Below are 288,358 nucleotides of genomic sequence, written 5' to 3'. Positions count from 1 at the left end.
CTTACATCTACAGAGAAGTTAACATACATAACAAAAGTTAGAGTAGTTAGTAGAAATTAAGCCCATTTGTGTATTATTCTTGGATCTTGGAGAGCAACATTGGTGTTATGGATGTTCTAGTTCTGGGAAATGCCGCTATAACTGTGTGTCTAGTGTATTGTCCTCCTAATATGTTGCAACACGATTGTTCTTCATTTCAGTGGTAACTTAACTGGTGGACTTGTCTTCCTTAGTAGTCATGGAAGACTTCAATTTACCTATTGTTCCCAACATGCCTTATCCTCATGTTTTGTTTGATGCCTTTTCTGCTTTAGAACTTTGTTAGATTGTTAAACCAGGCCACACACTCGGCTGTGCGTGTTTAATTTTAATACCTTTTGCTTTGGCATTTTTCTACTTGCGTAGATGCTCTCCCAATGGTGTGGTTTTCCTATCTGGTACTTTGGTTAAGATGTCCCATCAGATCCATAATCTTGGAATAATACTGGACTTTTCATTGTCTTTTAGCTGCAGTTGCAAATGGTGATTACGAACTTTTACTGTTGCGATTATTGAACATATTGCAACCACTTTTGCCAATATCTGATTTTAGGGCAGTTTTGCAATCAATGGTGTTAAGTGGGATTGATTACTACAACATTGCTTATCTGGGGTTACTTTTTTTTTGTGTGTGTGTATTGTCTTTCCAAATCATAGAAAATTCTGCAGTATGGCTTGTATTAGGGCTTCTTAAATTTGAATATGTAACCCCCCCCCCCCCCCCCCCCCCATCTTATTAACTTGCACTGGCTTCCTGAGTCATTTCGTATTAATTTCCTATTGCTTTTGCTGGCTCACTTCATTTTACCTGCACAGCATTCTGGAGCCTTATATTCCCCTGTGGACTTTGCAGTCAATGAATGCATGTGAACTCGCTGTACCTGACTTGTGGTGGTCAAGACTTGAACAGATAAGGAAAAGTGCCGTTTCTGTAGCTGGCCCTTGTGAATGATTATCACAAGGGCCAGCTACAACAGCACACAAGTCTCTTTTAAAAACCTGTTGAGGTGCCATCTGCTTTGATCGGCATACTCTTTTTGCTTTCGGCACCTAACCTTTATACCTTTCAGGAAATCTAGACTGCCCCTATTTGACTGACTGTACATTTGTCCTTTAGATTGTAAGCTCCTTTGAGCAGGGACTGTCCCTCTATGTTAAATTGTACAGCGCTGCGTAACCCTAGTAGCGCTTTAGAAATGTCAAGTAGTAGTAGTAGTAGTACTCAACACCTCAGGACTATTGAGGGACTGGAGTAACTTGTCAATGTAATGGCAGGACTTGGGTTATTTGTTTGTATTATTTATTGTTTTACAATTATGCATATGATTTTGTAATCCACCATGGAGAAAGGCTGACTATAAATAATTCTCCTATTGTTCCATTTTTATCCTTTTACTGCCTGAAGGTTGAAGATCTCAGTGCGAACTGTTTCACAGCATTTATACAGAAGCCAAAACCATAAAAAGTAGAAGAAGCTACAAACTGCAGAGACCTGTATACCACAGCTTTAGAACAAAGTCAGTAAGAGAAAATACCAGCCACAGACCCTGCACTCCAAAGTTGATTCTCCTCTCCGGTGAGATAACCCTGGGCAGACTTGAAGAATAAGTTACAGACTACAGTTGGCTCAGACATTCTGGACATGTGAAGCCAGATCAAACGATGGAAGACAAAGACTGAAAGTCCTTTAAATTCAGGATTTTTATTGGTTTTTCTTGGGACAATGTCTTTTTATTCTCTAGCACATGGACTTCTATGAAGTACTCTCCGCTGGGGTTTGCCTAGTCTCCAAATTTCTGTCAATAAGGGACCTATAAAGTATACATTCCAACTGTCATCTTCCAGAGAAATGTCTTTACTAAAAAAAATATAAAAGCTTATAAATATAATTAAATACAAATACATCCTTAGGGCCCTGCTTACTAAGGTGCGCTAGCGTTTTTTGCACACACTAACTGTGTAGACGCCCACTGGAATATTATGGCCATCTACACGGTTAGTAAACAGGGCCCTAAGTCCCTTCCTTCTACTTTCATTGTAATATGTATTAAATAAACTTTATTATCTGGCCTCCATCAATGTGATCGCTAGATTATACGATGGTTGAATGAAAAGTAAGGCCTCCACCTCCATAATTCAACAGATGATGGCACTGACACACTACACATGTTCACTTGTTCTTTGGGATCTCTTCCTTCACCTCAGTTGGAGGGAAGTGTCTGTATGAAGAGGCTATTTTGCTATTGCTTGGAAAATTGCCCCGCTGTCTCTCTCAACCCCCATCGTTTTTCTCTCTTTCTTCCCCATTATAACACTGCCCTTCTGTCTCTCATCCCCCAGCATTGCCCCATCTCTCTCTTCGCCTGTCTCTCTCTCCCAATAGTCCTTCTCTTTCTTCCCATTCCCCACCATGCAGCATCATCCCATGTCTCATCCCCTTACCCCACAATGGCCCTTTCTCTTTCTCTCCTTCCACCCCCCTCCCCTTCACTCACTGATACCTCTATTGGGCCACTGCCTGCCTGAGTCGACAGGAGCAAGAATAAATAGGAACTATGAGCCTTCTTTCCTTTCTCTAGTGCTCTCTCTCCTACTTGGTGGCTGCAAACAAAATTAAACCATGCGCAGGGCCAGAGTCTTGTGTGTGCTGCTCCCGGCTCTACTGGTCTCCCTCCCTGAAACAGGAAGTTACATCACAAAGGGAGGGAAGAGGAGGAAGACTGGTAGAGCTGGCAGCAGTACTCATAGGGTTCTGGCCCCATGCATGGTTTAATTCTGCTTGCAGCTACTGAGTCAGGGAGACAGTGGCAGGGAAAGGAAGGGAAGCTCTCACGGTTCCTATCTGTTCTTGCCATCGAGGACTCGAGCAGGAAGGAGAAGTTCCGCTTGAGGTTGGGGAGGCTATCCTCCCCAAGCCTCTTATACCGGGCACCTATGCTTGAGAGTGTGCCAAGGGAGGGTGGGGGAAAGATATAATGATAGCTGGGGATAGAAGAATGAGAGGTGAGGGTGGGGGAGGGAGAATGAAAGGTTGGAATACTGCACCTGGAAGAAGATTTTGGAGGTAGACAAAATTAGGGGTCTTGTTGGGAGTTAGAGGGAGACAGAACTGCATCATGAGTGAGAGACGGAACTGCAAAGGCTGGAACCAGAGGAGTTAAAAGGCATGCGAGCATTTCAGGCTTTATGAAGGGGAAATTCTGGCAAAAACACTACAAATAAGCAATACAGAATTCACCCAGGAACATTATATACCTATGTGAAGAAAAGAGAGTGTGTTCATACTTGTTTGTACACATTATGTGTGTGCATGTATGAGAGTGTACATTCATGTGAGAGAGAAAGCGGTGTATGAATAGAGAAATCATTTCTTACCTGATCAGAAAACATGGTAGACATTTCCCTCCTGTTTTCTCTGAATTCTGCAGCTGCTGGGGGTGGATTTGGGCTGAGGATTTTTCTGTTCCTGGAAAGATGAATAAAACAGGAGGAGACTATGCTGATTCCTGAGAGTCCCAGATCAAGTCCCTCCTCTCCCCCTATATAGATCTAAGACTGGGACTTGCAGGGATTTGCAGTCCTGAGGAGGCACAAAATTTCTGCTTTTCTTCTGATTCTTTTCTTCACAGTCCTGTCTGTGCAGACTCTAGGAAGAGAAAGCAGCTGAGCATGCGCAAAGCTCCCCAGCTGAGGTCATGCTGTGGTATCCTGCCTCCTTAAGGTGGATTTGTACAAATAGCAACATAGAGGTCCTGTATCCCACATAGGATGGAAAAGTCAAGGACCTGATTTAGTCCTGTTGCATTTGTGGACTCGTAGCTCTTCTGTTTTTGAACAAGTCTGTTAAGATTATCAAATCTGTATTTGCAATGGGGCAAAACAATTCAGTAATTTTGTTGTTTGTCTCTGTCTCTCTTCAATTATCTAACTATAGGGTCCTTTTAGCAAGCTGTGGTAAAAAGGTCCTTGCGCTAGCAGCGTTTCACCGCAGCGGGTAAAAAAGGCTGAAAATAGCCATGGCCATGTGATAAGATTGCTCTTACTGTGTCGCCATGCGGGAGGGTGGCAGTGAGGGCTCCTGCACTAAGCCGGCGGTAACCTAGTGTGCGGCACTGCCTGATTACCACTGGGTTAGCGCCGAACTAAAAACTATGGGCCGATTTTCCCCAGTGAGGGAAATGGCACGCTGGGGCTGAAATTACCACCGGCGCCTATGTTGGGCTGGCGGTAGCTCAAGGTTAGTATGCGGTAAGGACCGGCATTAGGGGTGGGCAAACAGGGCAATTGCCCTGAGGCCCAGTGGCGTTCCTAGGGGGGCGGACACCCGGGGCGGTGCCCCGCCCCCCCGGGTGCAGCACCCCCCCCCCCCCCGATGCAGCGCAGACCCCCCCCCCGGGTGCACGTCGCTGGGGGGGTGCCGCAGCGCGCGCCTGCTCAGTGTTCCCTGACTTTACGCGTTCACTGCAGCTCCCTTGCTCCCTCGCTCGTTCCATGGTCCCTCTGCCCCAGAACAGGAAGTAACCTGTTCCAGGGCAGAGGGAGCACGGAACGAGCGGAGCCAATAGATGCGCGGCACCCCCCCCCCAGCGGCATGCACCCAGGGTGGACCGCCCCCACCTTGGTACGCCACTGCCCCCATGTTCACTATCTCTTCTCTCTGTCCCTATCTTACTCTATCCAGCATCACCCTCTCTGTTATTCCTCCCCTTGCATCCAGCATCACCCGTATCCCTGTCTCTATGCTTCCTCCATGCCCAGCATCTCTTCTCTGTCTCCTTGTCCCTACCCATATCCACTTTCTCTCCTCTTCCCTTCCTCCTCTACCCCTGACTCCTAACTCCCCTTCCTCCTCCATAGTCCAGCATCTCTTCTTTTTATCTCACCCTCCCTCCTCCCTTGAGTTGGGGTCTCTAGCTCTCCCCCTTCCTTTGGTCCAGGGTGTCTCCCTCTCTGTCTCCTTCCTCCCTTTTGGTCCAGGGTGTGTGTGTGTGTGTGTGTATATATATATATATTTTTTTTTTATTATTATTATTTATTGCATTTGTATCCCACGTTTTCTCACCTCTTTGCAGGCTCAATGTGGCTTACAATACATCATGGATACTGGAAATGAGAGGAGAATATACATTTGATTTTACAGAAGGATTTTGGGTTACATGGTCATGAAATATAAGATAGTGGTATTGCAGAACACATTAACAAACATTAGGAATACAGATAGTGGTATGTATACACACACACACACACACACACACACACACACATATATATATATATATATATATATATATATACGTGTGTGCGTGTATTCTCTCTCTCCCCCTCCCTTCTTGTTCCAGGGTGTGTGTGTGTCTCTCTCTCTCTACATCCCCAGTCCAGCATCTGTCCCTTCTCTTCTACCTCTCTGTTCTTTCAATCTCCCTTACTCTCTTCTCCCCACAGATGGGTCAGCATCTCTACAGCTCTTCACTCACTCACCCGCTGGCCCTCCAAAGGCTACAGCTGGTCGTGGCAGGCAGAGATAGGCTAAAAACTGCCTCTCACTGGTTATTAGAGAAGAGTTTCTTGAAGAAACTTTCTCCTGCCTGGGCCTCAACTAAACCCTGCGGTTCTGGTAGTGTGGTAGATAGAAACATAAGTGAAGGTAAGGATTTTACATTTCTTAGCTAAGAAATCACAGCCCCAAATTTGCCTCTGAAAAACAGGCAGGATTTTCTCCAGCTGACTGCCAAAAAATAAGTTCCTTACCTGTAATGGTAGTTCTCCATGGATAGGAGATCTTCTAGCCACACAGATGAATTGATGTCATGGTGACATAACTGTCATGGTCATTCTGCAAACTTAAAAAGCTTGCTGCACATGTCCCTAAATTCCCACCTAAACACAAAGTAGATATAGTGTAGAACTCACCCCCTTACTCAATTTCATAAATAGCAATCAGGAAGGGAGGGACTGTGTGGCTAGAAGATCTTCTATCCATGAAGAACTACTGTTACAGATAAGGAACTCTTATTTCTCCTTGGACTAGACGATCTTATAGCCATACAGATGAAGACTCTCAAGCTATACACAGGTAGTAGACATAAACATACATTATATACCATGAAAATGTATAAAGCAAAAATGTCTAGTACCTGTGAGTGGTGGAGGAGGCAAGTTGTCAGTTCATAAGCTGGAAGCCAATACTGCTTGACCGAAACTTGAATCAGCAGCCGAATCAGTATCCAGGCAGTAATGTCTAGTAAAAGTATGGGCAGATGACCATGTAGCTGCTCTGCATATGTCCATCATTGAGGCTTGATGTAGTTGAGCTGTAGAGGCCACCGTCACTCAAAGGTTATGAGCTGTAATGTATGGAATACTGCCAAAACTTTGCATGAGATTGTTCTGGTAGCAAAAACTTATACAATTCGCAATTCAGTGTGATATTGTACATTTAGTAACTGGATGAGAGTGGTCTGGGCTAACTGATAGAAACAATTGTGAAGGTCTATGTGAAGATGCAGCACATTGAAGGTAAATAGTGAGTGCCCTTACATAATCTAGTGTGTGCAATTGTTTTCTGGTTGTCTGATGAGGAGGCGAGAAGAAAACTGGTAAAATTATGGACTGGTTACAATAAAATGAAGAAACTTTGAATGTGGACATAAAATTACCTTATCTTGTAGAACCTATGTACAGTGGGGGAAATAAGTATTTGATCCCTTGCTGATTTTGTAAGTTTGCCCACTGACAAAGACATGAGCAGCCCATAATTGAAGGGTAGGTTATTGGTAACAGTGAGAGATAGCACATCACAAATTAAATCCGGAAAATCACATTGTGGAAAGTATATGAATTTATTTGCATTCTGCAGAGGGAAATAAGTATTTAATCCCTCTGGCAAACAAGACCTAATACTTGGTGGCAAAACCCTTGTTGGCAAGCAAAGCGGTCAGACGTCTTCTGTAGTTGATGATGAGGTTTGCACACATGTCAGGAGGAATTTTGGTCCACTCCTCTTTGCAGATCATCTCTAAATCATTAAGAGTTCTGGGCTGTCGCTTGGCAACTCGCAGCTTCAGCTCCCTCCATAAGTTTTCAATGGGATTAAGGTCTGGTGACTGGCTAGGCCACTCCATGACCCTAATGTGCTTCTTCCTGAGCCACTCCTTTGTTGCCTTGGCTGTATGTTTGGGTCATTGTCGTGCTGGAAGACCCAGCCACGACCCATTTTTAAGGCCCTGGCGGAGGGAAGGAGGTTGTCACTCAGAATTGTACGGTACATGGCCCCATCCATTCTCCCATTGATGCGGTGAAGTAGTCCTGTGCCCTTAGCAGAGAAACACCCCCAAAACATAACATTTCCACCTCCATGCTTGACAGTGGGGACGGTGTTCTTTGGGTCATAGGCAGCATTTCTCTTCCTCCAAACACGGCGAGTTGAGTTCATGCCAAAGAGCTCAATTTTTGTCTCATCTGACCACAGCACCTTCTCCCGATCACTCTCGGCATCATCCAGGTGTTCACTGGCAAACTTCAGACGGGCCGTCACATGTGCCTTCCGGAGCAGGGGGACCTTGCGGGCACTGCAGGATTGCAATCCGTTATGTCGTAATGTGTTACCAATGGTTTCGTGGTGACAGTGCTCCCAGCTGCCTTGAGATCATTGACAAGTTCCCCCCTTGTAGTTGTAGGCTGATTTCTAACCTTCCTCATGATCAAGGATACCCCACGAGGTGAGATTTTGCGTGGAGCCCCAGATCTTTGTCGATTGACAGTCATTTTGTACTTCTTCCATTTTCTTACTATGGCACCAACAGTTGTCTCCTTCTCGCCCAGCGTCTTACTGATGGTTTTGTAGCCCATTCCAGCCTTGTGCAGGTGTATGATCTTGTCCCTGACATCCTTAGACAGCTCCTTGCTCTTGGCCATTTTGTAGAGGTTAGAGTCTGACTGATTCACTGAGTCTGTGGACAGGTGTCTTTCATACAGGTGACCATTGCCGACAGCTGTCTGTCATGCAGGTAACGAGTTGATTTGGAGCATCTACCTGGTCTGTAGGGGCCAGATCTCTTACTGGTTGGTGGGGGATCAAATACTTATTTCCCTCTGCAGAATGCAAATAAATTCATATACTTTCCACAATGTGATTTTCCGGATTTAATTTGTGATGTGCTATCTCTCACTGTTACCAATAACCTACCCTTCAATTATGGGCTGCTCATGTCTTTGTCAGTGGGCAAACTTACAAAATCAGCAAGGGATCAAATACTTATTTCCCCCACTGTATATGGAGATTAATAGACAAGGGCTTGAATTTCTCCAACCCTGCATGCAGATGTTATGGTGAGAAGAAAGACAGTTTTCCAAATAAGAAATTTGAAATTGGTTCAAAACGAGGTCTGTAAGCTGATTTAGAACCATATATGAACAGGTGTTTTTAAATTCAATAAAACTTTCAAAAACGTTTAGTAATTGGATGGCAGAATATGATACTAAAGAATCATGAAATACTGATAGGGCTGCTAAATATACCTTGATTGTAGAGCATGTCAAACCAGAGTTTGAGAGATGCAGGAGGTAGTCCAGTATTTTGGAAACAGAACAGGAGATTGGATCTATGCTCTTCAGAGAACACCAATTAACAAATCTGTGCCATTTAGCAGCATATATCTGTCTTGTCGAATGTTTCTATAGGCAAGTAAAACATCCACCACTGACTCGGAAAATAGAGAATTTAACTGCTTAGGCTGAGAAACCAAGCTGTTAATCAGAGTTTGGAAATTTCTGGATGGAGAAGAGTCCTGCCTTCTTAGGTTAGTAACTCTGAGAAATATGGAAGAAATTGAGGGGGCTAAGCTGCTAGATTGTGCAGTATTGGGAACCAGGGTTGCCTGGGCCAATACAGAGCCACCAGAATCAAAGTGGCTTTGTCTTGTATTGCTTTTTGTAATGTTCTTCGAATCATAGGAATTGGAGGAAATGCATAGAGGAGACAAGATGACCTTGGGAAAAGCATTTTCTGTTATGCGCTTCCTACTGGGCTAACTTCAGCAAAATTTGTGACATTTGTTGTTCAGTGGGGATGCAAAGAGGTTAATCTTTGGAGTACCCCATTGAGCAAATACATCTTATGTAATTGTTGTCTAGAGAGATCACTCATGTGGCTGAAGTCTTCTGCTTAAAGAATCTGCTAGTACATTACTGTCCGGGAGGTAAGTCACCTGTAAGGTCGACTGCAGAGAAAGAATTAGGTTCCAAATCTGAAGCACTTCGGAATTGAAATGTTGAGAACCTATGCCTCCCAGTTTGTTCAGGTAATACATGGCTACCTGATTGTCCATATGGACCTGAATAACATGATGATGAAGGTTTTGTTGAAATGCTCAAATTGCCAATTTGATTGCTTGTAGCTCCAGATGATTGATTGAATACTGAGATGCCTGAGGTGACCGAAGACCTTGAGTGGAAAGATGATCCATATGTGCTCCCCAACCTAGTTTGGAAGCATCCATTGTTAATACTTTGGATTGTACAGGGTGCATGTGAAGTCCTGCTAATGGAATGACATTGTCCATTGAGGCCATATGACCTAACAATATTAATAAGGTTCTGGCTTTTGTTATCACAATAGATTCAAGATGACAAACCAGTTGAATGATTAACAATGATCTTTGTATCGGTAAGAGTGCCAATGGTATGGTTGTGTTCAGGTCTGCTCCTATAAATTCTAGTGTCTGTGATGGGTTGATATGGGATTTCTTGTAGTTGATCAGAAAACCTCTCTGTAAGTACTTGGCTCGTGAGATTTAATGCTGCTAGATTTTGTTCCAGAGAATCTGCTACAATGAGCCAATCATCTAGATATGGATACAAGATTATTCCCCTCTTACAAAGGTTTGCTATCGATGGTACTACACACTTGGTGAATATTTTGGGTGCTGATGTGAGGCCAAAGGGGAGGACTTTGTATTGATAGTGTTGATGTTTACTATGAATCAAAGGAAGTATCTGTAAGAAGGATGGATAAGAATGTATAGATATGCATTCTGAAGGTCTAATGATGTCATTCAAGAATTTTGTTAAATGAATGGAAGAATCAGTCCCAGAGTAGTCATGCAAAACCTTTCTTTTCAAATGTATTTGTTCAATAGTCAAAAGTCTAAGATTGCAATCTTTGAACTTCCTGAAACAACAGAGGATGTTGCTGTTTTATTAACCTGAAATGAGACGGCATCCTGATGGGTGGATGACAGTGAAAATTTAACCGGTAACCCATCTGAATAATCTGTAGAATCCATTTGTCTGTAGTGATTCTTCGCCAAGCAGGGTAGAATCTTTGAAGTCTTCCCCCTATAGGACTACTGGACAGAGATTGTCAAAAAGTAGGGATTTGTTTTGGTTGTCCTGAAGAGACATCCTTTTGATTTCTTTTATCTCTTGTGTTCCTGGGTTGGTAAGAAGTACGCTGATGTCCTAACCTAGGATTATATGATGTTTGGTAGAGATGTATCTTTTTCGCTGTTGATAATGGGATCTTGATGAGTAGTATGGAACTTTTTTATAATTCTTATCTATGAATTTGTTGTTTATATAATGTAGTACAATCATCCCTTAGACCATCAATCAATTTTTTTACTTTATCACCAGATAGTCATCTATATATGGGGCATCTGCAACTTTTTCAAAAACTTCTTCACGAAGGGCAGAGACTCACAACCATGCAATTCTGCGTGACGCTATGGCAGAAGCTGCCCTCTGATGGAAGTATTGGGCAGCTGTAATTATTTGTTTTGAACAGTCTTCCAAGTTAGACATAATGTTCTGGAAAGTAGAAAAGTTATCCTGAGGAATTACAGATTGGAATTTTGCGCGTTCATCCTTAATTATATATAAATATTCTACATGCTGGAATGTGTGGACTGATATTCGAGCTGATAACATGGCTGATTGGAACAATCTATGTGCTATGACATCCATAACCTTTAAATTTTTTGGAGGTGGATGGTTAGTAAAGTCATTTTGTGTCTTATGCTTTTTCATTGCAGACTTAACTATTAAAGATGCATAAGGCAGCTCCTGCTTACCAAATCCTAGAATATCCTCAACCTTGTAATTATTATCTATCCCTTTCTGTGTTGGCGAGTAGAAAACAGAGTGAGCCACATCTTTTTGTGATGTTAATGGAGTATTGAAGCAACTGATAAAGCTACAAATTCCTTGGTGATATAATATTTAGTAACTGAACGCTTGTCAGAAAATTGATCGGATTGGTGCATGGTACCTCCAGCTGGGGAAAGAAGTGTTAGTGAGTGGGATTACCCTCTTCTCCCCTAGGAACCCCCACAGGGTCAAGTCCAAACACCACTGTGGGAAATAAGACTGGTTATGTTCAGGCTGTCTAGGGACAACGGCACACTTTCTAGTCCAAAATGACCACTCCGTAGTCAACAGCTTAAAACTGTTCATTCTTCAACTTGAAACCACAGAAACATTCCAACTGCATAACTCTCCATCACTTGGTGCAATCTTTAAATGTTGTTCTTCCGATATTCCCCCGGGAAACTCCTGTATTCTCCTCCCTTAGGGTATATTTTACAAGGTACTCAGAAACAGATTTACAGTTGGTATAGTTTCAGTCCTTGCCTATCCCCAAAGATAGTGCTCCAAAGGCTATGATCCTCACTATGTTTCAGGTTCATACCCTCTTCGTCTGACCTACATCCAGGGTGACCTTTGCATTAGCCCACCCAGGCCTTGGGATGGGCACTTCCTAGCTCCTATCCCGCGCTCCTGGGCTAGGTCTCTCCACGGCCCACCCAGACCTCTCCTTCACAGTTACTGTTTTTCTTAGCGGCAACTCTCCTGGTCCTTAGCCAATGGATTCACTTCTTTTAAATGGGATCCTCCTTCTTCTTTGGATCACTTGGCAGGGACTTGTAGGCAACCAAAGACCCACAACAACAAACAAAAACCAACAGAAAACAAAACCAAAAAAACCCTCTCCAGGCCTAACTATCACCTTAGGAGATATTTCCTTTCCAAAAATACTAGGACTAGGGGGCACTCAATGAAGCTACAAAGTAGTAAATTTAAAACGAATCAGAGATAATTTTTTCACCTTTTATCTCCTCCTCCATTGTCACTCTTCTTTCTCCTAGTACTATCTCTGCATTTTATCCCATAACCCTCCCCTTGGGCTGGGCTTCCTCCCACCTGGGGACCTCCCAATCACTCCCCACAGTGACTCTCTACAGGGACTTAATCTGCTAGTAATTCCCAATTTAATAGGAGATTTCACTAGTCTGGCCCTGAATGGGAACAGCCCCCACTCCTTCTATCACCCTTCCTGCCCCTCCCCCGAACCTACTGTACCATTGGTGGTCCAGTGGCTAGTCGGAGCAGGAGCGATCCCCAGTCGCTCCTGCCCATGCCAGTTCCATTGACAAAATGGCTGCCAAGACTAAACCTGGGAGTCCTGGCAACTTTTGACACTGGAGCAGACATGTTTAGGAGCGACTGGGGATTGTTCTTGCCCCCTCTAGACACTAGACCACCAACAATATGATGGGCATGCAGGGATGTGAGCCTACGTGTGGGTCAGGGAGGGGGGCTGTGGGTTGCTCAGCAGTTTTAGTTTCAGCCAAAAATGCACTGGCATTTTCAGCTGAAACCAAATTTTGGGCCAATATCGGTGCTGAAACCAAAACTGAAATTTGGTATGCTTTTACTATGAACCCCTCTCCCCCAAGAGATAGGGAGCATTGATGCCTGGCTCTTTTCCACTCTTCCTCTCCACTGTCACACACTCTCTATTCCCTTGAGTCAGCAGGCAGCAGCAAGAGAAGCATTTATGGTCTCACATGTTCTCTCAGCTGTGGTTCCAGTCTCCTGACAAAAGCCATAAAATCTCACAGCTCTTATCACACAACTGGTACTGCTGCCTGGGGGTTGGGGGAGAATGTGCATAGTAGGGAGGAACAGATAAATGCTATAGGGACAGACTGCTTTTCTGACTGATGTTGCTGGATGACACCTGGGGCAGATACCCCATTTGCCACCCCACACACCATTCCTGGATTTTATCATTTTAAAAATGTATTCACTACCAATAATGTATTAATGGGATTCACAAATGCCATGCAACCAAACTGGAGTGTCACTCAGGAAGCATTAGAAACAGGGATATATATATAGCAGCCAACTAAAATACTCTACCTGCACTGGAAATCTTTGACATACCCAATCACAACCCCCCACCAACACACAACTAAACCAGTTAATCGAATGTAACTATTCTAATACGTTTGTAAGCCACATTGAAACAATGTTAAATGGAAAATGTGGGATATAAATGCCAAAATAAAATTTTAAAAAATAATTTAGAGCCATCATATAGAGAAACTTTTTTCTAGGGACATTAGATGATTTTTAATACACAATTTTAGAACTGTTTAGGTATCACTGCTCCATCTAATAAAAAGTGAGCCCAGTACAGGAGAATCCAGTCACTGTGACATCGTTGATGAAGTCACCTCTTAGTCACTGAAGAAATGAGGCATTGTGACATCACACTGTCAGCCCTGGTTACCAGAGATTGGAATTTTCACATTCACTGCTCAGTACCAGTGAAAGAGCTGAGACACCTCTACAGACTGCTCTCAGTTTTCAAACTGTGTACAGCAGGCCCCAGAGAAAAGGAAAATAGAACGTCTGCTAATAGGCAAATATTCAGCAATCATCTGACCAGATGGAACTAGGGCTCCTGCTTTGGCCACAAGAAAAGGTAGGAAGAAGATAAAGACTCAGCTGGTTGGTGGCTTGGATTTTTCACAGGTTCCTAACATTTTGAGATTGAAGATTTAAATTAATTTCAACTATGCTTCCATCAACCTTATCTTCTAGCAGTGATTAGTGAATGATGGTGTTTCCTTTCAGAGGTATGTGGGACTGAAGAAAGTAAGGGAGATATTCTAATAGTCATTCCACCAGAATGGCACAATCCTTTTACTTTTTACTACATAGGGCACTTTGGACCCCTATGAAAAAGTGGAAAGCGGGTCTCACTCCTAGCAACTCTTGTTAGCATTGTACCAAATACGAACGTACATTAACCCATATGATATATTTATGCCTAATAAATTAAGTTGTTCTGCATGCAAAGTTGGGAATACATCCAAGCTATATTTCACTATCAAACCAAGCTCTCAATTGATAAAATTATTTTACATTCGGCACAACCTCAATTAGATGTGCAGGAATCAGATCTCAAGCTTTTTGATATTTTAATCTCCATTGCCCTGCAGATGATTCTATTCTAGGCAACTGGAAAAATGCAAACATGTTAGATGCTACTTTCTGATGGAGCACAGTATGCATGATATCAAAATCTGAATTAAGATTTGCTAAAAAAAACAAACAAACCAAATAACTGACAGGCTATTCTTTGGACATGGAAACCTTTGGATACATATTTAAAACACGATTTGTAATCACATTGACATTCTATGTATGGCTATATAAAGGCTCAAGGCAGCCAGTGCTTTATATCTACTCATTCCGTTTGCTATTCACAGAAAACTAGCAGCTTATTATGTCTCTGTATAGTATCTCCCTTCTTTTTTTTTTGTTTAGTATTTTAGTATTGTTTTTTCCATAATTGTTTTAATAGTTCTGTTCATTGGAGCATATAATATACTTATTTGATGAAACATTAACCCATACCAACTGAACTGAAAACAATCAACGAAATAATGAACTTTCGTAAATCTCTGAAAACGTACCTCTTCAACAAAGCCTACAAAGAGAACCCATAGCTTAACTACACCACATCGCCGATCCACCCCATCTCTGAAAATCATCTTTCTATAACTATCTGCTCAGATCTCTTTTCTCATCCTTAATCTTCTTGCAATACCAATTGTATCTGATAACCTGGAATGGCTATGCTATAACAGGTCCCTGTAAGCCACATTGAGCCTGCAAATAGGTGGGAAAATGTGGGATACAAATGCAATAAATAAATAAATAAATAAATAAATAAATAAATAACATCATTTTGTATACTTGTTTTTGTATACATGTTTTGTATACATGTAAACCATCACATGGTTTAGAGGAGGCCCAGATTAGATGAACAAGTACAGTGAGGGAATGAACATATTGGAAGGGTCAGAAGACATACAAAATTAAAACTCGAGAGCCTAAGCACCCCCAACTGAAACTTGTATACACATTCAACATGAAAAGACAAACAGGATCTTTAATAGAGGCAAATTTCAGCCTTAGACCTCTTTTCCCTAGATAGTTTTTGTCCTGCAAGTAAATGTCCACTTTGCACAATGATAGTAATGAACCTCACTCCTAATCCAGGGAAAGTTGGAGCTCACCTCGACACTTCCATTTTTCCAAAGACAGCTTCCCTCTGCAGTTCAGAAGATATAATATGCACAGTGAGAGTACTGAAGGTGACTATTACAATAACACCAAAGGGGTCAACTGCAAAAACATACTACAAAATCTTGAAGAACAGTTTAGTCAAATTCTCCTTCATCTCCTGTTGCCTCAGATGCAAACCTTACCCTCCATTATTCAGAGCGATTTAAGTGGGTAGGAGAAGCTACAGCTGCTTACATCATTCTGAGATGCCTAACAGATGAAATTCAGCGGGCACTAAACCGAACGGTGCCACTGAATATTGTCTCTTACTGTCCATGTCAAACGTGGGCTGGGCAGGGCAGGGTCGGCACGGGAGGAGCTCAAAAGCTTTGGCTGGCTTAGTTATGCAGGTCCTGGCAATGAATATTCACCGGGACCCCCATAATTTTTTTAACTCCCCAATCCCCTGAAGAATCCCCCCCTTTCTTCCCCATCCCTCCAGCCCACCAGTCAAACTCCCTCTCACCCCCTCCCCTGGAATGATGCCCCAACCTCCATCTCAGTAAGCCCCCTTGGGCCTACCTGTTAGCCCTGGTGATCCAATGTGGTCAAGAGTGAAGATCACTTGCTCCTGCCCCTTGTAAAATCGTTGGTGGCAGCCTTGCAGTACTATACAAGTATCGTGAGCTGCAGCAAGAGGTCATGGCAACCTTATTCTCTTAGCAGCCACAAGGGGCAGGAGTGAGTTGCCTTCGCTCCTGCTCCCATCGACCCCACTGGACCACAAGGGATATCAGGCCTTGGGGGGGGGGGGGCTATCGGGACAGGCGGAGGGGGAAGAAAGGAGGTGGGGCTATTTCAGGAAACTGGGGAGCTGAAAAAAAATTATGTGGGTCCCAGCCAATATTCAGCTGGGGCCCGCAAAACTGTCTTACCAGGCCCTGACCGAATATCAGCCGGGACCTGCATAAGCCCCGGTGACCAGGGCTCTTTCAGTTAACCCTGGATATTCAGTGCTGGTGCCCAGACATGGTCTGGCACTGAATAATGGAGCTAATCTAGCTGGTGACGGTAAGTTTTTTAAAAAAAATACTGACTGCCAATGGCTGAATAACGGCTGGTTAGATTCTAAGGCTTCTGGGGATAGGAAAAAGCTATTGTACCTGACTACATGGTAATTCATCTTGAGTTACCAAACAAAAGGTGTGAGCAACATCTAATATAATAATTTGCACCTCCAACGTTCTGAAGTTGACTCTGTGGCAGGGTGGCAGTGAAGCCATGTAGTGTTCCTGGGATTTGTAATCACCCCACCCTCGTGACGTCAGAAGGAGAAGGGACCAGCCGCAGGCAATTGCACTCGCTCTCACTGCCCCACCCTCGGAGGGAAGGCTGCCTAGCAACCCGCAAACAAATGTTACTCCGTCCCGAACAGCCCTGATCCCCTGCCCATCCCCTCCAGCCACCCAGCGATTCATCTCGCTCTCATGATTACCTCCATCGAAGCGGCCGTGTCATTGAAAGCCCTGCCCATCTCCAGCCTTCCCTTCGAGTTCGTTCCCTCAGAGTCCCGCTTTCTGACGTCATTTCCTCTTTCCGCGAAGGCAGAACTCTGAGGGAACGAACTCGAAGGGAAGGCTACAGACGGGCAGGGCTTTCAATGACGCGGCTGCTTTGACAGAGGTAATCAGGGGAGCGAGGAGAATCGCTGGCTGGCTGGAGGGGGGGGGGGGCAGGGGAGAGAGGAGAATCACTGGCTTGCTGGAGGGGGGGGGCAGGGGAGAGAGAAAATCACACACACTCTCACAGACACATTCGCACCCACACTCACTCTCTCTCTGTCACACACACACACTCGCATATTCACTCTCTCTCTCACACAGTCACTCTCACACACACTCTCTCAAACATACACAGTCCGAGGAAAACCTTGCTAGCGCCAGTTTCATTTGTGTCAGAAACGGGCCTTTTTTACTAGTCTACATATAAAGAGAAAATTTCTTCTTAGCAAGCTTTGTTATCAAAAAGGGGGAAGAGTCTATTGCATATGACTTTAGGTTATTTGGCATTTCAACTGCCTTCCTAGGTTTTGCTTTCAACATGTTCTCATTCACTTCGGCCCATATTTTAGAAGTCCCATTCATGATTTACACATGTAAAGCACATATACACATATAATTCAGTTTTAGAAAGGGAGCATAAGATAAACTTACCCTTATTCAAACTGATGCTACACTCCATCATAAATTATACAGCACTGATCATTTTGGGTTCCACTCATGAACACATCATGAAAGTAATATGCCTCACTTCAAAGCCAAGGTATGATCTCAGTCTCTAAAATTTACTCTTAGGGCTCACCTGAATAATTATATCAGAGGAAGCAATACATGTGGTGTGGAATTTTAGAAAGGATGTCCAACTACAATATGGACATCCACTTCTCACGTGCTTTAGAACAGGATCTACTGACATACAGCCTGTTCTAAAATATATGAAAAATGGATGTCCAAGTCCTGGCTACATCCAGCATGAACATCCATTTTACTAACTGAAACAGCCAAACTACGAACAAGGCAAAACATGGGGAATGAGGAGAAAAGAGAGGGACCAAAGTACACCAATCAGACAATGCAGAACAAAAAAGCACTAATGGACCTTCTCATTGTCCAGTTCCTGAAGGTCCATTTGTGCTTTTTTTTTTTAAACAAGGGACATGGATATCTTTGTGGCAGCACAGAAACATCCATATTATAAAATGGCCACACAGACATCCATGTGGAAAAGCAACCTAATGGTTACAGCAGCCAGCTGAGAACCAGAGCCTGATTTCTCTTACTCCCTCCAGTGGAGAACTGATCAATCAGAGAACATTTCTCTACTTTGGATGTGCCAAGGACCAGGTATAAATATGGACATCCATCTTTATGTAGATTTTGTGACCCCTGAAGCAGGCAACCTTCGCCGAAACACTGTTCCCATGTCGGGTCTGTTCAGTTCTGTTTTATCAATAAACCTCTTGTTTTGGACCTCCCTTGGTTCTCTGTTCTGCCCTACTTTTTTTCTTTTTGGACCTCCATCTACATAGGGATTTTCTCTGGTTCTGAGTGTGGGCATCCATCGTTTTGGCCATGGACGTCCCTTCCCCTTCTGCAATCGAAGTTGGGCATCCATCCTTTGGCCCCTCCCTAGTCCTGCCCCAAACACGCCCAGACCACATCCCCTTGCTGCCATATGGACGTCCATACCCTGCCTTTGTAAAAATCAGGATTTGGACAGCCATGGATGTCTAAATGCTGTGTTTCAGGCAGCCAAATCAGGAATACAGCTTCTAAAATAACCACCATAAGCAACTTATCAAGGTGTGCTTGGAAATTACTTTTGAAGGATCTTCATTTTCTCCACACAATATATATAGAATATTCACTTGGCTGTAACACTTCAACGTATATGTTTATTGAAAAGTTTCTATACTACTGTACACAGAGCAGTTTACCATCAAATAGTAATAGAGAAAAGAGTATAAATTAGAAAAAGAGAAAGAAAATGCTTCTGGATTGAAGGGGTATAGGATGAAGGGGAATGGGGAGAAGAGACTCAGGAGTAACCTGAGGAAATATTTCTTTACAGAAAGGTTGGTGGATTTGTGGAATAGTCTCCCAGTGGAGGTGTTGGAAACAAGGACTGTGTCTGAATTCAATAAAGCATGGAACAAGCACAGAGGAAGAGACTGTACAGCATACCAGTAAGTATGCACTGGCAGACTGGGTAGGCAGGATGGTCTTTATCTGCCATCATTTTCTACCGGCGTGGGATACAAACAAACGTTTTCCTATAATTAATCCAGACTAAACTGAGATTTTTTTCCTGCCTCATAACTGAGCATAATGGATTTATTCAAAACTAGGCTATGCTCCCTTTTTATCACTCTTCTGTGCTTTACCTTGGTGTTATTAGGGTCAATATGACCATATATTCTATTAGCACCTACTGACATGAACAATTGGTAGATTGTAGGTAGACAAGAGATAGTTCTTGATGAATGTTACTTAGGTTTCTCTCAAGGAGAACTGTCCTGCCTGACCAGCTGATCCACATAGTGGCTGCCACCATACGGATAAATCCCCTAAACGTAGGTAGAAGAATAAGCTGGGCAACAGAGGTCACACACCTATAAATCTTTTTTTTCCCACACAGCATCAGCAACTAGGGAGACGTAGGGGCTAAGATAAGAGCTTAGCTTGTTTGTTTGTCCCTCTTATGAAAAAAGGTGTTCCACTGCTCCTGCTCCTCCATGTGAATTCTCAGCAGCAGAACACAGATTGTGTCATGGAACATAAATTCTAACTGCGCTGGTAGTAATACCATATTAATTCTAAACTTAGCTGTAGTGTGGTCACCACCAAAAAGTCTTTAATTATAGAATCTCCTTGTGTACTCCCACTATTTATGCTCCTCAATGTAAGCCTGCCATTCATTGTCTACACTTAGGATCCTAATTAAGGTGCCTAGTGCTGAAAACCAGTGCTAAGATCCTAACTTTTTTTCCCTGCCCTAAATCCACCCCAGTTGCCACTTACCTTTCGGGTTCTTAAATGTAAGAGTTTAGTGAAATTTTGAGCATACATTTAGGTATCCAGGGCCTAAAAACATTCAAATTTAAGAACTTAAAGCCTTTGAATAATCAGCCTCTTTTGTGGGTACTTCAGGCCATTCCATTATCATGTTTAATTTTTTCAGGTTCTTCAACATACAAGGTAACTATTCTGCTGTCTTTTGATGTACACAGTCCTCATCTAAATTTCTCCAAAAGCTTTTCTATTTCAGGTCTAGGAGGCAGTAATTTAATAGCTGTAGTGGTCTTCTCCAGTTCCTTATGAATTGCTTTGGGTTCTCTCTAAAAAAATTTTAATTTTTATTTCTTTCTTTTCTGTTTTCTTTGTATTGCTGCAGTTTCTGTGCTTTTGCTGCTCTGTTCAATTAAATCTACTAATTAATTTTATTCCTGTGAGTCATTTCATGAACTTGCATGCTTTGTTTCCATCTGAAACACTGACCACATGTAGAACATTTAAATGGTTTTTCTCCTGTGTGGGTGATTTTATGCAATTGTAAGTTACTTTTCTGTCTGAAACATTTATCACATTCACCACATTTAAACGGTTTCTCCCCGGTGTGGATCATCATGTGTGATTGCAGTCTGTCTTTCTTAGTGAAACATTTATCACATTCAGAACATTTAAACAGATTTTCTTCCGTATGGATCCTTTTATGCAGTTTCAGGCTTCCTTTCCATTTGAAACATTTATCACATTCAGGACATTTAAACGGTTTGTCTCCCATATGCGTCATTAAATGTAATTGCTGGCTTCGCTTCCATCTGAAACATTTATCACATTCTGAACATTTAAACGGCTTCTCTCCTGTATGGATCATTTTATGCATTTCCAGGTTGCCTTTGTAATAGAAGCATATATCACATTCAGAGCATTTAAATAGTTTTTTCCCCATGTGAGTCATTTTATGTCGTTGTAGGCTTGCTTTCTTATTGAAACATTTATCACATTCCAAACATTTAAACAGTTTTTCCTGGGGGTCAATGTCTCCAAATGGTTTAATTCTGCCCATATCATGACAGTGATGAACCTCACTTCTAAGCCAGGGGATGGTGTCCTCAACAAAATATGAGTTTGTAGTGAAGTTTTCCCAAGTGTCAGGATTTTTAAAAGGTCTCTCACCTTCATTGAGTTCCTGAGTTTGTAGAAGACCTGGGCAGTAATTAAAATTTCTGTCTTCTGAGTTTGATCTCTCTCCTTTATGGGCTATTTCTTGAACTCTGGTTGGTGTTAGACTACTGAAACTTCCCTCACAGTCAGCTGAAGGGCCTGGGCTGTCTCTGGAGGTGTCTTTGTGGTTCCATTCCTCCCTCTGCTTCCCACTGCACATTCTCATTCTTTTATCATTATTCCTAAGTCCATCATCTATTGGATAAAAATGAGAGTATGATCATTAATTTTATCGCTATGAAGAAGACCATATACAAAGAATTGGTTTTGTGTATGATTATTTTAAAATCATTTGCTTGATTAATGCTCCATATGACACATAACAAAAATGGTGTTGCTTGTGGAAAGGAACAAAGGCACACTCACAAAGAGAAACAGACTGTGTCCAACCTCATCCTGCTGGTTCTGTGCATCTCATTATCACGTTCAGTCTCTGCAATGATTCTTTCACTCTGATTACAGTAACTAACTAAAAACTTTGCAATGCCCTGCTGAAGATATGGAATTGATTTGGGATCTCAGAAGCTCAGACTTGTCAGCTTAAAAATATTTCGCCCAATATTCAACCAGCAGGAGGCACCACTTTGACTGCTAGAATTCAACACGGATATTAAATACCAGGCTGTTTCTGGCAACCGGCATTAAATATCCGGGTTTTTCAACCCCAGCTACCGCATAACCTGTTGTCGATATTCAGACATGGTTTAGCGGGCAAAGATAGGTCTGCTTTTTATGCGGCCTAATTTGCCACTAAGCCTAGCTGGTGTAATGGACTAGAATTTTAAAGATTGTTTTTCAACCCTGTCTGGACAGACCAGTGCACTCGGGGTCTGTATTGCTGATTAGAAGTAATTCTGTTTGAAAATGATTATTTAATACACTCTGAAATCTTGTCTTGAGCGAAAGTAACTTTTCTTGAAATGCAGGAGATAAGACACAGATCTAACTAATTTGGTATGCAAAAGGAGGATGGTTCCTGGTTCTTTCCCACGCCCAGCTTGGCCACCTGGACTTGGGAAAGCATGTGATCACGTTCCCATAGACTTAAGCATAGAAGCATTCTGTAATTTTCCCTTAGAAGCTTTTAGTAACTTTCCTTAGGCTCTGGACATGAGCTCAGAGCCTATAAAAAGGGAGGGCTTGTCACAGTAAGGTGGGGTTCATCTGTGAGTAACTTACGGACTGCGCAGAGATATGTTCCTGGTCTAAAGCTCCTAGCTCTCACGCTGCGTGACCCGGGCCCCCCCAGTTGTTAAGAGCCTGGATGATGAAGAACCAGTGATGATTGTATGTATAGTGTAATTATTGTTTATATAACTAATCATGGTGTTTGCTTCTTTTCTTGGTCTAAAGAACTCTTTGCATGGCTTAGATGTAGAGACCAGTGATGTAATGATTGTTTATACAGCTAACCATTGTGTTTCTAGAGCTAATTACTGTATATGTGCTAACCATTATATATATGCATATATATTAACCATTGTAGAATTTAGCTTCCTCTAGTAAAAGGTTTCATTTACTTATCACGAATCCAAAAGAATCCACAGTAATCACAGAGCAGTCTGTGTTAGTGAGACAGGCTGTAAATCCAGTGCAGAACAGCTGGTTAAGTTCCGAATATTGGGACTTAACCAGTTACACCCCTGGAACGCCCCCAACAATATCAGCTTTCTTTTCGGCACTATCTTGGCATTTTCCGCAGCGATAACTGGTTAAATGCTACTGAAAATGACTGGTTATCCGCAGAGCCGTGAGTTAACCAGCGGAGGAGTGGGGGAGTGGCCTAGTGGTTAGAGCACTGGTCTGGCAATCCAGAGGTGGCTGGTTCAAATCCCACTGCTGCTACTTGTGATCCAAAATCCAAATAAATAAAGGGGGTGTCAGAGGCATAGCAGGCATGGATGTCCTTCTCACAATCATCCACGTTTTGGAAGTCTTCAACTGCCGTCACAGGGACGGAGGCATAGAAATATCCAGTGTACCTGAATGTAACTCACCTTGAGCTACTACTGAAAAGGTGTGAGCAAAATCTAAATAAATATTTGAGATTCTACATGGAATGTTAATGTTGCTATTCCACTAGCAACATTCCATGTAGAAGCCTGCCCTTGCAGATCAGCAACCCGCGCAGGCTTCTGTTTCTGTGAGTCTGACGTCCTGCACGTACGTGCAGGACGTCAGACTCACAGAAACAGAAGCCTGCGCGTCCACAAGGGCAGGCTTCTACATGGAATGTTGGCAGTGGAGGAGTAGCCTAGTGGTTAGTGCAGTGGAACATGGAATGTTGCTACTATTGGAGATTCTACACAGAATGTTGCTAGTGGAGGAGTGGCCTAGTGGTTAGAGCACTGGTCTTGCAATCCAGAAGTGGCCGGTTCAAATCCCACTGCTGCTCCTTGTGATCTTGGGCAAGTCACTTAACCCTCCATTGCCTCAGGTACAAACTTAGATTGTGAGCCCTCCTGGGACAGAGAAATATCCAATGTACCTGAATGTAACTCACCTTGAGCTACTACTGAAAAAGGTGTGAGCAAAATCTAAATAAATAATAAATAAAACCAGTCAGCAGCCATTTCCGGCCAGTTACCTCACACTGAATATCGGCTGGATAGAATTCTAATGACTTAGAAACTGACTGTAAGCCAACAGTAAGATTCAACCTCTATGTATACAGTAGGAAATTATTCACAGCAAGGATTTTAATGTAAAGTTAAATTTTCCTCACCACTCTTGGAATCAGTTTCCTCTTTTCCTCCCTCCAGCAGGATACTGACATGATGTTCTTCCATTTTCAGAATCTCAATTCTGGTGTCAAGATTGTAATCTCGGCCACCTGGTAGAAAAATGGTTAAATCTCTTCACTTTCTAAATTTAGGTGTCAAATTTATTTAAAAAGTTGGCATACTGCCCATCATCACAAACATCTAAAAGGTTTACAACAATAAGTAAATCCGTATGCGCAGGGCTCGACAAAGCTCAGGTGTCAGGTAGTCACAGCGCCTAGAAATGCACCCTGGCACTTGGGATTTCATACCTCCAAATATTTTTTTGTCGGACTCTCTATAGTTAAGCCATGCGGTGCAAGATATTTGGGGAGTCTCGTGCGACTTGAAACCGCAAGACTTCCCAAACCTCCTGCACTGCATGGCTCAACTATAGAGAATCTGATTGCTCTGCAGAGCTGGGAGGAGCAGTTTCTAAGCACAGGCGTTGCTATGGGATGGCAACTTCCACCCCAACTAGATCAAGCACTACCTGTACCCTGGTCTGGCTGGAGCTGCAGCCTTGTTATCAGCCATGGGTCAAAGACTCACCGAGATCCCTCTTTCCTCCTTTCCATAGCTGCTGGGCCTGCATTACTGAAACCTGTGTTTGACCGTGGGGTTTTGTGAGTAGAAGCCCTACATGGTTCAAATAAATCTCAAAACCCCACTGTTCAAACTCAGGTTCCAGTCACGCAAGCCCGGAGGCTGTGGAAAGGAAGAAGGAGGGATCACTGTGAGTTTGTGACACATGACTGGTACCAGGGCTGCAGCTCCAGCTAAATCAGCTACTGTTCCAAGTATGTAGACACAGAGGAGAGCCTTAGGTACAGAGGATCGGGTCCCTGCAGCCTGCAAATACACATAATTACAGTGGCAGTGAAGCTCAGTAGGAAAGCCAGTGATGCACGGGGCCTTTGGCCTCTTTGTGCGCTGAAATCAGGCCTGCCTCTCCTTCCACTTCATGCAGACTTCCTGTTAGAGTGGGTGGGGACATGGCCTGCCTTAAGTGCATATAGAGTCTGAGGTTCCGCACTGTGCTCTTGTTCTAATTGTCGGCTTTCCTTCTGATTCGCAACTGAGATGTCGGACCACCAGGGGCTGGGGATGTGGGGGACTGAGTGAGAAATGTCAGACTACCAGGAAGGAGAGGAAAATAAGGAGAGAGGGGTGGATGTGGATTGTCTGAGAAAAAATGGGAAGGCGATGCTGTGTTTCGGCGTGTAACAACGCCTACATCAGGGGTCAGATTACTAACTCTGATCAAAAGCACTGGTATTCAATCTTCACTACTCTAGCTGCAAAGGACTCAAGTACAAATCAATTTACGGATCCAGCTTCTCCTATATAAGCACGCAACTGTGGAATGCACTACCAAAAGCCATAAAAGCAACGTAGAACCAGAAATCACTAAAGACCAATCTGTTCGAAAAGGCATACCCAACTGACCCAACTTAAGTGCCTGAACCCAGCAACACAACGAATCCAAAGCCTGTAAAGAACACTATATAACTCTTCTTCTCTACGATTTCCTAATGTGTCTGTAACACATGAACCTCTTTCGACAATAACATCACTTTGTATTTGTTTCATCACCCAAGGTGGCTAACACCTCACGGTACTATGTAAGCCACATTAAGCCTGCAAATAGGTGGGAAAATGTGGGGTACAAATGTAACAAATAAATAAATACTGTGTGAATATGGAATCGTAGAGTTGTGAATTGGGACAAGCTAGTCGGAGCTCAATCGCAAGTAAACCGCCACTGGGAAGCACTGTAGGGTCCACTTGTATATACGATTAGACCCTACAGTGCTTGTCTCAATTCACAACTCTACGATTCCATATACAAGCAGAGTTGAATACCAGTGCTTTTGATCAGAGTTAGTAATCTGACCCCTGATGTAGGCGTTGTTACATGCTGAAACACGGACCGTGTTGGGTCAATTCTTATCTGCATTAAACAAAAGATTGTTGGATAACATCTCCAGTGTTGGATTTGTTCTGCCTCTACATTGGTCTGCTACTTTTACAAGGTGCCAGTAAGCCCAACACGGGCTTACTGCTCCCTAAACAGAAAGTACCTCTGGGCTACCGTAGCAGCCCAGCAGTACTTCCCACCTCCAGCGTACTGTCATACCCGGCGCTACAAAAATATAATTATATTTGTAGCGCCGGGATGTACCCGGCGGTAATTGTACAGTGCCGTGCACTGCCCGGTTATTACCAGGTTAGCGCGGGAGCCCATACAAACACCTCATTGGGCGACAGTAAGGGCTCCCCCCCCCCCCCTTGAAATGGCCGCACGGCCATTTCCTGCAGAAAAGAAAGACTACCCTTTTACCAGCTTCGGTAAAAAAGGGGCCTTGGTGCGCCTCAAAAACACACGCCGACGCAAGCGCAGGCCCCCCTTTTGCCGCAGCTTGGTAAAAGGGGTCCTAGCATCTTGCGGTAGCACTGAGAGGCCTGAAATAGTGAGGAATAGAAAGAAGTTTACAAAATCTCACAGGGGTTTACAGACACTAGGGGGTCCTTTTTACAAAGCCGCGCTGAAAAATAGCTTGCGGTAGCGTAGGCGCGGGTTTTGGGCGCGCACCGATCCATTTTTTAGCATGCCTGTAAAAAAAAAAAGGCCTTTTTAAAATTTTTGCCGAAAATACCTTACTGCGGTAAAGACTCATGCAGTAATGACCTACGCACGTCAAATGCCACTTGCCGCACGTCCGTTACATGCGCCCAAAAATAAAAAAAATATTTTTCAGACGCGCATATCGGACTCACGCCGAAAATGTAATTGCCGCAAGAGCCATGTGGTAGTCGGGCGGTAACTCCATTTTTGTGCACTGGGCGCACATAGTCGCTTACGCGGCTTAGTAAAAAGGACCCCTAGATGATATAAGATGAAGAGAAAGAACAGAAAGACATGGAAAAAAAACAGGACAAAAAGGGAGAAAAGTAAAGACTGGAGAGGGAAGAGGATTTGCTTAGGGGAATTAAGACAGGTTGGAGAATAATTGTGGGGGTGGGGGGGAGGATGAAAGTGAGAAGATAATAATGAAAGCCAAAATCAAAAATAGAATAAGAGAAGAAAGACATGAAAGAAAAAGACCTAAAAATTAAAAAAAAAAACTAAACAAAGAACAGAGAATTAATTATCCAGAGAAAGGGTCAAGGTCAGGAGCTTTGATGCTTCATTCTTGCTCAGTCTGGTCCAGAGGCTGCATCTTCCTTGTAGGAACTATTTGGATCATCCATTAGTAGACTGAATCCAAGCTACACCACCTGTTTCATACAGTTCTTCACATGTGTCTGCGTTGGGCAGGTTTCCTCTTTCCTCAGATCCCTGCGGCTCAATCCTGAATCCCTCTTCTTTAAATCGGATTAAAAGGTCAGGTTTGACATTGGGAGAGCCTGTTATAGAAAAATATCATTACAGTTGTGACCGTTTTTAAAATCAGCACCCGGAGTATTTTCTTAAATGCTGGCTGTGGCATTTTTAAAAGACATACATTCAATACTGTATGCAAATAGTTAGCGGTGATTAATATCCATATTTGCTGCTGACTGCAATTATTTGCATAGTAGTGATATTCGGTCGCTTTACGGATAGACTGAGGGTTTTATTTTAGGTCCGATACAGATAATAAATGGTTTTCACCCTTGTTCTGCCCCAACTCTACTCCAGTATTCTGAGGGTAATTTTAGAACAGATTGCTCGGGCACAGATGTAAATGTTGCAGTATGTATAAATCACAACTTTATCCATGCCCCACCAAAACCTGCCCCCGAACACGCCTACACCCAGGTCACGTAATACATCTGTTATTGCATTCTTTTATGCAAGCTGTGTGCAGGTGTGCTTGGGAGCAGATCTGGGTGACGCACAGGCAGAGTCACAGTCTACGTAAGTACTTTTATGTGTGAACATTTATGTCTGCTCCCGAGCACGTGGACGTTTCACAGTTTCATTTTGGCTGAGATTTCTGCTGCTTGCTTGGGTAATTTTTATAAAGACACATTGAGGTGTATTTTCAAAGCACTTAGCCTTACGTGGAGGGGCATTTTCGATATGATGTCAAAGCCAACTTTGGACGTTTTGCTAAAAAAGTCCAAAATTCGTGGGGAATATATCCGTTTTCAGAACAGAAAAAAGTCTTTTTTTTTTCCCCAAAACTGGCTATTTGCTAGATGTTTTTGTGCTCTGTGCATTTATCTTTTTGGTCCTTTTTCGAAAAAAAAAATCCATGTGAAAAATGCACAAAATCAAGCCATTGGTCTATAGGAGGAGCCAGCATTCTTAGTAGAATGGCCACACAGACATCCCAGGAGACCAATGGGGAACTGCAGTGGACTTCAAATAAATGCTCCCAAGTACACATCTAACCATTGCTCCCTTGTCTGCTGAGCCCCCCCAAAACCCCTTACCCCCAACTGTACATCACTACAACAGCCCCTATGGGTGAAGGGAGCACCTATACATGGGTAAAATGGGTTTCTGGTGAGTTTTGGAAGGCTCACAGTTTCCACAACAAGTATAACAGGTAGGGAGAGATATGGGTCTCGGTCCACCTATCTGCAGTGCACTGCACCCACCACTGGACTACTCCAGGGACCTGCAAAATCGGGTTTCGATTATACTGATTTGGACGTTTCTGTGAGAAGGACGTCCATCTTCCGATTTGTGTCAAAAGATGAACATCCTTCTCTTTCGAAAATGAGCCCGTTAGTATCCTATCGAGACATGATCAGCGCTAGTTAACTGGGTAGAAGTCTCTTGCTAAATATTGCCCCCTTTGTTTTTATTTTTTTTAGTTTTATTCTATTATCTGTTACATGGCTTTTAGCAAGTTTTTATTTCGGTATCATTTATCTTCTTGGCCAGTCTGTTATGTATTCTCTCTTTATTATACTGATTGAATATTAATTATATTTCATTTCTATGTTCTATCATTCCTCTGGAATCAATAAGACAGTTTTATAAATAAAAAATAATACATTAAAAAGTCAATGTTATACTTGCCTGTTATAGGAGAGTGAATCTGTTCAGACATCTCTGATTCAGGATGATCCATGAGATCTTCCTCTTGTTTAACGCTCACTGAGAACACAGACGTTACAATTGGAAGGCCTGTGATGAGAAAACAAACATGTCTAGAAGGCAGAGGACAATCATTTTTGGCTGAAACAAACTCCCCCATCCAACCAAAGGGAGGCTGGATGCCCCCCATCCCCGACAGAAAACTGGCCCCCCAGACCTCCACCAAAAGCCACCACTGCTGCCCTCTCTCCATTTGTAGGGCCTCCTCAGGCCTACCTTAGAAACCTGGTCAAAATTACCTCATTGGGACAGGAGAGATCCCCAGTTACTCCTGTCCATACCAGCTGTGCGATGAAAATGGCTGCCAGGGCCTCTTACAGCAGTCTCACAAGGAAGTCACGCAATCATATTGACTGCAAAGTCAGCATAGGCAGGAGTGACTGGCAATCACTCCTGCCCCAACAAGGCCACTAGACCTCTAGGGCTAAGTTAGGCACAGGGAGGGTCTCCAGGTGGTGGAAGGGCAGTGGCTTTTGGTGGGCGAGGGGGGGGGGGGTCATCGGAGGCCGTGCAGCCTGGTTTCGGTTTCACCTCCTGTTTTGGAAGAAACTGTGTGGCAAATTTCAGAAGCAGATTTGGTTTTGGCCAAAACCAAAACCCCCAGTTTTGGTCATCCTCTATTAAAAGGATTAACTGATGGCCTGATTCTATTATACTAGGAAATTGATTTTAAATTTACTATTCTTTAATGCTAATGGCCCACCTCCTATCATCTGAAAATGCAAAGCCCTTTAAATCCTAAGCATTTACTTACTTATGGTGGGGTCATCCATGTTTTCTTTTCCTTCCAACACAGAATATTGTGTGAAATATTTCTCATCTTCCTTCTTAATCTTGAATATAACCTCAGGATTAAGAATTGAATAACCTATCAATAGCAAATAGAAAAAATACATTTTAAATTATATTTGCAGAATTCCCTAGGAGTTTAGTTTCTCTCCTGTTCTGATGGGGCAGTGTGCATGCAATATGTATTTTGGTGAGAAGAAATGGGATTTGATATACTGCCTTTCTGTGGTTACAATCAGTTTACATTTTTATATACAGATACTTATTTTGTACCTGGGGCAATGGAGGGTTAAGTGACTTGGCCAGAGTCACAAGCAGCTGCAATTGAACCCAGTTCCCCAGGCTGTTGCATTAACCACTAGGCCAGGGGTAGGCAACTCCGGTCCTCGAGAGCCGCAGGCAGGTCAGGTTTTCAGGATATCCACAATGAATATGCAGGAGATAGATTTGCATACCATGGAGGCAGTGCTTGCAAATCTATCTCCTGCATATTCATTGTGGATATCCTGAAAACCTGACCTGCCTGCGGCTCTCGAGGACCGGAGTTGCCTACCCCTGCACTAGGCTATTCCTCTACTACCTGATTAAGATTAGTTCTTGGAGATTTTGATATAGCCATTTCTAATCATGATTAGGGGCATTGCAGGTGCCAATGTTCTCTGTAAGCATCTACCCTGATGGGGAGATGAAAACAGCATCTCATTAACAGCATTCAAAAAAAGGAGAAAAAAAACAAGCTCTGGATTTAAAGATAGCTCTACCTTGAGATCATAAGTACATAAGTAGTGCCATACTGGGAAAGACCAAAGGTCCATCTAGCCCAGCATCCTGTCACCGACAGTGGCCAATCCAGGTCAAGGGCACCTGGCACGCTCCCCAAACGTAAAAACATTCCAGACAAGTTATACCTAAAAATGCGGAATTTTTCCAAGTCCATTTAATAGCGGTCTATGGACTTGTCCTTTAGGAATCTATCTAACCCCTTTTTAAACTCCGTCAAGCTAACCGCCCGTACCACGTTCTCCGGCAACGAATTCCAGAGTCTAATTACACGTTGGGTGAAGAAAAATTTTCTCCGATTCGTTTTAAATTTACCACACTGTAGCTTCAACTCATGCCCTCTAGTCCTAGTATTTTTGGATAGCGTGAACAGTCGCTTCACATCCACCCGATCCATTCCACTCATTATTTTATACACTTCTATCATATCTTCCCTCAGCCGTCTCTTCTCCAAGCTGAAAAGCCCTAGCCTTCTCAGCCTCTCTTCGTAGGAAAGTCGTCCCATCCCCACTATCATTTTCGTCGCCCTTCGCTGTACCTTTTCCAATTCTACTATATCTTTTTTGAGATACGGAGACCAGTACTGAACACAATACTCCAGCTGCGGTCGCACCATGGAGCGATACAACGGCATTATAACATCCGCACACCTGGACTCCATACCCTTCCTAATAACACCCAACATTCTATTCGCTTTCCTAGCCGCAGCAGCACACTGAGCAGAAGGTTTCAGCGTATCATCGACGACGACACCCAGATCCCTTTCTTGATCCGTAACTCCTAACGCGGAACCTTGCAAGACGTAGCTATAATTCGGGCTCCTCTTAGCCACATGCATCACTTTGCACTTGTCAACATTGAACTTCATCTGCCACTTGCACGCCCATTCTCCCAGTCTCGCAAGGTCCTCCTGTAATCGTTCACATTCCTCCTGCGACTTGACGACCCTGAATAATTTTGTGTCATCGGCGAATTTAATTACCTCACTAGTTATTCCCATCTCTAGGTCATTTATAAATACATTAAAAAGCAACGGACCCAGCACAGACCCCTGCGGGACCCCACTAACTACCCTCCTCCACTGAGAATACTGGCCACGCAATCCTACTCTCTGCTTCCTATCTTTCAACCAGTTCTTAATCCATAATAATACCCTACCTCCGATTCCATGACTCTGCAATTTCTTCAGGAGTCTTTCGTGCGGCACTTTGTCAAACGCCTTCTGAAAATCCAGATATACAATATCAACCGGCTCCCCATTGTCCACATGTTTGCTTACCCCCTCAAAAAAATGCATTAGATTGGTGAGGCAAGACTTCCCTTCACTAAATCCGTGCTGACTTTGTCTCATCAGTCCATGTTTTTGTATATGCTCTGCAATTTTATTCTTAATAATAGCCTCCACCATCTTGCCCGGCACCGACGTCAGACTCACCGGTCTATAATTTCCCGGATCTCCTCTGGAACCCTTCTTAAAAATCGGAATAACATTGGCTACCCTCCAGTCTTCCGGTACTACACTCGACAGATTGCATATTTCTAACAGTTTTAGGGACAGATTGCATATGTCTAACAGTAGCTCCGCAAGTTCATTTTTTAGTTCTATTAATACTCTGGGATGAATACCATCAGGTCCCGGTGATTTACTACTCTTCAGCTTGCTGAACTGACCCATTACATCCTCCAAGGTTACAGAGAATTTGTTTAGTTTCTCCGACTCCCCCGCTTCAAATATTCTTTCCGGCACCGGTGTCCCCCCCAAATCCTCCTCGGTGAAGACCGAAGCAAAGAATTCATTTAATTTCTCCGCTACGGCTTTGTCCTCCTTGATCGCCCCTTTAACACCATTTTCGTCCAGCGGCCCAACCGACTCTTTGGCCGGTTTCCTGCTTTTAATGTATCTAAAAAAATTTTTACTATGTATTTTTGCTTCCAACGCTAATTTCTTCTCAAAGTCCTTTTTTGCCCTCCTTATCTCCGCTTTGCATTTGGCTTGGCATTCCTTATGATCTATCCTGTTACTTTCAGTTGGTTCTCTTCTCCACTTTCTGAAGGATTGTTTTTTGGCTCTAATGATTTCCTTTATCTTACTGTTTAGCCACGCCGGCTGACGTTTAGTCTTTTTTCCCTTTTTTCTAATACGTGGAATATATTTGTCCTGAACCTCCAGGATGGTGTTTTTAAACAGCATCCACGCCTGATGCAAGTTTTTTACTCTGCGAGCTGCTCCTTTCAGTCTTTTTTTCACCATCATGAGAGGAAGAAAGAATATTTGATCTGTGACATCTGGTTACCTGGTGATGTAAAATGTTTTTCCTTAGCGTCAGCAGCAGATGAATCCAGAAACTGTCTACTAGCAAGAGTACAGCTTTGTACTGTGCCTAACAGGACATCATGCTCACTGGCCAGTCAGTATTCTCCATCTCCAGCAGGCAGACGGATGTGTTCCACAGGCTCCTGGCTTCTTCTGCTTGCTCCTGTTCTGGCCTGGCTAGTTCAGTGGAGCTGGGGGTGGCTGGCTGTATGGCGCTAGCTTTGGGGGGTACACCTGGTCACCTCAGGTCCCTACCCCACCCTGTACCCCTCTAACATCTGCCTTCCACTGCCTCCTTCCTCGCATATTGCCTGCATTGTTCCTTAAAAAAAAAAAAGAAGAACGGAGCACGTTGAGTACTCAGGCAGCAGTCTCTGCTTTTGGTGGGCTCTGGAATTTTTTTGCTAGTGGGCAGTAGGAAAATGCCTCTCCATGCAGCATCATCTTCGCTGAACTGCAGGCTCTCCTGTCTCTAGCCCGTGAGTCAGCTGATTCCCACCCAGAAGCTGGAATACTTGGGAGTGCTCTTCGACATGGTGTTTCTACCAGAGCACAAGTGGCTCAAACTGCAGGAGCAGATCCATCTTTTGTTGCTCGATTGCGCTCCAGGGTTTTGTCTTATGTCCAAGTCTTGGGTTCGATGGCGGCAACTCTGGAGGTGGTTCCATGGGCATGGGTTTACATGAAACCCCTGCAGCAGTCTCTGCTGAGCCACTGGTCTCCAGTCTCAGAGGACTATGAGTTATGTCAGCTGTGGCAGCCATGAGCGTGTCGCAGCCTGGATTAGTGGTTACAGTCCCATCATTTGATTCAGGGTGTCCCTCTAGCAGCTCCCTAGTGGACGGTTATAATTACCAATGCTAGCTTCTCGGGGTGGGAGGGCGCACTGCCTTTCCCAGTACAGGCAGGGTTGCTGGTCCACGATGGAAGCCACATGGTCCATTAACTGCTTGAAACTTTGGATGATATGCAATGTGCTGCTGGCATTTCACTTTCTTCTCCAAGGGAAACTGAGAGTTCTCTCAGATAACATGAAGGCGGTTGCTTACATCAACCATAAGGGGGGAACACGCAGGTCCTCTGTTAGCTCAGGAAGCAGAACTGCTGCTTCAGTGGCCGAGAGTCATCATTATCTACCCCACGGCTCAGATCGCCAGGGTAGACAACGTGCAGGCCGACTTTCTAAGTCGGAGTACTCTGGATCCAGGCAAGTGGGAGCTTTCACCAGTAGTATTTCATCAGATTGTTTGGCGCTGGGGGAATCCCAGGCTGGACTTGATGGACTCCAGCGCTTCTTTAGCAGAAGTCCAGGCCCCTCGCTTCTTCAGCAGAAGAAGGGAGTACAGCTTCAAAGGCATAGATGCCCTTTGTCAACCTTGGCCGGTCGATATTCTTCTTTACGTCTTTCTGCCCTGGCTGCTGATAGGCAGGATGCTCCGCAAGATTCAGTCTCACTGGGGTCATGTGGTGAGGTGGCTCCAGATTGGCCCTGACAACTGTGGTATGCGAATTTGATCCGGCTGTTGGTGGCTGATCCGTTCCATCTTCCTCCAGTTCCCGATCTTCTTTGTCAGGGCCTAGTCAAGGAGGATCCCTCCTGCTTTGGTCTTACAGACTGGTTCTTGAGTGGGCAAAGTTGAGAAAAAAGGGCTATTCTGACTCGGTCACCGCTACATTACTTCAGGCCTAAAAGTGGTCCACTTCACGGCTTATGCTCGGGTTTGGCGTGTCTTCGAATCTTGGTGTGCTGAGAGGACGTTTTCTCTCGTTCACACCTCCTTGCCTCAGATTTTGGCCTTTTTGCAAGAAGGGTTACAGAAGGGGCTGGTGGCCTCTTCCCTCAAGTTCAAGCGGCAGCCTTAGCTTGTTATCACGGCCGAGTTGCTCAAGCTCCCCTAGTGTCTCATCCGGATTGTCAGGTTCTCAAGGCAATACTGGATTTGCGAGCCCTTGGACCACAGCCGTAGGACGGCAGTGGCAGGCAAAACCCCCCAACCAGCACTGGGCAAACACACCAACAAGACACGGACTACAGATACAGAGAAGCAAAGCAGGAACACACTGGACTAGAACACTCGGACTGGAACAAGACTTCACCTGCACCTGGCCGCCGTTCCCTAGGGATTGAGCCCCTAGGTGCGGGCAGCCGGCAGGACTTACCGGATACAGGAACACCCACAGGGAATGGGACTCCAAAGCAAGCTTGACTAACCAGGACCAGGAATCAGGACTCAGAACTGAGGGTACCACCTCAGACAACAGGATACAATACAAGCTTGCACAAACAGGGACTCGAGGTAAAGGCAGAGGGGACTAGAGAACCAACACAAGACAGACAAGGGAGACAAACATGAGAGGGAACAAGACAAGGCCTACAGACATGAACCTAAACAAGGCAGAAGTGCTCCTAACAGCACCAACAAAACAGAAGTGCACCACACAGCACACCAACAAGACCGAAGTGCTCCTAAGCACCAAAAGGGAACAGAGAAATGCAGGGAAGCTCAAACAAAGCAGAAGTGCTCCTAACAGCACAAACACAGACCGCGACCTTTAGTGTTGCAAAGGCAAAGCAGAAAGTTTCCAGGTGGTTAATATGCCCATCAGCAGCAGAGGCTCAGCTACAGCAATCTCAAGACAGCTGAGGCTAGCTGCCAAATTTCAACCCAAGTCTGGAGGGCTGGAATATCTGGGCCGGACCAGAAAGAAAGTCTGGAATGAGTAGGGAGACAGCAAGACAGTCTATGGTAGCCACCGGTTCTGGCCACCAGAGGGTGAGGAGAGCACAGCCAGGGAAAACAGTCACAATCGTGACAAATATATCCCTGAGAAGTGATATGTTGTCAATGATACTGAAAGAGACTGCTGAAAAGTTCAGGTTTACACCCTAATCTCTTAGAACACAAGAAAAGCTATGCTAAGTCAGGCCAAGATGCTGGGTCTGATGGACCTCTGGTCGAACTCAGCATGCCACATCTTATGTTCTTAAGAAATAAATATTAGTTAATAAATAAATCCTGCAATGTATCTGTGTGTGTGTGGGGGGGGGGGGGGGGGGGGTAGGTGACAGAAAAGCATATTTACCTTGTGCTATCAGGAAACTCTGAATCTCCTTGATGACCTTCTTGTACAGCTCCTTCTGCCATGCTCCCAGAATGTCCCACTCTACTTCCAAGAAATAAGCCGCGACATCACTGAATGTGACTGGTGCCTGTGAAAACATAACAAAGTTAGGGCAGTTAGTGGAGATTAAGAGGGAATGTTATCAACATGGGCTATCATTAGGACATGTTTTACTGTTAACCCCAGGTATTAGTAAATAGGTCTCATTGATTAAAATAGGACCTGTGTTAAAATAGCGGGAAAAGACAGTAGAAGCTATAAATGGCAGAGGCCTGTATACCACAGCTTTAGAACAAAGGGGCTGCAGGAAGCTTGAATTAGAGCTGTGTACTGATGGATTAAAGCTGGCTTCTAACACAAGTTGAACGCATAATTTTGCTCACTGATGTAGTAAAGAAATTATATGCAAATAGGACCAGCACAAAACTTGTGTGCTAATCAGGAAACACACGTGCACAAGATTCTCCACTAAGGACAGATAGTGTTATGCACTTATCTGAACAGAAAAATGTATCAGCACCCAATTGCACATGTGCTGGAATGTGCAGAACTGTCACCTCCCCGCTGTCTTTTTTTTTTTTTTTAACCTATAATCTTCATGGAGGCCATGAAAAGGACTGACTGGTCCCGTATGCCCACGGGAAAAGTACAGCAGGCATTATATCCTACAGATGGAACTGCAGAAAAGCGAGCTAACCTCCATACGACTCTTCAGACACGGTGTTAAGGTTTCCGCGTTGTGATCAGCCTTAAAGTTTACTGCACGCTTCTCTGCATTGGCACAGAATGGCTAATAGCCTCGTTACTAACAATTTTAATATTCTGTGCACTGGTGTCTAATGCAGGTTTAGCTTCTGTTCAAAACCCTTTTATTTTATTTATTTAGATTTTGCTCAAGGTGAGTTACTTTCAGGTACTCTGGATATTTCTCTGTCCCAGGAGGGCTCACAATCTTGGTTTGTACCTGAGGCAATGGAGGGTTAAGTGACTTGCCTAAGATCACAAGGAGCAGCAGTGGGATTTGGCCACCTCTGGATTGCAAGACCGGTGCTCTAACCACTAGGCCACTCCTCCACTCCATCGTATTCCCACAAACCTGTACACAGATGTTGCACTAACCCTGCGCCAGCGTCTGGGTACTGTTGCTGCATTGGCCACCAAATCAGTAAAAGAAATTACCAACAACAGACTCTGCAATCCAAAACTTCCGATTCTGTTCTCTGATAAGTCTAGGCAGAATTGAAGGATCAATTACAGACGACCACTGGATCAGTGAGGCTGTACAGGTAAAGCCAGCCCACATGGCCAGTTGGAAAACACACCATATTTGGGAGACAAAAGGCTGAAAATACTAGAATCTCCAGACTTTTACTATTAATCTAGAGACAATGTCTTTAATTCCTTAGCAGATGAATTTCCATGAAGTACTCTCCACTGACGTTTGGCCACTCTCCAATTTCCCATCAATAAGAGGCCAATAGACCTTTTTGCTACAAAATACAAACTTGAGTATTGACATCTATTATACCATAAAATGCAAACGGGACACTCTCAGTTTCACCCCTCCACCTTCTTATAATCTGTGTGTAATAAGCTTTTTATCTAATTTCTGACAGTGAGATCAACTCTCCGGTATATTTTAGCTTGAAGAGAAAACAGCATTTTGTATAGATTGCCTAATTTCCAGAGAAATACCGGAAACCTCAAGTACTGGTTAATTTCAGTGGTGAGGAGGAGGAGGAGGAGGAAGAGGAGAGAACAGTATATGAGGTTGAGAAGTGTCAGTATAGGTCTATGCAGGTTAAATGAAGGGACAGATAGAGATTGGAATGTTGGTGTGAAGATAGAAAAGTGGAGCATCCTGGGTCAGGGTCAGCAGGGCCGCCGAGAGGGGGGGGGCGGGGTCTCTCTCTCTCCTGCTCCTGACGGAACATGTGATCGCATCCCGACAGGCGCAGGAGAGAGAAAAAAACGGTGCCGGGCCCCCCTTGGAGGCTGGGGAGGACCCGGAGCTTGCTCCAGCGCTGCTCTTCTGCCCATTGCTTGCTGAGCGGCTGCTTTTCCTCTCAGGCGTGTATGCTCAGTTTTGAAACCGGGGATGTACACCTGAGAGGAAAAGCAGCCGCAGAGGAAGGCAGTCAGCGCTGGAGGAAGACGTCTTCTGCTGGTGGGGCCTCAGGATCCCCGCCAGCCAAGGTATTCCAATCCTGTTGCGGCAGCAATCGGGGGGGGGGGGGGGCGTCAGCGGCTCACAAACCATTGTGGGGGGTGGGGGTTGGCGGCAGCCCTGCCCCGAGCCCTGTTCAGTCTCTTGGCGGCCCTGAGGGTCAGAAGGGAGGTCGAGGGTGTGTAAGCTTCAGACTAGCCTTAAACAGGTTGTTCCAACTAGATGGAACAGTATCTACAAAACGCTAATATCAATAAGTACAAACTTAACACATCTTAGACAACTGGCAGCTGAATTCAATGATAAAAACTGCAGAAGCAGGTTTTGGATTTAAACGAAGCATTGTTAAATTATGTCATTTGTGTCTTGTCTGCCTTTGATGTGGCAGCAAGAGTCTTGTCTGCTGATCGAACTCCCACCATCTGCAACGTCCTTCCATCATGTGCCCAGTTGCTCAAACATCTTCCTGTTACTGCAACAGATTCATCTATTGTTGCTGGCATCAAGGAACATTTCCAACACTTAATCGACACTTATTTTCCTGTTCCATCTACTACACAGTATTGGTTCTCTTCTATACCCACGTCTGAAAGACAATCCAATTATCTTCCCAGATGATGCAAAAACACAAGCAACCAAATCTTTGAGAAGGCTGTACCAAAACCAGATCAAAATGGAAGGCTCCAGCCCATCAACAACTCAGGATCCTCCACAATTCACATTCCCAGAAAACATCACATTTGTGGAAGAGCCCCCCCCCCCCCCCCCCCCAAAAAAAATAGAATGAAAATGATGTTAGTGGTTTTATGAGCGACGTTTAGGAACAATGTCTCCTTTGAAGGCTATTGTTAATGAATTGGACAGTTATTTGAGTGATGCAGATGACAATGTTTTGATTTTTTGGAAAACCAAGCAAAAGTGCTGGCCAAAACTGGTAAAACTGTGCACTCCTGCTACCAGCACGTCTTCTAAGAGGAAATTTTCTGTTGCAGGAAGGACTGTGGAAGACAAGAGAGCTAGACTGAATCCTGAGATTGGTGATGACTTATTCATCCACAGATTTAAAAATCTTAACAGTGCTTCATAGGGCATATTTCTCCCCTGCTAGGGCATACAGAGGGGTTTGTACTTTGTTCCTTTGGACTAGAGAATGACACAGGGACAAGTTTGTCCCCATCCCCATATTTAACTGTATGGCCCCATACCTGTGTTATTCTCTAGTGTGTATGAGAGTGTGCTTATGTAGGGTTACCGTATGTCCAGATTTCCCCAGACATTTCTTCCTTTTCAGGGTTTCTGGGCTGGTGGGCCTTCTCCCCCTCCCCCTGCACCTGAACCTACCGTAGCACACTCTGGTGGTCTAGTGGCCTATTCAGGGCAGGAAAGAACCCCACTCTTTCCTGCCCACTGCTGCCACTTCTTGAAAATGGCTGCCAAGACTTGGGATGGGGACAAGACTTCAAGTAGACGTCTTGCGAGGCCACTCCTTGAAGTCTCGGCAGCCATTTTCAAGAAGCAGAAGGGAGGTCAGTGGCAGCGGGCAGGAAAGAGTGGGGTTGTTTCCTGCCCTGAAAAGACCACTAGACCACCAGGGCTGTAAGGTAGGCCCAGGAGGTGAGGGAGAGAAGGGGACAAGCTGCTCATGAATGAGAGGGAGAGAAGGGGACAAGCTGCACATGGATGGGAAGGAGACAAGGGGGCAAGCTGCACGTGGATGGGAAGGAGACAAGGGGGCAAGCTGCACGTGGATGGAAGGGAAAGGAAAGGGAAACATGCGGTTCATGGATGTTTGCTTTTTTGGAAATGTTCATCTTTTCTAATTTTGTATTTAGACTGTGGAAGAAAATGCATAAAATCTGGCTTTCTTGGAGGGGTCAAGGTGACTGTGCGGCAGGGGTGGGCTGGGAGCTGACCAAGGGTAGGGTAGCATTTTATTTTTTGCGTTCTCTCTTTTGTCTCTGCAAATATGGTAACCCTATGTTTATGTGTTTGAGAGAATGTTTACATGCATGTTTATTGCTATATGTACATGTAGGTGAGAAAGAGATTGTGTGCGCTCTTCAGTATGAGAGTGTATGCGTGTGTGTAAAAGAACAAATGTGTATACATGTACCTTGAGGACAGAGAGTGTGTGCATGAGTGTGAATGTAATAACAGCATGTGTATGTGTGTGTGAAACAGCAATTGGTACAGATAAGAATTTCTTACCTGATCAGACACCAGGGCAGACATTTCCCTCCTGTTTTCCCTTGGAATTCTGTAACTGCTGGGATGGATTTAGGATAGGATTTCCTTGTTTTTGGAAAAATGAATAAAAGACAGGCGGAGGCCAGGCTGATTCCTGAGGGTCTCAGATAAAGTCCGTCCTCTCTCTCTGCAGATCTGCAGTTGGGGCTTGCAGGGATTTCCAGTCCAGGGAGGCAGAAATGTCAGTTTTTATGCTGAGATTTCCCTGCTATTTACAAACCTACTACAGAAAGAGAAAACCACTGAGCATGTGCAAAGCTTCCTGGTTGAGGTCATGTGGGGATCCTGCCTCCTTAAGGTGGATTTGTAGAGATAGCTGAGAGTTGCAGGGGTGTCCAAAGCAAGAGGAACAGGTCAGATCACTGCTTTAGTTCTGCGGCAACACAGACTTGTAATTTTGCTGGTTTTAGAGGTGCAGAAACGTTTCAGAGTTATAATTAAGAAGTGAATTTTCCTCCTATTTATTTGTATTTTTTTTTTTACCTTTTAGTGTTGGTTGTTTGTTTGGTTGTTTTTAATCGAGTATATATGAATGAACCATTTTGAATACCTGGTTTACCATAGTATGTAAAACCTGATAAGAAAGTAAGCCAAATAAATAAATCATTGCTGTATTACAACTAAAAGTTAAGGTGACAATCAGATAGGAAAACAGGAGATATAACATACTGTCCTGACTTGTGAAAGAAAGTTCCAGTCTTCAAAAGCTAGTCAAAATATATATTAAGTTAGTCCAATAAAATAGGTTTTATTGGATTTGGATAGAATTTATTATTTTTAACCTGCCCCTATCCAGGGTGGCTTACAAAAGCAACATACATAAAATCATATAAAAAATACAAATTCTTCTTAATACACAAGAAAACAAAAACAATGTCCAGGTCTCTCAAATAGAACATAACGTAACATTTGCAGGCACAAAATATGCCAGGCATAACAAGTGTGCTTTCAGTTGGTATTTAAATGTTTGTACTAGACGTTAATTTTTAAGATAATTAGGTAACTTATTCCACAAAGATGGTCCTGTTATCGAAAAAGTTCCTCTTCTAGTCAGGTATGACGGTGATTGTAACCGACGAGATGGAACTTATTTTTTCTATAGCATGTGCCAAATACATAGAAGATTCCTGATACAAAACTTTATGTAACAACAAAAATAGCTTATGTTTTATAGGCAATTGGCAACTACTTCAATCTTTTCAAAAATACTGTTATTTGTTCAAATTTCAGCAAATCAGATAACGGGCCACTGAGTTCTGTACCATCTGCATAGATGTGATACCAATAGCTGATATACCCAAACAGACTATCCTATATAATAATTTGCACCTCCAACGTTCCATGTCTGGCTGCCTGGGTTCGTAACATCTCCTGACGTCAGCCAGCCTCCAGTGTTCCATTCCCCCTCACTGTCCCGTCCTCGCATCAAGACCATCTTCCGAAGGTTACTGAAAACAGATCTTTTCAAGAAGGCATACCACAAACATCCATCTTAAATACTAAATAATAACATTCTACACGATCTATACAAATCCGAACTCTTTCACGTGACTGTGCTATGAATGATCAAGCACTATCACTAGATGACCAAATGTATGTTACAATCCAATTAATATTCAGTAACCTTCACGCAATACCATAATGAACTCTTCTTTATCATGTATGAATGCCCATGGTATATATATATATACCATGATCTGTTCCATATATGTTATGTTCCACGTATGTTACCAAATATGTATGCACCTGAATGCAATACTATTTGTAATTCTGTTAACCGGAAATGGCAACCACCATTACATCAAATGTAAGCTACATTGAGCCTGCAAATTGGTGGGAAAATGTGGGATACAAATGCTACAAATAAATAAATAAATAATGACTTCAGAGGGCAGAACAGTGAGAGGGAAGGGAACGCTGGAGGCGAGTTGACATCAGAAGGGATATTACGAATGGAACGGAAGCCAGCGCCAGCCAGCCAGAGAACATTCAGGTACAAATCGAGGGGAGGAGAGAATCGCAGGACATCGAGGGGAGGGGAGGGCAGGGCAGGGCAGAGGAGAATGGATGGGATGGGAGGACAGTAGAGGAGAGAATCGTGGGACACGGATGGGAGGGCAGGGAAGAGGAGAATCGCTGGGCATGGGGGGAGGGAAGAATTGCTGGAGGGGAGGGCAGGGGAGAGAGAAAAAAAAGCTTACACGACAGCCTTCCTAGGGCCCGTTTCATTGTTGAGGAAACAGGCATGGTTTCACTAGTATTACAATAATCAGTGCCACTCAAAACCACAGATTTATATCCCACATTTTCCCACCTCTTTGCAGGCTCAATGTGGCTTACAATACATCATGAGTAGTGGAAATACATGAGAAAGTATACATTTAGTGATAATAGAAGGATTTTGGGTAACATGATAATGATAGAACATGATAGTATTTTAACATGCAAACATAATAAGAAATATTTAAGAAATATATAAGAATTATATAAGAAAATATACATTTAGTAATAGCAAAAGGATCTTGGGTAACATGTTAATGAAAAAAAAACATGGTGATATTTTGGCAAGTAGATATTGTGGAGGCAGTTCTGGATATGTGTATAGGAGTTCATATTTGTTGATCATTGTTGTATACCTTGTTAAAGAGATTAGTCTTTAGTAGAATTCGGATTCAACCACTCGTACTCTCATTTTACTTTTTCTGTTTTTTTTATTTTTTTTAATTTATTACCTTTAAAGTGAAATAACAAGGCACCTGCCCAAAACAAACCTATCTAGTTGGTGTACCATGTGGGGAAGAAAGTTGGTTGATCCATGGCCCCAGTGATGCACCCTATTCTACTGTCTTTGGGTAGAGGGGGTGGTTAATTTAAGGCTGCCAACTGGATCCAGATTCGCAGGACATGGTTTAGAGTTGTAGTCTTGCTTTTCTTATTGAATGCAATGGGAAAATCATAACTACAAGTCCCTGCAAGCAACGGGGTAAATCCAAGACTGGATCAACCCTGTCCTGCGAATCTAGATCCAGTTGGCAGCCTTAGGTTAATTGGAAAAATATCACCAGGTGCACTCTGTTTGCAAAGTAATGGTTCTAATGATGGATTTAGCTTTACTCCTCTGCAGGTGTATTTAGGGGGGGGGGGGGTTGTAGGATTTGCTTGCATTAACACAATGCCATAATACACCTTCATCAATAAGCATATTAAGTAAGGCATATATACCTGTTGTAAGCACAGAAAAACATAAGATATTTCTCATATGAACATCAGCCTATTTAAATACTTCCCAAAAGTTGACTTTTATCCTATAGCAAGATGCAACATGCTAAATGTTAGTGGATTCTACAGGAGCAGAAGGCATGGAAAGCCAATGGAAGAGAGGCTGGCCAAGAGGTAGAAAAAGGTTACCATCCTCCACCCTGATGAAGGGTACAATTCTAGTATTCAAGGACCCAGTTACTGTGCACACACTGTGAAAGATGTGGTAGAGGGTGAGCTCAGATACCACTATGACCTTGTACATAACCAGGCAGGTTCCAAGTTATACCTGGCCTTGTTAAGTTTTAGAACTTGTATGGGTCATGCAAGCAGAGTTTGATAATTATTTCAAATTTCCAAATCTGAAGTGAAAATGACAGGACCTCAGATGATGTTTCTATGATATGTAATCCCGCATTATATGGGGATTACTGAGTGGTATCAGCTTTCCCTGGAGTCACTGGTGGGGGGGGAGGACATGGGACAAACTGTATTTCCATCATTCATAATGTATTGTAAGCCACACTGAGCCCGCAAAAAGGTGGGAAAATGTGGGATACAAATGCAATAAATAAATAAATATCCCTGGGTGAGAAGGAAGCCCAGCCCAAGGGGTGTGTTGTTGAAATAAACTGCAGAAAGAAAGTGGGGTTGCTATTTGATTGATAGGTAGGGAGGAGTTTGGAGTAATGAAAGGGACTTGATATACCGTTTTTTTGTTTTGCAACTACATTCAAAGCAGTTTGCATAGTATGTACAGGTACTTATTTGTGACTTGCCCAGGGTCACAAGGAGCTACAGTGGGAATTGAACCCAGTTCCCCAGGATCAAAGTCCACTGCACTAACTGCTAGGCTTGGTTGCCTGTACTCCCGCTGGGACTCTTGGTGGAGAGGAAGAATCCCAAAATGGCTAAATAAACTCAGGCTGATTAAGGAGTAATTGCTGCCCCATTAAGTGGCAACTGTGAAGGTGTCAGAGCCGATGATGGGGAAGAGGAAGCCACTCCAAAAACAGGAACCTGGACAGGGGAAGTCCGTTCAAGGCCAGGGGGCAGCTCCAGAAGTGCATCACTGGAAGAAGGACAGCCTAAAGGGTCTGTACCTGAGGGAAGTGGATTGTGATCAAGGAAATATAGGAGGAACCTTGGATTATTACCAGCCTCTGGGATGGATAAAGGACAGGAGTATCTATAAACGTGTAAATACTGAAATTTCTAAGAAGATCAAGTTGAGAAAAGGGTTAAGGTTGTAATACACAATCTTGAAAGGATGGGAGTTCTACTGTACAAATGGCATTATAAAATTTTGATTTGACTGCTGTTTGCAGAAAGTTCAGTAAAGTTGAGTTTGTTTCAAAAGACACCAATGGAGTGCTGTGTGATTCCTATGAAGCGGGAGTGAGGACATTTGCTCCTGGGACTGGTGAGGCACTGTAAAGAAGCCCCACTTAAATTCACAATCCACGGATCTCTATTCTAGACCATTTACTCACTCTCAAGCTCGAACTGGAAAGGACCGTGTTGAATGGAGAGTGCAGAGTAAGTGAGAGACTGGTGTGGTAAAAGCAGGGCTTTTTTTGAGGGGGTACTTTGGGGTACTGAGTACCGGCACCTTTTCCATTGTCTGCTAAAATTGGCCCATGGACCCCAAGTTTTAATGAAAGAGCTGAGGCTCTACACACCAATTCTGCCTTGTCATACATTCTGTGACCGGTTGCAGGGGGCTTGGCTATTGTGGGATGGGTCCCTCAATGATTACCCCACCCCTGAAGAGTGGCCTAGCATTTGAGTACCAGCACGTTTTTTACTAGGAAATACGCACTGGGTAAAAGTAATAATATCCCTGTGACTCGGGTCAGATATAGAATGAAGTGAGCTGAGCCAAACTGAAGGGCAGACCTGGGCTACAGATATATTTGGCATTACTAATGTCAGTGGTGATATTGATTGCACACATTTCCCATTGACACCATTTTCCAGAGGGAAAAGGCCTTGAGACATCATTTCCTCAATGTGCAGATGGTGTTCATGGAGAATGTGGTTACCAGGCTTCCAGGGTCCTGCCATGACTCTATCTTGTGCAAAGGTTCCCTCTTCCATCAATAGCAGATTGCTGCTAGGTTAGTATTCCTTTGTGTCTTACCCTTCTTTAGCCTTTCCCTACCATGTATCCAAATATCTGTTATTCTACAGGTATAGACTTACAGATTTACGGGACAGACTGATTCAGTTTGCTTTTATTTCACTGTGTGCAGCACTTATCATCATGCTTTTCTTAAGAAAATCAATAGTAACTCCCAAATTGCCAATCCCTGCAGGCACTGGGATCAAACTAGAGCTAGACCAGACTGTTCTGAGAAACTGGAGTCAGGTGGCAACTAGTGTTCCTTCCTTCCTGTCAATGGTTGCTCACTGTTTTGTTCCTCCCAACGCCCCTCAAACCAATCCCACTTCTCCAGAAATTTCACAAGTACAGGTTGAGCATTGCGAGGTGCGCAGAAGCATGCAAGCAGACTTTAAAAAACCCATTATCTTGCTTAGATTCTTATTACAATCTCAGCTCCCACTCTCCGCCTTCCCTCTCTCCAGCCCCCAACACCTGCCTTTTCCATCCTCTATAGCCTTTGTCGAAAAGTTGCTTCAACCTGTTGGAAACTCTGTTTCATTTCAATACCTTCACACCTCATTTTAACACTCTTGGCTCCCAAACCAAGCTTACGGAGAGTTGAGCTAATTCAGCCAAGTATCTAATGAAATATTCATAACCCCGTCTATTCACTCCTCTGCCTCTCTGAGTAGCAGTCATTCATCAAACCCCTGATAAGTCCCTTTCTAACTTTCTCACTGACTTTGACGCCTGGCTTTCCTTCTAAACCCATAGCCTAAAGAGTTAACAAAAGTACTTAAGGGGTATTTCTCAAAAGGACGCAAGGATAGTGCACGCTAAGGGCTAGATTCTATATATGGTGCCAAAAAATATATATAAATAAGCGCCAAAAAGGGGGAGGAGTCAAGATGGCGGTTTGGGCTTGAGGCTCTGTGGAAGCCAATGCTGAGCTCTGTTCAATATTACCTTTTTCCAATATGCCGCATACAAAGCGAAAAGGTGCAGTGAAGGGTGTTTTACCGTCGGCCCAATCACTCCCTCCGGGCCAGCGAACGCTCCTACAGTTTGCCACGAGCACCCCTGTGGATACTGGCATGAGGAAACCCGCTGTTGGATCCGCCGAAAGAGCGGCGTTTCCACTAGGGTCGGAGACATCGCTATCCCCGCCAGAGCTTAATCCGCCGCTTTGCCCTGCAGCCCTTCGGATGAGCGATGAGGACTCGATGGGACCGGAAGTCGGTAACCAAAGGGCCTTAGACGGCAGAACTCTTCCCCAGGACGCAGATGGTTCGATCATAGAGCCTCAGGCTCCCCAAGCGGTGACTCTACACTCTATTTGGGCAGCAATTCAACAACTAACAACTACGGTCACAAAAACTTCTCGAGATACAGCATTGCTGGTAAATAAGCTTGACTCTTTAACATTAACCTTAGAAACTGTTAAGACTGAACAATTTGCTAAAAAAACCGAAATAACATCGTTAAAATCTGTTACGGATGCTTTGATAAAAGACAAAATGAAAACTTCTTTAAAATTGGAACATTTAGAGAATTATAATAGAAGATTAAATTTGAGGTTACTGAACTTTCCTTTTCAAATTGGAGTTACCCCAGTGGATTTCCTAAAAAAATATTTAATGGAAGTTCTGGCTTACCCTCAATCAGCAATACCACCTATTAACAGAGCTTATTATCTGCCAGATAAAATCTCCAAAGCGAATCCATGTGATAATAATCAAGGTCCAGAGGTAAATTTGCAAGACTTATCAGCATTTCTGGAAGAATCTATTTCAGAGATAACTTGTCGAAGGACTTTACTGATATCGTTTGTTTTCTAGCAAGATTTAAATGCATTATTAAGACTTTACTTCAAGAATGCTACTAAACTTTTTCATGGTCAAAAAATCTGGATCTTCCCAGACGTGATAAAAACTATTCAGGATCATAGGAGAGCGTTTCTAGCCTACAGAGAAGAGGTTAAAACTATGGGTGCCACCTTTTTGTTAGCTTATCCCTGCAAATGCTGTATCAAGTATTTAGGGAATAAATATATATTTTTTGAACCAGACCAGCTAAAAAAGTTTATAGATGCTAAAAAGCTATCCAAGTAAATGTGTAGAAGATATTAAGGATATGGAAATTTGACGGGGGAATACGAGCCAGGCTATTTACTTTTTGAGTTTCTTGTTTTAACTCCTTAATTGCTTTATCTCCTCTCCCCTTTTCTGACTGTTGTGGTCTAAGAAAGTAGACCATGTTTCATAGTTAATATTTGTTAGGTATACTGAAATTCTTATTAGTTTGAGATCATCTTGAATTGTTTCATGTAACAGTAACCTATGACAATTTTACTGCTGTATTTCCATTTATAAGTCTATCTTGTAAAATTGAAAAATTCAATAAAGAAAAAAAATAAAATAAAATAAGCGCCAAAAAGTGCTATTCTATAAGCTGTGTTTAAAGTTAGGCACAGTTTATAGAATAACACTTACGCCTAGGAGACATGCTTAACTACAGGAGCAGGCATTTGCACCAACTGAAACATGGTGCAAATGTACTTGCCTACATCCTATATAATAATTCTCACCACCAACGTTCTAATGTGGGACTGCCTGTGTCCGTGTCTCCTGGAGTTGCTGAGCTAGGCTCCGTAGCCCACCCTGCCTGGGAATCAGCTATCAGTGCGCCACTGCCTGCCACTTCAGAGCAAGTGGCAGGGAGCGGCGCACCAAAAAACTACAAGCGCAGCACCACAGAACCCCCCCCCCCCTCGGCGCATCACCCAAATCATTTGCAAATGCCCGAGTCTTACAATGCAGTCTCTGCAGCCGCTTCTCCTCTCGCCTCCATGTCACTGCCCCTGGAGTAAGACCCCGGAGGAATGCAGTGACGTGACAGGCGAGAGGAGGAGCGGTTGCAGAGACTGCATTGTAAGAACATTTGCGAATGATTTGGGCTGGGTTTAGAAACATTTATCGCTTCTTTTCTTTTTGTAGCGGCCACTGCTGCTCAACAGGGGAAGCAGCAGCGGCCAGACAGCGTTACCACTGGCAGCTGCGGGTGGCGAGGGGGTTTGAGGGGGAGGGGACGGTTGCTGGACATGGGTAGCTGGAGGGGGAGGGGAGGGTCACTGGACATGGGTAGGTGCAGTGGGGGCAGGGGGAGAGGAGGGTCGCTGGACATGAATGGCTGGAGGCGGGGCAGGGGAGAGGGAGGTGGGGAGAGAGTCCTGAGACTCTGGTGGGGGCCCTGCGAGAGGGGGGGTGGGGGCTCACACTCACTCACTGTCTCTCACATACACTGTCTCTGACACACTCCCTGTCTATCACACTCTATCTCTCTGTCACACACACACAGTCTCACACACACAGACACTCTGTCTCTCACACAAACACACAATGTCGCTGTCTCTCTCTCATTCTCTGTATGACACACACACTCCATCTCTCATACACACTCTCTCTCTCTCTCTCTCTCTCTCTCTCTCTCTCTCTCTCTCTCTCTCTCTCTCTCTATCAAACATACACACTCCGAGGAAAACCTTGCTAGCACCCATTTCATTTGTGGCAGAAACGGGCCTTTTTTACTAGTTATAGAATAAAGGAGATATGCACCTAACCATGCACATATATTTTAGGAACACCCCTGTTATGCCCATTACCACACCCCCTTTTTTGGATCCTGCATCTAAATGCCAATTAAATCTATAATTAGTGCCCATAATTGCTTGTTAAAAAGCCAATTATTGATGGTATTTAGCATGTTATTCAATTAATTTGCATGCGCAATTTTTGGTGACTTTTATAGAATTATGAGATAAGTGCCCATTCAAAAATGGCGATTACACGTGTAGGTCATAATTTGTGCATGTAATGGGTATGACCATAACTACAATATTCTACAAGTTTTGCGCACTATTCCTGGGCACGCCCCTAACCCGCCTGTGCTACTTCCTGGTCAATGCCTCCTTGCAGTTGCACACGTTTGTCGACTAGTGATTAAGGGGTCCTTTTACTAAGGTGTGGTGAAAAATGGCCTGCGCTGGTGTAAACGCGTGCATTGGACGCTCAGACGTCCATTTTCAGCGCACCCGCAAAAAAGGCCTTTTTTGGCCGAAAATGGACATGCGGCAAAATAAAAATTGGCACATGTCCATTTTGGGCCTGAGGCCTTACTGCCACCCATTGACCTAGTGGTAAGGTCTCACGCATTAACTAGGCGGTAATGGTCTACGTGCGTACAGTGCCGATTACTGCCAGTTTAGCGCCGAGCGCTGGAAAATTTCCGGCGCATTTAGTGGACGTGCCCTACCACGGCTTGGTAAAAGGACCCCTATAAAAGCAATGAACTTCACTGCTAAGCCACAAATTTACTGCTAATGAATCATGCCAAAGAAAGCAACTTATTTAGGTATGCTTGAAAATGCCTTTTAATCAAACCTGTCTTACCCAAAAGGATAGGAAAAATTTCGGTATCTTTTTGCCACAGTTTCTTGGTGTCGGACTGCATTTCTTTGTACTTAAGCATCTTTTTTTCCACTCGCTCTCAACATGACTCACAGAATAATCATTTAGGCCTGATCAATGCCATTCTGGTGTTTTGTTTTTTTTTAATTTTATCACTATGTTTGTTCTCCTCGCATCGAGCATTTTATCAGTCAGAATGAGGATGTCCAAGGCTTAATTTGTAGTAAAAAAAAAAAAAAAAGTAAATCTAGAGGAAGGCGGAGAAAGGGGTAGTGAACTGTATGGGGGCAGTGGCAGCAGGCTGTATCTTTGGGGGGAGCTCTGGTGACAGCAGCAGTAGCAAAACCTTTGGCAGATTTGGAGGTGCATTGAGCTCTGAAGCACAGCACAAGGCAGCAGCCAGACAGCACCTGTTAAAGGGAAAATTAATTAGAAATAACCAAAGTATTTTTTTTCAAAATTCTTTTGATTACTTGAATGAAAAAACAAACATGTCACAGTGCTCTTTATTATAATTTTCATGGCAAGTTCAACAGTGTTTTAGAACTCCATGACCTTCATACGTCTGTCTAGCAGGTCTTCATGGACAGATGGCTATCAGGCTTATTTTCGAAAGAGAAGGGCGCCCATCTTCCGACACAAATCGGGAGATGGGCATCCTTCTCTCAGGGTCACCCAAATCGACATAATCGAAAGCCGATTTGGGGCGTCCTCAACTGCTTTCCGTTGTGGGGACGACCAAAGTTCACGTGGGGGGGGGGGTGTCGGCAGCGTAGCGAAGGCGGAACTTGGGCGTGCTTAAGAGATGGGCGTCCTCGGCCAATAATGGAAAAAGAAGGGCGTCCATGACGAGCAGTTGGACGGCTTTACTCAGTCCATTTTTTTTTATGACCAAGCCATGAAAAGGTGCCTGAACTGACCAGATGACCACCGGAGGGAATCGGAGATGACCTACCCTTACTCCCCCAGTGGTCACCAACCCCCTCCCATCCTAAAAAAATAAAAACTTAAAAGATTTTTTTTGCCAGCCTCAAATGTTATACCCAGCTCCATGACAGCAGTATGCAGGTCCCTGGACCAGTTTTAGTGGGTGCAGTGCACTTCAGCCAGGTGGACCCAGGCCCATCCCCTCCTACTGGTTACACTTGTGGTGGTAAATGTGAGCCCTTCAAAACCCACCACAAACCCACCGTACCCACATGTAGGTGCCCCCCTTCACCCCTTAGGGCTATGGTAGTGGTGTATAGTTGTGGGTAGTGGGTGTTTTTTTTTTTGGGGGGGGGGTTGGGGGGCTCAGCACACAAGGTAAGGGAGCTATGCACCTGGAAGCAATTTCTGAAGTCCACTGCAGTGCCCCCTAGGGTGCCCGGTTGGTGTCCTGGCATGTCAGGGGGACCAGTGCACTACGAATGCTGGTTCCTCCCACGACCAAATGACTTGGATTTGGTCGTTTCTGAGATGGGCGTCCTCGGTTTCTATTATCGCTGAAAACCAGGGACGACCATCTCTAAATGACGACCATCTCTAAGGTCGACCTAAATGTTGAGATTTGGGCGTCCCCAACTGTATTATCGAAACGAAAGATGGACGCCCATCTTGTTAGGATAATAAGAGTTTCCCCGCCCCTTCACAGAGGAAAACTTGGGCGCTCAGTTCGATTATGCCCCTCCATGTAAGTGAAGAAAGGGTTATGAGGTGGGTGAATGTTTAGCAAAGATTGGAGGAGATGAAAGTATGCAAGGAGGTTATGTCCATGGAAGTGTATGTCTGTGGAGGAAGATAGAACATAGACTTAGGCAGAGGCATTTGTAGAATATCCCCTGCCATCTTGAATCTTCTCAGAACCCCAAAACTTTCTCCTTCACCCCTTCCACACTCCCCTACTTGCTCTTACAGCCACCACTCTTATTCACAAAACTCCCAATTTGCTTGGCCTTCCCAGCTCCATTCCAATGCTTTTCCACCAATTCATCTTCCACCCCTCCCTTCTTTATCAGTCCCCCACCCTGACTTTGTCGCCTCCCTATTTCATTCCCCATTCTCTCGATCCCATGCTCTTTTCATCCCCTCAAAAAATGATTTACCCTCATGCTTCCCTCCCCCCCCCCCCCCCACCAAGAAATCATTTACCACATGCTGCTGCTCGACTGTCACTACTGCAGACAGCTGGAAAACAGGCAGCACAGTGTTTTGCTGTTATTTCCGGCTACCAGACGCTACTATTGCCGCATGTGAGCAGGGGGCCTCCTCCTTGTGTGGGCCCTGGTGCAATTGTTCCCCCCCCCAGCCCTTCCAAATCTGGGTGTTCCCATTCTTTCCCTCAAATTATCACCAAGTCGGTGCTCTCTGGAGTACAGTCCCAGTTCCCCACTCTTGACACTGTTAGTCTTCGTCTGCTACTGGCCTGGATTTCTCCCTTTTCTCTCCCCCCTCACCCCATCTTTTTGCCATAACCCTTTTATTTTCCCTTTTGGTCCTCCATTCCCATCTGCCTTCCCATCTTTGTCTTCACTGCTTTTTTTTTTTGGCCCCCTCCCACTCCCTTCTGTCTTCCCCTTTTACCTCCCCATTCCCTCCAGGTTCTGCAGTCTTTCTCAAGCGGGCTACAGCAGTAGCACACTGAAATGTTCAGGGGTGCAAGTGTAGACAGTTTCAACAGTGAGGCTCTCACAGCAGCACTTTTCTCCCCTCAGTAGTCCTCTGTCCAGTCAGCACTGGTAAATCCACATTACTTTCTGCTACATACTGACTCCTCACATATGCGTAGACTGGGGGGGGGGGCGAGGGGGGCAATGCCCCCCCAAACGACGATGAGGCGCCGCCGCGCCATTAGTTAAAAATAAAAAACCACATACACGCACGCGCTCCTCTCCTTCCGCTTGGCTTTTCTGCTCTCTGTCTGCGTCCCGCCTTCCTCTGACGTCAGAGGAAGGCGGGACGCAGACAGAGAGGGCAGGGAAGCCAAGCGGAGTAGCGGACGGAGAGGAGCGTGTCCGTCTACCCCTCTCTCTTCCTTCCTCCCTCCCTCCGCCGCAGGCAGCAGTCTTTTCCAGCGTTCCCGGCAGCGGTAGCATTGTACACGCTGCCTTTGGCTCTGCCCCGAAGCCTTCTCTTCAAGTTCCTGTTCCCGCATAGGTGGGAACAGGAACTTGAAGAGAAGGCTTCCGGGGCAGACCGAAGGCAGCGTGTACATCGCTACCGCTGCCAGGAACGCTGAAAAAGCTGAAGACTGTTGCCTGCGGCGGAGGGAGGGAGGAAGAGAGGGGGTAAACGGAGTCACCATCTTGGACCTCGCGGGGGGGGGGGGGCAGAGGGAAGATGGATGGGACTGGGAGGGGGTGGGAAGCAGAGGGAAGGAGCAAGAGATGGATGGGACTGGGAGGGGTGGGAAGCAGAGGGAAGGAGCAGGAGATGGATGGGACTGGGAGGGGTGGGAAGCAGAGGGAAGGAGCAGGAGATGAATGGGACTGGGAGGGGTGGGAAGCAGAGGGAAGGAGCAAGAGATGGATGGGACTGGGAGGGGTGGGAAGCAGAGGGAAGGAGCAAGAGATGGATGGGACTGGGAGGGGTAGGAAGCAGAGGGAAGGAGCAGGAGATGGATGGGACTGGGAGGGGTGGGAAGCAGAGGGAAGGAGCAGGAGATGAATGGGACTGGGAGGGGTGGGAAGCAGAGGGAAGGAGCAAGAGATGGATGGGACTGGGAGGGGTGGGAAGCAGAGGGAAGGAGCAGGAGATGAATGGGACTGGGAGGGGTGGGAAGCAGAGGGAAGGAGCAAGAGATGGATGGGACTGGGAGGGGTGGGGAGCAGAGGGAAGGAGCAGGAGATGAATGGGACTGGGAGGGGTGGGAAGCAGAGGGAAGGAGCAAGAGATGGATGGGACTGGGAGGGGTGGGAAGCAGAGGGAAGGAGCAGGAGATGAATGGGACTGGGAGGGGTGGGAAGCAGAGGGAAGGAGCAGGAGATGAATGGGACTGGGAGGGGTGGGAAGCAGAGGGAAGGAGCAAGAGATGGATGGGACTGGGAGGGGTGGGAAGCAGAGGGAAGGAGCAAGAGATGGATGGGACTGGGAGGGGTGGGAAGCAGAGGGAAGGAGCAGGAGATGAATGGGACTGGGAGGGGTGGGAAGCAGAGGGAAGGAGCAGGAGATGAATGGGACTGGGAGGGGTGGGAAGCAGAGGGAAGGAGCAAGAGATGGATGGGACTGGGAGGGGTGGGGAGCAGAGGGAAGGAGCAAGAGATGGATGGGACTGCGAGGGGTGGGGAGCAGAGGGAAGCCTACTGGAAAGAAGACACTGAATAAAACAGAAGACACTGGGACCAAAGCGAATAGAAAAACTAAATGATCAGACAACAAAGGTAGATAAAAGTATTTTATTTATAATTTATTAATTGAAATGTGTCAGCTTTTTGAAATGTGCATCTGTGATATTTTGCCTGTAAATTCAATTCCTTCCTCCACATTAGCATATTCATTTGCATATGTATATATGCAAATGATATGCTAATATGCTCCGCCCATTCTTTGCCCCCCCCAAATGAAACAGTCAAACTACGCCTATGACTCCTCATAACTTCCTTTTCAGCCACGTGATTCTCATTGTAGCACTGTTTGAACCATGAGGCACTTTCTACAGAGACCCAGGAGGTTCAAACATTGCTGCTGTAGGAGGAGCCATGTGGTTGCAATAAGAAGTTAGAAGGAATTAACATCTAGCAGAATATGGTACAGATTTACCAGTGCTGGCTGGGCTCAAGATGGTTGAGGGGAAAAAAGGCAGGCCAGGAGCAGCTGCAACATAGATTCTAGGAGGTGAGAGTTGGGATTCAGGGTATTTATTTCAACAGTTTTTTATTGATGGTTCAGCATGTTACACATGAACATACATTTCGATATATAATTGTTTAAATAACATAACATACTTATATGCATAGCTCATTAACTTCTGCTAGCTCGGTTTTTTGTTCCCCCCCCCCCCCCTCAATCCTTTGTACTATGAACATAATGTTTATATCTTTGTTGTTAAACAAACTTTGAAATAAAGTATTGGATTCAAATAATAACTCTTATTGTGTATTACTTACTATTTCCCTGTTCTGACCTATTTCCCTTCCCTCCCCCCTCCCTCACTTATGGTTCATAGGTTTCTTATTGATGACAAGTCAAAAAAGATATATCCAATATTACTAAAATACACAGATACAAAAGAAAATGCACTCGTTACATCAAATAGGATTCAGGGTATTTAACAATAAGAAAAGTTGGTCAGACTTAGGGCAGAGTGGCCAGTACTTATGACACAGCGAAGTCCTGGAACACAGTTCTGCCCCATTCCAATAGAAAGTAAGCCCTGAGGATGGCCCAGGTAATCATAACCTCTTCATTCTCCATAATGCTGTGATCCTGACAAAGCTTCCAATAGATGAGTCATGCCATCTTATTGTGCCTTTCTGTATAGAAATATTCTGCTGTCAGAACTTTGGAGCTCGCATATGGATGATTTTTTGCTGATGTGGGCTTTGCTTCATATGAAACATTTATTTTATTTATTTATTTTTTTGTTACATTTGTACCCTGCGCTTTCCCACTCATGGCAGGCTCAATGCGGCTTACATATTGTATACAGGTACTTATTTGTACCTGGGGCAATGGAGGGTTAAGTGACTTGCCCAGTCACAAGGAGCTGCCTGTGCCTGAAGTTAAATGGTTTATCTTGGGGGCAATTTCTTCAAGTGTGTTAGTTTTGTGCATACTGTTACAGTTATGAACCTCACTCCTAAACCAAGGAATGTGGAGTATGATCTCAGTCTCTCAAATTTACTGCTAACACTCACTGTAGTACATTGTGCCAAAGAGAGCTTCTTTCTGGAGTTCATAAGAGGTAACATGTATAGGCAACTTATCCAAGTCTGCTTGGAAGTTATTTTTAATCAAACCTATGACACCCAAAACGATGGAAAATATCTCCTGTGTGAGTCATTTTATGCAGTTGCCGATGGGCTTTCCAACTAAAACACTTATCACATTCAGAGAATTTAAACGGTTTCTCTTAGGGGCCAATTTTCTCAAATGGAATTTGGACATACTATGACAGGAATGAACTTCACTCCTATGCCAGGAGTGTAAGAGTGGCAGTATATCATCTCCTTTTTATCTTCAAGTCCACCTAACTTTTTCATTAGTTTCTGTGGTTTATCGCCTGCTGCAAGTTCAACATGGCCTATAGCTGCATCAGGGATGCTGTCTTCTCCTGAAGGTTCTGCACTATTGCTATGATCATCATTAAGCCTAGTGTGTAAACCAGAGCCTTTTGAGCCTGGCAATTTGTGGCATGTATCTTTTCCCCTTCCTACCATACTTATACAATAGTTTTGTCTTATTGAGATTTGGTTTAGATGTTATACAACAGGGTCACCACATGTAAGTACTCTGCAAGACTTGAGGAGTAAACGTATTCCCTTCCCCTCAGAAATACATCACAATTCACCAGTTTTTCTGCTGAATTGTTTTGTTGTGTTCCACTTTGACTTGTTTAAATGGTTTGTTTCGCATGTGAGTTATTCTGTGCCTCTGCAGATGGCCTTTCTGACTGAAACATTTACCACATTGAAAACATTTAAAAGGTTTGTCTCCTGTGTGAGTCATTTTATGCACTTGAAGATGAGCTTTCTGGCCAAAGCATTTAACACATTCAGAACATTTGAAGGGTTTATTTTTCGTATGAGTTGTTTTATGTCTTTGCAGGTCACTTTTCTGCCGGAAACATTTATCACATTCAGAACATTTAAATGGTTTGTATCTTGTATGAGTCATTTTATGCCTTTGCAGGTCACTTTTCTGACTGAAACATTTATTACATTCAGAACATTTAAATGGTTTGTCTCCCATGTGATGTATTTTATGCCGTTGCAGATGGGGTTTCTGACTGAAACATTTATTACATTGAGAACATTTAAATGGTTTGTCTCCCGTGTGAGTCATTTTATGAAGCTGTAGGTTGGCTTTCCTTTTAAAATATTTATTACATTGAGAACATTTAAATGGTTTGTGCCCCGTGTGATTCATTTCATGCAGTTGTAGATAGGTTTTTTGAACAAAACATTTATCACATTCAGAACATTTAAATGGCTTGTTTTCCATGTGAGTCATTTTATGCCTTTGGAGGTCACTCTTCTGCCTGAAATATTTATCACATTCAGAACATTTAAATGGTTTGTCACCTGTATGAGTCATTTTATGCAGTAGCAGGTGGGCTTTCTGAGTGAAACATTTATCACACTCAGAACATTTATATGGTTTGTGTCCCGTGTGAGTCATTTTATGCCTTTGAAGATGAGCTTTCTGACTGAAATGTTTATCACATTCAAAACATTTAAATGGTTTGTCTTGGTTGGTAGTATCTCCAAATGAGTTAGCTTTGTGTATATCTTGGCAGTCTTGAACCCGAGTCCTATGCCTGGGTAGGTGGCGCTCTACAAAATTTAAGTCTGTGGTGACATTTGCCCAAGTATCAGCACTTTTAAAATGTTTCTCATCTGCTTTGATTTCTCTACTTTCTACAAACACTGGGCTGTAGTTGGAATTTGTCGCTGGTCCATTTGATCTCTCTCCTTTTTGGGTTATTTCTTTCTCTCTGGTTGCTGTTATGCTACTGATACCTCCCTCACAGTCAGTTGAAGGATCTGGGATGTTTCTGAAGGGGTCTTTGTGTTTCCAGTCCTCCCTCTGCTCCCCATCACACATTCTCATTCCTTTACTATTATTTCTAAATCCATCATCTGTTGGATAAAAATAAAAGAGTATGATCATTCATTTTATAGTGGTACTGATCTCATCATGCTGATTTGGTGCATCTCATCCTCACCTCCAATCTCTGCAGTGATTCCCTTCACTCTGATTACAGTAACTAAGCAAAAACTCTGCAACACCCTGCTGGAGACCTGGAGTTCATTCAATCCAAGTTACGTCACCTGTTTTATGCAATTCTTCATATATGCCCATGCTAGGAAGATTTCCTTTTTTCTCTGATCCCTGGGGCTCAGTCCTGAATTCCTCTTCCTTAAATCGAATTATGATGTCAGGTTTGACATTGGGGGAGCCTGCTATAGAAAAACAGAGTTACAGCTGGGTCATGTTTTGAAACTGACAGCATAATTTTTTTTTAAACAATGACTGCAATGTTTAAAAAGCATATATATATTCAGTGCCACAAAGGAGATAGTCCAGTGAAATGGAATAATAACAATCATCATTGATTACCACCTGCTATCTGAGTAATGACAATATTCAGCTGGTAAAATTTATAGCCCAGGAGTTTTAGACTGCTATAAATAGTAAAGGGCCCCCCCCCCCGCCCAGGAGTTTTAGACTGCTATAAATAGTAAAAGGTCCCCCCCCCCCAGCTCAGCATTAACTCTACCCATGCACCATATAAGAAACCACCTAGTTTTAGGTGTCAAGAACGCACATAAATACTGGTGTTCTAGAGGGGAATAATCGAACGTCACCGGCGAAATAGGTCGCCGGCGATCTATTTTGGCGGCGGCGCAACAGCTGGCCGGAACCGTATTTTCAAAAAAGATGGCCGGCCATCTTTTTTTTCGATAATACGGTGTGGGCCGGCGAAATGCCTTGGATTTCGCCGGGTTTGAGATCGCCACTTTTGTTTTTCCGCAATAATGGAAAAAACTGCCGGCGATCTCAAACCCGGCGAAATCCAAGGCATTTGGCCATGGGAGGAGCCAGCATTTGTAGTGCAATGGTCCCCCTCACATGCCAGGACACCAACCGGGCACCCTAGGGGGCACTTCAAACATCTTTTATAAACAACCAAATTAGCTTCCAGGTGCATAGCACCCTTCCCTTGTGTGCTGAGTCCCCCAAATCCCCCCCAAAACCCACTGCCCACAAGTGTGCACCATTACCCTAGCCCTACTGGCTGAAGGGGGACACCTACATGTGGGTACAGTGGGTTTTGGGGGGTTTGGGAGGGCTCAACATTACCCACCACAAGTGGAACAGGTAGGGGGGGGGATGGGCCTGGCTCTGCCTTTCTGCAGTCCACTGCAACCAACAACAACTGTTCCAGGGACCTGCATACTGCTGTCTGGGTGCTGGGTATGACATTTGAGGCTGGCATACAGGCTGGCAAAAAAGGTTTGTATTTTAATAATTTTAGTGTGGGAGGGGGTTGGCGACCACTGGGGGAGTAAGGGGAGGTCATCCCCCATTCCCTCCGGTGGTCATCTGGTCAGTTGGGGCACCTTTTTGAGGCTTGGTCGTGAAAATAAAAGGACCAAGTAAACCCGGCGAAATACTGCTTATCGCCGGGTTTTATTTCTCCATTATCCGCGAAAGCCAGCCATCTGGTAGCCACGCCCAAGCCTGCCCATGTCCTGCCTTCACTTCACCGCCAACACGCCCCTTTGAACTTTAGCGGCGAAGCTATCACAAATGTAGCTTTCGAATATACGCTTTTCGTCGCTTTTGCGAAATCGCCAGCCATATCCCGATTTGTGTCGGGAAATAGCCGGCGATTACTTTCGATTATAAGCTGGCTAGTGAGATAGACATGGGTAGGCTAGAATCCACCCACTTTGGGCTCAGACCCACCCAAAATTAGCCATCTCCCTTGCTATAACTTGAGGGGATCCTAAGCCCCACTAGCTGAAGACCTCCTCCTCCTCCTCTCCAGCAGCCAGAACTCTCTAAGCATGAAAGAGCAGGGGGGGAGGTGGTGACATCAGTTGGCCTTAATCCGGCCCTGAGTGACAGTCATTTTCAAAATGTAGCTTTACTAGAAGCAAAGTGGTTTGAATTGTAGAGCAATAAAGTTGTCGGTATAAAAACATTAACAATAGTTACATTCATTGTAGTTGCAATACTTTTACATTTTACTCATAAAGTATTATATTAGGCAATAACTTTTTTACTTTTACTTAAGTACATTTTTTAAAGTGTTCTTCACTGTACTTTTTACTTTAGTCTTAAAATATACATTTATTTTTACTTGTACTTTGGTATTTTGAACAACACTGATAAGAACTACCTTGATTAGGCTCCCTTTGCAGCACCACAGAGCAGTGGACCAGGAAAGGACATTAACAGTTCTCCCTTAACTCCCTAAATTTTACTTAGTTTTATACTTAGTATGTAATACTCTGCATAGTCAATGGTAGCAGAGAATGTCATAAAATGTTAGAGGTCAAACAAGCCACAGCGCCGTATCATTCAGCCTTTGTGGCTGCCAATTTAGGCTGCTCCTCTGCTACAGTATATTAATTTCATGGAATTCAAACTCTGAGGATCTTGATTCCTTGTAGTAGAACCACAAGCATTATCACATCCAACCATAAGCAGAAAGTGTGGCCGCCAAGATGGATGGAAGTACAGGTGTGGATGTAGCTAACCAGATGGATGTTGATGTAATGGAGACAATATGTATGTTTGCTCAGTCATATGAAACTTTAGAGGGCCAAAGAAAGGACAATACAAGCCATGCCTTATTGTCTGCCAATTGGCTTGTATTCTGACAGTGGTAATACAGCTGAAGCTGGCTTTCCAGAAAACTAGTGTAACCTCAAGAAGTGCTCACTTGGACTCAGAAGCCACTGTCACTTCTAACCAGTGTGTTTTTTCTAGCGAAAAAGGTGCCGATACTCAAATGCTAGGCCACCCTTCAGGGGGTGGGGTGATCACGGACGGACCCACCCCACAATAGCCATGCCCCCTAGGGTTACCATATGGCTCCAGAAAAAGGAGGACGGATTGAGCCAGCCGGGTTTTACTTCCATTGCTTTCCATTGAAAGCAATGGACAATTACTTCCATTGAAAGCAATTACTTCCATTGAAAGCAATTGCTTTCCATTGAAAGCAATGGAAGTAAAACCCGGCTGGCTCAATCCGTCCTCCTTTTTCTGGAGCCATATGGTAACCCTACTTGCAACCAGTCACAGAATCTATGAGAAGGCAGAATTGGTATATAGAGCCTGAGCTCTTTCATTAGAACTTAGGGGTCCATGGGTCAGTTTTAGCAGACAATGGAACAGGTGCCAGTACTCAGTACCTCCAAGTACCCTCTGCTTCTAACACTTTTCATTTAAGACACACTGGATCTCGTTACTCTTAATGGCAGAGTTAGGTTACTTTGCATTCATGTGATAAAATTAAATAAAATTACAAATACTATCATTGCTAACTGCTCTGCTCTGCTGTGTTCTGTATGAAAGACGATACAGCAAATATACAGTAAACAAACATTCCTCAGCTTATTCCTCCATTAAACTCTTTCACTCCAACAATTTAGAAATTACCACCATTGGAACTGTGATGTGAAACCAAGTACCTGGCTTTTAAAATAAAAGTCAAAATTTGGTCATACAACCAAACATTTCATGTTTGACCAGTCATTATTGGCTGCTCTAAAATTAATATATTTCCACATCATGTCTTTCTGTTGCTTTATTACCATATAATTGTTGTTTGTTGTTATATTTATGTTATTGACTGCCTTTGATTTGATTTTATTGTAAGGAGGCCTTACTTTTTTTTTTCACTGGTTTCCTGATACTAGCAGAATATCCTATCATTACTTTCTAAAATTTTGAAAATAATAGTCCCATATTATTTAAGTTAACATACTTGGCTGCTGGCTGATCTGCAAGGCTTCGTTCTGTTTCTGTGAGTCTGATGTCAGTGCAGGACGTCAGACTCACAGAAACAGAACGAAGCCTTGCGCCGGAAGAAGAGGACCTCGGCTGGCAGGGGTTGGGGTCCCCCGCCAGCAAAGGTAGCCGATGGCGACGGGGGAGGGTTGGCGGCGGGAGGGGGGTTGAGAGGGTCATCGGCAGGGGGGTCCAGGGCCAAATCTATGGGGGCCCAGGCCCCTGTGGCCCCACGTAGCTACGCCACTGGTGACCACACAGCCGTTGTACTAACCATGTGCTAATATTTGCTATTAAGGCACGGTAAATTGAAAAACTTACTGAAAGTAAAAGGGCCCCTCTGTAAGACTTGACTATTCTCGTTTGCCTGCATCTGTTGGAATTTGTTTTTCTTCTTTCAGTTGAATCAGTTTTAAAATGGTTATTTTTATTCTAGTATCTGTTGCATGGTTTTTGCTGATCATTTGTCTTCATTATACTCTACTTTGTCAGACATTATTTATATTTCATGTTTTGTGTTCTACCATTTGTTTGACGTTCACAATGCAGTTTTATTAATATGAATAAAAAAAATAAAATAATTAAATGTTATACTTGCCTGTTATAGGAGGATGAGTCTGTTGAGATGTCTCCGATTCAGGATGACCCAGGAAGGGGAGATCTTCCTCTTGTTTAATGCTCAGTGAGAAAACAGACGTTACAATTGGAAGGTCTGTAAAGAGAAAGCAAACAAATCTAGAAGGAATCAGCAAACCCTAATATCATTATGGGGGTCTGCTAAACGTTAGCGATGTCCATATATTCTAATGGATGTCGCTAACGCTTAGCACACCCTAAATATTACAGTACGCTAAAAACATTAGCGCACCTTAGTAAAAGACCCCCCTCAATTACGAAACAGATTTTAGGTTTCCACATCTTTGACGTCTCCTGTGATCTGAAAATGCAAAGCCCTTTATCTTCAAAACATTTACTTACTCATGCTGGGGTCATTCATGGTTTTTTCCCCCTCCAATTCACAGTGTTGTGTGAAATATTTATCGTCTTCCTTTTTAATCTTGAAGATAACATCAGGATTAAGAATTGAATAACCTATCAATAATAAATAGAAAAATTACACTTTATATTACTAGAAGTTCCTGGGAGGTTTTATCTCTTTCCTGTGCTTGCATATAGGTGTGTATTTTCATGACAAGTCTAGTAAAAAGAGATGGCTGCAGCCTGACTGAGTAACATTAGACTTTAGACAGATTCTGATATAGTCATTTCTATTCATGATTAGGTGCCAATATTCTTTGTAAGCATCTACCATGATGGAGAGATGGCCATGCGCTAACCGGGCGGTAACTCCAATTCGGTATGCGTTCGGCACGTGTAGGAGTCTACGCAGCTTAGTAAAAGGGCCCCTATAAAATCCAAGAGTTGTTTTGGATCAAACAATAAGCAAGATTTACCTTCAAACATAAAAAGACAATTTCAAGGACATTTCAACATATAAGTGGCCATAACGCCAGGACCCTTGGTTTATAGACCAAAAAATCCTGATGCCTTATCTGAGTTATTCTGGTCAGATCAGGAAATACACAAACCTTTGACCCTAAACATAGCTCATGTATACACCTAAAATATAAACATAAGACAGCATTTCTACCCGGCTCAAGCGCAAAAGTAGCTAGCAGGGTGGTCCTTTGAGTAATCCACGACATCAAAAATTCAGTCAAGTTTAAAGATCCTGCGTCTTTTTCTTGCTGACCAATAGTCTCACTCATATTTCCTCCACCAACTGTTAAGTCTTGAACTCTCACCAGTGGTGGTAACATTTCCACCGGTATACTCAGTACTTCACACGCATATTTCCGAAGTATGTCGTTTGGGGAAATTATGGGGATTTAGGAAAATTCAGGAATTTTTTTTTTGTTTCTTCTCAACCAACTCTCTCTAAATAGTTCACTTCCCAGCTTATAATCGAACGAGAAAAACGCCCAAGTTCCGACCTAAATCGGGAGATGGGCGTTTATCTCACAAAAACGAATAACGCGGTATAATCAAAAGCCGAATTTGGGACGCTCTCAACTGCACTCCGTCGCGGATGCGGACAAAGTGGACGGGGGCGTGTCGAAGGCGGAACTGGGGCGTGGTTATCACCCGAATAGAGATGGGCGCCCTTCGCCGATAATGGATGCGTTTGTAGCTAGAATTTAAGGCACTTTTCCTGGACCCTGTTTTTTCACGAATAAGGCCCCAAAAAGTGCCCTAAATGACCAGATTACCCCCAGAGGGAATCGGGGATGACCTTCCCTGACTCCCCCAGTGGTCACTAACCCCCTCCCACCACAAAAAAATGATGTTTCACAACTTTTTATTTTCACCCTCAAATGTCATACCCTCCTCCCAGGCAGCAGTATGCAGGTCCCTGGAGCAGTTGTTAGGGGGTGCAGTGGACGTCAGGCAGGTGGACCCAGGCCCATCCCCCCTACCTGTTACAATTGTGCTGCTTAATGCTTATTAGTCGTCCAACCCCCCCAAACCCACTGTACCCACATGTAGGTGCCCCTCTTCACCCCTTAGGGCTATAGTAATGGTGTAGACTTGTGGGCAGTGGGTTTTGAGGGGGATTTGGGGGGCTCAACACACAAGGGAAGGGTGCTATGCACCTGGGAGCTCTTTTACCTTTTGTTTGGTTTTGTAAAAGTGCCCCCTAGGGTGCCCGGTTGATGTCCTGGCATGTGAGGGGACCAGTGCACTACGAATCCTGGCCCCTCCCACGAACAAATGCCTTGGATTTATTCGTTTTTGAGCTGGGCACTTTCCTTTTCCATTATCGCTGAAAAGCAAAAACGCCCAGCTCACACATTGGCGAATAAAACATGGGCGTCTATTTTTTATCGATAATACGGTTCGGTCCGCCCCTTCACGGACCCGTTCTCGGAGATTAACGCCCATGGAGATAGGCGTTTCTGTTCCATTATGCCCCTCTTCATGATGTAAAAAGAACTTCTTGGACCAAACTCCCTAACTTCATTCAAAGTGGATATTTTACTATCCACAAGCAAAAGTTTAGTTGTATGTTCTTCCACTACTCGAGCCTGAGCCCTCCACTGTCTCAGTAAGCCTTCAGGAGAACAGTGCAAAAGTTTTGTACGGCTAGTACTTAACACTGGTACATCTTCATCATATATATCCAGCCACCTCCCCACTCTATAGATGTAAATGTGGGAACCAGAGAACCATGGGTTATATACGTTGGACCTGCTGCAAAGTTTGAGCCTCTTGGAGGTCAGTGCAGGCTCAAATGTAGTCTTGGATGCGATTCCTTGGGATCCTGCAATCTTTCTTTTCAATAAACCAATTCAAGGGGTCCATAAGGCATGACGATTACTATCTAAACAAAGTTTTAATGCTGCCAGACTGATAATAGCAAAGTCTTGGAAGCAATCTTGTTGTCCTTTCTTAGTTAAATGGTACAACATGCTATGGTACATCTGTGAAATGGAGAGACTCTCTGCTGAACAGAGACATATTCTGCCTAAGGGGGAGAGGATGTGGAGGGGCATAACTGAAAGGGACCCCCAAATTTTCCTGAGGACGTCCTCACAGGATGTCCCAGCGAAGGGGCGGGGAAACCCGTATTATCGAAACAAGATGGGCGTCCATCTTTCATTTCGATAATACGGTCGGGGACGCCCAAATCTTAACATTTAGGTCATCCCTCGAGATGGCCGTCCTTAGACTTGGTCATTTCTGATTTTTGGCGATAATGGAAACTAAGGACGCCCATCTCAGAAACGACCAAATGCAAGCCCTTTGGTCGTGGGAGGAGCCAGCATTTGTAGTGCACTGGTCCCCCTGACATGCCAGGACACCAACCAGGCACCCTAGGGGGCACTGCAGTGGACTTCAGAAATTGCTCCCAGGTGCATAGCTCCCTTACCTTGTGTGCTCAGCCCCCCAAAACCCACTCCCCACAACTGTACACCACTACCATAGCCCTTATAGGTGAAAGGGGGCACCTAGATGTGGGTACAGTGGGTTTCTGGTGGGTTTTGAAGGGCTCACATTTACCACCACAAGTGCAACAGGTAGGGGGGGATGGGCCTGGGTCCGCCTGCCTGAAGTGCACTGCACCCACTAAAACTGCTGCAGGGACCCGCATACTGCTGTCATGGAGCTGGGTATGACATTTGAGGCTGGCAAAAAACTTTTTTAAAACTATTTTTTTTAGGGTGGGAGGGGGTTAGTGACCACTGGGGGAGTAAGGGAAGTCATCCTCGATTCCCTCCAGTGGTCATCTGGTCAGTTCGGGCACCTTTTCAAGGCTTGGTCGTAGCAAAAAAAGGACCAAGTAGTCGCCCAAGTGCTCGTCAGGGACGCCCTTTTTTTTCATTATGGGTCGAGGACGACCATGTGTTAGGCACGCCCAAGTCCTGCCTTCGCTACGCCTCCGACACGCTTCTGGGAACTTTGGTCGTCCCCGCGACGGAAAGCAGTTGGGGACGCCCAAAATCGGCTTTCGATTATGCCGATTTGGACGACCCTGTGAGAAGGATGCCCATCTTCCGATTTGTGTCGAAAGACGGGCGTCCTTCTCTTTTGAAAATAAGCCTGATGGTCTCCTTTTACCACATCTTGTATTTAAGTCCTGTGAAAGAGGTGTAAGCAGACTACAAGTTTATCTACAGTAGTACAGTGTTGGGACTTGATCCGAGTACATTAGTATGAGTGTGAAATAGTTCATTGCCCTTCATGGAGTGTGCAGGGGGATACAAGGGTTTCCTTGTAGTGTCAAGGACGATAATGTGTTACTACAGTTAAAATGCTATTACTACTACTACTACTTAACATTTGTAGAGCGCTACTAGGGTTAGGCAGCGCTGTACAAATTAACGAATAAGGACGGTCCCTGCTCAGAAGAGCTTACAATCTAAAGGACGAAATGTCAAGTTGGGGTAGTTGAGATTTCCTGAGAAGAGGTGTAGTGATTAGGTGCCGAAGGCGACACTGAAGAGGTGGGCTTTGAGCAATAAAAACAATGAATCAATGGGGGGGTAGGCGATAGATAAGCATATTTACCTTGTGATATCAGGAAGCTGTGAATCTCCTTGATAATCTTCTTGTACAGCTCCTTCTGCCACTCTCCCAGAATGTCCCATTCTACTTCCCAGAAATAAGCAGCGACATCACCGAATGCGACTGATGCCTGGGTAAAGATAATAAAGTTAGTAGAGAGAGAGAGATAGCGGAAGAATTATCAGCAATTTTAGAAACCCCCTTCCCATATGATTCTAAGTGGTGTTTGCTTGGATGGGGAAACCAGAGAGGGCAAAAATGGCAACAAAGAGTTAAACGCATGGGACTTGCAGCAGCGAAAACAGTTATAGCGCGCCACTGGAAAAGCAATAAGGGGCCCACAATAAATGATTGGAGAGTGAAGTTGAGTGACATTATAGAACTTGACAAATTAACAGATAAAAGGAAGGGAAGATATAACAAGAGGCAAAAGAATGGGTGCGGATGCAAGAGGTTCTGTTTGACAAAAGGAGAGAAGAGAACAGCTTGCCATCCTGAGGGATAAAGAAGAGGGGGGAGGAGAGGGGGAAGGGAGGAGGGAGGGAGGGAAAGGGAAGGGGGGAAGGGGGGGGGGAATGTTTCAAAATGTATTGAAGTCTTGTTAAGTTATAAGGTGATATGTAACGATATGATAAGCTATGAAGCAGTTGTGTTATCTTGACTTAAATAAAACTTACAAATTAAAAAAAAAATAAAGTTAGTAGAGATGGGGTCGTTACTTTTTTAAAGTACTTAAGTAAAAATTAAAATTACTGGCTTCAAAAGTGAAGTAAAAGTAGAGGGTCTTATCCCCCCCCCCCAAAAAAAAATACTCAATTAAAAGTAATAAAGTATAGTCTCTTAAAAGTACTTTTTTTATTACAAAGTAAGCAATATTCTTAACAAGTTGGACACATAATTTTAATCCTTCTTAATTGATTTTGTAATTAAATGCTGAGTAAAGGCCCCAACAGTAGCTGATGTTCAAAATGGTCATCAGTCATTTTACCTCTGTCTGGATTAAACGACTGTCCAAAAACACTAAAAAAAAAAAAAAAAATTCACAAGCACACAATCCTTCCTTTATCCACCCTCTCAGTCCCCTGATACAACATATACAGACACTCCTTCCCTCCTGGGAGGTGGGATGACCAACATTTGTCATGACCATGTTGCTTTAGCTCTCCTTCCCCCTCTTCCTTCCCCTCACCCCCACCCCACAGTTGATCATTTTATTTTCCGTTTGCATCCTCACACAGCATGGTCCCTCAGGGCTAGGGCTGGGGGCTGAACCAATGGTGGTTCCAGACTTTTGATGTGCCCTGGGAATGGGACTCAGGGCAAACAGCTGTTAAAATTGTGGCTGTAGATGGCGATCAGCAGCCACATCTGAAGCCCTTTTCCTACAGGCAGGAAATCCAGCTATTTTGTGCCAGAGCCACATGTCTCCTGCACTGTGGTTGGTTGGGAGGGGGGTCAGGCAATCAGGAGAACCCCTGGGAATTGCTGTGGAGGACTTGCTGTAAGAGCTGAAAATTTGGGGGGAAATCACCTGCTTTTTCCAAAAGCCCCGGTTTCTCTGCAAAGATGCTGTCTCAGCTGGAAGGGACATCGACCACCTCTAAAACGAAAGCATAGCTATTGGTGTATCAACGGTAAGATCAGGTTGGCTGCAGGCGGCTGGCGCAACACTGTGGGAGCAGTTCCAGACTTTTGCTGCACTGCGCTGTGGGAGTGGGACTCGGGCTTGCTCGGGCACATCTCAGTGGTCAGGTTGGGGGCAGGCAGCACCACCACCACCATCCTGCAGTACTTCTTTGCCGCTTGGCTGCAGCGACTGAGTTTTCCAAGTGATGTCAGAAGCTGGCTTGCATCTGATTGGGCCTGAACCTCTGGTCCCAGATCAGCTGTTTACTAAGTACAAAAGTACAGCTTCAATGTAACAAGTTACAAGTAAAGTATGGCAAGAAAATTGTAACTTGTTACATGTGAAAGTACTGACAATTGTACTTAAGTATTGTAACAAAGTGACTGTACTTTGTTATTACCTAACCCCGGTAGAGGTGAAGCCCATTTGTACATTGTTTTCCTATAGTTCAATTTCTCTGTCTTTACAGGCTGAATATTGAAGATCTGAGTATAAAATTGTTTCATACTATTTAGACAGAAGCCAATAGATAAAAGACAGCAGAAGAAGGTACAAACTGCATTGACCTGTATACCACAACTTTAAAACAAAGTAAGAGAAACTTCCAGCCACAGACCATGCCCTCCAAAGCTTCTGATTCTGATGAGATAAGCCTGGGCAGACTTGAAGAATCAGTTACTGACTGCCAATAGATCATAGTAACATAGTAAATGACGGCAGATAAAGACCTGTACGGCCCATCCAGTCTGCCCAACAGGATAAACTAATTTTACATGGTATGTGATACTCTATATGTATACCTGAGTTTGATTTGTCCTTGCCTTTCTCAGGGCACAGACTGTAGAAGTCTGCCCAGTACTGTTCTTGTACTAAGTTCTGAAGCCAACATCGAAGCCCCTTAAAATTTACACTCCAGCCCATCCCTATCTATTCAGTCATGCTCAGGGCGTAGACCGTAGAAGTCTGCCCAGCTCCCGTTTTGTTTCCAGTTACCGGCGTCGCCACCCAAACTCCGCTAAGATTCCATTGAACCATTCGTTCAGTGGACTCTGAATGGAGTTTAGGTGGCGACACCAGTAAATGGAAACAAAACGGGAGCTGGGCAGACTTCCACGGTCTACGCCCTGATCGTGACTGAATAGATAGGGATGGGCTGGATCAGTGAAGTCAGACATGTAAGACCAGATCAACTGAATATTTGGAAAGCACATCATATCTGGGAGGCAAAAGACTGAAAATACCATAAATTTGGAATTTTTATTATTATTCTTTGGGGCAGTGTATTTTATTCCCTAGCACATGGGCTTCCATGAAGTAACCTCCACTGAGATTTAGCCAATCTCCAGGTTCCATAGAAGCATAGTAAAGATAAAAGATCTGCATAGTCCATCCAGTCTGCTCAACAAGGTGGCCGGAGTTGAATCTGGTATTCTGCACAGGTTCCACGTCTTCATGATTAAACACTGGTTATATTTAATCTCTCTGTCCCTGCCAATTTTGGAGCACAGACCATAGAAGTCTGCCCGGCACCAGTCCTACTTCCCAACTACTACAGTTGCCATCAAAGCCCAGTCCAGCCTTGATTCTGATCTGTATTTGTCATTTATGGGACCTAGACCGTAGAAGTGTGCCCGGTATTGGTCTTACTTCCCAACCCCTGAAGCTGCTGTCAAAGCTCATTCCAGCTATGAGGTCATTTAAGTTTTCCTTTAATTGGATTCCATCCTTTTTCTATATAGTGATCCTCTTTGTTTATCCCATATATTCCTGAATTCTCACCTTTTGCCTTCACAACCTCCCGTGGGAGGGCATCTACCACCATTTCTGTGAAAAAGTATTTCCTGATGTTGTTCCTAATTCTCTCACCCTACAACCTCAACTCATGATCTCAGTTCTACTGCTTCCCTGTCGCGGAAAAAAATTAGCTCGCATATTAATACCTTTCAATTATTTAAACATCTATATACATATTGGAATCTTCAAATCTCTTCTCATAGGTGTTTTGCCACAAGCCCCATATCATTTTTGTCACATTCTTCTGAACCGCCTCAAGTCTTTTGATGTCCTTAACGAGATACAGCCTCCAAAACTAAACACAATACTCCAAATGGAGCCTCACCAATTACTTGTACAGGGGCACTAACACCTCTTTTCTTCTACTGAATACCCTTCTCTCTATGCAGCCTAGCATCCTTCTGGCCAAAGACACCGCCTTGACACGTGGAGGGGCATAATCGAACGGGGCACCCAAATTTTCCTGAGGATGTCCTCGCAGGACATCCCCGCGAAGGGGCAGGGAAACCCGTATTATCGAAACAAGATGGGCGGCCATCTTTCGTTTCGATAATACAGTCGGGGACGCCCAAATCTCAACATTTAGGTCGACCTTAGAGATGGTTGTCCCTAGAGATGGTCATCCCCGATTTTCGGTGATAATGGAAACCGAGGACCCCCCCATCTCAGAAATGACCAAATCCAAGCCATTTGGTTGTGGGAGGAGCCAGCATTCGTAGTGCACTGGTCCCCCTGACATGCCAGGACACCAACCGGGCAACCTAGGCACTGCAGAGGACTTCAGAAAAAGCTCCCAAGTGCATAGCTCCCTTACCTTGTGTGCTGAGACCCCCAAAACCCACTCCCTACAACTGTACACCACTACCATAGCCCTTAGGGATGAAGGGGGGGCACCTAGATGTGGATACAGTGGTTTGTGGTGGGCAACGTGGAGGGGCATTGAACGCTATTCTATAAACACCATTCCGAGTTGTGCGCTGCTTATAGAATACTGCATAGGCCAGGATCCATGCCCAACTTTGGTATAAAGACTCATCAAATTAGGCACAGATCCCCCGAATTCTATATTACTATGCACATCTTCAGTGAAAAGCCCCTGACCCACTCTTGGCCTTTTTCAGTTATGAGCTAAAAGATTTGTGTGTGCATCTTTATAGAATACTGCACATAGCAAGATGCATGTGCAAATTCAAATTGTTGCCACTTAATGCCAGTAACTAATTGTTAACACCCAATTATTGGTGCTAATTGGCTCTTTCCTCAATAAAATTGCACACACAACTATGTTAAACCATACGAAGGAAAGGCTAAAAAGATTAGGGCTCTTCAGCTTGGAAAAGAGATGGCTTAGGGGAGATATGATTGAGGTCTACAAAATCCTGAGTGGTGTAGAATGGGTAAAAGTGAATCAATTTTTTACTCTTTCAAGAAAAAGTACAAAGATCAGAGGGCACTCAATGAAATTACATGGTAATACTTTTAAAACAAATAGGAGGAAATATTTTTTCACTGAAAGAATAGTTATGCTCTGGAACTTCTTGCCAGAGGATGTGGTAACAGCGGTTAGCATGTCTGGTTTTAAAAAAAGGTTTGGACAAGTTCCTGGAAGAAAAGTCCACTGCTTGCCCTGGAATTGGTAGACTGGAATGTTGCTACTAATTGGGTTTCTGCCAGGTACTTGTGACTTGGATTGAGAACTGTTGGAAGCAAGATACTGGGCTAGATGGACCATTGGTCTGACCCAGTACAGCTATTCCTATGTTCTTATGTAATCTGGGGGAGAGTGTTTGTGCCTGCGAGAGGATTTGTGTGTATGTTTGTGAAAATGAGGGTGTTATGTTTATTCTTATTCGTATATGTGTGACAGAAGGAATGCGTTTGCATATGTGAGAGTCACAATGCATACATAAGTGGGAAAATTAATATCGCATCTGCATCTGAGACACAAAGAGGGGCATTTTCAAAAGAAACGTCTAAGTTGGAATTTGGGCGTCTTTGTAAAATGTCCAAATTCTGAGGCGGGGAAAAGATCATTTTCGAAAAAAGATGGACGTCCATCTTTTGTTTCGAAAATACCAAGGACATCCTTGGATTTGGACGTCCTTGACTTTTGGCGATTTTCGAAACCAAAGATGTCCAAGTCTAAAACATCCAAATGCAAGCCATTTGGACGTGGGAGGAGCCAGCATTTTTAGTACACTGGTCCCCCTGACATGCCAGGACAGCAATAGGGCACCCTAGGGAGCACTGAAGTGGACTTCATAAAATGCTCCCAGGTACACAGCTCCCTTACCTTGTGTGTTGAGGCCCCCCAACCCCCCACCCAAAACCCACTACCCCCAACTGTACATCACTACCATAGCCCTTACAGGTGAAGGGGGGCATCCAGATGTGGGTACAAAGGGTTTCTGGTGAGTTTTGGAGGGCTCGCTGTTTCCTCCACAAATGTAACAGGTAGGAGGGTATGGGCCTGGGTCCATCTGTCTGAAGTGCACTGCACCCACTAAAACTGCTCCAGGGACATGCATGCGCTGTCGTGGACCTGAGTATGACATCTGAGGCTGGCAAGTAATATTTTTAATGATGTGTTTTGAGGGTGGAAGGGGGCTAGTGACCACTGGGGGAGTAACGGGAGGTCATCCCCGATTCCCTCCAGTGGTCATCTGGTCATTTCAGGCACCTTTTTGTGCGTTATTCGTAATAAAAATAGGTCTGGGTGAAAACGTCCAAGTTTTAGTGCTGGACGGCTTTGTTTTTGTCCATTATCGCTCAAAGACGTCCAAGTCTTAGGAACGCCCAAGTCCTGCCTTGACCACAACTCCGGTACGCCCCCTTCAGATTTGGACGTCTTTGCGACAGACTTCCTATAAAGACGTCCAAAATCGGGTTTCGATTATACCGATTTGGACGTCCAAATGCTGATTTATGTCGCTTTTTGGACGTCCATCTCTTTCGAAAATGAGCCTCAAAGTGATACATGGCGAGAAAATAATTTCTTACCTGATCAGAAACCATGTTAGACATATCCCTCGTATTTTCCCTCTGAATTCTGCAGCTAAGTGGATTCAGGCCTGGGATTTCTCTGTTCTTGCCACAATCTAGGATTGAGGCTTCCAAGGATTTCCAGTTCTACCAGACAAAATTTATTTTTTTCCTGGCTCTCAACAGTCCTGTTGTACACACTACAGGAAGAGAAAGCAGCAAATCATGCCCAAATCTCCTCTGCTGGGGGTCATGTGGGGGATCCCGCCTTCTTAAGGTGTATCTGTAGAGATATCAGATAGCCACAGGGTGTTCCAGGCAGAACAAACAAATCATTTAAAACACAACAGAAAAAGAGGCAAAATTCCTGAAGATTCCAAATATAGTATCAAAGCAAGAATAATATAATAAATAAATAATGATACAAGAATCAAAATCTATACTGGATCGACAGCATTTCATACTGATGAACAGATGCCAAATTACCCAGTTCCAGGCTGTAGACTTTTTGGCCAGTCCTGGGTTTGAACTCATATCCTAAAGCAGTGTGACATTTATAGTGCCTGATCCTACCCATTGAAATCAGTGCTGCAAGTCCCGTAATGCACCAGGATGGATTGGTCAGAAACCCAGGACTTTCCTACCATCTCCAACCTGGAACTAGGCAACTTAGCTCTATGCTGCAACAGTTACAGGAAAACACAGGAAGGAAGGAAGGAAGTATTTCTGTATCCTAGTTACTGCTCCCGCCTGTCCCTGCAGCCTGTTGGCTGGCATCTGTCCAATAGACTGCAGGGAGAGGAGGGAGTTGCTGCAGCCTAGCAGCTGCCAATGGTAGAAGGGAAATGTAGCAGACTGGCACTGACAAAAGGAACAAATAGACTCAGATAACTTTATTGGCATGACAATTTGACCTATGTTGCCAAAGTAATACCTAGTGAAGGGTAAAAAAAAAGACAGAGAGGTACTGGGAGAGGAGAGGAATAAAGGGGGCAAGGAAGGGGTAAAGGAATGGAAAGGGGTCACTGGTTAAGAGAGATAATGCTGCTCTGAAATGCTGGAAGAGGCAGAAAGAAAAGGGGATGGGGACAGGGACTGATAGTTGAGCTGTGGGAGAGGAGTAGAAACAGTCTATGAGGGTCAGAGGAACTCAGAAAGGACATGAGCTGTGTGGAAGAAGGTTGCTAGCAGGAGGAGACATGATCTGGGAGAAAGAAGAGCACACAGGGGGACACAAGCTGCAGACAGAAGAGGAGCTGAAAGACATGAAGAGTAGCTGCTGTGGGACTGGGAAAGGAGTGAGTGAGGGAAGGAAGGGGGGGTCTTGGTGGAAAGAAGAGACATGAAGGTGGGAAAGGGTGAGATGTGGAGGAGGGAGCAAGACTAGAAAAAAGTGAGATGAGAGAAGCTGTAGAGAGAAACCATGGAGAGACAAATATACATGGAAGAAAGAGATGCTGAGGGCATGGGAGGAAGACTGGAAGAAGGAACGTGAGGACAAGAACAAGTAGAAATAGGACTGAATTTAAATTACAGACATAAATGTTGGAAAATTGTTTTAAGTTAGATTGTTCAGTCCTCTGACAGCCTTGCACTAGTTTATAATTTGACCCTAAAATGTGCTTAATGCTTTTACTGTTATTCTCACTTCTAAGGATTTTCACTGCTGCAGTTCTCACTGCAAAGATATGTGAGCAATGCATTGTGTGTAATGTAGTTTCTCCGAGGACAAGCAGGCTGCTTGTTCTCACATGTGGGTCGACGTCCGCGTCGGCCCAGGAACCGGCATTTTTGCAAGCAAAATATAAAAAAATCTTGCCAGAGCCTTCTGGCACGCGTGCAGCGTGCACCGCACATGCGCAGCCGATTTTCCACCCGTCGCGTGAGCGTTCCCACTCAGTTATTTTTTCTCTTCGTTGAGGTGCAGTCGTGTTTTCCCCCGCTCCTCTCAGGCCCGGGAAAGAGTCTTTTTCACTTTGCGGCTTTTGCCTTTTTTTTTTCTTGTCTTTTAGTACAATTTATCATGTTAAAAAAAAACTTTCCCCGTAGTTTTCTTAATTTTTTTGCCCTTTTAAAGTTTCCTTTCTTTTCCGCGCAGTCAGGTTGTTCCCTTCTTTTTGTGCCCTTTTTTCTTTTAACAGGAATGATCACGTCTTTTGATTTCGCCGAAGCCGTTTTTCCTTCCATGTCATCGAAGACACTCAGTGGCTTCAAGCGTTGTACTCAGTGCAACCGGACCATCTCGGGTACTGATACCCACGTCTGGTGTATCCACTGCCTTGGGCCTGACCATAGCCCAGCCGCTGTGTCTCGAGAGGCCCAACAAGAGAAGCTCCACCTGTCTTGAGGGCTCCTGTTATGCAGTCCCCCGGGACTGACCTTCGTCAGACCCGGCCCCAAGGAGACACGAGGATTCCATGTCTTCCTCATCGGTACCGAGGAGTCTCAATGACTGGCGTCGAGCGAAGGCGAAGAAGCATCGTCATCGTTCTCCTTCGACACACGGTGCCGGGAGCTTCGGGCCGTTGAGGGATTCAGCACCCAAGAAGCGTCGGCGCCGAGAGGATCGCTGTCCCTCTATTCAGGAGGTGCCAATGCGTCGGTCTAGCAGCCCGATACCTGCTCCTGAGCCTCGACAGATTCTGCCACTGGCTCCTTTACTGACCCCGCAGCCTTGTCCGACGGCGGTTCTCGACGAGCGCATCAGGGCCCAGCTTCCAGAGCTTCTGGAAAGGTTACTGTGCAAGTCTGCTTCGGTGTCAGGGGTGCTTGCGCCTTTCGTACCGTCTGCTGCAGCGGTATCTGGCCCTTCGCCTATGGTGAGGTCCCCGACCTCGGTGCCGCCGCCGGCATCGGTGTCGGCTGCCACCCAGGTCGACTCCCCTTCAACATCGGTGGAGGAAGCTTCATCAGAGTCCAGGCAGGCGTCGACTTTCTCTGCACCGCCATCGAGGATGTTGTTCCTCGGCGTCAAGGCAGGCTCCGTTTCAGACTGCTTTGAGAGATGTCTTGTCCGATACCGAAGATGAGCGTTCGTAGCAGGAAGAGGAGGATCCTAGGTACTTTTCATCTGATGAGTCCTATGGGATTCCTTCTGAACCTTTCCTTCCACCAGAAAGGAGACTGTCTCCGCCGGAGAGTCTATCCTATATCTCCTTTGTCCGGGAAATGGCTGCGGCTATTCTCTTCCCCATGGAGGTTGAGGATGAGCCCAGGGCTGAGATGCTTGAGGTCCTGGATTATCCTTCTCCATCTAGAGAGGCTGCAACAGCTCCTTTGCGTAATGTACTGAAGGAAGTCCTTATGCGAAACTGGTCGTTCCCTCTGTCTAATCCCGTGATCCCAAAAAGAACTGAATCCCAATATCGGATCCACGGGGAGCCTGGATTGATGAAGTCTCAGCTACCTCACAATTCCATGGTGGTGGACTCCGCTCTCAAAAGAGCCAAGAGTACTAGGGACTATGCCTCGGCGCCCCCAGGCAGAGAATCTAGAACCTTGGACTCTTTTGGGAGGAAGGCGTATCAGGCCGTTATGCTCGCTGCCAAAATCCAGACATACCAGCTCTTCATGAGCATCCACTTGTGAAACTCGGTGAGGCAACTGTCTAGCTTGGTTGATGCACTCCCTCCAGTGCAGGTCGAGCCTTTTTGTCAGGTTGTCAGGCAGCAGAAGGTGTGTCGAAATTCCTGGCCAGGGGTACGTTCGACACTTTTGATGTAACATCCAGGATCGCTGCCCAAGGTATAGTGATGCGCAGACTCTCATGGCTGCGTGTCTCTGACCTGGATCATTCGGTCCAGCAGCGGATGGCGGATGTTCCTTGCCATGGGGATAACCTTTTTGGTGAGAAAGTAGAAGATCTGGTTGACCAGGTCAAGAAGCACAATGATGCTATGGATTCTCTCCCGCCGGGCGTCTTCTGCTAGTACCTCCTCATCTAGGAGGTTTTTTGGAGGGAAGAGGAGTGCTCCCTATTCCTATGCTAGGCATAGGTACACTCCTGCTTCTCGGCAGCCTGTCCAGGCTCAGTCCCAGCGCGCTCGTTCCCATCAACAGTGTGCGCCCAAAGCCTCTGCGGCTCCCCAGCAAAAGCAAGGGACGGGCTTTTGACTGGCTCCAGTTCAGCATAGCCTCAGTAAAAGTGTCTGACCCGGACGACTTGCCGGTCGGGAGGAGGTTGATATTTTTTCACCAAAGGTGGCCTCTCATAACCTCTGACCGGTGGGTTCTTCAAATAGTCCGGTCAGAATACACCCTCAATCTGGAATCCAAACCTCCAAATTGTCCACCAGGAGCTCATTCTTACAGTTCCCAGCACAAACAGGTACTTGCAGAGGAACTCTCCGCCCTTCTGAAGGCTCAAGCGGTCAAACCCGTTCCACCAGGGGAAGAAGGGGTGGGATTCTATTCCAGGTACTTCCTTGTGCAAAAGAAAACAGGGGGGATGCATCCCATCCTAGACCTAAGGGCCCTGAACAAATTTCTTGTCCGAAAAAAGTTCAGGATGGTTTCCCTAGGCATCCTTCTTCCCATGATTCAGGAAAACAATTGGCTATGCTCTCTGGATTTAAAGGATGCTTACATTCGCATCTCGATACTTCCAGCTCACAGGAGGTATCTTTGATTTCAGCTGGGAACACAGCACTTTTAGTACCGTGTACTGCCTTTTGGCCTGGAGTCTGCACCCAGAGTGTTTACCAAATGCCTAGCTATAGTCGCAGTGTCGCTACGCAGACGGAGTGCATGTGTTTCCTTATCTCGACAATTGGCTGGTGAAGAGCACCTCGAAGAAGGGTGCTATGGAGTCCATGCGAATGACAATTCAGGTGCTAGAGCTACTAGGGTTCGTCATAAATTATCCCAAGTCCCATCTCACCCCAGTCCAAAAATTGGAATTCATTGGAGCCCTGTTGCTAACTCAGACAGCTCGAGCTTATCTTCCCGAGACAAGGGTGGACAATCTTCTGTCTCTGGTGTCCATGGTTTGATCGTCTCACCAGGTCATGGCTTGGCAGATGTTGAGACTTCTGGGGCACATGGCCTCCACAGTTCATGTCACACCCATGGCACGTCTACATATGAGATCAGCTCAATGGACTCTAGCTTCCCAGTGGTTTCAAGCTGCAGGGGATCTAAAGGATGTCATCCAATTGTCCACCGGGTTTTGGAATTGTCTCCACTGGTGGATGATTCGATCCAATTTGACCATGGGACAACCATTCCAAGTTCCTCAGCCATGAAAAGTGCTGACGACGGATGCGTCTCTCCTGGGGTGGGGGGGGGGAGCTCATGTAGATGGGCTCCACACTCAGGGAGCCTGGTCCTTTCAGGAAAGAGATCTGCAGATCAACCTCCTGGAATTAAGAGCGATCTGGAACGCTCTAAAGGCTTTCAGAGATCGGCTGTCCAACCAAATCATTTTAATTCAGACAGACAATCAGGTTGCCATGTATTACACCAACAAGTAGGGGGGCACCGGATCTCGCCCTCTGTGTCAGGAAGCCGTCCAGATGTGGCTTTGGGCTTGCCGTCACGGCATGTTCTTCCAAGCCACTTATCTGGCAGGCGTAAACAACAGTCTGGCTGACAGGTTGAGCAGGATAATGCAACCTCACAAGTGGTTACTGAACATGGGCGTAGTCCGTAAGATCTTCTGAGCGTGGGGCACCCCCTCAGTGGATCTTTTTGCCACTCAGATCAATCACAAAGTCCCTCAGTTCTGTTCCAGGCTTCAGGCTCACAACAGACTAGCATCAGATGCCTTTTTCCTGCATTGGGGAACAGGCCTTTTGTATGCTTATCCTCCCATACTTCTAGTTGGGAAGACTTTGCTGAAACTCAAGCAAGGCTGCGGAACCATGATCCTGATTGCACCCTTCTGGCCGCATCAGATTTGGTTCCCTCTTCTTCTGGAGTTGTCCTCCGAAGAACCGTGAGATTGGATTGTTTTCCAACCCTCATCTCTCAGAGTCGCTTCTACATCCTAAACTCCAGTCTCTGGCTCTCATGGCCTGGATGTTGAGAGCTTAGAATTCGCCTCCTTGGGTCTTTCAGAGGGTGTCTCCCAAGTTTTGCTTGCTTCCAGGAAAGATTCCATGAAGAGGTGTTACTCTTTCAAATGGAGATTTGCCATCTGGTGTGACAGCAAGGCCCTAGATCCTCTTTCTTGTCCTACACAGACCCTGCTTGAATACCTTCTACACTTGTCAGAGTCTGGTCTCAAGACAAACTCCGTAAGAGTTCACCTTAGTGCGATTAGTGCTTATCATCGCCATATAGAAGGTAAGCCTATCTCTGGACAGCCTTTAGTTGTTCGCTTCATGAGAGGTTTGCTTTTGTCAAAGCCCCCTGTCAAACCTCCACCAGAGTCACGGCATCTCAATGTCGTACTCACCCAGCTGATGAAAGCTCCTTTGAGCCACTGAGTTCCTGCCATCTGAAGTACTTGACCTGGAAGGTCGTTTTCTTGGTGGCTGTTACTTCAGCTCAAAGAGTCAGTAAGCTTCAGGCCTTGGTAGTGCATGCACCTTATATCAAGTTCCATCACAACAGAGTAGTCCTCCACATGCACCCTAAGTTCCTGCCAAAAGTGGTGTCGGAGTTCCATCTGAACCATTCAATTGTCTTGCCAACATTCTTTCCCCGTCCTCATACCTGCCCTGGCAAAAGCAGTTTGCACACCTTGGATTGCAAGAGAAAATTGGCCTTTTACGTGGCACGGACAAAGCCCTTTAGACAGTCCACCCAGTTGTTTGTTTCTTTTGATCCCAACAGGAGGGGAGTCGCCATCGGAAAACGCACAATCTCCAATTGGCTAGCAAATTGCATATCTTTCACTTACACCCAAGCTGGGCTGACTCTGGAGGGCCATGTCATGGCTCACAATGTTAGAGCCATGGCTGTGTCAGTGGCTCTCTTAAAGTCAGCCTCCATTGAGGAGATTTGCAAGGCTGCAACGTGGTCATCAGTCCACACATTCACATCTCACTACTGCCTCCAGCAGGATACCCATACCCAACGCGACAGTCGGTTTGGGCAGTCGGTGCTGCAGAATCTGTTCGGGGTTTAGAATCCAACTCCATCCCCCTAGACCCATTTTTGTTCTGTTCCAAGCTGCACTCTCAGTTTTTTATGGTTTCAGGTCAATCTATGTTATAGCCCAATTGACCAATGTTCATTGTTTTGAGTGCGCCTGGTTGCTAGGGATACCCCACATGTGAGAACAAGCAGCCTGCTTGTCCTCGGAGAAAGCGAAGATACATATCTGTAGCAGGTATTCTCCGAGGACAGCAGGCTGATTGTTATCACAAGCCCGCCCACCTCCCCTTTGGAGTTGTGGTTTTTTATTTGCTTTTTGATTAAACTGAGCGGGAATGCTCAAGCAACGGCGGGAAATCAGACGCGCATGTGCGCCAGAAGGCTCTGGCAAGATTTTTTTAGATTTTGCTTGCTAAAATGCCGGTTCCCACATGTGAGAACAATCAGCCTATTGTCCTCGGAGAATACCTGCTATAGGTATGTATCTTCGCTTCACAGGCAATGCAGCCACACTTGCCTGACTGTATTAGAACTGTTACTATTGGTTTGTGCTGCTGCCTAGACCTCTTCTCTTTCTCAGCCAAGCTTGGCTCCTTTGTCTACCTGCCAGTGCTTTGTTTGTAGAAAAAAAGGTGCCGGGGTCACCACATATGGCTCCACCCCTATGATAGCCACACCCACAGTAGCCACACCGCTTACACCAGCCATGGCACATATAAACAGACATCATTGAAAATATTATACTAGTATAGGAGAAAAAAATAACGTGATTTTTTTTCATTATAAATCATTTCTGTAAGCTGTTACAGCTCCAGTATACCCAGTGCAATATAAGACAGCAGATGTAAATTCTCAAATTGGACATATTACAAACACTAAAATAAAATTATTCTTTTCTACCTTTGTTGTCTGGTGACTTTGTTTTACTATCCATATTGGTCCCAGTCTCTGATTCTGCTGCTCTCTATCTGTTCTCTTAACTCTGTTTCCAGGGCATCCTTTCCATTTATTTCTTTACTTTCCTCCTTTCTTCTTCATTTCTTGCCCTACATCCATAAGTAAAAGCTGTGTCCTCATCCGTGGAATTGACTGGAGGAGGTATACAGTGGATCCAGCTTTTGCCTATTTTCTCCATCCATGTGCAGTTTTTCTCTGTTCCCTTTCCTTCATCTCCATCCATGTGCATCTTCTTCTTTTTTTTCTTTCCTCCCCTCCATCCATGTCCAGCAGTTCTCCTCTCTCCTCCCCTCCATCCATGTCCAGCAGTTCTCCTCTCTTCCCTCCCCTTATTCATATAAAGCAATAATTCTCTCTCCTCTCTACTCCATCCAAGTTCAGCATTTCTCCTCTCTCCCCCCAAACCCCTCCATCCATCCATGTCCAGCAATTCTCCTCTTTCTCCTGCTCTCCTCTCCATCCATTTCTAGCATTTCTCCTCTCTTCCCTGCTCTCCCCTCCCACCCATGTGCATCTCCTTCCTGTCTTCCCTCCCCTCCATCCATGTCCAGCGATTCTCCTCTGTCCCCTGTCCTTCCCTGCCATCCATGTCCAGCGATTCTCCTCTCTCCCCTGCCCTCCCCTTCCATCCATGTCCAGCGAATCTCTCTTCCCTGCCCTCCCATTCATGTCCGGTATGTCTCCTCTCTCCCCTGCCCTCCCCTGCCATCCATGTCCAGCGATTCTTCTCTGCCCCCTGTCCTCCCCTGCCATCCATGTCCAGCGATTCTTCTCTGCCCCCTGTCATCCATGTCCAGTGATTCTCCTCTCTCCCCTGCCCTCCCCTCCATGTCCAGCGATTCTCTCTTCCCTGCCCTCCCCTTCCATCAATGTCCAGCGATTCTTCTTCCCCCAGCCCATCCTCCTCCCAGCTCGTCTTCCTTCTCCACAGCCTTCCATACCTGCTACAAAGCAATAAAGGCTGCCAGCATTGGACTTGGCAGCATGAACGGTGCAGGCAGCAATTGAGAGAGGCTGGCAGCATCGGAGCTTCCCTCTGCGAGTCCGCCTATGCGGAAACAGGAAGTTGAAACAAAGTAGGCGGGACTCGCAGAGGGAAGCTCCGACACTGCCAGTCTCTCTCAATCGCTGCCTGCACCGTTCGCGCTGCCAAATCCTAGAAAAACAGTAAGTAGGGAGTGAGAGGAAGGGTGCAGGACTCGCCCGGGAAAAAAGGTGCCAGTACGCCGTACCGGTGCGTACTGGCATATAAAAAGCCCTGCTACCTGCTATCATTTCCTGGTCATTCTTACTATCTCTGTCCTGAGAGGTCAGCCAGGTATGACCTTTGCCTCCAATTGAGGGCTGTCCTCTAGGACCACCCTTACTACCTGATGACAGGCTCTGTCCCCATTGGTCTCTTTACCCCTCCTGCCTGGGCATGTGTGAGCCTTCTTGGCCTCTCTGTCTCTTCCTTCTTGAGGCATTCTCCATCTTGCTTCAGACAGCACTTGTCCTGCTAAACTCCTTGGAACGAACTTGGTTTTTTACCTTGAATATATCTTCCTAATGAGATAGTGCACTCTCCAGTCACCCAGCTCTGAGCTACTTCTACCTGTTCAACTATTTTCTCACCTCTGCAATACAGCTGCATCTCTTCAGATTTCTACCTCCAACCACTGATCCAGCTGTCAGAATTACAGGGTCTCTGTGCCCTGGGGCAACACTTCTGAACATCTGACTGTGAGTATTTATTCAATAAAGGAAACTTCAGAAAATAAGGAGACTTCAGGTGTGTTCTGGTGTGCCAAGGTTATACTTCAAGATATTGAGACTTTACAGTTAAGTCTTGAGAGGCTTGACAAAGATTTCTGTGCCAGCTAGGCTGGATCAAGGCAATAACTATATTTTGCCTTTCTTCTTCACCACTGTAGTTACCAGAATTAATGTGTTATTTTACTGGAAAGATATAAGGGAGCAGGAGGGGATTATGTCAATTTTAGATACCGTAGTCTGAAAAATATCTTTACAATTGCTTCTCTTTGGCAGCTCTGAACTGCACAGGCCTATGATTGAGTCTCAAATTGAAAAGAAAATAGAAAGTAACACCATCTCTCTTTTTTCATAAAAAGAAAAAGTCATTCCCTTGTTATGGTAAACCGTGGTGTTAGATTAAGTGGGCTTATTCTGCTGCATCCTCCCAAAGAAATAGTATGGTAGGAGCATGAAGAGGTTACAGGAGAGATGGGTGGAGTTTGGAAGGGGGTAAGGGGTTCTTGGTTTGATTTTCCTCTTGGCTCTGCTACTAAGCCCTGGCTTTCCATTTTCACTCCCAGCACAGCTCTACTGCTCAACTTCTGACTCAGCTCAGGCAAGCTTTTTGGGTGCATAATCTGTGTGACTGTGCAGGGCACCATGAATGAGGGGATACTAAGAACATAAACGTTGCTGTATTGGGACAGACCAAAGGTCCATCAAGCCAAGCATCCTGTTTCCAACAGTAGCCAATCCAGGTTACAAGTACCAGGCAAGGTCCCAAAACAGTACAATCAATATATTTTGTGGTGCTTATCCTAGAAATAAGCAGTGGATTTTCCCCAAGTCCATCTTAATAATGGCTTATGGACTTTTCTTTTAGGACGTTATCCAAACCTTTTTTAAACCCTTCTAAACTAACTGCTGTTACCACATTACCAGAATTTAATTACACATTGAGTGAAGAAATTTTTTCTCCAATTTGTTTTAAATTTACTACTTTGTAGCTTAATTGCGTGTCCCCTAATCTTAGTATTTTTGGAAAGAGTAAACAAGCAATTCACGTCTACCTGTTCCACTCTACACATTATTTTATAGACCTCTATCATATCTCCCCTCAGCCGCCTTCTTTCCAAGCTGAAGAGCCCTAGCTGCTTTAGCCTTTACTCATAGGGAAGTTGTCCCATCCCCTTTATTATTTTCGTCACCCTTCTTTGTACCTTTTCTAATTCCACTATATCTTTTTTGAGATGCGGTGACCAGAATTGCAGATAGTATTCTAGATGCTGTCACAATACAAAGGCATTATAACATTCTCATTTTTGTTTTCCATTCCTTTCCTAATAATATCTACCATTCTATTTGCTTTCTCTGATGCCACTGCACACTGAGCATAGGGTTTCAACGTTTCATCAACTATGACACCTAGATCCTTTTCCTGGGTGGTGACTCCTGATGTGGAACCTTGCATCAAGTAGCTATAGTTCGGATTCCTTTTTCCCACATGCATGACTTTGCACTTGCTCACATTAAATGTCATCTGTGATTTGGATGCCCAGTCTTGTAAGGGCCTCTTGTAATTTTTCACAATCCCCTTGTGATTTAACAACTTTGAATGTGTCATCAGCAAATTTAATTACCTCACTAGTTACTCCCATCTCTAGATCATTTATACATATGTTAAAAAGCAGCGGTCCTGGCACAGACCCCTGGGGAACCCCACTATCTACCCTTCTCCATTGAGAATACTGACCATTTAACCCTACTCTCTATTTTCTATCTTTTTACCAGTTTTTAATACACAGCAGAACACTACTTCCTATCCTATGACTTTCCAATTTCCTCTGGAATCTTTCATGAGGTACTTTGCATATGCCTTTTAAAAAGGTGAGCCGATAGGGACCTATACAATATCGGATCATGCTTGGGTATTCATGGAATGGTCCACGAGTTCTCAGAGGGGGGGCAGAGGCTGTTGGAGGTTCCCGATGGAGTTATATAGGGACACACGTTTTAAGGAGAAAATTGTGGGTTGCTGGCGGGATTATACAAATTTAAATGGGGGACATGTAAATGATCCAATTCTGTACTGGGATGCTGCGAAGGCGGTACTTAGAGGAGAAGTCATCAGTTACTCACATTTTGTAAGGGTGGCTCGTAATAGAGAAATTTTGAGACTGAGTGCGCAAATTTGCAAAGCCCGTAAACAGTTTGGTCAGACACATAGTACGGCTCATAGAACGCGCCTAATGGAATTGCAAGTGGCATTAAATGAGCTTTTACATCAAAGGGCAGCTAAATCCCAAGCCTATTATAAATACCAATTATATTTACATGGTAACAAGATGGGCCGCTTATTGGCTCGCTTGGCAAAGCCTAGAGGGGGAGGAGGAAGGGTGCTTCAATTGAAGGATAATCAGGGGAAGGTAGTACGGAAAGATGAGGATATATGTGGGGTCTTCCAAAAGTTCTATAGCAGATTATATGAGAAGCCGCAAGACCAGGGGCTGCCGGGACATCTTTATTTAGAAAATCTTAACCTGCCAACTTTGAGGCAGATTGACATAGAAAAGCTGAATGAATCAATACAGGAAGAGGAGGTGGCATTGGTGATAGCAAGAGGTTCACTTGGTAAAGCCCCGGGACCGGATGGGCTCAGACTGGAATTTTACAAGACACTGGGAGAGGAAATCATACCAACGTTGACTAGATATTTAAATAGAATGGTGGAAGAGGAGAAAATGCCGCATACGTTATCCTCGGCACAAATTGTAGTCCTGCCAAAACTGGGCAAGGATCCATCTAAGCCAGAGTCCTACCGCCCCATTTCTCTGTTAAATGTGGAAGCTAAAATATTGGCCAAGATAATGGCTAATCGAGTGGCAGGAATGTTACCTAGCTTGCTGCATGAGGCGCAGGTGGGATTTGTGGAGGGGAGGACAGTAGCAAAAAACCTAAGGAGAATACTGATGGCGCTAGAGACTCGAAAGAGGAGTGGGATCCCGTCAATGCTTGTCAGCTTTGATGCTGAAAAGGCATTTGACAAGGTACGATGGGATTTTATGTTTACTACTCTAAAAACATATGGGTTTGGGGGGCGTTTTATGTCGGCAGTCAAAGCCTTATACCATGCACCTCAGGCCACAGTTCTGGTAAATGGTTTAGAATCAGAATGTTTTCCTATACTCCAAGGAACAAGGCAGGGATGCCCACTATCGCCCTTGCTATTCGTCTTAACTCTAGACCCTTTTATTAGAGACGTGGCAGATAATGTTTCAGTGAGAGGTGTACGGGTGGGAGATAGAGATTTTAAAATTGCAGCATTCGCAGATGATTTGCTGGTGCTGTTGACTGACCCGAGGGAATCATTTATAGCCTTAATGGAAATCATACGGGAATATGGCGAATTTGCGGGCTTACGTATAAATTTAGCTAAGTCAGAAGCGTTGGCCTCCTCAGAGGAGGTGAGACAGATATGGGGGGGAACATTTCCATTAGTTTGGGCAGACGGCTCATTTAGATATCTGGGCATCAGATTGACATTGGAATTGGAGAAGTTATATGAGCTTAATATTAAAGACTTGTTGAGAGAAACCAAGAAACATCTGGTAAACTGGGGAAATCTCCCATTATCCTTGAGAGGACGGATAAATTTAGTGCAGATGATGATATTTCCCAAGTGGCTCTATGTGTTGCGGACATTACCGCTTCGTCTGACTCGGAAAGACTTGAAAAAGCTCTATGGAATTTTTATCAATTTCTGTTGGGCAGCAAAGAAGCCAAAGATAAGGTTTTCCTATTTGTTAGGGAATTGGAATCAGGGGGGCCTGGGAATCCCCGACTTGTATGTGTATAACCAAGCTTGCTTGCTACGCCATCTGGGGGACTGGGTTTGTAAGACCAACATATATACACCGACTGATATGGAAAGGGAGTATTTTGCCCCATATGATTTCCTCTCTTTGTTGCATATGACCCAGAAACAACTTCCGCGACAATTTAGAGGATGTGTGATACTCACATCAATGAGAGAGGTATGGAAAGGGTTGGCGAGGAAGTTGGGGGGGAGCTACACAGTGTCTGACCAATTGGCAATAAGGGGGAATCCGACTTTCCAGTCAGGCACAGATAATCCAGTATTTATCAAATGGGAAAGAGAGGGTATTAGGAAACTGGAACACCTCCTGGGGAGAGAGGGAGACCTAATAGGTTATGAAGAATTGCAGAGACGAGTAGGAGTTTCTTGGGGGAATAAGTTCGCGTATGTCCAAATTAAACACTATATATCTGCCTTAGATCAACATATGCTGAGACAGGGTTTGGGGCAAAAAGTAAGGGACTTTTTTCAAGAGATAGAAGCAACAGGCCTGTCAGTGTCGGCACTTCATAAAGCATTGACCCGTCGGGGACCTCCTGCAAAGAATTACGAAGTTATAAAAGGTAGATGGGAACAGGAGGCAGGGAGAACCCTGGTGGGCTGGGAAGGGGGAACCATGCTGAAAGGAATAGCAACCCTTACGTCAGATGAAAGGCTACGTGAGTGTGGCTATAGGACAATCATGCGGGCATATATGTCAGGGCAACAGTTGTCACATATAGGCGCCCCGCAAGGAGCGAGTTGCATTAAGTGTAGTCAAACCCCGCATACATTGTTCCATGCGTTTTGGGCATGTCCAGGGGTAAGGGCTTTCTGGACACAGGTTGAGAGATTCTTGTCCAGGATGCTGGGTTCATCAGTAACGGGAACTTGGGATCACTTTGTATTGGACACCACAGGGGCCTTCAGGACACATTCAGCGGGGGCACGTACCTTATGCCGTAAGCTTAGCTTGGTGGCGCGGAAAACTGTTCTGCAGTATTGGACGGCTCCGGAGTCGCCGGCTTACTGGCACTGGAGAAATCAGGTACACCTTTTAGCCACATGGGAAGCACGGGAGGCAAGGGGCTCCCCGAAGAGATATGCACATTTTAAACAGATATGGGGCCCTTATTTGGAGGTATTAAGCCCTAGAGGACGTAGTATACTACTTAATTGGCATAATGCGACACCCTGAAAGTTAAAGATAATTCTGATCACACATATTCTGTAGTCAAAAGACAGCAGGGGGGGCGGGAGGGAGGGGGAAGGGATCTTTCAGGGCTATCAGAATACAAGACAGGAGGGAGATTGGGGAGGGAGGGGTGAAGGAGTAAACAAATGGATGGTATCATTGGAAAGAAGGGGGAGGGAGGGAGGGATGGGGGGGGAGGGTGAAAAGGGGGGGGGAAATAATGTTTGATGCTGATAATGATCACAGACGACAATTGGCTTTGTAGATTCATATGTGCAAAATTTTATTTCTGTATTGGTTGGTCAATAAAAATGTTGAAACATAAAAAGGTGAGCCGGTTGATACACAGTATCGACCGGCTCACCTTTGTCCACGTTTGTTCATTCCTTCAAAGAAATGTAGTAGATTGAAGAGGCAAGATTTCCCTTTACTAAATCCATGTTGGCTTTGTCTCACTAATCCATGTTTTTGAATATGCTCTGTAATTGTATTCTTCATGCTGGTTTCTACCATTTTGCCTGGCACCAATGTCAGACTCATGGGTCTATAATTTCCTGGATCACCTCTGGACCCTTTTTTTTTTAAATCGGCGTTACTTTGGCCACCCTCCAATCTTCTGGTACCATGCTTGATTTTAAAGATAAATTACATATTTACTAACAATAGTTCTGCAAGTTCATTTTTCAATTCTATCAGTACTCTGGGATGGATACCATCCGGTCCTGGTGATTTGCTACTCTTCAATTTGTCAAATTGTGCCATTACATCTTTACAGAGATTTCATTCAGTTTCTCTGACTTGTCAACTTTGAATACCTTTTCTGGCACCGGTATCTCTCCCATATCTTGCTCGGTGAAGACCAAAGCAAAGAATTCATTTAATCTCTCCACTATGGCATTGTTTTCCCTGAGTGCCACTTTTACCCCTCAGTCATCTAGTGGTCCAACTGATTCTTTTGCCAGCTTTTTGGTTCTAATATACCTAAAAATGTTTTTACTATATGTTTTTGCCACCCCTATATCATTCCACATGAATCAAACCACTCCAGTTATAATTAGTTGTACTTCTACCCTGTATTCTACTCTGTATTTGCTCCACCCCCATCCTGCTCTCTGTTGGAGTTCCTCAGGGATCTGTGCTTGGACCCCTTCTTTTTTCAATCTACACCTCTTCCCTGGGCTCGCTGATCTTATCTCACGGTTTCCAATACCATCTCTATGCTGATGCCACCCAGCTTTATCTCTCCACACCAGACATCACTGCGGAAACCCAGGCCAAAGTGTCGGCCTGCTTATCCGACATTGCTGCCTGGATGTCCAACCGCCACCTGAAACTGAACATGGCCAAGACAGAGCTTATTGTCTTTCCACCCAAACCCACTTCTCCTCTCCCTCCACTCTCTATCTCAGTCGATGGCACCCTCATCCTCCCCATCTCATCTGCACGCAGCCTCGGAGTCATCTTCGACTCCTCCCTCTCCTTCTCTGCGCATATCCAGCAGATAGCCAAGACCTGTCGTTTCTTTCTCTATAACATCAGCAAAATTCGCCCTTTCCTCTCTGAACACACCACCCGAACTCTCGTCCACTCTCTCATTACCTCTCGCCTTGACTACTGCAACCTACTCCTCGCTGGCCTCCCACTTAGCCATCTATTCCCCCTTCAATCCGTTCAGAACTCTGCTGCACGTCTTATCTTCCGCATGGACCGATATGCTCATATCTCCTCAAGTCACTTCACTGGCTTCCAATCAGGTACCGCATACAGTTCAAGCTTCTCCTACTAACCTACAAATGCACTCAATCTGCAGCCCCTCATTACCTCTCTACCCTTATCTCCCCTTACGCTCCTACCCAAAACCTCCACTCACAGGACAAATCCCTCCTCTCTGTACCCTTCTCCACCACCGCCAACTCCAGGCTCCGCCCTTTCTTCCTCGCCTCTCCCTATGCTTGGAATAAACTTCCTGAGCCCATACTCCAAGCCCCCTCCCTGCCCATCTTCAAATCCTTGCTCAAAGCCCACCTCTTCAATGTTGCCTTCGGCACCTAACCATTATACCTCTATTCAGGAAATCTAGACTGCCCCAATTTGATTGACCGCACATTTTGTCCATTAGATTGTAAGCTCCTTTGAGCAGGGACTGTCCTTTTTTGTTAAACTGTACAGCGCTGCGTAACCCTAGTAGCGCTTTAGAAGTGTTAAGTAGTAGTACTAGTAGTTGTATTCTCTTCTACGGAAACTTATCAACCTTACTGGGACTACTTTTACTCTATATGCTACTCTGTATTTGTCCACCAGAGTTTGTATTCTCTGGAACCTTATCAGCCACTTTGAACCTACTTTTACTCTGTATTCCACTATGTATGTATCCCTGGAATTGGTACTCTCCTTTCCAGAACCTGTAAGCCACATTGAGCCTACTGATATGTGGGAAAATCTGGGATACAAATATAATAAATAAAATAAATAAGTAATGCTGCTGGGCAGAGAATGTAGGAGAAGGGGATGTTTGGTAAAAGGAGAAAGAGGGATGTTGTGCTGGAGTCACCACTAGTTCATGCATCCTGCTTTTCTTACATTGGCACGCAACTGTGGAATACACTACCACTTAACGTAAAAAATATTCATGACCTTATCAACTTCCGAAAATCACTAAAGACCTACCTTTTTAACAAGACTTACCATAATAATCAAGAACAGGAACTCCAACACATCATTACTTACTAGAGAATGTCTGTTGGTTTTTTTTGATTTATCGAATTGTTTAATCATTTTGTTTTCTGATTTATTGAATTGATTTTATCCATTATGTTACACTTGTTCTTTATGTAACCAATGGTTTTATCTACTCTTGATTGACGATTGTTAGGATGTATTATTGTAAGCCACATTGAGTCTGCAAATAGGTGGGAAAATGTGGGACACAAATGCAACAAATAAATAAATAAAGGAGGGGGCATTGTGCCAAAAAAGAAGAACCTCTGCAGAAACACACAGGCCCCCTCTTACTAAGGCGCACTCACGTTTTTAGTGCATGCTAAAATTGTGGGTGTGCTAAACATTAGAGACGCCAATGCATTCCTATGGGCGTTTCTAACGTTTAGCGCGCCCACAATTTTTGCACGCGCTAAAAACATGAGCATGCCGTAGTAAAAGGGGGCCTCAGGCAGCAAAGGTGATCCAGGGAATGTGGAACAAACGAGAGTTCACCTGCCTTCGTCAGAGGTCACCAGATTCCTTCAAAACAAACACTATATGTAACAGACACAAAGACACTCTGCTGAAGATGTTCCATTGAATGTTCCAGCATTTGCTTTGAAGGAATCTGGTAACCCCTGATGAAGGCAAAGCCAAAACTTGGCCAAGTTGGGTTTCTCCTCAAGAAAGTCTATTTAGGGTCACATGTTGCCCTAGGGGCTATGCAGCAAATGATTGCTGATCTTCCAAAGTTTGTGCATGTAGGTGGTGGAGCAGCTTATAAGGCCTTTCTGGATGTGGAACTGCTATTGGATTTTAGTCAGTGAGTTCTAGATATGAATGGTATCGGGGGCTCTGGGAAAGGGGAGTAGGACTAGTATTTCACCACTGGCATTTAATTCAACAAGGGCTAGTTTTTAACACCTGGCATTTAACTCAAGCGAGACTAGCATTTCTCCCCTGGCATTCACCCTAATGCAGTGGACTGTACATAAAAGGGACCCAGGCCCATATCCCACTCTAACTGGTACACTTGTGGAACGTGTGAATCCTCCAAAACCCACTAAATACCTACTGTACCTATATATAGGTGACACCGGCAAGCTTCAGGACTACTGTAGTGGTATACTAGGTTTTTTCACTGTTCCTTGAGGGCTCACCATACAAGGGAGGAGTGGCCTAGTGGTAAGGGTGGTGGACTTTGGTCCTGGGGAACTGAGTTCGATTCCCACTTCAGGCACAGGCAGCTCCTTGTGACTCTGGGCAAGTCACTTAACCCTCCATTGCCCCATGTAAGCCGCATTCAGCCTGCCATGAGTGGGAAAGCGCGGGGTACAAATGTAACAAAAAAATATATAAGAGAGTTATAGTGAGATGTGGACCTGGTACCTTTTATGCAAAATCCACTGCAGTGTCCTTTAGACTGCCCCACTGCTCTATTGTGTTTTCTGTGTGGCTAGTGTACTAAGAATGATGGCCCCCAGACATCTAAATGGCTGATTTGGGGGTGTTTTTCTCTTGGACTTTTTTTTTTCCCCAAAAGAAAAATGCACTGAAGATTTTCGAACCAAAAAGACAGACATTTTTTCAGGTTCGAAAATGACTATGTTCGCCAGGATGTTTTTAGCAAAATATCTAAAATCGGACTTAAGACATTTTATCGAAAATGCCCCTCCACATGTGATGAATTGGCAACAAAGATGGGAATTCTGAGAGGACACCGGCCACTCTTAGCAGAGCCTGAATCATTGTTTTCCCCATGTAAGTACCAATATACCTTAAGAGGAGCTGGGTATAGACTTTCTATGCTAAGGGTTGGGATAAGGAATGGATCTGTAAGCATTTGGGGTTAAGGACAATTGCTGTGGAACCAGCTGGCCTGGAGGAGGCACTAGATCACAACACAAACACCAATAGTCTTTAGGATACAACAGTGCAAATGTAACCCCACTCCACTGGCATCCATAATTCTGTAATAAAAACTCAATTGTCCCTCCCATATCATATCAAGTAAAACATGCCACTGTTTCATCATAGATCCAGAATTAATTAAAACACAATGACAAGGCTGAACATTCAAAAGGGCTGAATCATATAAAACAAGACAACTTCACAAAGCATAAAACACAAGTGTGGTTACAACATCTCTCATTTTTAATGTCTCCCATTCCCCAACATACCTACCCCAACTTGCATTGATACCACATATTTAATACCCCCGTTAAATTGCTCTGGCTACTGAAGCACCTCTCTATTTTCACTCCTCTTTGTTTCTTTCTGAATTATTTCTCATGAGGGTTTCTTGCATAATAATAGTTTAGTTTATCTTCTGCTTCAGTGGGTCCATGAACAAGTTCACTATCGCTTATTGCCGTATCAGGGATGTTTCATCTCCTGAAATTTATTGCACTATTACTGACAAAAAAGAAAAAGTACCAGGAGCCTTCACAAGCGGGACAAAATCTTTATTCACACTACAAATATTCAGTATAAAAAACTTGTATCATGGACCAGACATGGGCCGCGTTGCGGTTCAAAGCGCCTACGTCAGGCGTCGTTGACTTCTGGTCGTCCACTGACAACTGAATCCAAATGTGACCAAGCTTTAGTCCAAGCAAATCCAAACCTACAATTATCCCGCCAACCGTGCGCAAGAAGCCACGATCCTGTGCACGGTTGACAGGAAATTTGTAGGTTTGGTTTTGCTTGGACTAAAGCTTGGTCACATTTGGATTCAGCTGTCAGTGAACGACAAAAGATCAATGAACCCTGACTTAGGCGCATTGCGCCGAAACACGGCCCGTGTCGGGTCCATGATACAAGATTTTTATATGGAATATTTGTAGTGTGAATAAAGATTTTGTCCCGCTTGTGAAGGCTCCTGGTAATTTTTCTTTTTTTTTTGTCTGGATTCTGTTTTATTGCAATATTGCTACTACCATCTAAACACTAGAACATAAGCTAACAGTGACCTCCTTATCCTGGGTAACATTTGACCAGTACGTATTATTCTTTTACCTTCTTACCACACTTCTACTGTAATATAAGCTTCCTGAGATTTGTATAGCGTTTATAGAATGGAGTTGCTGTATGAATGTGCTCAGCATGACTCGGGGAGACAAGTTTGTTCTGTCCCCCTCAGAGATATACAAATCACCAGATTTCCTTTTCATTGATGTTAAAGCACTTTTCAGTATTAGTTTTAATCTCCTATAATGCTCTTTTCTGGTCTTTTTTTTTTCTCAGTACTTTCTGGTCTTTTTTTCTCAGTACTTTATACTGGACTGTTGTTCCTTTCTTGACACCTAAATATTTATATGCATCTTCCTGTTCTGGCACAATCAGACAGATGATTTCAGTTTCTCTCTAGCATGGAGTCTTTCATGAATTCTGAGGTTATATTTTTGAGTGAAGCTTTTATCACATTCAGAACACTTATATGGTTTCTCTCCAGTATGGATTCTTTCGTGAATTTTGAGTCTATATTTTTGAGTAAAGCTTTTATCACAATCAGAACATTTAAAGGGTTTCTCCCCACTGTGGATTATTTCATGCTTTTTTAGATCAGATTTTGAACAATAATATTTATCACATTCCATACATTTAAAATACTTCTCCCCAGTGTGGATTTTTTCATGATGGCCAAGTTTAGATTTTTGAGTGAAGCTTTTATCACATTCAGAACATTTGTATGGTTTCTCTCCAGTGTGTATTCTTTCATGAATTCTGACGCTATATTTTTGAGTGAAGCTTTTATCACATTTTGAGCATTTATATGGTTTTTCTCCACTGTGTATTATTTCATGCTTTCTTAGATCAGATTTTGAGCGGAAATATTTATCACATTCAGAACATTTAAAAGGTTTTTCTCCAGTGTGAATTCTTTCATGATATGCTAAGTCACCTTTTTTAATGAACCTTTTATCACATTCTGAACATTTAAATAGCTTTGCTCCCTGGAGGATTATTTCATTCACTTGTGTCTTTCTAGTGTTGATTAATTCATTTCTTCTCATTTCAAACATCTGACTAGAGCTTTTATCAAGTACTGTATATTTTGATGGTTTTCGTCCATTATGAATTTTTTGATGAACTGTAAGCTGTGATTTATATGTAAAGCATGTTTCACACTCAGTACACTGTAATTGCTTATCATGTCTACGAATTTTCTTCTGTTCTGTCATATTTGTCTGCCCAGTGAACTCTTTCTTACATGATGCAGTGCTCTGAAACAGTCTCTCTCTATCGAGTCTCTGATTTTGTCCAAGGTTTGAGAAGAGATTGGAATTTTTCTCTTGTTCAGCACATGCATTGAGTCTCTCTCCTTTCTGAGCTTTTTCTTTCACACTAGATGGTGTTACTCTACTAATTCCTCCCACACAATCAGCTGAAGGATCTTGGCTGTCTCTAGAGGAGTCTTTGTGTTTCCATTCCTCCCTCTGCTGCCCATTGCACATGCTCATTTTATTACTCCGGTGCCCAAATCCATCTGTTGGATAAAAATGAGAGTATGTACATAAATTATACAGCTATTGATAAGTTATGTAGAGGCAAATATGCCCAAAAGAAGCTTAGCTAAGTCTTCATATCACATGTAACAGAAAATGATGTAGGTGATACACAGGTACAGTTGGGCAATGGTACATGAACAAACAGAAATAGACCATCCTGATATCATCTTGCTGATTCTGTGCATCTTGTTCTCACCTCCAATATCTGCAGTGATTCCCTCCACTCTGATTACATTCATTACCCCAAAATTCTGAACAAACTCCTGGAGATCTGGGATTCATTCAGGACCAGGTCTCTAAACCTCACAACTGGTAGCTTAACGGCATTCTAATACTAAGAAATACAAATGTTACTGAAAATCACTAGTAACATTCTGTCTATGTGAAAATTTAGAAATGCTGTTCATAAGTACATAAGCACCGCCATACTGGGAAAGACCAAGGGTCCATCAAGCCCAGCATCCTGTCTCCAACAGCGTCCAATCCAGGCTTCAAGAACCCCCCCCCCCCCCCAAAAAAAAAAAAATTAATAATGTTGAATGGACTTTTCCCTCAGGAATCTGTCCAAACCCCCTTTAAATTCCGTAAGGCCAGCTGCTGTCAGTACATTCTCCGGCAACGAGTTCCAGAGTCTAACTACACACTGAGTAAAGAAAAACTTTCTCCTATTTGTTTAAAATCTACCATATTCTAGCTTCATCTTGTGTCCCCTGGTTTTGTTGTTGTTTGAAAGTGTAAACAATCGCTTCACATCTGTCCGCTCTACTCCACTCATTATCTTGTAGACTCAGCCGCCTTTTCTCCAAGCTGAAGAGCCCTAACCTTCTCAACCTTTCCTCATAGGGAAGTCGTTCCACTCCCTTTATCATTTTCGTCGCCCTTCTCTGTACCTTTTCTAATTCCTTCAGAGCACCAAGGATTTCAATTCAAGGAATTCTTGGCTCACTGCTATTGTTATCAGTATCCTCCTTACCTCCCTCTAGCTGGTCACTGTAATGAAATTCTTCCATTTTCAGGATCTCTACTGTGAGGTCAGCAGTGTAACTCTGGCTGCCTGTAAGAAGAATGGAAAAATAACTTCAGGATTTAAAGGAAAGCTTTAGACCTAGGAATAGCAAAACCTGGCTAAAATGGAGATGATGGGATTTTCATGAGCTCAGAAAGTATAAATATCCTGGTGAACGCAGTTAAGGACCTTTTGTAGTTCTGAAAATGAACCACGACATTGAACACAAACAGGTTCCTACAATATTCTGTTAATGAAAACTGCTGCAGAATACAGCCTTTCCTGTAGAATCCCAGCTGTCTTCAGTCTGCTGCCCCAAATGTGTGTCTTGCTGTGTCCCTTCCCCTGCTACTGTCATTGGATGGGGTACTCAATTTTCCTGCTTTTGGGCTCTTTGTCAATTTCATTCTGTAGGTTCACTCCTCGATAAATTGGCTGGAAATTGCTGGGTGGCAAGTAAAGCACCTCCTACTGTCAGAATGGTCCTTTCGGTCTCCTGGTGCTGCCACTTCGGCCATCTTTCCTCATTCTTCCTGCTGATCCTACTGGGGTTGACTTTCCTCCACAGCCTCTTCCAGTAAGATTATAAAAATTGACAGAGGCAGTATGTGTTGAAAGAAGAAAGGAAGGAACCAAGAGGTGTGGGAAAATAAAAGAAAGAGAAGAAATTAAACACAAAAAAAGCAGATCTGCTAATGAAAGGAAAAAAGTAGAAATAAGGGGGGGGGGGGGCAATATCAGCCAGCGGGAGGCAGCCCGAATAAGTGCCACATTCAGTATTAACCTCAGATATTCAATGCCAGGCCATTTCTGGTGACCAGCATTGAATATCCAGTTTTATTTTTGGCTGCCGGAACTTAACCGGTTAAGCCGATATGCAGCGCTAGCAGTTAAAGATAGGAGGACTGGTATTTACGCAGTCCTATTTATTTATTAGGATTTATTTACCGCCTTTTTGAAGGAATTCACTCAAGGCGGTGTACAGTAAGAATAAATCAAACATAATCAATAGGCAAGTACAGCAGTAAAAATACTCAACTAACAATACAAAGTATGGCATAGTATACTACTTACAATGTCAACACAATACGTAATAGAACATTTTAACTGATAGTGAAGGGTAAAGCAAAGATAGAACATATAGACAGGTAAGAGAGTAAGAAAGTAAGGTGACTAATTTAAAGAAAGTTGCACATGAGGTCAGAGAGATGGTTAAATATTATCTCAGCTAGGGTAGGAGTGGATAAGCATGTCCTCCTGCAGTATGTGCAGCCCGTGTGTGTGTGTGTGTGTGTGTGTGTGTGTGTGTGTGTGTGTAACAACTTAAGTTACTAAGTCCATTATAGGCCTGGTTGAACAGCCAAGCTTTCACCTACTTCCTGAAGTACAGATAGTCTTGTGTTAAGCGGAGCCTTCAGGCAGTGCATTCCTGAGTGTGGGGGCTACTCTGGAGAAGGCTCGCTTGCGGGTTTCACATTGTGTAATGTCTTTTGGAGAGGGTGTAGTTACTGATAGTCCTTGAAAGGACCTTAGTGTCCTTAGTGGTGTATAGAGGGTCATCCTGTTCTTCAAGTACTTCGGAGCCATTTCCTTTAAGGGCCTTGAACCACTTAACCTAGTGCTGAATATTGGTGCTAAAAAGATATATCACATGATATAGCCAGTTAGCTGCTATCTCCCAGATTCTATATAGTGCGCCCAGAGATCTGCACCGAAATCCGAGTGTATTCTATAACAACACGCATAACTTAATTGGCTTAACAAGCTAATCAGCGTTGATAACTGTTAACAAGCAATAATGAGCACTAATTGGCAATAATTAGAATTTAGAGCACAAATTGCGAAGCATATTCTGTAATGCAGTGCGCCTAAGTTCTAATGCGCACAGGCAAAAAGGGGCGTGGTTATGGGTGGGGAAATGGGTGTTTTGTGGGCATTCCAAAATTTACACGGGTAGTTACAGAATATGGCCCAGTAAGCCTAAATCTACATGCCGGGATTTACGTCACGTTTTCGTTGGTGTAAATGGTGGCCCATAGATTTAGGCGCTGATATATCAACTAAGTGTATTCTATATACAGTGCCTAAATATGGGTCTGCTTATAGAACACGCTTAGTCGGCATTGATTTCCGCACTGATTTTTTATGTGCCATATATAGAATCTTCCCCATGCGCTAACCGCGAATATTCAGTGGAGATAACCGGCTATCTCCCGCTGAATATTAGCGCTTAGTCAGCGAAATGCAATTTAACTGGCCAGGAGCCACTCCTGGCCGGTTAAATAGTGCTGAATATTGGGAGAAGGAAAATCAAACAACACATTATCCACACAACAAATGTTAGATGTCAGGGGTTGTGATTGATAGAGAATGCAGCTTTCCTCTAAGAAACATTTTGTATTGCCTTATTAGTAGATTTAATCCAAACTACATCACCTGCTTCGTGCTGCTCCTCACATGTGCCTGTGGTGGTCAGATTTCCTCTTTCCTCAGATTCCTGAGGTTCAATCCCAAATCCCTCTTGCTCAAATCGAATTAAAATGTCAGGCTTGATATTATGAGAGCCTGTTATAGGAAAAGATAGTACAACAACACACTTTCAACAATACAGGTTTCTCAACTCCATGGCACTCTATGATGAAAGCTTTTGCAGGCCTGATCCCACCTACCTTCTGAGATAACCCCCCACCCCCATCAAGTGCCTCTACAGGCAGCCTACTCCATCCAAAGTAGGGAAACAGACAGTGGGAGGTGAGAGAGGTCAATGGCCTCTTATCCCACCAGTGCTGAATTCTTAAATGGTCCTAGCTGACCTTAATAAAGATATGCAGGAGGAATTTTATACTTACTGGTTACAGAAGGATGAGTCTGTTCGGAGGTCTCTGATTCAGGATGATCCACGAAGGGGAGATCTTCCTCTTGTTTAACACTCAGTGAGAACACAGACGTTACAATTGGAAGGCCTGTTATGAGAAAACATGTCTAGAAGGATTTACCCAGGATCAGATAATATTAAATCAGGAAATGGATTTTAAGTAGGGCTGCATTTCGATTAGAATTTTTAATCACTATTAATTGCACGATTGAAGGGCAATATCAGAAGCCAGCAGAGAAAACTTCAACTACAGTAACAATATTTGGGGCCGATATTCAGATTGCAGGAGTTAGACCGGGTAACTTCCGTGGTCAGCGCTGAGCCTGGATACTCAATGCCGGGCCATTTCCAGTGTCCAGCATTGAATATCCGGTTTACTTTTGGCTGGTTTAAAGATAACCGGCTAAGTTGATATTGGAGAAATAAAAATAGTAATACATTTCCTTTTCTACTGAACACAATACAAAGGCATTTGCTATGCACATTTTCCAAACATATTCCATTTAAAATATTCAAAATAAAATGCTTTTTTCTACCTTTTTTTGTCTGGACATTTATTTTTCCACCATGTTGGTTCTAGTTTTCCTTTTCTGCTTTCCTATTTGCTAATTCTCTTTCAAGCAGCTGTTGTCCATTTGTTTTTTCTCCTTTCTGCTTCTATTCCTTCACTACACCTACCTCTGACTTATTAATCATTCTTTTTAGCTCTTTCCTCTTTTCTTTTTCTTTTCTGCCTCTCTGTAAACTCAGATTTCACCCTCTCTCTTATCCTTCTCCTCCTTTTTAGCTACATATCAGATTTCCATCTTCTCTCACCCACTAGCTCTCCCATTCCCCATTTCATTCCTTCCCCAGCCTTCCATTCCCTTTCATCCTTAATCTAATCCCCATTATCATATTTCTACCCTCTGTAATCACTATCCTCTCATCTATTTCCTTGCCACCCCCCTCAGCCACCTGTTGACCTCTCTCACATGGTTCCACTATTCTTAGCGTCTTCCTCCCTCCACTTTTCTAGCCCAACATCTCCCTCTTTCCTCCCTCCCCACCCTCGTAGCCTGACATCTCCTTGTCCCCCAGCATTTCTCCCTTTCTTTCCTCAGTCCCATTGTCCAACATCTCTCCATCCCTTCCATCTGCTCCTGAATCCATTTCCCTCTTTCTCCCCTCTCCACCTCTGTTCATCTCTCCCTCCCTCATGTCCAACATTTCTCCCTCTCTCCCATTGTCCATCATCTCTCTCTCCCTCATGCCCCAGGTCCTACATCTCTCTCTTCCCCCCCCCCCCCCATTGCAGCCCCTTTTCCTTTTCTCCTCTCCACTGTCCTGTCCAGCATTTCTCCCTCTATTCTCCCTCTCTTCCCCATGCACTCTCTCCCTCCCCTTCACCCTATGTCCAATATTTCTCCCTCTCCTCCTCCATGCAGCATCTCTCCCTCCCCGCCATCCCCATATGCAAGATTTCTCCCTTTCTCACCCTTTCCATCCCTTTACCACATCACTTCCTTCCCCCCTCCAATGTCCAACAATTTTCCCTCTTTCACCCCTCTCCCTCACCCAATGCACCATCTCTCCTCTTACATGCAGCATCTGCCCCTCCTCTCCAACCCCATATGCAAGATTTCTCCCTTTCTCACTCTCATCTTTCCCTTCCTCCCCTCCACTCCCACAATTCTCCTTCTTCCCCACCCCGTGCAGCATATCTCCTTCCCTCCCCCACCCCACCTCTCTTATGTCCAAAATTATCCTTCTCTTTTCCCTCTCCCAAATGCAGCATCTCTTTTCCTTCCCTCCCCTTCACCCCCATGTCAAACACTTCCCCCTCTATCTCCCCTTCCTCCCTCCTGCTGTCCATTACTTCTCTGGATCATTTCCTTTAGGAAGCGTTTCACTCTTCAGTGGATCCCCGGTGGTGGCAGCGATTCCCATATGCTGCCTGCTTCTAACCTGGAAGCCTCCCCTCTACCGTTTCCCGCCCTTTCTGTTGCAGCTTCCTGTTTCTGCATGGCGAGCGAGGCTTGATCAGGGAGAGAGATAGCCATGGAGCCCAGCCAGCTCTGCTCCCCCCCAAGTCAACACTGTCAAGGATGCACTGCTGCTGGCTGGACCCAGGCCCACCCGAGTCCACCTGGGGCTATGCCCCTGCTGTCTAGCAATGATTAGATGTGACAATTTTGTGTTTCTTCCACCACTGAAGTGAGCATTACTCTTGATCTATCAGCAGCCTAGCAATATTTCGGGGTGGGAGGAGGGAGACACATAAGGCTGAAACCCAGAAGTCTTTTACACCTACTTTCTCTTACCCATTCAGCATTAACCCTCATCTCCTTACTTACCTCCCTCTAATCAAATATGTGCAGGAGGTCAATATCAGCAGGGCCTTAATGGGCTGCAAGCACATGGGCCAGCTCTCCTACAACTGCACATATGGTGCTTTAATTAGTTGCTGGTGTAAGCCAGCCTTGTGGGGGGGGGGGGGGGTGGACACAGACAGAAAAAAAAACCAGTAGGAATGCTGGGGGGGGGGGGGGAGCCAGAGGGAACATGAAACAGCAGGACCTCGGGGGGGGGGGGGGGGTTAGGCGGGGCCAGAACCAGGGCTGCTGGGGGTGAAGCCAGAGGGAAGATGAAACAGTAGGACCTTGGTGGGGGGGCAGGGGGGCCAGAACCATCAATGCATGCAAAGATCCTGGATTCTAGTACTTACAGGTCTCTAGGAGGTAATGGTAAGCGGTGGCAGGGGCACTGGGAGGCAGTGGGGTATAAGCTCCTCTCTCACCTCTAAGCAGCCTCAATATCTGCACTGCTGATTGCCTGCAGACTGGGCAGGGAGCCAAACAGCCAATCACAGTCTTGATGATGTAGTGAGGCCAATCCCAGAGGAAGAGAGAGTAAATATCGCATTAATTGTGGTTTTAATCACTATTAATGTGCAGCCCTGATTTTAAGTCTCCAAATGTTTGATACTAATGACCATCATCTCCTGTAATCTGAAAATGCAAAGCCCTTTAAATTCAAAGCATTTACTTACTTTTGTTGGGGTCACTTAGGTTTTCTTTTCCCTCCCACTCACAGCCTTGAGTGAAATATTTCTCATCTTCCTTTTTAATCTTGAATATAACATTAGGATTCACAATTGAGTAACCTGTCAATAAGAAACAGGAAAATTACCTTTAATTTCTATTTGTAGAATCTATTTGTAGGTTCCACCTGTGACCTGTTATGATGGAGGTGTGTGTGTGTGTGTGTGTGTGTGTGTGAGTATGAAGGTGGGGGGGTGTTTGGAGATATGAGGCAGCTAAGGCCTGCCTCTTGATTTAAGATTAAACTTTAGAGGTTTGCTGATACAGTCATTTCTCTTCATGACCCTCCAAGCTGAAGAGGTTACACACTGTACACTTTTGTTAAGTAGTGTGTAGCTGACCAGTCATGCACTTACACAGAAGTTTTATTTCTCAGCAAGAACTCAGAGGTAAATCCTCTCTGGTCTTCTGTGCCAAATTATTTGTGTACAAAAAGGGAGACAGACTCCAGCTGGTCTCGTATGAAACCTCCAGTTTAAGGTATACATTTTATCTTAAAGCACAGAGAAGCATGTTTTGCAGAGCCTGGAGCAGTGAGGTGTTTCTTTGGCTGCTGTTGGATATGGGATAGCATTAGAAGCCACGAGATCTGGTACCTGCTCGTTTTTCACCATAGATTCCATAATGTGTCTGCAGCAGATGACAGAGAAGGCAATACCTTGTGACAACAGAATGCCATGAACCTCCTTGATGACCTTCTTGTAAATCTCCTTCTGCCATTCTTCCAAAATGTTCCACTCCACTTCCAAGAAATAAGCAGCAACATCCTTGAATGTGAGCGACACCTGGAAGAGCAAAGAGGATACCCTCAGCCACAGTTTCATTAACATGGCTGTTTGGAGGTCCATTTTATCTTATGTATCTAAGATCTGGAACTCGACTTGGAGATATGACGTTGCATTACTATTTGGACATCCTAGGAGGTTGTGTAAGCCCAGTCCCAGAGGATTTACAGAGTTTGTGTCTAAAGCGATTATAATCTTCAAGCAAGTTATATTGGTTGAATGGATTTCAGGCCAGCCGCCCGCTAGGCAGCAATGGAGAACAAGAATGTTGTTCTTAATGCGCTTAGAACGAATGGGGATTACTCAATTAGACTCGATGGCGGGGAAGAAGTTTCAGCAATGCTGGGCCCCCTTTTGGATGACACTTGCACCAGCAGCTCGGAGCTACCTGTTAAACCTCTGTCAAAGAACATAAGAACACTGTAGACGTTGTATGTGAGGAGTAAATATGTTTGGGTGTGGGTTAGAGAATAGAGAGGGGGGGGGGGAAGGGGGAGTGGTGTTTTTTTGGGGGGGGGGAGAAAAGTTGAAAACTGATGTTGTTTTGATCCTTGCCATGATGTAGACTAAACGTGATGGATATTGAATAAGAATTTTAGGTAATTGATTTCCGATCTGAGGAAGAAGGGCAACCTTCGAAAGCTAATCAAGAAATGTATTCAGTTATGTCCAATAAAAAAGGTATCATCTTATTTTCTTTTCCATGTTTTATTTTGTTTGATTTCTATTGATAACCTTTAAGAGTGGACTAACACAGCTACCACATCTCTCTAAGTAATTTAAGATATCCATAAAATAGGCATATGAGAAAGATGTTATTTACAGCGTTAATGTGTAGCTGTGTTTTGCATCAATAAAAAAGATTTAAATATAACATGGCTGTGTTCTTTGCTCTATGACCTCTGTCAGTGAGATCCCTTAAATACATATTTTGGATAGATTGCATGGTTCCCACTGACACAGGTGGAAATTTCACATATTGGCTAATTTAGCAGTTGAAAGGAGAAACAAGAGCACTCCAAAAATGTAAAGCATAGACATCGGCCTGTATGGGGTGGATGAAGGAGGAGCTGAAGAGGTGGGATGGAGCGAGGCTGGTGGATTTGTGTCTAAAGGCAGGAAAGTAAAGAGTGTTGTGGTCCGGCCTAGGGACAGTGTAAGTGTGCGAGAGACATTACAGCCCGGGTTTCAGCACTGGCTAAAAAGTGCTTTTACGCGATTCACCAATTCCGAGCATATCCGTTATTACCTTGATATGCCTTCTCAAATAAATCTCTTACATGCATTAGTAGCCTCCGTTTAGACTACTGCAATATTGCCTATGTGGGTTTACCCTCCTACTTAGGTGTCTAGAGCAAAACATGGCAATAAGACTCTAATAGAGCAAACACTGGGCCTTCAGGATTGGGAAAAATGTAGTCCTTTATTACAATGAAGACCCGACACGGGCCGTGTTTTGGAATACAAATGCCTGCATCAGGGGGTCAAAAAAACTCCTATAGGTCAGTTTATGGACTAATAAGCAAGGATGTGAAAACAACAATCAGGAAATATTCCCCCTTGTTAAAACAACTCGTATATGGTCAGAAAAACATTGAAGGCGTTTTTCTGTCCATATACGAGTTGTTTTAACAAGGGGGAATATTTCCTGATTGTTGTTTTCACATCCTTGCTTACTAGTCCATAAGCTGACCTATAGGAGTTTTTTTGACCCCCTGATGCAGGCATTTGTATTCCAAAACACGGCCCGTGTCGGGTCTTCATTGTAATAAAGGACTACATTTTTCCCAATCCTGAAGGCCTAGTGTTTGCTTTTTTTGTTTGTCTGGTTGTTTTTGTATGCTGTTTTCCCTCTTTTTGTGACTGAATAAGACTCTAATGCCATGCTAATAGATATGACCGGGTCACCCCTCTTTTGCTACTGGCTTAATATAGAATCCAATAAAAAATCCTCACACTAACCCACAAAGTTTTCCATACTGCCGTCCCCTTATACCTCTCTTTTCTGATTACTGCTCACACCCTCACAGAAAATATTGCACTTCCTGCATGATGGCTGTCTCTACTTATCCCTAGCGCAATATGCACGCCTAGATTCTTCACATTGCCCTCCCTCTGGAATTCACTTCCAAATAAAGGAGTCATTTTCTACATTTAGAATGGCCTTCAAGACCTACCTGTTTTGGCAGGCCTACCCAGACATTCCCTTAATGATCAGACCCTTAAATAGACAACCATTCTTTTCATTGTGGAAGTCCGAAGAAGGCAAACCGTTGTCTATATAAATATAATTATTTATCCACTTTTAGGGCCCTGTTTATTAAGATGGGCTAGCGTTTTTAGCGTGTGCTAAAAATTAGCGCGCGCTAAACGTGTAGGCACCCCCAGGAATACTATGGGCGCCTACATAGCTTAGCACGTGCTAAAAAATGCTACCGTGCCTCTAGCGCAGCTTAGTAAAGAGGGCCCTTAGTTTCTTCTACTTATTTCTCTGCCCTATCACTTTAATTGGTATTCCTTTCTGATTTTAATATGTTATTGTAAACCCCCCTGTCATGTTGTCAGCAAGGGCATTATGTTAAGAAATTAAACCACAAACTATAAAACGAAAGCATTAAATATACCAAATAATCTTAAGACCATTTATATTTTTAGGTATCTCTACTCCCTTTAAATAACTTAGGGCTCCTTTCATTAAGCGGCTGTAAGCCCAACACGGGCTTACCGCTCGATATACGGGAAGTACCGCTGGGCTACCACAGCAGCCCGGCGGTACTTCCCACTCCTAGCATGCTGTCATTTCTGGCACTACAAAAATGTATTTATTTTTGTAGCTCTGGAGCGTACCCGGCGGTAATTGGGCAGTGCAGCATGCTGCCTGGTTACCGCCAGGTTAACGTGGGAGCCCTGTACCGCCACCTCAGTGGGTGGTGGTAAGGGCTCCCCCTGAAATGGCCACGCGGCCATTTCCTGCAGGAAGGCGGGACTTCCTTTTTACCAGATGCGGTAAAAGGGGGCCTCGGCACGTGTGTAAAACACGCGCCAACGCCAATTCCAGCCCCCTTTTGCCTCAGCTTGGTAAAAGGAGCCCTAAACAACTTCCCATTACTAACATGCAGACAACAGGCTATAGTGAGACGTGGTACTCAATGCAAAAGACTGATAGCACCCATGCATGATTATGTTCTAGCTGGTCAAAGGTCATATATGTTCACTCAGTACAAATAACTCCTGGGTGTCAGAGAATGAGCCTGATCTCTTGAGGCTAAAGTAGCGGAAGAGTTGAGGCAGACAGACCGCAATACTGAGGAGACATACAGGGACGTAGTTATGTTATGTCTTGCCAGTTCTTGTATTCTGCCTATACCTATTCAGTTCAAGGACGGATTACAGTAATCAAGAGCTGGACCAGTCAATCCAGGAGCTACAAAAAATTAAAACAAACTAATAACATAATCTAAATATTAGATAAACCCGCCTTGCAGAATAAGAAAGCTTTTAAATGTTTTCTGAATTGAAAATGAGTACAAGACCTAAAAAAACAACGGAAGCTGGTTCCACAAGTTAACTGATATTGAATAGACAATGTAAGATGTTTGACTGATTTTAAATTCTTATACATTGGAAATCTTAGTTGAAAAAGATTACGAGTATTATATCTAGAAGAAGACCCTTGTAGCAATGATACTAAATTCAGCATATAATCAGGAATTTCCCCAGTGGTAATTCCTAGTTTAAACTGAATTCTCTGAGCAACTGCTACCCAGTTAGCTAATCGGATAAAGTTAGGACAGCAAAAAGGCTGTGGAGTGGAAGAGTGGCCTTAAGCAGCAGCCTGAGAACCAGAGTAGTCTGGTCCAAATCTCACTGCATCTCACTGTAATCTTGGGCAAGTCACAACCTTCCATTGCTTCAGGTACAAACTAGCTCCCCCTTTTACAAAGCTGTACTAGTGGCTGCTGGTGTGGTAATGCCAACATTGCACATTCAAAGTGAATGGGCTGTGTCGGCATTATCATGCAGCTATGTAAAAGGGGGAGGGGTGGTAAGATCGTAAGTCTTCCAGGACAATAAAAAATTACTTACTGTATCTGACTGTACACTGCTTCAATAGCTTACAGGCTGTATATACAGTGGGGGAAATAAGTATTTGATCCCTTGCTGATTTTGTAAGTTTGCCCACTGACAAAGACATGAGCAGCCCATAATTGAAGGGTAGGTTATTGGTAACAGTGAGAGATAGCACATCACAAATTAAATCCGGAAAATCACATTGTGGAAAGTATATGAATTTATTTGCATTCTGCAGAGGGAAATAAGTATTTAATCCCTCTGGCAAACAAAACCTAATACTTGGTGGCAAAACCCTTGTTGGCAAGCACAGCGGTCAGACGTCTTCTGTAGTTGATGATGAGGTTTGCACACATGTCAGGAGGAATTTTGGTCCACTCCTCTTTGCAGATCATCTCTAAATCATTAAGAGTTCTGGGCTGTCGCTTGGCAACTCGCAGCTTCAGCTCCCTCCATAAGTTTTCAATGGGATTAAGGTCTGGTGACTGGCTAGGCCACTCCATGACCCTAATGTGCTTCTTCCTGAGCCACTCCTTTGTTGCCTTGGCTGTATGTTTTGGGTCATTGTCGTGCTGGAAGACCCAGCCACGACCCATTTTTAAGGCCCTGGCGGAGGGAAGGAGGTTGTCACTCAGAATTGTACGGTACATGGCCCCATCCATTCTCCCATTGATGCGGTGAAGTAGTCCTGTGCCCTTAGCAGAGAAACACCCCCAAAACATAACATTTCCACCTCCATGCTTGACAGTGGGGACGGTGTTCTTTGGGTCATAGGCAGCATTTCTCTTCCTCCAAACACGGCGAGTTGAGTTCATGCCAAAGAGCTCAATTTTTTGTCTCATCTGACCACAGCACCTTCTCCCAATCACTCTCGGCATCATCCAGGTGTTCACTGGCAAACTTCAGACGGGCCGTCACATGTGCCTTCCGGAGCAGGGGGACCTTGCGGGCACTGCAGGATTGCAATCCGTTATGTCGTAATGTGTTACCATGGTTTTCGTGGTGACAGTGGTCCCAGCTGCCTTGAGATCATTGACATGTTCCCCCCTTGTAGTTGTAGGCTGATTTCTAACCTTCCTCATGATCAAGGATACCCCACGAGGTGAGATTTTGCGTGGAGCCCCAGATCTTTGTCGATTGACAGTCATTTTGTACTTCTTCCATTTTCTTACTATGGCACCAACAGTTGTCTCCTTCTCGCCCAGCGTCTTACTGATGGTTTTGTAGCCCATTCCAGCCTTGTGCAGGTGTATGATCTTGTCCCTGACATCCTTAGACAACTCCTTGCTCTTGGCCATTTTGTAGAGGTTAGAGTCTGACTGATTCACTGAGTCTGTGGACAGGTGTCTTTCATACAGGTGACCATTGCCGACAGCTGTCTGTCATGCAGGTAACGAGTTGATTTGGAGCATCTACCTGGTCTGTAGGGGCCAGATCTCTTACTGGTTGGTGGGGGATCAAATACTTATTTCCCTCTGCAGAATGCAAATAAATTCATATACTTTCCACAATGTGATTTTCCGGATTTAATTTGTGATGTGCTATCTCTCACTGTTACCAATAACCTACCCTTCAATTATGGGCTGCTCATGTCTTTGTCAGTGGGCAAACTTACAAAATCAGCAAGGGATCAAATACTTATTTCCCCCACTGTATATATAAAATAATAATATTATTAACCTAACTGATCTGTAGGCAGTATGGGGAAAGGAGTCATCAGTGTAGTTTGCCTGATTACTTCGGGGGTGGCAAAGGGTGAGAAAGTTGTATTGGAAGTGGGAAAAGAGAGACCAATTTGACATTACCACCCACAACATTTGGAAAGATGCTGCCCCCCTGTGCCCAACCCGAACTACACCTATGGAGGAGGTGCTATTTGCAGGTTAAGAAACCCTGTTGTCATTTTATCTGTGAACGTGACGTGTTCCTGGACACATTAATGTATGATAGTGGGCCCTGATCCCAAGTTTGCTATCTATTAAAGAGGTCACAAGCATGAAGTTAAAAAAAAAAGAAAATAAAAATGCAACTGCCCTTCCCTCTTCCTATTCTCATAAACCCCTGGTGGCCAGATTCCCCCAAAAGCCTACCTATTCTGCAGAAAGGATACTGTAATCCACAGCTGGCAGGTTAAAAGTCTTCTGAAGAAAAGTATCAGGAAACAAACCTCTGCAGTAGCACACAAGCAGCACAGACGGAAAAGGTGATCCAGGGAATGACAAACAGACAAGAGTTCACCAAACCAAATTTTATTGAAGAGGGACCCAACTTGGCCAAGTTTCGGCTTTGCCTTTCTCAAGGGTCACTAGAGGGGGGCCTTTTACAAAGGTGGACCAAAAACAGCACTGCGGTAGTTTGGGAGAATGTTTTTGGCATGTGCCAGACCCTTATTGTACTGCGTCAGGAAAAACAGGATGTTTTTAATGGGCTGGAAAATGGACGTGCGGCAAAATGAAAACCAGCACAGTTACATTTTCGGCCCGAGACCTTACCACCACCCACTGACTTAGCGGTAAGGTCTCACGCGCTACCCGGGCAGTAAGAACGCACCGTGCGCCAACTGCCAGGTAGGCACCCCACAGTAGAAAACAGAGTTTTTTCGGCGCACACCAAATTCAGAATTACCACCTGGGGCACACAGTAGCCAGGTGGTAATGCCAATTTGGTGTAGACTGGACATGCATAGGCCCTTACAAGCCTTTGCAAAAGGGCCTCTAGATTACTTCAAACAAATCCTGAAAGGTTCAGTAAACAGACACATCATCAGCGGAGTATGGTAGACACACTCCCCTGCTGATGTATCTTTTATTGAACCTTTCAGGATTTGTTTGAAGTAATCTGGTAACCCCTGACGAAGGCAAAGCCGAAACTTGACCAAGTTGGGTCCCTCTTCAATAAAATTTGGTTCTCTCTCGTCTGTTCGTCAATCCCTGGATCACCTTTGCTCTCTGTGCTGCATATGTTAAATCGTCTACCAACAACACTTCCCCCCCCCCCCTTCGTTCCCACCTTTTGTGTGTCTTCAGCCAGTTCACTGTCTAATCCCCTTCAGACACGAGTTTACACAAGTAAACTCCGTAATAAAGAAAATTTCTATTCAATGTGGAAACTTAAATGCATAAAACCTTAATTCCCAAGGGAAATTTTTCGAAACCTAATACAATCAATGGTCCTAAGTCAAGCAGATTATTGCAACGGAATCTATGCGGGATGTAAAGAACAACTCACAAAAAAACTCCAAACCGCCCAAAACACAACAGCCAGGCTGATATTCGGCAAAACACGATTCGAAAGTGCAAAACCACTCCGAGAAAAGCTGCATTGGCTCTCAATCATATAACGGATCATCTTCAAAATCTGCACCCTGATCCACAAAATTATCTACGGCGTAGTCCCAGGATACATGATAGACCTCATAGACCTACCAACCAGAAACAAAACCGGATCATCAAGAACATATTTAAATCTACATTACCCAAATTGCAAAGGACTCAAATACAAAACAACGTACACATCTACCTTCTTCTACATAAGTGCACAACTATGGAACACACTCCCAAAAACTGTGAAAACAATCCATGACCACCTAAACTTCAGGAATCACTAAAAACCAACCTCTTCAAAAAGGCTTACCCCACCAATCCAACGTAAACCTCTACACCAAGCAACACAGCAATACCAATGATCGTACTGGACAATATATAATCTTCACTCCCCTTGACCCTCATGATATCTGATAGACATCTTCCTCATTCGACCACAACATAACCTTGTATTTGTTTCTCAACGGGTCTTGGCGAACGCCTTTACGGTACTATGTAAGCCACATTAAGCCTGCAAATAGGTGGGAAAATGTGGGGTACAAATGTAACAAATAATAAATAATAATAATTTAAGTTGGAGGTATACAGATGGCCCACAGTACCTCCTTCTTTCCCCATACTCCTGCATTTCAGTCACTTTGATATAAGTTTTGACAGGCACTCATATACTTTGTTAGTAAATCCCACTGGAATTTTTCAGCAATAACAAAATGCAAAAACCTGCTATATTATCACAGCTTAGTAAACAAGCAACTCTTTAAGTATGAAGTGGCTTGTCCAAGATCACAAAGAATGGCATTTGAACCCTGATTTCCCTGATGCAATCAGTAGGTTCTTGCTCCACTCCAAACAGGGAAGGAGAAGGAGGGAAGGCTTGAAAAGCAACACAAGGGAAAGATTTCCTTTTAGTGTTGGTCCCATTTTGTTTACCTGATCAGAAACCAGGGCAGACATTTCTCTCCTGTTTTTCCTCTGAAGTCTGCAGTTGCTGGTGGGATGGATGCAGGACGGAGATTTCCCTGTTCCTGGAAAGATTAATAAAAGACGGGAGAAGGAGAGTCTCTGATAAAGTCCCTCCTCTCCTCCTCCTCTGCAGTTCTAGGGCTGGGGCTTGAAGGGATGTCCAGCCCCCCTGAGCAGTAAGAAAGTTCTTGCTTTCTAGTCTTTTTCTTCTTTGAAGCCCTGTAGACAGCACCGGAAGATGAGATCACACACTAGGATCCCGTTTCTTAAGGTGGATCTGTAGAGATAGCCGATAGATGTTGCATTTGTAGATTCATAGCTCTATTGTTTTTAAGAATAACAGATTAGTGGATGCAATTGGAGTAAAACAATTGAGCAATAATTTGTTTCTGTCTGTCTGCAGTTGCAGGGCCGGTCTTAGGCAGGGGCGACCGGTGCGACCGCACAGGGTCTCACGCTCAAAGGGGCCCCCGCGGGAGATCAGGGCCGAAATTGGTGCAGATTCTATAACAATGTGCATAATTTAACAAGCTTAACAAGCAAATGAGTGCTGATAACAGCACTTAACATGCAATAATGAGCATTAACTAGCACTGATTCAAATTTAGGCACACAACTCGTTAAGCTTATTCTGTAACAATGTGCGCCCAACATCTAATGTGCGCAGGCAAAAAGGGGTGTGATTATGAGTGGGGCAGTGGCGTAGCCACAGGTGGGCCTGGATGGGCCAGGGCCCACCCACTTAGGGCTCAGGCCCACCCAACAGTAGCACACGTTTGGTGGTAGCTGGTGGGGATCCCAAGCTCAACCAGCTGAAGGCTTCCCCTTGATGGTAACGAAAACAGTACTCTCCACGATACCGGCACCTGCTCATGTTCAGTTTTCTGCACATGCCTGCTGCAGACTGAAAAGGTAGAAATTAGCGTTTTCTCACCTGCTGAGATATTTTTTTGGTGGTGGGGGGAGGGGAAGAGAGCACTTGGTGCCCACCCACTTCTTGCCTAGGCCCACCCAAAATCTGTAGTCTGGATACGCCCCTGACACTCACTATCTCGAGACGGACGGACGGAGCGGATCGAGAACCAGGCTGTGCACGCCGCCGTGCACAGCCGCTGGATACCGCGTAGGATGGAACAACATCATCACTCTGTCATCTGAGTCATCAGCAGCACGCAGCGGCCTCAGTGCGGAATAGGACATCACGCACGGGGTTAGAGGTCTGTGCCATGCATGCCGTCTGCCTCAAGCCTAAAAGATAGGTGGGCTGGATCAGCTGAGCAGGCGCCGCTACGCTACGGCTACGGGAAGGCTGCTGCAGTTTGTGCGCTTTTTAGCCACGTTTGTTTGGGTGGGTGGATGGGCCAGAGCCGACATTGGATGGGCCTGGGCCCACCCAGGCCCACCCGTAGATACGCCCCTGGTGAGTGTGATATAAAATTACAATCGAACTGTTGTGGTGCAACTTTACTGCCAAGCAGCTGCCAGCCCACTGAGCCCAGCCCAGCACTACAGGTAATAAATTTTTAAATACGTTTTGTTTTAAACTTTTTACATCATAATTTTTAACATTTTTTTTAATTAAGCTAGCTGGGGCCTGGGCAGTATTAAAATTTATTGTTGGGGAATTTCTGGGTGGGGTAAGCACTTCACTGCCTAGGGCAAAAAATGTATATATTTAATGATTAAAGTATACCTTTTTTGCCCTGCAGTGAAGAGCCCACCCCCACCCAGAAGCCCACCACCATGACCAGCCAGCGTTTTGATTACTCTGGTCTGGTGGGGTAGATGTTTCACTGCCTAGGGCAATGAGGAGCTTATATGATATATATATATATATATATATATAATGCCCACCCATATTAGCTCTGGGCCCAGCCAAAATGTCAGGTCTGGCTACGCCACTGCCTTGAACACTGTATTTTCTGATTGTAAAAATAGCAGCAAGGTAAATTTTATGTTTTGGTGTAATTCAGGCAGAGACTTTGAAAAGAAGATTGTGTTAGAGGCAAAAACACTTAGTACAAATTTTTTTAGGTATATTAGAAGCAAGAAGCTGTTGGACTGATAGATGACTGAGGAGTAAAAGGGGCATTCAGGGGACAACAAGGCCATAGCGGAGACTAAATTAAATGAATTCTTTGCTTCGGTTTTCACCGAGGAAGATGTGGAAGAGATATCCATGCTAGAAATGGTATTCAATGCTGAGTGAGAGAAATTGAAACAAATGTCTGTAACCCTGTTTGTTCAGGCCACAGCGGTATATCAAGTTTTAAGAAATAATAATAATAATAAATAAACCTGGAAGATGTAATGGAGCAATTTGACAAAATTGCAGAATAGCAAATCGGCTGGACTGGATGGTATACATCCCACAGTACTGATAGAATTGATAAATGAACTTGCAAAGCTATTGTTAGTAATAAGTAATCTGTTTTTAAAATGAAGCATGGTACTGGAACATTGGAGGGTGGCCAATGTAATGCCAATTTGTAAAAAGGGTTCCAGAGGTGATCTAGGAAATTATAGATTGGTGAGCCTGATGTCGGTGCCAGGCAAAATGGTAGAGACTATTATAAGGGGCAAAATTACACAGCATATACATAAGCATTCAGGAGATGACATCTTATTAACACATCTCCTGCTGCCAGTGGAATAGGAGGCTGCTGAGCGGGAGTGCAGGAGTCTGCCACTGAATGCGGGAGACTTGGTAGGTCTGAACAACAGAATTCATCTAAGAATTACCTCCAATTCATACTGGATTTGGATGTTTTTAAATCATAAGAACATAAGCGTTACCACAGAGAGACAGACCAAAGGTCCATCATCCTGTTTCCAACAGTGGCCAATCGAGGTCATAAGTAACATAGTAACATAGTAACATAGTAGATGACAGCAGAAAAAGACCTGCACGGTCCATCCAGTCTGCCCAACAAGATAACTCATATTTGCTGCTTTTTGTGTATACCCTACTTTGATTTGTACCTGTGCTCTTCAGGGCACAGACCGTATAAGTCTGCCCCGCACTATCCCCGCCTCCCAACCACCAGCCCCACCTCCCAACCACCGGCTCTGGCACAGACCGTATAAGTCTGCCCAGCACTATCCCCGCCTCCCAACCACCAGCCCCACCTCCCAACCACCGGCTCTGGCACAGACCGTATAAGTCTGCCCAGCACTATCCTCACCTCCCAACCACCAGCCCTGCCTCCCACCACCGGCTCTGGCACAGACCGTACAAGTCTGTCCAGCACTATCCCCGCCTCCCAACCACCAGTCCCGCTTCCCACCACCGGCTCTGGCACAGACCGTATAAGTCTGCCCAGCCCTATCCCCGCCTCCCAACCACCAGCCCCGCCTCCCGATCTTGACTAAGCTCCTGAGGATCCATTCCTTCGGCACAGGATTCCTTTATGCTTATCCCACGCATGTTTGAATTCCGTTACCGTTTTCATTTCCACCACCTCCCGCGGGAGGGCATTCCAAGCATCCACTACTCTCTCCGTGAAAAAATACTTCCTGACATTTTTCTTGAGTCTGCCCCCCTTCAATCACATTTCATGTCCTCTCGTTCTACCACCTTCCCATCTCCAGAAAAGGTTCGTTTGCGGATTAATACCTTTCAAATATTTGAACGTCTGTATCATATCACCCCTGTTTCTCCTTTCCTCCAGAGTATACATGTTTAGTTCAGCAAGTCTCTCCTCATACGTCTTGTAACGCAAATCCCAAATCATTCTCGTAGCTTTTCTTTGCACCGCTTCAATTCTTTTTACATCCTTAACAAGATACAGCCTCCAAAACTGAACACAATACTCCAGGTGGGGCCTCACCAACGACTTATACAGGGGCATCAACACTCCCTTTCTTCTGCTTGTCACACCTCTCTTTATACAGCCTAACAACCTTCTAGCTACGGCCACTGCCTTGTCACACTGTTTCGTCACCTTCAAATCCTCAGATACTATCACCCCAAGATCCCTCTCTCCGCCCGTACCTATCAGTCTCTCCCCGCCTAACACATACGTCTCCCGTGGATTTCTAATTCCTAAGTGCATCACTTTGCATTTCTTCGCATTGAATTTTAATTGCCAAACCTTAGACCATTCTTCTAGCTTCCGTATGTCCTTTTCATGTTTTCCACTCCCTCCAAGGTGTCCACTCTGTTACAGATCTTAGTATCATCCGCAAATAGGCAAACTTTACCTTCTAACCCTTCGGCAATGTCACTCACAAATATATTGAACAGAATCGGCCCCAGCACCGATCCTTGAGGCACTCCACTACTTACCTTTCGCTCCTCCGAGCGAATTCCATTCACCACCACCCTCTGGTGTCTGTCCGTCAACCAGTTCCTAATCCAGTTCACCACTTCGGGTCCTATCTTCAGCCCATCCAGTACCTTGCAAAATCCCAAAATATTATTTATTTATTAATTATTCCTGCTTTGGTTCTATACTTGGAACTTGCAATAATTTTGCCTCTTTTTCTGTTTTCTAAGTCAGACTATTTCCTTTTGACTTTGACATACATATCTGCTATATTTCTATATATCCACCTTAAGAAGGCGGGATTCCCACAGCATTGACCTTCAGCTGTGGAGCTTTGCCCATGCTCAGCTGCTTTCTTTCTTCTTCCTGTTGGGTCTGCAGGACTGCTAAGAGGAAAAAAGATAAAACGAAAAGCAGCAGAACCTTTATGTTTTAAAGATCAGGAAATCCCTGCAGGGAATCCTAGATCTGTGTAGGGGGCGAGGAGGAACTTTATCTGAGACCCTTCGGAATCAGCCCAGCCTGAAATCTGCAGCTTGAATTCCTCTCGGCAGCTGCAGAAACAGGAGGGAAATGTCTACCCCGGTTTCTGATCAGGTAAGAAAATTATCATGTTCCATGTTCTGTCTTGCATATGTACCTTTTCTTTCACCAACAGAAGAAAATCTCCACTGAAGGAAAACGCCAAACATCAAACAGCAGAGGAGAAAAGAAAAAACCTCTGGCAGATGGTGTCCAGGAGAAAAAAACTTAATACATAAATAACTCTACGAAAAAAATATCAAAAGATACATAGCTAGGAATTTATCATGTCAAACATATTCCCAGACAAGTCATGAAATAAAGTCTCCTATTGGCAATCTAAACATTATATACAAAAAATAAATAAATAAAAAGGTTGTATATACAAGAAAAGTATATAAATTTGCTTATGATTATGTGTATTTATATTAATATTGTTGATATTTTTATTTATACAAGCTGTCTTTATGGTATTGAAGTCTCATTTTATACATTTATATTACTATTGTTTTTTTATACAAGCCCTTTTATGATTTTGAGGTCTATATTATTATTTATTGCATTTGTATCCCACATTATCCCACCTATTTGCAGGCTCAATGTGGCTTACATAGTTTTGTTATGACATTGTCATTCCAGAATATCAGATACAGTTAGTAGTGTGTAGAGATTAAGTAGAGAAGAAAGAGGGAGTGATTAGGTGGGTGATATTAGAAGTGGATTTTCATAACTAGTTGGGTTGGGAAGGTGAATTAGTGGAGCTGTTGGTTCTCGTTGTAGGCCTTGTTGAAGAAGTATGTCTTCAGAGATTTGCGAAAGTTATTTGTTTCAACAATTGATTTCAGGTCTGTGGGTAGAGCATTCCATATGTGCGTACTCGTGTAGGAGAAGGTAGTGGCATGCATCAGCTTGTATTTTAGTCCTTTACAGCTGGGGAAGTTCAAATTGAGAAATTTGCGGGATGTTCTTGTGGCTTTTCTGGGAGGTAGGTCCACTAGGTTCAGCATCTAGATCGGGGCGTCTGCGTGGATAATTTTGTGTACAATCGTACATATCTTGAACGCAATGCGTTCTTTAAGTGGGAGCCAGTGCAGTTTCTCTCTTAGGGGTTTTGCACGTTCATATTTAGTTTTTCCAAATATGAGTCTGGCGGCAGTATTCTGGGCTGTTTGGATTTTTTTGATAGTCTGTTCTTTGCAGCCCGCATATAGTGCGTTGCAGTAATCCAGATGGCTTATCACCATTGACTGTACCAGGGTGCGGAAGACGTATGTCGGGAAGAATGGTTTTACTCTTTTGAGTTTCCACATGGTGTGGAACATCTTTTTCGTCGTGTTCTTCACTGGTCTCAGATTTCAATTTTATATTTTTTTATGTGTCTCTTACATGCAAATGTATATACATTTGTTGTATATACAACCTTTGTATTTATTTATTTAATGTATCTTTTGATATTTTGTTCCTTACAGTTATTTATGTGTTAATATTTTTGTGTGTTTTATTATTTATTTGTTTACAATATTTTAGACCCCTGATGCAGGCCGGTAGGGCCAAAACATGAGTCTTGTCGGGTCCCCTTTATTATTGAAGACTGTTGTTAATAAAGATTTCTCCTGGACACCATCTGCGAGAGGTTTTTTCTTTTCTCTTTTTCTTTCACCAACATGCACATATTTATAATTTTCACACTTCTGTACACCTTCTCGCACTCTGCATTCCTTCTCTAACTCAAATGTATGCACACACACTCAAACAAGGATACATATATACATAAACACTTACATAGCATATACATGCATACACCATCACTTTCACAAGCATAGGTACAAATTCTCTTTCACATACATAAACACTCTATCTTATAGATGCTTTCTCTTATTCTCTATTTCACCCCCAAAATTGACCCAACACTCTCCTCTTTTCTCTTCAGATGCCAACCCACCTGTCTCTATTAATCCCACCTGTTAATCAGCTGCTACTTCTTCAATCATCCTACACAGACCAATACTGACCCATCTCCCTTTTTAATATGCTAATGTCTCCTCTTTTTTTCTAATCATTGAATCAGAAGTTTCCAGTGTTTCTTTGAAAACCAGACATTCCTTAGCGTCAGCAGCAGATGAATCCAGAGACTTGTAGATTGTGACCATAGGCATCCCCTCCCTGGGTATTGGTAGTAACCGCCTGTTGGGCTGGGGGGGTGCATTGCCTTCACTACAGTTCGCAGGGGCGAGGGGCCCAGGATGAGTCACAGTGGGCCATCAGTCACTTGAAGCTGAGGGCAATTCAGTTAGCCTTTTGGGCATTTCAACCACTGCTCCAATACAGAGCAGTTCAGGTTCTCTCAGACAACATGACAGCAGTAGCCTTTGTCAACAGACAGGGAGGTATCCGCAGTCTTGCCTTGGTGCTGGAGGCATGGCTTCTGTTCCTATGGGTGGAGCGTCACTTACAACAGCTTTTGGCAGCTTACGTTGTGGAATCTCTCAGTGTGCATGTAGACTTCCTCAGCCACACCTTGTTGGATCTTATGGAATGGAATTTGTCAGCACGGCCTTTTGCAGTGTCATGAAGAAGTGGGGCATGCCAGGCATAGACTTCATGGCAACGCGTCGCAATGCCAAAGTCCCCAGGTTCTTTAGCAGGGGAAAAGAATTTGGGTCGGAGGGCACAGACGCTTTTCTTCAGCCATGGCCAAAGTCCGTTCTCCTGTACATCTTTCCTCCATGGCCTATGATCAGCAGGATGCTTCATCGCACTCGACATTGTTGCGGCCGGGTAATTCTAATCGCATTGGATTGGCCCTAGCATCCCTGGTATGCAGACCTGGTGTGCCTTCTGGTGAACAAACTGTTTAGCCTCCCATTGGAGCAGAGGCTGCTACATCAAGGACCCATCCTGCTTTGGTCTTATGGCCTGGCTCTTGAGCGGTTGAGATTGAGGAAGAAATTTTATGCAGAGGACATCATAACCACTTTACTGCATGCCAAAAAGCACACTACCTCTGCAGCGTACGCAAGGATTTGGTGGGTGTTTGAGGTTTAGTGCTCTGAGAAGGCAGTGGATCCTTTTCAGGCTAGACTTGCACAGATTTTGGCATTCCTGCAAGAGGGGTTGAAGGAGTTGGCCTACAATGTGCTTCGGTGATTGTGGTGGCTCTCTCTTGTTATAGAGACCATGTCAATGGTGCTTTAGCTTCTCATCCTGATGTAGTCTGTTTCTTCATGGGACCTAATCATCTACAGCCTCCGCTTCGACGTCTATGCCTGGAGTGGGATCTTCATCTGGTCCTGTGGGTGCTGCAGTGGGCTCCTTTTGAGCCACATTGATGGATCTGACGCTGAAAACGTTTTTTCTGGTGGCAATTTCATCCACCTTCATGGTGTCAGAATTGTAGGCATTGTCTTGCAGAGATCAGTTTCTTTGTTCCACGGAGTCAAGGGTGACACCTCCTCTAGTCCCATCCTTCTTGTCTAAGATGGTGTCTACCTTTCATGTCAATCAGACACTTTTTCTGCCATCACTCTCTCCACGCTTTTGATGTTCATCGAGCAATTTTGCTGTAGTTGCAGGCTACTAATGAGTTCCAGCGTTCAGATCATCTTTTCATTCTGCTTTTGGGGCCCAATCGGGGGAATGCTCTGTTCAAAGCAGCCATCGCCTGGTGGATTAGATGGATGATTTCAGATGCTTATGTTCTCTCACACAAATGGTTTCCAGAGGCTGTGCGAGCTCATTCTATGTGCTCCATGGTGACTTCTTGGGTAGAATCTACCACCTTCTCATTGGAAGAGATTTGTAAGGCCGCAATGTGCTCATCCTTGCATACCTTTGCATGGCATTATCGTTTGTGTATCGCCGCTTGAGAGGATGCTGTCTTTGGCCACTTAGTTCTGGCGACTGGGGCTGCTTCTTCCTGCCCGACGTGAGGACTGCTTTACTACATCCTACAAATCTCTGGATTCATCTGCTGCTGATTCTAAGGAAGGAAAAGTTATATCTTACCTGATAACTTTCTTTCCTTTAGTCACAGTAGATGAATCCAGAACCCCACCCGTTATCAGTGATTTCCATGGTTCAAGGGATTTGCTTGTCTGTTACAGTGGTTGTTGTTACTGTTTTTCATCTAGTTATTTGTTTCTAGGTTAATGATGAATGCGGTTTCACTCTGTGAGGAAGGAGGCATAGGTGTCTCTTAGTTCCTTCTGCTTTGGCATGAGTTATAGACTGACCAGGAGGGGTTCTGTCCTATAAGGCAGGGTTCAGTTCAGTACTCTGTATCTTCACCTGCTGGTAGATGATCACATCCCACAAGTCTCTGAATTCATCTGCTATGGCTAAAGGAAAGAAAGTTATCAGGTAAGACATAACTTTTCCATCTATACAAAATACGGAGCTTTTTTCATCATAAAATCTAGTGAAGAGCTGATCTTGCTGACAGAGACCAGATAATAAAGCTTATTACACACATATTATAATGAAGGTGGAGTGAGGGGACTAAGCACATTCTATTTGCATTTATTTACATTTATGACAGATATCAATCACTCATGTTGAGCTTTTATTTTTTAGCAAAGATTTTTTTTATAAGAAGGTAGGAATTTGAATGTATATTTTATAGGCCTCTGATGGAAAATTGGAAGTTCCATATGTTAGGGAATAAAAGACATTGGGGGGCCGATATTCAGACTGTGGGAGTTAGACCGGACGTTCAATTCCAGGCTGTTTCCGGTGAGCGGCATTGAATATCTGGTTTATTTTTGGCTGGTTTAAAGATAGCCTACTAATTCGATATTCGGACTTAGTCGATATTCAGACTTTGCCGGTTATCTTTAAACCGGCCAAATATATCCTGCTTTTTCACACAGCCAAATATGGCTGCTAAATTGGATTTAAAAATAGGTGCATAGCCAGTTATATCGGGCGATATAACCAGCTAGCTGCTAACCGTGGATATTCAATGGGGGATAGCCAGTTATCCTCCGCTGAATATCGGCAGGTAGCCATTTAAGCGTTATTTAACTGGTCAGCCGTTGTTGTGGCCAGTTAAATAGCGCTGAATACCGGGTGGATTGTCCCAAGAATAATAATGAACTTAGATTGTAAGCTGTTTTGAGCAGGGACTGTCTCTTTGTATCAGGTGTTCAACGCTGCGTGCGTCTGGTAGCGCTATACAAATGCTAATAATCTAATATAATAAAACGCACCCTCAACGTTCTGAGGACAACGTTCTGTGAAGCCTTGAAGCCTGAAGCCTGAAGCCTTGAAGCCTTGAAGTCATCTGACGTCACTCCCAGGCTGAAGGGTTCGCGCCGGATTCGTGGTGTGAAGCCTTCAAGCCAGCCAGCTGTCTTTGCCCCGCCCTCGCCTCAAACCAAACAAATCCGGAAGCGAAGCGTCAGGGAAGGAGGCGGCGTTCCCGACGTCTAGCCTTCCCTTCGCTGTGTTCCGCCTTCAAAAGAAGGCGGGAGACAGCGAAGGGAAAGCAAGACGTCGGGAGCGCCGCCTCCTTCCCTGACGTTTCGCTGCACGAACCGCCACGGAGGTAAAGTTAAAACGAAGAAGAAAAAAAAAAAGGGATGCATGGATGCGAAGGGGGGGGGGCATGGATGCGAAGGGGGGGGCATGGATGCGAAGGGGGGGGATGCATGGATGCGAAGGGGGGGGGATGCATGGATGCGAAGGGGGGGACATGGATGCGAAGGGGGGGGGGGAGAAGAGGGCGGGCCAGGCTGGGACATGGGAGAGAGAGGAGCATGGATGCGAGGGGGGGGGGTCATGGAAGGGAGAGAGGGGACTTGCTGGAAAAGGATGAATGGAGGCGGCAGGGGACAGAGGAGCATGGATGGGCATGGAATGGGAGGGCAGGGCTCAGGGAGAGAGGGGAATTACTGGAAATGGATGAATGAAGGGGCCAGGGGACAGAGGAGCATGGATGGGCATGGATTGGGAGGGCAGGACTAAGGGAGAGAGGGAAATTGCTGGATAGGGATGAATAGAGGGGACAGATGGGCATGGATGGATATGGATTGCAGGGCAGGCCTCAGGTAGAGAGGGCAATTGCTGGATAGGGAAAAATGGAGGGGCCAGGTGACAGATGAGCATGGATTGGAAGGGCAGGACTCAGGGAGAGGGAAATTGCTGGATAGGGATGGATGGAGGGGACAGATGGCCATGGATGGATATGGATTGCAGGGCAGGCCTCAGGCAGAGAGGGAAAATGCTGGATAGAGAAAAATGGAGGGGCCAGGTGACAGAGGAGCATGGATGGGCATGGATTGGAAGGGCAGGACTCAGGGAGAGGGGAATTGCTGGATAGGGATGAATGGAGGGGACAGATGGGCATGGATGGATATGGATTGCAGGGCAGGCCTCAGGCAGAGAGGGGAAATGCTGGATAGGGAAAAATGGAGGGGCCAGGTGACAGAGGAGCATGGATGGGCATGGATTGGAAGAGCAGGACTCAGGGAGAGGGGAATTGCTGGATAGGGATGAATGGAGGGACAGATGGGCATGGATAGATATGGATTGCAGGGCAGGCCTCAGGCAGAGAGGGGAAATGCTGGATAGGGATGAATGGAGGGGCCAGGTGACAGAGGAGCATGGATGGGCATGGATTGGAAGGGCAGGACTCAGGGAGAGGGGAATTGCTGGATAGGGGTGAATGGAGGGGACAGATGGGCATGGATGGATATGGATTGCAGGGCAGGCCTCAGGCAGAGAGGGGAAATGCTGGATAGGGAAAAATGGAGGGGCCAGGTGACAGAGGAGCATGGATGGGCATGGATTGGAAGAGCAGGACTCAGGGAGAGGGGAATTGCTGGATAGGGATGAATGGAGGGGTCAGATGGGCATGGATGGATATGGATTGCAGGGCAGGCAGAGAGGGGAAATGCTGGATAGGGATGAATGGAGGGGGCAGGTGACAGAGAAACATGGATGGCCATGGATTGGGAGGGCAGGGCTCAGGGAGAGAGGGGAATTGCTGGAAAAGGATGAATGGAGGGGGCAGGGGACAGATGGCCATGGATTGGGAGGGCACGGCTCACACTCTCTCTCTCATAAACAATGTCTTTCTGACTCTCACTCTCACACACTCTGTCTCACACTGTATCACATTCACTCTCTATGTGCCACACAGTCACTCACACACTCGCTTGGTCTCATACACACACTCTCTCTCACACTGTGTCTCACATACACACTTGCACACACTCTCATTCTCACACACACACTCTCTCACAAACACACTCACACCCAGACTCACTCTCTCTCTCACACACTCACACTTTCACTCTGACTCTCAAACAGTCACTCTCACATACACTCTCCCAAACATACACACTCCAAGGAAAACCTTGCTAGCGCCCGTTTCATTTGTGTCAGAAACGGGCCTTTTTTACTAGTAATAATAATAAAACCCCAAATTTATAGTATTTTTCATTCTTTTTTCGCCCAAATATGGTGTGCTTTCCAGTTGTTCAGGTGTTCTGGCTTTATCTGTACAGCTTCACTGAGTCTGTAATTTATTCTTCAAGTCTGCCCAGGCTTGTCTAATCAGAGAGCAGTATCAGAAGATTTTGAGAGTGCAAGGGCTGAGGCTGGTTGTCTATCTTATACAGACCTCTGCAGTTTGTAGCTTCTACTTTCTTTTAAGTTCTTGGCTTCTGTATAAATGCTGGGAAACAATTTGCACTCAGATCTTCAAAGTTCAGCCAGTAAAGGGACAGAACATGAACCACAGGAGAATGCTATACAAGCAGGCATAATCTACGGTAACTACCCAGACTGTGTTACTTGTACACAGGCATCGGTCGCATTCAGTGACGTCGCTGCTTATTTCTTGGAAATGGAGTGGAACATTTTGGGAGAATGGCAGAAGGAGCTGTATAAGAACGTCATCAAGGAAATTCATAGCTTCCTGATATTACAAGGTAAATATGCATATCTGTCACCTACCCCCACAGATACATTGAAGGATTTGTTTATGATTTAAATATGTATGTTTTTTTATTCAGCCATCAACAACATTTTCAACATACAAAGTTGCAAATAATCAAATACTTTTTTCCACAACTCTTAACTATGATCTGTATGACCGATTTTCATTATAGAATATTCCCCCCCATCTCTTCCCCTTTTGTAGAGTGCGCCAATATACATCATGGATTGCATAAATCTTAGCCGCAATTACCCATCCTTCTAACCCCCTCCGAAATCCCATCACTCCCAAACAGTGAATTCTAAATCATGTCTAATGTCATCATTTATGACACATCCAAATCATTTAAAATAACTGGGCGGACTCTCAGGAGTGAGGTTCCCAAATAACGTTCCCATATTTTCAAAAATGTCTTCTTTGCAGGTCGTCCCCTAAGGACTGCTGTCAGGATGTTTATTAACTAATTTATTCCTTGAGCACATAAGCCCCCGGATTCTATATATGTCACACAAAATTATGCGCACAAATTTGAGTGCGCTCAAGTTAATTGAATAACAAACCAATTAGCACCGATAATTGGGCACTAACAATCAGTTAGCGGCACTGTTTGGCAATAAATCACAATTTACGCGCGAATCTTGTATTCTGTAAAGAAGTGTGCGTAAATTCTAGTGTATGGATCTGAAAAGGGGCTTGGCCACAGGAGGGGCATGGACAGGTCGTAGGTTCTCTTTTATAGAATAGATCTGAGCTGCACAGATTTACACCAGGTTTCAATTGTGGAGGAGTGGCCTAGTGGTTAGGGTGGTGGATTTTGGTCCTGAGGAACTGAGTTCAATTCCCACTTCAGGCACAGGCAGCTCCTTGTGACTCTGGGCAAGTCACTTAACCCTCCATTGCCCCATGTAAGCCGCATTGAGCCTGCCATGAGTGGGAAAGCGCGGGGTACAAATGTAACAAAAAAAAAATTGGTGTAAATCCTCACACCTAAAAGTTAGGTACGGATCCCAGTGCTAAGCGCTATTCTATAAAGTGCCCAACTCGCACCGTTTATAGAATTGCGCTTAGCATATATATGTTTAGCGCTGATTTTTCGGCATCATATATAGAATTTGATCTAAGATGTGCCATGCTGGCTAAGACCAGAGCATCCTGTTTCTGTGTCAGAAACTAGCATCCTGTTTCTGACAGTCCAGTTCAAGTACCTCATAAGATCCCTAAAAATAGAACTGTTCCTTATTTCTCATTCCCAGGGATCAACATTGGCTTTCCTAGGTTTACATGGCTAATTATGGTTCATGTCAAAATCACTCTACTATAGAGCTTAATTAAATCAATCCAGTGCAATATTACCTTTTATTCACACTATAAAACACCAGAATGTATCTTGTAACTACTAATTATATATTGTTTTCCTCATCGGTGCTACTCGTTGAACTTCACTGTAATCCATGAGATTTTCAGTACCCACCTCCTCATCAGCAAATCAGTATGAACAAGTGCTTAAGATTATTTTGCAAACTCATATTTTTCTAGATAACTTCCACAATCTGGATAGTTTCTTAAATGTCATTCACTTATCTTTTTATGAAACTTTCATCTAATGATGAAAGAAATTACTGGTCAGGGACTAAATCGTCCGACATGCATGTTTCGCACGCCCATTTTCGGCAAAAATTTAAAAAAGGTCTTTTTTACAGGCACGCTGCAAATGGATCAGTGTGTGCCCAAAACCTGTGCCTACATTACCACCAGGGGCGTATCTGAACTGCGGCGGTAGGGGGGGCCAGGGCCAGAGTGAGGGGGCACATTATAGCCCCCGCCGCCGCCATTGCTGATCCCCCTCCCCCAGCCGCTGCCATTGCCAATCTCCCCCCGCCGTTGCTGTCGCCTACCTTCGCTGGCGGGGGACCCCAACCCCCGCCAGCCGAGGTCCGCGTCCTCCTTCCGCTGCCGGCTGCCTTTAAAAGAATTCCGTCAGCTGGCGGGGGACCCCCAACCCCCGCCAGCCAAGCCAAGGTCCTTTCATTTCTTCCACTAAAGCTGGCGCCGAAAGTTTCTTCTGAGTCTGACGTCGCTGCACATTGTACGTGCAGGACATCAGACTCAGAAACAGAATGAGCAGCGGTAGGGGGGTCCAGGGCGAAATCTGCGGGGGCCCAGGCCCCTGAGGCCCCACGCAGATACGCCCCTGATTACCACAAGCCATTTTCAGCGCACCTTAGTAAAAGGACCCCTTAATCCCTTGTATACAGACCTGCCAAAACAAGCACCTTTTTAAAAATCTGTTGGGGAAATGTTTTCCTATAAATGTGGAGATTTTTGTGCAACCTAAGGTATGTGCAAGCCACATACCCTGTTATGCCCCCTTGAAATCTCTTCATGTTGTGGATCTACCCATGTACTGTAAATAGCAGCTTTCTGAAATTACTACTGCTTACACATAGACATGTTTAAAAGAACCCCTTAAATGTGTAAATTAATTAGTCAGATGTAAGAAGATTTGAAGTGGTCCAGAGGAAGGCTACAAAAATGATATGGGGATTGTGCCAAAAGACATGTGAGAAGAGACTGGTAGATCTGAATATGTATATACTACTATTGTACCTGGGGCAATGGAGGGTTAAGTACAGGAGTGTAGCCAGGCCTGTTATTTTGGGTGGGCCCTGAGCTAACCCAGGTAGGCCTTTCCCACCCCTACCCCTGTCCATTCATACAGTTTTTTTGTTAAACTTTCCCTCAGTCCATGCCCCTCCCCCCTGCCCAGTATCCACTCCTCTTTCTCTCCCCCCCCCCCCCCCCTCTCCCTCCTCGATCTACCTCCAAGCCATTTTCTGGCAGCGATTTCCAGTAAGCAGCCTGCACCAGTGCTTCCCTCTACCGCATCCCTGCCAGTGAAGAAACAGGAAATGATGTCATTGAGGGCGGGATGCGGTAGAGGGAAGCCTTCAAGGCTGGCCCTCGGAGATGAAACCCCTAAAGGGTTCTGCAAGTAAAATTTAAAATGTAATTTTCCTATTTTTTATTGACAGGTTATTCAATTGTTAATCCAGATGTTATATTCAAGATTAAAAAGGAAGATGAGAAATATTTCACTCAGCACTGTGAGTGGGAGGGAAAAGAAAACATGAGTGACCCCAGCATGAGTGAGTAAATGTTTTGGAGTTATAGGACTTTCCATTTTCAGATTACAGGAGATGAGCCATTAACTTCAAACACTGTAAACTTAAAATCCATTTCCTGGTATAATATTATCAGGCCTTGGTGAGGGTATTTGATATAGTGTTTCTGCTGATCACATTAAATGGGATGTTTTTAAGCCTGTAAGTGAAAAATTCATTTTGATTATATTAGTATGACTTACTATATGTTTTTTGGATATTATTTCAGTACCAGTTGTTAAATCAGTGAAAATTTTTAAATATTATTTCTAATGGATTTGCACCTATGTTTACTAAGGTGCTCAATGGCACGTTAGCATTTTTAACACACGTAAATGGTTTAGGCGCATTAGCGTATAACGTGCCTTAAATTTAAGGGCGCATTAGAAACTCTAACGCACCTTAATAAACATTCTGGGTTTGATCTTCTGTAATCTAGGGATGCATGTCTTATTCCCATTATAAGAAGGCTGTTAGTGTTATAAAGTCCATTAAAAAGAATTTATCTGCTTCTCAGGTGGATTGTGCCAACTACCATCCAATATTGACAATCATGTTTTTAGGAAAATTGATAGGACAGGTTTACAGTTCAATGCTTATGTTACTCTTGGGGGAATTTGCACAGTATTCCTCACCTCCGCAGAATGCACAGAATTCTGCAATTTCTGTGCAGAATTCCTCGGTAGGTGGTATCGGGTCTCTCCTCAATCTCTCTCCCCCCTCCCCTACAGAGATCATGCTGCAAGAGGAGGAGGAAGTAAACCGCTGCACATCAGGCCACGACCTCCTCCTCTGTTGGTCTAGACCTGATTTATTATGTGACTCACACAGGCCAGTGTTGCCAGGTGGGCGGACCAGGTGTTGCCAATTGGGCGGTTTTCCGCGACCCGCCGCGGGAAATTTTTGCCCGCGGCGGGTTGCGGTTTTTTGGGCTGCTTTTTGGGCTTCAGGGCGGTTTTTTGGGCGGCTTTTTCGGCCGCGGGGGGGCGGGGTTAGTGACGTTTTTGGGCGGGGTTAGTGACGTTTTGGGCGGGGCCGATGACGTGGGAGGCGGGGCCGATGACGGCGGGGGCGGGGTTGATGACGGCGGGGGCAGGGGTGATGACGCGGGGGTGGGGGTGTCAGGGGCGGGGTTTGAGTTTGGGCGGGTTTTGGGCGGTTTTATGCTGGATTGGGTGGGAAAAAAATTTTCCACCTGGCAACACTGACACAGGCCTCTGTGCAGCCCTGCAGTCACATAAACAGTTGGGTCTGGACAGGTAGAGGAGGAGGAAATGACACAATGACCAGTGATTCACTTCCTCTTACTCTTGCTGCATGATCTCTATGGGGGAGAGGCAGAGAGATTGAGGAGAGATATGATGCTGGCTGTTTGTGCCATGGGGTATAGAGGAAGGAAGAGCAAGGTGAGTGTGCCCAATGGGGGGGGGGGGGGGGGGGGGAAGGTAGAGCAAGGTGAGAGTATGCCATGGGGATGGGGGCAGGGGCAGGCAGAGCAAGATGAGTGTGCCATGGGGATTGGGAAAGGCAAGCAGAGCAAAGCAAGTGTGCCATGGGGATGAGGGGGGGTGGGGGCAGGCAGAGCAAGGTGAGAGTGTGCCATGGGGATTTGGGGGGGGGGCAGGCAGAGCAAGGTGAGAGTGTGCCATGGGGATTTGGGGGAGGGCAGGCAGAGCAAGGTGAGAGTTTGCCATGGGGATAGGGGGCAGGGGAAGGCATAGCAAAGTGAGAGTGTGCCATGGGGGTGATGGGACAGGGAAAGCTGTAAGTGTACCATGAGTATTGGGGAGGTGGGGATAATGAATAAGTGTGCCATGGGCATTGGGGGAGAGGAGAGGTAGAGAAAGCGGAATGTGCCATGGGGTTGGGAAGGGCGCAGAAGCTGAGTGTGCCATGGGGATGGAAAAAGCAGCAGAGGAAGCTGAGTGTGCCATGGATGGTGGTTGGGATTAGGATTCGGATGTGAGTGTGCAACTGCTGTAGAGGGAGATCAAGCTTGAGGGTGTGTCATGGGGAGGGTGGGAGAGAGATACAGTCATAACTGGGGAGGGAAGGAGAAAGAATAAAAGGTAGGGGGTGTGTGCTGGGGGGAAGAAGGCGAAGACTCTGAGGGCAGACTGAATTTGGGGTCTCGCTGAGAGTTAGAGGGAGAGAGAACTGCAGTTGAAGTGAGAGATGGAACTGGGGAGGCTGGAGCTGAAAATGGCAGGAGGGGATTTCAGGCCTTAGGATGGGGAAATTCTGTGCAAAAACACTATAAAGCAGAATTTTGCAGAATTTCAAAAATATTGAGCAAAGAATTTTCTGAAAGTTTCTGCTGAAAAGAATAGCAATTACAAATTATCAGGCAAAGATCAAATAACATAATAGTCCAAAAGAGTTCACATATCTTGGGGTATTTTCGGTATGAGGGCCACAGTTGTGTGAAAAGCCAGATCTCCTGAGGTTTTGAAAGAAATTAAAGGCTCAGCTGTTTTAGCATTTTGTTATTCATGGAATTTGGGATTTTGTAAAGTATTGTACTGTTTTTGTTCATTTAGTATATATTACTGTACATTTATATTTGTAAACCACTGAGAATTGTAGAAGTGAAATGACAGACAAATATACATTTAATAAGTGAAATGTGTATTTTCTGATCACAGGCCTTCCGATTGTAACATCTGTGTTCTCATTGAGTGTTAAACAAGAGGAAGAGCTCCTTTTCATAGATCATCCTGAATCAGAGACTTCTCAACAGATTCATCCTCCTGTAACAGGCAAGTGTAAAATCTACTTTTTGTTTTATTAATCCTTTTTATAAAACTGCCTTATGACTGTAGACAAATGAGAGAACATATAGCATGAAACATAAATAATATCCAACAAGTACAGCATAATAAAGACAATAAATAACATCCAGGACAAGAAGATCAATAAAACTAAAATTAAAACATGCTAAAAAAAACATGTAACAGATACTAGAATACAAAATAAAAAAAACAAAGGAATAGATTTTTAAATGGACTTAAGTGGGCAGGAGATGTTCCTGCCTACTTAAGCCCTGATAAAAGCAGGCCTCGAAGGTAAAATTATGTATAATCATACCTGATAATTTTCTTTCCATTAATCATAGCTGATCAATCCATAGACTGGTGGGTTGTGTCCATCTACCAGCAGGTGGAGATAGAGAGCAAACTTTTGCCTCCCTATATGTGGTCATGTGCTGCCGGAAACTCCTCAGTATGTCGATATCAAAGCTCCATCCGCAGGACTCAGCACTTAGAGAATTACACCCACGAAGGGACACTCTGCCCAGCTCACCACCGCCGAAACGGGGGAGGGGAATTAACCCAGCTCATCCCCACACAAGTGGGGGAGGGGAATCCGTCCAGCTCATCCCCGCGGAGCGGGGGAGGGACACCACACCCGCCGATGCGGGGGGATCTGGCTTATCCTGCAACCGCAACCGCGGGAGGAGCTGACTGACCCTAACACCGCCGAAGCGGAAGGGGTACAAAGCTGCCCTACAGCCGCACGAAGCGGGAGGGAGTGCCGGCAGAATTTATGTCTCAATCCAGCCCCGTAAAACGGAGGGGAGAGGAATGCAGCAGCTCACTGTAACACAAACTCGTCTCAACTCTTGAAGAATCCAAGTGAAAGAAGAAATTGAACACGAAGTCCTCCTGAAGTAACTGAAGGCTAAACTTGAACCTAAAATTCAACCAGAATATAAACAGTACAGATATCTGGGAGGGGCTATGGATTGATCAGCTATGATTAATGGAAAGAAAATTATCAGGTATGATTATACATAATTTTACCTTCCATATCATCAAGCTGATCAATCCATAGACTGGTGGGATGTACCGAAGCAGTACTCACCCAGGGCGGGACATAGAAATCCCTGACCTCAACACTGAAGCTCCAAACCGGGCCTCCGCCCGTGCAGCCACAGTCAAACGGTAATGCTTGGAGAATGTATGAGCCGAAGCCCACGTTGCCGCCTTGCATATCTCTTCCAAGGAGACGGATCCGGCCTCTGCCATCGAGGCCGCCTGAGCTCTCGTGGAGTGAGCCTTCAGCTGGATAGGCGGCACCTTCCCCGCGGCCACATAAGCCGCTGCAATGGCTTCCTGGACCCATCTTGCCACTGTAGGCTTAGCAGCCTGCAGACCCTTACGAGGACCTGCAAACAGGACAAACAGATGATCCGATTTCCGGAAATCATTGGTCACTTCCAAGTATCTGATGATGACTCGTCTCACATCCAGATATTCAAGAGCGGAGTACTCCTCTGGGTAGTCCTCCCTACGAAAGGAAGGGAGACAGAGCTGCTGATTCACATGGAAGCGAGAACCAATCTTGGGCAGGAAGGAAGGCACTGTGCGAATAGTCACTCCTGCCTCAGTGAACTGCAGAAAAGGCTCTCGACATGAGAGCGCCTGGAGCTCGGAAACTCTTCTGGCTGAAGTGATAGCCACCAAAAAGACTGCTTTCAACGTCAGGTCTTTCAGAGATGCCCTCGACAAGGGTTCCAAAGGCGGCTTCTGCAATGCTGTTAGCACCAGGTTGAGATTCCACGCAGGCACCACTGAGTGCAGAGGAGGGCGCAGGTGATTAACTCCCTTGAGAAAGCGCACCACATCTGGCTGCGAAGCCAGGGAAGCACCCTTCAGGCGGCCCCTGAAGCAAGCCAGAGCCGCTACCTGGACTTTAAGGGAACTGAGCGACAGGCCTTTCTCCAGACCTTCTTGCAGGAACGCCAACACTGAAGAAATTGGAGCAGTGAAGGGAGAAAGTGAGCCTGCTTCACACCATGCTGCAAAGATACGCCAAACCCTGGCGTAAGCAGTAGAAGTAGAGCGCTTCCTCGCTCTCAGCATAGTGGCGATGACCTTGTCTGAGAAGCCCTTCTTCCTCAGACACTGCCGCTCAATAGCCAGGCCGTAAGACCAAAGGGAGAGGGATCCTCCATCACCACGGGACCCTGATGTAACAGGCCCTGCTCCACTGACAGCCGCAGAGGATCGTCGACTGAGAGCCTGAACAAGTCCGCATACCAGGGACGTCTGGGCCAATCTGGACCCACCAGGATTACCCTGCCGGGATGCTTTGCCACCCGGTCTAGCACCCTGCCCAACATGGGCCAGGGCGGGAACACATAGAGGAGCTCTTGTGTCGGCCACTGTTGGAGAAGAGCATCTACTCCCAGGGATCGAGGGTCCCGTCCTCTGCTGAAAAAGCGCGGCACTTGGCCATTGGCCGATGACGCCATCAGATCTAGGCTCGGCTGGCCCCAGCGCTTCGTGATGTCCAAGAACGCCTGAGCAGATAGTTGCCACTCTCCGGGCTCCAAGGTATGGCGACTGAGAAAGTCCGCCTTGACATTCATGACTCCGGCAATGTGGGCCGCTGAAAGCTGCTCCAGGTTCGCTTCCGCCCACTGGCAAAGACTCATAGCCTCCTTGGCTAGAGGGGCGCTCTTGGTACCTCCCTGGCGGTTGATATAGGCCACAGCCGTGGCATTGTCCGACAGGACCCGTACAGGCTTCAACACCAGTACCGGGATGAACTCCAATAACACCAACCGAATGGCTCTGAGTTCCAGGAGGTTGATAGACCACTTGCCTCTGCAGGAGACTAGAGCCCCTGCGCTGTCCTTCCCAAGCAGTGGGCTCCCCAGCCCATCAAAGAGGCGTCTGTCGTGACGACAATCCACTCTGGGGTCACCAGAGGCAATCCTGCAGACAACTTGTCTGTCTGCGTCCACCAGCTCAGCGCCTTGCGCACTGCTGGGTCCACGGGAAGGCGCACAGCATAATCCTCCGACATCGGAGTCCAGCGCAGCAGCAGAGATAGCTGTAGTGGTCTCATATGAGCCCTGGCCCAGGGCACTACTTCCATCGTGGCCGTCATAGAGCCCAACAGCTGCACGTAGTCCCAAGCCCGAATAGGAGAGGCTACTAGGAACTAGTCCACCTGAGCCTGAAGCTTGACAATCCGATTGTCTGGCAGGAACACTCTGCCCACTTGGGTGTCGAATCGAACTCCCAGATACACCAGGGACTGAGTCGGGCGCAGCTGGCTCTTCTTCCAGTTGATGATCCATCCCAGGGAGCTCAAAAGAGCAACTACCCGGTCCATAGCTTTGCCGCACTCTGCATAAGAGGGGGCTCGGATCAACCAGTCGTCCAGATAAGGATGGACTTGTACTCCTTCCTTTAGCAGGAAGGCCGCTATGACCCCCATTACTTTGGAAAAGGTCCGCGGAGCAGTAGCCAACCCGAAAGGGAGGGCTCTGAACTGGAAGTGTCGTCTCAGGACTGTAAAACGCAGAAAGCGTTGGAGAGGAGGCCAGATGGGAATATGCAGGTACGCTTCCTTGATGTCCAAGGAAGCCAAGAACTCTCCTGCCTTCACTGCCGCTATAACAGAGCGGAGAGTCTCCATGCGAAAGTGCCTCACTTTCCAGGCCCGATTGACCCCTTTGAGGTCGAGGATAGGCCGGACAGAACCTCCTTTCTTTGGAACCACAAAGTAAATGGAGTAACGTCCCTTGCCAATCTGATTTTTTGGCACCGGAACGACCGCACCCAGGCGGATCAGGTTGTCCAAGGTCTGCTGCACTACCACAGCTTGACCGGAGACTTGCAGGGAGAGAGTACAAACCCGTCTCTTAAGGGTTGGCAGAACTCTAGCTTGTAGCCGTCTCTGATGACTTCCAGCACCCACGCGTCTGAAGTTATAGTGGTCCACTCGCCCAGAAACGAGGACAGCCGTCCTCCAATCTGCACTGGGGTGTGGACCAAGGCCCCGTCATTGGGTACGAGACCCTGGGGGAGGACCGGAGGGAGCACCTCCGGGACGGCGGTCTCTGCGAAAGGAATGCTGCTTGGGGGAGAAATTCCTCTTGAAGGAAGAGGGGGCAGAGGAACCCGACTTGCCCGGGCGGTACCGATGGGCTTCCTGCAACCGTCCTCTGGAGGTATCGGGACGAGTACTAACCCGAGCCCTGACCTCTGGTAATTTCTTGCCCTTAGACGTGCCGAGATCGGTCACGATTTTGTCCAGCTCGACCCCAAAGAGCAGCTTGCCTTTAAAAGGCAATCTAGCCAGGCGGGATTTAGAGGCGTGGTCAGCAGACCAATGTTTCAGCCAAAGCCACCGCCGCGCAGAGACTGTCTGAGCCATGCCTTTAGCTGAGGCTCTCCAGACATCATACAGCAAGTCTGCCAAATAGGCTAAGCCCGATTCCAGGGCCGGCCAATCAGCCCTCAAGGAATGATCCGAGGGGGAAGCCCGCTGCACCATAGTCCGGCACGCCCTGGCCACATAGGAGCCGCAAACTGAGGCCTGCAAACTTAAAGTAGCTGCCTCAAAGGACGACCTTAAGGCCGCCTCCAATCTTCTGTCTTGGGCGTCCTTTAGGGCCGTGCCACCTTCCACCGGCAACGCCGTTTTCTTAGTCACCGCAGTGATTAAAGAATGCACGGTAGGCCACAGATAGGCCTCACGTTCACTCACAGCCAAAGGATAGAGGCGGGACATAGCCCTAGCCACTTTAAGGCTCGTTTCCGGGACATCCCATTGAGCCGCAATTAAGGTGTGCATGGCATCATGCACGTGGAAGGTTCTAGGCGGGCGCTTCGTCCCCAGCATAATGGCAGAGCCAACAGGGGCTGAGGGAGAGACGTCCTCCGGAGAGGAAATCTTCAAAGTGTCCATGGCCTGTAACAACAGGTTGGGCAAATCCTCTGGGCTAAAAAGCCGCGCTGCAGAGGGGTCATCCGCTCCATCCGAGCGGGGATCTATCTCCTCCAAGGAATCCGCAAAGGATCGTTGGGAGACCTCAGACACGCTGCCCTCATCTACATCGGAGGAGACAAAAGTCCTCCAAGGCCTGGAAATCAACCCGAGGGCGTTTACCTCTGGGAACCTCAACCTCTTTATCAGAAGAGGGAGCAGGGGCAGCGTTTGCATGAGGAAAGCCTGATGCAGCAGCAAAACAAACTCGGGGGAGAAACCCCCCAGACTGTGCACTTCCGCAGCCTGGGCAACAGCCCTAGACGCACTCTCAACCGGCGCTCGCAATAGCGGGGGAGAGACATGCTGCGCATCCAAAATGGCATCCGGCGCGAAACTCCGTGAAGGAGCCGCGCGGGAAGAACGGCGCTTAACTTTAGCCGCTTTTGTGCCGTCGCCCAAATTAAGGGCGTTCATGGCATTAATGTCTCCAACCTCAAGGGCGGCCCCGAAGAAGCCGTCCGAGCCTCGTGGCCGGCCAAGATGGCGGAGGCGAGGAGCGGGGGATGGGCGTTTATGGCGGGAAAAAACCGCCACGCCGGAGGAACGACCGGGACATTCATCGGTCACTAAACTATCACCCATCAAGGGCGAATCAGGTTGTAAAACCCCCGCATCCCCTCTAGAAGCGCTCCAGCGATCCGGGGAGCGACCCTTTGCGCCCTCGCCCTCAGACGCCATTGCCACGAGGAGAAGAATCGGGGAACCCCCTGCCCGCTATAAAAAGGTAAAATTACCTGCTTGCCGCTCCGAGCTGTAACGAACTGGTGTCCCAGTGAGTAGCTGCAATGAACGTTTAAAGAAACGTCGAATTAAACGCCTTTAAAGACGTTTAAAAATATTTTTTTTTTTTTTTTTTTAAACGGAGCCAGCGGGAGGGGGGAGAAAAGGAGGGACCTGGCACCACCAGGTTTGCACTTGCTCAAAAGAGCCCTCAACCCCAGGCCTCAACAAAACCTAAGGATTAGGCTTGGAGGCCTAGCCAGAGCTGCTGCTGTGTGTGACCACCACCTGCTGAGATAGAGAACATACTGAGGAGTTTCCGGCAGCACATGACCACATATAGGGAGGCAAAAGTTTGCTCTCTATCTCCACCTGCTGGTAGATGGACACAACCCACCAGTCTATGGATTGATCAGCTTGATGATATGGAAGGGGTATTCATTGGCAGTGTCTGGTTAGTGCTGGGGTGGTCCATGGGCGGGTATTCAGTACCTGTGCCCACAATTCTGTATCTAACCAGGCAGATAACTTAGAGGGGAATAATCAAACGGCGGCGGCCATCTCCGGGGCCGGCTCCGTAAATAGGCGGAGCCAACCGTATTTTCGAAAAAGATAGCCGGCCATCTTTTTCTTTGCTAATACGGTTGGGCCCGGCCAAATGTCAGAGACGGCCGGGTTTGAGATGGCCGACATCGATTTTCGGCGATAATGGAAACTAATGCCGGCGATCTCAAACCCGGCCAAATCCAAGGCATTTGGTCGTGGGAGGAGCCAGCATTTGTAGTGCACTGGCCCCCCTCACATGCCAGGACACCAACCGGGCACCCTAGGGGGCACTTTTAAAAATAAAAAAATAGCTTCCAGATGCATACCTCCCTTACCTTGGGTGCTGAGCCCCCCAAATCCCCCCCAAACCCACTACTTACAACCATACATCACTACCATAGCCCTTAGGGGTGCAGGGGGCACCTACATGTGGGTACAGTGGGTTTTGGGAGGGTTTGGAGGGCTCAACATTTACCACCACAAGTGAAACAGGTAGGGGGGGGATGGGCCTGGGTCCACCTGCCTGAAGTGCACAGCACCCACTAAAAACTGCTCCAGGGACTTGCATACTGCTGTCAGGGAGCTGGGTATGACATTTCAGGCTGGCATAGAGGCTGGCAAAAAAGTTTTATTTTTGGGTGGGAGGGGGTTGGTGACCACTGGGGGAGTAAGGGGAGGTCATCCCCGATTCCGGTGGTCATTTGGTCAGTTGAGGCTCCTTTTTGAAGTTTGGTCATGAAAAAAAAAGGACCAAGTAAAGCCAGCGAAATGCTTGTGAAGCCTGGCTTTTTTTTTTCCATTAATCGGGCAAAGCCAGCCATCTCGTGAGCATGCCCCTGTCCTGCCTTCACTACCCTACCGATATGCCCCCTTGAAGTTTCGCCCCTGTTTAGCCGCCTCCCCCCCCCCCCCCGCCCGCCCCCTGTCCTGCCGCCGCATTAGGTACCTTGTTTCAATATCCCCCGGTATTGAATAACAAGGTGTAATTCTGCCCATATCTATCGGAGGCTAAAAACGCCAGCGCTCCTACATAAAAGACCCCCTATGAAATCCAGATATGTGTATTATAGAGTAGGACGTAGGGCACATCCGTGCGTAACTTCTAGTTACTGCCAATTAAGTGCTTGTTAATGCCAGGAATTGATAGTTGTTGTCTCATTAGCTAAATCCATGCCCAAACTTGTGCACCTAACTTTGGCGACAGAATCCGGTCATAGGTCTCACTGTATAAAATTTTTATTTATTTATTTATGACATTTATATCCTACAGTATTCCCACCCATAGGCAGGCTCAATGTGGCATACAATAATTAATAAGCAACAATAGTACAAAGTACAGTAGACAAGGTCACAGGAGAGAAGAGAAACAACGAAGGAGGAAGAGGAAGAGAGGGGAGGAGGTAAATCAGCAAGGAAGGAGTCGTGGGCTAAAAGGGTACGGCACCTGTAGGGCTCTTCACGTATGCACTGCCAAAGAGGAAGGACTTGAGTCGCTTCTTGAAGGTCGGGTGATCAGAAGTGAATTTGACCTCTCGAGGCAACCCGTTCCACAATTGAGTGCTGAGGACACTGGGCTAAATGGACCATTGGTCTGACCCAGTATGGCTTTTTTTATGTTCTTTGTAAGTTCATAGGATCACTAAGGGAATGATAGGAAGAGTAGATGGCATAGATTAGCAGACTGGATAGGCCATATGGTCTTTATCTGCCTACATTTTTCTTAGCGCATAAATATTTGACATGCCCCTGACCTACCCAGGCCCCTCATGGCCTCAAATATAAGACCACCTATGGCTCCTCTTTTCCTTACCTACCCATGCCCCGCCTACACGCATACCCCCTTGCGGTTGCACTAAGGGCCAGATTCTATAAATGGCACTCAATAAAATTGGCGCCAGAAAAGATCGACATTAAGCACAATTCTATAAAGGACGCATGTGCCAGACTTACGCCTGCTGAAACCTGGTGTAAATACTGGTTCCCGAGTTGGGTGCGTTGACCTATTATTCTGTAACACCACATGCAACTTTCGGAACACCCCTAACATGCTCATGTCTCTCCCACAGCCATGCCCCCTTTCAAATTGCACGCTATGGGATTTGGGCGCCAAGCGTTATAGTGCGCAGCCAGATTCATAGGCAGATCCTAGTTGGTGCCAATTAACATCAGGAATTGGTTGTTAGTGGTCACTGACAGTATACTATTAGTTGTGCATGTCACTTGGCAGCATGCCCATGCTTCATCCATGTGGACACCCCTGACTGTTCTGCGCTGAGTGATTTAGGTTCACTGTTAGAATATTGCCTAGCCCTTATGCGCAGAACTTCCAATTACTGTCGCCAAGCACGTGTGTAAGCACTATTATTCTATAAACTAGGCACCAGTTTATAGAATTGCCTTCATGATTTTTGTAGGTTTGGTAGGGTAACTTTGTGTGTCTTTATTTAATTAGGCTACAAATAGGTGCCCATTTGACCTCTAAATCCAGTTTAGTTTATTAGAGGCTTGATATACCGCCCTTCAACTAAAATCGGAGCGGTGTGCAACAAAACAAAATCGAATAAGAAAGGAACTCCATAAAAAGAGAAACAGGGATAGCACAGGAGAGAATTTGAGAAAGAGAAAAACCAAAGGTAACAATTATATCAATCACCAATTGGTTAGCACAGCCAGATCACTCAGCAGCCAAAAAAGGGAAGGCCTGAGAAAAATGGTGAGGAGAGACAGAAATTGGGGGTAGGATTGTTCACAACAGAGATCAGTAGGAAGGGCATTTCAATGAGAAGTGGCAGCGCAGAAAAATGCGGAGTGGAGAGTTGAGTCAAGACAATCTGTTAAAAAAATGACCCTGGTATCACCTGTAGCAGTCCTAAAGTAAAACACCTAGGCTGTCTTTGTACTGGCCAAATATCGCCACTATCCCCCAAATTATGTAAATGGTGCTCACAATTATGCACACAAATTTCGGTAATAAGGTAATTAGCACCCATCAATGATTGGTGCAGATTGGCAACAAATTGAATTTATGCGCACACCTTGCTATGCGCTATTCTATAAAGATCTGCACATGCATTTTTCAGTCCACAGCTGAACAGGGGCGTGGCCATGGGAGTCACATGGGCGGGTCCAGGGCATTGACTAAAGACACGCGCATTATAGAATTTGGGGGATCCACACTTAATTTAGGTGTGAGGATTTACAACAGGTTTCACTTGGTATAAGTCCACAATGCCCAAAACTGGGCGCGGATCCCAGCGCTAAGCACTAGTCTATAAATCCCACCCAACTCAGAGTGCCGATTATACAATAGCGCTTAGCGCTCATTTTTATTTGGTGCCATTTACTGAATCTAGTCTTTAGTGTGGGGAAATCTTGCCTGACCAATTTACTTCAATTCTTTGAAGGAGTAAACAAACACGTGGACAAAGAGGAGCCAGTTGATATTGTGTATCTGGATTTTCAAAAGGCATTTGATAAGGTACCTCATGAAAGGCTACAGAGGAAATTGGAGGCTCATGGGATAGGAGGAAATTGTCACGATTGTGGTCGTGACCCCTCTCAGACTCACCTTATTTCCGGAGGTCAGCTTCTGAACTGGCTTCTGTCTGTTCTTCCTGAGTTAGTTCCGTCTCTGTCTCTGTGTGCTGGCTGCTTCCAGCATGGCTCTGATTACTCCATTATACTGCACCTGTGTGTGTTAAGCCTCTCTGTCTTCAGTATGCTTTCTGCCTGTGTCTTGGTTTGTGTTCCTCTTGCCCTCTGGTGGCCAGAACCGGTGGCTGCCATAGACTTTCCAGACTTTCTTTCTGGTCCGGTCCAGATATTCCAGCCCTCCAGACTTGGTTTGAAGTTTGGCAGCTAGCCTCACCCGTAGCTGCCTCATGATTCCTGCAGCTGAGTTTCAGCTGATGTGGGTTTATTAACCACCTGGAAACCTTCCAAGTTGGCCTTTGCATCATCTAAGGTCACTGGTTTGTTGGTGCTTTGTTGCACTTCTGCCTAGTCTTGTTTCTTGTTTAGTTCCTTGTCTGTTTCTAGTTATCTGTGTGTAGTTTAGCTTAGGTTTATTTGCTTACTTCCCTAGTCTTGTTTCTGGTCTGTATTCCTTGTCTAGTTTCTGTTTGTCTGTGTCTCTTGCTTAGTGGCTGCTCTGCAGCTTTCAGTCCTGTCTCTTGTCTGTCAGTATTTGTACCCTGTTTCAGTGGCTGCGTGGCAGCTTTCAGTTCCTGTCCTTTAGCTTGTCCATTTCAGGCTTTGTGTAGTATTGTCTGTCTGTGAGTCCTAGCCCCGTTTCCTGCCTTGCTGCCCATGTATATTCCTTTCCCCTCTGACCCTCAGTCCCTGTTCAGCCTAGTTGGTATCCAGTGCCTGCCCTGTCCTGTAAGTCCTGCCGGCCGCCTGCACCCAGGGGCTCAACTCCTGGGGAACGGCGGTCAAGCGCAGGTGGTCTAGCTGTTTCTGTCAGAGTTCTGCCTTGTCTCTGGTGTGGGGTGGTTTTGCCTGCCACTGCTGCTCCACGGCAGTGGCCCAAGGTCTCACGAACCCAGGTTCTGCCTTGAAAGCCTGACAGAAATGTCCTATTCTGGATTAAAAACTAGTTGAAGGATAGGAAACAGAGAGTGGGGTTAAATGGGCAGTATTCACAATGGAGAAGGGTAGTTAGTGGGGTTCCTCAGGGGTCTGTGCTAGGACTGCTGCTTTTTAATATATTTATAAATGATTTAGAGATGGGAGTAACTAGTGAGGTAATTAAATTTGCTAGTGACACAAAGTTATTCAAAGTCGATAGCTCGCGACAGGATTGTGAAAAATTACAGAAGGACCTTACGAGACCGGGAGACTGGGCGGCTAAATAGCAGATGACGTTTAATGTGAGCAAGTGCAAGGTGATGCATGTGGGGAAAAAGAACCCGAATTATAGCTACATCATGCAAGGTTCCACGTTAGGAGTTATGGACCAAGAAAGGGATCTGGGTGTCGTCGTTGATAATACACTGAAACCTTCTGCTCAGTGTGCTGCTGCGGCTAGGAAAGCGAATAGAATGTTGGGTATTATTAGGAAAGGTATGGAGAACAGATGTGAGGATGTTATAATGCCGTTGTATCGCTTCATGGCGCGACCGCACCTTGAGTATTGTGTTCAATTCTGGTCGCTGCATCTCAAGAAAGATATAGTAGAACTGGAAAAGGTGCAGCGAAGGGCGACAAAAATGATAGCGGGGATGGGACGACTTCCCTATGAAGAAAGACTAAGGAGGCTAGGGCTTTTCAGCTTGGAGAAGAGACGGCTGAGGGGAGACATGATAGAGGTATATAAAACAATGAGTGGAGTGGAATAGGTGGATGTGAAGCGTCTGTTCACGCTTTCCAAAAATACTAGGACTAGGGGGCATGCGATGAAACTACAGTGTAGTAAATTTAAAACAAATAGGAGAAAACCTTTCTTCACCCAACACATAGTTAAACTTTGGAATTCGTTGCCGGAGAACGTAGTGAAGGCGGTTAGCTTGGCAGAGTTTAAAAAGGGGTTGGACAGTTCCCTAAAGGACAAGTCCATAGACCGCTACTAAATGGACTTGGGAAAAATTCACAGTTTTAGGAATAACTTGTACAAAGTGTTTGTACGTTTGGGTAGCTTGCCAGGTGCCTTTGACCTGGATTGGCCGCTGTCGGGGACAGGATATTTCTCAAGATATGGGAGCCTTACTTGAAAACCATAAGTATATATAAGTACATAAGCACTGCCATGCTGGGAAAAGATCAAAGGTCCATCAAGCCCAGCACTCTGTCTCTGACAGCGGCCAATCCAGGCCCCAAGAACCTGGCAAAAACCCAAAATTTAATAATGATCAATAGACTTTTCCTTCAGGAATCTGTCCAGACCCCCTTTAAACTCAGCAAGGCCAGCTGCCGTCACTACCTTCTCTGGCAATGAGTTCCAGAGTCTAACTACCTTTGGTCTTTTCCCAGTATGGCATTACTTATGTACTTATGTGTATAACAACCAGTGGTCACTGGTGAATAGAGACATTCAGCACCATTTATCTATCTGTGCTGAATGTATGTTTATCTTTCAACACTGTGGCCTACTTTTAAAAACTGCCAGTTTTAAAAATTGACCCAATTTATAACTATGTTTTTGTATAACAGGCTGTTCCAGTGTCAAACCTGATATTTTAATCCGATTTAAGGGATCCAGGATTGGGCCCCAGGGATCTGATGAAAGAGGAAACCTGCCTAACATGGGCACAATTGAAGAACTGCATGAAACAGGTGATATGGCTTGGGGTGATCAGGCAGTACTCTTAAAATTCTAATTTAAGGAAGAACAAAGAGATGAACAGACATCTAGCATCTCTCTGTGTCTCTCTTCCCCATCCAGCATAACTCTGTCTTTTTTTTCCCCATCCAGCGTCTTTCTTTCCCCCATCCAGCATCACCCCATTTCTGTCTCTGCAGCTTAAGAAATTGCCAGAGCTCAAAGGAGGGGACCCAGGTCCCCAAGGTCCCTCTCCCATGGCTACACCCTCCCTCCCCCCCGCACAGTCCAGAGTCTCTCCCTCCCCTCCCACCCTGCCTGCAGCTCTCTCTCACTTCCCCACCCAACCCATGGTGTACCCTTTCAGAAGTAATTTGTCTGTGCTGCAACATTAGTGGCAGCCTTACTCACAGGCTGCCTCCGGCCTGCACCGGTCCTTTTCCTTTGACCCATCCCGCCCCTTCTGATGCTACTTCCTGTTTTTGGAAGGGCGGGATGGGTCAGAGGGAAAGGCCAGGTTCAGGCCAGAGGCAGCCTGTGAATAAGGCTGCCGCTAGTGCTGTAGCACGAGAGATTTGCTTACACTTCTGAAAAAGTACACCAGGGGAGAGAGAGACACAGGCAGAGACGGGAGAGGAGGGAGAGATGCCAGACCGTGAAGGGAAGGGGGCGAGAGGGAGGGAGAGAGAAGGTGTGGAGCTCTTGTAGTCCAGATTCTTGGGTGGTCCAGATGTCAAAATTTGAAAGGGTCCGGATTCTCAGGCAGTTCAGATTTCTGGACTTCTACTGTAATGGTTGATCCAAACAATTCTTACAAGGAAGATGCAGCCTCTAGACCAGACTGGACAAGAATGAAGCATCAAATCTCTTCACCTCTAACCTTTGTGTGGATGATTTGTTTGTTCTCTTTTCTTTATTCCCATTTTTTCCCTTTCATTTTTAGGTCTTTGTCTTTCATTTCTTTCATCTCCCGTTCTATGTATGATGTTGCTTTCATTATTCTCAATTTCCCTCTCTTATTTTTTCCCACAATTCTACAACAACCTCTTTCTTCCCATTAGCAAATCCTCTCCAGTTTCTCAACTCTTTACTCTTTTCCCATGTGAAGTCTCAACTTTATCAGCTGTTGTCCCTTTTTTCTATGTTTCTCTGTCCCTTCACTTTAATTACCTAGGGTAAATTCTAAAAGGAGCTGCCTTGTTTTAGGCAGCAAGAAGGTGCATAAATAGTTACACTCATAAATGACCCCTTATAGAATACCAGCTAGCAGAAAAGCATTTACTATGATTTGATGCTGTATAATTTGCCAGTGAGCATGCACATTGCTGCAGCGTGGGCAGAACACATACATGCGTAAATTATAGAATTCTATCAATTATGCCCATACAAGTTCCTGGAGGAAAAGTTCATAGTCTGCTATTGAGATAGACATGGAGAAGCCACTGTTGCCCTGGGATTGGTAGCATGAAATGTTGTTACTATTTGGGTTTCTGTCAGGTACTTGTGACCTGGCTTGGCCACTGTTGAACACAAGATACTGGGCTGAATGGATCATTGGTCTGACCCAGTATGGCTATTCTTATGTTCTTATATATATGCTCAATATTAATCATACTCCAGAGAATTGAATTTATAAAAAACAAATATTCAACTGTATTTAACTACAATATAAATGCAATACATGCCTTAAAAGTAATCATTCATCCTAGCACAAACACACCACTATAACATACTACACACTCATCATTCCCTTTCGCAATCCTATCATAACATACATTCCATGGGATTATTATTACTCCATTCCTGTGACTAATACAAAGTGATTTTGCATTTTCTTCTTAATCACTATCCAGCTTATTTTCGAAAGAGAAAGAAGCCCATATTTTGACCCAAATCGGGAGATAGGCGTCTTTCTCCCGTGGGCGTCCAAATCGGTATAATCGAAAGCCGATTTTGGGCGTCTTCAACTGCAATCTGCTGCGGAAACGGCCAAAGTTAACGAGGGCGTGGTGAAGGCGGGACTGGGGCGTGTCGGAGGCGTGGTGAAGGAGGGACTGGGGCGTGTCAGAGGCGTGGTGAAGGCGGGACTGGGGCGTGTTTATCGGCCAAGGAGAGATGGGCGTCCTCGGCCAATAATCAAAAAAAGAAAGGCGTTTTTAGCGCAAATTTGGATTACCTTTTTTGGACCCTTTTTTTTCACGAACAAGTCCCAAAAAAGTGCCCTAATGACCAGATGACCACCCCTGACTCCCCCAGTGGTCACTAACCCCCTCCCACCCAAAAAAAAACCAACTTTAAAAACTTTTTTTTTCCAGCCTGTATGCCAGCCTCAAATGTCATACCCAGCTCCATCACAGCAGTATGCAGGTCCCTGGAGCAGTTGTTAGTGGGTGCAGTGGACTTCAGGCAGGTGGACCCAGGCCCATACCCCCCCTACCTGTTACACTTGTGGTGGTAAATGGGAGCGCTCCAAACCGCCCCCAAAACCCACTGTACCCACATCTAGGTGCCCCCCTTCAGCCATAAGTGCTATGGTAATGGTTTAGAGTTGTGGGGAGTGGATTTTGGGGGGGATTTGGAGGGCTCAGCACCCAAGGGAAGGGAGCTATGGACTTCAGAGATAGTTTGTTTTGTTTTTTTAATTGTTACAAGTGCCCCCTAGGGTGCCCAGTTGGTGTCCTGGCATGTCAGGGGGACCAGTGCACTACGAATCCTAGCCCCTCCCACAACCCAATGCCTTGGATTTGGTCGTTTTTGAGCTGGGCGCCTTTGGTTTCCATTATCGCTGAAAAACGATACCGCCCAGCTCAAATCCGCACAAATCCGATGCATTTGGCTGGCACAAACCGTATAAAAAAAGATGGACGCCCATTTTTTTCGAAAATACGGTTTGTCCCGCCCCTTCATGTACCCGTTCTCGGAGATAGACGCCCATGGAGATGGGCGTTCGCGTTCGATTATGCCCCTCCACATCTCTTATCAAAAGTTCATCGGTTCAAACCTTCCCTTAGGCTATGAGCGGCCTTCCCAATCCAACATGTATATGTGCATGGAGATACTGTTGCCATCTTCAATATTCTACTCCCATGCTTCAGTAGTCTCTTACTGTGATATGTTTGTTCCACCCGATGCTCCTCTTATCTTTATATGTTCAATATTAAAGGTATTACACTTTTCTTCCGATGTCAACTCTGCTGAATATTGGTGGATAGCCGGTTAAATGCTATTTAATGGGTCAGCATCTGTTCTGACTGTTTAAACAGCGCTAAATATCGTGTGGTATGAGTTTTTTAAATCTTCCTTCCACTTCTCACTATTTTGGATCTCTTAGTGCTGCTACAAGATGCTCACTATTGAGGTACATCACTTTGATTTCCCTCTCAGAAAGTGGAATATCATGAATAATAACTAAAGTGCACCTTGACTAATTTTCAGCAGTTTAGATCTTCCCTCCCTCTCTCTGCCCCCACCCTCCATTTGTGTGTACTGAAGTTGGGGGGGGGGGAGGGGGAAGATAAACCTCTTCTGAGGTCTACCACAGGTCCTTTAGGGTCTAATTTACTAAAGCTATTTTCCTATTTTGTGTCCAAGGAGGGGAAAAAAAAAAGCAGTGAGGTCTGTAATGCACCCCTGAACACAAAACAGAGCCAGAAGCCCCTCTTCCCCTGGGCTCCTGTTCCCCACACTCCACCTTATAATCTTCCATCTTCACTCTCTCCCCACTAGGAGTAGCCTAGTGGTTAGTGCAATGGACTTTGATCCTGGGGAACTGAGTTCAATTCCCACTGCAGCTCCTTGTGACTCTGGGCAAGTCACTTAACCCTCCGTTGCTCCTGGTACAAAATAAGTACCTGAATATATGTAAACCACTTTGAATGTAGTTGCAAAAACCTCAGAAAGGTGGTATATCAAGTCCCATTTCCCTATCATCACCCAGTTTGACTCTGTGCTTCGAGCTACAAGCCAGAGATGCTTCATTTTTCTTGCAGTACTTAACTCACTGTTCCTTCAAAAGGAGTTGATCCATCTGTCATAGTTTCAATATATTTGAAATCCATTATTGAATATTTCCTGTAGATGTGAATTTAAAGCCCCTGATGCAGACGTATGCCAAAACATGGCTGCATTGGGTGATTCTTACATCTGGTGACTGAATTTATCTCCAGTAAAGGGATTATCACCATACTGCTGCTATCTGTATTTTATACCCAATTTTGCAATTGTTTGTGGTTTGTTGTTGGATTTCTGCCCTGTGTCTTAGAGTGCTTCTTCACAGCTGTAAAATTAAGGATCATACTCTCATTTTTATCCAACAGATAATGGATTTATGAATAATGGTAAAAGAATGAGACCGTTCGATAGGCAGCAGAGGGAGAAATGGAAAGGCAAAGACTCCTGCAGTCAAATCCCAGATCCTTCAGCTGACTATGAGAGAGGTATCAGTAGCATAATACCAACCAGGATGAAAGAAAAAACCCAGAAAGGAGAGAGATCAAATGCACATGAGAGAAATTCCAACTATTGGCCAAGAGCTGTACAAACTCAGGGACTCAACAAAGATGTGAGACCTAAAAGTGCTGATGCTCTGCATAACTTCACCACAGATTCACATTTTGCAGAGCACAACATACCCTGGTGTAGGAGCAAAGTTTATTACTGCCATGGTATATATAAAACTAATCCAATGGGAGGTACTGTCATCAGACCCAAACCATTTAAATGTTCTGAATGTGGTAAGTGTTTCACAACGAAACAGACACTTCAAAGGCATATAATGATCCACACAGGGGAGAAACCGTTTAAATGTTCTGAATGTGATAAATGGTTTAGACTAAAAGGCAATCTGAATCTGCATAAAATTACACACATGAAAGAGAAACTATTTAAGTGTTCTCAATGTAATAAACGTTTCAGGTGGAAACAAAGCCTACAATTGCATGAAAAGATCCACATGGAAGAGGTCTTATATAAATGTTCGGAATGTGATAAATGCTTCAGACAGAAAGGCCAACTGAAACTGCATAAAATGACCCATATAAGACAGAAAGTATTTAAGTGTTTTCAATGTAATAAATGTTTTAGATGGAAACAGAGCCTACAATTGCATGAAAAGATTCACACCAAAGAGAACTTATTTAAGTGTTCTGAATGTGATAAATGTTTTTCCAAAAAAGAGAGGTTGCAACGCCATCTGATGATCCATACAGGTGAGAAACCATTTAAATGCTCTGAATGTGATAAATGTTTCAACCAGAATGGCTATCTGAAACTGCATAAAATGGCCCATATGAGACAGCAACTGTTTCAGTGTTCTGAATGTGATAAATGTTTCAGGTGGAAAAATAGCCTACGACTACATGAAAAGATCCACAGGGAAGAGAACGCATTTAAGTGTTCTGAATGTAATAAATGTTTTACAACGAAAGAGAAGTTCCAAGAGCACATAATGACCCATGCAGGTGAAAAACCATATAAATGTTCTGAATGTGATAAATGCTTTAGGAAGAATGGATACCTGAAGCTGCATAAAATTACCCACAGAAAGGAAAAACCATTTAAATGTCCTCAATGTGATAAATGTCTCACAACCAGAAAGGCACTGCAACTACATATAATGATCCATACAGGGGAAAAACCATTTAAATGTTCAGAATGTGACAAATGCTTCAGACAGAAAGGCAATCTTAACATGCATAAAATTACCCACATGAAAGGGAAGCTATTTAAATGTTCTCAATGTAATAAATGTTTCAGGTGGAAACAAAGTCTACGACTACATGAAAAGAGTCACATGGAATAGAGCCTGTTTAAATGTTCTGAACGTAAATATTTCACAAAGAAAAATATATTACAAAATGCCATGATTCTTACAGGAAAGCAGAAGGGCAATAAAAGGGGACCCTATGGAATGATAGACCAGCTCTTGCTAAAAAAAATCCATCATGACTAGTGATGAGAAAAGCAGAAATCTTGTGGATTGATTGTAAGAAAGCAATAGTGCCCCTTCTCCCAGTTAATAAGTTGTCTTGCAGTGTACAAAATAAATTTTAAATTGATTGAGTACATTAATTTTGCCATGAAAATGTAGCAAACCACACTCCATCTACAGTACGAAAACAGAGAGTATGCCATTCCTAATATCAAGATCCACTGAGGAATATTTAAGGGTGACTCCTTGGAATATTTAAGGGTGACTTCTTGTCGCCACTCTTGTTTTGTATAGCACTTAATCCTTTGAGGAAACTTCTTAATTCTTTGTATTATGGATTTAGCCGTAGTCTAGAGCTGGAAAAGACACCTGCTGCTTGTAGATGACCTGAACCTCTACAGTCCCAGCAATCAACATCTGGCAGAACAACTCTGTTTAGTAGAAGGCTTTTCAGATAACATCAGAATTATATTTGGCCTAGGAATAAAATTGAGCAAAACTGAAAACATCTTTCTGACTGATGATTATACTGTCAAGGAACCTGAACAGGAAGAGGTATATAAATATTTAGAAATCAAAGAAGGAGTGATAAGCATAAAACACTGAGCGAGAACACTAGCAAAGAGTATTACGGGAGATTAAAACTGATACTGAAATGTGCTCTAGCATCAAAGAATATAAGTCATCAACCAATTTGTGATTCCCGTATTCTCGTATAGCTTTGACATTGTGGGCTGGCTTCTTAAATACCTTGAAAAATTTGAGGTATGAACAAGAAAACTCCATACTCACGAGGTAGTTTATAACAATCAATGTGTGCCAAGACTGTACATTCCTAGAAGTGAAGGAAGAATGGGCATCATAGAAGTAGATTATACAGCTACCATCAGAGGCCTATTTAACAGCATCAATGGATCCAAACACACAAAAAATGTTGAATTATGAAAACAAGCGTCCAGAGTCCAGTTCCTTCATTAAAGGTTGGACAGGCATGTCGATGAGCAGAAGGAATGAGTGAAAATCCACCTTTATGCCCAGGAATGGAACCAAGAGAATATGCAAAGCAAGAGAAAAGACTAAGGAATTAGACCAGCAAACAAGTGGCAAATGCTCAAATACAATAGGAAATATAAAGTGTTACTCCAGGAAAAATATATGTGGATCAGACTTGAACACATGGATGGTTAAGGAGAGAGGAATTTAAACTTATGAATGAGGGATTGATACTTGCAGCCAAAGACAGTGGATTACAGACCAGATGGTTCACAGCAAGCATAAAAAAAAGACTTGTACAACAGACATCTATAGATTCTGTAACAATGAGCTGGAAATGATTACTCATGGCTGGCTATGAAGTGCTGATGGCAAAAAAATATCTACATGGAAAGGCACAACAAGGTGACGTCGTCTCATTTTTTAGAAACTTTGCAAACGTAACAAAATCACTATACCAGAAAAGCACTTGGATCGTGACCCTAAGAGAACTGTGGAGAATAAAGAGGATATGATAATCTGGGATGTCTCCGTCCCGAATGATAGAAAGCTGGATGCAAGGAAGCTAGACATAGTGGTAAAAGAAAAACACCATAACAGCATTAATTTTACAGGTGTCAGTCCCAAGTGATTACTCTGTAAGTCATGTGGAGAGAGAGAAAATCGTCAAGTACCAAGAAATGCAGTCCAAGACCAATAAAATGTGGCAGAAAAATACAGAAATATTTCTCATCGTATTGGGTATTGATTAAAAAGAATTTCCAAGCACACCTGGATAGGATGTCCTGTACATGTTACATCTATGAGCTCCAGAAGGACATTCTTTTTGGCAAAATGCAAATACTACAGCAAGCGTTAGCATTAAGTTTAAGAGACTGAGATCATACCCCGCACACCCTGGCTTAGGAGTGGTGTTCATTACTGTCATGAAATGCTCAAAACTAACCTATTTGGAGACATTACCCTGAGAGAAACCAGTTAAGTGTTTTGAATGTGGTAAAAGTTTCAGACAGGAAGGAAATCTGCAATTACATAAAATCATTGTAGTACACAAAATATGAAGAAAATGGCTATGGAAACAGTGGTCGACTGAGGACAAAAAGAAAATGTAATATAACAGTGACATTTTAAAGGGATAATTTGCTGGAATATGATGCAAAGGTACTTTGAGGAAATGTGCTTCTTGTTTTTGGAGAAATTATACTGAGCTAACTGGATAACGGAGGAAATAGAAGCATTTCTTTAGGTACTGTTGGGGAGAGAAGGGTAAGGGTACTTGTTGAATCAGTTATAAAGATGAAGCTTTCAAGAAAATGGTCTGGGATTTGATGTTTGTAGTTTAAGGGCCGTTTTACTAAAGGGCAGTAAAATCTGGTGATTCTAACGCGGGACTGTCCCGTGCAGTAAGCCCAGATTTACCACCTCAGCAAGTAGAGCGTTTTAAATATATATATTTTGCAGGATTTGCAAAAAGAATGAATGAAGGAGCACCTATTGCCTCCTGTTTAGGAATCGTTAAGTGCTCTTGCATTAAGTCTGGGTTATCCAGTTAGCGCACACTAATGTAAATGTGCTAGCTGGAAAATGTGTCCGTGCCTATTCCCCTCCCAAAGATAGATTTAAAAATGATTAACGTGCAATTAATGCTCACAAACTTAGTGGAGGAGTGGCCTAGTGGTTAGAGCACCGGTCTTGCAATCCAGAGGTGGCCGGTTCAAATCCCGCTGCTGCTCCTTGTGATCTTGGGCAAGTCACTTAACCCTTCATTGCCTCAGGTACAAACTTAGATTGTGAGCCCTCCTGGGACAGAGAAATATCCAATGTACTTGAATGTAACTCACCTTGAGCTACTACTGAAAAAGGTGTGAGCAAAATCTAAATAAATAAATATTACCACAAAACACTTCATTGCATTTTGCAGTGAGCTTTTCTCAAGCACAAACCCCACTATAGGGCTTAGCTTCTATAGACGCTAAGCCCTTTTCTATAAAGAGTCCCTTAATGCAAGAGATACCCGATCATTATCTTTTTAAGTGTGTGTGAATTCTGCTGAGCTTAATAAGTGAAAGTTTCCTGTATGCATTAAAATTAAAAAAAAAAAAAAAGTTAGGAAAATCATGCACTATTAATCCCTGACTCAATGCTAAAAAACTTTACAACAAAATAATGTAAGGGGCCCTGTTACTAAGCCACGTAGGTGCCAACACGCACCCAACGCACGCCAGTTCGGAACTACCCCCCTGCTACTGCATGGCCCGGGTGGTAATTTCATTTTATATGCATGTCCACTACGCGCAACGGAAAATATATTTTATTTTCTAGCATGTGGTGCTAACCGGGCAGTAATCTGCATTGTACGCACATAGACGATTAACGCCCAAAACCTTACCGCTAAGTGAGTGGGTAGTGGTAAGCTCTCAGACCCCTACACCACAAGAGGCCAAATAGACTCGGAAACATTCTGGCAAAAGATCTACGAAAATGAATGGTCATCGCAAACTGACTCAACACACTATCTCCTAGACTGGGATAAAAGATGCAGAAGCATATTAGACGAAATAGCACCATTAAAAACAAGAACCTCATGCAGGCATAACTCACTACCCTGCTACAACGAAAAACTGAAAAAACTAAAACGCAAACTAGGAAACACGAATGAGCATGGATAAAAACAAAAGATGTACACACACTTAACGCATGGAAACAAACTCAAAGAAAGTACAAATATGCAATAAGACAAACCAAAAGGTCATACTACAAAACCAAAATAGGACACGATTACAAAGATACGAAGAAACAATATCACCTCGTGAACAAACTACTAGACACTACACCAGTCACCACAACCAACACAGACATCCCATCTGCGGACGAACTTACTAAATACTTTAAGGACAAAATTATAAATCTACGCAACACACTACCACAGAACACCACCGACATAGAGAAATTCATTGAATAGATCCAACCCTCAATGAATACCCAGCGGACCGTAACTGGACAAACTTCACCCCCCTCACCCCCGAAACAGTCACCCAGGTGATCAACAGATTTGCCAAGACTCACAGTAAACTGGACACCTGCCCCAGCTACTTAATAAAATCCGCCCCTCAACGCTTCATATTAGAACTCACATCCCACCTAAACTACTTGCTCTAACACGGACTCTTCCCCAAGGAAAACGGTAACATCCTACTTACCCCTATACCGAAAGATACAAAGAAAACATTGAATGAACTCACCAACTACCGGCCGGTAGCATCTATCCCACTGGTAGTCAAACTGATGGAAAACATGGTAACCAAACAACTTACCGACTACTTAAACAAATTCTCAATACTACACGAATCACAATCTGGATTTCGCTCTAACCACAGCACCGAAACAGTACTAATTACTCTCCTAACCAAATTCAAACAAGAAATTGCAGCAGGCAATAGCCTACTTCTCCTACAATTCAACGAGTCAAGCGCGTTCGATATGGTTAACAATAAAATACTACTAAACATCTTAGACTACTTCAGGATTGGTGGAAGTGTACTCAGCTGGATCAAGGGCTTCCTAACCACCAGAACTTATCAAGTTAAATCAAACTCGAACATATCATCACCTTGGAATACAGACTGTGGTATGCCCCAAGGATCACCACTATCACTGATCCTATTCAACCTAATGATGACCCCACTAGCCACATCCCTATCCTAATAAGGACTTAACCCCTACATATACGCAGATGATGTTATGATATACATCCCCTTCAAACACGACCCAATAGAAATCACCAACGAAACCAAACTCAGCCTGCAAATCATGAACTCATGGGCGGATGCAATCCAACTAAAACTAAACGCAGAGAAAACACACTGTCTCATCCTCACATCCCAATACAACATGAACAAACCCAACAAAATCAACATCCCAGACCACACCCTCCCTGTTTCTGACAGCCTAAAAATTCTTGGAGTTACCATCGACCGAAACCTTACGCTAGAAACTCAATCGAAACCTACAACAAAGAAAATGTTCCAATCAATGTGGAAACTCAAACGAATAAAACCTTTCTTCCCGAGGGCAATATTCCACAACCTGGTACAATCACTGACTCTAAGCCACCTAGACTATTGTAATGCAATCTATGCGGGATGTAAAGAACAAATCATAAAGAAACTCCAAACCGCTCAAAGCACCGCAGCCAGACTAATTTTTGGAAAAACGAGATACGAAAGTGCCAAACCTCTATGCGAAAAACTACATTGGCTCCCGATCAAAGAACGAATTGCCTTCAAAATCTGTACACTAGTGAATAAAATCATCTACGGCGAGGCCCCGGGATACATGACCCACCTCATTCACCTACCAGCCAGAAACACTACAAGATCTACACGCACCTACCTCAACCTCCATCACCCAAGCTGCAAAGGAATATAAATCAACGTATGCATCCAGCTTCTCCTTTATAAGCACGCAACTATGGAATGCACTACCAAACACTATGAAAACAACCCACAAACTATCAAACTTTCGGAGATCACTAAAAACTTATCTATTCAAAAAGGCATACCCCAACGACCCAACCTAAATGCCTCGATCCTGCAACACAACGAAACAAACACTTGATCTGGTCACACCTAAACCCCTCCTCTTTATTCCCTGATGTGTCTAGCATCATAAATCTTCTACAATGTCTCAATGTATCTGTTACACTGGAATTGGTGTTCACCATCACGGTTCCTATGTAAGCCACATTGAGCCTGCAAATAGGTGGGAAAATGTGGGATACAAATGCAATAAATAAATAAATAAAAATGGATGTGTGCCAATTTTTATTTTGCTGCACGTCCATTTTCGCTCCCCCCCCCCCCCAAAGGCATTTTTTTATAGGTGCACTGAAAAATGGATCTGCGTGCGTCCAAAACATGTGCTTACATTAGTACAGGCCATTTTTCAGCACACCTTAGTAAAAGGACCCCTAAGTTAATGGGTGTGTACGTGCACTTTGAAAGACTGTAAGTATTCATGGGTCAAAACATAACCCAAATCCCGCTTGAGACTTTATTTTATTGAAACCATTGTACAAAGATGATCACTGAATCACGGCTCATATATGCATCATTGGTCATCCCACTTAGTATGTTATATAATAAGTATCCAATATTTAAAACAATATGTCTAATGTCCAATATTGTAGATGTTCAAACCGACTTCCAAAAATAAATCATATATGTGTCTAAGTGCCCCAACGCCACAACAGTAATAAACAATAGTCTTCAAACCTAACCTTGTTTGTTGAAAGTCGCCATCCAGGATTCGACGAGGCACGCCTTTTTTTGTAAGCCTTCTTCAGGAACTCATGTGAAAAACAATCACAATCATAGGCATCCAAGCACATCAATGGCAAATTCCTGGCAGTTGCTCCACCCTGCAAATAGAACGGCACATAAATGCAATGAATCAGATGTAAAGACATCATCACTACCTTTATCAGTGCTGAACAGGTTAAAACATATGTATTACTTATGTCTACGAAACCGGAGCTGGTGTGCAGGAGGCTGCACAGGCAGAGCTGCAGATACCTCTGAGGTGTATGACATTAAAGGAGAGGTCCTGCTAAGAGTTTCTTTAGTAGACACCCTGCCGCTGATCTTTGGGGTCATCTTGCTGCTACGGAGCCGGAGCTGGTGTGCAAGAGGACACCTCTGAGGCGTGTGATATCAACAGAGCAGTCCCGGGAAGAGCTTCTTTAGTGGACGCCCTGCCGCGGATCCTTTAGGGTCATCTTGCTGCTACAGAGCCGGAGCTGGTGTGCAAGAGCAGCACAGGCAGTGCCGTGGACACCTCTGAGGCATGTGATATCAACAGAGCAGTCCTGGGAAGAGCTTCTTTAGTGGACACCTTGTTGCAGCACGTGGCCACAGGCCCAAAAGATCAGGTCACACTCCTTTGGAGCACTGAGGAGCAGGTTACTATCGTTGTTTCCAGCCATGGGAAAGAAGAGGAAGCACAGGTAGGGTGACCTGTGAATCCAACAGGCAAAGACCCAATGGATCAACGTGTGTTTGCGTTACTGAGCACCTCTACTTCACCGGCTGTGAGTATTTCCTCTTTAGATGTCGCCTTATCTCCTCGAATATCGACTCCTGTCCCCCAACCAAGTAAAGACCTTTTGGAAGACATGGTGTCTGCTGCTAAAGTGTTTCAAGATCTTCCAGTATCTGATGAAAGTGTTAAGTTGTGTTTGCCAGGGAAAGGTATTTCTACCAGAGCTCCTATCCCTGCCCCAGTTCAATTAGACTTTGGGGGGGGGGGGGGGTCTGTTACAGACAGCTTCGGATTCAGCCGCTCAAGTGAAGCAAGCCACCTTACAGGATGTATGGATGGCAGTTTCCTGAGTAGAGAAAATATTACAGTCAACCACACTTACATAAATTTTCTCAGGACACTTGTCAAGCTTCAAGAGCATGAGGAAAATCTGACTAAAACTTGATGCACAAGTGACTAAAGTTGAATCTACTATGTAAAATATGCAAGCTGTAGTAGTGTCATTAGGAGTTAAGGATAGTTTGTTGATACATTCCCATCTTGAAGCAATTAAAAATCTGTCTTGCGCTAGGGGTCCTTTTACCAAGTCTGTGGGGATAAAGGGCCCTGCGCTAGCAGCGGGGACTGTTTTTCCCATGCACCAGGGCCCTTTTTACCGCAGCAGGTAAAAAGCCCCCAGACAAACATGGCCACGCGGTAAGAGAACTCTTACCGCGTGGCCATGTGGCAGGGAGCCCTTACTGCCACCCATTGAGGTGGCAGTAAGGGCTCCGGCGGTAACCGGGCAGCTTGCGGCGATGCCCAATTACTGCCACACAAGGCATTTCCAGGGGTTTTCTTTTTCCCCTGGAAATGGTGTGTGCTTGGGGCGGAACTACCGCCGGTAGCCACGTTGGGCTGGCGGTAGTCCTGATTTAGTGTTTGGTAAGCCCGCGTTGGGCTTACTGACACTTTGTAAAAGACCCCCTTAATTTCCCAAGTACTCATTACTGATGTCCATTTGAACTGTTCAGGATGTACTTGAAAGATGTATTGGGATATTCTTAATCTGATTCTATTGCTCTGGTTAATACTTTTTTTTATGTACTAAGAGGACGTCAGGCTGTTAATGAAGAGGGGCAATATGATCGGATTTCTAATCCAGATAGTTTACATATGTCACAATTTCTTGAATCTTCTCAGAATACTGTCTCAACCCGGGGTACTTTGTTGGTTACATTTCAAAGTGAGGTTGAAAAGAAAGCTGTCTTGAAACTTTATTTTTCTAAGAAGAATGTTCCCTTTTGTGGTCAGGCTTTAACTATGTTTCCTGGTGTGGCTAGACACAGTGGAGACAGAAGGCTTTTTTTTTTATTGTTAAAGCATAAAGTCTTGGCTGTGGGAGCCACTTTTTTTTCTGAAATTTCCTTGTAAATGCCTGATCACATATGGAAACAATAAGTTTGGGGTTTTTTTTAGATCCTCTGCATTTGGAAAATTTTGTTAAAGATAAATCGGTTCTTCATCAAAATGTTAGACTGTTAGGTTGGTGGATAATGGAATGTTAATTTAGATATCTGTGCTGTTTCCTTTCTTTTTGTGATAATCATTATTACTAGGTTCTGTTCCAGTATTTTGACCCCCATAATATGGTCTAGTCCATATACTGTTGTATTGAAGTTTTTCATTTATTATTGGATGCTTTTTGGATTCTTTATTGTAATGTGTAACAATGTAATTGCAAAATTATATATATATATATATATATGTATGTATTACAAAATAGAATTCTAATCTATAAAATCATTTCAGCCGAATGACTTCTCAGCACATATTTCAAAAATCCAATATAGTGTAGACAGTAAAGTGAGGAAGTTTCTTCCCCTTAAAGCTAGAGGGAATATGCTCATTGATCAGCCAGCATAGTTGGCGAAATGTATGGGTGTATTGTAAACAATGCGGAGCAATAGGAGCAGTCACAGTTTGGGCTGTGTTTTGACCCCTGAGTACTGATGGTCTTCCCACAGTGCATTTACACCCATTAACTTACATTGTTTTGTTGTAGAGGGAGGTTTTTTTTTTAGCATTGAGTTTGAGTAGGTTATTAGTTTACACACATTTTCCATGTTATTGAAATATGAATCCCTGAGGCAGCTGTTTGCGAAATGCTGAAAGCACTGAATGATTTCATGCTTTATTTGAGGAAGCAGCCTGATAAAGTTAATAAGCTTATTTACACTAGGAGATAATTTGTTGATTTTTTTTTTTCACTGAGACATTTAATACAGTTTACACAAGGAGGATTTTAAGACTTGTGACGCATATTAAACTACGTGTTAAGCTATATCTGAGGTCTTCATCTCCTCACTATATAGCAAAGGTGAATTTTATTTTTGTCCTCAACTGAGAACTACATGCACATGAAAGAGAAACTATGTTAGTGTTCTGAATGTGATAAATGTTTCATGAGGAAGCAAAGCCTACCAGTGCACAAAACACTTCACAAGAATAAAAATCATCAGAGCTGGTGAATGCCTTTTGTAATTTTATTATAGTGTCTGTTTTAGTTTATTATGATTCACTTGGAACTGTTTTGTTCAGGCAGATTAGAAATGTTGGAATTAAATATTCTAGGCGGAGAGAGTAAACACCTCACCTTCAGTTTTGTTGAATGCCAAGCTAAATCCAAAAATCCTTTCCTTTCCCCTTGCTATTGCATGAAATATATACCAAATCTCGTCAAGCTGATTTTTACAATTTAAGTACAGTAAGATGGAAAAGTGAAAATGCATACTGGCCGTACATTGTCAAATGTAAAACAACAAAAAAAGTGTCCACGCTTAGCTTAAATTTTAGGGCTAAAGATAGAGCAATAGTGCAGATACTTCAGTTAAAGATAATATCCCAGCTGCAGCTATAGACCATGGTGACTCTGTGGATCTAGTGCAACAGGAAATAAACTATAGAAAATAGTGTCATACTTTGATTAGAACATTGATCCAGAAGTGTGCTAAGGCAGGCCTTCTCATCCCAGTCCTCGGGGCACACCAAGTCCCATCAGGTTTTATGGGTATCCACAATGAATATGCATGAGATAGACTGGCATACCGAGGAGGAAGTGCATGCCAGTCTATCTCATGCATATTCATTGTGGATATCCTGAAAACCCAATGGTACGGTGTGCCTCAAGGACTGTGTTGAGAAACCCTGTGCTAAGAAATATTGCTTATCAAACCTTTGTCCAGGAAGGTTGCACAAGCTTCCTTCTGCTTCCGAAAGCAATCAAAACTGGTAGATTTTGAAGGAAGAATCACGGGAAATCCTCTCTTCCAACACCCTAACGCCTGCTTTGACCTGGCATTATTTTTTTTACAGCGGTAAGGCACTTTTGTTTCGGGCGCTGTTTTCTGAGCATTGGGGAGGAATACAAAATGACCTCATTTACATGAGCTTGACTACATTTGCATGCTATCTGCCCTGAGGCGTGGCACACGTTTGCCATGCTAAAGCTCTCTGAACATTCTGCGCTGGTGAATGTGGGTGCTAGTACAGTGCGATGGCCTCTAATGCCTACGTTTACTCTTGAGCATCGGGGTATGAGTGCCTAAATTTATGCTCAAATTTTCATTAAATATAGGAGCCTAAAGTGGTTGACAAAAAAGAAGTTTATTTAGGGCAATGGAAAACAATTAGTGGACTGATGTTCAGCAGGAGATAACCAATTAGGAGAGGCTCGTAATTGATTTTCTCCCACTGACCATAGTAGCATAATAAGTGATGGCAGATAAAGACCTGAATGGTCCATCTAGTTTGCTGAACAGTCACACTCATTATCAATTCATGATTAAATCAACAATGATTGTGATAATACTTTACCACCAGTCTTTCTTTGGCGTTTCTGGGACATAGACCGTAAGTTCGTCTGGCTCTATCCTTTATGTTCCACCTACTGGAGTTGCCATCAAAGCCCATTCCAGCCTATCCAAATCCATCTTGTCATTTGAGGGACCCAGACTACAAACGTCTGCCCAACTGAAAGTTACCATTGAAGCCCTTTCCAGCCTATCCAAAACTGGATTGCCATATACAGACACAGACCTACAAAGTCTGCCTGGCACTGGCTTTAGTTCTTCACAGCTGGAGTAGCCGTCCAAGCGTCACTCACACATCCACCCCCTGCAGCCATTTAAGTTTTGTTTTCTACCAGAGTTCCTCTGTATTCATCCCACGCCTTTTTGAATTCCGTCACTGTTTTTGTCTCTACCGGCTCCCTCTGGAGGGCAATCCAGGCATTGACCACCCTCTCCGTGAAAAATAATTTCCTGACATTACTCCTACCACCCCACAACCTCAACTCATGTCCTCTAGTTTTACCGTTTCCCCTTCTCTGGAAGAGATTTGTTTCTATAATAATACCTTTCAAGTATTTAAATATCTGTATCGTATCTCCCCTGTCCCTTCTTTCCTCTAGGGTATACATATTCAGGTCTTCCAGTCTCTTCTCATATGTCTTATGGTGCAGGTCCCATATCATTTTTGTCACCTTCCTCTGGACCGTTTCTAGCCTTTTTATATCCTTAGCAAGATACAGCCTCCAAAACTGAACACAATACTCCAGATGAGGCCTCACCAAAGACTTGTACAGGGGCATCAACACCTCCTTTTTTCTGCTGGTTAATCCTCTCTCAATGCAGCCTAGCATCCTTATGGCTATGGCCACCGCTTTGTCACACTTTTCTTGCTTTTAGGTCCTCGGACACCATCACCCAAAGGTCCATCTCTGTGCGTATCAGCCTCTTGCCTGCTAGGACATACAACTCCCTTGGGTTTCTACTCCCCAAATGTATCACTTTGCACTTTTTTGCATTACAATTTAAGTACAGTAAGATGGAAAAGTGAAAATGCATACTGGCCGCACATTGTCAAATGTAAAACAACAAAAAAAGTGTCCATACAGCTTAAAATTTAGGGCTAAAGATAGAGCAATAATGCAGATACTTCAGTTAAGGATAATATCCCAGCTGCAGCTATAGACCATGGTGACTCTATGGATCTAGTGCAACAGGAAATAAACTATAGAAAATAATGTCATACTTTGAATGATTAGAACGTTGATCCAGAAGTGTGCTAAGGCAGGCCTCATCCCAGTCCTCGGGGCACACCAAGTCCCATCAGGTTTTCTGGGAATCCACAATGAATATGCATGAGATAGATTGGCATACCGAGGCGGAAAGTGCATGCCAGTCTATCTCATGCATATTCATTATGGATATCCTGAAAACCCAATGGGACGGTGTGCCTCAAGGACATTAGACCATTCTAACTTTTGCAGATCCCTTTTCATGTTTTTCAGGTGCCACATATCCAGCTAGTGCCGCTGAAAATCTGTGAAGGCTACTGCAGCACTGTCTAGTTACTGTTAGGATGGCTTGTGGATGGATTCAGGACAGAGCATGAGTTTATTTGGTTAGAGGCCATGTTTAGGATTTCTTTTACAAAGTGGTGCTACTGATTAGCGGTGTGCTAAATGTGAAGCTCATTCAATTCTCATGGGCTTCGTTGCATTCAGTGCACACTAATCAGAGCCAGACTGTGTGCAGCGGAAGGAGCCTTCCGTCGCATTGCGGGACCTGGTTCACCCTTCCACCGGTGGACCCCATGGATCACGTCAGATGCTGAGGTTGGAGTGGGGCCCTGTCGGGCACTAGCTTAAATGCTGTAGTTTCATAGCCACCTGTAGCTTCTGCTTCCTGTAGGTCCTGAGACGCTCTCTGCAAGTTGGGTCCAGCAGTGCTTCCTGTCTCCGTTACGTGTGGGTTCCAGCTGTGTTCCTTGGTTCTGTCTGTGTGAGTGGGTTGCTGCAGTGCTTTCTGTCTGTGCCCGTGGGTTCCAGCAGTACTTCCAGTCTTTCTCTGTGTGACTAGGTTCCTTCAGTTGTCGTCTGTGTGTGAGTGGGTTCCTGAGCCCTGTGACTTTACTGGTATCGGCCTACTCTGGCTTTTGACCTGTTCCAGATCTTGACTCTATTTTTATTTATTTTATTTATTTATTGCATTTGTATCCCACATTTTCCCACCTATTTGCAGGCTCAATGTGGCTTACATAATTTTGCTGACATGATTTTGGGCCTGTCACATATTCTGCTTAGTAGGATTCAGTCTATCGTAAACCTCCACTATGAACCAAGGGCTCACTACCCTGAGACATAACATCAGTAGTGCCACTTTGTAAAAGGAACCCTTAGGCTGCTAAATTCATAACAAATTAGATAAAGTTAGGAAAGGAAAAAGGCCCAGATTAGATCTGACATTGACTATCCGAGTCAACTCTTACCTGTGGTGGTCAGCTCCATAAGAATCGCTGACACAACACTTCTCATTTTGAAAAGAAACCTAAGTAACATTCCTAAATATTCAGTAACCTTTTGTCTACCCACAATCTACAAATAGTTCATGCCAGTAGATGCTATCAGCACCATGGAAATAGAGCAGAAGGGTAATAAGAGGGGAATATAATGATCCAAAGACCAGCTGATGCTAAATAAAGCCATTATGATTAGCTGTAAGCAGGGGCGTAGCCAGACACCCAATTTTGGGTGGGCCTGGGCCCAAGATGGGTGGGCAGAAGAACCTCGCCCCGTCCCACACGTGATTTCGTCTCTCCTCTCACCTGCATGCCATATGGTCTCTCAAACATCCCCCCTCTCCCATATACCTTTTAAATAGCAGATTTTCATCAGCAGTGAGCAGCAACTAATACGCACTGCTCGTGTTGGCCCCACACCCTTCCCTCTGATGCAACTTCCTGTTTCCATCTAGGCAGAAATGCATCAGAGGGAGGGCTGTGGGGCCGGTGTGAGCAGTATGTATGTCACTGCTCACTGCAGGCGAAGATCTGCTACTTACAAGGTATGTAGGAGGGACACTTGTTGGGAGTTTTCGGCTGGTGGGGCTTGGGGATCCCTGCCAGCCACATTATAGCTATGCTGGTACTGGGTGGGCCTGAGCCCAAAGTGGGTGGGCCTGGGCCCACCCAAGCCCACCCTTGGCTACGCCACTGGCTGTAAGGCTGGCTAAAATCTCAGTTTAGCCTGGATTTATTATAAGACACTTTTTGATGGCACCCCACAGTCATAGATCATAAATTGCCTTTAAATTAACATAATAAGTGTCAAATTGTGGCAAAAACTCCTGAATTATGAGGATATGCAATTTGTCATTCCGTTTTTTCTTTCTTTTTTTTAATTTTTTAATTTATGCAATTCAACAAATGATCATACAAGTAACTTGAAAGGAAATTACAAAATGAACAAATGCTCAAAGTATGAATACAAACAAGAAAAGATATTCAGATCCCACATCACAAAGTACACAATAAAAGGGATGAAGGGAGAACATTGAGAAAAGCAAATAAAAAGAAACAAACTTCAGAAGAAAGGAGGCATTTCCATATGTTATGCAAGCCTATATAAATGTAGACAATTAGGATTAAATTCTATAAACGGGGCCCCAAAAAACGGAGTGTTAAGTGCTATTTTATAAACAGTGCTCAAAGTTGGGCACTGTTTATGAAATAACACTGGGATCTGTGCCCAACACCAGGCTTCCCAAGGCAGATTGCAACAACTGCTAAGATGAGCCCATCAGTAAACAGGATATCCTCACTAAATTTGGCCATCTGTATTGTATAGAACAGTGCAGAAAAATGAGCACAAAATACAGCATTTATAACTGCTGTTTCTACTAGCTACAATATTTTTAAAGCGGTTTTAGTGATATTCAATTTTTATGTTTATTTATGTAACTTATTGACAGCTTTGTAATTTATTTGAAGATATAAATGTCATGAAATAAAAATTGGCCTCCATCTTTTAAGACACTGCCTACCCAACTGGAACAGCTTTAGACTTTTTACAGATGAACCACACATAGGCAGTCCATTATTTCTAACAATCTTTTGCTATTGTTTTCAATAGCGTTTGCTATAGTTTGAGTGAGTGAAAATGGTAGCAATCTCCACCTGCTGGCTTCAGCCCACATAATGGGCTTGATGGACTCATATCGTCTCCTGTTCTCATTCTAACCTTGAGTACAGCAGACTCAGAGAAAAGGAACAGACAGATTCAGATAACTTCATTGGCATGACAATTTTACCTGTGTTGCCAAAGTAATATCTATAGCAGTTAAGGTAAAAATAAAAATTAAAAAATAGAAGCAGTATTGGGAAAGGAAAAAGGGGCAGGAAAGGGGTGAAGAGAATGGAAAGGGGTCACTTGTTAGGAGAGACAATGAGGGGCATTTTTGAAAGGTTGTCCAAGTATGAATGAGGACGCCCTCACGAAGTCGGTCAAAATCAGGTAGGTATAATGGAAAAATAGTATGGACGTCCTTAGACATTCCATTAGCGCAGTTGAAAACGCCCAAATCAGGGATGCCCAATGTATTGGAAAAATACTGCAAAAATTAAGACCTCTGTTGCAAAGGCAAGCCTGAAAGTTCCCAGGTGCTTAATAAAGGCAATTACAGATGAGGTCACAAGTCTGAAATGCTGGAACATCAGAATAGGACTGAAATGGGCTTGGCTGGAACCGGATGCTAGAACGGGCTTGGCTGGAACATGTTTGGGAAACAGGGAGAAGACAGTCCACATCAGCCATAGGGCCTGGTCACCAGGAGGCGAGGTGAGTGTAGGCATCGGGATACAGTCACAACCATGACACCAAATGGCCACCAGGATTTAGATTGGTTGACCTTTAGTTTATTGTTGAGTTATCAAACTTGTATGGAATATGTATTATCTTGCTCCTTCTCTTGCCCTCCGCTGGGGACATCAATCCCAATCCTGGTCCTCCACATCAGCTTTCATCCTATTTGTGCAGGTCACAACATGATGTCTCCAATCTAATTTCTGTTCCTGTCCTCCCCCCCCTTCTTCCCTGCCTTTTTTGTGTGCTCTGTGGAATGCCCACTCTGTCTGTAACAAACTTTCCTACATCCATGACCTCTTTATCTCTCAGGGCTGCCTGCGTTCGTGACTTCTTCGGAGTTGGTTTGGTAGGCTCTGAAGCACAGGCTGACGTCACCATAGTCATTATGAAGTCAACATCAGAACCCGCGAAAAAAAAACATGCGGTCAACAGCCGCCCTCCCGACTTACCGCTGTGGCTCATGCCTGCCTGCCTGCCTCGTGAATTAGCCACCCTCCCGGTTAATGAGTGACGAGACACGAGAGCGAAAAGCAACAGAGAATAGAAGTGATAAGTAGTAGTAGTAGAGAATAAATAATGACGAAATGATCGAGAACCATGCCGCAAAAACAACTTCCACAATGCCCTTCCACGCTGCCGCAACAACCCTCAAACATCGTAACCACCCTCTCCACACATACCAGCGAGAGAAAAACAAGGTCCTGCACGCACCTGTGCCGCCATAAAGACAGACTCCCCTATAAAGTAACAGAAGGTTACTGGGTGGCTGGGTGGGGGAGGGGCTCCTGAGACTACAGAGGTAGGGGGGAGGTATCTGTCACACACACACTCTCACACACACTCTCTCACAGTCAGTGTCTTTCTCTCACTCACACACTATGTCTCACACTGTATCACATTCACTCTCTATGTGTCACACAGTCACTCTCACACACTCTCTCGGTCTTACACACTCTCGGTCTCACAGAGAGTCTGTGTATCGCACACATACTCTCACACACAGTGTATCTGTGTGAAACACACTCTCTCACATTCACTGTGTCTCACATACGCACTCGCAAACACTCATTCTTTCACACTCTCTCACACACACACACAGTGTATCTGTGTGAAACACACTCACACTCACTGTGTCTCTCGCACACACTCAAACACAACACTCTCATTCTCACACACACACTCTCACATTCATTCAAACACACACACTCTCGCACATTTACTCTCTCTCTCTCTAACAGTCACTCTCACACACACTCTCTCAAACATACACACTCCGAGCAAAACCTTGTTAGTGCCCGTTTCATTTGTGTCAGAAACGGGCCTTTTTTACTAGTTCAGTGTATAAAGTACAGTAACAAGGAGGCGTTTCTCACAGAACTGCTGAAGGACATCCATCTTACTAGGCCCACCGAAGGATGGTGGCCCTGTAACAGGGACGGCCTTCGGCGGTTCTATGAGAAAGACATCCTTATTACTATACTTTGGACTTCTTTGATGTACCTGGTTGTTCCGTAAGTACGGTGCATGTAGTTGCGAACAGCCAGATACGGAAAATATAAAGAACATTTATAAGTATAAAATACAGGAACAAGGACATGTGTCTCAGAGAACTGCCGAAGGACGTCCATCTTGCAAGGGGCACCGGACAGCGGGCCTGTAAGAGGGACGTCCTTCAGCAGCTAAGGGAAATATATACATATTTTATTGTGTATATAAGAAGAGGTTCGCACACTTGATAATGATTCAGATAAGAAAGACTCCACACGTGTGAACACGTACTCATACAAATAAGGCCCCGCACGCATGACGATGGTCCATGCACGTCATGGACGTTAATACGACACGGTCATCCACGTGCTGACTCATCATCCATATATGGTATGGTCGTCCATATATTGAAGTGTGCATGCAAGGAAGTCCATCACGCATGGGCATCCATATAAGGCGATGCACGCTTTCCAACGCTTGTTCACTGAGAAATATGGCGCTGCGACGAGAGCCAAATTTCAGCGAGGCTGAAACTTTGTGCTCGGTGCAGCTGTGCATCAAGCATAGAAGAATTCTGTTTAGGCACCACCACCACCTGCCCCCCCAGGACTTTCCCAATCCAAGCCTGGGGTGAAATAAGGGACAGGTTGGAAAGGTAAGTGTTTGCTTCCCACCCCCCCCTCCTGGGCTATCAGGGCCCCCTCCTGTAGCTACACATATAAGAGCTCCCTCAGCAATGTAAGCACAAACTGTAGTCTGCATTCAAGGTTAATCAGTGATATGTGCATATGCACATTCATTAACAGAATCTATGTAGTAGAAAGGAAAAACATTCCCACATCCCTACAATACTGCACACAAATGGTACTCTCTATCCTCATGTCCACCTCAATGACATAATCTGTACCAATGTAATGTCCCCGTTCCCACACCCCCCTCCCCAATCAGTGTTGTGAGTCTCTCCTATTTGATTTCCAAATGAATTTGTGTGCTGAAGGTAAGAAGGACCATCCCCTGACTCCTGGTGTACAAACTTATATCTTGCAGAAGATTTGGCATTCGGAGGGACCTCGAGTCCCTCCGGCGGAGGTTCCGCAGAATCAAGCAGGAGAGCCCTGACATGATCAGGGCAGTGAGACGGCGCCTCAGGGCTCGACGTAAGAATTATAAACAGGGCACCTGTACCCATTTGTAAATGTATTTAATAATGCAATGTCGTGTACAATATCAGTTTCCATGTGGCTAATACACAACTAGTAAGTCATAACACCTCTGTCCCAGATCAAGGCCTGAGGTTTTGCAACTACCCTCCCATGAGTGTGGCTGTAACTTCCAACTAACCTCCTCTGAGATGAATGAGATGACATGCCTCACTTCTGTATCCCCCTTGCTGGGGTGGATATGGTTTCATGGTATTCTTGCCTGATGTCCTGCTCTTAGTGGGATGTCATAGCATGATTTGAAAGTAATGTAAAGAAATAGTGCTTCCACCCCCCTCTTTCTCCCCCCCCCCCAAAAAAAAAATGGTCATCCTACCATAGTTACAACTCAAAATGTTAACATGTTGCTGAGGAATGAGTGTTCCCTGCCCACACATCTTACAGTGTATTCCTTTTTCAGAACAGCTTCCAGGGGTCCCTGTCATGTCATCTCATGCATCTCACACCCCATGTGTCTAGCCCAGGGCTCACCACTGACCCCACCTTTCCCCATTCCTGCCTTATGGCAGCCAGCCAGCTCCTGCAGTATGCAAGCCATGTTGAATGTGCTGATCTCAAGAACAATCCTTTTAAATACACAGGGTGCCAGCAGCAGCAGCAGGAGGAGGAGGAAGAAGAAGCTGAGGCACCACCAGTGGAGGAGGAGGAGGAGGCAGCAAGAACAGAAGGGCCAGACCCCTGGCATGACATGCCTCCCCTTGAGGGGGATGAGGGTCCAACACCACTTGCCCTCTCCACCCCATCCCCAGCCCTGCGCCTCCTGCAGTAACTGGTGAATAGCCAAAACCAGTTGCTGCAGGAGGTGTCAGCAATCAGGCTGGAGATGACGGCAATGTGGCAGGCTAATAAGCAGCACTTCAGGGCGCAGAGACTGCTCCTGGTGCTGCTCGTTAGCCTACCGCACAACACCTTGCAGGGATGAGGACGTGGCCTCCCTTAAAAAACGTTGGGGGGGGGGGGGGGGGGAAACAATTTGTACATAGTTATATTTTTTTCGTTTACTTAAATACACAATTTCATATTTTTCATATAACAGGGTGTGTCTCTCTACTTTGTACACTACATATTATCAAATGCTGGGGTTGATGTGAGAGGAGGCAGCAATCTGAGTTGCATGACAGGTGAACTGTGACAGAGAAACTTTGGTACATAAGTGTGATAAGTGTGGCCATACAGAAGGCCACCTGTTCCTTCCAAACTGCATGGCTGTATGGTAAGTGGGGGAGGCTGGGTGGGCATTTTTTTGTTGTTGTTGTTACATTTGTACCCCGCGCTTTCCCACTCATGACAGGCTCAATGTGGCTTACATATTATATACAGGTACTTATTTGTACCTGGGGCAATGGAGGGTTAAGTGACTTGCCCAGAGTCACAAGGAACAGAAATGCTCATCCAGTCTCTCCCCGACTTACCATAGAGCCCCACAGCACAGAGTTGTCTAAATAATAGGTATGTTGTCTAGCACTAGTGATCTGCCAAGTAGAAACCTGGAGATAACCATAGGTAGCGCATAGACGATGTTTGCTCTCTGATCACCAGACACCCTTACCCACAACCAAACCACATTGGTGAGGGCCAGGAAGAAGCTAGAAACAGCTGGGTCATCTGTTCACATTGAATGTATCAGCAATGGTATATAGTGCTGAGGAGAAAAGGGAAAACAATGGTAAAAGCATGGATGTTTACTTCATCACAATTACAATATAATACATCAGGTACAGAAGGGCACAGGCTAGGGGAATTATAAGCACCAGGCTGTAGCCACCTGCAGGTAATTTAGAATAGGAACTGTAACCAGAACCCCTCTCCCTCACCATGACTTAAGGGCTCAAGGCCGTGGTAGGCACACACCTGTGGCCACCTTGAAAATAGTTTGCAGGATAGAATTTAGAAATGATGTTGTTCCATAACTATGGACTGTGTTGAATAATGTGGAAAAGATATTCAGTGCATATATGCTCCCCCCCACCCCCCAGCAACCTTGAGAATGGGTGGGCACTTCATAAAAGGGGACTGGGATTCACCACATAAAGAAGGATGGAACCTAGCGTGGAGACACAAGGTGGAAAGCAGGAGAAAAATTACCAGCTGTGGATACCCGTGAACCTGTTGAAAATAGAGGTAAGATTTGAATGCAGAGAACATAGAGAGAATGGGGAGCCCTTGACCAATAGGGATGCACATAGCCATTCTCAGGGCTTCTCCCCCCTCCCCCACCCCACAGGCAGCCACAACTGAGTGTGTCCAATAGAGAACAAGACATCTGTACAACAGGGGCGTATCTGGAATCCGGCGGTAGGGGGGGCCAGAGCCAGAGAGGGGGGGCACATTTTTGCCTCCCTCCCCCCCCCCCCCGCCGCCGCCGCCTCTCTCCACCCCCTCCCCGCCGTCAACCCTCCCCCGCTGCTTACTTTTGCTGGCGGGGGGCCCCAACCCCCACCAGCCGAGGTCCGACCCACAATCTCCATATTTCGTCTTCCTCCGTGGCCATGTGCTTCAAGGAAGTAACGCTGCAGTGCTGATTCGTTGAATCCAGTTCAGCGTCTGACGTGCTGCGACGTCAGACGCCGAACTGGATTCAACGAATCAGCACTGCAGCGTTACTTCCTTGAAGCACATGGCCACGGAGGAAGACGAAATATGGAGATTGCGGGTCGGACCTCGGCTGGCGGGGGTTGGGGCCCCCCGCCAGCAAAAGTAAGCAGTGGGGGAGGGTTTACGGCGGGGAGGGGGGCCAGGGCGAAATCTGCGGGGGCCCAGGCCCCTGTGGCCCCACGCAGATACGCCCCTGCTGTACAATGAATTGGGTAGAAACAATCATGGCTCTCAGAGTGCAGTGTATTACTTGACCAGCTGTCCTGCAAGATGCAAGAAGTGTTTGTTTAGCACCTACATAGCAGAAAGGGAAGAGGTGGCTGAGAGGTATGAGCTTACCTTGAACTTGTGGTACAAGATTCTTTGCATCGCATTGGTACAATGGCACCAAAACAACCACCCACTGGCAGGGTAATTTCAGGGACCCTGAAATTGAACTGCTGGTTCAGGAAATGCAGAGGAGGCACATGCATCTCTTTGCTTCCACGGGCCAGAGGCTGGCTGCTACAACGAAGCAGAGAGAAAGGGAGGCAGTAAGGGACCGGCTCAACCAGTCTTCCACTGTGGCAGGGACTAGAAGACTGCAAACAAAAGTGGCAGTGATGTTAGGAGGAAGGCTGGCGCCAACCCCGCAGCAAATGAGACAACCCCCCCCCAAAAAACAAACAAACAAACAAACAGGTGTACAAAAGCATACAGTGGCAAAAACAAGGTTTACTATAACCAGTGCTTTTTTTTGTAGGAAAAAAGGTGCTGGTACTCATACCGTGCGGGCGAGGTCACTATCTATGGCTCCGCCCCTTAGTAGCCACACCCCCACATTAGCCACATCCATTTTACTAGCCATGGAGCATATAAAAATGTAGCATTGAAAATAGTACACAAGTCCCTAGGCCCAAAACAAGAACCCTGAAGACTGATTATAAACTAATAAAAATGTAGACAAAAAAAATCAGCTACAACCGTATGCGTGGAAAGGCAGCACTATAATTACACCGGGCTCTAAAACACCAGCACACAACCCAGTAAAACAAAACAAAAAAAAAAGGGCTGCAAAATACTGCATCTTGATCACGCATGAAAAACACATGACACAATAGATAGGAAGACAAAATACTGAACTGGAAAGTTACCTCAAGAAGTCAGACTCAGCATGCAGCAATACTAGAAAAATTGGATTGAAACTTGCATGCAAAATATCACAGATGCACATTTCCAAAAGCTGACATATTCCAATTAATAAATTCTGAATAAAAAAATGTTTTCTACCTTTGCTGTCTGAGCATTTAGTTTTTCTATTAGCTTTGGTCCCAGTGTCTTCTGTTTTATGCAGTGTCTTCTTTCCATTTGATATTTTTTCTCTCACCATGTCCACCATCCTTCTGTGTCCTTATGCGTCTCCTTCCTTTGTATTTCCTTCTCTCCATCCTTGTCCAACATTTTTCCTCTCTTCCCTCCATCCATGTGCATCTCCTTCCTGACTTCCCTCCCCTCCATCCATGACCAGCAATTCTCCTCTCTCCCCTGCCCTCCCCTCCATCCATCCATGTCCAGCAATCTCTTCTCCCTGTCCTCCCCTTCTCTCCCCATGCCCTCCCCTCCTCTCCATGTCCAGTGATCTGTTCTCTCCCCCTGCCCTCCCCTCCAGCAATTTCTTCTCTCCCCCTGCCCTCTCACCTCCATGTCCAGCGATCTGTTCTCTTCCCCCTGCCCTGCCCTCCCCTCCATGTCCAGCGATTCTCCCTGCCCTCCCTCAGCTCCCCACCAGCTCTCCTCTCCATTCTTTCCTGCCCCCCCCCCCCCCAAGCATTTAACCTTTTTACAGTCCGTGGCAGCAACGTCAGTAAAGAAGGCACTGCAGGCTCGCCTCCAGCTTCTCCCTTCCCTCTTCACACAGTGTCCCGCCTTCTCTGATGATGCATTTCCTGTTTCCTTGAGGGCGGGACACTGAAGCTGGAGGCAAGCCTGCAGTGCCTTCTTCTTTACTGACGTCGCTGCCACGGACAGTAAAAGGGTTAAATGCTTGGGGAGGGAGGGAACGGAGCTGAGTCGGGCTGCTGGGGAGGGAGGGAGGGAGGGATGGAGGGGAGGAGGAACGGAGCTGATTCAGGCTGCCAGGGAGGGGGGGGAGGAGGAGGAACGGAGCTGAAGAGACCTGCACCTGTGGGGTAGAGAATAAAAAGGTGCTGGTATGCCGTACTGTTGCGTACTGGCACAAAAAAAAGCACTGACTATAATTGAAGCTAAAACGCTTTGAAATACCACCCCATTAAAAAAAATACAACCTCTAAAGTGCAAGCACAGAGAAAGCCGTTTTAAAGAGGTGCCAATAAAGGGAATGCAAACTTCCAAATGGGAAGAGCAGCTGTGGACATTTATCATTATCACCCTTAATCGAAATGAGGACACCCAAAACACAGAGCAGCTGGGGACACCCATATTTCCCTACCCATAATCGAAATTAGGACACCCAAATCGCCAAAGCATCTGGGGACGTTTAGGGATTTTGTCGATAATCAAAATTAGGATGCCCATCTCATTGTCACATGGGCGTCCCTGAGAGCGTATTTAAGCACCCTTCTCTGTATTTTCGATTCTTTGCATTGCATTGGTACAATGGCACCAAAGCAACCACCCGCCTGCAAGGGTAATTTCACCGACACAGAAATTGAACTGCTGATTCAAGAAATCCAGAGGAGGCACATGCATCTCTTTGCTCCCATGGGCCAGAGGCTAGCTGCTACAATGAAGCAAAGAGAATGGGAGGCAGTAAGGGACCACCTCAACGCGGTCTTCCACTGTGGCAGGGATGTGGAAGACTGCAAACGAAATTGGCACCAGCTGAGGCGTGATATCAGGGGGAAGGCTGGTGCCAAGCCCCCAGCAGATGACACCTCTAACTTCACCCCCATTGAGCGAATCATTCATGGGCTCTTGCCCCAGGAGAGGATCCATAGCATTGAGTCCCTTGACACATCAACACAGCCTGAGGGCTCAGGTAGGTTGACCATTAGGAAGCTGGGGTATCTGCTGTGCTGTACTACACTCTGTTTTACACAAGTGGTGGACAGTGTGGTGCTCCTCAGTAGGGGAAGGGGTGAGAACACCACATGCAATGCAAATCACTATTCATTACAGACCATGACACAGGGAGTAGCAGGGGGAGTGGGGAAGGTTTCCAGCAATGTGTGTATAGGTTACCACTGTTTCATAGCTTTGGGGGCCTTCCCCACTCCCTCTTTTCCCCATCACCAAACTCTGCATATCTCCTTTCCACACCTCTGTGCTGTAACCACTGTGTCCTCTGCACTCCTTCCGCAGTTCTATGTCTACCCACCTGCCTGTGTGGCTCTCTTGCCCATCAGTCTCTGCAGTACACTGTGCTCCTTGTCTCCAGCTCTGTACCATGCATAGGCACCGACTCCGTGGGTGCTCGAGCACCCCCAATATTTTCCCGGCCGTCAGTCATCCAAAGTTCCGGTTCCAACGGCCCCAGCCTACCCGCCCTCTTCTCCCTCAACAGCCCTCCTTGCTTTCCTGCCGCCCAGCCAGCGCTTAAAACTCATTTTACCTGACTGAAGTCGTGACTGCAAAAGAAGCAGAGTAGAGCAGGCTCGCTTTCAGCCTTCCCCTTCTCTCTCAGCATCCCGCCCTCATTTCCTGTTTCCTGCTCTATTCTGCTTCTTTTGCAGTCACGACTTCAGTCAGGTAAAATGAGTTTTAAGTGCTGGCTGGGCTGTAGGAAGGCAAGGAGGGCTGTTGAGGAAGAAGAGGATGGGCAGGTCAGGCGGGGGGGGGGGGGTCAGGGCATCACTGGACATGGAGGGGAGGGCAGAGGAGCATCGCTGGACATGGAGGAGAGGACAGGGGAGAGGAGAATTGCTGGATATGGACAGGGGAGAGAGGAGAGTTGCTGGACATGAATGGATGGAGGGGAGGGCAGGGGAGAGAGGAGAGTTGCTGGACATGGATGCAGGGGAGAGAGGACAGTTGCTGGACATGGATGGAGGGAAGCAGGGGAGAGAGGACAGCTGCTGGACATGGATGCAGGGGAGGGCAGGGGACGGAGGAGAGTTGCTGGACATGGATGCAGGGAGAGAGGAGAGTTGCTGGACATGGATGCAGGGGAGGGCAGGGGAAAGAGGAGAGTTGCTAGACATGGATGTAGTGGAGGGCAGGGGAGAGAGGAGAGTTGCTGGATATGGATGGAGGGAAAGGCAGGGGAATGAGGAGAGTTGCTAGACATGGATGTAGTGGAGGGCAGGGGAGAGAGGAGAGTTGCTGGATATGGATGGAGGGAAAGGCAGGGGAATGAGGAGAGTTGCTGGACATGGATGCAGGGGAGAGAGGAGAGTTGCTGGACATGGATGCAGGGGAGAGAGGAGAGTTGCTGGACATGGATGCAGGGAAGCAGGGGAGAGAGGACAGCTGCTGGACATGGATGCAGGGGAGGGCAGGGGATGGAGGAGAGTTGCTGGACATGGACGCAGGGAGAGAGGAGAGTTGCTGGACATGGATGCAGGGGAGGGCAGGGGAAAGAGGAGAGTTGCTAGACATGGATGCAGTGGAGGGCAGGGGAGAGAGGAGAGTTGCTGGATATGGATGTAGGGAAAGAGGAGAGTTGCTGGACATGGATGCAGGGGAGAGAGGAGAGTTGCTGGACATAGATGCAGAGGAGGGCAGGAGAAATGCTGGACATGGATGGAGGGGAGGGAAGACAGGAGATGCACATGGATGGAGGGGAGAAAGGAGAAATGCTGGACATGGATGGAGGGAAAACAGAGGAAGGAGATGCACATGGATGGAGTGGAGGGAAAACAGAGGAAGGAGATGCACATGGATGGAGGGGAGTGAGGAGAAATGCTGAACATGGATGGAGGGGAGGGAAGAGAGGAAGTGAGATGAACATGGATGGCAGGGCGGAGAGAGAGGAAAAATGGTGGACATGGATGGAGGAGAGGGAAGAGAGAGAGGAAAGAGATGCATATGGATGGAGGGGAGTGAAGAGAAAGGAGATGCATACTGACAGATGAGGGAAATGGAAAAGAGGAGAAAAACCACATGGATGGAGAAAATAGATGCTGGATGGAAAGAGAGGGGGCAGACGCTGGATGGAGAGAGAGGGGATAGACGCTGGATGGAAAGGGGGAAAGAGTTAAGATAGAGGAAAGATGAAACAAGAGACTGACACCAACACAATTAGAAACAGTATACAGCCAGACCACAAAGGTAGGAAAAAATGAATTTTATTTTTAGTTTAGGATAAATTAGTGTGGTAGCTGTGTTAATAAATACAGAAAATGGAAGTAAGGTGATCTTTATTGGACTAATTTTAACACATTTTTGACTAATATTTGGAGACCAAACCCTCATTTATACTGGCCTGACCTGAGGAAAGAGGTTTTGGCCTTTGAAAGCTAATTGAAAAATTTATTTAGTCCAATAAAAATGATATATTTTCCATTTTTTGTTTTATTTGTATTTGTTAACCTATAGTATAGTGATTGAAATATGTCAGTTTCTGAAATTTGCATCTTTTTATATTTGCACAGTACAGGGAGACTGAGGAGTGGGACTGTTCAGGGAAGAAGTCCTGGTCCAGGTTGCAGGCAGCCTATGAGTGACGCTGCCACTGCCCAGGTGAAGACTGCAGCAGACAGGATTTTAAGGTGGGGGGTGGGGGGTGAGAGAACGCACTGCCTGTAAAAAAAAAAATTTTTCAGCACCCCCCCCCCCCCCCCCAATCATTTTGAAAAGTTGGCTCCTATGGTACCATGTACAATGACATCTGTGGCTTGCCTGACAATCCCATTCCTCTCCATCTCTTTGATGGGTCTTTGCCTGTGGGGCTATGTATATGAATGCTGAAAAACAAAAGTGGGTTATTTTGACCAACACACTTCCTCCTCTTTTGATATGCAGGTGATGACAGCCAGTTGGAGGAAGAAGCTGGCCCTAGTGGCCACCAGCCCCAGCACACAGAGCAGCAAACCAGTGGGCCTGCACAAGAAACCACACAGGACCATGGGGTGGAACCACAGTACCCAGCAGCAGCAGCACTGGCTCTCCCTCCACCACCCGCAGCAGAGGCTCTCTCTCCACCACCCACAGCCTTTGCTGATGGTGGCACTGAAGAAGCAGAAGATGCAGAAGGGGGGGCACCTCCTCAGCAGAGGCCATCCAGCTAGAGGAGTCAGCTACTGCGCCTCACCACACAATTGCTGGGCCAGAATGTGCAGATGGAAGCCTATCGGAGCCAGAAATTGGAGCTGCAACGGGAAGCGGTACAGGCCCAATGTGAAGTGGTACAGCAGCTCTAATGACTGGAGCACAGCATCGAGGGCCTGCACCATGACCTGAAAATACCTAATACAGCCCTTATGCAGCAACAACTGGTGTCAACTTCCACCACTGCACAGCAACCACCTGCTAAGAGGAGGAGCTTGAGATCCTCAGCCTCCCCAGCCACTGGTCCAGCAGCCACCACACCAGCTCCCCTTCTGGGTCCTGTGCCCAGGTTGCAGGAAAAGCCACAGAGCGCAAGGTGGCCAGACTTCCACAGGGCAGCTGAGGCAGCAGGCTGCCTTGTGGACACAGAGGAGGAGAGTGGGAGCTCATCAGAGGACTCTCAAGAGTTCCCCTGCAGCACCAGCTGCAAAGGAACATGGTGGGAGGGTACAGAGGCCAGGGGAGGGGGCGTGGAAAGTGATGAGACATGCACAGAACAGGTGATGGTGGTGGGAGGGGGGGTAGTATTGGCATGTAAATACACAGTAATAGAAATGCCACGATACTCTCACACAAAACTTGTCTCGATCAGTCTGCACCTGGCTCTGACCCCCAGCTGGTGTGCACTCTGCGCTGTGGGCGGGAGGTGGAGGGGGCTCCTCATCCTGTTCATCTGGGGACTGCTGCTGTGGTGGCTGTGGCTCTTTTGGGAGGACCTGTCCTCTGCACATTGCCAAATTATGTAGCATGCAGCCTATGACCGAGGGGAAGTGAGCTACAGCGTAGAAGTCAGCCATATTGTTCTGCAGGGCCTGGGGGGGGGGGGGGGGGAGGTGATGTACTCAGAGGTGTGGGTAAGGAAGGCATCAAGGAACTGGGTGAGGCAGTTAGAAATGAAAGCCTGGGTGAGACCCGTGTTCACAGATAGGACAGACTGGAAACTCCTAGTGGCCAGAAAAGATAGAGAAGCAGTGATCTTTAGGTGCACAGGGATGGGGTTGTTCCTATGGGTCCTGGGCTGCAGGAGGAGTTTGAGCTGGTCACAAAGGTGCTGAATGGCAGCCCTATCAAAGCTGTATCTAGTGAGACACTGCAGGTCAGTGAGGTCTAGGAAACTGCTACAGAGCCTGAAAACTCTGGGGCGCGAGTACCTCCTGCAGTGCCTCCCCTCTTCCTCCAACATGTAAGCCACCTGTGCATTTAGTGCCTCCATTTCCCCACACTACAGGTGTAATGCAGTGCCATCAGTGCTCACCTCTCCCTACTAACTTGGTGAAACACAGCAGCAACAAATAACTGACACTCACTCTCCCACCACCGACAAACACCCACTACACACTTCTGCCACACCCTCTAGCCACTCACTCTCCAAGCAGCAAATGACAATCTTCCCAAACAAGCTGCAGCAGTACACTGGACAAAGACAAACAGAGACTACAAACAGGTAAGGGAATGAATTATGAACTTGGGGACAGTGAATGGAGAGGGATAGGTAGAGGGGATGGGGGAGATAGAGGAAGGAGTAGTGGTGTCTGGGTTTGGGGGCTAGGAGGGGTAGGGAAAGCTGAAAAGGTAAAACACAAATGAGGCAGGTGAGGGTGAAAACATTCCGACTGCAGCACACAGACAAAGGTAACAGGTACTCAACAAACTCTCAGCTTTCTTTCCCAACAATGCTGTTGCCACTCTCCAACTGCACAAAATCGCTAATGGGTCTAAAGACGACTTCCCCCTTACTCTGGTCACTTTTATTTCAGGTCTAACTAAGGACGCCCATGTTCCGACCCATGCAAAACCATTTTGCAAGCCATTATACGCTAGGGGGCGCCCATCTCGTAATGCCACCCATAACACGCCCCCTGTGGGGATGACCATAGATGGGTGTCCTCGCACTGAGGACGCCCTTACAGCCTGGTTTTGATTATTGGATTTGGGCTACCTTCTTTCATGGGGACGCCCATGTGCCTTTTGTGTCGCTTTTTGGGCGCCCTTTTCTTTCGAAAGTGCCCGATTGCTGCTCTGCAATGCTGGAAGAGGTAGAAAAGAGCTGTAGAGGGAAGAGACAATGGATGATGGAGACAGGGACTGATAGTGGAGTTGAGGGAGAGGAGTAGACACAGACTGAGGGTGAGAGGGTTGCGGGGGGGGGGGGGGCGGTTGATGGCAGAAGGAAACATGATCTGGGAGAGTGGAAGAAAAGCAGGCAGAGAGGACACGAGAGGAGCTGACAGAAATGGAGAGTAGCTGTGTGTGACTGGGGAAAAAAGTGAGTGAGGGAAAGGGGGGTCATGGTATTTATTTATTTATTGCATTTGTATCCCACATTTTCCCACCTTTTTGCGGCCTCAGTGTGGCTTACAATACGATATGAGTGATGGAAATACAATTTGTTACAACTTGGTTATGGATTACATTGTGAAGAGTTATACAAGACAATCAAAGTGTTGTTAAGGAATATAAACACTGGAACCAAATCTTGAAACACTGGAAGGAGACAGCGGGAGGTTAAAAGGGCATTATGTATGGTATACATATTTCTGTGAGTAAAGGTATGAGTGAGGTGAGACTACGGGGGATGAGAGTTCAGAAGTGGATGTATTGATGCATTAGTGAACAGTGAGTGTGGACTTTATGTGTTTTGCTTCTTTCCGTACATTTTTTCAAAAAGATGGGTCTTCAATAGTTTGCGGAAGGAGGTTTGCTCGTGGATCGTTCTCAGGTTGCGCGGCAGTGTGTTCCAGAACTGCGTGCCCACGTGAGAAAAGGTTGACGCGTGTAGCGTCTTGTATTTTACGCCCTTGCAATTAGGGACGTGGAGGTTGAGGAAGGTTCGGGATGATCTTTTGGCGTTTCTGGGTGGTAGGTCTATTAACTCAGACATGTAGGCTGGAGCTTCGCCGTGAATGATTTTGTGGATTAATGTGCATACTTTAAAAGTAATGCGTTCCTTGAGTGGAAGCCAGTGTAGCTTCTCTCGTAAGTGTTTTGCACTTTCATATTTTGATTTTCCGAAGATGAGTCTGGCTGCTGTATTCTGGGCTGTTTGACGTTTCCTCTGTATTTGCTCTTTGCAGCCTGTTTATAGTGAGTTGCAGTAATCCAGATGGCTTAATACGAGGGATTGCACTAGGCAGCGAAAGACGGATCTTGGGAAGAATGGTCTTATTCTTTTCAGTTTCCACATGCAGTAGAACATCTTTTTGGTTGTATTGCTTGCATGAGTTTCGAGTGTTAAGTGGCGGTCGATAGTGACTCCAAGAATTTTTAGCGTTTCTGAGATTGGAAGGTTTAATTTTGGTGTGTTTATAGCGGTAAATTCGTTCGTGTTGTATTGGGAGGTGAGTATCAGGCATTGAGTTTTTTCTGCATTTAATTTCAGACGAAATGCATTTGCCCATGTGTTCATGATGTGTAGACTTTGATTGATTTCGTTATAGATTTCTTTGATGTCCTGTTTGAAAGGGATGTATATTGTTACATCATCGGCGTATATATATAGGTTGAGGTTATGGTTTGATAGGAGTTTTGCCAAAGGGATCATCATTAGGTTGAAAATGGTTGGTGAGAGGGGTGATCCTTGTGGTACTCCACATTCAGGTGTCCATGCTTTAGATGTGGTTGAATTTGATGTAACTTGATACGAACGCTGTGTTAGGAACCCCTTGAACCAGTTCAGGACATTTCCTCCAATGCCAAAATATTCAAGTATGTGTAATAGGATTCCGTGGTCAACCATATCGAAGGCACTTGACATGTCAAATTGAAGGAGGAGTATATTGTTTCCGGTTGCTATTATTTGTTTAAATTTAGTCATAAGGGTGACTAAGACCATTTCTGTGCTATGATTTGATCAGAATCCTGATTGGGCATCATGTAGTATTGAGTGTTTGTTTAGGTAGTTTGTGAGTTGTTTTGTTACCATTCCTTCAGTTATTTTGGTTATTAGTGGTATGGATGCTACTGGTCTGTAATTGGTTATTTCGCTCGTGCTTTTCTTTGTGTCTTTAGGAATTGGGGTGAGTAAGATTTTTCCTTTTTCTTTTGGGAAAAGTCCGTTTTGTAGCATGAAGTTTACGTGGCTCGTTAGGTCTATTATGAATTGTTGAGGAGCAGATTTCATGAGGTTATTTGGGCAAATGTCTAGTTTGCAGTGGGATTTGGCAAATCTTTTAAGTGTTTCAGAGATGAGGTCTTCTGATAGTAGTTCGAATTCGGTCCAGGTTCTGTCTGCTGGGTATGTTCCTTCTTCTGGATCTAGACAATCTAGAATTGTGGCGTATTCAATAGGGCTAGCGGGTATTTTGAGTCGTAATTGTATAATTTTCTCCTCGAAGTATTTTGCAAGGTTGTCTACATCTGGTATGTCTTTGCCGTTGTTTGTGACTGGTGTGGTGTCTAACAGTTTGTTCACAAGGTTGAAGAGTTTGTGTGTATCTTTGTAGTTTGGTCCTATTATTGTTTTGTAATGTAGTCTTTTAGTCTGTTTTATGGTATATTTGTATTTTCTCCGAAGTAATTTCCAGGCGTTTAGTGTTTGTTCGTCTCTCTTTTTATTCCATACGCGTTCTAGTTTTCTGACTTGTGTTTTAAGTTTTTTCAGCTCTTCGGTGAACCATGGATTTGATTTTTTCCTGTGCGATGTTCTGGTTTGGATTGGGGCGATTTTGTCTAGTGTTGTTGTGCACACATCGTCCCATTCTTGGAGGAATTGGATGGTGTCAGCATTTGTTGACCATTCGTTCTGGTAGATCTGTTGCCAGAATGTTGTGGGGTCTATTTTTCCTCTCGTTGTGTATGTTGTTCATTCATGTTTATTGATTGTGTTTATGTGTGTTTTTCGCCAGCAGAGACATTTGCTTTCTGGTGGTCTGACCATAATGTAGGTGTCCATCTTGTGTCGGTGAGTATGATTGTTGAGTCCGGTTCGAATTTGCTTGTTATGATATCTAGCGTGTGTCCTTTTTTGTGTGTTGGTTGCATGTTGGGTGCTTGCAGATCCCAGAGTTTTAAGAATTCTTTGCAATCTCGTGTGCTTGGTGAGGTATCATCTTCTAGGTGTAGGTTGATGTCTCCTATTATAAGGATGTTTGAGGCAGATACACAGGAGTTCGAGATGAAGTCCATAAGTTGCGTTTGGGAGTCTTGCCATTTTCCTGGTGGTCTGTAGAATAGGATTGTGTTCAGGTGTCCTATTAGGTTTGGGTGATTAATCCTTGTCGATGCAATTTCAAGTTGTGGTGAGGTGGATTCACCCGTAATTGTGATGGTGAATTCGGGTTTGTAAATTATGGCTATTCCGCCTCCTCTTTTTCCATTTTTTGTCCAGTGGATGATTTTGTATTCTGGTGGGCATGTTTCTAGGATGGCGGGGTCTGTGGGGCTATGGAACCAGGTTTCTGTGATAAATAGAATGTCTAGGTTATCTGTAGTGATCCAGTCTTGTATGTCTACTGAGTTGCTTACTGCTGATCTTGCATTGATGTGTCCTAGTTGGATTGAGTGGTATGGTTCTGTGGGGGGGTTCGATGTGTTTATTTTTATTAGTTGTCTGTTTCTTCGGTGGTTGAGTTTGTTGTTGTTGTTGTTTTCTTCTTTTTGTTGGTGGTGTTCATATCCGGAGATTTTTCCTTTTGGTTGGTTATTGTGTCTTTGGATTGATGAGTTGTTGAAAGGTTGTACATAGGGTTGGTGTATTGTGGGTGTTCTTTAGGGTGGGCATTGTGTGTGTGTGTGTGAGTGTTGTGTGATTTGTGAGTTATGGGTTTGTTGTTATTTGGGTTGTGGGTTGTGTTTGCGTGTAAGAGTAGGGTGAGGCAATGGATGATTAGGAGTGTTTTACTGGTATTCATATCTATGTTTAAGGCGCTGTGACATTCAGCTGGTTTTGCATTCAAAGCGAAGTAGAGCTTAAATTGCATATAGCTTGACAATTCAAAGCGAGGCAAAGTCTACATTTGCATTTAAGCTTGGCTACAGTTCAAAGCGAGGCAAAGCTTACATTTACATTTAAGCTTGGCAACAATTAAAGCTTAGCAACAATTAAAGCTTGGCAACAATTCAACGCTAGGCAGCCTACATTTGCATTAGAACTTGGCAACAATTCTTACTGATTATGCTTGGTTTATAGTCAGGGCATAGCAAGCCTGTATTTATAGTTAGAGCATAATAGTGAGTATTATATATTAATCTAATTATCTTACTGCCCAAGGTAGCTTATTTGTCTGGAGGTCAGAGCGAGCTAGGTATCTGCATTTAAATTAAGCTGTTATCAATGCAAGTACAAAGTTATTTCCTTACCTTTTTAAAGCGAGGCAAGGCAATTGCAATTAAATCATTGCAGAGAATAATATTATTTTGGCTGAACAGTTCGTTTGTTTAAGATATTTGAAAGTATCTGCATTAAATCATTACAGGGAATGGTGCTATTTTGGTGTAGGACTCAATTTCCTTCTATTTAGAGCAGTAATGCAGAGTATAAACTTTTGAATCCAAATTGAAAGCGGTGCATGCATTAGCCTTCTATTTAAAGCAAGCAAAGCAAAGCAAAGTATATACTTTTAAATCAATCTGAAAGCAGTGCATGCAGTTAAGCGAAGCAGGCAGTTATTTTATTACATGTGTTGTCCTTGTTCCATGGTCGGGATGTTCTTCTGTCCTCCGTTCCAGTAGTGGTCGGCTCCGTTGTGGTCGGGTAGCGGGGGGGGGGGGTGGGGGTGCGGGGGGGCCTCGGTCGTGTGGTTCGCGGCTGGCCGGTCGCTAGTGAGGACAAACAGTCCGTTGTCTCCGGCTCTCCGCGCTCCGGCCTTCTCCCCGGGTCCGCGTGCGTTTGGGCGAAGTGAGCTCTTCTGTTCCCAGTTCGGCCTCGAGGCCGGCGCCATGAGGCACATTCCAGTACCAGGCAGATGAAGCGGTCGGTCGATCGTTTGAAGCCGCGCAGCGCGGTCTCCACTTTCCCTCGCCGTCCGCTGCAGTCAGCGCCAAGGGTCCTCACTCATTCGACCCGCACCGTGGATGGCTCAATGACCCTCGGCTTCTCACAGAGGGCTTGCTTCTGGTAGTTCCCGTCAGGATGTGGACCCGAGCTCTCGCGGGGTTCGCTGCTCTCGTGCCGGCTGGATGTTCTGCACAACGGCGGCTCGGCACCAAGTTGACTCCTGACCGGTCAGTGCCATTCCGGTTCGGTCGGGATGTCCGTTGACTTTTGGGCGGCCCGGCAGCTCCGCTCTCTCCAGGCCACTCTAGGCCTCGATCGCCTTTAGTTAGATGGGACGCGTGGTGGGCATTGTCGCCGGATTGTTCCTCTTCCCCTGATCCTTGGACTCGGCTGGGTTAACGAGCACAGGATCGGGCTCCGGCTCTGTAGCCTCCCGGTCTGTTCCGGTCCAGGTAGGACCGGCCAGGTGGGTTTCCCTTACTTGGGACCTCCGGGGCTCATTCACCGAGCTCTTCCCACGTCGGCCATCTTAATGTAGAGAGAAGTGACATGAAGTTGACAAATGGGTGAGAAGTGGAGGAAGACTGGACAAGAATCCTTAAGGAACGTGAAGACAGAGAGAAAACCAAGAACAAGCAGAGGACTGAAGTAAAACAATTTTCCAACCCTTGTGTCTGTAGTTTTAAGTTTTCTAGTAAAGATTTCTGCACCCAGAGTACGCAATAGCTATATTTTACCCTTCTCCTCCAGCCCTGTAGTCACAGAGCAGCTCTTATATTGAAAAAGCAATAGAGAGTACACCATCTCCCTTTTTCACAAAAACAAAAGTCAGTCATTCTCCTTATGGGAGACAGTAGTGTTTGTTTTATTTATTGGGATTTATTAACCACCTTTATGAAGAGATTCACCCAAGGTGGTATACAGCAGGTACAGTTTAACATAAAACTTAACAATTTTGTTAACTGCATAACAATAGTAAAATAACCAAGAATATACATAAACACAATAAATGATAAACTTGAAAACAGTAAATTGAAACCTAATAATGGAACTACTGTGAAACAGTATTAAAAATATACACATTTAACACTGAAATTCAAATACCAGAGATACAATATTAGCATAATAGTAATGATACACCTAATAAGCATGCATTAGAACATTCAACTAACATACATATGATGCTAATGATTTTCTACCATACGGCTTTGTGAGCTCATAATGCTGTATCATCCCAATAGCATGGCAGTTTCGAAGAGGGTAAGGGGTTCTTGCATTGGTTTTCCTCTTGGCTGAGCTACTAAGCCCTGGCTTTCCATTCTCACTCATACCACAAGCTCTGCTACAGGCTAGATTTTGGAGTGCATGACCGATGTGGCTGTGCAGACCACCATGAATAACGGGGTACTACTAGAGTGGTGTGCCACCCCCATATACTACTACACGATGTGGGCCAGGGAAAGAGGGGATAATAGTGCTGGGCAGAGAATAGAGAAGACAGAAGGGGATGTTTGGTAAAAGAAGTAACAGGGACATTGTTCTGGAGTCACCACAAATAAAGGCAGGGGCATTGTGCCAAAGCTGCTACCGCTAAATGAGGTGCCATTCCATTTTTTAAGAAGGCACTAGAGTGCTAACTCAAGGGCCAATGATCAAAACTGCAGCACTATTCTGAATAACGCCATAAACATACTGCCGGAACAGTGCAGAACAACAATGCCCTAATGCTCAAAGCTAATGAGATTCAAATATAGGCGCACTCATAGCTTTGAGCAACGGGAGGATTGTGCTTGGCACATGCGCAGAAGAGTTCAGCGATAAAACCCAATTGTGAAGCACACATTGGCGTCTGTTTTCTGCAGCCTAAATGTGTTTTTACTTTTTTTTTTCTTTTAATGCTTATATTTAGATGCCAATGTGTGCTTCACTTTCAGGTCTGCTGTTTATCACAACCAGCACTCAAGGTCTTGCACGAGCGTCTTGTAAGCGTCCTTCTGCTTACAAAAGCAATCAAAACCAGTAGATTTTGCAGAAAGAATCATGGGAAATCCTCTCTTCCCATGCCCTAATGCCTGCTCAGACCTGGCGTTATTTTTCCACAGCAGTAAGGCACTTTTGTTTCGGACACTCTTTTCTTGATCATTGGGGAGGAATGCAAAATGACCTCCTTTAAATGAGCTTAACTACATTTGCACACGTTTACATTTTTCAGTGCACCTTAGTAAAAGGACCCATTAGTAAGTATGCGTGTAAATTCTATTTACTGCCAATTAGTGCCGAAAATTGCTTGCGCTGATTGGCTTGTTAACCAATTGAATTGTGCGCACAAATATTTATGTTTATTTCAGATCTAATATATTGATTTGATTACTTTATTTTTTGTCTATTAGATTGTAAGCTCTTTGAGCAGGGACTGTTTCTTCTATGTTTGTGCAGCGCTGCGTACGCCTTGTAGCGCTATAGAAATGCTAAATAGTAGTAGTAGTAGTACCTGCGCTAAGGCCTGGCGCGCTCGCAGTTTGCTGTGCTAGACCCCTCTGATCATTCTGTGCTGCTAAATATGGGTGCTAGTATAGTGCTAATGGCCTCTAGTGTCCGCATTTATTTTTGATCATCGGCACCTCAGTTCCCCAAACTAGCCACTTACTACTCTGTGACCACTAGAGCTTTAGCAGGTGGGCTGGTACTAGAGAATGACATGGGGACAAAGTTTGTGTTCCTGTCCCTATGCTCCCCTCCATGCCCATCAGAAGACAGGACCCGACAGAAAAAAGGCCCCATTGCAGGGCTGAAGAGATCGCTTGAGGTACTGCAGGAGGAAGGAAAGAAGGAAGGGGCAGGCAGAAAAGCAGACAGTAACGGGGATGTGGAAACTCTGTGTGTGTGGGGGGGGGGGGGGGGGGGGGGGGGTTACTGCAGGAGCAAAGCTTTTTAGTGTTCCTGCAGGGTGGTAAAAAGTTTTGCTCCTGTACCCATGGTAAATGTGCTATTTTTTTTTTTTCTGTTACTGCAGATTTCCATCCTCATGTCAATCTCTAGCTGGCACACAGTGGGTTGATATAATTGCATGCCTTTGGTTCACTGATTTCCTGCTCAGCATGTGATCTTTGGGATTTTCAGTCTGAGAGCAGGAAGCGACACGGTAGGTAATCCACCAAAGTGGATGAACACAAAATCCCATGGAGTCAGAAGTGCAGGCAATGAAGTGGGAAGTGGACCAATGGACTCAAGGAAACTGTGGTAAGATGGTATATGAAGGAAAAACTTTAATGTACACTTGACACAGTACTGTGTTTCGGCCACAGGCCTGCCTCAGGAGTCTTTGTTGGTCTACGTGAGAACAAATGACCTCAATATGTGCTGGTCTTGAAAAAGACCTTCGTAAATCTAAAAGTTAAAAAACCAATGAGTATCTGCTTGTTCATTCAGAAGTAAAAAAAAGTGTCTGCCCGATGAACCGGCAAACAAATACTCTACTTTTGGCGCAAAAAAAAAAAAAAAAAATGCAAATGTGGCGTTAGGAGCTGGTGGTGGAGCAGCTCATAAAGCCCTTCTGGATGTGGAACTGCTATTGTATTTCTATGAGTTCTAGACATGAATCTTGTCTGGGGCTCGGGGAAGGGGTAAGAATATGATCCTTGCCAGGAAGGATGGGGATAAAAAATTTGAGATGTGTGATGAATCTTTTTAGGACGTACAGGGCCGCCGAGAGGAGGGACAGGGGGGCAAAATTCCCCAGGCCCGCGCCTCCAAGGAGGGCCCAGCCCCAGGGTCTCTCTCTCTCCTGCTGGGACCCGGTGATCGCGACTTGACAGGTGCAAAAGAAACTCCGGCATCAGGCCTCCCTTGGAGGCCGAGGACTCGGAGGAGCTGACACAATTGCTGGCGGGGGTGCCCTGCCAGCAGAAGAGATCTTCCTCTAGAACTGCTCTTCTTCACAATCTGCCGCATTGCCTTCCAAGCAGCTGATTTTCCCCTCAGGCCGCGCATGCTCGTTTTTGAAACTGAGCATGCATAACCTGAGAAAAAAAACAGCCACAGGGGCAGGCCACGTGGCAGAGTGAAGAAGAGCAGCGCTGGAGGAAGACTGTTCTGCTGGTGGGGCCTTGGTATTCCCGCCAACCAAGGTATTTACAGTTGTGGTGTGTGGTGAGGGGCGGCAGCAGCAGCAACAATCCTTGTGGGTGGGGGGCAGTGGCAGTGACAAACCTTGGGGTGGGGCGGGCCTGGCAGCAGCCTTGCCTCAAACCCAGCTCAGTCTCTTCCGGCAGCCCTGAGGATGTATGAGGGATGGGTGAGCCTAGCCTACAGGAGAGGGGCACTGACCAAGGTAGAGTGAGAAGGGACCTAGTTGGGGCCAAGGCAGGTCAGGTAAGGAGGAAGCGGAGAAGCATAGAATGGGGAAGTGGAGTAGGTATGGGGAGGAGGTATTAAGAACCTTACCCCACACAAAAGTCAAACTATGCATCAGGAGAAATGTGAGGAAAAAAGAGAATAAGGAGGAAGATGACATTAAGGTGGGAGGGACTGAGAAGAAGTGGGGATGGTCTGAGAGAAAAGAAAGTGTATGGTTAGGTAGGAAAGAGGGACTATTGAGGACTGGCTGGGAGGGGGAGAATATAGGTTATATAGATGGTGGACTGGAAGGCATAGCGTGGCTGGGAGTAGGATAGGAAATTGTGGTGATGAGTTGGAGAGGAAGAAAAACTGGCGGGACTTGAAGTGCTACTTCTAGCATTTCTTTTACCCACAAGTGCTCCCTGTGTGCGCACCACCTGCTGTGCTCTTCATTTAAAGACAGCCTGACCAATTGTGTTCACAACCCACCATGCTTTAACTTCCTTTTATATGGACTTGGTCATTTGTGCCGTGTTGAGCATCCCTAATCATTTTGAAAAGTTAGCTCCTATGGACTTGCTCATACCTGAGACAGCATGAGGAGGAATGTGGTGACTCAGGCAGCGGATTTCTTTGGCTGGCAGGGCTTCGGCATCCCTGCCAGCGAAGATACGATAATAAACGTAGCGAGGGGGGGGCAGTCTACCCTAGGCCCCCCCCCAAATAGGGGTGGCAACAGGGGCAGATTTAGGGCAGGAAAATACAAGTAGGAGCTTAAAGTACCAATTGACAGCAATAGGCTCGTAAATTAGGCTTAGTAATATAGGTAAATGCAAGCTACATGCTTCTGATAAAAATTATGCATGGTCTGAAATTAAAATAGAGGGGGGGGGGCGTTTAAAAAGAGTAATTTTATGTAAAAGTTGTTTATATCACTCTCTATATCAGTCAGAAAAATGTTTGATCACATTTGTAGCAATACTTTATGTCAGTTTAGATGGAAAATAGTGTTACCATGGGGTCCTTTTAATAATGTGCGCCAACAGATTTAGGGGCAGATTCTATATATGGCCATTAAAAAGTCCACGTGGAAAACATTTCCGCCTAAGCGTATTCTATAAGATTTAAGTGCAGTATATAAAATACTCTTAGTTCATATCCCAGCTCCTAAAACTACGCACCTCCATTTACACCAATGAAAACATGGCATAAATCCCTGCACGTAGATTTACCGGACTGGGTCATATTTTATAACAATGTGTGTAAATTTGAGAACGCCCACAAAATGCCCATTTCCCCGCCCATGCCCCATTTGAACTGCACACTTTAGAATTTAAGCGCAGTTCATTACAGAATACGCTTAGTGAGTTATGTGCATAACTTCTAATTATTGCTTGTTAAGTGCTGTTAATGCTGATTGGCTTGTTAAGCCAATTAAGTTACGCTCATTGTTATGGAATATGCTTAGATTTCAGCACGGAATGCTAGGCGTGATAGGCAAATGAACAGCAGGCCTAAATTTATAAGCATAACTTTTAAGCTCCTAAATAGATATGAATTTTCAACTGAATAATAACTTAGGGGCCCATTTACTAAACCACATTAAGTGCCAACATATGCTTAACATGGGAAAAAAATGCCTAACGCAGGGCACATTACAGCATTACAGCAATAGGGCACAACAGTCACATGCTATTTTACTTTTTTATTTCGTGGTGGGTGCATGTCATGGGCAGAGAACAGGCACAGAAGTGTAAACCAGTTAGTGTTGATATTACCGTGTGCTAACTGGTTTAGGTGGGCTTAATGTAGGAGCCTTTAGCACCTCATAAAGAGGAGGCTGTAAGGACTCCTACATTAGCACAAGGCCTGAAAAATATTAAACTTAAAAATACAATTTTAAGGCCATGGTAGAAATGGCCTTAGCGGGTGGATCACATGCTAAGGCCATTTTCTACCGTGCTTTGGTAATACGGCCTCTTAGGTGCCTAAGAGGGTCTTTTACAAAAGCACGCTAATGTTTTTAGCATGCGTTAAACACTAGATGCCAATAAGAACATATGGGCGTCTCTTTTAGTGCTCACTTATTTTTAGCATAAACTAAAAACGCTAGAACGCCTTTGTAAAAGGGGCCCTAAGTTTGGCTTAAAATAAGACACAAACTTAAAAACTGAGGGCCTGAAATTTAAAAAAAAATACAAAAAAAACCCCCACTGGGCTCCTAAATTTATGTTCCTTCAATTTTCTCCTCAAATAGAAACTCAAGTTTGGGTATCTGTGGCGCTTTGGTTCTCTGATTCTTCAAACTGTTTTGATGTTACATCTTATTACAAGTACATTTTCAAGGTCATTTTATAACAGGGCATTATGGGGATGCACCTACAGAGAGGTGTTGTTTTATAAAGAGTTGATTTCTAATTTTCCTTATAAAATACCAGCATAGTTTGCCTAACCTAAGTCTATATTGCAGGTGCAAACATTTACACCAAGCCTAGAGCTTGTGTAAATGTCAGTCCTCATATTTTGCAGGTACATATTTAATTTATAGTATAACCTATGGAAGTCAATATTCAACTGGCGGCTGATGGAGTTATTCCCAGATATTCAAAGTCGGGCTCTGTCTGGGCTTCAGCTTTGAATATCTAGTTATTTTTAAGCCGGCTAACACACAGCTGCTTAAGTTGATATTCAACACTTAAGCGGTGATGGGTTAATGCCATTGAAAATTAGCAGCTAGCCCCAACCAAGAGATTTAACCAGTCTGTAGCCAGCTAAATCACTTTGAATATTGGCTGATATATGTATACCGGTGCTCACCCATTAACGTATGTGCCATCGTGTGAACACAGGTACCTTTACTCTGGTCAGCATAGGAGCAGACTGTGGGTGCTTGAGCACCCCCAATATTGAGAAAATTCCTTGTATGTGTCCACTACTACTACTTAACATTTCTAAAGCGCTACTAGGGTTACGCAGCGCTGTACAATTTAACATAAAAGGACAGTCCCTGCTCAAAGAGCTTACAATCTAAAGGACAAGTGAATAGTCAGTTCGATAGGGGCAGTCTGGATATCCTGAAGGTGAGAGTTAGGTGCCGAAGGCAGCATTGAAGAGGTGGGCTTTAAGCAAACACTTGAAGATGGGGAGGGAGGGGGCTTGACGTAAGGGCTCAGGAAGGTTGTTCCAGGCATAGGGTTAGGTGAGGCAGAATGGGCGGAGCCTGGAGTTGGCAGTGGTGGAGAAGGGTACTGAGAGGAGGGATTAGTCCTGTGAACGGAGGTTTCGGGTGGGAACATAAGGGGAGATGAGGGTAGAGAGGTAGTGAGGGGCAGCAGACTGAGTACATTTGTAGGTAAGAAGGAGAAGCTTGAACTGAATGCGGTATCGGATTGGAAGCCAGTGAAGTGACCTGAGAAGAGGGGTGATATGAGTATATCGGTTCTGGCGGAATACAAGACGTGCAGCAGAGTTCTGAACAGATTGAAGGGGGGATAGATGGCTAAGTGGGAGTCCGGTGAGGAGTAAGTTGCAAGTCAAGGCGAGAGGTAATGAGAGCGTGGATGAGAGTTCGGGTGGTGTGTTCAGAGAGGAAAGGGCGAATTTTGCTGATGTTGAAGAGGAAGAAGCGACCGGTCTTGGCTATCTGCTGGATGTGTGCCGAGGAGAGGGAGGAGTCGAAGATGACTCCAAGGTTGCGGGCAGATGAGACGGGGAGGATGAGGGTGTTATCAACTGAGATAGAAAGTGGAGGAAGAGGAGAAGTGGGTTTTGGTGGAAAGACGATGAGCTCAGTCTTGGACATGTTCAGTTTCAGGTGGCGGTTGGACATCCATGTAGCAATGTCGGTTAAGCAGGCCGATACCTTTGCCTGGGTCTCGGCGGTGATGTCTGGTGTGGAGAGATACAGCTGGGTGTCGTCCGCATAGAGATGATACTGGAAGCCATGAGATGAGGGAGCCCAGGGAAGAGGTGTAGATTGAGAAGAGAAGGGGTCCAAGGACAGATCCCTGGGGAACACACAACAGATAGCGGGATGGGGGTGGAGGACGATCCATGAGAGTGAACTCTGAAGGTGCGGTGGGAGAGATAGGAGGAGAACCAGGAGAGGACAGAGCCCTGGAACCCGAATGAGGACAGTGTGGCAAGGAGTAAATCATGACTGACAGTGTCAAAAGCGGCGGATAGATCGAGGAGGATGAGGATGGACTAGTGGCCTCTGGATTTGGCAAGGAACAGGTCATTACAGACTTTAGAGAGTGCTGTTTGTCGAGTGTAGAGGGCGAAAACCGGATTGAAGTGGATCGAGGATGGCATGAGAGGAGAGAAAATCAAGGAAGCGGCTGTGAACGGCATGCTCAAGTATTTTGGAGAGGAAGGGTAGGAGGGAGATGGGGCGGTAGTTGGAGGGACAGGTAGGGTCAAGTGATGGTTTTTTGAGGACAGGTGTGACTACGGCATGCTTGAAGGTGTCAGGGACAGTTGCAGTGGAGAGAGAGAGGTTGAGGATATGACAGATGGAGGGGGTGACAGTATGAGAGATGGTGTTAAGTAAGTTGGTAGGGATGGGATCAGAGGAACAGGTGGTACTTTTCGAGGAGGAAAGAAGGCGAGCGGTTTCCTCCTCGGTGATGTCAGGAAAGGAGGAGAAAGAGGTCTGGGTTGGTTGGTCAAGGGAGAGGGTTGAAGGGTGAAGAGGAGGAGATGGTTTGGTAGTGAACTCAAGGTTGATCTTTTGCACCTTGTCGCGGAAGTAATCGGCCAGTGATTGAGGAGAGAGCGAGGGGGGGGGGGTAGGAGCGGATGGCACTTTGAGGAGGGAGTTAAGGGTGGCGAAGAGACGACGGGGGTTGGAGCTGAGAGAATTGGTCAGTTGGGTGTAATAGTCCTGTTTGGCAAGGAATAGGGTGGAGTGGAAGGAGGATAGCATGAATTTGTAGTGAAGGAAATCTGAATGGGTGCGAGATTTCCTCCAGAGGCGTTCAGCAGATCAGGCGCAGGAACGAAGGTAGCGGATGCAAGGGGTCAGCCAAGGCTGGGGATTAGTACGCTTTGTGGGACGGGAGGTGGATGGAGCGAGGGTGTCCAGAGCAGATGAGAGAGTGGCATTGTATGCGGAGACAGCCTTGTCGACAGACTCGGAGGACAAGATGGAGGGGAGGAGATTAGAGATACAAGAGGATAAGGTGGGAAGGTCAATAGCCTGGAGATTCCTGGAGGTAGTGGTTAGAGTTGGACGGGGCTGAGGTGGGGGGGGGGGGGGGGGGGGGGTGAAGTGTGAAGGTGATCAGGTGATGATCTGAGAGAGGAAGAGGTGAAGCGTGGAAATTGGAGGGGGAGCCGGAGGAGGAGAGGACGAGGTCAAGGATGTCCAGGGATGGGTTATTTCCACTGGGCTTAGCATCCCCAATAATTTTGAAAAGATGGCTCCTATGCTGGTCAGTATTTCATAAGAGGCCACATGTGTGCATTAATGTCTACATGGGCTTAAAGTATTTGCCCCCCTCCTCTATAAAATTACCTCCTCTATGGCATATATGAGAAAGCTAGACATGCACATAGTCATATGTTTCAAATTGTAAATCCATCCATCCACTTACTTTATTGTTTGATCCACTTACTTACTTTATTGATAGACTGAATGGATTTATACAGCTTGCCTATACCTAAGTGGGTTACAGTAAAACATACATAAATATGAAAACATATCGACATTACAAAACAAAGGTTATATTTCATCATCACCACTACTGACTAAATTAATACTACTATAATTCTGCTTAATTGCTTATTCCATAAATGCATACAATAACTTTCAACTGTTTCTTGAAAACGGATGTGTCATTTAACCACTGCTGACTAAATTAATACTACTTAATTGCTTATTCCATAAACGCATACAAAAACTTTCAACTGCTTCTTGATGTGTCATCTAACAAACAGGGGTACCCAGGAAGATAATTCCATTTGGTAAGCCCTGCAATTGAAAAATAATATTTTCTGGTTCCTCTCAAATGAGTTCCCTTAATTGACCATTTTTTAAAATTTGAATGGTAACATGCATACATAGATAATTAATTATTGGGATATATTAACCTCCTTTATGAAGAGATTCCCCCAAGGCGGTGTACAGCAGAGCAGGTACATGAGCAGAAAGACAGTGTCCACATTAATAACGTCCAATACGTTTAGAACCATCCAGCATTTTTCACTGGACTTTTCCTTAGGTGGCAATTCAGATGGGCAACGAACTTCTTTCAGACTGAGGGCTGCTTATACACGTGATCCCAAAGTCTTACTAATGAAACAAGGATGAAGGTTTAAAATATTCCAATATTTCCAAAATTACAGTACAATTTTAGGCAATAATTGAACCTGTGAATGATCTGTAATGGTAATAAATGAAATAAAATCTGTCATCTTGTATCAAAACAAATCACAGTAAATATACATAGTAATAATTTAGGGGCCCTTTTATCAAAGTACGGTGGACCTACCGCTGGCTTGCCATGCAGCGACTTGGCTCTACCGACAGGCTCCAGGGCAGCCCAGTGGTAGTTCCGGCCTCCCTCCTGCACTAATTCTGGTGCTAGAAAAGTATTTTTTAGCGCCAGGGGCATGCCTGACAGTAATCGGGCAATACCGCACACTGCCCAGATCCCTTACTGCGTCCTTAAGAGTTCCCCCAGGAAATGGCCATTTCCTACCCTTTACTAGAAAATGCCTTTTACCAGTGGCAGTAAAAGGTGACCTCGGTGCATGGCAAACCCGTGCACCGACGCCACCACAGGTCCCCATTTACCGCCACTTGGTAAAAGGAGCCCTTAGTAAATAAAATTTTGGATTGACATTTATAATCTTCTATTAAAGAAAAAAATCCTTCAAAACTTAGAAACTGAGGAATGCCAGTGTGAACTTCCATAAGCCAAAAACATATTTTCATCAATTGCTTTAGCCAAAAAGCCTTGAGATTCCAAAAAATGAAGAACTGGAGCTCCTCTAGTTTTGTAAACGTGAGAGACTCTAGCGTTAGCACATGCTAAAAACACTGGCACACCTTAGTAAACAGGGCCCTTAGTTGTTTCATTGCAGATTTAAAAGCATGTCATATTTGAGAAGATTGGAAAGAATATCATCCCATAGAGCACCAATGATATACTGCGTATAGAATGAAAATTGTAAATATCATCCAAAACTAATTATTGTGACCTTATTGCTACCGAAAAATTTGGGATTGAATGATAAGCATTTTGGCATATTTTTAAAGCTGGGTGTTTTCCACCATTTTTTAAGAACATACAAGATTGATAGTAGCTGTACCTGCATTTATTGATGCAAATACACTGACTGAAGAACTTTTTGAATTTTCATGAGTTTTTCTTTTTGCAGTTATAAATAAGAGAACCCCTGATGCAACCAGTAGGAGAAACAAAGGCTTTTGCTGGAATTTTTCCTGAATCTTCAGCAAATGAAAGGTTAAAGATTCCCTAATATATATTACAAATGTTTATAATGTTATGCAGTGAACTATTTATGACATCACTACATCACTAGCTGTTGCTTTTTGTTCATTTACTCTTCTAGCCTGCCCCTCTGAAATAGGAAGTTACATCAGAAGGGGCAGGACCACCAGAGCCATTAGTGGCACATATAGGGCGATGGTCCCACATCTGGCTTCTATTTGTTGTCTTGCTTAGTTACAGACCCGAGGTGCCAGAGGCATGGCAGGTAAGCAAGTGAGTGGGTGGGCAGTGTGGAGGGGGAGTGATAAACATAGGGCAATTCTAGATGGTGGGGTTGGGTAGTGGGTGGAGAAAGAGGCGAGATAATACTGGATGAGGAAAAAGTCAGACAAGAGATGATAGATAGTGGAGAGAGACAATGGGGTGATGCTGGATGGTGGGGAAGAGAGAGACAGAGAAAGGCTGGATGAGGATACTGGTGGGGAGAGGCAGGGCAATGCTGTACGGGAGACAATGACAAAGGGCCAATGCTGGATGATGAGGGGGGAAGAAATGGGGTGATACTGGGTGGTGAGGGAAGAGAGACAGAAGGGCAATGTTGGATGGTGGGGGGGGGGGGGGGCAGAGAGAGACAGAAGGTCGATGCTGGGTCATGGAAGGGGCTGAGAATCAGAGGAGAGACCATAGGAGAAGAGGCAAAGATGGGGTGATGCTGGAAGGTGGGAAAGGTGATGATGGATGGTGGGGGGAGAAAGATGGAAGGAGAAGCGAGGGAGAGACAAAGAGGAGATCCTTGATGGCTGAGGGTAAATAGAGACATAAGAGATACTGAATGGCAGGAGGAAAAGGGAGAGCTAGAGGACCGATATTGGATAGTGTCAATTTGGGCACCAGGACTTATGCCTGCTGAAACCAGTATAATTCCCAGTGTCCGTACTCTTTAACACTGTGAGCAAACTTGAGGAATGCCCTTGACTCACCAATGCACCTCCCATGACCACACCCTCTTTTCGGTTGCATATTATGGAACTTGGGTACACATTCTAGATTAGCGCATAGCACCATGTGTGCCCAATTCCAAATTGGTGTTTAGTGCCAATTAAAACACTTTTTGGCACTAATTGGCTCCTTAATCAATTTAACTGGGTGCACATCTTGGGCGCCATATCTAGAATCTGGGTGCACATCTTGGGCTTGATCCACATATAGTTCCTGGAATAACATTTGTTTATATTTCCCACTGTATTTGTGCATTTGCTACTTGTTTGTCCATGTTTGCTGATCTAATTCTTTAAAAAGCAGAGGGTTTTTTTCATGGTTTGTATATTCTGTTGCTTCCAATCCTGTACATATAGGTGGATTCTCACTCATTCCTTCATTTAATGATGGAACTAGATTCTGAGTATTTGCTCTCATACCTCAACACTTTGTGTGTGTGTGTGTGTATATATATATATATATATAACCTCATTCTATGAGTCCATCCCTCCTTCAGCCCTACGAATGTTTAGTTTCAGCGTACACTGATGCTTATATATAAGCGACTACCATATCAGTGGAGTTTTCTTATTTGTACATCCAAACTTCAAGGTACTTAAGAGGCCAGTTCACAATTCCAAAGCTATATAAAAAGAGTACAGGAATTGCAAGCTGATTGATGGCTTGTATCTTATTCTTTGATGTCAGAGTACTTTCCAGAATCAGTTTTAAACTCCTGTAATACTATTTGCTAGTTTTTTTCTCTTCATATTTATCATGAGTTGTTGCTCCTTCTTTTAGTACTAGAAATCTAAATACCCCTATTTTTTCAAGTTCGTTGATAGCACAGTCATCAGTCAGAGAAATGTTTTCAGTTTTACTCAATTTTTTTACTCCTAAAAAGGTTCCCTTAAGTACATTTATCCAGGCCAAAAATCATCCTGATATCATCTGAAATGCTTTTTACTAAATGAAGTTGTTCTGCTATAAATGTTGGTTGCTGGGACTGTAGAGCTTCAAGTCATCTTCAAACAGCAGGTATGATGTTACCTTCTGCTGGTTCCATTTCTGTACTTACAGTGGATTCTCACTAAGTCCCTTCTGTACGTCAAAATACCTATCTCTAGATCATTTATTTTTATAACTCTCTTTTCTGTTTTTTCTATCTCTACAATTTTTATACATCATCTGTTACTTTTAGTATATTGTTGGAGCTTATGAGTTTAAGGTCTTCCTTCATTCCACTTTGATCCCCTCTCCAGCGTGGAGCCTTTCATGTTTTCTGAGTTTATATTTTTGACTGAAGCTTTTATCACATTTAGAGCATTTAAATGGTTTCTCTCCAGTGTGGATTCTTTCATGGTACGTTAGACCACATTTTGAAGTGAAAGTTTTATCACATTTCAAACACTTAAATGGTTTCTCCCCACTGTGGGATCTTGCATGATAGATTAGGCCATATTTTCTAGTGAAGCTTTTATCACATTCAGTACATGTATATGGTTTCTCTTCAGCATGGACTATTTCATGCTTTCTTAGATCAGATTTTGAGTAGAAGTATTTATCACATTCTGGACACTTGACTGGTTTCTCTCCTTTGTGGCTTCTTTCATGATATGTTAGACCATATTTTCGAGTGAAGCTTTTATCACATCTAAGACATTTATATGGTTTTGCTTCAGCGTGAATTACTTCATGCTTTTTTTGATCATAATTTGAATGGAAACATTTATCACATTGGGAACATTTATATGGTTTCTCTCCAGTGTGACTTCTTTCATGGATTGTGAGTTTATATTTTTGACTGAAGCATTTATCACATTCAAAACATTTATATGGTTTCTCTCCAGCATGGATTATTTCATGTTTTCTCTGATCATATTTTGAACGAAAACATTTATCACATACAGAACATTTAAAGGGTTTCTCTCCAGTGTGGATTCTTTCATGAATTCTGAGATTATTTTTTTGATTGAAACGTTTGCCACATTCACAACATTTAAAAGGTTTCTCTCCAGTATGAATTATATCATGCTTCCTTACATCAGATTTTGAGCGGAAATATTTATCACATGCAGGACATTTAAATGGTTTCTCTCCAGAGTGGATTCTTTCATGAATTCTGAGGTTATTTTTTTGACTGAAGCTTTTATCACAAACAGAACATTTATATAGCCTTGGTGCTTTGAGGTTCATTTCATGCACTCGTTTCTTTCTAGTCTTGATTAATTCAAGTTTTTTCAGTTTAAATATCTGACTCAAACTTTTATAATGTAGAGGTTTTCGTTCTTTATAATCTTTCTGATGAATTGCAAGCTGGGATCTATATATAGAACTTTTTTCACTTTCAGTACACTGGAATGGTTTGTCTTGTCTGTGAATGTTTTCTTGTCCTATGACCCCTTCCTGGCATGCAGTGCCCTGAAACAGTCTCTTTACATTAAGCCTCTGATTTGGCCCAAGATTTGAGAAGTGGATGAAATTATTCTGTTGTTCAATGAAAGCACTGGGTCTCTCTCCTTTTTGGGCTTCTTTCATACCAGCAGGTGTTCTCTTACTAGTATCTCCCACACAATCAACTAAAGGATCCGGGCTGCCTCTGGAGTAGTCTTTGTGTTTCCATTCTTCCTTCTGCTGCCCATCCCACATTCTCATTCTTTCACTCTTGTTCCCATAGCCATCATCTGTTGGATTAAAATGAGAATATGTACATAAATTACACAGCTATTGAGCAAGATATATATATATATATATATATATATATATATATATATATATATATAGGCAAATATCCTAATTCTTTATAGACCTTTGCTTGGCAGCTCCAAAAGAAGATGAAATGATGTTCCTTTTAGACAGGTGCAGATAGGAAATGGCACATGACAGAAATAGACCTTCCTGATCTCATCCGCAGGTTCTGGATATCTTATTCTCACCTCTAGTCTCTGAAGTGATTTCCTTCGCTCCAAGTACATTCAATAACGAAAAGCTCTGAATGCCCTGCTGGAGGACTGAGATTCATTTAGGACCTGACCCTGAACCTCATACCTGGTACTTTAAGGAAACTGAATTCTAATTACCAAGAAATAAAAACGTAACTGAAAATTACTAATAATATTCACCGTCTATGTGGAAATTTAGAAATACTCCACAGTATATAGCAAGGTTCTTCTAGCAAAGGAATTCTTGACTCACCGCTCTCATCAGTATCCTCCTCTTCTCCCTCCAGCTGGTCACCGACATAAACCTCTTCTATTTTCAGGATCTCTAGTGTGGGGTCAACATTGTAACTTTCGCTGCCTGCAAGAAAAATGGAAAAATAACACCTAAGAAAAACCTGGCTAAAATGGAGATGATGGGAATTTTTATAAGCTCTGAAAACGTAGGTGCCCTGGTTTAAGGAGTTAAGGACCCTCTGTAGCTCTGAAAATGACATTCAACACAAACAATATTCCTACAACACTAGGATAATGATACCTGCTGCAAAATATAAGGGATGTTCTATACAATGGGCACCTATACTTACACATCACTTACATGTGTTATTGCTGAGAAAATTGACAGTTATGTGCACAAGTGTCTTAGGTGTTTAGGTGGCATCGCATGCAAGTGTAAGGTGGGGTACAACAGAGCATGGGTGGGTCACGGAAAGGGTGCCATGTTATACGTGTATCTAATAGAATACTGTAAGTTACATGAAAGGTGTGCTGAACTTACACGCCATCAATTATGTCATGTCAATGACTGGCTTAACAGATGGCATGTAAATGTTAGGTGCCCAAAGGGTGGCTTATACCATTTTTCTACAATAGCATCTTGGTACTAAAATTTCAGTATAAAATTGGCACAGCGCATGCCATTGCGGCACCTAACAGCTGGTTCCCAGTTAAGGACTTGCCACTTATGCCCTTTGTTATAGTATCCACAATTCCAGGAATAACATGTATAGAATGTTTGTACGTTTGGGAAGCTTGCCAGGTGCCCTTGGCCTGGATTGGCCGCTGTTGTGGATAGGATGCTGGGCTCGATGGACCCTTGGTCTTTTCCCAGTGTGGCATTACTTATGTACTTATCTCTCTTCAATCTGGTGGTACCACTATGGACTTCCTGTCTCCCTTCTTCCTGCTATTGCCAGTGGAAGTTACTCAACCTTTCTCTTGCCCAATATGGATGCTGGTGGTCTCTCTCCCTTTCCCCCTCCAGCTGCACCCATCAGGGGCTTATGTCTCCACCCTTTTCTTGCTTCCACTGGGGCAGTGTAACTCTGCTTCCCCTTCTTCTATTCCTTCTTGCCTCCATCCATCCTGCTGATGCCATGTTGAGCCATTCTGCCTCAGTCCCATCTCCTACTGATCTTACTGGAAGAGGCTGGGATCAGCAGGAAGAGTGAGAAACGATGGCCAGGAGGGAAGGAGGCAGGAAGGACCACTTGCTTTTGCCATTTTTGTTTTGTTTTCACTTTTGTTATTTATCTCTCTCGCACTCTTTGTGCTGCCATCCCAGGCAACATCACTGTGATTTTCAAGCTTTATTGGACACTGGAGTTCCTTATTCTTCTCTAAGTTACTTACATAGCTGGCCACTTGAAAGATTGGATTGGCTTGAGCGAGCCTTGTAAGAATTGATTCAGCTACCTAGTGTCCTGAATATCAGCTGGGATCTGCAGAAGGGTATCCGGCCAGGTCCGGACTCCCCACCCTCCAATTCTGATCCCCATACCCCCCCCCCCCCCAGCAACAGACAGCTCCCTTCTGATCCCCCCTCCTTCCCACCCCCAGTAGCAGCAAGACAGCTCCCTTCCAATCCCCCCTCCCATCTACCCACCCAAAAGCAGCAACAGAGAGCCCCCTTTTAGTCCCCCCCACCCCTTTAATAACAACAGACAGCCCCTATGTATCCTCCCACCCCTTCTCGATCCCTAGTGGTCTAATGGTAGAAGACAGGAGTAAGTCCACTTCAAAATACTACCATGACCTCTAGCGACATACTTCAGTGGCTGTTTTGGAGGGTAGGAGGGGATATAAGAAGGGGGCCGACTGTTGCTGTTACAGGGGTAGGAGGGGAGGATCAGAAGGGGCTGTCTGTTGCTGTTACAGGGGTGGGAGGGAGGGCATCAGAAGAAAGCTGTCTGTTGCTGCTAAGGGGGGGATTGGAGGGAGGGGGATCAGAAGGGGTTGTCTTGTTCCAATGGGGGTGGAGTGGAAGGGGATCAGAAGGAAGCTGTCGGTTGCTGCTATGGGGTGGAGTGGGAGGGGAGACTAGGAGAATGTCTGTTGCTTTTATTGAGGGGGGGGGGGGGGGGGGGAGAGGATCTAAACACTTCAGGCCGGTACCTGGAAATTATGTAGGTGGAGGCCGATATTCAGTGCCAGCACCCCCATAACTAACCGAGCATTGTTAGGACTGCCTTTTATACGGTACTATATTCCTGCTTACTGTGACAAGGCAAGCCCCAGAGATTCCCCAGTGAAGCAGTTGAGCCCAGAACTATGGGTCCCAGAAGTCCTTGCAAGAATGAGTGAGGAGAGTAGTCCTAAAAAGATGGAATGGATTCTCAGCCCCAGCAGGGGGAGCAACGGCTCGAGGCAGGGTGAGCCTGTTATTCCCTTCCCCACTAGAGGGAGAGGGAAGGATGAAGCTCCGTTTCCCTGGCTTCGCCATCAGTATATAATTCCCCCCAGCTGTGAGAAGGGCAGATTTCCTGGAGGCTCTCAGTCCCCAGGAGCGAGGAGAGACGCAGGGAGAGAGAGATTCCATGGAGTATGTGGAGGAAGGAAGTAGCCTGCCACTAGAGCTGCCTAAGGGAGAGGAGCCAGCTACCATGGAGTGGGAGAATTCAAAGGTTGCCCTGCCCAGCACTTGAAGGCAGTGGAGGAGGCCACACTGGGCGTGGTGCTGAGAGGTGGGAGAAACTGCCAACCCTGCTCCTTACAGGGTTCCCTCTGTGCTGTGAAAAGGCAGGCGATTTGTGGTATTGGTATGATGTGCAAAGACTATGAAGATTTGCTCTGAACTGTTGTGCTATATTGGAAGTGTGCTGAACTCTTACTAAACCCTTCTGAAGGAGGGGGAAGGGAAAGCTAATTCCCTGAGGTCTTGAAGACCTGAGGTCTTGAGGAGCTGAGCGTTTGGCTGAGGGATTTTGGGACTGGGACTGTTTTTTTCTTTTGAAGATTATCTTATGAGGACTGTACCTTTTTCTTTTGAAGACTATATTAAAAAGGCTGTACCTTTTGTTATGAAGAATTATGATTTTTGGTATGAAATTGCCTGGACAATAAAATACTTCGGCCCTGAGTCCCAGTATCAGCAGTATTCTGTCCAGGAACCCTGGGAGCCCCTCAGGCTTGCCGGCTCCACCCAAGAGGAGGAAGCGGACCCCCCCCTTTATATTACCTATGCAGGCATAGTCATTGAATATTGCCAGCACCTATATAACTGCTCAACTCTGCCCCTGTACTAACCCTGTACAGCTCGGTTCCCAAATAGCCAGTTAGTGTTCTGTTAATTACCACTGAATAGCAGTGGATAGCCCCACCAAGGCAATTTAACCAGGCAGAAAAAATAAATCATTTTGAACAGTGACCTCAAAGTCTTGACGGTCATAGTAGTTAAAATCTGAAAAGGTTATATGAATGTGGCTAATGGGGTGAAACAGGAGGTTTAATAAAATAGTGACTAAGATCAACCCTTGTGGTATGCAACATGTAAGAAAGTAAGAGTTTTTTTTTTTTTATAACATATTTTATTGAAAATTTTGTTATTTTTACATTCCACTGGAAACATCATTGCACATAGTCTCCTCAGGGTTAACAAACAACCTCATTGTAACACTTATTTTAACATTCAAATACTATAGATAACCCTTATCACATCTATTCCCTAATTCCCATCTCCCTTCCCTCCCTCCCCTGAAATTCCCCTCAGCTTGGTAACCAGATTCTCTCTCTTTTCTCTTCGTATGGGCTCCATACTTTTTGGAACATCCCCAGTGAGCCCTTTTTCATTGCAGTCAGTTTTGTCATTTGATATATATATTCTACTTTATACCCCACTCTCCGCAGGAGGGGGGCCTCCAGTGATCTCCAAGCTCTCGCCAGTTGCATCTTGGCCGCAGCAAATATTATAATTGCTAGTTTATGTTCCTGTACCTTCGTTTTTTTTTGGGCGGGCATGTAGCAGGCAATATTCTATTTGTCGTGTATATCCCCCTGTGCCCAAGTCATTAACTACTTTAATTATCTGCTCCCAGAATGTACAGATCTTGGGGCACTCCCACCAGATGTGTAGGAAAGTTCCCTGGCCTCCACAATTACGCCAGCAGTTCTTAGACATCTTCGGGTATATCTTATGTAGGCGTACTGGTGTATAGTACCACCAGAATAATATCTTATATCCACTTTCAATCACCTGTTGAGTAATTGACGTGTGCAATAAGAATCTAAAACTGTCCGCCCACCATTTTATGGAGAAGTTTTTTTTCATAGCTTTCTCCCATCTGTCTGTGTAGAATGTTAACGGGGAGGACAAGAGTAAAAGAGCTTTGTAAAGTCTAGTTATACATCCCTTCCCTCCCCCCTCTCTTAACGCCCGTTCTAAACCCGTCTCAGTTAGTTCTAATTCATCTCTAGCTTTCCTCTGAATGTAGTTCCTTACACAGTGATAATATACAAGATCCCTGTCAGACAGATCATATTCTTCTTTTACTATCTCAAAATCTTTTACCGTATTCTCCTCCCATAATTGCCCCAGCTTGTATAGGCCTTTTCTGGCCCACAGCTGGTAAGCTTTTTCTTCCTTCCCCAGAGGGAAGCCAGGAGCTTCACTTATAGCCGTTTGCAGAAAGTATTGTCGTTCAGGAAACACTTTATTTCTGATTTGAAGCCATGTAGTAAGTAGGTGGGCCATTCCCACTGGCAGACTGCGACTTGCTGCCAGTATCTGTAGCTTTGGTCCCCACAATATATTACCTAAAAACTTCGTGCCCATCCATGCTCTTTCCCAGTGGAGCCATTTTTTATTGTTACCGGGCTGCCATTCGGCCACGATTTTCAACTGGGCTGCCTGATAATATAGGTAGAAATCAGGGACTCCCATCCCCCCTAACATTGATGGATGGTGCATTGCCCTCCTACGTACCCGCGGAGGTTTCCTTTTCCAAATATATGCAAATATTTTCCTATTTAATCGCTGAAAGAAGGTGTGTGGTATAGGTATCGGGAGGGCCGTAAACATATACAGTAGCTTGGGCAGTATGATCATTTTTATTGCATTGATTCTACCCGACCATGATATTGTCATAGCTTCCCATCTATCTAGTTCCAAAAATAGTTCTTTAACCTTAGAGGGATAGTTTGTTTGATAAAGCTGGTCAATTTTCCCTGTTATCTGGATACCCAAATACTTGATAGAATTTTGTGCCCATATAAATGGGTATCTTTGCTGTATCTCTTGAATTTCTCTCTGGCCTACTGATAGATTTAATATCTCAGATTTTGCCATATTGATCTTAAATCCTGACATTCTCCCATATTGCGCAATTACTGGCATCAATTTCTGCAATGAGCGGACCGGGTCAGTGATAGTCAATAGAATATCATCCGCGACAAGCATTATCTTATGTTCACGTGTACCCCTAACCACTCCTCTAATGCCTGTGTGCTCTCTGATAATTCTGGCCAAAGGCTCTATTGTTAAAGCGAACAATAAAGGGGAGAGGGCGCATCCCTGTCTCGTGCCTCTGTAGAGTTGCACCGGATTGGATAGCCCATCATTAATTTTTAGTAGAGCTAAGGGTTTATCATATATAAGGCTTATCCAGTTATCAAATCTCTCTCCCATATTCATCTTCAATAACAGGGACTGCAGGAAGGCCCAATCCACACGGTCAAAGGCCTTCTCTGCATCTATCGACAGCAAAAGCGCCGGTCTCCCTTCTTTCTCAATTTGTTGGATCACATGTATTAGGGTTCGTATATTGTCACTGCCTTGGCGTCCCTCAATGAACCCTACTTGGTCGCAGTGAATTAGGCGAGGCATCAGCCCCCTCATTCTATTGGCCAAAATTTTGGTGAAAATTTTATAGTCATTGTTTAGTAAGGATATAGGCCTATATGATTCACATTGTTGCGGATCCTTCCCTGGCTTCAAGATCAACACTACCTCCGCCACTCTCCAAGAGTATGGCAATGAGCATTCCTCGTCAAAGGATCTAATCGCTTTTAATAGCAGGGGGGCCAGCCACTTCCTAAACATCTTGTAAAATCTTATTGGGAAGCCATCTGGGCCTGGTGCCTTATGTGCAGGCATCCCATCTATCGCTTCCTCCACTTCTTTTATTGATATTGACGCTGAAATGCCCTCTCGATCCTGCACTGAGATTTCCTGCATATCTAGATCCTTTATATATTCTTCCTGCTCTTCCCTACTTGCTGTTTGTTCTTTTCCATATAGTTGGCCATAGTATTCCCAAAAGGCTTTTTGTATATCCTCTGAGGAGGATTGTATCTCCCCTCTTGCAGATTTTATAGCAGCTATGGAATTACGCTGCGCTCGTTTTTGTAGTTTACGAGCTAATAGTCTGCTTGCCTTATTCCCAAATTCAAAGTGCTCTTGTTGAGCTGCCTGTAACTGGATTGCTATATCAGCTAGCTGTTGTTCATTTAGTTTCCTACGTATTTGTTGTATCTCCCCTTCCCGCTTGCTGTCCGTAGGATCTGCTTTATGCTTTTTTTCCAACTTATCTAACTGCTGACGTAGGGTGGCCTCTGTTTTCTTCTTCTCCTTATCTATATGGGACTGCAAGGCAATGATATGGCCCCGTACTACTGCTTTCATACCTTCCCATACATTCACAGAACGAGCTTCTCCATTGTCATTTAACATAATATATTCCTCAATATATTTTCCTATTGCTTGTGCATGTTGGGGATCTAGTAAGATGGCTTCATTCATACGCCAATTCTTATGGCCTCTCTGTTGTTTCAACAAACTGAGCTCCACTCTAACCGAGCAATGGTCTGTCCACAAGCAGGGCTCAATCTCCACTTTACTTATTTTACCTCTGAAGGCTTTCTCGCCTAACCAGTAATCTATTCGTGAGTATGTTTTATATTTGGGCGAGAAGTATGTATAGTCCTTTTCGTTCCCATGGATCTCTCTCCAGATGTCTATAAGATCCTCTCGGGCCATCCATTCATCCACCGCTACCCTATCTCTTTGGGCATAACCTGCAGTCTTCCCTGAATTATCTACCTTTGGATTTAGAGTAATATTGAAGTCGCCTCCAATCAATAGAAGGCCCTTGGCTTTTTTCTGAATCATCTCCTCTAATTCCATTATAAATTCTCTTTGATTTTCATTGGGAGCATAGACATTTATCAAAGTATATTGCACATTAAACAGTGTAGCCACAATAATCAAATATCTCCCTCCCGGATCCCTTGTTATTTCTTGCACATTCCATGGGAACGCACTGGAAAACGCTATTAGGACACCTTTATTTTTGGTCTCTGCAATATTAGATGCATAATATATTGCAGGGTATTTCCTATGTTTGACCAATTTTTCATGTCCCCGCTTCAAGTGCGTCTCCTGGAGAAGTATAACATCCGCTTTCAGACGCACCATTTCTCTGAACATCTGATTGCGTTTTGTGGAGAATTAAGTCCTCTCACATTCAGCGTTACACAATTAAGAGCCATATTGATTATGTTTATATTGTTCACATAGCCTCCATTCTCTCTGCCTTCTCAATAGCCCTCTTATTTCGATTGTATTATATCTGGTTACCATTCCCATCTTTTTCCCCTGCATATTTTCCTCCCCCCCTCCCCCCCAATCCCTTTCAAACATTTTAAGCACCTCTCTCCTTTTAATTAGGTAGGTGCTACCCGGGAAGGAAGTGACTTCTCCACACCCTATTGTCCTTGTTTTCAATCTTCAACCCTGACTTATATCTATATACATACTAGGTTGAGACTTAGCACTATAAATCACTTCTCACATTACTCTATATTACTCAGCCTCTTATACCCATCGGTCATTTTATCTGTCACTTCAGCAAACTTAGTTGGCTTTAATTTCCATCATCTGGCCCAGTTTGATTCAGACCTGAGGCTTTCAGGTCAAACGGTTTGCTGATTGTTGTCTCTGTAGCCTGTTACGACCAGCTCGCTGCCATTTTGGCTGGGTGGCTTTTCCTCCCTGAAATCCTCTGCCCTCTCTTGTGTTCGTGGTCATCTCAGCTAGCCCCTCTGGAAAAATGAGCTGTGCCTCCGCCAACGATCGAATCTGTTGTAATTTTCCTTCCTTATAAAATATTAGCGCAAAGGGATGTCTCCATCTATAGCGCAGGCCCAACTCTCGTAGTTTAGCTGTAACCGGTTTCAAATCAGCTCTCCGTTTCAGAGTTGCAGCCGCCAGATCTTGATATATCTCTATACGATGAGCATCTCATTTGAAATCTGCAGTTTTGCGGGCTGCTTGTAATATTTTCTCTTTCATCTTATTCACTGAAGCACCCGATTATATCTTTGGATATATTTTGTCTTGACGGGCCCATTGCCCTATGTGCCCTTTCCAGTTTAATGTCCTCCGGATTTATCTCAGTTCCATCTGTCGATAATAGGGCGCTGACCATTTTTTGTATCATTAACTCTGCATCTTGGTAGGCGGGAGTCTCCGGCAGGCCCCGAAAACGTAAATTGCATCGCCTACCTCGATTTTCCAAATCCTCCATCTTATCGTTAATTTGCTGTTGGCCCAGTCTGAGATCGGAGATCTGTAGATGTACTGCTGTCAAAGCCTCCGTTTGATCTTCCATACGCGTTTCGACTTCTTCCACTCTTTGTCCCAATTCCTTAATTTCTCCTCTCAAACTGGCTCCCAGGGTCGTAAGTTCCTCACGAACCACTTTTAGGTCGGATCTTATTTCTTGCAGCCAGTCTCGTAGCTCAGGCAGGATTTCTCCCAGTCTGTCCGTTTGCTCTTGGGAGGAGAATAATTCCATCGCCGTGTCTTGTGTGCACGAGGTCTGTGCAATTCGATCCGCCATCTTTTTTTTCTGCCCCGCATTGGCTTCAAATGCGAACTGGGTAAGATTCACCGCTCCTCCGTTCGCCTGCATCTCTAATATATCGTCCCCCGATTGGGCCACCGCTTTTTCCTTTAATAAGCTATATATCAGCCTCGCTGGGAAAGAGACAAAGTGCTTTTCTTTCGCGGGTGTACTGGAGCCCTTCGTTTAGGCAGCCATTCGGTCCGCTGACGTCACTTCCTCCTCCAGAAAGTAAGAGTTTGATGATGTATTTTGACAATTTACTGTATAAGTTCTATCAGATAAGTAGAACTGAAACCAATACAAGACTCTTTCTGCTGAGAAAATTGGCAGTTTGATCTTTATACCATTAGGAAGAATGTATTCATTGTTACAGAAAGTTAGTTCAAAAGTTAAGAATGCAATTACTGATTAGAAAAAGTTTTGCTTAATTCACTGTTTGTCAATTACTGAATAAGGGGGCGATTCTACAACTGGCCCCTCCATTTAGCTGCCCCTAAGGATGTGCAGTGAAATCCTATTCCATAACAGTATCTGGGCACCCAGATTTTGTTAGAAAATACTAGTATTACCTTGCATCTGGCACATGTCCGCAATTACACCAGCCAGAGAGCTGCTGTAACCGCAGTTGTGTAAATGCAGTAGGGATGCAGTATTCTGTAAGTAACATAGTAAATGATGGCAGATAAAGAGCAGCATAGCATGGCCCATCCAGTCTGTCAAGAAAGGAAGCCAGGCTTGTATCTGCAACTCCATGGAGGCTACCCTCCCTCACCCTTTTGTCTTCAGGTTGTAACTAACACCTGGTACAGCTACCCCGAGTACATGTACTCTATACTTTTATTCCATCTTCATGAAGGAGGTTCAAAACTCATATTTATACTGGCATACACTTGATGGGCAGGTCATTTGAAGACAGATGGTTTTCTGCTTGACATTTTGTTTGAAATTTATTGTATTATGTTGATTATGTATGTTTTTTGTTACCTGCTCAGTTGTAAGTGGGCTATAATATAAATAAACAGGGAAAACTGTGTTTATCCCACACCTTTTTGAATTCCTTCACTGTTTTTGACTCGACCACTTCCCATGGATGAGCATTCCAGGCACCCAACATCCTCTCCCTACAACTAAGCAACTAAGGGCGCTGAAAAATGGCCTGCAGTAGTGTAGACGCATGTTTTGGGCGCACGCAGAATCATTTTTGAGTGCACCTGTAAAAAATGCCCTTTTAACATTTTTGCCGAAAATAGACGTGCGGCAAAATCAAAATTGCCGCACATCCATTTTGGGTCTGTGACCTTACCACCAGCCATTGACCTAGTGGTAAAGTCTCACGCGGTAACCAGGTGGTAATGACCTACGCATCGCCAACTGCCACTTGGCACGCGCCCGAAAATAAAAATTATTTTTCGGTCATGTGTATTGGCCATGCACCAAAAATGAAATTACTGCAAGAGCCACACGGTAGCCAGGCGGTAACTCCATTTTGGCGCACGTTATGGCTTAGTAAAAGGGCCCCTAAGAAACTACACTCCTAATGGTGGAAATGATAAAACATTACATTACCAAAACTAAACCATTAGTAGACAGTGTCCGTTCAAATATGAAGCAAAAGACAGAAAACATCATCAAGCTGCAATAATTGTGACAGCGAAACATTTTATCACTTGTCATACCACTTTTCGCAATAAATCACTCAGTGGAAACAGTGATGCTTCACACTGCACTCCCCTTGTGTCTCCCTGCAAATCTGCATGCCTGCAATGGGCCTGGAATATGACAGGGGTGGACTTTGGGGACAGTGACCTTTTCAAGCAGCTGGATGACACCATCATCCCCTAACATGTACATATCTGCTTAAAGGAGGAAGAAGCAGAGGGACCCATGGGGAATAACATGCGTAAGTAGGTGCCCTGCACATGCTCCATCTACATATTTATGTTTCAACATTTTTATTGAAGAATCAGCTTGTTATACACAACCAGTCAACTCAATATACAATAAAGTAGGGTGTACAGCATTCGTGAAACCAAATGAGTTAATACTTGCCATCAATAATTTTTTAATTTTTCTCCCCCCCCCTTCCCACTCTTTTACCCCTCCCCCCAATTTTCAAGTTTTGTGAAATTGGCAAATTAACAATTAACGAGTGTAATCATGGAATTGTTCAATCTTTCAGGCAGTGCTCCAACCCCATGTCCTAATCTCGTCCCATCCATTCTGACTGCAGCATTTGGCTCGTTGATCAACTTCATTTCTGAGAAGGAGCCCTTGCTCTTGTGGCTCCCCCTCTAAGGTTTTACATGAACTTCCATCGTGTGTTAATGGCAACCAGAACATATATAATCATTGATAGAGCGCATTAACCGTTATTAACAAGAATTGTCTTCATCAATTATACAATAAGGCGCACTATCTGCATTCTTTTATCTTTCCTTCCCCCCCTTCCCTATCTCCCCTCCCTTCCCATGCTCCATCTACATATATGCCCCCCTTGAGAAACACACTATGCTTCTGTTTATGTCCTATTCAGAATACCACTTAGGCGTCCTGCCAATACTTACATGACTACGTGTTTTCTTACCTTCAAAAGTGTTAGTATTATTCCTTAAATTTACACATGCAAAGGGTATGTAAACATGGGTGTCTAATTACAAAATTGACCTTTATGTCTTTACTTGCATGGAAGTTCCCCATCCTTATTGCTAGCAAACAGGGTGAACCCAAGACCAAGAACCAGGTGTAAATAATTCCCTAGACACTGTATACCTTCTTACAGTATTGGGGAATGAATTCAAGACAGTGCACCAGCTCCTACGTTTCCTGCTCGTCTTTCACCACCAGGCAACACTGTGTGGGTCACAGAGAACAAAACACACATGCTGCTGGGTGGAGCAGTGAGAAAGGTCAGAAATAGTAGAATACTAGTAGGCGTATTTTCAAAGCACTTAGCCTTCCAAAGTTCCATAGAAACCTATGGAACTTTGGAAGGCTAAGTGCTTTGAAAATATGCCTCTGGGACGATTATAAAAACCGACACAGGATGAGAGACAGTAGGTGTTGAAAGAAGATGAAGGGAAAGGATAGAGAGATACAGGAAAATGGTGGGGGAAAATAAGAGAAAAAAAAAAGGAATGAAAAAAAAAAAGGTAAACATGAAAGGAAAAAGGTGAAAAAAACAGAACACATTATCCACACAACAACGGTTAGAAGTGGGGCCATAATTATGACACCTCATAGTAACATAGTAGATGACAGCAGAAAAAGACCTGCACGGTCCATCCAGTCTGCCCAACAAGATAAACTCATATGTGCTACTTTTTGTGTATACCTTACCTTGATTTGTACCTGTCCTTTTCAGGGCACAGACCGTGTAAGTCTGCTCAGCACTGTCCCCGCCTCCCACCACCGGCTCTACTGTGCCTGGTCTAGAGGATGTGTCTTTCATTTATGAAAAGTTTGTATCTGCTCATTACTAGTTTTGATCCAAGCTATATCACATGCTTCATGCAGGTCCTCACATGTGCCTGTGGTGTTCAGATTACCTGTTTCCTCATATCCCTGAGGCTCATTCCCGAATCCCTGTTGCTCAAATCGGATTAAAATGTCAGGCCTGATATTGTGGGAGCCTGTTATAAGAAAAATAAAATAGTACAATATGTTTAAAAAGTTACCCCCAAATCTCTATTATAGTGTTCAGGATTATACTGTTTTCATAGGCACTGCCACCAGTACAGAGCCAGAACAGAGGTGCTGCTGTACTGACCATCATCAGAAATCTATTCTAGCAATAACCTGATTGTTTGAATACTGAGGTGGACACCTCCTTTCCTCAAGTGCTACAAACAGGTCTGTTGTGGATACTGCTACTGCACAAACATAATGGCAATTTAGGTTATCAGGAGTTTCTTTTTTCAGAATTCTTTATTTAGTTTTAAAAGCACAAAACAGTTAACACTGAGTGAAACATTGCTGTTTCTTCAAAGCCCCCTCCTCCCACACTATAAGCAAGACAAAACTCCACCCCAACTCCACTATACCCATCCCACCTCCCCCCTAGCATAAACAAAAAGAAAATGACACAGAACGCAAAGTACTCAACCCCAACACATCCCCTTGTACCCCCAACCCTACAGTGCCATATATATCCATGAAATCATAATAAACAGACAAACAACTAGTAATTCACTCAGTACCACTCGTCATTCGGTACAGCTTGTCATTAGTACCCCACACCCCCTCTATCCAGTCATATCATAAACCATTTCCAAATCCAAATAGCGACCTCACATCTGACAGTACTGTGCCTAAGTCCTAGTTTAAAGGGCCATAAGTCAATATTTCTCAAAGATCCAACCCAACTGCACTCGAACTTCAGCAAAACTTGGCGGAGTAGACTGTCACCACTGATGAGCCAGGACCAACAGGCACCTGTAAACAACATAACCAATTTATCACAAGGTCCCTCTAGATCCCGGATCTCAGCAGTCAAAAGAGCCACCTCCATGGACCTGGGAACCTGGCATCCCATCAACTACTGTACACTGGGTCCAAAAGAAGAGGGCAGCCCCAACACATATGAATAAGAACCTAAGAGTAGCCATACTAGGTCAGACAAATGGTCCATCTAGCCCAATATCCTGTTTTCCAAACAGTGACAAAGCCAGGTCACAGGTACCTGGCAGAAACCCAAATAGTGGCAACACTCCATACTACAAATCCCAGGGCAAGCAGTTGCTTCCCATGTCTGTCTCAATAGCAGACTATGAACCTTTCCTCCAGGAATTTGTCCAAACCTTTTTTAAACCCAGATACGCTAACCGCTGTAACCACCTCCTCTGGCAAATAGTTCCAGAGCTTTACTATTTGTTGAGAAAAAATATTTCCTCCTATTTGTTTTAAAAGTATTTCCATGTAACTTCCTCGAGTGTCCCCTAGTCTTTGTACTTTTGGAACACGTAAAGAAATCAATTTACTTCTACTTGTTCTACACCTCTCAGGATTTTGTAGACCTCAATCATATCCCTCAGCAGTCTCTTTTCGAAGCTGAAGAGCCCTAACCTCTTTAGCCTTTCCTCATATGAGAGGAGTTCCATTCCCTTTATCAATTTAGTCGCTCTTCTTTGAACCTTTTCTATTTCCGCTATATCTTTTTTGAGATACAGCGACTAGAACGGAACGCAATACTCATAGGTGCAGACGCACCATGGATACAAAGGCATTATAGTATTTTCGGTCTTATTCACTACCACTTTCCTAATAATTCCTAGCATCCTGTTTGCTTTTTTGGCCGCCACTGCACACTGAGCAGAAGATTTCAGCGTATTATCTACAACACCCAGATCTTTTTCTTGAGCGCTGACCCCCAAGTTGGACCCTAGCATCAGGTAACTATGAATCGGATTATTCTTTCCAATGTGCATCACCTTGTATTCGTCCACATTAAATTTCATCTACCATTTGGACGCCCAGTCTTCCAATTTCCTAAGGTCTTCCACGCAATATTTCACAGTTCACACGTGCTTCAACAACCTTAAATAGTTTTGTATCATCTGCAAATTTAATCACATCACTCGTTCTGATTTCCATATCATTTATAAATATGTTAAATAGCACCGGTCCCAGTACAGATTCCTGCGGCACTCCACTGTTCACCCTCCTCCATTGAGAGAAATGACCATTTAACCCTACCCTCTGTTTTCTGTCCAAGAACCAATTCCTAATCCACAGAAGGACATCCCATGACTCTATTTTTCTCAGGACTCTCTCATGAGGAACTTTATCAAAAGCTTTCTGAAAATCTAGATACATTACATCAACCGGCTCACCTTTAGCCACATGTTTATTCATGCCTTCAAAGAAATGAAGCAAATTGGTGAGGCAAGACTTCCCTTGGCTGAACCCATGCTGACTTTGTCCTATTAAACCATGTTTGTCTACGTGTTCTATAATTTTATTCTTTATAATGGTTTCCACTATTTTGCCCGGCACCAAAGTCAGGCTTACCGGTCTATAATTTCCTGCACGCCACCAAGGACCAAATCCAAAATGGCTCCCCCTCACGTCAGTTCCTGGACCAGTTGCTCCAAGCAGCAGTCGTTTATTACATCTAGAAATTTTATCTCCATGGCACTCCCTGATGTACCATTTATCCAGTCAATATTGGGGTAACTGAAAACCACCCATTATTATAGCATTGCCCAATTTGCCAGCTTTCCTAATCTTTGTAAACATTTCTGCATCCGTCTGTTCATTCTGCCCCGGTGGACAGTAGTACAGCCCTACAAGAAAATGAAGATACATACCTGTAACAGGTATTCTCTGAGGACAGCAGGCTGATTGTTCTCACTGATGGGGTGACGTCCACGGCAGCCCCGAGACCGGAATCTTCCTAGCAACAAATGTTTGCTAGAGCCTTCGATCGCGCACGGCCATCAGCTTCCCGCCCGTCGCGTGAGAGCCCCGTCAGTTTGATAACAAAGCAAAAAAGGAAGGACAACTCCAAAGGGGAGGCGGGCGGGTATGTGAGAACAATCAGCCTGCTGTCCTCGGAGAATACCTGCTACAGGTATGTATCTTCATTTTATCCGAGGACAAGCAGGCTGCTTGTTCTCACTGATGGGGTATCCCTAGCCCCCAGGCTCACTCAAAACAACAAAGACAGGTCAATAGGACCTCGCAACGGCGAGGACATAACAAAGATTGACCTACAAAGAAAACATCTGAGAGTGCAGTCTGGAACAGAACAAAAATGGGTCTAGGGGGGGTGGAGTTGGATTCTAAACTCTGAACAGATTCTGCAGCACTGACTACCCAAACCGAATGTCGCGTCGGGTATCCTGCTGAAGGCAGTAGTGAGATGTGAATGTGTGGACTGACGACCATGTCGCAGCCTTGCAACCCTCTTCTATAGTGGCTCACTTCAAGTGGACCACTGACGCTGCCATGGCTCTAACACTATGAGCCGTGACATGACCCTCAAGAGTCAGCCCACCTTGGGCGTAAGTGAAGGAAATGCAATCTGCTATCCAATTTGAAATGGTGCGTTTCCCGACAACAACTCCCCTTCTGTTGGGGTCGAAAGAAACAAACATTTGGGCAGACTGTCTGAGGGGCTTGTCTGCTCCACATAAAAGGCCAATGCTCTCTTGCAGTCCAATGTATGCAACTGACGTTCAGCAGGGAGGGTATGAGGACAAGGAAAAAGGTTGGCAAGACAAATGACTTGTTCAGATGGAACTCCGACACCACCTTTGGCAAGAACTTAGGGTGAGTGCGGAGGGCTACTCTGCTATGATGAAATTTAGTGTAAGGAGCATGGGCTACCAAGGCTTGAAGCTCACTTACCCTACGAGCTGAAGTAACAGCCACTAAGAAAATGACCTTCCAGATCAAACACTTCAGATGGCAGGAATCCAGTGGCTCAAAAGGAGGCTTCATCAGCTGGGTGAGACTGACGTTGAGATCCCATGACACTGGTGGAGGCTTGACAGGGAGCTTTGACAAAAGCAAACCTCTCATGAAGCGAACTACTAAAGGCTGTCCAGAGATAGGCTTACCCTCTACACATTGATGATAAGCACTAATTGCACTAAGGTGAACCCTTACAGAGTTGGTCTTGAGACCAGACTCGGATAAGTGTAGAAGATATTCAAGCAGGGTCTGTGTAGGACAAGAGCGAGGCCTTGCTGTCACACCAGACGGCAAACCTCCTCCATTTGAAAGAGTAACTCTTTTTAGTGGAATCTTTCCTGGAAGCAAGACCCAAAGAGGCAAACTCTATGCCCTCAACATCCAGGCCGTGAGAGCCAGAGACTGAAGGTAGGGATGCAGAAGCGCCCCCTCATTCTGAGTAATGAGGGTTGGAAAACACTCCAATCTCCGCAGTTCTTCGGAGGACAACTCCAGAAGAAGAGGGAACCAGATCTGACACGGCCAGAAAGGAGCCATCAGAATCATGGTCCCGTGGTCTTGCTTGAGTTTCAGCAAAGTCTTCCCCACCAGAGGTATGGGAGGATATGCATACAGGAGGCCTCTCCCCCAATGAGACACTAGACTGCCGTGGGCCTGGAGTCTGGAATAGAACTGAGGGACCTTGTGATTGGTCTGAGTGGCAAAAAGATCCACCCAGAGGGTGCCCCATGCTCGGAAGATCTTGTGTACCACGCCCGAGCTGAGCGGCCACTCGTGAGGTTGCATGATCCTGCTCAACCTGTCGGCTAGACTGTTGTTTACGCCTGCCAGATACGTGGCTTGGAGAAGCATACTGTGAGCACGAGCCCATAGCTACATCTGGACAGCTTCCCGACACAGGGGGCGAGATCCAGCGCTCCCCTGCTTGTTGACGTAATACATAGCAACCTGATTGTCTGTCTGAATTTGAACAATTTGATTGGACAGCCGATCTCTGAAAGCCTTTAGAGCGTTCCAGATCGCTCGCAACTCCAGGAGGTTGATCTGAAGACCTGATTCCTGGAGGGACCAAGCTCCTTGAATGTGAAGCCCGTCTACATGGGCTCCCCACCCCAGGACAGATGAATCCGTGGTCAGCACTCTTTGCGGCAGAGGAATTTGGAAGGGACGTCCCAAGGTCAAATTGGATCGAATTGCCCACCATTGAAGGGAATTGCGAAATTCGATAGGTAGCTGGATTGCATCCTGTAGAGCCCCTGTGGCTTGAAACTACTGGGAAGCTAGGGTCAATTGAGCTGATCGCATGTGAAGATGGGCCATGGGAGTCACATGGACTGTGGAGGCCATATGGCCTAGTAGCCTCAACATCTGCCGAGCTGTGACCTGCTGAGACGCTCTGGCCAAGGAAACAAGAGACAGAAGGTTGTCCGCCCTCACCTCTGGAAGATAGGCATGGGCCATCTGTGAATCCAGCAGCGCTCCTATGAATTCTAGTTTCTGAACTGGAAGAAGAAGGGACTTTGAATAATTTATGACAAACCCCAGTAGCTCCAGGAGTTGAATAGTCACCTGCATGGACTGCAGAGCTCTTGCCTCTGAGCTGTTCTTCACCAGCCAATCGTCGCGATAGGGGAACACATGCACTCCCAGTCTGCGTAGCGACGCTGCAACTACCGCCAGGCATTTGGTAAACACCCTGGGCGAAGACGCAAGCCCAAAGGGCAGCACACAGTACTGAAAATGCTGTGTTCCCAGACGGAATCGAAGATACTGCCTGTGAGCTGGTAGTATCGGGATGTGTGTATAAGCATCCTTTAAGTCCAGAGAGCATAGCCAGTCGTTTTTCTGAATCATGGGAAGAAGGGTGCCTAGGGAAAGCATCCTGAACTTTTCTCGGACCAGAAAGTTTTTTCAGGGCCCTTAGGTCTAGGATGGGACGCATCCACCCTGTTTTCTTTTGCACAAAGAAGTACCTGGAATAGAATCCCAGCCCTTCTTGCCCTGGTGGAACGGGCTTGACCGCATTGGCGCTGAGAAGGGCGGAGAGTTCCGCTGCAAGTACCTGCCTGTGCTGGAAGCTGAAGCACTGAGCTCCCGGTGGGCAATTTGGAGGTATGGAGATCAAATTGAGGGAGTATCCTAGCCGGACTATTTGGAGAACCCACCAATCGGAGGTTATGAGAGGCCACCTTTGGTAAAAAAATTTTAACCTCCCCCCGACCGGCAGATCGTCCGGCATGGACACTTTTACAGCGGCTATGCTCAACTGGAGCCAGTCAAAAGCCCGTCCCTTGCTTTTGCTGGGGAGCTGCGGGGGCCTGTCTAGGCGCACGCTGTTGACGAGAACGAGCGCGCTGGGGTTGAGCCTCAGAAAGCTGTCGAGAAAGTGGATTGTACCTACGCTTATTGTAAGCATAGGGAGCATTCCTCCTTCCCCGGAAAAAACATCTACCTGATGAGGTAGATGCTGAAGGCACCCGGTGGGAGAGATTGTCCATAGCGGTTTCCCGCTGGTTGAGCTGTTCAACCACTTGCTCGACTTTCTCGCCAAAAATATTATCCCCCCGGCAAGGGGCATCCGCCAGCCGCTGCTGGACTCTATTGTCCAGGTCAGAGGTACGCAGCCATGAAAGTCTGCGCATCCTTGTACAGCGGCTCTGGATGCAACATCAAAAGAGTCGTAAGCACCCATGGACAGGAATTTACGACACGCCTTCAGCTGCCTGACCACCTCCTGAAAAGGCCTGGCGTGCTCCGGAGGGAGCTTGTCCACCAAGTCCACCAATTGCTTTACATTGTTCCGCATGTGGATGCTCGTGTAGAACTGGTATGACTGAATCTTGGACACGAGTATGGAGGACTGATAGGCCTTCCTCCCAAAAGAGTCCAGAGTTCTAGATTCCCGCCCCCCACCCCCTGGGGCACCGAGGCAAAATCTCTAGAACTTTTGGCTCTCTTGAGAGCAGAATCCACAACCATAGAGTCGTGACGTAACTACGACTTCATCAACTCAGGCTCCCCATGGATTCGATACTGGGACTCAGCTTTTTTGGGGGATGGTGGGATTAGATAGTGGTTTCGTCTAGTTCTTCAGCAATGTCTGCTTAAGGACATTATGCAGAGGAACAATGGACGACTCTCCTTAGGTGGTGAAGGATAGTCCAGGACCTTCAACATCTCAGCCCTGGGCTCATCCTCAGATACCACCGGGAAGGGAATAGCCACAGACATTTCCCACACCAAAGAGGAGAAAGAAAGACTCTCCGGGGGAGAAAGCTTCCTTTCAGGCTAAGGAGTGGGATCAGAAGGAAGATCACAAGACTCCTCAGAAGAGAAATATCTTGGATCCTCCTCTTCTCCCCATGAGGCATCTTCCTCGGTGTTGGACAAGAGTTCACAAACTGCAGTCCGAAACCAGGCCCGTCTCGACTCCGAGGAACCATGTCCTCGATGACGATGTCAAGAAGTCGACTCCCGTGCTGGCGGCGATGAAGCTCCCTCCAGCGATGTCAACGGGGAGTCGACCTGGGTGGCAGCCGAGGCCGCAAGAGGCATCGGCGTTGGTGACCGCACCACAGGCACAGAGCTCGCTGCCGCTTCCATTAACGGTACCGAAGGCGCAAGCACCCCCAGTACCGGAACAGACTGGCGCAGCAGCCCTTCCAGGAGACCTGGAAGAATGGCTCTGAGGCGCTTGTCAAGAGTGTCTGCCGGGAAAGGCTGTGGGGCCAGTGCAGGAGCCAGAGGCAGAACCTGTGCAGAGGAAGGAGGCGGTACCGGACTGTCTGAAGACCGTCGCACCGACACCTCTTGGATGGAGGGTGAGTGGACCTCCCGGCGTCGACGCTTCTAGGGTGCCGAGTCCCTCAACGCCCCGGAGCTCCCAGTACCGTATGTAGATCGATGCCGATGCTTCTTAGCTTTCGCTCGATGCACGGCATCGGTACTCCTCGGTACCGACGAGGAGGACGTGGAATCCACACGCCTCCTCGGGGTTGGGTCCGAAAGTGGTTGGTCCCGATGGGCCTTTGCAGCAGGAGCTTTCGAGACAGGTGGAGACCCACTCGACGGCTCACTGTTCCCAGCGTGCAGTGGTCTCCGGACAGGTATTACCTGCTCTCCCGATGTCGATGCCATCTCCGAACCGATGCCGACGACCTCGGTACCGCTGTCGACGTCGAAGTGCCGGGCAAGGCTCCAAACAGACGTTCCCGCTGAGCCTGTCTCGACGCCTGTGTCCGCTTTTTAAGGCTAAGACACAACTTACACGTGTCTGGGCGATGGTCGGGCCCAAGGCACTGGATACACCATGAATGGGGATCGGTACCTGCGATTGCCCGGCTGCACCGCCCGCACTTCTTGAAGCCGCTGGGAATCCTCGATGTCATGGACGAAAAAATAGCAGCGGCGAAGTCAAAATTCGCAATGGTGCCAAGAAAAAAGGGCACAAAAAGAGAACGCGAACGCACAGCCCAAAAGGGGCTGCGACGGCGGCGAAAGAAAACTTAAGAGGGCCCAACTAAAAAAATAAGGAACCAGGAAGTATTTTATTTTAAATTAACTTTCTACAACAGGAGAACGAAGAAAGAAAATAGGTGCAAACTCGCAAGTAAACAACGAAGTCTTTTCTCGGGCACAGAGAGAGACAGCTATTCTACACAACCGCTCTCTACCGCGGAAAAAAGAAAAACTGACGGGGCTCTTGCGCGACGGGAAGGAAGCTGATGGCCGCGCATGTGCAGTGTGGGCGCCCGCGCGCGATTGAAGGCTCTAGCAAACTTTTGTTGCTAGGAAGATTCCGGTCTCGGGGCTGCCATGGACATCACCCCATCAGTGAGAACAAGCAGCCTGCTTGTCCTCGGAGAATACTCCTTCCCTTCACACATGGAATTTCTATCCACAATGATTCCATGCTGCTATGTGTGTCATGTGAAATGTTTATTTTATTTGACTCAATTCCCTCTTTAACATATAGTGCAAACCCCCCCCCCCCCCCCCCTCCAATTTGATCCTATCATTGCGATACAATTGGTACCTTGTTAACACAGTGTCCCATTGATTGTCCTCTTTCCACCAAGTTTCTGAGATGCCTATTATATCTACCTCATCATTTAGTGCTATATATTCTAACTCTCTCATCTTATTTTTTAGGTTTCTAGCATTTGTATACAAGCACTTCAAATTGTGCTTAGAATAGTTGAAGAGGATAATGTGAATCCTTCATCCTGATCTCTCATTAAGCACCCCTGGCTTACTTTAAGCATTGTTGAAACCTCTACTGGGATTCCCTAAATGTCCTGTTTCAATAGTATCCTTCAACGATACTCCACACCAAACCATGACCTCCTGGGCGACTGTCTGCTTTCCTCCCCATTCTAGTTTAAAAGCTGCTCTATCTCCTTTTTAAAAGTTAATGAAAGCAGCCTGGTTCCATCCTGGTTAAGGTGGAGCCCATCCTTTCAGAACAGTGTCCCCCTTTCCCAGAATGTTGCCCAGTTCTTAATAAATCTAAATCCCTCATCCCTGCACCGTCGTCTCAACCATGCATTCAGACTTCGGAGCTCTGCCTGCCTTTTGGGTCCTGCGCGTGGAACGGGGAGCATTTCTGAAAATGCAACACTGGAGGATCTGGACTTCAGCTTTCTACCTAAGAGCCTAAATTTGGCTTTCACAACCTCCCTCCCACATTTTCCTATGTCACTGGTACCCACAAGTACCAAGACAGCCGGCTCCTCCCCAGCGCTATCTAATATCCTGTCTAGGTGACGTGTGAGGTCCGCCACCTTCGCACCAGGCAGGCAAGTCACCCTGCTATCTATATGCCTAATGATCGAATTACCAGCTACAACAACTGTCCTAACCCTTCCCTCCTAGGAAGAGCTTGGAGACATATCCTCGGTGCGAGAGGATAGTACATCCCCTGGTGGGCAGGTCCTGTCGTTATTCTGACATGACCCATGTTTCGTTGCACGCTGTTTCAAGGAAATACCCCCAATGTCGACAAGATGGGTCGGCCTACTCCATCCAAAGTAGGGAAACAGACAGTGGAAGGAAAAGAGGATAATGGCCTCTTAGCCCACCAACACTAAATTTCCAAATGATCCTGGCTGTTCCTAATAAAGATTTGAGGGAGGAATTTTATACTTACTTGTTTCAAAAGGATAAATCTGTTCAGACATCTCTGATTCAGGATTATCCATGTAGGAGAGATCTTCCTCTTGTTTAATGTTCAATGAGAACGCAGATGTTACAACTGGAACATCTATAAGAAAATATGTTTACAAAGATTTAGTAAGGATCTGATAATATTAAAATAGGAAATGAATTTTTAGTTTTCAAACCTTTGATATCAATGACCCATCTGATATGATCTGAAAATGCAGAGCCCTTAAAATCCAAAACATCTACTTACTTTTGGGGGAGTCATCTGGGTTTTCTTTTCCCTCCCACTCAAAGTGTTGAATTAAATATTTCTCATCTTCCTTTTTAATCTTGAATATAACATCAGGATTAACAATTGCATAACCTGTCAATAAGAAGTAGGAAAATGACATTTACATTGTATATGTAGAATCCCTGGGGAGGTTCCACTGGTTTCCTGTTCTAATGAAGAAGTGCATGAATGTGTACATGGAGGTGAGTGTATATGTGTGTGTCTATGCCTGACAAAGCTTGGAGAGTATAGGCAGCAGTGGCCTGTCACTCGATTAGCCTTGGAAGTTAGCTGATACAGTCATTTCTCTTTAAGGCTCTCCTAGGTGGAGGCACTGCAGGGGCCAATCTTCTGGTTACCATCTTAAGAAATTATACAGTATAGTTGAGTAGACTTCAGCTGACATGTCATGCCCTTACAGAGAGAACATGTAGTTCTCAGCAAGAAGTTCGAGAAGTGAATCTTCTCTCTGGTCTTCTGTGCTAATTGTTTTGCATAGAAAAGGAAGACAAATTTCCACTGGTCTTGTGTGAAGCCTCTAGTTTAAGGTATACATTTTATCTTAAACACAGAGCAGCATCTTTTGCAGAGCCTGCAGCAGTGGTGTCTTTCACTGGCTCCTGTTAGATATGGAACGGCATCAGAAGCCAGGTTCTACATTTCATATGTCCGTGTGACCTGGTACATGCGATTTTTCCACTGCCGATTCCATAATATGCCTGTGTGGTAGATGATAGAAAAGGCATATTTACCTCGTGACCACAGAAAGCCATGAATCTCTTTGATAATCTTCTTGTAAAGCTCCTTCTGCCATTCTCCTAAAATGTTCCATTCCACTTCTAAGAAATAAGCAGCGACATCCTTGAATATGACCGACGCCTGGAACAGCAAACAAGACACCTTAAGTCACAGTTTCATAATGGTGTTTTGTGTAATAGACTTTGTTATATAACTGTTGCCAGTGAGGTCAAATCTACAGTAAATTATAGCATGAAGAGAGCTCTGTTCCATTAACTATCTAGTATTTTGGATAAATTGTCCAGTTCCCAGTGATATATTGGAAATCTCACATTTTGACTAATAGTTGGAACATAAGAATGTAAGAATGGCCATAATGGATCAGACCAATGGTCCATCTAGCCCAGTTTCCTGCTTCCAACAGTGGCCAATCCAGGTCACAAGTTCATGGCAGAAACCCAAATAGCAGCAACATTCCATGCTACCAATCCCAGGGCAAGCGGTGGCTTCTTCCATGGCTCTCTCAATAGCAGACTATGGTGCTCATTTTCAAAGCAGATATATAAGAACTGGACATTTTGTTTAGCATCATCCTATGTGTCACCTGCACTCTGTTTGCCTAGGGAGCTAAGCATGCCAGAAATGGTATTTAAAGGTGACAATATGAAGAAAATGAAAGAAATCCTGGAAAACCTAGAAAATGTGATAGGCCAAATGGACAAGCTAAAAAGCAGCACCTAGCCAAGATGCTATGTACCCCAGAGTAATGAAAGAAATTAAAACTGAAATTGTAGATCTTCTATTAGTATTCTATAACCTATAATTAAAATCATCTACATTACCCAAATGATTGGAAAGTAACCAATATAATTCCAGTTTTTTTAAAAACTGGTTCCTTAGGTGATCTGGGAAACTACAGACCAATGAGTCTGACATCAATGCCAGGAAAAATGGTAGAGACTATTATAAAGAACAAAATTACTAAAAACGTACACAAACATGATGTGGATTTAGCCAAGGGAAATTTTACCTCACCAATCTGCTACATTTTTTAAGGCATGAATAAATATGTGGATAAAGGTATGTCAGTTGATACTGCATATTGTATGAGTTAATTTTCAGAAAGCTTCTGACAAAGTCCCTCATGACAGACTCCTGAAGAAATTAAAAGCTAGGGGATAGGAAGCACTGTCTTGTTATGAATAAGGAACAGATTAAATGAGAGAGAAAAAGAATGTGGGGTTAAATGGGCAATTCTTTCAATGAAAGAAAGTGAAAGGGATCTGTACTAGGACAGGTGCTTTTTAACGTATTTATAAATGATCTGGAAATGAGAACAATGAGTAAATGATCAGATTTGCAGATGATACAAAATAAATTATTACAAGTTGTTAGATCACATGTAGACTGTGAGAAATTGCAGAAGGACCATGGGAGATTGGAAGACAGGGCATCTAAACAGCAGATGAAATTTAATGTGGCCAAGTGCAAAGAAATGCACATTCAGAAGAATAATCCAAATTATAGCTACACGTCGCTAGGTTCTTAATTAGGAATCACTATCCAGGTAAAGGATCTAGGTGTTATCATGGACAATGTACTAATGTTCTGCTCACTGTGCAGCTGTGGTCAAAAAACCAAACAGAATGTTAGGATTAGGAAAGGAATAAAGAATAAAACAAAGAATATCATAATGCCTCTAGGTCTCTCCATGGTGTGACACCACATTGAGTTTTGTGTGTGCAATTCTGGTTGCCACATCTCAAAAAAGGTACAGAGTAGTGACCAAAACGATTAAGGGAATGGAACGACTTTCGTATGAGGAAAAGCTAAAGAGATACGGGCTCTTCAGCTTAGATGATTGAGGGGAGATATGACAGAGGTCTATAAAATCTTGAATGGAGTAGAACAAGTCTTTACAAATCAATTTTTTTCTCTTTCAAAACAGTAGTCTAGGGGACATACCATGAAGTTTACACAGTAGCATATTCAAATCAGATACCGGAAAAACAAAGTTACTCACCTGCAGCAGGTGTTCTCCGAGGACAGTGGAACATGTATTCTCACATTTGGGTGTCATTCAACGGAACCCAGTGAGGATGCTACCTAGAGTTTTATAGCTTTAAAAAGTCTTTGGCAGCATCCCACCGTGCATGCATCAATGCCTTCCTACCCAACACGAGCATGCAGGACTAGCAGTACAATATCAAGCTAAAGGAATACAACTCCTAGGGGAGGAGGGACGGATGTGAGTATACATGTCCTGCTGTCCTTGGAGAACACCTGCTACAGGTGAGTAACTTCACTTTCACCGACGACAGGCAGGACACTGCTTCTCACATTTGGGAATCCTTAGCTACAAAGCTTATTGAAAACAACAAATCAAGGACAATAGGAACTTGCCACAGGCAAGGCCAAAAGGCAGCTAGACACCAATCAACCTTAATTTATATACAGTCTTGTTGTAAAGGTACATCCTGGAATAGAATAAAAATGGGCCTAGAGGGTGGAGTTGGATTCTAGACACCAAACAAATTATGCAGAACTGTCTGACTAAACCGACTGTTGCATCGGGTACTTTGCTCAAGGCAGTAATGAGATGTGAATTTGTGGACTGAAGACCACGTTGCAGTTGGGATCTCTTCAACGGAGGCTGATCTCGGGCTACCGATGCAACCATGGCTCTGACCATGTCAGCCATGATATGGCCCTCCAGAGTAAGTACAGCCTGGGCATAAGTGAAAGAGATGCAGTCTGCCAACCAACTGGATAAAGTATGTTTATCGATGGCTGCCCCCATCCTGTTTGGCTCAAAAGAAACAAACAGTTGGATGGACTGTCTATGGGCCTTAGGCTGCTCCAGACAGAAGTCTAAGGCTTGCTTGCAGGCCAAGGTGTGCAATGGGATTTCTCCAGGATGAGCAAGAGGTTTGGGGGAAAATGGTGGAAGGACAATTGTCTGGTTAAGATGGAGCTCCGACACCACCTCAGGAAGGAACGGAGGATGCACGCAGAGAACTACTCTGTTATGATGAAACTTTGTGTAAGGCGATCAGCTACTAGGGCCTGAAGCTCACTGACTCTGTGAGCTGAAGTGACTGCCACCAAAAGCAAGACCTTCCAGATCAGGTACTTCAGATGACAGGAATAAAGTGGCTCAAAAGAAGCTTTCATCAACTAGGTGAAGACAACGTTGAGGACCCATGACACAGTCAGAGGTCTGATAGGGGACTTTGTCCACAGCAAACCTCTCATGAAATGTACAGAGATGGACTTACCAGCTACACGGTGATGGTAAGTACTAATTACACTGAGGTGAACCTTTACAGAGTTGTTTTATAGAACAGACTCAGAGAGGTGTAGAAGGTATTCAAGCACTTTTGTGCAGGATAACAGAGAGGATCTAGGGCCTTACCCTCATACCAAATGGCAAACCTCATCCATTTGAAAGCATAACACCTCTTGGTGAAGTCTTTCCTGGAAGCCAGCAGGATCTTGGAGACACCCTCAGGCAGATGAAGAGATGCAAATTCTACACTCTCAACATCTAGACCATGCAGGCCAGGGACTGGAGGTTTAGATGCAGAACATAAGAATATTGTCCATCTAGTCCAGTATCCTGTTTCCAACAGTGGCAGAAACCCAAATAGTCAAAAAAAATGGGAAATGAAGATACTCCATAAAAGATATCATCAAAACAATAAAAGGGGAAGTACTTCAACTGGGCAACCAGTTTTTTTGCTTTGAAAAAACCCAAATAGTAGCAAGATTCCATGCTACCAATCCCAGGGCAAGCAGTGGCTTCCCCCATGTCTGTCTCACTAGCAGACTACAGACTTTTCCTCTAGGAACTTGTCCGAACCACTTTTACCATATCCTCTGGCAACGAGTTCCAGAGCTTAACTATTCGTTGAGTGAAAAAATATTTCCTCCTATTTGTTTTAAAAGTATTTCCATGTAACTTCTAGTTTCCCTAGTTTATGTACTTTTTGAAACAGTAAAAAAATTGATTCACTTCTACTCATTCTACACCACTCAGGATTTGTAGACCTCAATCATATATCCCCTCAGCTGTCTCTTTTCCAAGCTGACGAGCCCTATCCTCTTTAGCTTTTCCTCATATGAGAGGAGTTCCATCCCCTTTACCATTTTAGTTGCTCTTCTTTAAACTTTTTCTTATTCCGCTATATCTTTTTTGAGATATGGTGACCAGAACTGAACGCAGTACTCAAGATGAGGTTGCACCATAGAGTGATACAGAGGCATTATAGTATTTTTAGTCTTATTTACCATCCCTTTTCTAATAATTCCTAGCATCCTGTTTGCTTTTTTGGCCGCCGCCACACATTGGGCATAAGATTTCAGCGTATGGTCTACTATGACACCTAGATCTTTTTCTTGGTTAAATAGCATGGGTCCCAATACAGATCCCTACGGTACTCCAATATCCACCCTCCTCCATTGAGAGAAATGGCCATTTAACCCTACCCTCTGTTTTCTGTCCAAAAACCAATTCCTAATCTACAACAGAACATTGCCTCCTATCCCATGATACTAATTTTCACAGGAGACTCTCAAGAGGAACTTCGTCAAAAGAGACCCCTTGTTTAAATTCCAGAAGAAGAAAACTAAATCTGTCTTGGCCACTGAGATGCAATGAGAATCACGGATCCCCAGTCCTGTTTGAGTTTCAGCAATCAAGGAGGAAAGCATCCAACGATAGCCTGCCATGTGACCTGAGTCTGGAGAAGTACTGAGGGACCCTATTGTTGAGATGAGTGGCAAAAAGATCCACCAAGGGGGTGCTTCACTCTTAAAGATCTTGTAGGCAATGCCCAGGTTGCATCACCTGGTTCAGTCTGTTGTCTCTCCCCACCAGGAATGTGATTCAGAGCATCATGCTGTGGCTGGTGACCCACTGCCATATCCCAACTGCTTCCAGACACAAGGGGTTAGGAGCCTGTACCCCACTGCTTGATGACATAGCACACAGACTATTTGGTTCAATCAATCTCTGAAAGCCTTTAGCACATTCCAAATCACCCATAGCTCCAGACTGATGTAGAGCTTGGTTTCCTGAGTGGACTGGTGTCCCTGGGTGTGAAGCCCTTGTACAAAAGATCTGCAGTCCAGGTTGGATGCATCTGTGGTCAGAATCTGCTGGGGCTGTAGAATTTGTAATGGGAATCCCAGCATCAAATTGGACCGAATAGTCCACCAGAGAAGCGACTAAGCCAATTCCGGTGTGACCAACATGATATCTGCAAGGTTCACAGAAGCTTGACGCCACGAAGAAGCAAGCATCCATTTAGCAACTCTCAAATGGAGGTGTGCAATGGGCATGACATGCACTGTGGAGGTCATGTAGCCTAACAACCTCAACATCTGCTGAGCTGTGGTTGACTTCAGTGATGATGTGAATTAAAGCATCTGCCCACCCCTGAGGTCCGTGACTGAACCATATCTAGCAGGGCTCCAATGTACTCCCAATTGCTGTACTAAAAGGAAATAGGATTTTGGGTAGTTGATAATGAATCATAGTAGCTCCAGCTCCCAAATAGTTCACTGCATTGATTTTTGAACACCCTCCTCAGAAATGCTTTTGACCAGCCAATCAGCCAGGTAAACGCATGAATAACCAAGCCTGATAGTGAAGCTGCGACCATGGCTGGACATTTTATGAACACTCTGGAAGCAGATGCGAGGTCAAACATAGGACATGATACTGGTAGTGGTGTTTCCCCACCCAGAATCCGAGATACTTTCTGTGACTGGGAAGTATCTATATATGGGTGTAAGCATCCTTTAAGTTCACAGAACAAAACCAATCACTTGCCTGAATCATGGGACAAAGGATGCCCAGGGAAATCATCCTGAACATTTCTTTGACTGGTTCAGGGCCCTTAGGTTTAGGATGGGCCAAAATCCCTCCATTTTTTCAGGGTACTATGAAATACTTGGAATAGAATCCCCTTCCTCTGGTGGAATAAGTTCAACCACGTAGGCATGTAGAAGGGAGGAGAGTTCCTCTGCAAGTATCTCCTGGTGCTGACAACTGTAAAAGGATACTCTTGGTGGACAATTTGGAGGGGTCTGAAACAGATTAGGGGCGTAACCCCCCCCCCCCCCCCCCCAAAAAAAAAAAAAAGACTATTTTGAGATCCCACCGGTCTAAGGTTATAAGGGGCCATCTGAAATGGAAATATTTAGCCACCCTTCTACTGGTAGGTAGTATGGGATGGTCACTTTTTACTGTGGCTGTGTTCTCCTGGGGCCAAAGTGCGACCCTTTCTTTGACTAGGGTGCTGGCTGGGGACTTCTGCTGCCAAGGTCTGGGTTGGGCCCCCCGGGAAGGTCAGGCCAGAGGAATGTACCTACCTCTTTAATAGCAGTAAGGCCTCCTCTGATTTCCGCCTGTATATCTCCGAAAAGAGGAAATCACAGACAGAGTGGGCTGAGAGAGGGTTTTCATGGTGTCAGTTCTCTTCTTGTGAGGTTCGTGACCTCAGCCACCTTGTCCCCAAAAAGACTGTCACCTTGGCAGGGGACATCGGTCAGCTTTTCCTTACATGCAGCCAGGTGACTCTGTGCATACCAATACCTAATGTGGAAATCCTAGATGCCATATGAAAGCATCATAGGTTGCGGGGCCCAAGGCTTTTGGCACTCCTTCTGTTTGGCTACTAGCTTGCAGAGTTCTGCAGCCTTATTCTTCAGGCAGAGAGTCTGAAACTCTGACAACCTGTGCACCAAGTTCCACAAGCAAATACTCATGTAGAGATGGTAGGCCTTTATGCAGGACACAAGCATAGAGGCTTGGTAAACCTTCCTCTCAAGCAACTCTAAGGTCCAAGCATCTCACCTCAGGGGTGCTGAAGCATGGTTTCTAGAATTCCTAGCTCTCTTAAGAGAGGATTTAACCACTATAGAGTGGTGAGGAAGCTGAGTTTTCTTGAATCCAGGAGCATTCTGTACTCGGTACGTGGTGTCCATCTTCTTAAGATATGGCTGCACAGAGGGAGGGGTCTTCTAATACTTCATCTGTGCCTGCCTTATGATGTTGTGCATGGGCACTGTCACAGCCTCCTTAGGGGAATCCTCATAATCTAGGACGACCAAAACAGCAGCCCTGGACTCGTCTTTGACTTCCAATTGCCAAAGCCATTTCCCTCAAAAATCCAACAAAGGAGAGTTCCTCTGGCGGGGTGTTTCTTCTTTCCTGCAGAAGGGAGGGGTCTGAAGGCAGAGCAAAAGGAGGCCTCCTCCAAGATCCCTCTGAATCTACGTCAAACACCCAGGAACGGACAGAGTCGGACTCAGCACAAAACTCTTCTGGAGAAAGCCAACTCTGTGTCTGTCTTAGGCGACTAGACAGATGTCTAGATTCAGGGCATGAGCGCCAAGGGGCAGGTCCTGACCTGGACATCGAGGCAGCAACTTCCCCTGATGAGCTGGAGAGAACTGCCTCTTCTGAGGCCAACCCCAGCCATCTTGATGCATGGGCAACAAACAATGCATGGGCTTTCAAGATCAACTAGGGTGGAGCCATGGTCATCATCAACACCCTCGGAGCCTTGGCATTGTGCCAGGGCATGATCTGCTCAACTCCTCCTGTAGCGTGGCCCAGAACCATTCCTCGGAGGTAGGCATTGATCAAGGCAGTGTCAATGTCAGTTCAAGGACAGCCTGAGAAGATGCTGGTGCCGAACTGGAAGGCTGGTCCCAGTGACCAGGAAACTGGCACATCGGCACCAACACCATGGAGGGGGAGCATCCCTCACAGCACAGACGTTTCTTGGGTATCAAGGATGTTGATGACCTGGGGCTCCTGGTACTGTGCTTTGAAGGGGCCTGATGTCGTGCTTACCCTCTTCCATTTACTGTGCCCTGTCTATTTGTTATTCAAATGTTGTGAGCCACATTTCCTCCCCTCACCCTCCCCACTGACAGTTTGAACTTCGTGGGTGTGGCTTGGATCTCTTTCAGGGAGAGAAAACTAACAACTTATAGCAGCAGCTTCAGAGAGCATTTTCCATCTCACAGATAGGCTGCAGAGAATACCTTCTCCTGCTTTAGACTTAGCCTGGCCTCAGAATGACATCCTATAGTATATCTCCTATCAAACTGAGCTCTCTTTTTCATCAAGCACTGCCATTTCCTCCCCTCACCCTCCCCACTGACAGTTTGAACTTCGTGGGTGTGGCTTGGATCTCTTTCAGGGAGAGGAAAACTAACAACTTATAGCAGCAGCTTCAGAGAGCATTTTCCATCTCACAGATAGGCTGCAGAGAATACCTTCTCCTGCTTTAGACTTAGCCTGGCCTCAGAATGACATCCTATAGTATATCTCCTATCAAACTGAGCTCTCTTTTTCATCAAGCACTGCCATTTCCTCCCCTCACCCTCCCCACTGACAGTTTGAACTTCGTGGGTGTGGCTTGGATCTCTTTCAGGGAGAGAAAACTAACAACTTATAGCAGCAGCTTCAGAGAGCATTTTCCATCTCACAGATAGGCTGCAGAGAATACCTTCTCCTGCTTTAGACTTAGCCTGGCCTCAGAATGACATCCTATAGTATATCTCCTATCAAACTGAGCTCTCTTTTTCATCAAGCACTGCCATTTCCTCCCCTCACCCTCCCCACTGACAGTTTGAACTTCGTGGGTGTGGCTTGGATCTCTTTCAGGGAGAGAAAACTAACAACTTATAGCAGCAGCTTCAGAGAGCATTTTCCATCTCACAGATAGGCTGCAGAGAATACCTTCTCCTGCTTTAGACTTAGCCTGGCCTCAGAATGACATCCTATAGTATATCTCCTATCACCTTCTCCCACTACTCCAACCAGAGTTACACCTAATCACACTGACCACCCTTCAACATCTTCTGTCCTTCTGTGACTGTTCTCTTGTGCTTGACTGCTTAAATATTTTAAATTTAAATGCTTTACTTTTTGTCTATTAGATTGTAAGCTCTTTGAGCAGGGACTGTCTTTCTTCTGTGTTTGTACAGCGCTGCGTACACTTTGTAGCGCTCTAGAAATGTTAAATAGTAGTAGTAGTAGTAGTATTTAGCCTACCAGAGGTGGGAAAATTGTGGGATGTAAGCACTGTAAAATAAATAAATCCCTCGTGCCGACAAGGACGATGTCAAATCCAGGTGCATCCTTAGTGACGGGTCCAATGCTGACCAGTCCAATGGAGCCCTATCGGTGCTCGATATTGAGGCAGGGGGAGACTTTGATGCTAGTGAACCCCAGTGTCCAATGCAGCTCCTCCAGCCATAGGTACTAATACCGATGTCGATGGATTGGTCTTACAAGTGCCAGAAAGCCTCTTGTGTTGGGCCTCTCTACTCTTCTGAGTCCTTCTCTGCATTTTTAAACAGAGAACACAATTAGAGGCCTTGTGGTTAGGGCCTAGGCAAGACAGACACCAACTATAAAGGTCGGTTTCAGAGATGACGCCACTGCATCTACAGCACCACTCAAAACCACTTGGAATTTTCAGAGACATCAAGGGGAAAACAGCCAATGTGAAATCAAATGGCTCAATTGTGAAAGATTTTTTTTTTTTAATCTCTTCACAAAAAATTTAAAATTCTCTGACCGGTGCTCAGAGCAGGCCCCTCAGGAGCCGCAAAAAATGAAGAAAACTTAAATTTACCACAAAAACAAAAAAATAATTAAGGGGCAAGGGAGAACAGTGAAAAACAGGAATAAAATGAAAAATATGTGCACTGGGTAATGTCTGCACCGGGATCTGTTGGATGATGTCCCCCAAATATGAGAAACAATGTCCTACTTGTCCTTAGAGAAATATTTTTCCACTCAATGCATAGTTAAGTTCTGGATCTCGTTGCTAGAAGCTGTGGTAGCAATTAGCGTAGTTCTGTTTAAAAAAAGGTTTGGACAAACTCCTGGAAGAGAAGTCCCTAAATCATTATTAAGATAGATCAGTGGAAAGCCTCTTCTTATCCCTGGGATAAATAGCATAGAATCTTACTATGATCCGAGATCCTGCCATGTATTTGTGACCTGGATTGGCCACTGTTAGAAACAGGCTACTGAGCTAGATGGACTTTTGGTTCTACCCAGTAAGTCTCATGTTCTTATGTCAAAAATAATATCATTGTGAAAAAAATGCAGGCAGCATGGAGAAAGCTTGTTTGTTTAGAGCCTCTTCTACAAAGCCACGCTAGCAATTCCTGAGCTGTAAATGAAAGGAAGCCCATTCAATTCCTATTGGCTTCCTCTCATTTGCCGCACGGGAATCGCTAGTGTGGCTTTGTAAGAGTGGCCCTTAGTTTGAGGAAAGCAAAAGGTAAAGAAGGTGTATTGACATTGGGGCTACGGAGACCAATTTAGCATTAGCACCCACAAAATTTGGGAGGGTGTTGTTTTCCAATGCCCTACTCATACTGGGGCCCTTTTACTAAGGTGCAGGAGGGCTAACGCATGGGTAGCATACACCAAACCGATACTAACACCGGGCTAGCACATGCGCCCGGTAGTAATTCTGAGTTTGGTGCGCGCCGAATCCCACGGTAGAAAATAATTTTCTATTTTTTACCGCAGGGGTAATCCTGGCAGTAATCAGCAGTTGGCATGCGCTACATGGTTAATGCGTAGGTAGCACATGAGCCCTTACCGCTAGGTCAATGGGTGGTGGTAAGGGCTGAGGCCATAAATAGGCGTGCACTAGTTTTAATTTCAGTGCACGCCCATTTCAAAAAAATCTCTTTTTCTCAGCCACGATAAAAAAATGGCCCAGTGCTCACCCAAAAGATGCACCCATACTATCACAGGCTACTTTTTACCGCAGCTTAGTAAAAGGACCCCACTATGCTTTACTCATACTATGCCTATAGAGGACATGCTATTTTTTAGGTTAGGAAATTCTGCCTCACATGTTCTGAGAGAAATTAATGCATGATGGTGGGTCCCAATTCCGATCAAAATAAGAGTACAGGGAGGACAATGGACACTCCAACACAGGAACTGGTGCTTAAAAGTAGCTTTATTGGGTGCTAGTACAGCAGGACCCGACACGGTCCATGTTTTGGCGTAATAAACCGCCTGCCTCAGGGTCCCAATTCCGAGGGGCCAGGCACAAGGCACCACCCCTTCTATGCTCTTGTGTTTTCATAAATCCCTGGTGGCAAGATCCCCCAAGAGACTATAGATTCTGCAGACAGAATACTGCAATCCACATCCAGCACATTAAGAGGGGCATTTAAAATAAATAAATAATATGTTTTGGAGTTGCCCAATTTTGAAAAGGTTCTGGACACAAATCCGAGGTTTTTGGGAGGAGCGGTTGGGGCTGCGAATCCTGGGGACAGCTGAACAATTGATTTTAGACATTCCGGGGTCCTTTAGAGGGCGGAATCGCTTTGAAACATTAATGCTCCGTAAGATGAGCTTACTGGCCAGGAAATGTATCTTACAGTACTGGACAGTCAAGGATCCTCCGGCATACTGGCACTGGAGAAACCAGTTACATCAGCTGGTGTCTTGGGAGGCGGGAGAATCTAGGTTCTCGCAGAAAAAGAGGGTCACATTTTTGGCTGTCTGGGGCCCTTATTTGCAAAGTCTAAGCCATAGAGGCCGTAGTTTACTTTTAAATACAGGATGAACTCCACGGGCTGTTACTGAATGGTTTTTCAGGTCTGGGGTAAAGGGGGGTTAAGGAAGGGAATGGGAGAGGGCGGGGGGAGGATAGGTACATTTGATGGGGTAATAAATGTTGGCATTAAATTCACAAATGCTGTATGTTGGTTAGCAATTGTTGTATATTTAGATTGAGGTTGGATGGGCGTTATATGCAGAACCTGTATGACAATGTTTGTGTTACTGCAATGTCAATAAAAAAACGTTTAAACATAAAATAAAATAAATAAATAAAATAAGTCTAAGTCCAAAAAAACTGTCCATCTCACAGTCATGATCACACAGGAAAACCATCTAGATTTTCTGTTTGATTATAGCTGCGAGATGGACATTTTTGCACTGAAAACATCCAAAATTAATATCCATTTTCCAAAAGGAAATGTCCAACTTCTGAGTGTAGTGGAACAGGTGGATGTAAATCGCTTGTTTACTCTTTCCAAAAATGCTAGGACTAGGGGTTATGCAATGAAGCTATTAAGTAGTAAATTTAAAACAAACAGGAGAAAAAGCGAAGATACTTACTTGTAACAGGTAATCTCTGGGGGCAGCAGGCCTTATAGTCTCACATATGGAGCTTATGACAAGCTATTAAGAGCTCTGTGGAGTGTGAGACAAAGAATGGGCAGACTGTACTGTCTATGGAGCTCAGTCCGCTCCATGTAATAGGCCAATGCTCACTTGCAGTTCAAGCAAACTGTGCAAAGCGCTCTTGCCAGGATGGGCATGAGGTCGGAGAAAGAATGTTGGAAAGACAATCAACTGGTTCAGATGGAACTCCAACATTACCATAGGCAGGAACTTAGGGTGTATGCGGAGGACTACTCTGTTGTGATGAAATTTTGAATAAGGCCTAAGCTCACTGACTCTATGAGCTGAAGTAACAACCACCAAGAAAATTACCTTCCAGGTCAAGTACTTCAGATGGCAGGAATCCAGTGGCTCAAAAGGAGCTTTCATTAGCTGAGTGAGAACTACGTTGAGGTCCCATGACACAGCTGGAGTCTTGACAGGGGGCTTTGACAAAAGCAAACCTCTACGAAGCGAATATCTAGAGACTGTCCAGAGATGGGCTTACCCTCTATGAAGCGAATATCAAGAGACTGTCCAGAAATGGGCTTACCCTCTACATGTTGGTGATAAGTACTAATCGCACTGAGCTGAACCCTTATGGAATTGGTCTTAAGATGACTCGGAAAGGTATAGAAGGTATTCAAGCAGGGTGTGTGTAGGACATGAAATGAGATCTAGGGCCATACCCTCACACCAGACTGCAAACCTCCTCCATTTAAAAGAATAACACCTATTAGTGGAATCTTTCCTGGAAACCAGCAAGACCCGGGAGACATCCACTGGCAGACCAAAGGAAGCAAATTCTAGACTCTCAACATCCAGGCCGTGAGGGCCAGAGACCAGAGGCTGGGATGAAGAAGAGACCCCTTATTCAGAACAATTGGATCGATGACAACCTAGACCTACTGATTATAAATGAAACATGGATCCACAATCTCAATGACCCAATACTACTAGATCTCTGCCCTCCAGACTATAAAATTTCTCACTGGCCAAGAATTGGAAAAAAGAGGAGGCGGCATTGCAATAATTTACAAGTCACAACTCACTATAACAATTATATCTGATTCCATGACACCACAGCTAGAAATTGCCTCAATTATTATTAAACATCCTTCCTTGTTTGATTATCTAACCATCATATTTTATAGACCACCAGGAAACTGGCAAGAATGCCAGACTTATCTCATGGATTTTATCTCGAATGCCTGTGTGTCTAATTCTAATCTCCTCATTGGGAGACATAAATTTGCATCTTGAAGACCTCAATGCAAAGAACACACAAGATTGCAGGGACTTCTTCAAACTATGGGAATTCAATTGGACTAATACTCAAGCAACACATGTTAAAGGCCACACATTAGACCTATTCAAATACAAATTCTCTTCTGACCATACCTTTACAATAACAGATACAAATTGGTCTGAAGTACCATGGTCAGATCACTTTAAATTAAATACATCTATGCATTGATGGATAAAAAATCTGATCCAGAAGCAGGAGCGACAAACTTTCACCACAAGGGGTCAAATCGATCCGATACTTTTTTGGCAGAAGTTCTATGTGAATGACTGGACTACTCAAACTGATTCCAACCAATACCTTCTAAATTGGGATAACAGATGCAAATACATACTTGAAGCAATAGCACCATTACAAATAAAAACATCATGAAGACATAACTCACTTCCTTGGTTCAACGATGAGCTGAAAAAATTAAAAACTCCAACAAGAAGACTCGAACGTGCATGGAATGAAATGAAAAATGAACAAGCGTTCACTGCGTGGAAACTAATGTTAAGGAAATACAAAATACACCATCAGACAGACTAAAAGGTCATTCTATAAATCCAAAATTGGACCACATTACAAAGATTTACACAAGTTATTCCAATCTGTTCATAACCTACTAGATGTTACACCGGTCACCTCAACTAATTCTGATACTCCATCAGCAAATGATCTAGCCACTTATTTCAATAAAAAAATCATCAAATTAAGATCCACCTTGTCAACTAACTCTTCTAATTACGAAACATTTATTGATTACTTAGACCCAATTATTGACGACTATCCAGCTGACCGAATATGGACAAATTTCAACTCCCTGAGGATACAGTCACCCAAAAGATCAATAGATTTACCAAATCCCATTGTAAACTAGATGCTTGCCCTAGTCATTTAATAAAATCTGCTCCTCAACGTTTTTTAATCGATCTCACCATTTAAACCATATGTTCCAACATGGATCATTTCCTGCTGACAAAGGTAATATATTACTTACTCCCAGGGCTGTGGAGTCGGTACAAAAATCCTTCGACTCCTCAGTTTTTAAGATGTATTTTTTTTGCATGTTGACTGAAAGAGTGCGGCATGCAAGGCTGCATGTTAATGTTTGGGTTTAAAATCTATGTCATTGTGACTTTTTATTTTATTTATTAAAGAAACTATAAATATTCATTAATCCTAAAGTTTAAACAAAAAAAAACAAAAAAAAAACAAGGTTATGTTTATTGTTTTTTTTTATCAAGTATAAAGTCATCATAGCATTAGCAAGTATAAAAATCTGGAACAACCACATCCTTTGGAAATTCTAGAACATCCTTTGGAAATTAGAACAAAATCAAAGTTAACCTACATAAACCAAAAACATTTGGAAAACCTAAAACAACTTATATATTATTTAAACTTGGCATATATAGCTGTAGAATAGCTGTTAAACATAATCTAAAATTAACTAATATATTGTTCTTAGAAACAGAATTGCTTCTGCCAGATCCTCCTTCATAGAAGCCCTTAAATCTGATTTGATTATTTTCAGTGCTGAAAACAGTCTTTCAGCACTGACTTGGGTGGGTGGCATTGCTGTTACGGTTCTAGCTGCATCACTGACAATCTCTGGATAAACAATGATGGCTTCTTCTATAGTCAGTTTTGATGAGCGGTCAAACTTTTCCACTTCTTTTAATCCTTTAAAAAACTCTTGCATGAATTTCTTTATATGGACATTTACAGGTTGCTTTTCCATGCTTAACCGACATTGCTTTGCTTTTGAAGCTTCCATTTTGTCCAAATACGCTTGAAAATTCTCTTCTTCCTTTGAAGAGGATGAACCTGAGTTACCATTACCACCAGTAGCTTTAGCTTCATCCAGTGGTTTATGAGTTTCAGGTAGCAATCCTTTCATGCGAACTGCTATGTCATAGAGTGCCTGTTTTCCTGTAGCAATTTGGTCACTGCTCAACAAAATTCAGCTCACTGGATTAACATAAATAGCAGCTAAGAGAATTTGATTACCCAGCAAGAGCTCCTCTCTTTTCCTCATTGAAGATACAATGCCATCAGCAATTAACCCCCCACTTTTGTTAAGGTTATATATCAAGCCCTTCCATTCCAAGAAGAATTTACCTGGTGTTAAATCTTCATATTGCAGCTTCTTGGTAACAGCAAAAGGATAAGAAAGTAGCCTAATTCTGTAACTTGAGCCCACTGGTTTTCTTTTAATGAAACATTTACATTATCCAGTTCTTCAAGAAAGTCTTTTAGTTCAAGCAAACGCTTTATCATTAAGTAAGTGCTTCCCCAGCGCGTTGCTTGATCCAAAATGGCTCCTTTTCCAGCACGTCTCTTCAGAATAGCAACTGTTTTAGGGATCCTGGCTGCAACAGCTACTTGCCTCAACTTGCTAATTAGTGTAGCCGCATGACGATCCTTCAATCCATCTCTTATTGCTAGTTGCAGAGTATGAACAGCACAACGCATATGTTGAATGGTAATAAGCTTAGATGCTTCTTCAGCAATATCATCCAAACTTTCACAGCTTTCTTGAATTGCAGAACTGTCATCTTCTGATATTTGTATGCTGCTTTCTTCATCAACTTCCTTCATTTTTTCAATTGTGCTTAACATATTTGAAGCATTATCAGTTACAATACATAGAATGGGTTCCTTTTTAATTTCAAAATCTTCTAAAACACCTTCCACTAACTTCTGCAGATACTCACTGGTATGATGTGCCTGAGTGTCCTTTACTCCTAATGTCCGGGTTACTGTTTTTTTGTTTTCATCAGCAAATCTAACATCAATTGCAAAATAATTGACTCTGTGACGTGTGCATGCATCCATTTTAATAAAGACAAAACGTCCCTTCAGACTTTTTCTTAGTTCTTCCTTCTTACATTTGGCCTCTTCAAGTATAAGTTTCCTTAAGCTTGGAGTTTCTCTGGAACGAGAAAGTATTTTAGCCATTTCTCCATTTAAGTCTAAAAAGGCTGGTTGTGAAAAAAAAGATAGTGGTATACTATTCTTTACTGCCATTTCAATGATGTGGTTTTTGAATTTTTCTGGTGTCACTGTTATAGTAACTTTGTCAGCTGTAAAAAATCTTGATAGTTGTGTCTGGCCTCCAGTAGATTTCTGATCTTTTATTGACCCTGAAGTAGATGGAATGTTTTCATTGCTATCTTTCTCATTCACAGCTTCTAACACTTTAGGATGGAAATGCTGCAAGTGTCTTTTTAAATTTGATGCTCTTGTAGGTGCATTTTTTTTCATAACCACTGAAACTGCTAATTTTTGCATCACATGCTTTTTCACCATCATCATCTTCTATAATACATTGACATACATAATGTTTCCCATCTGTTGATATTGTAAAGTGTTCATAAACAGCAGACTTTGTCATGTTTCCTGACATTCTTTTTGCCATTGTGAATGGTGTGCCACTTCCACTAAAATATAAAGTTCTTCTTGCAGAGAGAGAGGAAGTTGGGTGGAGTCTCTCTGCTGCCTTATCTGTGTGTGCTGAATGATCTTCTCTTGGAGCTTAAGTTCACTGTGGGGTCAGAGAGGAGGTGCTCTACAGCAGGTCAGTAAATGCAAAGGGAGACTGAGCAGAGGGAAGCTCTCCAGCAAAATACTTCAGCTGGACTTCACACTAGTGAAACAACTAGGTACTAAGCTTTATTCACAGCAGAGAAGTACTTTATTCAAATGTATGAGGAGTCGGTACATTTTTGCCGACTCCAACTCCGACTCAATGTACCCAAAATTGCTGCCGACTCCGACTCCACAGCCCTGCTTACTCCAATCCCCAAAGACCAGAAGAAAAAATTAAATGACATAACTATCGCCCAGTTGCATCCATCCCTCTTGTAGTCAAATTAATGGAAAGCTTAGTAACTAAACAACTTAATGATTCGATTCCCCGCACAGGCAGCTGCTTGTGACTCTGGGCAAGTCACTTAACCCTCCATTGCCTGCCGCATTGAGCCTGCCATGAGTGGGAAAGCATGGGGTACAAATGTAACAAACAAATTACTTGAGTAAATTCTCAGCATTACATGCGTCCCAATCCGGATTTCATGCTAATCACAGCACTGAAACAGTTCTTATAATACTCCTAATAAATTCAAACAAATTATCGCAGCTGGCAATAATGTTCTACTCCTCCAATTCGACATGTCTAGTGCGTTTGACATGGTTAACCATTGTGTTCTATTAAACATCCTTGAATACTTTGGACTGCGTGGAAACGTATTGAACTGGTTCTACAAATTCCTAACTGTAAGATCTTATCAAGTGATATCTAAGTCGACCATTTCCTCACCATGGAGACCTGGATGTGGAGTGCCTCAGGGCTTGCTGCTTTCACCAATTCTCTTTAAATTAAATAAATCATAATCATTAAATAATGATTTTGCCACTAGCCAAATCACTATCCAATCAAGGCCTAAACCCATATATTTACACCGACATCATCACAATATACATTCCATTTAACAGCAACTTATCAGAAATTACAGATAAAATTAATACCAGCTTCCAAATCATTAACTCATGGGCTGATGCTTTCCTACTTAAACTCAATGCAGAAAAGACTCAGAGGCAGATGCACTAAAGCTAAATGAGCCTTTAATGACCCTCCAACGAGGAAAATTTGATCCGTTGCATGCATCAAAGAGCTTTTACCGAGGAAGCCAGCAGCTAACGAAAACGGAATGGAGATGAGCAATTAGTGTGAAAACCCCATTGAAACGACATGCACTAACCTTTTCCGATTGCCTTTACGCAGGAAAAAGGCAGGAAATCTAACGAGAGGTCTGGACCTCTCGTTAGGACAGCTCTGTGCCAGGAAAAATAGTAAAGTGAGCCAATCCCAGCGCACTAGCAGAGCTAAAAGCGCTGTGATTGGTCCAAAGGACGTCAGAAAACACATAAAAAAATAAAAATAAAAAAAAGGATCGGGAGGGGGCAAGGGTGCTCATCAGGAGCGTCCTGTACGGACGGCCTTGCCCCCCCCCCCCCGCTGCTCCCCACTTTCCGCCGCGCCCCCCCCCCCCCGAAAAAGCAAAATGCTAGCTGCCCCGGTCCCCCTCCCTTCCTGTTCCTGTGTTCTGCAGAGCTAACTCCGCCTCCCGTCATTCTTCTGCCCCGTGCCCCGCCCCCGCTGCCCCCCCTGAGGTCGACTACGCCGCTCCCCCCCTCCACCGAGACCCCCCTCCCTATTAACGACCCGAGCAGCGCCTCTCACCTCTTTCAGAAGCGCTGCACGGGCAGGAAGATCTATTGTGTTGGTTGTAGAGTCTCCATGACGTCTCTTCTTCCCTGGCCCAGGCCCCGCCTCCTTCTGAAAGAGGTGAGAGGCGCTGCTCGGGTCGTTAATAGGGAGGGGGGTCTCGATGGAGGGGGGGAGCGGCGTAGTCGACCTCAGGGGGGGCAGCGGGGGCGGGGCACGGGGCAGAAGAATGACGGGAGGCGGAGTTAGCTCTGCAGAACACAGGAACAGGAAGGGAGGGGGACCGGGGCAGCTAGCATTTTGCTTTTTCGGGGGGGGGGGGGGGAGTGGCGGAAAGTGGGGAGCAGCGGGGGGGGGGGGGGGCAAGGCCGTCCATACAGGACGCTCCTGATGAGCGCCCTTGCCCCCTCCCGATCCTTTTGTTTTTGGATTTTGCTGACCGGGTAGCCACGTGTATGTGTTGTGGCTTTTTTTTTTGTTTGTTTTTACGTTTGCAGCATGCGCAGAGCAGCCAGCAAAACGCTTGGCTGCTCTGCGCATGATTTAGGGGCCGATTACCGATGTGTATTGTGATTCTTTGATACATTGTACGTTTGAATACCGATCTGAGCATGTGTGACTTTTTTTTTTTTGGTGCATTCTTCGTTTTTTAAAAATCGTTAGGGACTTTAACGATTTTGATTTTTTAACGTTTGGTTGCTGCATCTGCCTCTCAATGTCTTATCTTATCATCGCAGTTTAACAAGACTAATTACGCCAATATTAATACACCATGCCACACTCTCCCTATTGTGAATAACTTAAAACCCCTGGGTGTTACTATTGATCGAAATCTCACCCTTGATTGACATGTGAAGAATGTGACAAAGAAAATGTTTTTTGCTATGTGGAAGCTGAAAAGAATGAAAAGAAAATGTTCCACGCCATGTGGAAACTCAAGAGAGTAAAACCTTTCTTCCCAAGGGCCATTTTTCAAAACCTGGTACAATCAATGGTACTGAGCCACCTAAATTACTGCAATGCACTTTACGCTGGCTGTAAAGAGCAAATCATCAAGAAACTTCATACTGCCCAAAATACCGCAGCCAGACTTATATTTGGAAAAACAAAATACAAAAGTGCAAAACCTCTCAGAGAAAAACTACACTGGCTCCCACTCAAAGAACATATCGCATTCAAGATTTGCACGACTGTTCATAAAATAATTTATGGAGATGCCCCGTCATACATGCTAGACCTCGTGGACCTCCCACCCAGAAATGCTAAAAGATCTGCCTGCACTTTTCTCAATCTACACTTCCCCAGCTGCAAAGGATTAAAATACAAACTCACACATGCGTCCAGCTTTTCCTACATGAGCATGCAAATATGGAATGCTCTACCAAGGCATCTGAAAACAATTAGCGAATTAACTGTCTTTCACAAATCTCTGAAAACCTCTCTCTTCAACAAAGCCTACCACGACAAACCATAATTAGCTAAAACACTTCTCCACTCCTCCCTTATTCTGACTGTCTTTTGTTATAATTACTTGAGTATATCGCCTGCTATCCTTGATATCTTTGTAACATCAATTGTATTTCTGTACCCTGTAATGGCAATGTCATAACAGCTTCTTGTAAGCCACATTGAGCCTGCAAATATGTGGGAAATGTGGGATACAAATGCAACAAATAAATAAGGGAAATGATCCGCAAACTAGTGCAATCGCTAGTACTGAGCCACCTGGATTACTGTAACTCCATTTTCACAGGATGCAAAGAAAAAACCATTAAGAAACTCCAGACTGCCCAAAATACCGCAGCTAGACTCATATTCGGAAAGGCGAAGTATGAGAGCGCCAAATCCCTCAGAGAAAAATTACATTGGCTTCCACTAAAAGATCGAATTGCATTCAAGGTTTGCACCTTAACCCATTAAAATCATCCAAGGAGAAGCTCCATCATACATGTCAGCCCTAATTGACTTACCTGCACGAAACATCAAAAGTTCATCACGTACCTTCTTAAACCTCCACTACCCCAATTGTAGAGGACTCAAATACAAATCACTACACGCATCTACCTTCACATACCTCTGCACAAAATCATGGAATAAACTACCGAATGGTATAAAAACAATGCATGACTTGACAACCTTCCGGAAGTTATTGAAGACGCACCTGTTCAAAGAGATTTACAATAAAAATCCTCCTTAATGACTTGATTCCATTCTACATCTAAACCAACTAATACTGATCCCTTCTAATTTGATTATGTTAATCACATTATCACTATTGGTCATTATATCTTACCTGTTTTATTTTGTGTTATGCAAATAATTCTACTGACCTACCTACCTAATTTCTTACACAGTAATATGTTAAATTAGACCATACCTCTTACTCTGTTTATGATTATACCTTTTGCAACATAGTGTAAGCCACATTGAGCCTGCAAATAGGTGGGAAAATGTAGGGTACAAATGCATCAAATCAAATAAATAAATAAATGATGAGGGCTGGAAAACACTCTAAATCTCCACGGTTCTTTGGAGGATACTCCAGAAGAGGGAACCAGATCTGTCGAGGCCAGTAAGAAGTGATGAGAATCATGGTTTTGCGGTCTTGCTTGAGTTTCATCAAAGTCTTCCCCACAAGAGATATGCATACAGAAGACCTATCCCCCAATGAAGGCTGTTTTTTTTGCCCGTCAGATAAGTGGCACGGAGCATACCATACCGGAGAGCCCAACCCCACATCGGAACAGCCTCCCGACATAGAGGGTGCAATTTGGTGCGCCCCTGCTTGTTGGTGTAATACATTGTAACCAGACTGTCCTTTTGAATTAGTACAATTTGGTGAGATAGCCGATCTCTGAAAGCCTTTAGAGCATTCCAAACAGCCCAAAGCTCCAGGAGATTGATCTGGAGATCTGTTATCTGGGCAGACCAAGGACTTTAAGTGTGAAGCCCATCTACATGGACGCCACAACCGAGGCGGAATGCATCTGTTGTCAACACTTTTTGCGGTGGAGGAATTTGGAATGGAAGTCCCAGAGTCAAATTGGATTGAATGGTCAACCACAACAGGGTGTGAGCAAGCAATACTTGGATGACATCTTCCAGGTTCCCTGTGGCTTGCACCACTGTGGATCCATTGGGCAGTTCTCATGTGAAGACGTATCATGGGCATCACATAAACCGTGGACGCCTTGTGTCCCAACAACCGCAACATCTGCCGAGCCATGACCTGCTGAGAGGTTGAAACCCGAGAAGCCAGTGCGACTAGAGTGTTCACTCTCGGCCCTGGGAGGAAGGCTCAAATCTTCTGCATATCAAGCAGGGCTCCAATGAACTCCAATTGCTGGGCAGAGTATAGATGGGAGGGGGTAGTTAAAATGAACCCTAGTAGCTTGAGCATCCAAATAGTCCTCCGCATGGACTCTCGAGCACAGTCCTCTGATATGCTCTTCACCAGTCAATCATCGAGATAAGCGAGCACATAGACTCCCAGTCTGCACAGCGATGCTGCAACTACCGCTAAACATTTGGTAAATACCCTAGGAGCTGATGCGAGGCCAAATGGCAACACGCAGTACTGGAAGTGCTGTGTTCCCAACCAAAACCATAGAAACTTTTGGTGGCTGGAAGATTAGGATGTGCGTATATGCATCAAGTCCAGAGAAACATAGCCAAATCATTTTCCTGAATCATGGGTAGAAGACTGCCCAGGGAAACCATCCTAAACTTTTCTTTGACCAGGAATTTGTTTAGAGCCCTTAGGTCTAGGATGGGCGCATACCCCCCCCCCCCCCCCCGTCTTCTTTTGCACAAGGAAGTACTGGAATAGAATCCCTGCCTTTTCTCCCCTGGTGGAATGGGCTCAACCTCATGAGCCTTCAGAAGGGCTGAGAGTTCCTCTGCTGAGAGCTGAAGAAATTAGCTCTCAGTGGGCAATTTGGAAGTTTCTGAGGCCAACTGAGGGCGTATCCAAGACGGACTATTTGAAGAACCCACCATTCGGAGGTGATAAGGGGACCACCTTTCGTGAAAAAAAAACGTCAGCCTCCCTCAACAGGCAAGTTGCCTGGCACGGACACTGGACAGCGGCTATGCTCTGCTGAAGCCAGTCAAAAGTTCGTCCCCAGCTTTGACTGGGGAGTAGCAAGGGCCTTAGGTGCATGCTGCTGACAAGAACAAGTGCCTTGGGGCTGAGCCTGTGAAGGCAGGTGAGAGGAGAAAGCATACTTACGCCTCTGCAAGTAGAAGGCACCCCTTCCATATTGCCAAAAGACTTTCTAGAGGAGGAGGTGGATGCAGAAGGCGCCCAGCGGGAGAGAGAAGAGATGGTATCAGAGTGTCTCTTCAATCTATTAGATTGTAAGCTCTTTGAGCAGGGACTGTCTTTCTTCTATGTTTGTGCAGCGCTGCGTACGCCTTGTAGTGCTATAGAAATGCTAAATAGTAGTAGTAGTCTCTTGATCTGGTCAGCGACCTCCTCAACCTTCTCTCCAAAAAGGTTATTCCCCCGGTATTGGGCATCCGACAATCTCTGCTGAACCACTGGTTCTAAGTCAAAGACATGCAGTCATGAGAGTCTGCACATCAATACTTTGGGCAGAGATCCTGGATGCCACATTAAAAGTGTCATAGGTGCCCCTGGCCAAGAACTTACAACACGACTTCTGCTGCTTGACGTGACTCGGCCTGAACTGGTGAGAGAGAGAGTCAGCCAAACCTACCATCTGAGACCCACAAGTAGACGCTTGTGAAGAGATGGTACGATTGTATATGTGACACAAGCATACAGGCCTGAAACATCTTCCTCCCAAAAGAGTCCAAGGTTCTAGCTTCTCTGCCTCGGGGTGCCGCAGCATGGTCCCTAGAACCCTTGGCCCTTTTGAGGGCGGATTCAACCACAAGGGAATGATGAGGCATCTGAGGGTTATCAAACCCAGGGGCGCTGTGATCCATTACACGGTATCGATCTTTTTGGGCAGTACTGGGAAAGACAGAGGGGACTCTCAGTTCTACACGAGAACGTCCTGCAGGATCTCATGAAACAGATCAGTCACTGCCTCTCTAAGAGGAGACCTGTAGTCCAGGACCTCAAGCATATTGGCCCTGAGCTCATCCTCCACCTCCAAAGGAAATGAAATGGCAGTCGCCATTTACTTGACAAAAGAGGGAAAGGAAAAGCTTCTCCTTTCCTGTGGAGGGGAGGGGTCGGAGTGGATGCCATAGGACTCATCCTCCGAGAAGTACCATGGATCCTCCTCCAACTCCCATGAGTGCTCCTCATCTGTGTCAGTCAAAAACTCCTCATGGGAGAGCCGAGACTAACCCTGCCTCGACTTATAGAAACCATGTCTTGAAAGGGGCATTGACGAGTCGGCTCCCGCCTTGACTCCAGCAAAGCTTCCTCCAACTGACATTGAAGACGTACCAGCTTGGGTGGCAGTCGACACAGAGGCTGCGACACCGATGTCGGAGGCCGCACCGCAGGCTGAGGGCCAAGTGGGGAGGCACCGTAGGTGCAAGCACCTCCGGTGGCAATGAACTCTGTTGCAAGAAGCCAGCCAGCAGCTCAGGGAGCAATGCCCAGATGCGCTCATCAAGGGCCGACACCAGGAAAGGCTGGGGCATCGGCTCAAAGACGGTCGAAACGGGAGGCTAGTCTTGGCTACTGGAAGACTAACGCACTGGCACCTCTTGTATGGAGGGGGAGCAGTCCTCACAGCATTGACGTTTCTTGAGTGCCAAATCCCTCGGCACTCCGGAGCTCCTGGCATCGTGTGTAGAAGGGGATTGATGCCGATGCTTCTTGGCCTTCACCCAAAGCCAGGCATTGAGGCTCCAAGGACGACATTGAATCCCCACATTGCCTCAGGGTTGGGTCCAACTCAGGCCGGTCCTGGGGGCCCTGCTCAGCAGTCAGCCTCAAGGCAGGTGAAGACCCACTCGATGAACAACTGCTCCTAGTGTCCACGGGTCTAAAAGCCATACGCATCGATGCCCCCGATGCAACACTCGATGTTGATGCCGCAGACGTCGATGCTGATGTCAAGGATTCTGACCAGGCTCCAAAAATCCTCTCCTGCTGAGCCTCTTTGGCCAACTGAGTCCTTTTCTTCATATGAAGACACAGGACACAGGAGGACTATGGTCAGGTCCCAGGCACTAAAGACACCAAGAATGGGTGTCCTTGCCAGAGATGGTCCAATTGTACCGGATTCAGCGCTTAAAGCCACTGGGAACTTGAGTGGACATGAAAGGAAAAACCTCCGCAGCCAAATCAAATGATTCGATGGCGTCACAAAAAGGGGCAAGGCACCAGAGAAAAAGAAAGGGAAAACTCGACCAAAGTCAAGGCCTAAAAAATGCCCAGTGATGCAGAAAAATAAAACGTAGAAGCAGGAAAAAGAACTAAAAACAATAAGGGAAGGAAAAGGAGTCACCAGAACCGGGAAACAAAAAAAGGGCAGCGCGAAAAAAAACACGCCGAAAGGCACTCAAAAAAGCTCATTGGATCGAGCTGTGAAGAGCAGCAGAAAAGGAAAAAAGACCACTCTTCACCACAGTAGAAAAAGAACTGCAGTAACCATGCTCTTGAGGTGGGTGGGAAGGCACTTACGCATATACAATGAAGCGTGTCTCGAGCTTCACAAAGTTCTTAATAGCTTGTCATAAGCTCCGGACTGGGCAACACGGGATCACGTTACCTATATGTGAGAATAAACAGGCCTGCTTGTCCTCAGAGAATATTTTTTCACTCAATGTGTAATTAAACTCTGGAATTCGTTGCCAGAGAATGTGATAAAAACAGTTAGCTTAGAAGGGTTTAAAAAAAAAAAAGTTTGGATAATTTCCTAAAAGAAAAATCCATAAGCGATTGGAAAAATCCACTGCTTATTTCTACAATAAAGGGCACAAAATCTGCTTTACTGTTCTGGGATCTTGCCAGGTACTTGTGACCTGAATTGGATACTGTTGGAAACGGGATACTGGGCTCGATGGACCTTCAAACTGTCCCAGTATGGCAACGCTTATGTTCAAAAACAGGGACACATGAACATCTGTCTGGCATCACTTTCAAAAATATGGCCACATAGATGTGTCTGTAGAACAAAGGAGTAGCTTAGTAGTTAGTACAGTGGATTATAAACAAAGGGACACAGGTTCAAACCCCACTATAACTTTTTTTTAATTATGCGATTCCTCCAGGACCTGAAAAATACCTACTGTACCTGAATGCATGCCACTTCACAATAGCCTTCAGGTTTGCAGGTGTCACTTTTTAGGTACAGTAGGTATTATTCTGTTTCTAGAAGGCTCAGATTAAAAAAAAAAAAAAAGAGAGAGAGTTGAAGTGGGACTTGAACCTGGGACCCTTAGTTCACTAGCCACAAGGCTACTCCTCTGACCTGCTTGCTACTTTGCTTAGAATGACAATACCTGCAGCTGACAAAGGACTCCTTTTACAAAGCGACAATACCCATACTGCCACTTTGAGGCATGTCATTTTGGCACTTCAATATTGTTTAGTGCCGGTGGATGCCCGGTTACCACTGGAGCCTCTACTGCCTCCTAAATGGGTGGCGGTAAGGGTTCCTTTGGGAAATGGCTGCATGGCAAGTGCTTCACTTAACGCATGGCCATTTCCTTTTTTTATTTTTTTAAGCCTTTTTACCCGCTGCAGTAAAAGGGGGCCTCGGTAGTCCACGCACCAACATACCTCTGGGCCCCTTTACCTCAGCTTTATAAAAAGGGGCCCATAGAGCTTGTTTTCTTTTCCAGTTTCACTTTGAGGGGAGAGAAAGGGAGACAGCAACCACCGGGGAGGGGGGGGGGTGTAGAGAAGGGTCATACCTTAATCCCTTGCAATGGTCAGCTGCTCAATTAGACCAACGTTTTGTAACTTGGGCATGAATGAAACAGATATGTATAAAAACATCCTTATTTTTAGACATGGCCATTTCTTCCCATTTGAAAATCCCTGTTGGCCGTCCTACTTTTGGACCCTCCCTAGTTCTACCCAAAACACAGCCACAACACACCCCCTTGCTATTTGGACCAACCGCAATGTGAAAGGTCCAAATTCTGACTTTCCAAAATCAGGATTTCAGACTTTTTTTTTAAGCCATTTTAAGACATCTGCTTTGAAAATGAGTACCTAAGTCTTTTACCAACACTCTTTCACCTTCATTCCCACCTTTTGTGTGTCTTCAGCCAGTCTCTGTCCAGTTCCTCCATCTGAGGCAGAGATGGTATAAGTGACCCACAGCAGCTTCTCCTTTCCCTAGGCCCCTTTCTTTCAGTTACTTTGCTATAATTTTTTGACAGGCACTGCAAGTTAGTAAATAGGGCTGGAATTTATCCGAGATTACAAAAAAAAATAGCAAAAACCGGGAAGGTTGGAAGCGCAGTACAGGGAAAAGTTTTCCTCCTTCCCTTTGTACAAAGGTAATTAGAAAGGAATTTCTTACCTGACCAGAAACCACGGCAGACATTTTCCTCTTGCTTTTTCCCTCTGAAATCCAAGTTCCTAAAATGGATTCAGACTGGAAAGATGAAGAAAACAAATCGCCTCGTTCACCTCAACTTTTAACCATACCGGCTGTCCTATGGCCTTCGTCCCACCTTTTCAATATGGGGAATACATTTGGTCTTAGATCAAGTCCTTCCTCGTCCCCTCTCTCTGTAGATCCGGGGCTGAGGCTTCCAGGAATTTCCACTCCCGAGACAGAAAGTTTCTGCTTTTCTTTCTTCCGATTCTTTTCTGTTCTTCCGAGGCCTACAGACCGAGGGAGAGACAGCAGCTGAGCATGCGCAAAGCTCCCCGGCTGAGGTCATCTTCTATGGGATCCTGCCTCCTTAAGGTGGAATTGTACAAATAGCACTTGGAGGCCCTGTGTCCCACATAGGATGTTGCTTTTGTGGACTGAGGGGGTCTTTTACTAAAGCTTAGCTCGACTTATCTGCAGCAAGGCCCATAGGAATAAAATGGGCCCTGCTGCAGATAACTTGAGCTAAGCTTAGTTTTTAACAAATCTGTTTAGAATATCAAATCTGTATTTGCAACTGGGCAAAAGAAATTTTGTTGTTTGTTTGACATAGGATCTAAACTAAAACTAAACTAAAAAAGTACTTTTATACCGCAACAAACTTTGCAAATAAATTTTTCCAAGTCCTTGGCCCTATAACGGCTACTGAGAGTGTAAAGGTGGAGTGGGGGGAAGGCATTCCCATTAAAGTGGGCTTCGCATTGCTTCAAATATCTGGGGGTACAAGTGGCCATGGGGACGTCGGCATTCTATGGTCTCAATCTCACGAGGCTGTTGGATAATATGAGGGAGAGGATCAGAAAATGGGCAGTATTGCACTTACGTTACATGATGGGAGGATACAATTATTTTGCATGGTGGAATTTCCCAGGTGGCTTTATACACTTCAGGTATTGCCGTTGCGTCTGTGAACAAAGACCTAAAACAATTTCATAAGCATTTGTGATTCTTTATATGGGGGGGGGGAGCCTAAGCTTCCGTTGGGTTTAATGTTAGGCTCTTGGAAAGTGGGGGGCAGGGCCGGTCTTAGGCCGTGGCGACCGAGGTGGTCGCATAGGGCCTCGCGCTTAAGGGGGCCCCGCGCGGTGCGCCTCAGGTCTGCCTCAATGCCTGCAGTAACAATACCTTTCTCTGCCGCCTCATCCCCTCCCGCGCGAGTCTTGCACCTTCCCCCGCTGGTGCCCACCCGCATGGTCACTCGTTTTTGAAGCCCTGAGGCGTTCTCCCTCCAAGTCCGACACCGGTGATTCACATAGCAAGCCTTCTGCCAGCGTCAGGGAAGGGCCTCTCCCTCAGACGCGTCCCACCTCTGCGCAAGACAGGAAGTTGCATTACAGGAGGCAGGACGCATCTGAGGAGAGGCTCCGACGCTGGCAGAAGGCAGGCTATGTGAATTGCCAGTGTCAGAGGGAGAACGCCTCAGGACTTTAAAAACGAGTGGATGGGCGAGAGCGGGCGGAAGAGACAGGACCCGGAGGGGGAGGGGGAGAAAGCTGCCCAAGAGCTGGGTATGGATGGCTGGAGGGGGGGCAGGGGAGAAGAGAGTCGCTGGGTATGGTTGGATGGTGGGGCGGCCAGGGGGGAGAGGAGGGTTGCTGGCCATGGGTGGATGGAGGGGAGGGGAGGAGGGTTGCTGGCCATGGGTGGAGGGGAGGGTTGCTGGACATGGGTGGATGAAGGGGAGGGCAGAGGGGAGAGGAGGGTTGTTGGATGGGTGAGAGCGGGCGGAAGATACAGGACCCGGAGGGGGAGGGGGAGAAAGCTGCCCAAGAGCTGGGTATGGATGTCTGGAGGAGGGGGCAGGGTAGAAGAGAATCGCTGGGTATGGATGGATGGTGGGGCGGACAGGGGGGAGAGAAGGGTTGCTGGACATGTGTGGAGGGGAGGGTTGCTGGACATGGGTGGATGAAGGGAGGGGAGGGTTGCTGGACACGGGTGGATGAAGGGGAGGGCAGGGGGGAGAGGAAGGTTGCTGGACATGGGTGGATGGAGGGGAGGGCAGGGGGAGAGGAGGGTTGATGGACATGGGTGGATGGAGGGGAGGGAAGACTGGAAGGAGATGCACATGGATGGAGGGGAGGGAGGAAAGAGAGGAGAAATCTGGACATAGATGGAGTGGAGGGCAGGGAAGAGAGGAGAAATGTTGGGCAGGAATGGAGGGAAGGAAAGACGAAGGAGATGCACATGGATGGAGGGGAGTGAAGAGAAATGCTGGATATGGATGGAGGGAAAATTTCTGAATTTAAGGGCTGGATCGGAACACTTTGAAGGCAGATGCTGAAACTGGAGAAAGGATAGGGACAGGGCTACAGATGGTAGACAGGACACATAAGGACACAGGAGGATGGGGACGTGTTAGAGAAAAGATATGAAATGGAAAGAAGACACTGCATAAAATAGAAGACACTGGGACCAAAGCGAATAGAAAAACGAAATGATCAGATAACAAAGGTAGAAAAAAGTATTTTATTCAGAATTTATTAATTGGAATATGTCAGCTTTTGGAAATGGGCATCTGTGATATTTTGCATGTAAGTTTCAATTTTTCTAGTATTGCTGCATGCTGAGTCTGACTTCTTGAGGTAACTTTCCACAGTTCAGTATTTTGCCTTCATATCTGTTGTGTCATGTGTTTTTCATGTGTGATCAAGGTGCAGTATTCTGCTAGTGTGTAGTATTTGCAGCCCTTTTTTTTTTCCACTAGGTTGTGAACTGGTGTTTTAGAGCCTGGTGTAATTACAGTGCTGCCTTTCCATGCATAAGGTTGTAGCTCGTCCTGTCCTTGGAATTAGTGCTGTTATGGTTTGGTAAGGTTATGAGTGTGTTTTTGCACAAGTTTGTGTATAGTGTTTTGCAGTGGAGAGATTGTGTTGGCCGTACTGAGGTAGCATCAAAACATCAGGAAGGGTGTAGAGCCTAAATCATGACACACTACCTCTTGAAGGATTAACTTATGGTCTTTAATAAAAGGAACTCATTGTGAACACTATCCACCCTAAAAGGGTGTTTTGTGGCTCTACATGAGAATTGTGATATTATGATCCCTCGTTTCATATTGTTGACGATCTGCATTTTCCGTATGGTGGTGTATTAGGTCTGCCTAGTGTAATATTTATGGTACAGTAAGGTTCTGAGTGTGTTTTTGCACAAATTTGTGCATAGTGTTTTGCAGTTGAGCGATTGTGGTTAGTATATGCTTTGAACAACCACTTTATTCATTGTCATATGATACATATCTAATATCTAAATTTAATTAAAAGTCTATCTCTAATATAGCTGATTTATGAAAACATTTGGTACTGTAAATGTGTTGTGGTTTTGTCTTTAATGGGAACCTATGCACTTACTTACATCTTTTTTGGCTACTTGGGGTTGAGGATCTCTGTGTTGCCTCTCTGGTTTGATGGGTTATCGAGTAATAGGGGAATTTGAAAGTACTGGATCTTTTCTTAATATTTTTCCTTTATTCTCCTTTGTTATGAGAATTGGAGCTACTAATTGTAGTAGACTTGAACAGAATAATTTCTGGGGAGGGGGGTTTCATGATAGCATTGTGCTCATTATTTCAATCAGTTTTTCTGTACAAGTTTAGCTTCATTTTTCTTTATTTGAAATTTCATAAATAAAAAAAATTCTAAAAATTGAATAATCTTATCAATGGGGTGGAGCTAGGGTGGGGGCGGGGCTAGGATGGGGCCCCACCAACTTGGTCTGCACAGGGCCCCGCACTTGCTAAGACCGGCCCTGGTGGGGGGTATGGGGGTTCCGGATATTAAAAGATATAATCAGGCATGCCTGTTGAGGCATTTGGGAGACTGGCTGCTGGATAGGCGAGATTTCACACCAAGGAAGTTGGAACAGGGTTCGAGATGAATGGTGCCGAATAAATTCAAGAATAGTTTGTTGTTAGGGCCTTTGAGGGAGGTTTGGAGAGATTTGAATAGATATTGGGGGTTGGCCAAGGATGTTTTGGACCTGTTGCCATTGCAGGGCAACCCTTCATTTTCACCCGGTTCAGACAATAAAGTGTTTCGAAGTTGGGCATCTCTGGGAATTAGGAGATTGGAACATGTCCTGCGGACGGGGGGAGAACTGGTAAGTCTGGGTGCGCTGGGGGTGGGTATAGACCTTAGGCACGAGTTTGTGTATCAGCAATTGGCACATTACAGTGGGGGAAATAAGTATTTGATCCCTTGCTGATTTTGTAAGTTTGCCCACTGACAAAGACATGAGCAGCCCATAATTGAAGGGTAGGTTATTGGTAACAGTGAGAGATAGCACATCACAAATTAAATCCGGAAAATCACATTGTGGAAAGTATATGAATTTATTTGCATTCTGCAGAGGGAAATAAGTATTTGATCCCCCACCAACCAGTAAGAGATCTGGCCCCTACAGACCAGGTAGATGCTCCAAATCAACTCGTTACCTGCATGACAGACAGCTGTCGGCAATGGTCACCTGTATGAAAGACACCTGTCCACAGACTCAGTGAATCAGTCAGACTCTAACCTCTACAAAATGGCCAAGAGCAAGGAGCTGTCTAAGGATGTCAGGGACAAGATCATACACCTGCACAAGGCTGGAATGGGCTACAAAACCATCAGTAAGACGCTGGGCGAGAAGGAGACAACTGTTGGTGCCATAGTAAGAAAATGGAAGAAGTACAAAATGACTGTCAATCGACAAAGATCTGGGGCTCCACGCAAAATCTCACCTCTTGGGGTATCCTTGATCATAAGGAAGGTTAGAAATCAGCCTACAACTACAAGGGGGGAACTTGTCAATGATCTCAAGGCAGCTGGGACCACTGTCACCACGAAAACCATTGGTAACACATTACGACATAACGGATTGCAATCCTGCAGTGCCCGCAAGGTCCCCCTGCTCCGGAAGGCACATGTGACGGCCCATCTGAAGTTTGCCAGTGAACACCTGGATGATGCCGAGAGTGATTGGGAGAAGGTGCTGTGGTCAGATGAGACAAAAATTGAGCTCTTTGGCATGAACTCAACTCGCCGTGTTTGGAGGAAGAGAAATGCTGCCTATGACCCAAAGAACACCGTCCCCACTGTCAAGCATGGAGGTGGAAATGTTATGTTTTGGGGGTGTTTCTCTGCTAAGGGCACAGGACTACTTCACCGCATCAATGGGAGAATGGATGGGGCCATGTACCGTACAATTCTGAGTGACAACCTCCTTCCCTCCGCCAGGGCCTTAAAAATGGGTCGTGGCTGGGTCTTCCAGCACGACAATGACCCAAAACATACAGCCAAGGCAACAAAGGAGTGGCTCAGGAAGAAGCACATTAGGGTCATGGAGTGGCCTAGCCAGTCACCAGACCTTAATCCCATTGAAAACTTATGGAGGGAGCTGAAGCTGCGAGTTGCCAAGCGACAGCCCAGAACTCTTAATGATTTAGAGATGATCTGCAAAGAGGAGTGGACCAAAATTCCTCCTGACATGTGTGCAAACCTCATCATCAACTACAGAAGACGTCTGACCGCTGTGCTTGCCAACAAGGGTTTTGCCACCAAGTATTAGGTCTTGTTTGCCAGAGGGATCAAATACTTATTTCCCTCTGCAGAATGCAAATAAATTCATATACTTTCCACAATGTGATTTTCCGGATTTAATTTGTGATGTGCTATCTCTCACTGTTACCAATAACCTACCCTTCAATTATGGGCTGCTCATGTCTTTGTCAGTGGGCAAACTTACAAAATCAGCAAGGGATCAAATACTTATTTCCCCCACTGTATGTCCGGACCCTTAGTCTGGATAAATTAAATAGCGGACATGGGCGTAAGGTCAGGGAATTTTTCAAGGCAGTGCCTGGGGCACGGCTTTCAATTTCGGGACTACATAAGATATTATGGGAGATAGTGCCTCGTAAAGATACGAAGGATGTCACTTTACGTTGGGCACAGGATTTGCAGAGACCCAGTCTGGAGTTAAGACTATAGAAAGCTGGTGTCCCTTATACCTACTCTACCTAATCTTAGAGAATGTCAATATAGAATCTTGTCTAGAGCTTACATGACCAAAGCTCAGGTGTTCAAGATGGGAGGGGTGCTGGACCCTCTTTGTTCCAAGTGCCAGCAGAGGGAGCGTACGTTTTTCCACTATCTGTCAGGTGGTAACCCAGCAGTAATCGGGCATCATTGTGTGCTGTGTGGTTACCGCTGGGTAACCGCAGGAGCCCTTATCGCTACCTCAATGGGTAGCAGTAAGGCCTCCCCGCAACATGGCCATGTTTGTCTGGGGGCTTTTTACCCACTATGGTAAAAAGGGCCCTGGAATGCACGAAAAATGTCCCCCGCGACTAGCGCAGGGCCCTTTTGGAACTGCGTAACTTGGCAGCTGTGCAATAAAGTTCCTTATGAAGTAATTCCAGAGGTTCTTATAGAAGATGCTCGTGGACTTCATCTTCCTACTCCTCAATGGAAAATAGTATGTTGGGTTATTCCTCTGTTGAATGAGCCCACTTCTGTGCAATCAGAAAGACTATAACTGCCATGACCTTCAGATTTGGGGTGCCTTCACCTGTTCTAATTTCCTAAATGTTTCAAAGCCATCTGCTTCCAAGACTCCAGCTCCTGGTATTCCAGTCCAGGAGCTACAGCAAAGGTTCAGTACAATGTGGTGGAGAAAGAAGGGGGGGGGGGTTGCTCCTTCCATGACACTATACCACTGATATCCCTGGTAAGTTGCAGAGGGGATTAGCTGCCTCTTTGGGTGGGTGGAAGTAAATCATTTCCTAATGCTACTGCTGGGGTGGGGGTGATGGGTTGGGTGATGCTCTTTAGAGGAACATGGGTTGTCTTTAGGGGTTTGGGTTGTAATGTGAGGTTGGGGTGGATTGGGAGGGGGCAGCAGTAGCAGCCACACCTTAATTAACAAAATTGGCCTGAAGCAAAAACTTATAAAATCAAAAATTAAACAAATTGAAAATACCTGCAAACAATACAGGAAATTTAACAAAATTACATTTGTTTCCCTGTATATTCCTAATCATAAGACAGACTATTAAAATAGCCTACTTTACTGGTAACAACAGCAGGCATGAGAGTCACCATGTCCTCATGCTATAGTAAACATCCAAGATATGTAACCATGCCACAGAAGTTCACACACCAGAAGAAAGGGCTGAAAGGACAAAGTATCATCAAAAAATAACCCCAAGCTTTTTACCACCCATTAATTGCGTATCACTAATCACTATCTGGACTCCTTGCAGGTTGACTATCCTATAAGAATTCTATAAGGGTTCAATTTCAATTTATGTATTTCCAACCACTCTGCAACCTGTGAAAAATCCAAGCCACCAACCAGCTGAGTCTTTATCTTCTTCCTACCTTTTCTTGTGGCCAAAGCAGGAGCCCTAGTTCCATCTGGTCAGATGATTGCTGAATATTTGCCTATTAGCAGATGTTCTATTTTCTTTTTCTCTGGGGTCTGCTGCACACAGTTTGAAAACTGAGAGCAGTCTATAGAGGTGTCTCAGCTTTTTCACTGGTACTGAGCAGTGAATATGAAAATTCCAATCTCTGGTAACCAGGGCTGACAGTGTGATGTCACAATGCCTCATTTCTTCAGTGACTAAGAGGTGACTTCATCAACGATGTCACAATGACTGGATTCTCCTGTACTGGGCAGTGACACCTAGAACAGTTCTAAAATTGTGCATTAAAAATTCATGTTCCTAGAAAAAAATGTTTCTCTCTGTTTTGCCTCTGAATTATTTTATTTTATGGTCATCACTATCTGAGGTTTGAGAATACCAGGTCTTACAAATCACATTCGTATAATTGCAGCCACACATATATACGTATATTCCTGTAACTGTTTCTAATGCATCCTTAGTGAACCTCCAGCTTGGTTACATGGTATTTGTGAGCTGGCTGTGGTGGATCAGAGGATAGTGAGAGCGCTTATATACTGACAATAGGATGTAATGGAATCTCATTCTCACCGAGGCAGTGATAGCAAATTTTAAAACAGCAGCAAATACTATTGGCGTTGAGTCGTCATGCCTCTGTGCTGTGCAAGACTCTGCCATTCCTTGCCCCCTACATCAGAAATAAAAAAAGAGTGGGGAAATAGACCGGGCTGAGCAGAGACAAACGAGGAAACTTCAGTCGATTGTAGATAATTTATTGGTGAAGACTCAATACAGTACCATGTTTTGGCTGGTAGCCTGCATCAGAAGTCTTTAGGATAAAATACATGAGCAACATAAAATGGTAAATAAACGTAACAACAAGAGGATGGAAGAATGTGGTTTTTAAAAAGACCTTTGAACAAGGGTACTATGTCGAGTCTTCACCAATAAATTACCCACAATCGACTGGTCTCCTTGTTTGTCTCCGGTCAACCTGGTCTATTTCCCACTCTTTTTTATTTCTGTTGTTTCATCGTGGGATCTTGCCGTTACTCCACCTCGGCGGACTCCCACTGCCCCCTACAGCAACAGGAAATGCATATCAGAGGATACAAGATGTAGCAGAGTCTTGAACAGCACAGGAGCACAATGACTGTGGTGTTCATTTCTGTTTTTAATTTTGCTCTCACTACCTGAGAAGGAGCCGCAGCACATTAATATGCTTGACCTGGTTGGGAGTGGGGATGAGGGATAGATACTAGAGCTCAGGATGGGGGGGAGGTAGAGTGAGATGCTTGGGGGAGAGATAAAGATGATGGATCTGGTGGGGGAAAGGGAGGAACTGAGCAAGATACTGGACTTGCTTGAGGAAGGGAGAGGGAGAACTTCAAAACTTGTTGTGGTGGATGGAGAAGAAGAGATGGTGGAGATGGAGGGGAGAGAAACTGGACCTCTCTATAATTCCTTCATCTTGCATCTCCTCTTCCACCCCTCCCTCTCCCTCCTTCTTTCTCCCTCTCTTCTGCCCCCTTTCCACTCATCTCTCCTCATCCTTCTTCCAGCTCTTCTTCCTTACATCTCTCTCCTTTTCCATTCTCTTACTCTCCTATGACTGAATAGTAGGAAGGTTGAGGCTGAGGTGTGTGTATGAGTGTGCACGTGTATATGGAAGAGAGGATGTGTCGGGTAGGGAGCTAATAGATGCAAATCTGAGGTGAGGGGGAAGTCCCCCCTTCCTACCACAGATCTGAGCTCCTGTCCCTTGAGCTCCTGTCCTTTGCCCCCCTCCCGAATCAGATAAACTGTCAGTTTAGGTTAGAAACAATATCAAACTTTTCAAAAGAATGCACATCCCATTGATAAATGTCCCTGATAGTATAATAGTAACTGGGAGTTTCACCAAGGGATTCAAGATTTTAAGTCCAAGAATTCAACAAGAAAACAATGTTAACAGTTCCTGAATATTTTCCCCAGAACTTACAGTGCTATGAAAAGAGAACAAGAAAAGTCTTTGGATCAAGTCTTAGGCTAAAGCAACTCCAGAAGGAAGACTGTAGGTCAGTCCTGGATTTCTGACAACCTATTCTGATACATTATGGGACCTATAGCACTGATTTCAATGGCTAGAATGGTGTGGTTAGAACCAGTATCCTAAAAAGTACAATAGCTCCTCGTGGAAGAAGTTAATTCCCAACCAAAGGGTTACTGGTTTGAAGCTGGCTTGTGCCTGGCAGCTATTAACATAAATACAATATACAGTTCTCCTATAATCAATTTTAAATTTTAGTGGACTATCAGATGGTGGAACTCAAAGAGTAAACTTTGGCAACTGCACCTTAGCCTCTTCATCAGTTCATTGTTTTTACAAAGTCCAAGTGTTGCAATGTTTCAGTGTTCAATATTCAAATACTTAAATGTTCAAAAGTTCAATGTTAAAATCACAATAAATACCTCTCTCATACAAAGTGTAAAGTACTATTTAAACACTATACACCTGTGGAGTACAAAAAGGTATGACAGGGAAAAAGCCTCAGCACCTATGCCTCCGCTTGACAAACGCTTACTTTAACAGGGTCAAGTCTCTTCATCAGCATAAAAAAACCCTTCATACAAAATATTGTTAAAACTCTACAGAATAGTGGGGCATTGGGGAGGAAGGGAGAGACGTTGTCCAGCATGCATTCGCATGCTCACAGGCCCCCCTTCCTCACACACAGGAGCTGGAGGTCCAGTCCACTGGACCTCCAGACCCCCCTACCTTACCCCTTCCCAAACACAGGGCTGGAAGTCCAGTGGACCTCCAGATACCCCCCCCCGGTGGTCCTGTGTGACCCCAGTAGCCCCCCCACCCTCTTGTGGCTTAGTGCCCCCTGACCCCCCAGTACCTGTAAACTGGAGGAAGGAGTAGCACTCCCTCCTCCTGCAAGCGCCACCTTCAAAATGGCAGCGCCCTGCCCATCCTGGCATGCGCTGGGTGGGGATTCCTCTTCCCTTATATGGTAGGGAAGCCCCACCCAGCCCATCCTAGGATGCACCGGGCAGGGTAGGACAACCATTTTGAAGGTGGCACTCGCAGGAGAGAGTGCTATTTCCTCCTCCAGTTTACAGGTACGGGGGGTCAGGGGGCACTAGCCCACCAGGGCAGGTGGAGAGGGGACTACTAGGGTCACACTGAACCACCAGGGATTTTATCTATATTGTGTGTGTTGGGGGGGGGGGGGTCTGGAAGTCCACTGTGACTGGGGTCTGATGGTTTGTTTGACATGCCCTCATCCCTTATTTGTCCTGTCCTGATTTAGATTGTAAGCTTTTTTGAGCAGGGACTGTCTTTTCTTCATGTTCAATTGTGAAGCGCTGCGTACGACTGGTAGCGCTATAGAATTGATTTGTAGTAGTAGTAGTTTTTTTTTTTTACACTTCGGACCTGTCAAACAACTCATCTGTGGGAAGATTGTGCCTTGGGGCACAATCCTCTTCCAGAAGTCCCCCCATGATCAAAACTAACAGTGTACTTAAATTTGCATGCCATTAGATTTGATAATCAGGGCTTTAATTCCCTGCATTCTGGTGCTAATTTTTCAGCACTGTTTGGAACAGCACAGGGAATATGATCACTGGTCCCTAAGCTTGAGCCACATGGGGGCTGATGATGAAAACTCCAGAGCTATTCTGAATAGCGCCATAAAAATAGCGTTGGAACAGTACAAAAGAACAATGCCCTAATGCTCAAAGCTATCAGCATGCCTATATTTGCATCTCATTAGCTTTGAGCATTAGAGGGTTTAGCGGGAGGATTGTGCTTGGTGCACGTGCGGAAGAGTTCAGCAGCAAGCTCAGCTGCTGTACACATGGGCCTGGTAAAACCCAAATGTGAAGCAGTGGCGTTCCTAGCCAGGATGCACCCGGGGCGGATCGCCACTGCGTCCCACCCCCGGCGGAATTACCCCCTCCCCCGGGTGCACGCTGCGGCGTGCACCTGTCGGGTCCGAAAAGTTCGCTAACTTCGCTCATTCGCTGCAGCTCCCTCTGCCCCGGAACAGGAAGTAACCTGTTCTGGGGCAGAGGGAGCTGCAATGAACGAGCAAAGATAGCGAACTCAGAGCCAGGCGCACGCCGCGGTACCCCCCAGCGGCGTGCACCCGGGGCGGACTGCCCCCACCTTGGTACGCCACTGATGTGAAGCACACATTAGCATTTGCTTTTTTTTTTTTTTTTTAATTTATAACAACTTAATTTTACAAGCACTAAAATAACACAAGAATTATTTCAATCAGGTAATTCTATACTCTTCCTTAGACCACAAAATAGGGAGAGTGAAACAAGACAAGGAGATCAATTAAACAACAGTACACAAAGAAAACGTGGTATTAACCTGATTATCCCCAGTTATTATTTATCTGAATCATTATTCCACATTGATCGTCTGGTTGGCTTCTTCAAACCCAAAACGGAGTATAGTCAATTTATTTCATTGGAAACATACTTATTGTCCAATATTAGTGGAAATAATACACCTGATTTCATTTTTTTCTCTTTTAAAACCAGAAATTATTTAACAATACAAACACTTGAGTCTCTAATCCAATTCCCACTGATTAAGGTAATCCCAGTTTCACAGGCTTCACTCCTTTTGAATTAATATACAAAGAGGAATCATTTCAGAGGAAAAAAACTTTAGGAGTCATACCCGGAACTCTGGGAAAACAAAAATCTCAATATTAATCATCTGTAATAATATTCATTTTGTTCAAATTTTTCTGGTCTGTTATCATTTTTTAAATCTTAACTGTTTCCTACTCCTGTAGAACTGTTATGACTGAAGAAATGTGAGCCCTTGTGCCCCGACTGAGCATGGCTAGGATGGAGTGACACCGCACTCGGCCAGGCAGCCAGACAACCCCTAGCTTCACCTGGGGAGCAACCGCCGTTCCCTGGGAGTTGAGCCCCCAGGTTCAGGCAGCCACCAGGACTTCTGGAACAGGCGGGGTTGCGCGACCACTGACCAGACAGGCAGGCAAACAGACACAGTCCAAAAACCAGGTAAATCCGTAGGGCAAAGAGTAGTCAAAAACAATCCAAGGTCAAGGCAGGCAGCAAAACATGTGAGGTCCAGGAAACAAGCCGAGGTATGGAACACTGGAACTGAAAGCAAGGAGCACCAGCGTGGACCTCAAACACAATTGAGGCCGAAGCAACGAAGGACTGAAGGCAGGGCCTTAAGTAGTGGAGGAATTAGGCTCAAGCTTGTGCAGCTGATTCAAGATGGCTGCCCCCATCAGCAGAGGTGCCTACGTCCAAATATGGGCTTTCTTCCTGACCTCGTTACTCCAAGATGGCTGCCCCCTCCTGAGCTAGCCAAGATGGCTGCTGTCCTTGATCCACCCAAGATGATGGCTGCCAGAAACAGGAAACAGAAACAGACCCATCCTGGAGAAACCACATCCAAAATAGCCGGCTATCTCAGCCAGACCGCACCTCGCCGGCGAATCGGGCGCGCAGGCCTGGAACCAGGTGAGGAACGTAACAAGAACTTCATTTGCTATATCAATTTTTCATTCTCAAAAGATTCGATTAGATTATCCATGTGGCTCACTAATAAGATTATATCTGACACAAAATTTATTTACTACCACCGTTAGGTACTGGAGCACCTTCCAGATTATATTAAATGTAACCTCCATGGGAGCCAAAAACTCCAAGCTGATAACTCTTACGGGTTTAGGAGTGGCACCGCCGACATGGGTTTAGCTGTAAACGACTTCCGTTTCAGCATACACTCCTAACTCACTCCTCCACTCCTTTGGACATGGTGGTTAAGTGATTCGGGAGCGATGAAGTTGTTTCCAGGTCCAAGAGCATCCATGCTCCTTCGCTGGTGCTAATCAAAGGACTCACCAACCCAGTCATCTGTGGGCAGCTTGTCGCGCAGCGGTCCCACACTTGCTGCACGGGGGACAAAACGCTGGCCATTGGCGGCTGACCCCCCATTGTCCCCTTTCTCTCATTTAAGGTAACTGCAAATGCAGAGAGGAACATAGTAACATAGTAGATGACGGCACGGTCCATCTAGTCTGCCCAACAAGATAAACTCATATGTGCTACTTCTTGTGTATACCTTACCTTGATTTGTATCTGCCATTTTCAGGACACAGACCGTAGAAGTCTTGCCCAGAACTAGCCCCACCACCCAAACACCAGCCCCAGATCCATTCCTTCAGAAGCTTAGCCGAGATTGGGAGGCAGAAAATTTTAAGTAAACAAAGACACAACTTCAGAGGACAGCTGGGCCGTTGAGCGTACGAGCTTCAGGTCGCCATCTTTCCACTCTCCCTAGTTTGGGACACTCTTTGTCTGTTTTTTAAATTTTTTTCTCCTCAGAGGCCTATCTGATATGGGTAACCCTTCAGCATAGCCCTATGAGTCATTGAAACACAGAAGCCCCTCCACCGCTACAAGGTGGTGTCCCTTCGGAGGGGATTAGCATTTGCTTTTAATTTTTTTTGGATGCTTATATTTAGATGCAAGTAACAGACACCAGTGTGTGCTTTTTTTTTTTTTTTTCAAGCATGGCAGCTTTAAATTTAGACACAGGACAAGAATGCCAACGTGTGCTTCACATTCGGGTCTGCTGTTTCTCACAACCAGCGCTCAAGGGCTTGTATGAGCTTCCGTCTGCTTCCAAAGCAATCAAAACCGGTAGATTTTGCAGAAAGAATCATGAGAGAAGCATGAGAACCATGGGAAATCCTCTCTTCCAACACCCTAACGCCTATTTGGACCTGGAGTTATTTTTCACAGCAGTAAGGCACCTTTGTTTTGGGTGCTCTGTTCTGATCATTGGGGAGGAATGCAAAATGACCTAATTTAAATGAGCTGACTACATTTGTCTGCTATTTTTTTATTTCCATTTTGCTCACACCTTTTTCAGTAGTAGCTCAAGGTGAGTTACATTCAAGTACACTGGATTTAGACACAGGAGGGCTCACAATCTAAGTTTGTACCTGAGGCAATGGAAGGTTAAGTGACTTGCCCAGAATCACAAGGAGCAGCAGTGAGATTTGAACTGGCCACCTCTGGATTGCATGACTGGTGCTCTAGCCACTAGGCCACTCCTCCACTCCATCTATCTGTGCTAAGGCCTGGTGCAGTGGCGTACCAAGGGGGGGGCGGTGGGGGCGGTCCGCCCCGGGTGCCAGTGGGTGGGGGGTGCTCTGCTCCCACCGCCTCCCGTGGCCGTTCCCGCGGCGCCGCACATTAAAAAAAAACCGGCTAAGCAGCGTCGCAGGCAGCGCCTCGTGCCCTGCTTGTAAAAAAAAAAATCAAATCTCCTCCTTCCTTCTCCTCCTCGTCTTGACGTCGACTCGGGCCTTCCAATCAATTTGATTGGAAGGCCCGAGTCGACGTCAAGACGTCAAGACAAGGAGAAGGAAGGAGATTGATTTTTTTTTTTACAAGCAGGGCACGAGGCGCTGCCTGCGACGCTGCTTAGCTGGTGGGGAAGGAGAGGGGCGAAAGGGACTCGGGTGGGGGTGTTCAGAGGGGAGAAGGGGACTGGGGTGGGGGTCTCAGACAGGGGAGGGGAGAATGGGACTGGGGTGGGGATCTCAGAGGGGAGAAGGGAAGGGGAGAAGGGGACTGGGGTGGGGTGTTCAGAGGGGAAAAGGGGAGGGGAGAAGGGACTGGGGTGGGGGTCTCAGACGGGGGAAGGGGAGGGGAGAAGGGGACTGGGGTGGGATCTCAGACAGGGGAGAAGGGGACTGGGGTGGGGGTGTTCAGAGGGGAAAAGGGGGGTGGAGAAGGGGACTGGGGGTGGGGATCTCAGAGGGGAGAAGGGGACTGGGGTGGGGATCTCAGACAGGGGAGAAGGGGACTGGGGTGGGGGTGTTCAGAGGGGAAAAGGGGAGGGGAGAAGGGGACTGGGGTGGGGATCTCAGAGGGGAGAAGGGGACTGGGGTGGGGATCTCAGACAGGGGAGGAAGGGGACTGGGGTGGGGGTGTTCAGAGGGGAAAAGGGGAGGGGAGAAGGGTACTGGGGTGGGGATCTCAGACAGGGGAGGGGAGAAGGGGACTGGGGTGGGGATCTCAGAGGGGAGAAGGGGACTGGGGTGGGGATCTCAGACAGGGGAGGGGGAGAGGAGAAGGGGACTGGGGTGGGGATCTCAGACAGGGGAGAAGGGGACTGGGGTGAGGGTGTTCAGAGGGGAAAAGGGGAGGGGAGAAGGGGACTGGGGTGGGGATCTCAGACAGGGGAGGGGAGAAGGGGACTGGGGTGGGGATCTCAGAGGGGAGAAGGGGACTGGGGTGGGGATCTCAGACAGGGGAGGGGGAGAGGAGAAGGGGACTGGGGTGGGGATCTCAGACAGGGGAGAAGGGGACTGGGTGTGGGGGTGTTCAGAGGGGAAAAGGGGAGTGGAGAAGGGGACTGGGGTGGGGATCTCAGACAGGGGAGGGGAGAAGGGGACTGGGGTGGGGATCTCAGAGGGGAGAAGGGACTGGGGTGGGGGTGTTCAGAGGGGAAAAGGGGAGGGAGAAGGGGACTTGGGGTGGGGATCTCAGACAGGGGAGGGGAGAAGGGGACTGGGGTGGGGATCTCAGAGGGGAGAAGGGGACTGGGGTGGGGGGGTTCAGAGGAGAGAAGGGGACTGGGGTGGGGGTCTCAGACAGGGGAGGGGAGAAGGGGACTGGGGTGGGGGTCTCAGACAGGAGAAGGGGAGGGGAGAAGGGGTGGGGGTGTTCAGAGGGGAGAAGGGGGCTGGAACTGGGGCTGAAAAAGGGGCAGAGAGAGAGAGGGGACAGATCCATAGATGGAAGGGGGAGCGAGAGGGAGGGCAGACCCTGGATGGATGGGAGAGGGAGGGCAAATGGTGGATTGAAGGGGCAGAGAGAAAGGGCAGGCAGTGGATGGAAGGGACGGCAGAGAGGGCTGACACTGGATGGCAGAGAGAGAGAGAAGAGAGAGAGAGAGAGAGAGTGAAGACAGATGCTGGATGGAAGGAAGACGGTGAAAAGAAGATGAGGAAAGCAGAAACCAGAGACAACAAACTGTAAATAAAATATATTTTTTTTGCTTTAGGATAAAGTATTGTAGATATGTTAAATGTTTATAATAGAACATGTAAATAAGGTAATCTTTTTATTGGACTAATTTTAATACATTTTGACTAACTTTCGGAGAACAAAACCCCCTTCCTCAGGTCAGGATAGGATACTGTAACAGCACTATACTGTACTGACCCGAGGACGGAGGTTTTGGCCTCTGAAAGCTAAATGTATTAGTCCAATAAAATGGTATTATTTTACTTTCTATATTTGTTTTATTTCTATTTGTTAATTTGTAAAGTGGTGATTGGTACTTGTTAGTTTTTTTTCAAATTTACATCTGCTGTCTTTATATTTTGCACAGTACTAGGGGACAGTTTCTGTTTCTGTGGTGTTGCATTGTATGCAGAGTCTGGCATTGGGGGTTCAGTTTAATTTTTGTCTAAATAAAAGTTTTATGATTACTTATTCTATAGTGGATTAGGGTGTATCTGGTTTGTGAAAAAGACATGGCTTTCAGTTGGCATTGACTTGTGCAGGATCTACGATCTGTACTATTCTGTCTGGTTTCATTTTACAATAGGTGAATTGATGTTCTAGTGCTCACTGTAGTGTTTAAGATGCTTTCCTTTTCCTTGTGTGACTCTTAGAAATGACTGCTTATGGTATGGTAGAATTGCTCTATAGGTCCTGAGTGTTTTGTATTCTCGGCATGCCTAGTACTGGATTTGGGGGGGGGGGTGTTAAAAAATGACCCGGCCCCGGGTGTCAACTACCCTAGGTACGCCACTGGCCCTGGTGTGCTGGTTGTTTGCTGAGCTAGGCCCCTCTGATCATTCCTGCGCTGGTAAATGCAGGCGCTAGTAGGGCGCTAATGGCCTGTAGCGCCCATGTTTACTTTGATCATCACAGCCATGGCGGCCTAATCTTCTGAGAAAGCAGTGTGGGAGACTGGACCTAGGTCAGCTTAAACTTCTGAACATCATGTGGTGACTGAAGAAAACCCAATAGCTCTCCAGAGATGGCTATTACCAACAAATCTATGGAGCAAATATAGAAGAATTTTAAAAAGTGTGTTTGCTGTTGGTGGGTGGGTGGGTGGGGGGGGGCAGCCAGCTTGAAGGGGTTGGAATAGAGAGAATGGCAAGAGCTAACTGGTGAGGATGGGAATGGGAATGGGACAACTTGGGATGAAGTTAGAGGACAGTCTGTCGGGGGAGAGTAGCTGGGGAATAGGGATAAAGGTGGGCTTAGGAAAAGAGAAATTGTGTGGGAGGTAGATTATTTGAATCACACAAATTACTCCAAATGTACCTCAACAGTCAGCCCGCCATATCAGAGGGGAACCCCTCAGGACAGCTGTCTCATTACATAAGAGAGTAGCCATAGTGAGTCAGACCAATGGTCCATCTAGCCCAGTATCCTGTTTTCCAAACTGTGGTCAAGCCAGGTCACAAGCACCTGGCAGAAACCAAATCGTCGGCAACACTCCATACTACAAATCCCAGGGCAAGCAGTTGCTTCCCATGTCTGACTCAATAGCAGACTACGGACTTTTCCTCCAGGAATTTGTCCAAACCTTTTTTAAACCCAGATACGCTAACACAGTGATGATTGTCCAGCAATGATCTGGGCTCTCACACAGATTTTTTTTGCCAGCACGGCTCCCACTAGAATAACAGTGAAGATCACTGACTCTAATAGATCTGTAAGGGTGTAGTGTAGATATACATAGGAAAGTCTGAAGGACTCGAGGAATGAGATTTTCTCACCTCAGCAGTATTCAAATAAAGATTAATACATACAAATAATACCAGGATACTTTTTCATTGGCCTAACAATACATTTTTTGAGCAGCTTTTGGGAGGTAAAACCCATTCTACTCAGATCAGGACAGTCCACCTATGTAATTTTTGTTCTTCTTTTTAATATAGTTAATTTTCATTTTCTCTAACTTCATAATGCACCTTTCCACAGAGAATAAGAGAGGCCAGTTTTTAATTGAAAAGGTAAATGTAATTAAATGAAAATTAATGTGGAATAAATCCAGGAATAGAGGCAAGAACTGTTAAGGAGGGGGATTAAATAAATATTAATACCTCTGAAAATAATAAACATGTTTAGCAAGCAGAAGAAACTGAGATAAGTTATAATACCTTCAAAATATCTAAGGGTCAAGGCACAGGGCAACCATTTCAACAGAACATGACTGAGGAGACAAAGCTGCATGTTAAGGTCTCAGTACTGGGGTAGAAGGAAATGCTGGAGGGTAGGATTAAGGTGCTTTAGAATCATATGTGTGGGTCCCAGTACTAAACAGCAGGGGGTACTGCAGGGTAGGACGGAGGTGCATTGTCAGAATTATGTGTAGGTCTTGGTGGGGTCCAATATTCAGTCTTTCCGTTCTGGGCACATCTGATTTTATACAAAATGCAATGAAATGCATATTTAACTTTTGAGAAATGTGTTAATGCCGTATAACATGCACGATACCAATCCTGAACAGGGTTCTGTATTAGCATCTCTCTTCTATATGATGCTGGTCTGGTCCCCCGATGGGTGGATACAATGCTTTTGGGCCTGATTAACAAGAATTGTTAAGTACATATGATGCCTTGTACATATTACACTTGATGAAGGAGGCTCTATTTGGAACAATGAAAGCATCGGACACAACCATTAGCAATGAAATGAGAGACTGATTCAACCCCCAAAATACAAAATGTACCTGAATCTCACTTTGAACTACAGTACAAGTCAAAAACAATCCAGACCTGCTCAAGGATTGGGTCAGTCTGGATTTTCTAGATTCTCATGGAGTACTTTTAAAATTCAAATTTAAGCATCTCTCTTACACAGGTAGCATCTCTCCTCCCCATCTGACGTCTCCTCTGTGTCTCTTTCCTATCCAGCATCTCTCTTCCCCATACAGCTTCTCTCCTTACTACCCAGCATCTCTCTGTATCTCTCTCCCCACCAGCATCCCTCCTCCCCTCCCGCATCTCTCTCTCTTCCCATGCAGCGGTCTCTCTCCCCATCCAGCATCTCTCTACGTCTCTCTTCTCCTACAGTGTCTATTTTCCCCATCCAGCATCTCTCTTCTCCATAGGAGGGGGCCCAGGGGCCTGATCCCAAAGGATGGGGCCTAGGCCCTCAAGGCTCTCTCATGGCTAAGCTCCACCTGCACATTCTGATGTCTCTCCGAAGTTCCCTCCCTCCCCAGTCCTGCATGCAGTTCCTCTCACTCACCCTAGCATACAATATCTTTTCAGGAATCTTCTGTGCAGCCACACCAGCGGCAGCCTTACTCACAGGCTGCCTCCAGCCAGCAACTGGGCCTTTCCCCTCTGACCCCTCTCGTACCTTCTGATGAACTTCCTCTTTTCAGAAAGGTGGGAAGGGTCAGAACTTAGGGAAAGGCCCAGTGCAGGCCAGAGGCAGCCTGTGAGTAAGGTTGCCACTGCCAGCACAGAAGACTTCTGAAAAGATATCGTACGAGAGAAATGTGGGCTAGACCGGGAGGGGAGGGAGAGACGTCGATTCGTGTGTGTGTGTGAGGTAGGGAGAGAGAAGGTGTATTCCGATTCTCAGGCGGTCTGGATACCACAATTTTTAGGGGTCCAGATTCTCTGCATATGGATTTTGGGCTTATAAGTACTACTGAAAAGGTGTGAGCTAATCCAAAAAGGAATACCCTAGGAGCCTGGGGATAAGGTTTATTCTTATCATACTTCATACAAAAACAAACTCATAGGAGTCATCATCCCCCAAAAAAACTCCTGACAGCCATTCTCTAGGGTTATATGCACATGGGTGTTGATATGTGCAGATATACATTGCCCAGCATAGACATCTTCCTATCATTATTATACAGTATTTGTAGGGTCTGATATTAAAAAAAAAAAAACACCACCAACAACAACAACCTGTGAATTGATATTTAAAGGATTTATCCAGATAGCAGCAGTCATAAGAGCCAACTTTTCAAAATGATTGGGGGTGCTGGGTTTTTTTTTTTTTTTTTTACAGGCAGTGCGCTCTCCCTCCCCCCATACCTTAAAATCCTGTCTGCTGCAGTCTTCACCTGGGCAGTGGCAGCGCCACTCATAGGCTGCCTGCAACCTGCACCAGGACTTCTTCCTGAACAGTCCCACCCCTCAGTCCCCCCTATACTGTGCAACTATAAAGAGATGCAAATTTCAAAAACTGACATATTCAATCACTGTACTATAAGTAACAAATAAAAAATAAAACAAAAATGGAAAATATGATATCATTTTATTGGACTAAATACATTTTTCAATTAGCTTTCAGAGGACAAACCTCTTTCCTCAGGTCAGGACAGTATACTGCTATTGTGGTATTCTGTTCTGACATGAGAAAGGATGGTTTGGTCTCCAAACATTAGTCAAAAATGTATTAAAATTAGTCCAATAAAGATATCACCTTACTTCCACCTTACTTTCTGTATTTAGTGACACAGCCTACCACACTACTTTATCCTAAAGTAAAAATAAATTCATTTTTTCCTACCTTTGTGGTCTGGCCATTTACTGTTTCTAATTGTGTTGGTCCCAGTCTCTTGTTTCTTCTTTCCTCGATCTTAACTCTCTCCCCTTTCCATCCAGCATCTACCACCATCTCTCCCCTTTCCATCCAGCGTCTGCCCCCTCTTCCCCCTTTCCATCCCGTGTCTGCCCCTTCTCTCCCTTTTTCCATCCAGCATCTATTTTCTCCATTAATGTGCTAGTTTTTCTCCTCTTTTACCTTTCCCTCATCTCCGCCAGTATGCATCTCCTTCCTCTTTCTTCCCTCCCCTCCATCCATATGCATCTTCTTCCTCTCTCTTCCCTCTCCTCCATCCATGTCCAGCATTTTTCCTCTACCCCCTCACCCATATTCATTTAACCCTCTCTTCCCTCCCCTCCCTTCCATCCATGTCCAGCATTTCTCCTCTCTCCCCTTCCATCCATTTGCATCTCCTTCCTGTTTCTCCCTCCCCATCCATGTCAGCATTTCTCCTCTCTCCCCTCCAGTCACGTGCAACTCCACCTGTCTTCCTCCCCCTCCATTCATGTCCAGCATTTCTCCTGTCCCCTCCATGTGCATCTACTTCCTCTGTCTTCCTCCACTCCATGTCCAGCATTTCTCTTCTCTCCCCCTCCATCCATATGCATTCTCCTTTCTCTGTCTTCCCCTTCCCTCCATTCATGTCCAGAATTTCTCCTCTCCATCCATGTGCATCTCTTCCTGTCTTCCCTCTCCTCCATCCATGGTCCAGCATTTCTCCTAGCCCTCCCCCTCCATCCATGTCCAGCAACTCTCCTATCTCCCATGCCCTCCCCTCCATCCATGTCCAGCAACTCTCCTCTCCCCCTGCCCTCTCCCCATTCATATCCATCAATTCTCCTCTCTCCCCTGCCTCCCCTCCATGTCCAGCGATTTCTCCTCGCGCCCTCCCTCCATGTCCAGTGATTCTCCTCTGGCCTCCCCTCCCATCCATGTCCAGCAATTTCTCCTTCTTCCCTGCCCTCCCCCTCCATGTCAGCAATGCTCCTCTGCCCTCCCTCCAGTCCAGTGACTCGCCCCCAAACCCCACCTGTCCCCCCTTTCAGCCCCCCTGATTTCCAGTTCCAACCCTCCCACCAGCCTGCCCTCTTCTCCCTCAACAGCCCTCCTTGCTTTCGTGCCGCCCAGCATTTAAAAACTCATTTACTCAGGTCGTGGCGGCAGTGAAAGGAGCAGGCTCGACTTCAGCCTTCCCTTCCCTCTCAACATCCCACCCTCATTTCCTGTTTCCGCAAGGGTGGGAAGCTGAGAGAGAAGGGAAGGCTGAAGGCGAGCCCTGGTTGCTCTGCTTCTTTCACTGCCACCACGACTTCAGGTAAATGAGGTTTAAATGCTTGGCGGCAGGAAGGCTGTTGAGGGAGAGAAGGTGGGCAGGTCGGGCTGGGGACGTTGGAACCGAAACTTCGGACGCGTTGGGTGACTGACGGGTTGCAAAATATTGGGGGTGCTCAAGCACCCACAGAGTTGGCACCTATGGCAGCAGTGGTAACCAGATAAGTCCTTCAGAGACAGATCCTATATAATAATTCTCACCTCCAACGTTCTAAAGTAGCTGCCTCGTCCATGGCTTCTGGAGTTGCTGAGCTAGGCTCCGTAGCCAGGCTGACGTCACTCACGTGTGATTCCCCAGGCAGGGGAAGGAGTAGGGAATCAGCTGTGAGTGCACCACTCAAACACCCCCTCAGCGCATCACCCAAGCCCCCCCTCCCCCCCAAAGCACATCAACCCCCTCGCCACCAGCAGCTGCCACTGATAACGCTGTCCGGCCGCTGCTGCTTCTCCTGTTGAGCAGCAGCGGCTGCTATGAAAAGAAAAAGCAATGAATGTTTTCAAACCTCAAACGCGGCACCGTAGGACAGCCATCAGGCTTTGGCCGTCGGCTCTGTAGCCGATCCTCCTCTCGCCTCCACATCACTGCCCCTGGAGTAAGACCCCGGAGGAGCGCAGTGACGTGAGAGGCGAGAGGAGGAGCGGCTGCAAATGCCTGATGGCTGTCTACGGTGGCGTGTTTGAGGTTTGAAAACATTTATTGCTTTTTTTTCTTTTCGTAGCAGCCGCTCAACAGGAGAAGCAGCAGCGGCAGGAGCATAGCCTCTCAAAGGGGCCTTTTTAATCTTGTTTATCTTGTTGGGCAGACTAGATGGACTGTACAGGTCTTTCTCTGCCGTCATCTACTATGTTACTAAGCTGCATTAGACACTGAGACACACCAAATGCAGCCAAAAAAAATGGATGCCAATTGTGTGCTAAAAGGTTTTTTGAGGGGATGTTTCAGGGATGGCGTGGACATTCCTACGCTAACCAGTTAGCGCATTTACATTACAATGTGCTAATTGGATAGCGCAAGAATAATGAAGGGCCTTCAAACCTACAAAATGGGTGGCAGTAAGTGTTCATACAGTAATTTAAAAATGGCCACGTGCTAACGGCAACATTAGTGCATGACCATCAATGCAACAAAATAGAAAGAAAAGGCATTTTTATGGCTGCAGTAAAAAACGGCCTTAGTGAACAGGAAAAAACCCCACTTAAGGGCATGTATGATAATGTGTGCCCCGGCAGTGCATGGAGTCCTCATAAAACATACTGCGGCAGTGCAAAGGTCAAAAGGAAAGCTTTATTTTTATATCAAACAAAGAGCATAAACATGCCTGTTCCCTCACAGTCTTCTCATTCTTCAAGTCTCTTACACATAAGCTGGGAACCCTTACACTAAGCTGGGAACCCTGTTCCTGATAGGTTCCAGATTCCAACATACGCACTTGTCCTTCTTAGCTCAGGGTTCCTGGACTTTGTCCTTGACACAGATTTTGCTACACAGGTCTGCCTCCCACCAGACCTTAACAGTTGTCCTTATATAGCTAACAGCTTGGCCTACCTTGCATCAGGTTGGGTTGCTTCTACACACAAGCTTTGAGATCCTTCTTCACTGTAGGGTGGCTTCTCTCCTCCCAGGATCTTCCTGGTGGAAACTTCTGTATCGGGCCTCACTAATGTAGATAATTGTCACAAATTGGCTGCAGTGAAAAAACAGCTTCAGGCTTTCTAGGAAACCAGGCCTGTAACTCAGACCTGATATTTCACTGGATTTCAGCAAATACAAGGAATGTGACAGCCTGATTAAGCTAATGAAGCTTGGCAAAGTTACAAAGTTGGCAAGGATTGTGTAACATACCGCTGGACATTTTGAGAAATTTTGGTAAGAGATAATTGGGCAAAGATAAGGCCAGGTGTAGAAAAGTTGAATTTAGAGGGGGGCTGAGCGAAGCTTGGAGATAAGCAAATTCACTGAGGTTGAAATGAAACTTGGTCATAATTGGATGGAAGATAAGCAAACTCACTGAGTAATAGCAGAGGGAGTTCGCAGCTGCTCCCTGCACCCCTCCTGCAGCGTGCACCCAGGGCGGACCGCCCACCCTCAGTACGCTGCTGCTCCTACAACCTCTTCCTAATCAACCTAAAATATCAGCTTTCACCCCTTCAGTGAGCTTACCAGTACCATAGTGCTTCTTCTGAATATCTTGGGAACATTTTGGACCCAAACCCGACCAAACCTCTGCTATGGCAACCAAATCCCTTAAAAAGTATCATGACAAGCAACACTTCATGGACACCAAAATGGCAGATCAGCAGTCACTGCCGAGTCCTACCGTATGTTCAGCATGGTGTGCAGAAATAACGGCAGAGGTAACACCTGCGGTTGGAAGCAGCCCTCGACAAAAAACTCCAACAACTGCTCAACAGAACTGAAGAGAAACATGAAAGATTGAATAGCTTGAACTTAGAGCTGGATGCCCAGCTCCACCAGACCGGTGCCTTAAAAAAAAAATCAGGCCTAGCAATCCTCGCAGGTACAGTCTCAATTGTTAAAGCAGGTGGCAGAGCTTGAACAAAAAGTGGATGACTCAGAGAACTCATGCCACAATAATCTGCGATGGATAAGCCTGCCAAAATCACTGGTGGACAAGGAGCTGTGGGATTTCTAGAGCAATGGCTTCCAAGGGCATTTTGTATGGAACATGCGCAGAGGATGGGGGCATGAAATCGGACTCAGACTTCCATGCGCAGTGATTTTTAGAATTTTGAACTTTGCTCACAAGCAGCTCATTATGCAAGCCTTGCATACAGGGAAGTTGTTGTTATATCATGGTTATATAATGGTGCCAAGATTTTATGTTTTCAGGACTTTTTGGTACAGGTACAGGCCTTTGAGGCCATCTGTTCTACACTCCATGCACGGCAAATATGGTTTGCTTTAATGTATCTAGCAAATCTGCGAGGTGAATTATGAAGGTTGCACATCCTTTTTATAACACCACAGAGGAGGCCAAAGCGTTCTTGACGTGTCTGACAGAGAATGCATTACCTCCCTGAATCTGATGGCTATTTTTTGTGTTCCTCCCTGGATGCTACTATACATATATACCATTTGGTTAGCACATTTATACTCCCAACATCAGCAGGGAGTGCTGGAATTTTACCTGAGCTCAGTTGCTTCAACTGAATGCTCCTGACAGGCAGGATTTTGCCGATGTTCATGCTGGGACCAGGTGGCTTCTTGGATGTTCCGCTCCACTTCTTTTGTAAGGTAGGTTATGGACCTGGTGAAGGACATGATTAGCCTGCCAACTTTTGGCCATACTGGTCACAGCCTTTGACTGCAAGCCTTAATTCTTAGATCTTCGGAGGACTTCCGGCGGCGTGCAGTCTCCTGTCTTGGTGGTTGTCCTTTTTCAGCCTTCACTTCAGATTTCTAGAGATTTGGTGACTGATACTACTCAACATTGAGCCTCTGATTTAGTAATTCATGTTCTTTGTTGACTCGAGTTGGGCATTTTAATGCTTGGTTTTAGACAGGCAACACTCACTTCAGACTCCGTTAGCTGTTACTAATTGGTTTATGGTGAGGCATTATAAAGGTTATGGGGTGTACATACACTTCCTTTATTTCGATGGATTGGGTTGAGGAGACGGGTATACCCAGACCTGCCCTTTAAAGGGGCTTTTCCAGGTAGTAGAATGGGTGGGATGGGTGGAGGGTGGGCTATATTGCTCTTCCAGTTCACAGCCTCAGGATACGGGTGGGTGCTTTGGGGGGGGGGGGGGGCAGGTGATATTATCCCAATTTGACTTACAAGTTCAGATGTTTGGTGCTTGGGGAGCAGAGGAGGAATAGAGGCTAGGACATCTCCCTAGGATAGTGGTCCTTCTCATATTCAGTGGTTTCTCCTCCATAATGGGATTATCTAATAATTTACGAATAATACCTTGGAATGTGGGTGGCACTGGGTCACCTATTAAAAGGAAAAAAAATCCTGTCAGTGCTCAATAGATATCAAGCCTCCATAGCCCATTCTGCAAGACTCACTTATCTACAGTCAAACATAAAAAACCAGTCAGATGATGAGTTGGAACTTAGACTCTCCTACCCTGGGGGGGGGGGGGGGGGGGAAAGAAAGTGGGAGTTGCCATTTTGGTGCGTAAAGGGCTGGATGTTATAATGCATAGAGCTGTTACTGATCATGAGAATAGATATGTTCATCTAACTATAGAAACACAGGTGGTGGTTCTGTGAAATATTTATGCTCCAATACATATGATAAAAGTTTTTATAGCTGCATCTTTCATTCTCTCCAAGAGGTTGCGAGGCTTCCTCTCATCCCTGGGGGGGGGGGGGGGGGGGACTTTAATGGAGTGTTTGATCCCCAAACAGATAAATCTGTGGCTCCTCCTGCTGCAAAGGTGAACGAGGCTAAAGGGGTTCCCATGTATGTAATCTACTTGATTGACAGATGTTTGGTGAATACGTCACCCTAATGATCGGGATTACACTCACCTTTCTCAGGCTCATGACACACAAACCCGAATTGATTACAGGTTCTTTGGTCCTGGATATCTGCAGCAGAGATAGGGCCGTATGAAATATCTGACCACGCGATGATATGGATGGAGCTTGTAGCGGCCTCAGCTCCAGGGCATTCTCGTGCATTGATTTATATACTGTTATGGAATTTTCTGGAACTTTCAGGCCAGTGCTAACACATTTTTCTCTGACTGCAGTTTCTTTGTTCTACAGTGCTAGTTTTGCTGACATTGCTGTCCAGGGAAGCTCTGAAAGCTCAGATAAGACTTTTGCTGCTTGGGCACCCCCCAACATAAGGCCCCTGTACTAATGGCCTATACTCAGAACACCGATCAGAGTGAAGACAATGGTAATGGTGTAGTGTTGGGGGGGAGGAGATGTAAGGAGACTGTATACGTGACACTCTCTATGATTGGTGTGTGGTGCTGGAGGTGGGATAGCAATATACTCTAAAAGATATGTTGTACCCTGTTACCGGTGGTATACACTGTACTGATGTGTTGGACTCTGTGTCCTTGTCAGGAGCATATCTCCCAGGAAATATATAATTATATTCCCCCCCCCCCCCTCTTCTGTGATTGTAAGTACTGAGAACTATTTCTTTGCAGCTGCAACTTTTTCTTTCTATTGTTCTTGTATTGCTTAAGGAATTTTGCATAGTAATCTCTCCATACTTTGTAGGATTAATTTCTTATACAGAACTGAGAATGTTATTTCCTGCTTAGCCTCCAGCAGTGCTAACACACAACGGTCTTTTAAAGACCGTTTCAGTTCTCTCTGTGGTCAAGACTTTACTTTTCGACACTTGCACACAGACTCCTGATGCAGGCCCTCGTGGCCGAAACACAATGTTGTGTTGAGCCGTTTTGATTTTTAATAAACACTGTGTTCCATTCTCTGGAAACTGTGGTTTTATCTCTTCTTCTTCTCCTCATTTCCTGCTTAGCTACATAATAAAATATATTTCTTCTATTCTTCGCCTGATTCTTTTCCTTTCCTGAGAATAGTATATACTCCACACAGCTTTTTTACAATACAGACCCTCAGTTCCATCTATTTTTGAAACAGAAATGAGTGGAATACTTGTCTTTTAATCATGCTCATGAAAACACCCCTATTTTATTTTGGGAGACAGCTAAGGTGGTACTACTGGGGGAGATCATTGCATATTACTGTCACAACAAAAGGATGAGAGATAAAGCTATTTTAAAATTGAAATCTCAGGTTCGATCTCTCCAACAACAATTCAGCCACTACCCCACAGCGGCCAATAAGGTTAAGTTACTAATGTGTCAATCGGTTAAAAATAAAGGTGGCTTTCATAGGGTGACGTCTCTTTGCAATGGCCCGGGTAGCTGTTACCCATGATGATGCGGAAATACTAGAACAGTTTGGGGACTATTATAAGGCCTTTATGCAAACCACCAGAGTTAGGCTGACAGGAGACATGGATCTGGGGACTCTAGATTTACCAGTGATTTTGCTCTCGGAACAAACTCTTCTAAAGCTCCAATCTCAGAAGATGAGGTCACCCTGGCAATTAATCAGAGTGAGCTATGTAAAGCCCCTGGATTTGATAGGTATAGGGCAGAATTCTACAAGTTATTACAGGATGAATTTCTGTCCCCATTGATGGCAGCTTTTAATGAGATGATTCATCAGCAATGCCTACCGGTTGGTCTTCAGATTGCACAGACCTTGACATTCTCTAAACCAGGCAGAGATCATACTATGGTAGAATCTTAATCATCCCATTTCAATGATCAATTTTGAAGCAAAATTATTTGCTAAAGTTATGGCTAATAGGCTCTCGAGGGTGCTTCCCAGTTTGATCGTGTCACCCCAAAATGGCTCTCTCAAGGGCAGATATTCTGTTCAAAATGTTAATGCATTTTGACTTTGCTAGAGGTGGCGGCTTATAAAAAATCACCATCGTTACTCATCAGCTTTGATGTGGAAAAAGCATTCAGCCAGGTTAGATAGGATTTTGTATTTGCTATGTTGGATGCCTATGATATCCAGGGTTTTTTCCAGGATGCTGTGCATACTCTATATGCAGACCTTAAGGCAGTGTTGAGTGTTAATGGGCTACTATCTGAATCTTTTCGGGGAACTCGTCAGGGGTGCCCATTGTTGCCTCTTTTATTTGTTTGATGTTGGATCCCCTAATTAGGGCTATTACCTCTAATCTGGATATCAAGGGGGTGTCAGTGCTGCATTCTGAATTTATGATTGTGGCTTTTGACGACAATCTGCTTGTTCATCTTATGCAACCCCTAAGCTCCTTAGCAACCTTGTTAGAGAGCTTCCATGACTATGGGGATTTTTCTGGATTTGAACTTAATTTTGACAAACCACAAACCTTCGACACAAACCAGTCAGTGAGGAGATGTTGGTCTGAGCCATTTCCCTTATTATATTTGGGCCTGCATATACCTGGTGAGTTTTCTCAGCTGTACTGTCTAATGTGCAAAAATTGCTATCTTGTACTAAGACGTAAATGGTGCAATGACAAAATGTACCCTTGTCCCTGGGGGGGGGGGGGGGGGGGGGGGGTGGGGGGAACATCTATACAAAATGCCCGTATACCCAAAGTGGTTATATGCTTTGCAGGTATTGCCATTATTATCTGCTCAAAAAGGATCTTAAGTTGTTGTCTAGATTGCTCTTGTGTTTTCTTTGGAAGGGGTGAAAGCCCAAGCTGGAACTTCAATATTTACGCAGTCATTTGTCCCATGGTGGTTTTGGGCTTCCAGATCTAGGGGTGTATATCAAACCATGCTTGCTGCATTATTTAAGGAACTGGGTCTGTGGATCATCGGATTATACTCCAGTATTGTATGAGTGGGCCAATCTCTCTCTCTCCTTCGCCTTTAGGAGTGATTTTTGATCAGGGTAAAGTGTTCAGCTTGAAAGGACGGGGTAAACCACTATTTGTATGTAAAGCATATATTTTAGGGGAAAAAAAGGTATCTTGCAGCATTGGGTTGGCACAGTTTTTCCATCTTATTGGCAGTGGAGGCTTCACCTTCATATTTTAATGTTCTTAGAATTGAGAGGTGCTAATTCACCTTCAAGAAAAGTCTTTCTGTCCATCTGGAATGATTATGTTCAAATTTGGCTCCCCGAGCATGGACTTTTGGTTTTAAATATTTTACATTTGTAATTTGAATCAGGTTGGGTTTTGTTTGTCATTGGGACTTATAAGAAAGCAACCTCCTGATGACTTGTGTGGTTTTTTTTTTTTTTGGGGGGGGGGAGAAGTAGAGGGGAAGAGGGTGAGTTTAGGCTACAGTTGAGTAGTGGGGGGGGGTAGTTACATGTTTATATTTTTAAAAAGTGTTTATTTTATGGCTATACTAGCCGTTCAGCCCGTAAAAACGGGCTAGTATAGGGGGGGGTTGAAACGCCCCCCGCCGCCGAGTTCGCCGCTGCCACTCCCCCTCCGAGTTCATCCCCCCCCCCCGGAGCCGTCGCCACCCACCTTTCACCCCGGTCGTACTGCTGAGCTGCCGTGGCCTTCTTCTTCTCTGCCTGTGTCCCGCCCTCATGTGACGTAACGTCGTCGAGGGCGGGACACTGGCAGAGAAGAAGGAAGGCCGACGGCAGCTCAGCAGAGCTGTGTGCTGCTTGCCCTCGCTGTTTCAATAGCGGAGCGAGGGCCCGACCGGGTGGAAGGTGGGTGGCGGTGTGGCGGCGACTCCAGGTGGGGGGAGCGTTAGCAAACGACGGTGTTCCTCGCAAATGCGCAGTAGAGACCCTCTCTGTTCCGTCCTTGTCATCACGTATTGACGCGGGGGCGGGGCACAGAGGGTCTCTACGGCGCATTTGCGAGTGAGTACGACACTCGCCATTTATATATATTGATGATCATGATTGTACCTTCATCTGATGTTGTGATTGTTTTGATTGATGGTCCATATGAGATGGCATTTAAAGATTGCTAAAGTTATGCACATATCTTAATGAAGAATACATGTTTCAGGTTGATGGGAGATAAGTTCTAAAATTTTCCCTGATGCAGATGCTTTCATTCGAATTACAACAAATTTTGTATCAGAATTGTGACAAACAATTAAATGGACATTCTTTTGAAAGCTTATTTTATTTATTTAGCAGATTTGGTATACTGTTCTTTACAATACAAACAGTTATGGTAGGAAAAAGTAAGAGGAACACAGACGACTGGAGCCTAAAGAGAGGATAAAAGATGTAATATAACAATTTATAACAAAAAATACTTTAGAAGTTGGAGTATCTGAGCCTGGCTACCAAGACCATCAAATAGGTTATCTGAAATAGCCAGGTTTTAGCATCTGCTTTGAACTTCTTATAGGGACTTTCTTGCCTTAAATAAATTGGCAGCGCATTCCAGAGCTGAGGAGAAAGGCTGCAAAACTCAGAGGGCCGGATTCACTAAATGATATGCAAAGAAGGGCACCAAAAAGATCTGTGGTAACTTGTATTCTATAAAAGGCAATCAGCACCAAAAGCCCTTTCTAGAATGGCATCAAGCATCGATTTCAGGGCACGAGGACCTTACGCCTTCTGAAACCTGGTGTAAATCCTCACACCCCACTGATGGCAGTTGGGTGCACAAATTACCTTATAATATGATCAATTGTTAGAATGCCCCTGACCCACCCATGCTCCTCCCATGGCCACATCTCCTTTCAGTGCACGCTAGACAATTTAGGCTATGTGTTACAGACTAATGTGCAAATCCAAATTAGTGCCAATTAACATCAATAATTGATTGTTAACTTCTTGTTAACTAATTGGTTTGTTTGCGGATCTGAGATGTCATCTTGCCTGAGGTTAGTGTCTGGGCCCGGGGGGAAATAGTTGAGTTCATACTGGGCAATAGGGAACTCATGTAAGTACTTGAAACTTCTGTATAAAAGATGTGATGTGAAAGGATAAGGATGTTATATTTAATTTGGGCCATAATTGGAAGCCAATATGGTTTTCCCAGCGGGGGTGGGGGGGGGGGTCACATGGTCTGATTTTTTTTGTTGTTATTGTTTTATAAAACAGTTTACCAGTGCTATTTTTTATGCGTTCAAGTTGTTTTATTTGGTAGTATGGGATGTCAGCCATTTACCAATAACAATAAATCGAGGTGGTTTAAGACTAGAGCATGAATGTCTTTAAAGCTCTTGATCAAGATTCTGTCACAGTAAACAAATTCTCCTCAGAGCAACAAGTCATCGACAGTTTATTATCCAACATTACACCCGGAGAGGTGAAAGATTGGCAAGCCTTGATGGATTTATTCAATATTTTAGGCTAGAAGAGGCGAGGCTTGGCTCTTAAAACCAGATGGCCTGGGAGGAAGTGACGTCACCACAGCCAATGGCAGCCTAGCTTTCCTGCTCCCGCTCCCCGAAGCTTAAAATAGCTATAAAAGGCAGTCGCCAGCCACTTTAAACCCACCGGAAGAATTCCCCATCGCCCTTACCGGCAGTAGCATGAGTAAAGCGTCTTCAGGGTGCCCAAAAGACTCGGAGAAGTCGGCGGGCGGCGGAACGAGCAAAACCGCTAAGCGCCACGAGGCAATGGCGTGGGCGTCTCAATCAGACTCTGACTCTGCGTTGTCTTTGGCGAAAACGCGGAAACCGCCTGCAAAGAAAGGAATATCAAGCGAACTTCGCCAGCTCCTTTCTGGTATACAAGACGATATAAAAAAATCGAAAGATGAAATCCTGGACCGGATGGAAACACTGAGCTCTGACCTCCGGGAGCTGGGGAACAGAGTTGAAGATGCGGAAACAAAGCTGGAAGAGCACGCTGAGTCCCTGCTCTCGCATGAGGCCCAACTTCAAGCATTGGATCAAAAGAACTCAGAACTTATATACAAGCTTGACGACCTCAAAACAGGGGCAGAAGGAATAACCTTAGATTCCGTGGAGTCCCGGAGGGCGGCGAACTGAAATGTTCCACACATTGTACAATTGCTATGCGCTACTTTACTGGGGGCCGATGCTGCAGCGGTGAAGGTAGAAATAGACAGAGCGCACAGATTGCTTGGCCCGCAGCAGGAGAACAGAGTACGGGACATTATTACCGGTTTCACAGTTATGAAGTGAAGGAACAACTTCTTAATAGCGCCAGGAAAAAGCCAGACTTGGAATACGGAGGAGCTAAAATAACTGTGTATCAGGACCTCTCGCAGTTCACTTTACAGCAGAGACGCCTCATGAAACCGGTTCTGGATATCCTAACTAAGGAGCAGATCGCATACAGATGGGGGTTCCTTTCTCTCTGAACTACACCATACAGGGAGCCAAAAAGCAGAGTCACATCACTGATGGAAGCCTGGGCATCCCTGCATGCGGCAGGCCTGGTGAAAACGAGCAAACCCCCAGGTGGTCTAGCTTCTGCTACAAAGGCCAAGCTTCAAAAATGGCAGCGTGTCCCTACAAACACTAAAAGGAGTAATCCAAAACGAAAGTGGCTGTGGAAGACACCTGAACAGATATGGCAGCCTGGTGGTATACTGTACCCGATGTCACTTTTCGTAAGGCAGTCAGAGGGACACTGGACATCTCTGAGCCAATGTTTGGTAAAGATGCGGGAGTAACATCTGTTATGTTATGTGATAAGATTTAATGTTAACTTTTGCATAAGGGACATGAAGTCTCTTAATTAATAGATGATAAGGGGGGTTAACAAGGGTGGGGGGAATGTTGTCTATGATGTACTAAAGTTACAAGCGACACAGGGCGGGGTAGTCTAACGGGATGGTTGGTGTGCTGGGGTCTAGTGTGTGGATGAACGATAATGGCATGGACAAAAGACAAAAAGGGTGGTAGACCCTGGTGGTAATTTGGGGTAATTCGGGGGGTGATGTGGGGGCTGGGTTGTGTCGGTGTCGGAGTGTCACTTTCTCTTTTCCAACTATGGGACTTTTGCCTATAGTTGGTGTTAGACAAGGGGGGGGGAGATTAGGGAGGGCGGGAGCACCACAAGTATCGGGGAGTACATGAATATGAAGTGGGTGGAATCTATCTGTTGGGGGGTTAAGTTTACCTAATACCCTAGTAATGAATACAGACATAAAGATAATATCATATAATGTGAAGGGGCTGAACATGCCTCAGAAAAGGCAGAAACTGTTTAAAGAGTTACAGCAGCTCAAACCACATATTGTCTGCTGCAGGAGACTCATCTCTGCAGGGTGCATGAGCGAGTCCTCTCCCATCCTCCTCTGTTGATGGATCCAAAAAACGCGGGGTTGCGGTGCTGTTGCACAAATCCATATTGGCTCAAATAAAAATATTAAGCGTGACCCAGGAGGGCGTTTTTTTGTTTTTGCAAATTGTCATAGACCAAGTGGACCTTACCCTAGCATCCCTTTATGCACCCAATGAACACCAAGGGTCCTTTTACGCCAAAGTGAAGAGCCTATTAGCTACATTTACTCAGGGCTCCTTGGTCATGGGGGGAGATTTTAATGAAGTCATGGACCCAGTATTAGACAGATCAGGGAGACCCCAGCAATCGATAAACAAGGACTCACTGGCCCTGGGTTCACTGGTCTATTCATTGGGGACTTTAGATGTCTGGAGACTGAGCCATACAAATATGAAGGACTACACATTTTTTCACCAGTACATAAGACGTACTCTCGTATTGACTACATTTTCCTCGACGTCACATTAGCTGAAAGGGGTCCGAAAACGGGAATTGGTAGCGCGACCATCTCCGATCATGCACAGTTTGGATTACCTTGCCAACAGTCAGAGCAGAGGTCAAGACAAAAGATGGACGCTTAACACAGAGTTATTGCAGGAGGGGGAGGTGGCGGAGGGGATGCAGGAAGGCCCTGAAGGAATACCTGGAGTTAATAGGGAGTCAGGCCAACCTCTCAGTGTCGTGTGGGATGCTATGAAGGCAGTATCAAGAGGTTACTTTATACAGATAGCTAGTAAACGTGCGAAGATTCGTAGGGCTCATGTGGCCCAGTGTCTGGAAAAGATCCGGCACCTGGAGAGGCAGCATAAGGCGGGTGGTTCCCCAGCAGTTTTGGAGGAGCTGCGGGGGCAGCGGGTCCAGCTGGACTCTATTTACTCTGAACAATTAAGTTGGATACAAATAGAAATAAGGTTAGATGCTATGAATACACCAACAAAGCAGGACGTCTCTTGGCTATCAAGTTATGTAGGCGAAAGGTTGACCGAGCGGTCACTCACATTAGGAATGAGAGGGGTGAATTACTAAATACATCTGACGCCATACGGCGGTGTTTTAGTGAATTTTACCAGGAACTATACGCTTGTGAGATCAACCCCCCTGAGGAATCTTTTCTAGAATATCTAGCTGAGAGTGACCTAGCCTCATTGACAAATCAGCAGAGGATCACCCTTGATGCACCGGTCACTCCAGCTGAGATACAGAAAGCTATCCAGCACCTGCCAGCAGGTAAATCACCGGGGCTAGATGGCCTCCCCAATGAATTCTATAAGAAATTTGCCCCGGAACTGGCCCTGCTCCTAACTGACCTGTTTAATCTAATTGGGAAGGGGGAGTCCATGCCTTCTTCCATGATGGAAGCATGGATCGCAGTTTTGCCTAAACCGAATAAAGACCATATGGACTGTGGGTCCTATCGCCCAATATCCGTTTTAAATGCCGATGTTTAAAATATTAGCTAAAGTATTGGCCAATCGTCTGGCACCCTTGCTCCCAGCCATTATCCACCCTGACCAGGTGGGGTTTGTCCCATACAGAAAAGCAACAGATAACACCAGGCGAACGGTCGATTAACGTTTCTGGCTGGGAGAATGAAGAGGCCTCTTTGTCTCCTTAGCTTAGACGCCGAAAAAAGCCTTCAATAGGGTGCATTGGCCATTCATGTACAAAGTGATGGAGGCTTTTGGGATAGGACCACAGTTCCGTGGGTGGATTCAAGCATTCTATAGCTCTCCTAAAGCGTGTATACGCGGTAAATGGGGGCAATTCTGCAATGATCCTTTATACAGAGGCACTAGACAGGGTTGTCCCTTTTCCCCCCTGCTGTTTGCAATGGTCATGGAGCCATTCGCAACTAGGCTTAGAACTAACCCAGATATTTGTGGACTTTCTATTGGAGGGAGAGAACACAAATTATCCCTCTTCGCTGACGACGTGTTGGTGTTTGTCACGCGTCCCATGACCACTTTTCCTGGGCTACTACGGGAAATTGAGGAATACTCGAATGTGTCGGGATTTAAAGTAAATATGTCAAAGTCTGAAGTTTTGAATGTGAATCTCCCGGGGGAGCTTGAGGACTTGCTGAAATCATCCTTTGCCTTCCGGTGGGCTAACAGGAGCATTCGCTACCTGGGGGTCAACCTGACAGCACACCTTTCGGACCTCTTTATGGCAAACTATAAGGGCTTGGCGGGGACACTTATTGAGGACTTGGGTAGATGGGGCGACCTTGATCTCTTTTGGTTTGGTCGAATAGCTGCGGTAAAGATGAACGTTTTGCCGCACTTGCTTTACCTCTTTCAAGCCCTCCCAATCACAATGCCCCGTAAATATTTAGGAAATTTGCAGGATAGTATTATGCGCTTTATCTGGGCCGGGAAAACGTCCGTGACTGGCACGCTCGGTTCTGTATCAGGACAGGAAGAGAGGAGGGCTGGGGGTACCCAATCTGGCATGGTACTATAGAGCGGTCCAGGCGCGTGCGGCAGTAGAATGGTTCCAGGACTACCCGGACCGGCAATGGGTGCAGCTGGAACAATACACTCTAGGTGCGAGGCCACTAGGGGCTCTCAAGTGGATCCCGAGTTCACTTAGGTCACTGGAGGAGGGACTGTGTCCCTCTATATATGTCACTCTTTCAAACTGGGATAGTATGTTTCCACAAAAAAGTACCACACTCTCTCGTCTGTCTCCCATAGCTCACAATCCACTATTTTACCCTGGTACAATAAAGAAGCATTCACAAGATGGTATACGGGAGGTTTACGACTGTGGGGTCAACTGTTTGAGGGGAGACCCTAATGTCGTACTCGGAGGCCCTTGAGAGATTCCCGATCATGGGGTCTGATCAGTATGCATATCTTCAGCTGTCCTCTTTCTTTAAGACACGGGCAGTCCGGGAGGTAGTGTCTAGGGAAAAAATCAACACTAGAAACCATATGTGAGGGTCCACCAAAGACCAATGGGCTGATATCGCGCCTCTATCACATTGTTAATAGACAGTCCCCGGCTTACACACTCAAATCGTCCCTTGGTACACCAAAAAAATGTATAAATCTTTCAGCAGTGAATCGTACCAAGCACTTCTGAGAGTAACAGCCGATTCTAATGAACCGCCAAAGAAACGACTGGTGTTTTTCTCTTTTACCACTTCGTACAGTTTCCTCACATCTCTCTTTTTATCGGTCAAAATGAGAATGTCCCATGGAGTCATAACTCTTCGTTCTTCATAATTCTCTTAGGGTTATGATTCCAGTGCTTTCCCAGTTCAGCAATGTTGTAATATTTACAAAGACTCCCTGGAGGAGATGTGCTACCTTGTTGTGTCTTACTGTATAGAAATTATTTTTCATCAGAACTTCAAAGTCAGCTGAGACGAGAGACCATTTCCAGCTGTTTCTGACAGAATCTACAGATGTCTGTGGTACCAGTTTCTTCTATGCTTGCCCAGAATCCACTGTCCTGGGCTGCAACTATCAATTATTCATCCTTAGGTTTCAATTAAACTCTCCTTAACCATTAATGTGTCCGGTTTTGATCAACAAATGGTTCCTGGAGTAAAGCTTTGTATTTCTCACTGTACCTATACATTTGCTGCTTGTTTTCCTCATTTGCTGATCTAATTCTTTGAATAGTTTTTTTTTTCTCATCTGTCACAAATTCTGTTGCTTCCTTCCCTTTTCAATTCATTCGTTCACCTGCTTAAGTTTAATAATGGAGAATGGATTCTGAATGTTTACTTTCATATTTCAGCACATTTTGCATATTTGGATTTGAAGATGCTGCTATAACTAAATCTGAAGGCCTATAATTGTAGCTCATTAGTTATAATGGAGGAGTGGCCTAGTGGTTAGGGTGGTGGACTTTGGTCCTGGGGAACTGAGTCGATTCCCACTTCAGGCACAGGCAGCTCCTTGTGACTCTGGGCAAGTCACTTAACCCTCCATTGCCCCATGTAAGCCGCATTGAGCCTGCCATGAGTGGGAAAGCGCAGGGTACAAATGTAACAAAATAAAATAGATACTATTGGAGATTCTACATGGAATGTTGCTATTCCACTAGCAACATTCCATGTAGAAGGCTGCGCAGGCTTCTGTTTCTGTGAGTCTGTACGTGCAGGACGTCAGACTCACAGAAGCAGAAGCCTGCGCGGTCACATTGGTGATCTGCAAGGGCCGACTTCTACATGGAATGTTGGAATAGCAACATTCCATGTAGAATCTCAAATAGTAGCAACAGTGGAGGAGTGGCCTAGTGGTTAGGGTGGTGGACTTTGGTCCTGGGGAACTGAGGAACTGAGTTCGATTCCCACTTCAGCTCCTTGTGACTCTGGCAAGTCACTTAACCCTCCATTGCCCCATGTAAGCCGCATTGAGCCTGCCATGAGTGGGAAAGCGCGGGGTACAAATGTAACAAAAAATAAAATAAATAATCTATTTCTATGAGACCCAATCCTCTTTGGACCCGGGGAATGTAAGTCTTGGCATATACTGATACTTACAAATCACCTCACGGGAATGAAGTAGTTTTCTCATTTGTACATCCAATTTTTTCAAGGTCTTTAAGAGGCCAGTCTACAATTCCAAAGGCGTATGGGAGTGCAAGAATTGCCAGCTGATTAGTAGCTTATTTCATGATGTTAATGCACTTTTCAATATCAATTTTAGTCTCATAGTATTCTTTACTCTTTTTTTTCCTGAGTGATTTAAGATTGTCACTCCTTCCTCAATTTCTAGATATT

General features: G+C 45.0%; 4 protein-coding genes across 5 annotated transcripts; 1 reads left to right on the top strand and 3 right to left on the bottom strand.

Annotated features, from left to right (window-relative positions):
* Window positions 1–19,053: 19,053 nt before the first annotated feature.
* Window positions 19,054–40,675, bottom strand: LOC115465425 (zinc finger protein 93-like). The gene is made up of 7 exons (XM_030195878.1): window positions 40,427–40,675; window positions 36,013–36,139; window positions 29,800–29,913; window positions 28,968–29,075; window positions 27,230–27,358; window positions 23,911–24,018; window positions 19,054–21,380 (listed from the first exon to the last, which is right to left on the bottom strand). Exons 1-7 carry the CDS (start codon window positions 40,448–40,450, stop codon window positions 20,389–20,391), a joined length of 1,602 nt encoding a protein of 533 aa, XP_030051738.1. The 5' UTR covers window positions 40,451–40,675; the 3' UTR covers window positions 19,054–20,388.
* Window positions 40,676–56,149: 15,474 nt separating this feature from the next.
* On the bottom strand, window positions 56,150–73,764 carry LOC115465424 (zinc finger protein 25-like). Of its 2 annotated transcripts, none has more exons than XM_030195876.1 (6): window positions 73,449–73,764; window positions 67,031–67,157; window positions 62,939–63,052; window positions 62,559–62,672; window positions 58,267–58,398; window positions 56,150–58,074 (listed from the first exon to the last, which is right to left on the bottom strand). In XM_030195876.1, the coding sequence occupies exons 1-6, from the start codon at window positions 73,470–73,472 to the stop codon at window positions 56,780–56,782; spliced, it is 1,806 nt and encodes a 601-aa protein (XP_030051736.1). In that variant the 5' UTR covers window positions 73,473–73,764; the 3' UTR covers window positions 56,150–56,779. The 2 variants fall into 2 exon arrangements, with proteins under 2 accessions (XP_030051736.1, XP_030051737.1); XM_030195877.1 differs by having other exon boundaries at window positions 58,267–58,395.
* A 19,302-nt stretch (window positions 73,765–93,066) lies between these two features.
* On the bottom strand, window positions 93,067–249,822 carry LOC115464198 (zinc finger protein 160-like). Its single transcript, XM_030194589.1, has 15 exons — window positions 249,491–249,822; window positions 222,284–222,410; window positions 221,511–221,624; window positions 221,247–221,360; window positions 211,231–211,314; window positions 198,820–198,924; window positions 196,870–198,308; window positions 111,498–111,665; window positions 103,047–103,173; window positions 102,337–102,450; window positions 99,280–99,393; window positions 98,867–98,995; window positions 96,398–96,478; window positions 96,247–96,249; window positions 93,067–95,402 (listed from the first exon to the last, which is right to left on the bottom strand). Exons 1-15 carry the CDS (start codon window positions 249,512–249,514, stop codon window positions 94,255–94,257), a joined length of 3,891 nt encoding a protein of 1,296 aa, XP_030050449.1. The 5' UTR covers window positions 249,515–249,822; the 3' UTR covers window positions 93,067–94,254.
* Window positions 116,183–150,246, top strand: LOC115465423 (gastrula zinc finger protein XlCGF26.1-like). Its single transcript, XM_030195875.1, has 6 exons — window positions 116,183–116,395; window positions 124,128–124,254; window positions 127,295–127,408; window positions 130,069–130,182; window positions 142,628–142,750; window positions 147,053–150,246. The coding sequence occupies exons 1-6, from the start codon at window positions 116,372–116,374 to the stop codon at window positions 148,534–148,536; spliced, it is 1,986 nt and encodes a 661-aa protein (XP_030051735.1). The 5' UTR covers window positions 116,183–116,371; the 3' UTR covers window positions 148,537–150,246.
* Window positions 249,823–288,358: the final 38,536 nt, after the last annotated feature.

This window comes from Microcaecilia unicolor, chromosome 3, assembly GCF_901765095.1.
Source record: "Microcaecilia unicolor chromosome 3, aMicUni1.1, whole genome shotgun sequence".
Taxonomy (NCBI): domain Eukaryota; kingdom Metazoa; phylum Chordata; class Amphibia; order Gymnophiona; family Siphonopidae; genus Microcaecilia; species Microcaecilia unicolor.
The sequence above is the reverse complement of the archived record's forward strand: the minus strand, read 5'-3'. Positions and strand labels throughout refer to the sequence as shown.

What these genes read in the sequence shown, in the direction of transcription:
- LOC115465423 (XM_030195875.1), top strand. Translation starts at nt 116,372, where the DNA reads ATGTCTACCCCGGTTTCTGATCAG. An exon ending in CTACCCCGGTTTCTGATCAG is followed by an intron (nt 116,396 to 124,127) that starts GTAAGAAAATTA and finishes ACTTGTACACAG; the next exon opens with GCATCGGTCGCATTCAGTGA. An exon ending in TGAAGAACTGCATGAAACAG is followed by an intron (nt 142,751 to 147,052) that starts GTGATATGGCTT and finishes TTTATCCAACAG; the next exon opens with ATAATGGATTTATGAATAAT.
- LOC115465425 (XM_030195878.1), bottom strand. Translation starts at nt 40,450, where the DNA reads ATGTCTGCCCTGGTGTCTGATCAG. An exon ending in CTGCCCTGGTGTCTGATCAG is followed by an intron (nt 36,140 to 40,426) that starts GTAAGAAATTCT and finishes ATGTTTTCACAG; the next exon opens with GCACCAGTCACATTCAGTGA. An exon ending in TGAAGAACTGTATGAAACAG is followed by an intron (nt 24,019 to 27,229) that starts GTGGTGTAGCTT and finishes TTTTTCTACCAG; the next exon opens with GTGGCCGAGATTACAATCTT.
- LOC115465424 (XM_030195876.1), bottom strand. Translation starts at nt 73,472, where the DNA reads ATGTCTAACATGGTTTCTGATCAG. An exon ending in CAGCTTCCTGATATCACAAG is followed by an intron (nt 63,053 to 67,030) that starts GTAAATATGCTT and finishes TATTATTGATAG; the next exon opens with GTTATTCAATTCTTAATCCT. An exon ending in GACTCATCCTCCTATAACAG is followed by an intron (nt 58,399 to 62,558) that starts GCAAGTATAACA and finishes GTTTTTCTATAG; the next exon opens with CAGGCTCCCCCAATGTCAAA.
- LOC115464198 (XM_030194589.1), bottom strand. Translation starts at nt 249,514, where the DNA reads ATGTCTGCCGTGGTTTCTGGTCAG. An exon ending in CCCAGATGACTCCCCCAAAA is followed by an intron (nt 221,361 to 221,510) that starts GTAAGTAGATGT and finishes ATTTTCTTATAG; the next exon opens with ATGTTCCAGTTGTAACATCT. An exon ending in GACTCATCCTTCTGTAACCA is followed by an intron (nt 98,996 to 99,279) that starts GTAAGTATAAAA and finishes TTCCTATAACAG; the next exon opens with GCTCTCATAATATCAAGCCT.